The 246,800-nt window shown below is 44.7% G+C and overlaps 3 protein-coding genes and 1 long non-coding RNA gene across 6 annotated transcripts; 3 read left to right on the top strand and 1 right to left on the bottom strand.

Moving 5' to 3' along the window:
• Window positions 1–36,375: 36,375 nt before the first annotated feature.
• LOC138796756 (uncharacterized) lies at window positions 36,376–51,941 on the top strand. Its single transcript, XM_069976411.1, has 5 exons — window positions 36,376–36,450; window positions 44,197–44,583; window positions 47,889–47,984; window positions 49,846–49,955; window positions 50,401–51,941. Exons 1-5 carry the CDS (start codon window positions 36,405–36,407, stop codon window positions 50,530–50,532), a joined length of 771 nt encoding a protein of 256 aa, XP_069832512.1. The 5' UTR covers window positions 36,376–36,404; the 3' UTR covers window positions 50,533–51,941.
• Window positions 51,942–85,362: 33,421 nt separating this feature from the next.
• Window positions 85,363–89,682, top strand: S100P (S100 calcium binding protein P). The gene is made up of 2 exons (XM_069976409.1): window positions 85,363–85,574; window positions 89,486–89,682. Exons 1-2 carry the CDS (start codon window positions 85,437–85,439, stop codon window positions 89,633–89,635), a joined length of 288 nt encoding a protein of 95 aa, XP_069832510.1. The 5' UTR covers window positions 85,363–85,436; the 3' UTR covers window positions 89,636–89,682.
• A 31,865-nt stretch (window positions 89,683–121,547) lies between these two features.
• Window positions 121,548–215,237, bottom strand: LOC138797354 (uncharacterized). The gene is made up of 3 exons (XR_011363922.1): window positions 215,064–215,237; window positions 210,016–210,066; window positions 121,548–121,781 (listed from the first exon to the last, which is right to left on the bottom strand). It is a non-coding gene; the product is annotated as an uncharacterized lncRNA (long non-coding RNA).
• Window positions 214,687–245,921, top strand: KIAA0232 (KIAA0232 ortholog). 3 transcript variants are annotated; one of them, XM_069977393.1, is made up of 9 exons: window positions 214,687–215,104; window positions 220,877–221,363; window positions 223,312–223,449; window positions 233,242–233,332; window positions 233,919–233,997; window positions 234,862–238,000; window positions 239,628–239,736; window positions 241,088–241,182; window positions 242,323–245,921. In XM_069977393.1, the coding sequence occupies exons 2-9, from the start codon at window positions 221,136–221,138 to the stop codon at window positions 242,500–242,502; spliced, it is 4,059 nt and encodes a 1,352-aa protein (XP_069833494.1). In that variant the 5' UTR covers window positions 214,687–215,104; window positions 220,877–221,135; the 3' UTR covers window positions 242,503–245,921. The 3 variants fall into 3 exon arrangements, with proteins under 3 accessions (XP_069833494.1, XP_069833495.1, XP_069833496.1); XM_069977394.1 differs by having other exon boundaries at window positions 241,088–241,186; window positions 242,323–242,437; XM_069977395.1 differs by lacking the exons at window positions 214,687–215,104; window positions 220,877–221,363; window positions 223,312–223,449 and adding an exon at window positions 231,800–231,926.
• The last annotated feature ends 879 nt before the right edge of the window (window positions 245,922–246,800 follow it).

Below are 246,800 nucleotides of genomic sequence, written 5' to 3'. Positions count from 1 at the left end.
AATTAGCAGAACCTCCAACCGTGGACTGCGCTCTGAATTTCCGCCTGTTTTCCATAGTGTAAACGGGCCCTTACCTTATAACGGATTTCTTGGTGGTCTCTCCCCTCAAAAATGCATGTTATTGTTGGTGGACAGTGCCATATGGGCGGGGCTTCATGGCCATCCGACCCCACCCCTCCACAACATTGTCACCACCTAGGCCACCACCCGCTCCCATTAGATAAAACATTGTAAGAAATTGTAGGGTAAGGATAAAAAAAACAATCAGGAATGGCGCTGCTCTAAAGTTTAGATGTTTTATTGGAGCATCACAACCAACGCGTTTCTGACCCACAACAGTTCCTTCATCAGGATGAGAATGCTTCACACAAATACAGACATAGTAATGCTTTCAATAGCCCGCGGAGATGACGTCACACAGTACATGGGCCGGACCTTTATACAAACTTTTTTTATAAAAGCATATTAAACAGATAAAACGCTCATCTATAATAACATTAAAAAATTAAATAAATAAAGTATTTTCAACACATGATTGTGTCCGAAATTTTATTTACCCCTTTTGGAACAAAAGTATTCAAATTTTATATCCAATAGACCTCCTAAGTCTTCAGTACTTCATAAGGATTTCACCTTTTTGAATATTATACCCATAGATACGGTGTCCAAGAGACACTGCAACAGATTTGACATATTGAAGACTCAGGAGGATGTACCGTTTAAATCAGGGGTAGGGAACCTTGGCTCTCCAGTCCAGCTATTGCAAAACTACAACTCCCATCATGCCTGGACAGTCAAAGCTTTAGCTTGCAGCTAAACAGCTGGAGAGCCAAGGTTGCCTACCACTGATTTAAATACTTTCATCCCAAAAGGGACAAACATGATCTGAAGAATAATGAAGTAAATGTATATTAGTAACACTTTGTATACGGCCTCAGGTGTACAGTGTGGTTAACACTGTATTACAGTTTATTATAGAGCAGTAGAAACATCTCACTACTGGGTAGATAATTAATAACCGTCTAGTAGTAAATCTGGGTTTTTCTCCCATAACAACCAATCAGAGCTGAGCTTTCATCTTAACAAGCTCTGATACTGTAATACTGGCAGGATGATCTTCAATTATGATAATTTGGGATGCGGGATCAGTGTGCTCTGACCGGTTCTCTGCGGCCTCTATTCGTTAACCCCTTGCTGCATAAGGACGTACCGGCACATCCAAATCTGCAGCCCGTTCCTGCAGATTGACGTGCCGGTACGTCCTCGGGATGACAGGGGCGCAGGAGCTGTGCTCCTGTCATCCCCGGCAGGGCCCGGCTGTCAGTCATAGCCGGTCACCCGCCGCAACTGCCGAGATCTCGAAGCTTAAGCTCACTATATACCATACTATGTACCATGTGCTGATCAGCACTTTTTATCCTCTGTCACCATAAATGATTGGTGACAGGGGATAAAAAGTGATGTGTCCATCCCCCAGTTTACTCCCAAATTACCCCTAACCCCCCCAGATTACCCGTAACCACCGCAGGTTGCCTGTAACCACCCCAGGTTGTCCGTAATCACGCCAGATTGCACGTAACCCCCCAGATTACCTGTAACCACCGCACGTTGCCCGTAACCACCGCATGTTGCCCGTAACCACCGCACGTTGCCAATGACCCCCTCCAGATTGTCCGTAATCACCCCAGATTGCCTGTAACCACCCCAAATTACATGTATCCACCCCAGATTACCTATAAGCACTTCAGTTTATCCGTAACAATCCCAGGTTGCCCGTAATCATGCCAGATTACATGTAACCCCCCAGATTGCACGCAACCACCGCAGGTTGCCTCTGACCACCGCACGTTGCCTCTGACAACCGCACCTTGCCACTGACCACCGCAGGTTGCCTCTAACCACCACACGTTGCCTCTGAGCACTGCACCTTGCCACTGACCACTACACGCTGCCTCTGACCACCACACGTTGCCTCTGACAACTGTACCTTGCCTCTGACAACTGCACCTTGCCTCTAACCACCACACGTTGCCACTGACCACCGCACATTGCCTCTAACCACCGCACGCTGCCTCTAACCACCGCACGTTGCCTCTAACCACCGCACGCTGCCTCTAACCACCGCACGCTGCCTCTGACCACCGCACGTTGCCTCTGACAACCGCACCTTGCCACTGACCACCGCAGGTTGCCTCTAACCACCGCACGTTGCCTCTGAGCACTGCACCTTGCCACTGACCACTGCACGCTGCCTCTGACCACCACACGTTGCCTCTGACAACTGCACCTTGCCTCTGACAACTGCACCTTGCCTCTAACCACCACACGTTGCCACTGACCACCGCACATTGCCTCTAACCACCGCACGCTGCCTCTAACCACCGCACGTTGCCTCTGACCACTGCATGCTGCCTCTAACCACCGCACGCTGCCTCTGACCACCGCACGCTGCCTCTAACCACCACAAGTTGCCTCTGAGCACCGCACATTGCCACTGACCACCGCAGGTTGCCTCTGACCACCGCACGTTGCCTCTAACCACCCCAAATTGCCAATTGCCAAACTGACCCCCTCCAGATTGCCCGTAACCATGCCAGATTACAGGTACCCACCTCAGATTACCTATAAGCACTTCAGTTTTCCGTAACCACCCCAGATTGTCCGTAACTACCCCAGATTGTCCGTAACCACCCCAGGTTGCCCGTAACCACCCCGCGTTTCCCGTAACCACCCCAGGTTGGCTGTAACCACCCCAGGTTGCCTGTAACCACAGCAGTTTTTCATTTTTCGAGTTTTTCATTTTTACTGGCCAATTTTGAATAATTTCCTCCAATACCTGTGGGGTCAAAATGCTCACCACACCCCAAGATGAATTATTTGAGGGGTGTACTTTTCAAAATGGAGTGACTTTTGGGGGGATTCTATTCTGCTGGCACTACAGGGGCTCTGCAAACGCACCTGGCGCTCAGAAACTTCTTCAGAAAAATCTGCACTGAAAATGCTAATTGGCGCTCCTTCCCTTCTGAGCCCGGCTGTGTGCCCATACAGTGGTTTATGCCCACATATGGGGTACCGTTCTACTCAGGAGAACCTGCTTTACGTTTTTTGGGGTGAATTTTCACTCGTGTTCCTCGTGAAATTGAGAAATTTTAAACTAAAGGAACATATTATTGGAAAAATTCGAGTTTTTCATTTTTACTGTCTAATTTTGAATACTTTCCTCTAATACCTGTGGGGTCAAAATGCTCACCACACCCCAAGTGGAATTCTCTGAGGGGTGCACTTTCCAAAATGGGGTGACTTATGGCGAGATTTTACTCCGCTGACACTATAGGGGCACTACAAACGCACCTGGAGCTCAGAAACTTCCTCAGCAAAATCTGCATTGAAAAGGCTAATTGGCGCTCCTTTCCTTCTGAGCCCGGCTGTGTGCCCATACAGTGGTTTATGCCCACATATGGGGTACCGTTGTACTCAAGAGAACCTGCGTTACAAATTTTGGGGTACTTTTTTTTCTTGTTCCTTGTGAAATTGAGAAATTTCGAACTAAACGAACATATTGGAAAAATTTTAGTTTTTCATTTTTACTGTCTAATTTTAAATACTTTCCTCTAATACCTGTGGGGTCAAAATGCTCATCCTACCCCAAGATGAATTCTTTGAGGGGTGTACTTTCCAAAATGGGGTGACTTATGGCGAGATTTTACTCCGCTGGCTCTACAGGGGCACTGCAAACGCACCTGGCGCTCAGAAACTTCTTCAGCAAAATCTGCATTGAAAAAGCTAATTGGCGCTCCTTCCCTTCTGACCCCCGCTGTGTGCCCAAACAGTGGTTTATGCCCACATGTGAGGTACATTTTTACTCAGGAGAACCTGCGTTACAAATTTTGGGGTACTTTTTTTCTCTTGTTTCTCGTGAAATTGAGAAATTTCAAACTAAACGAACATATTATTGGAAAAATTTGAGTTTTTCATTTTTACTGTCTAATTTGAAATACTTTCCTCTAATACCTGTGTGGTCAAAATGCTCATCCTACCCCAAGATGAATTCTTTGAGGGGTGTACTTTCCAAAATGGGGTGAATTATGGGGGGTTTTCTTTCTGCTGACACTACAGGGGCACTGCAAATGCACCTGGTGCTCAGAAACTTCTTCACCAAAATCTGCATTGGAAAAGCTAATTGGCGCTCCTTTCCTTCTGAGCCCCGCTGTGTGCCTAAAAAGTGGTTTACGCCCACATATGAGGTACCGTTGTACTCATGAGAACCTGCATTACAAATTTTGGGGTGCTTTTTCTCTCATGTTCCTTTTGAAAATGAGAAACTTTAAACTAAACGTATATATTATTATAAAATTTTAATTTTCAATTATTTTAAAGCCTAATGGTGAATACTTTCCTCCAGCCCCTGTAGGGTTAAAATGCTCATTGTACCCCAAGATTAATTCTTTAAGGTGTGTAGTTTCCAAAATGGGGTCACTTATGGGGGTTTCCAGTATACAAGCCTAAATCAACTTAAAAAAAAGAACTGGTCCCTAAAAAAATCAGTTTGGGGAATTTTCACGAAAATGTGGTAATTTGCTGATAAATTTCTAAGCACCCTAAAAAAGTAAAATATGTTTATGAAATGAAGCCAGAATAAAGAGGACATATCGGTAATGTGACTTAGTAACTAATTTATGTGATACAACTTTCTTTTTTTAGAAGCAGAGAATTTCAAATTTCATAAAATGCTAATTTTTTTAATTTTTCATGATATTTTGATGTTTTTCATAAAAAACACACATAGTAGTGACCAAATTTTGCCACTTATATAAAGTGCCATATGTCACGAAAAAACAGTTTCAGAATCGCTAGCATACGTTAAAGCATCACTGAGCTATAAGCGCATAAAGTGAGACAGGTCAGATTTTGAAAAATGAGCCTGGTCATTAAGGCCCAAATAGGCTTGGTCTTGAAGGGGTTAAATATCGGTGCCGCTGGAGATCCTGGCCAGAGTGTATACCATGTGTTTACGCTCCGGCCGGGATTCCATTCATTCTCATACGTGTGTGTTGTATAAATCACGGCCGTTGTTGCAAATTGCAACAACGGACGTGATTTCTGCAACACATATGTTGAGTGAACATGGCCTAAAGGTGAAAATGATCCAGCAAGAAGTGTAAGTAAATAGTGGGGTCAGGTCTTGGGTTATTAAGAAATCTTGAAACAGAGTTTATTTTATAGTCTGATTTTGGGTATGAATGAATTTGGGCATGGGGTGCAGTTATCTAGGGTCTGAATTATTGGGGGCCTAAATCATTTTAGATTTGAGGTCTTAATATAGTTTAACCCCTTGCCTCCGCAGCCTGTTTTGGCCTTAATGACCAGGCTCATTTTTCAAAATCTGACCTGTCTCACTTTATGCGCTTATAGCTCAGTGATGCTTTAACGTATGCTAGCGATTCTGAGATTGTTTTTTCGTCACATATGGCACTTTATGTTAGTGGCAAAATTTGGTCATTACTTTGTGTGTTTTTTGTGAAAAAGATCAAAATATCATGAAAAATTTGAAAATTTTGCATTTTATGAACTTATGAAATTCTCTGCTTCTAAAAAAGGAAGTCATAGCACATAAATTAGTTACTAAATCACATTACCAATATGTCCTCTTTATTCTGGCATAATTTGGGAAACATATTTTACTTTTTTAGGCTGTTATGGGGCTTAGAAATTTATTAGCAAATTATCACATTTTCATAAAATTTCCAAAACTGTTTTTTTTAGGGACCAGTTCTTTTTTTAAGTGGGTTTAGGAGGCTTGTATACTGGAAACCCCCATAAGTGACCCCATTTTGGAAACTAGACACCTTAAAGAATTAATCTAGTGGTATAATGAGCATTTTAACCCTACAGAGGCTGGAGGAAAGTATTCATAATTAGGCCTTAAAAAAATCGAAAATTTTAATTTTCCAATAATATATATGTTTAGATTAAAGTTTCTCCTTTCCAAAAGGAACATGAGAGAATCTGCACCCCAAAATTTGTAACGCAGGTTCTCTTGAGTACAAGGGTACCCCATATGTGGGCGTAAACCACTGTATGGGCACACAGCCGGGCTCAGAAGGGAAGGAGCGCCAATTAGCTTTTTTAAAAAGTTTGAGCGCCAGGTGCGTTTGCAGTGCCCCTGTAGTGTCAGCAGAATAGAATCCCCCCAAAAGTCACTCCATTTTCGAAAGTACACCCCTCAAAGAATTCATCTTGGGGTAGGATGAGCATTTTGACCCCACATGCATTAGAGGAAAGTATTCAAAATTAGACAGTAAAAATGAAAAACACGAATTTTTCCAATAATATGTTCGTTTAGTTTAAAATTTCTCAATTTCACAAGGAAAAAGAGAAAAAAAGTACCCCAAAATTTGTAACGCAGGTTCTCCTGAGTACAACGGTACCCCATATGTGGGCATAAACCACTGTATGGGCACACAGCGGGGCTCAGAATGGAAGGAGCGCCAATTAGCATTTTCAGTGCAGATTTTGCTGAAGAAGTTTCTGAGCGCCAGGTGCGTTTGCAGCACCCCTGTAGTGTCCGTAGAAGAGAACCCCCCCAAAAGTCACCCCATTTTGGAAAGTACACCCCTCAAAGAATTCATCTTGGGGTGTGGTGACCATTTTGACCCCACAGGTATTAGAGCAAAGTATTTAAAATTAGACAGTAAAAATGAAAAACTCGAATTTTTCCAATAATATGTTCGTTTAGTTTAAAATTTCTCAATTTCACAAGGAACATGAGAGAATCCGCACCCCAAAATTTGTAACGCAGGTTCTCCTGAGTACAACAGTACCCCATATGGGGGCATAAACCACTGTATGGGCACACAGCGGGGCTCAGAAGGGAAGGAGCGCCAATTAGCATTTTCAGTTCAGATTTTGCTGAAGAAGTTTCTGAGCGCCTGGTGCGTTTGCAGAGCCCCTGTAGTGTCCGTAGAAGAGAACCCCCCCAAAAGTCACCCCATTTTGGAAAGTGCACCCCTCAAAGAATTCATCTTGGGGTGTGGTGACCATTTTGACCCCACAGGTATTAGAGGAAAGTATTCAACATAAGACAGTAAAATTGAAAAACTTGAATTTTTCCAATAATATGTTTGTTTAGTTTGAAATTTCTCATTTTCACGAGTAACAGGAGAGAAGCTGCATGCCCAAATCTGTAACGCAGGTTCCCCTGAGTAGAACGGTACCCCATATGTGGGCATAAACCACTGTGTGGGCACACAGCAGGGCTCAGAAGGAAGGGAGCGCCAATTTGCTGGAGCAAAACCGCAGCTAGTAATGGGTATTAGAATAGCGCAGTTACTAAAATACAATAAAAAAATGAGATTACAGGTAATGTGGGGTGGTTACGGATAATCTGGGGTGGTTATGGGCAACCTGCGGTGGTTACGGGCAACCTGCGGTGGTTACGGGCAACGTGGGGTGGTAACGGGCAACGTGGGGTGGTAACGGATAAACTGAAGTGCTTATAGGTAATCTGGGATGGGAACCTGTAACGTGCGGTGGTCGGGGGCAACGTGCGGTGGTCGGAGGCAACGTGCGGTGGTCGGGGGCAACGTGCGGTGGTCGGGGGCAACGTGCGGTGGTCGGGGGCAACGTGCGGTGGTCGGGGGCAACGTGCGGTGGTCGGGGGCAACGTGCGGTGGTCGGGGGCAACGTGCGGTGGTCGGGGGCAACGTGCGGTGGTCAGAGGCAATCTGGGGGGAATTACATGTGATTAGGGGCAACATGGGGTGGTTACAGACAATCTGCGGTGGTTACGGGCAACATGGGGTGGTTACAGACAATCTGGGGTGGTTACGGATAAACGGAAGTGCTTATAGGTAATCAGGGGTGGGTACATGTAATTTTGGGTGGTTACGGCAATCTGGAGGGGGTCACTGGCAACGTGTGTGAGTTAGAGGCAACGTGCAGTGGTTAGAGGCAACGTGCGGTGGTTAGAGGCAATCTGGTGGGAATTACATGTGATTGGGGGCAACCTGGGGGGGTTACAGACAATCTGCGGTGGTTATGGGCAACATGGGGTGGTTACAGACAATCTGTGGTGGTTACGGGCAACCTGGGGGGGTTACAGACAATCTGCGGTGGTTACGGCCAACATGGGGTGGTTACAGACAATCTGCGGTGGTTATGGGCAACATGGGGTGGTTACAGACAATCTGGGGTGGTTACGGATAAACTGAAGTGCTTATAGGTAATCAGGGGTGGGTACATGTAATTTTGGGTGGTTACGGCAATCTGGTGTGGTTACGGGCAATCTGGAGGGGGTCACTGGCAACGTGTGTGAGTTAGAGGCAACGTGCAGTGGTTACGTGCAATATGGGGGGGTTACGGGCAATCGGGGCTGATTACGGACCATCTGGAGGGGCTCACTGGCAATTTGGGGTGGTTACAGGCAACGTGCGGTGGTTATAGGCAACGTGCGGTGGTTATGGGCAACGTGCGGTGGTTATGGGCAACGTGCGGTGGTTAGTGGCAACGTGCGGTGGTTAGTGGCAACGTGCGGTGGTTATGGGCAACGTGCGGTGGTTATGGGCAGCGTGCGGTGGTTATGGGCAACTTGCGGTGGTTAGTGGCAACGTGCGGTGGTTAGTGGCAACGTGCGGTGGTTATGGGCAGCGTGCGGTGGTTATGGGCAACGTGTGGTGGTTAGTGGCAACGTGCGGTGGTTAGTGGCAATGTGCGGTGGTTATGGGCAATGTGCGGTGATTACGTGCAATCTGGGGCGGATACGGGCAATCTGGGGCGGATATGGGCAACCTGCGGTGGTTACGGGTACTTTGGGGGGCTAGGGGTAATCTGGGAGTAAAGTGCAATTATTACTATAATAAAAAGTGTGTGTTTTATTTTTTTGTATGTTTTTCACTTTTTGTACTTTATACATTCATTTTCACTGTATTACTATGATTACTGTGATATTTTCTATCACAGTAATCATAGTTCAGTGACAGAGACCAAATTGGTCTCTGTCACTTTAAATTTTCTGAGATAACTGATTCTGGAGCGCATGCGCACTTCAGAATCAGCCTGGACGTCGAGGAGGACGGAGCTCCGTGGATCAGGTAACGTATGTGGGGAAGGGGGGGTGACTGGGGGACGGGGGTGACTGGGGGGGTGGGGGGCGACTTGGGGGGGGGCACGGTGACACTTTTTATCCCCTGTCACCAATGATTTATGGTGACAGGGGATAAAAAGTGCTGATCAGCACTGGGAACAGGCGATCGGCGGTATATAGTATATACCGCCGATCGCCTGCTCCGGGACCACACGGGGGGGTCCCCGATCACTGCCCCATGCTCTCTGCTACCTCCGGTGGCGGAGAGCATGGGGCTTTGATCACTAATTAATTTCCATCCCTGCGAACAAACATCGTTTGTTCGCAGGGATGGGGGCGGCCATCTTGGATCTGATGGCCGCCCGGGTAGGGTGATCGGGGGGCTGATCTGGGGTCTGAGGGGACATTTTTCATCTCCCCCCACCGTGGATTCACGGTGGGGGGAGATGAAAGCTATCGGCGGCGCCGGTAATGCCTGGTACCGGCGGATCGCCGCTAAAACGGTAGTAGCAGCGATCCGCCGGTATCGGAGGACGAGGGGAGGGGGCCGGGGGACACAGACTGAGTGGCGGTGGGGGGAGGCAGCGTTCTGCAGCCTCCCCCCGCCGCCCGATCGGCGGGGGACACTGAATCTCCCCATAGACGCTGCGGTCGCATTGACCGCGGCGTTTATGGGGTTAACTGCCCGGGGGGGAGCGCGGCTCCCCTCCGGGCAGTGGCAGCCGGAGGATGCTGTGTGACACAGCCTCCTCCTGCTGCCCGATCGCATCTAGGGACAGAGGGGGGAGGCAGGCATTCTGCCACTGCTTTTCATGACGTCCCTGGACGTCATATTGGGGGAAGGGGTTAAGGTCCGCTCTATGGTCTGAATTTATTTTGGGGTCAGACAGAACTCAAGGCATAAATAGCTAGTCCTAGCGGCGGTGGTTAAAGTCTGTTGGGCCTCCAGGAACTGTTGTTTCATTCTAATGTATTTCTTACAATAGTCAGCAGGTGGCGCTATAGGCCAAGTCACACCATTGAAAAAAACAAAAACATATTTTTTGCTTGACAAAGAAATAACTGACAGCCAACAAATAAATAGTGTAAAAAATGAAAAGAAATATAGTATCTTTGATTTGTTTACTTCTGTAATGTTGTAAACAAATTCTATTTGATCCTTTCTTATTAACAATTGTTAAAAAAAAAAAAAAAGGATAATGTCCTCTGTGCCTTCATATAGTAATAATGTCCCCTATGCTCCCCACTAAATAATTATACCATATAGTAATAATGTCCCCTATGCTCCCCACTAAATAATTATACCATATAGTAATAACGCAACTGTGGTGTACTTCACCGGATGATGTTATTACTGGGGGTTGTGTCAGCTCAGCTGGTGGTGGTATAGTCGTGACGCCAGTGCTTGTCCAGCACACAGGTGGGATGTTGGTACCTGGCTGTGTTCCCCAAATGGTCAGTGACCTGCCGGGTTGTAGTGGGTCCCTTGGGCTCTCGTCACAGTAGTCCTGAGTGGCAACTGACCCACCCGGACTATCAGTACCGCCACCCACAGAAAGGGGAAAAATAACCCAAGGTGTGCGGTTTGTGTGTATGGGTGCTGGTGCATACAAAGTATGACAGAGTCCCAGTGATGTAAAAATAGAACAACTTTACTGTTAGGGTCTTCAGTAATACGATACACTTTTGACATAGACTCTAAATGCTTAACCCTTTCGCGTCCCATGACGTACCTCGTATGTCATGGCGGCACAAGGGGAGTTCAGAGAGGGGTCCGCGCCGGCTAATTAAGCATTTAAATGCAGCTGTCAAACCTGACAGTTGCATTTAAATGCTGTGCTCCACACCTCCCTGACGTCTAGTGAGAGAGGGGGGGGGGGGGGAGATCCGTTCTTCTTGTCACACTAACATTGATCCCAGCTCGGCAATACATTACTCTGGTCTGCAGCAGGGCAGAGCAATGTATCACTGATCTCATTGGTCATTGCTGTGTATATACACAGCATTGATCTCTATGAGAGATCAATGCTGTGTATATAGAAGTCTACCAGGGGGACTTCTAGTTAAAGAAAAAAAAAAAGTAAAAAAGTTTTTTTATTAATGAAAAATCCCCTCCCCTAATAAAAGTCCAACTCACCCCCCTTTTCCCATTTTATAAATATAAACAAATAAATAAATAAACATATTTGGTATCACCGCGTGCGTAATAGCCTGAACTATTAAATTATCACATTCCTGATCTCGCACAGTAAACAGTGTAGGTGCAAAAAAATTTCCAAAGTACAAAATTTAACATTTTTGGACGCATCAACTCCAGAAACAATGTAATAAAAAGTGATCAAAAAGTCACATATATGCAAACAAGGTACCCACAGAAAGCAGAGACCATGGCGCAAAATATGACACCTCACAGAGCCCCATAGACCAAAAAATAAAAGCATTATAAGAATGGGAATAGAGCAATGTTAAACACATTTAGGTTTTTTTTTTTTCAAAAGGTTTTAATTTTTTAAAAGCCGACAAATAAAATAAAAGTAATACAAGTTACGAGTAACATAGATAACATGTCAGTTTTACCATAGGGCGAACAGCGTAAACACGATACTCCCTGAAATGAAAACAAATTCCTTTTTTTTTTCCAATTTAATAGCGCAAATGATTTTCTTCCGGTTTCGCAGCAGGTTTTAAGGGAAAATTAAGTCTGTTGTTGCAAAGTATAATTGGTGTCGCAAAAAATAAGGGCTCATCTGGGTCATCTGGTCAAATGCAAGCGCTATGGACTTTTAAACAAAAAGTGGAAAAAGCGAAAGCGCAAAAATGAAAATTGGCTTTGTCCTTAAGGGGTTAAATTCATTGTACTTTAAGGAGGTGCTTGAGAAGTAGAGTAGAAGAGAGGTAATTGTAGCGGTACTTGGAGAGGAAAGAAGTTTGTCAGAGGAGCCCGAACCCAACGTAGCTGTGTACTCTGCCAGAACTTGGAGAGATAATTTATAGTGAGAGGTTTACTTGTAGTTGTGTTTAGACTTTGGTCTGACCCTCTTCTGCCCTACAGTGTTGAGCTACCCATCCTGTCAGGGTACTACAAGCCCCAGCTGTGGTTATCTGGGCGTAGCTAAGTGTCTGGAGGTGTCCCAGTTACCTGCACTGCGAGATAGGCTACGTAGACCTTCTTTACGTTAGCTTTGTCCTATCCAGGCTAGTTCCTCTTGAACTCAGGATACTGCCCTGCACTTTTTAGACGTGTTCTCAGCGTGGGTTAGGGTGTTAGGGCGCTCCCTGTAAAGTGCATACTGAATGTAGTGGTAGTTGTGAAAGAACTGGTTGCTTCTAGCTGCATGTATACACTTGGGGTGTCTAGACTAGACTCCGTTGCTTGTCCCTGTCAGGGGTCCTGGCATCATCCAGGCCCTGCCTTAACTTTTGCAGGTGCAGTGTCACAGTTGCTGGGCAGATTGCCGGACTGGAACTTCAGCCTCTGCGCTCCGCCTCCTCCCAGGTCCTCAAGACCACGCCAGTGTGCAGGAAGATGGCGTCCTGCCAGGAGTGCGCACCTGTTGTTACTGATTCTGCACTACCGGAGCTGCCTGCGTCCCTACCAGCGTTTGATCCGGCATGCCTGCTGGCCCCGCTGTCCTCCAATAGCGATAGTAGCTGGGGGTCTGCCCGATCAGGGAGTGAAGAGCCAAGCCGGGCCTCTACTCCGAATGCTGCCGACGCCGAGGAAGAGGCCTCCTCCAACCTGAATGCTGCCCAAGTCCTGATTCCTCCGACTCCTCTCGGTACGCTTTTTCCCTGGGGCCATCCCTCTTGTCTGAGGACGACCGGATTCTGGACGAGCCTCCCCAGGTACCTCTCAATCCTGACCCCAGGGGAAAAACTTTCCACAAAGGCCCAAGAACCAAGTCCAAAGGCCCTTCTTGCCAACCCCTTCAGAAAACTGGGATGAAGACTGGCAGGATTTTAAGCCTTTGGGTCCTCTCACTGCTGCTTCCCAAGCTTCAGGTTCAGCCACTACTTCAGCCCACTCTACCGCTCCTGCTGCCGTGGCTAAAGCCGCCCGCTCTACCACGTCAGTGGCGTACCATATGGCTCCCATCATCTCCCCGATCACCACAGTGACGCCCAGCATCGTGGTCACAACTGCGTCTAGTGAGTCTCCTACTCCAGCACCCTCACGTTGTTATTATCCATGGGAGAAAAAGAAGAAGCCTACTCAGGGTCCTCCTGCATCCTTTCATTAAGCTTCACTACAGAAAGCAAAGTTCTTGACTGTTCATATGACTGTTTTATTTTAGGTTTGGACAAGTTAATTTGCAACGTTTAAGATTTGTACCTGGTCCTGCTGACCAAGCTTCCTTGTTTACTATCCAGTCATGTGCTGAAAGGACACTCAAGTTGTTATATTGTTCTTCAGTGCCTGTCCCAGAGCCTTTTACATGGACGATGGTCTAATTGCCTAAAAGAGACTCTACCAAAACAGAGACACTTATTCAGTTCTTCCTAAAGCACTTTCCAAAAGTGTCCCAAGTCACTTCACACAGACACCCAAGGCATTACACAGGTCTTCACGTTTTTTCCAGTAGGGTAACATATTTCATTAAAAACCTACTGTCCAAACTGCCTGGAATATTGAGTCACCCGCCAGCAGTTGAGTAGTCCTGGCTCACATGTCAGATGGTCCACGCGCTACCTGTAACCAGAGTATGTTAGGCACCCCTAGGTAAAGTCCTGCCACTAGGGTTTTCCTTTCTCTTCTCTCTCCACATTTCTTCTCTCACCTGTGCCTTGAGCGTGGGAAACACACACCTACATACTCACAATCACATTCCTTCCTCTTGTTTAGTCGTCCTGTCCATCTGTGTTTAAATTATCGAGATACTACCTCAACTTCAGATTCGCCGAGGTCGGCTCATTCTTAGTGGGGAGGTATGCAGTGTCCCAGAACAGAGTTCCTTCTCTTGTTGTTTCCTTCAAAGTGTATCTTTATATCTGAGTCAGTCAATATGTTATTGCCTCTGTTCTAGAAAACTGTGGTCCACTGCAAACTGTATGATGTGTCACCCCTCTCAGTATTCAGGTCTGTTATTTCCTTTATTTCTCATGCATATTCAGTTATCAGTGCCTAATGGTATTTTGTTGGCCCCCCCAGTGTTCAAGTATGGTACTTCTCATGTATATTCAGTCCAATATGTCCTAATGGTGTGATGATGTAATGGCTTGGTGTCACGTGACTGTCCCTGCTTCCATGTAACCCCAATGGCCATCGAGCTTTGGCTGGGAATACCATGTGACTTCCTGTCCTACCTCAGTCTTCTCTCCACCTTCGGGGGAGAAGGGTGTGTGTTGCTGCTGCTCCTGTGTCACAAGGCCGCAACCCTGCGGTACCTGCTGCTGCACTGACTAGAAGTGTTCCGGTCCAGTCGGGACCTGGCTGTGTTCTATTCTCAAGTCCTCAAGATTCTCATCCTAACCACAAGATCTAGGTGCTGTCTTCAGTTATTACTCGTATCATCATCTCTAATCATCAACAGCAAGTATTCATCTCAGTTCCATTCCGCCCAGCATCTTATCCTCAGTATTACTACTACTCCAATCATCCAGTACGTTACTCTCACAGCCCATTGCAGCATCATCCATTACTCTGCCTTATCCAAGTCTGCCTTATTCCCGGTTGCATCCGGAGAGACTGTTACCACCACCTACTACTACTCTCAGTGGAGTGGCCCAGCGCACAGGAACAGCAGTTTTTGCGTCTTCCCTCTGTGAGAATCTGATAAGAACTAACTGCACTTCCTCCCCCACTGTCTCCTCCTACCGGGGCCTAAAGTGAGTTTCCCTGTGAGTGATGGGGATGAGTGTGTGCATAAGAAAGGAGAAAAGGGATAGGTTAGAAGCAGAAAGCACCTCCTATTGGTCAATAATATCACATAGTACACGTAAAACATTAACCCTTCACTGACTTAAGTTGTGCAATACATAGATATAGAAAATACTGACATCTAGTGGCGAAACTGTAAAATATCTCTTCAAAACTTTTATCCTGAAAAAGGAAGCTTTTTGAGAGGTGCAAAGGAGACATAAAAACACCACGGGCACCACACAACCACTGTGCTCCATATAGTAATAACATTGGTCAAGGTCCACTTGTTTGGAATGACATCCCCACTTCAAGGGGTAAAAAAAGATTTCTTAAAGTTACTGTTCTATAATGTGGTTAATGGTCAGAAGTTATATCCCCAGTATTTCAAACAAGGCAGCTTTTAGGGCAGAGTCCAGATCAGACAAAACATGCAACCACAGTGTAGCGACCACTGTGACAAACTGGGGGTTACTCACTCACTGGGATTCCCATCTCCTGAGTCTGAGATGGTTGGCTCACCACACATTTCAGTCCCGCACAGTGTTATATTCAGCCACGGCAAAAGACATACAGGCAACAGCTAACAAAACCTAAGCTGTTTGCCACTAACTACACGATTTACAGCTTCTCTAGCTGTCACTTTTGAACCTAATGGTCAGTATTACCTTCTGTACACATTTGTCTCACCAAGTCCTCTGGACAGTGCCATAAAAATTCTTTCAAATCAACGGGTGCCAGAGAGTGCCAGAGATTTGTAATGTACTTCTATCAAAAAATCTCAAGTCTGCCAGTACTTATCAGCTGCTGTATGTCCTGCAGGAAGTTGTATTCTTTCTAGTCTGGAGAGCAGATGTTTTCTATGGGGATTTGCTACTGCTCTGGACAGTTCCTGACATGGACAGAGGTGGCAGCAGAGAGAACTGTGTCAGGCAGGAAATAAAACACCACTTCCTGCAGGACATACAGGAGCTGCTAATTACTGGAAGACTTGATATTTTTTTTAATAGAAGTAGTTTTAAAATCTAAATGTGATGGTGCTGAAGATGGGACATTCATGACTATCGCTCAGGAAAGAGGGTGGTAGAAAATAGTGCTCTATTCTCAAAAGCTTGAGGGATCTAAATGTAGATGGAGGAGAAGAGTTTAGAAAAATATGTAAGTTTAAAAGTGCATTAGTAAAAACCATACTGTTTTTGGTTTTATGGTTCCAATGTGAATAAAAAATGTTGATATTGTGTGTTGATTAGTTGGGTGAGAAGTGGGATGCTATCTACTGTTGTTACTATTTTTGTTTTATAAATAAAGATGAAAAAAAAACCCAATAATAATAAATATATTTATATGGAACTATTGTGTCTAAAAATATTCTACTCGTGGATATGAAGAAACCATAAAACACAAGAAACACAAGTTACTACCGTGTTGTATGCGGGTGTGAAAAGAAAGCGAAGATCTCCACAAAGCTTTACGCTGTGATTTTGGTTCCACTCACTTCCATCGGTTTTTCTCAGTTTTGCCTGTGGTGATGAGAGGTTACATTTTACACTGTGATTTCTCACAAACTAGTTGTTGTTATTACCGTAAGTTGTGCTTACACAAATAACACGTTTTGTTTCGTAGTAGGAGAAGCCTCTCACACTGTGTCTCAAGGCACAGACAGGACACATGAAAACCTAAAAAAGCATACAATTCTTTATAACAGAATTATACAAACATGGCAAAAGAATAAACCAATAAAACGTTCAGCATAGCTTTTCTAATCTTATTACACTTGTACGGCTATTGATGTTCATGTCTACCATGGCCACAAAATTAAATCTACGTGGACACTGTCTAAGAGGAGACTTCTACTGTTCAAAACCTTGACTGAAGTTTGGTCATATATTATGAACATGTATTAAAACACAGAGGGTGGATTAACCGTTACAAATAGTCCAGTTTACTACCCTCAGTGGGTGAGATTAAAATCTACAAGGCAAAAAAGTGCATTAAAGGGGTACTCTGAAATGGGTGGAAAAGTGTTTAAAGTGACTTTGTACCCACAATCTGCCCATCCCAAACCGCTTGTACCTTCGGATAGCTGTTTTTAATCCTGGGGTCTGTTCGGCAGGTGATGCAGTTATTGTCCTAAAAAACAACATTTAAACTTGCAGCCCTGTGTCAAACTGGCGTGGCCTAGAGTGTCTGTGCATTAGGCTGGCACAACCTCTCTGTCCCTCCTCCCCATCCTCATCAATATTAGGAATGCCCCAGGCAGGATTTCTCCTATTCATCAGCTGTGTGAGCACGGCACATGGGCTGGATCGTTAAAGTGTCCCTGTCGTTAAATTTTTTTTTTTTTTTTTAGCAGAAATCAATAGTACAGCCAATTTTAAAAAACTTTGTAATTGGTTGTATTAGCCAAAAAATGAATTTTTATTATGAAAAAGCAGTTTGAAGCTCTCCCCCTGTCTTCATTGTTCTCCTATGGAGAGAGAAAGTAGAGGCACCAAAACAGGACAACAGAGTTAATTTACAAACACATCATGGGCTCTCTCCTCTGCAGTCACCACTGACCTCTCTGACCTCTGAATAGCACTCTGAATAGCTCCGCCCTGTAATCCTTTGTTCTTCGCTCTCAGCTGCCCACTAATCTTGCTCCTTCCCCCTCCCCCCTCCCCTCTTCATAGACCAGACAGATCCGACTGATGAAAAAACAGTCGAGATTTTCTGATTCTGAGCAGTGGATGACAGAAAGGAGAGGAGGGGGGCACCTGGGGAAAGGCTTTTTAAATGCAGATAATGGCATATTTGCCTAATAAACCCAATTACAAAGTTTCTTAAAATCGCCTGGACTATTGATTTCTGCAAAAAACAAAAAAAAAAATTAACGACAGTGACTCTTTAAGACACCAGTGCAGTGTTTACTGCAGAGGAATAGGAAAAATCCTGCCAGTGGCATTCCTAATGAAGAGGGTGGGGAGGAGGGACATAGGGGTGGTGCAAGCCTAGGGCACAGACACTCCAGGCCACACCAATTTGACACAGGGCTGTAAGTTTAAAAGTTGTTTTTAGGACAATAACTGCATCACCTGCTGAACGGACCCCAGGACAGATCTTGGATTAAAAGCAGCTATCCGAAGGTACAAGTGGTTTGCAGGGGGGGGGGGGGTCAGATTGTGGGTACAGAGTCACTTTAAAATGCATATTTAAATGTGAAGAAACGTCCTGTACACTACTTTTTCAGCCAAAATTCTGGCAGAGACACATTAGGAAATTTAGGCTATTGGGCGACAAAATGATACATTTGGCACATTTAAAACTGGCTTAAATATGTAAAGTTTGGTGAAAATCTTTTTCTTTTAAATTAAGTTAAGTTATATAGATTTGTAATTTACTTCTTTTTTAAAAATCCCCAGTCTTCCAGTGCTTATCAGCTGCTGTATGTCCTGCAGGAAGTGGTGTTTTCTTTCCAGTCTGACACAGTGCTCTCTGCTGCCACCTCTGTCCGTGTCAGGAACTGTCCAGAGCAGGAGAGGTTTTCTATGGGCATTTTCTACAACTCATTTCATTTCAGTAATTAATTAGTTAATTGCAGTCCAGCTGTCATTCAATGTGCTAAAGGGCAATGCCAGTGAAAAAGTACTTATGAGCTGCAGTATGACTAGACATACATAGACATACATACGTAGGACATTGGACAGCTGATAAGTACTAGAAGACGAGTATTTTGAAATGAAGTACATTACAAATCTCTGAGAACACACAGGGGCCACATAGCCTCAGACCTGGCTGTCAGAGTACCCATGCTGGATGTGCCAACACTGTGCAGCAACCTATTTCAGTAGAATAATGTTCCTTACCACAGAGCAAAAATTGTCCAGGAAAGGTTTGAGGAGTATGAACAAGTTCAAGGTGGTGACTTGGCCTTCTAATTCTTAAAATCTCTATGTGATTGATCCCCTGTGACAGAAAACTAATTCCCTCAAAATGAAGGCTCTGTTCACACAGAGCAAAACAGGCGTAATTCCGTAATTGCCAGCCTCCCTGTCATAATGACAGTCTATGGGAGGCTCACGTGCCTCCTCTCTCAGCATCTCTCCAAGCTGAAGAATTGACATGTTCATTCTTCAGCACAGAGAGAGGAGGTGTGTTAGCCTCCCATAGACTGTCATTATGACAGTGAGGCTGGTGGAATTACACCTGTTTTGCTCCGTGTAAACGTAGCCGAACAAAGTACACTGCATATGCAGAGCCATATTAGGCTAGGTTCACACTGCGTTTTTGCAATCCGTTTTTTTCATCCGTTTTTTGCAAAAAAATGGATGCATTTGCGTGCATCCGTTTTGATCCGTTATTCCACTGACTTCCATTGTAAAAAAAAACAGATAAAAACGGATCCGTTTTTTTTTTGACGGACGCAAAAAACGTAGCTGACACTACTTTTGTGTCCGTTAAAAAAAATGGATCCGTTTTGATCCGTCTTTTTACAATGGAAGTCAATGGAAAAATGCACAAGTGCAAAAATGCACAAATGCATCCGTTTTTTTTCATCCGTTTTTTTTTAAAAAAACGATTTGCAAAAACGCAGTGTGAACCTAGTCTTACCAGCTGCTGCCGCCCTAGGCTCTACACCTGCAGACACCCCATCTTCACTCACCAATCAGCATCAAGATTTTCTAGTTTCTGAACATCATATTGATATCTGATCAGTCTTAGGCCGCGTTCCCACATTTACTGTACGTCACCACATGCAGCTGAAACCAGTCCCTCATGTGGTAACCAATAGGCATATAGCCAATCATCCTGGTAACAGCACATGACTACTGAGGAAGAAATAGGAGCCTGGTTTCGGCCGTATGCATTTCTCCACATGTAGAAACATTGTCTGAATGGCGTTTTTCCTGTTTTTTAACTGCTTAAAACATAAACAAATTTCCACATTAAGGGTATAAACCCACACACCGTATATGCAGCGTATTTACTGCTGCGATACGCAGCAAACTCACAGTAAACTCGCAGCAGATTAGATCTAAATAACTGAACACAGCATCAAATTTGTACCAACAAATCTGCTGCGCATTTGTTGCATATCTGCTGCGTATACGGTGTGTGGGTTTATACCCTAAATGAACAATTAGATCCGTCTGAATATTGTCTGAAGGAATTCTCAACACAGGATTGGTAGATTGGTAGGTAAAATCTCCAGGCGTCACATTTACCACCGCCACACCCGACCTGACCAATACCACCATACTGTGACTGGATAACACCACCCCACCAGACCTGACCAATACCACCATACTGTGACTGGATAACACCACCATACCAGACCTGAGCAATACCACCATACTGTGACTGGATAACACCACCCCACCAGACCTGAGCAATACCACCATACTGTGACTGGATAACACCGCCATACCAGACCTGACCAATACCACCATACTGTGACTGGATAAGACCGCCACACCCGACCTGACCAATACCACCATACTGTGACTGGATAACACCACCCCACCAGACCTGAGCAATACCCCCATACTGTGACTGGATAACACCGCCATACCAGACCTGACCTATACCACCATACTGTGACTAGATAACACCACCACACCAGACCTGACCAATACCACCATACTGGGACTGGATAACACCACCATACTAGACCTGAACAATACCACCATACTGTGACTGGATAACACCGCCACACCAGACCTGACCAATACCACCATACTGTGACTGGATAACACTGCCGTACCAGACCTGACTAATACCGCCATACTGTGACTGGATAACACCGCCACACCAGACCAAACCAATACCACCATACTGTGACTGGATAACACTGCCGTACCAGACCTGACCAATACCACCATACTGTGACTGGATAACAACGCCATACCAGACCTGACCAATACCACCATACCCCCCCCCCCTTCGAAAAGACACCAGGTTTAGTGGCAAGTCTGAACGAGGGGTAGGAGAGTAAAAGAATTTTTTAAAAAAATTATAAATTGTTTCCTTCCCCCTGCTCACTGGTGCTGCCCCCCTGGAAGATGCTGCACCGGACCACGGGTGCCTAGTGGTAAATACGGCCCTGTGCACATGTGTGAACAGCGCTCTATTTATTTTTTTATGGGGATTTTAAATATTGCCAAGCACTGAGCTAGGGAATCAATGGAGGGACCCATAGGAAATGACATGCACTGGCTAATTGTTCTTAAAATTGGTGAGGTTCCACTGATGAGTATGCTTTCCTAGCCTATGAATACGGTATAACTTGCTGAGATAGAATACCCCTTTAATCCTGATGGTGGATAGATCCCATTGGGGATCTGTGGTGGAAAGCCCAGCCTCAGGTCCTGAGGAGAAGTCACAGTGGAAGATGCTTTATTGGCCAAGGAACTCTTCCATGTGACTTCTGAGCTTCTGGGCCTCTCTTTACTAAGGTGCACTTAAAACTATGACCCTCACACCTTGCATTGCATGTCACACCTCGGGGCACCTACTCAGTATGTTTTAATATGACAGCTGCCCAGTGTACTTTCTGTTTTACCAACCATGACACTTGTAAGCAGAGGTGTTAACTACGAGTTGCACGTAATTCTCACTTCTAGCCACAATGTTCCAACCCAAACTTTTCACGCGAATGAGATTATTTTTTTTTTTAACCTAGATAAATTGTTGAGTACGTCAATAAATAGTGTAAACTTCCTCTTACTTCTTACTTGTCTGGTTATAGAGAATACTGAAGAGCAGGGCAAAGTTCAGCCGTAGAAGAACATGAACAAACATCCTTGAACTTTGGGGTCATTTAGGCTATGTTCACACTACGTAAAACTACGGCCGTAGTTCTCGCCGCAGACCTACGGCCATAGTTTTGAGGGGGGAACATAGCCTTATTTGCAATGGAATCCCGGCCGAAGCGTACACACATCGTATGCGCTCCGGCCGGGATCCCATGCGGCGCCGTGAAGCAAGCGGCTTACTGATGGTCTTCAGTGCAATACAAAGTAAGGCTGGGTTCACACTACGTATATTTCAGGCAGTATTTGGTCCTCATGTCAGGTCCTCATAGCAACCAAAACCAGGAGTGAATTAAAAACACAGAAAGGCTCTGATCACACAATGTTGAAATTGAGTGGATGGCCGCCATATAACGGTAAATAACGGCCATTATTTCAACATAACAGCCGTTGTTTTAAAATAACAGCAAATATTTGCCATTAAATGACGGCCATCCACTTAATTACAACATTATGTGAACAGATCCTTTCTGTGTTTTCAATCCACTCCTGGTTTTGGTTGCTATGAGGACCTGACATGAGGACCAAATACTGCCTGAAATATACGTAGTGTGAACATAGCCTTATACAGTAGTCATCTTAACAGGTGCAGGTAATAGAGGCGAAGAGCAGTGAAGAAGGTAGAACTAGCTTAGTGCAGATGTAGGGACCATCTTGGGGGCCTTGTCCAATGCAGTACTGTACTCTGCAGGGATTATAGAGTGATTGTAGAAGAGTGTGAAGGTTAAGAATACTCATACTCAGCTAGTTTAGCGAGTGCCAGGTTGGGTAGTACAAGCCTTTACTTCTGGGTGTAGCAGACTTTCCGAGCTTACCCAGAAGAGCCGTGCATGAAATAGTAAGATACTTCAGCTTTCCTGCTCTTTGTCTTACTGGGGATCAGTTTCTTGCTTTGGTAACTGTCCTGAAAATATAGAAGAATGATCCCTGGCGTGGACAAGGTGTACCTGAGAGACCCCTCCTGGGTTACCCTTCCTGAGGGTTTAGCAATGCATACTGGAACAAGTTTCTTGCCTACGAAAAATCTCTCTCAAGTTGTTGTCTTAGTTCTTACAATGCCAATCAACTAATTGAAGACCTTCCACTAGGGTGACCGGGATTAATTCCTATTGGTGGGGCTGTGTAAGGAAGGTGAAGCGTGAGTGGCTGCACATTTAGTAAACCAACTCAACTTTATTTCAATAGTCTGGGATTATTCACCACCACCGACACAGTACACACACTGCAACCTGGGGATATTCTCCCCTTTCTGTGGGTGGCGGCTCCGACTATCCGGGAAGGTCACTATACCACTCTGGCCGTCAGTGATTACATAACCCCAAGGGACCCGATAGCACCCTGGCACTGACACTGACCACAGGGGGAAAAGGTACAGCCGACCTCCTAAAATAAAAGCAGTCGTGCTAGCACACCTGTGTGCCCACCAGGAAATGGCATTATGTGACAACATCTCAAGGTCCGGCTGTGTCTCGGCCATCCACCATAAAAGTGGTGTCACACTACAACACATAGCTCCTCCGATATAACATCTCACCGGGGGTACACCACACATAAGACTACAGGGGCCGGAAAGGTATATAAGACTATAGGGGCCGCACAGGTACATAAGACTACAGGGCCCGAACAGGTACATAAGACTACAGGGGCCACACAGGTACATAAGACTACAGGGCCCGAACAGGTACATAAAACTACAGGGGCCGCACAGGTACATAAGACTACAGGGGCCACACTGGTTCATAAGACTACAGGGGCCACACAGGCACATAAGACTACAGGGGCCGCACAGGTACATAAGACTACAGGGGCCGCACAGGTACATAAGACTACAGGGGCCACACTGGTTCATAAGACTACAGGGGCCGCACAGGCACATCAGACTACAGGGGCCGCACAGGTACATAAGACTACAGGGGCCGCACAGGTACATAAGACTACAGGGGCCACACTGGTTCATAAGACTACAGAGGCCGCACAGGCACATAAGACTACAGGGGCCGCACAGGTACATAAGACTACAGGGGCCGCACAGGTATATAAGACTACAGGGGCCGCACAGGCACATAAGACTACAGGGGCCGCAAAGGTACATAAGACTACAGGGGCCGCAAAGGTACATAAGACTACAGGGCCCGCAAAGGTACATAAGACTACAGGTGCCGCAAAGGTACATAAGACTACAGGGGCCGCACAGGTACATGAGTCTAAAGGGGCCGCACAGGTACATGAGTCTACAGGGGCCACACAGGCACATAAGACTACAGGGGCCGCAAAGGTACATAAGACTACAGGGGCCGCAAAGGTACATAAGACTACAGGGGCCGCACAGGTACATAAGACTACAGGGGCCGCACAGGTACATAAGACTACAGGGGCCGCACAGGCACATAAGACTACAGGGGCCGCAAAGGTACATAAGACTACAGGGGCCGCACAAGTACATGAGTCTAAAGGGGCCGCACAGGTACATAAGACTACAGGGGCCGCACAGGTACATAAGAGACTACAGGGCCTGCAGAGGTACATAAGAGACTACAGGGCCTGCACAGATCAAGTGCCTGCACAGATCTCACCGGGGGTACACCACACATAAGACTACAGGGGCCGGACAGGTATATAAGACTATAGGGGCCGCACAGGTACATAAGACTACAGGGGCCGCACAGGTACATAAGACTACAGGGGCCACACAGGTACATAGGACTACAGGGGCCACACAGGTACATAAGACTACAGGGGCCACACAGGTACATAGGACTACAGGGGCCATACAGGTACATAAGTCTACAGGGGCCGCACAGCTACATAACACTACAGGGGCCGCACAGGTATATAAGACTACAGGGGCCGCACAGGTACATAAGACTACAGGTGCCGCAAAGGTACATAAGACTACAGGGGCCGCACAGGTACATGAGTCTAAAGGGGCCGCACAGGTACATAAGTCTACAGGGGCCACACAGGCACATAAGACTACAGGGGCCGCAAAGGTACATAAGACTACAGGTGCCGCAAAGGTACATAAGACTACAGGGGCCGCACAGGTACATAAGACTACAGGGGCCGCACAGGTACATAAGACTACAGGGGCCGCACAGGTACATAAGACTACAGGGGCCGCACAGGTACATAAGACTACAGGGGCCACACAGGTATATAGGACTACAGGGGCCGCACAGGCACATAAGACTACAGGGGCCGCACAGGTACATAAGACTACAGGGGCCACACAGGTACATAGGACTACAGGGGCCACACAGGTACATAAGACTACAGGGGCCACACAGGTACATAGGACTACAGGGGCCATACAGGTACATAAGTCTACAGGGGCCGCACAGCTACATAACACTACAGGGGCCGCACAGGTATATAAGACTACAGGGGCCGCACAGGTACATAAGACTACAGGGGCCGCAAAGGTACATAAGACTACAGGTGCCGCAAAGGTACATAAGACTACAGGGGCCGCACAGGTACATGAGTCTAAAGGGGCCGCACAGGTACATAAGTCTACAGGGGCCACACAGGCACATAAGACTACAGGGGCCGCAAAGGTACATAAGACTACAGGTGCCGCAAAGGTACATAAGACTACAGGTGCCGCAAAGGTACATAAAACTACAGGGGCCGCACAGGTACATAAGACTACAGGGGCCGCACAGGTACATAAGACTACAGGGGCCGCAAAGGTACATAAGACTACAGGGGCCGCACAGGTACATAAGACTACAGGGCCCGCACAGGTACATAAGAGACTACAGGGCCTGCAGAGGTACATAAGAGACTACAGGGCCTGCACAGATCAAGTGCCTGCACAGATCTCACCGGGGGTACACCACACATAAGACTACAGGGGCCATACAGGTATATAAGACTATAGGGGCCGCACAGGTACATAAGACTACAGGGGCCGCACAGGTACATAAGACTACAGGGGCCGCACAGGTATATAGGACTACAGGGGCCGCACAGGCACATAAGACTACAGGGGCCGCACAGGTACATAAGACTACAGGGGCCACACAGGTACATAGGACTACAGGGGCTGCACAGGTACATAAGTCTACAGGGGCCGCACAGCTACATAACACTACAGGGGCCGCACAGGTACATAAGAGACTACAGGGGACCGCTCAGGTACATAAGTCTACAGGGGCCGCACAGGTACATAAGACTACAGGGGCCGCACAAGTTCATAAGACTACAGATGCCACACTGGTTTATAAGACTACAGGTGCCGCAAAGGTACATAAGACTACAGGGTCTGCACAGGTACATGAGTCTAAAGGGACCGCACAGGTACATAAGACTACAGGGGCCATACAGGTACATAAGACTACAGGGGCCGCACAGGTACATGTGTTTAGAGGGGCCGCACAGGTACATAAAAGACTACAGGGCCTGCACAGGTACATAAGTCTACAGGGGCCGCACAGCTACATAACACTACAGGGGCCGCACAGGTACATAGGACTACAGGGGCCGCACAGGTACATAGGACTACAGGGGCTGCACAGGTACATAAGACTACAGGGGCCCCACAAGTTCATAAGACTACAGATGCCACACTGGTTTATAAGACTACAGGGGCCACACAGGTACATAAGACTACAGGGGCCGCAAAGGTACATAAGACTACAGGGGCCGCACAGGTACATAGGACTACAGGGGCCGCAAAGGTACATAAGACTACAGGTGCCGCAAAGGTACATAAGACTACAGGTGCCGCAAAAGTACATAAGACTACAGGGGCCGCACAAGTACATAAGACTACAGGGGCCGCACAAGTACATAAGACTACAGGGGCCGCACAGGTACATAAGACTACAGGGGCCGCACAGGTACATAGGACTACAGGGGCCGCACAGGCACATAAGACTACAGGGGCTGCAAAGGTACATAAGACTACAGGGGCCGCACAAGTACATAAGACTACAGGGGCCGCACAAGTACATAAGACTACAGGGGCCGCACAGGTACATAAGACTACAGGGGCCGCACAAGTTCATAAGACTACAGGGGCCACACTGGTTTATAAGACTACAGGGGCCACACAGGTACATAAGACTACAGGTGCCGCAAAGCTACATAAGACTACAGGGGCCGCACAGGTACATGAGTCTAAAGGGACCGCACAGGTACATAAGACTACAGGGTCTGCACAGGTACATGAGTCTAAAGGGACCGCACAGGTACATAAGACTACATGGGCCGCACAGGTACATGTGTTTAGAGGGGCCGCACAGGTACATAAAAGACTACAGGGCCTGCACAGGTACATAAGAGACTACAGGGGACCGCTCAGGTACATAAGACTACAGGGGCCACACAGGTACATAGGACTACAGGGGCTGCACAGGCACATAAGACTACAGGGGCCGCACAAGTTCATAAGACTACAGGGACCGCACAGGTACATAAGACTACAGGGGTCGCACAGGTACATAAGACTACAGGGGCCGCACAGGTACATAAGACTACAGGGGTCGCACAGGTACATAAGAGACTACAGGGGCCGCACAGGTACATAAGAGACTACAGGGCCTGCACAGGTACATAAGAGACTACAGGGCCTGCACAGGTACATAAGAGACTACAGGGCCTGCACAGGTACATAAGAGACTACAGGGCCTGCACAGGTACATAAGAGACTACAGGGCCTGCACAGGTACATAAGAGACTACAGGGGCCGCACAGGTACATAAGAGACTACAGGGGTCGCACAGGTACATAAGAGACTACAGGGGCCGCACAGGTACATAAGAGACTACAGGGCCTGCACAGGTACATAAGAGACTACAGGGCCTGCACAGGTACATAAGAGACTACAGGGGCCGCACAGGTACATAAGAGACTACAGGGCCTGCACAGATCAAGTGATTTCAGTTTTCATTCTTCCTGTATCATTTTCTTTCACTTTCATTTCCCCTTTTTCTTCTTTTTATTGTATTGTACTGCACTGGTTCTGTAAGGCTATGTCCATAAGCAGTTTTCTTGCCTTTATTTTTGTCTTAAAAAGTCATCAAAAACGGCTGAAAATTTTTGGACATGTATCACCCCTGTTTTTGTGAAAAAAGGCTTTTTTTACAAGCTGGAAATACTGATAATAGGATATCTGTTTTTTCAGGGGCGTAGCTAGGATTCATGGGTCCCATAGCAAAAAACTGTACAGGGCCTCCCCATAGCAAAAAAAACTGTACGGAGCCCCCCATAAGCAGAGATCTCCTTGTCTTCTGCTTTTTCACTCTTTTTTTATGTTGCAGCATGTTATGTACTGCAGTACATAAGGGGTTAAGCAGAAGGACACAGGAGACTCTTATCTTCACTGTGCATCCCTAGGCCCCCTCCCCCACGGGCCCCATAGCAGCTGCCTACCTTGCCTCTATGGTAGCTACGCCACTGTGTTTTTTCCAGCTGTAAATGCTCAAATATGTCACTTAATTTTACCGCTGTAATTATGCAATTACTAACAAATTTAGGGCCCATTGATTTCTATTGGGCTATTCACACTATCCATAGTTTTATGGATCCGCGATATGTGGCATAAAAAAAAGAGGACATGTCCTAGTAGAGTCCATAATTGAAGTCAATTTGCCAATTTTTGTGGGTCCATATTTTTAACAGAAGAATAGTCCATAAGGTCCACAAGAAATACAGATCACCATAAATGAACTATCACCATCCCTTTTTTTTTTTTTGTGGATCCGCAAAAAATACGGGATACGGATGCACTACTGACAAATTTTTTGCAGATGACAAATGCAGCCATAATATATAGTCCTGATATATTACTGAACGTGAGAATGAGGCCTAACGATTGAGTAAAGCTACATTCACACATTTAGTAGTTTTCCAGGACTGTATATGATGTCTGCAATCTTTGTCTGTAATTCGCAAAAAAATAATTTGTAATGCTTCTGTATTCTAATCTGTATTTTTTTTGCAGATCAGCTAAAAAGCAGAAATTGATAGTTAAATAAGTAGGAGAGGTTCATAATGATTATTCATCTGTATTTTTATGTGTTTGCTGACATAACAGATGTTTCTTCCTTAAAAATTATGAATCCACAAAAATGACGAACACTCCTATAGACTTCTATGGGACAACCTGTGCCGCAATTATAGTCCGTACTAGAGCTTTTCAGTAATTGTTGTGGCAGCAAATTTTGTAATCTGACAATCTGTAATATGACAGGTAGAGCAGGGGGCCCTAAATTTGTCTGTAACTGTGGATCCGGGAACTGGGCGGTGGTTTGAAAAATGGACTGTGTAACCGGGATGTACGTGCTAGGGCCAACCAGGTAGTATAAAAAATTTTCCAGCAAGCAAAGTGGTACATTCGCTTTTAAGTGTCCCTGTCATTGTAACTTTCAAAATCTGAATCAGCAGAGGATGTGATGAAAAGCAAGTTTGCAATTTACATTCATTATTTTTTTTAAGTTCTTATGCTTTAAAACAAAGCTATACCAGTCTCCTGAAAGTAGCTGTTAAGTCTTGTGTTGGTTAAAAAAGCAAAAAACGCAGGAAGTCCCGGCCAGAGAGTCACGACTTAATGTGTCCATCAATCACACGACTGCCATCTCTGTGAGCACAGATGACCTAGACTTCTTGTGTTTAGTCTTTTTTTTTCAAGCAGTACAAGAGTAAAAAGCTGCCTCCAGAAGACTGGACCTGGATACAAGTAAGTATAGCTTTGTTATAAAGTAAGATAACTAAAAAAAATCTAATCAATGTAAATTGAAAACATTCTTAATATCACATCTAGGGATGAGCGAACCGAACCTTAACGAACCAGATTTGTGACGAACTTAGCAAAATGTTTGGTTCGTCACGAATCTGGTTAAAATAACAATAACAAATAAAATCACAGAATAGACCAGGATACAAGGGATTATTACTCCTATAATCCCTTGTATCCTGGTTTTCTGTGAATATCAAGATGTGTGACGTCACCCCTGTTAGGGTGAGACCTTAAGTTAGTCTCCTCAGATATACCTGGGTGCTGCCTAATCAAAAATGTAATGTGAGAGTTGTCTGTGAGTATTAACCAAGACACATGAAAGCAACTTCAGTGTTCAAGCTGATCTACTTTATTAGGTGAAAATCTCTCAGTTTATATCTTTACAAGAAAGCTTCAAAAAATAAAATAGGAGAACCCTGTTTAGCCGCAACAAACAAAGTTAAAAAAAAAAATGTAAAAAAAAAAAAAAAAAGGCCCATCACTGTCCCAGCAAAAAATTAATAAAAGTCACATCAGCTGTCCTATCACTGCACAATTGTGTAGAAAAATTTTGGCGACTCATTGGGTTTCTTGAAGAATGTGCACCCGAGTGCTGATATCTGGTCCTTTAATTATGGGCAAGGGCAGTACATGTCTGTTACTGCCGATTGCTCAATATCCTCCCAGAAGACCACCATAAAGTTAGCTCATTCTTGCCACTGTCACTTCCCCGGTGCTTTAGGGGGCCAGTTCTGCACAAGTTCTGCCTCCACCAGCTTGCAACCATCCGCCGCTTTGACTGCAGTCCAACCTGCCCCAGTGTCTTACCAACGATGTCAGGCCCGGCGCTCTCAGGCTGTCCTCCATTTGGTGAGCCTGGGTGAACGGAGCCACAGTGGGCAGGAGCTCCTCCGGACCATCAGGTAGGAGAAATATGAATGGCTGAGCCAAGGTCAACTAACAGTCAGGCCTGTATTTAGAGTTCATGCTGCCCTAGGCACTTTGCATGCCGAGGCGCCCCCCCCCCTCGAACTAGTGCCCCCTTCCCCTCGGCACTGGCAGGTTACATGCATGGTGTATACCCTGGCACAGCTGGCAGGCCGGCACTCCAGCACCCAGTACTACTGAGCGGCACCCCCTGACTGTCAGTAGTACTGGGGTGCCCTTTTGCTTGATGCCCGCTCTTCTCATCATCAGATGTGATGGAGGAAGGAAGGAGGGCGGGGACTTAATTTGGGGACAGCTTCTGTCCAGTGTCGGACTGGGGCACCTGGAGCCACCAATATAGAACCAGTGAAACGCGACATGCTGACCCGCTCCTTTCCTGGATTTATCTGTATCTGTGACAAATCTCAGAACACCCTCCATTTATACAGCTCTCAGGGTATGCTGGGATTTGTAGTCTCTGAGAGGACAACCCTTTAATAAATCACTGTGTGCAGAGTCTCCTGGTGGCTGCAATCTGTGGGTGACAACCATCAGCCCTGAAGGTCCAGCAATACATCTGTCTACACTGTACTACAACTCCTAGCATATCCTGAGGGCTGCAGACTGTCAGTACATGCTGGGAGTTGTAGTGCATGCAGCTGTTAGGTCCTAGGAGGCTTGGTGGAAGATCAGAATACATAGATCTGTGGGGGCTCAGTGCAGGGAAGTGACCCCAGAACATCACTAATAGGGGATAGAACAACAACATCTACTCCTATCCCCTGATAGTGGTGTTCTGGGGTCACTTCCCTGCACTGAGCCCCCACAGATCTATGTATTCCTATATGTCGTATAATGCACCTAGGACCCAACTAGAACAGCTGCAGGCACTACAACTCCCAGCATATCCTGAGGGCTGCAGACTCAGTACATGCTGGGAGTTGTAGTGCCTGCAGCTGTTGTAGTTGGGTCCTAGGTGCATCATACACTGGATGCTTTGTGGGAGATCAGAATACATAGATCTGTGGGGGCTCAGTGCAGGGAAGTGACCCCAGAACACCACTATCAGGGGATAGGAGTAGATGTTGTTGTTCTATCCCCTATTAGTGATGTTCTGGGGTCACTTCCCTGCACTGAGCCCCCACAGATCTATGTATTCTGATCTCCCACAAAGCACCTAGTGTATGATGCACCTAGGACCCAACTACAACAGCTGCAGGCACTACAACTCCCAGCATGTACTGAAAGTCTGCAGCCCTCAGGATATGCTGGGAGTTTTAGTACCTGCAGCTGTTGTAGTTGCATTCTAGTTTAAAAGTTTGTGCTAGTGTACTGTAGTGACCGCGAGCTGTGTCAGTACACTACCGCAAACCATACACTGACCCATTTAGACCCCAATGGTACACAGGCTCTGCACACTATAGAAGTGATTACAGTGCAGTTACTAATGACTCACAGGTGACGTCTTCTCCGATTGCCGTTGCTCACTTTTTTCTTTCTTCTCCATCTGGTGCAGCCATCATGATGACTTCTCCGACCACAACTCGTCTGCAGGCGGGCAGAGCAGGGTGACTGGGGAAGGGAGGCAGCTGGGGGTAACTGGGGAAAGGAGGCAGCTGGGGATGGCAGGAGGAACAGCTGGGGTGATAGGGGGAGGGGGAGAAGCTGGGGAGTAGCTGGAGTGACAGGGGGAGCAGGAGAAGCTGGGGAACAGGGGGAGCAGCTGGGGCGATGAAGGAAGCTGGGGCAATGGGGAGAAGCTGGGGCGACAGGGGGAAAAGATGGGGTGGCAGATGGGGTGGCAGGGGGAGGGGGATAAGCTGGGGTGACAGGGGGAGGGCGAGAAGCTGGGGAACAGGGGGAGCAGCTGGGGCGACAGGGGGAGGGGGAGCAGCTAGGGGTGGCAGGGGGAGAAGATGGGAGGGCAGCTGGAGTGGCAGGGGGAGAAGCTGGGGTGACAGGGGGAGAACCTGGGGCGACAGGGGGAGAAGCTGGGGAATGGGGAGAAGCTGGGGAACAGGGGGAGCAGCTGGGACGACAGGGGGGCAGTCGGGTTAACAGGGAGGGGAGAAGCTGGGGAACAGGGAGAGAAGCTGGGGCGACAGGGGGAGAAGCTGGGGAATGGGGAGAAGCTGGGGAACAGGGGGAGCAGCTGGGGCGACAGGGGGGCAGTCAGGTTAACAGGGAGGGGAGAAGCTGGGGAACAGGGGGAGAAGCTAGGGGGAGGGGGAGCAGCTAGGGGTGGCAGGGAAAGGCGGAGAAGCTGGGTAACAGGGGGAGCAGCTGGGGCGACAGGGAGGGGGAGCAACTAGGGGTGGCAGGGAAAGGGGGAGAAGCTGGGTAACAGGGGGAGCAGCTGGGGCGACAGGGGGAGGGGGAGCAGGGGGAGAAGATGGGAGGGCAGCTGGGGTGGCAGGGGAGCAGCCGGGGGGGGGGGGGGCAGAGGGACCAGCGGGGGGGGGGATGGCAGAGGGACCAGCTGGGGGGGATGCAGAGGGACCAGCGGGGGGGTGGGGGGTGGCAGAGGGACCAGCTGGGGGGGATGCAGAGGGACCAGCGGGGGGGGGGGGGGGGGGGAAGGGACCAGCTGGGGGGGATGCAGAGGGACCAGCGGGGGGGGGGATGGCAGAGGGACCAGCTGGGGGGGATGCAGAGGGACCAGCGGGGGGGGGGGGGGGATGGCAGAGGGACCAGCTGGGGGGGATGCAGAGGGACCAGCGGGGGGGGGGGGATGGCAGAGGGACCAGCTGGGGGGGATGCAGAGGGACCAGCGGGGGGGGGGGGGGTGGCAGAGGGACCAGCTGGGGGGGGATGCAGAGGGACCAGCGGGGGGGGGATGGCAGAGGGACCAGCTGGGGGGGATGCAGAGGGACCAGCGGGGGGGGGGGGGATGGCAGAGGGACCAGCTGGGGGGGATGCAGAGGGACCAGCGGGGGGGGGGGGATGGCAGAGGGACCAGCTGGGGGGGATGCAGAGGGACCAGCGGGGGGGGGGGGGGATGGCAGAGGGACCAGCTGGGGGGATGCAGAGGGACCAGCGGGGGGGGGGGGGGATGGCAGAGGGACCAGCTGGGGGGGATGCAGAGGGACCAGCGGGGGGGGGGGGGATGGCAGAGGGACCAGCTGGGGGGGATGCAGAGGGACCAGCGGGGGGGGGGGGGGGATGGCAGAGGGACCAGCTGGAGGGGGGCAGAGGGACCAGCGGGGGGGGGGGGGGCTGTGGATTAGCCGGCCGGCAGGGACAAAGGCAGGCTGGGAAGGAAGGTCCCCCTATGCAGGGCCGGCGTGAGCTTCCGGCATAGACTGTCACACAGGCCGGAAGCTCACAGCGCAGCCCCGCGATGCCCAAACTTCCCTGCTCAGCAGCGTGCGTGTGACGTCATCACGCCGCTGCTGAGCAGGGAAGTTCGGGCATCGCGGGGCTGCACTGTGAGCTTCCGGCCTGTGTGACAGTCTATGCCGGGAGCTCACGCCGGCCCTGCATAGGGGGACCTTCCTTCCCAGCCTGCCTCTGTTCCTGCCGCCCGACTGATCCCCCGGCCGACTGATCACAAGACACCCCCCCCCCCCCCCCCCCCCCGCCGCACCACCCGGGCGCGGATGTCAGCGGCGGGGCGGCGGAGGGGGTAAAAAAAAAAAAAAAATTAAATAAAAAAAGAACTGTGTCCTGCGGGTGCCGCCCCCCGCAGGGCGCCGCCCTAGGCACCGGACCACGGGTGCCTAGTGGCAAATACGGCCCTGCTAACAGTGGGAAGTGTTGTAGACAACAATGGGAGGAACATTGTCTCTGCAGTGCAGCAGGGAGGGCTGATTCATACACCTTGTATGGCACATGGGATAAACCTCATAGTGCACAGGTTTCTTCGAACATTTCCTGCCAATTGTTGATCCCTTTTGAGGACTCGACTGTTTGTGAGCAGGCATGACTATGGGATTAATAACATCATCCTACTGGTCCGTGTTCTGGAAAGTGCGCTGAACAACATCATCAGCGAGGATTCCCAGGTCACCACTCCAAGGCTGAACATCCTCCTCTTTCTCCGTCAATTGTCTGTTCTCACCCATACTGGCCTGGGTGCAATCTGGTACTGCATCCTCCTCAAATAGTCTGTTCTCAACCATACTGGCCTGGGAGCAATCAAGTGGTGCCGCCTCCTCCAATAGTCTCTTTTCAACCATACTGGGCTGGGTGCAATCAAGTGCTGCTGCCTCCTCCTCCTCCGTCAATTGTCTGTTCTCAACCATACTGGGTCCAATACAGTACTATTACTGCTGCTGGTTCCACTGTCAAATGTCTGTTTTCCACCCTACTGGGTCCAAGGAACTTTGTGTCCTATGTCCCGTGTAATCACTTACACCCTGGCAAATTTTTTTTCACTATTTTTGCACTTTGATTTTTTTTCACTTTTTTCATTGCAATAACAACTGCAACTAAGCGAAACTATACCCTATCAGACTCCCACTATTGTAGCTGCAATTATTCAGTCGTTATAGCAAAGTTCGTTTTAGGTTCGGATGAATCCGAACTTCACGAAAGTTCACCGTATCGAACCGAACTTTTCAAAAGTTCGCTCATTCCTAATCACATCTACTGTTACTTTAGATTTTGAAAGTTAGAATGACAGTGACACTAACACATGTAAAAATATTTTAGTCTCCATAGCCTTTAAAAATAACAGTACAGTATATGGTCATTCTGAGTGACATATCTTCACATCTTATCAGATACAGAAGGATACATAGTCATTTTCCACTTATCGTTGTTAATGTTATTTTGCAGGTGACATAGGAGAGTAACCTAGTAAACAGTCAAGATTTCAAAACACTTATAAGAGTAAACCGTAAGTAGGGAAGAAAAAGAGAGATGATCAGCCCATGTAAAAGGCCCATAACCCTAAAGCTAGCCATATCGTCCTACTGTCAGTTATCTTTCCCGTCCTCTTCATACACAGGAATGTTCAGATAAGCTAAGCGTTCCTGTATTGTCTTTGGGGAGGAGAGAGTTAAGCTGCAGCCATACTGCTCTGACAGCAGCTTATGTCTTCCAGGACAAATGGGTTGGGCAGTAATTTTTCATTGCACCGACCCCTATCTCCACAGATATCATCTGTAGGTGGGTGGTTGGGAGAGCCACATACACCTTATACTGACAAACATATGAGGTGTTTTGGAACTTTAAGTGCTATATTAGTATTAGGCTTCCAAAAGACACAAATTTAGTTTTTTAGCTCCAAAAAACACCACAAAAAACTTCCCTTCCCTCATGATGCTTTTTTTTCTTCAGAAAAAGTGTATATTAATGTAGACTTTTTTTAATGCCTTTTTTTTACTGCATTTTTTTGTCTTATCTACTAAAAATGTAAAGGTAAAATACAAGACAAACACCAACAGACATATGTACTTTTTTTCTGTTGTTTTTTTAATATTCTTATGGAGGTCAATAGGGGAAAAATGCCACAAAACCAAGAAAAGAAAAAAGGCCATACCATACTGTAAAAAAAAAGGCAAAAAGGGCAGAAAGAAATAGCAATAAAACGTGTAAATATAATGTTTCATTATTCCCCCATTGAGTCCTAGCTGACATCTGACTACAGCATTTTTATCCAAGAAAGCATACAGTATGGTGAATAGCCTATTTTTATTGGTGAATATTGGCCTATTTTATTTTTGTGAATAGTGGCAAGTGTGATGCTAGCCTCGGAGTATATTAAAACAAGTGTGCAACATAGTCAAACATTGTGCAAAAGCAAGAAAAAACTAAAAATACAGTCCAGCAAATAGTAGCATATATAGTTGCTGGAGTGTTGTTTTAGTCCCTACATGTATTGCCACAGATTGTGGCTTCCCCAGGGGTATCTGACTTATACAATAGGAATGTCAGGGTAAGAGTAGATCTGAATACAGATACTGAAGAGATGACAAACAAGAAGAGGAAGTGTCAGTGCTGAGACAGAGTATAATGTGTATTCCCCTTGTGTTTCCTGCAGTCACAGCATGCAACTCTGAATATGATCATCTTATAAGAATGTCGGAGATGTCATTGATTTTGCTTGTGTTCCTGCAAATGTCTGGTAAGTTCTTACTATATTTCCTCTACAATGGAAATATACAGAGACACAGTATTAGTAGGTATAAGTATATACACATACATTTAGATTTGATATCTTTCACTGTCATACATTGGATAGTTTGATGGCAGAATTTAAGATGAATATTTTGATCTTATCATTCATAATTCATAAATGATAGAATTATATATTTTTTCAGATTGATGTCCAGTATAAATGACCATTAGGTTATTCTATAGACCATAGGTGTTAAAATCAGGCCCTCCAGCTGTTACTTAACTACAATTCCCATCATGCCTGGACAGCCAAAGCTTTAGCTTTGGCTGTCCAGGCATGATGGGAATTGTAGTTTTGCAACAGCTGGAGGACCTGAGTATGACACCTAGAGGATGTTAGTAATGCAAATAAATCATGTCTGGTTGGAGCCTAATGAATACTACCATGTTGATTACAACTGACCATCCTTTTTATAGTAGTGATGCTATTGTCACATATTGTGTATACTGTATAATGTATACGCTAGGCGTGTCATTACTTAGATATACAGTGGCATGGGCCATTGATCACAATGCAAAATAATCGTATACCATATCAGAGTAAGGAATCAAACATGATGACATTTAACGGCAAATGCCATGGTAGAGTTGAAAGACTTTGTCAGCTGATCGTCTAAAATCAAAACCTACAGATGACTTTTGTACGGACAGCCTAACAAACAGATTCTAATTCAGATTGGCACCACAGGTTTCAATGGGCATCAGTTGACAAACATTATCACTTTCCATTTTAAAACACAATTAAATTTTTAGGCCGGGTTCACAATATGCATGACAGCGTCCGTTCTGAAACTTCATTTCTTTTGAATTAGAAAGTGGGCAAATTCGGGTGTGCCAGCTTTGCAATTCACCATAGCCGACAATGTAAAGTGCGGCCGGAGCCGCATTTTACATGGTCTGCACTGTCAGTTTTGTGCGGCCGCTATTCACTGAATAGTATACACTCCGGCCAGGATTCCATTGAAATCAATGCATTGTATTTTTTACTTTAATAATGGTGGTGTTGCAATCTGCAAAAACGACCGTTATTAAATGAAAAAATACGTTGTGTGAACTTAACAAAGTTATAAACAATAAATATTTTATATGCAGCGACTGATGCCAGAGGCCCTGTCCTACGTTGCACTATAGCTAAAGATTATGAGAATTAGAAGTAATTATTGGATTTTAAAAGATAATTGGCTACATATCATGGCAATATACGCTGATCAGACTGTCACTGTTGCTATGAGACTTCTCACTTGAAATGAGGCACAGAGTACATTTTGGAGAGTACCAAGTCTCTACTCATAGCATGAAGAAACCTGTAAGTATTTGGCCATGTTTACACTATGTTCAAAAAAGAAGAAAAGGCATCCACTTTTTTCATTTACTTTTTTATTTAAATGCAATGCATTAAAGTCAAAGGATTGACAGACGTCCAATAAACAGTGTATAAAATAACGGACATTGTATGTGGATACTAGAGATGAGCGAACCTGCCGAGGTTTGGGTTCGTATGAACCTGCACTCTCGGCTTCTGACTGCCGCTGTCTGCCCGCTCCGTAGAAAGGGTGGATACAGCCGGAGGACCGCCTGGAAAACTGGGATACAGCCTATGGCTATGGCTGTATCCCAATTTTCCAGGCGGTACTCAGGCTGTATCCACTCTCTCCACGGAGCGGGCAGGCAGCGGCAGTCAGAAGCCAAGAGCGCAGGTTCATACGAACCTGAACCTCGGCAGGTTCGCTCATCTCTAGTGGATACATGAGTTGAAAGGATCAGCCTAGGCTAACAAGACAGCCAGAATTGTTGGTTCTGGTTTAAGCTAAAAGCCCTTTTAGGCCATGTTCATACTGCGTAGGAGACCGGCTGTTCCGTGACCCGGCCGGGTCATGGAGCGGCCGGTCTCCAAAAAGATCATCCTGCCGGTACTGCAATACAATGTTCCTCCGTTGGATCCATTGATTTCGGTGTATCAAACATATTGAAGTACATATGTGAGCATCTACTCTTTTTTGGTCCTATAAAAAAAAAAAAAAACTGTATACACTCACAAATGTACCAAATGTAGACACTTTATACAGCATTTTGTACATTTAAATCAATGAAACCTGATAAGGTACCCTGTGATATACATTGGCATACTGGTCAGATGAAGCCCTCATATCTCCAGAATTCCTTTAAATGGACGTAAGAAAGAGCAGCATATGAGCTCCGTAGCGTGTCAACCATGTATTATATGGAGCTAGAGAGTTTTTGTTGCTTGTTCTGTATTTCATACAGATGATTCACAAATAATTTACTAAATCATAGTTAACAATATGTCCAGTGAGTTACAATGAAATGAAAAGTGGATATATTCTGTAAAGGTAAACAGCCCTCAGAGTGGCTTTCCATGGTGGGAAAGGAAACCACAGTCTGCCACTGCACACGTGTCTATAGCTTTGTGGATATATCTATGTGTACTATAGCTTCTGTGTGTCTGTGATGCATGTGTCTGTATGCATTTGATTCTAAACTACATAGAAGCAGCAGCAGCATGGAGGACAACACTGGGGTGTGACAGCAAAATATTTACCAGAAATAGCAGCAAGCATCTCTTTTTTATGTTCTTATTCAATATTTTTATTGATGATATTTTAATTTTATTATGTAAAAGGGCCTTAAGCTGAGATTTCCAGTTCTGTACAGATCATTTCTCAGCAGAATATAGATATGTCAGGATCAAAATAGCTGAAGCTTAGACTGCCATCTCTCCACTTCAAGTAGAATGACCTCTGCACAAGTCACAGGAGATGCCTGAAATCTTCCCATTTTAATGAATAGGCTCTGCTCCACACGTTGTGTCTGTGTTGATGGGGCTCTCTAAATGCCGTTAGAGGCTGTGTTCACACATAGTATTTTGGCCAGTGTTTCTGTCAGTATTTTGGTCAGTATTTCTGTCAGTATTTTGGTAAATATTTCTGCCAGTACTTTGGTCAGTATTTGTAGCCAAAATCCGGAGTGGAACTGACAGAGAAAAACTATAATAGACAGATGTGCACCCTTTCTGAGTTTTTAACCCACTCCTGGTTTTGGTTGATAAAATACTGAGCAAAATACTGTGTGTGAACATAGCCAGAACATGTGCTGAATGTTATGTACTGAAAATAAAAATAAAATAAAAAAAATCAGAAAATAGAAACTGTTTAGAAAAATCAGTAAGAAAAAATCTAGGTACATTCACTTTAACCTTTAGGAAAATTTCTTGAATGTAAAGTTTAGTTAAAATTCTGTTTACACGGCCATCACAGTTTCACTTAAAACAAAGAGGTGAACCCCTTTAAATGGAGCCCTAAATGGCCTAAAAACTTTTAAAATGTCATTTTAAATATAAAAATTTATAAACATATAAATATTCCCACAATGTCTTTTTGTGGCCGTTTTACTGCCATCTTTTTGGATACCCTTCATTTTGGTGACAAAATATGGATGAATTATGTCTAGAAATAGTTGTTGCTCTTTTGATTTATTTTTTCACCCCCTTTTTATGACATACGAGGGGACACCAAAAAGTTACCACCGGGGTTTACACCAGGGAGAAGATGCAGATTCACCCCTTCTCCCTGGCGTGCGCCTGCCGTATACCCAACTTGGGTGGTAGGGCGGGGGGGTCGTTAGGCGGGGAGGAGGAGTAAATCATGATTCAAATCAGTGTGACTGCGGGAGTCCCGATCGTTAAAACGGACCGCCGAAGTTCTCTCACCTGCCTCCGTGCGGTCCGATCGGCGCTCTGGTCACTGAGCCTGCACAGACAGGCTCAATGAGCAGAGCGCCGATAACACTGATCAATGCTATGCCTATGGCATAGCAATGATCAGTGTAAAAAAGGAAAGTAATGAATGTACAAGTCCTCCAAAGGGACTTAAAATGTATTTTTAAAAAAAGTTAGAATCACTAACACACTACCCCAAAACCCCTCCGCCAATAAAAGTCTAAATCACCCCCATTTCCCATTATATAAATAAAACATATAAAAATAAATAAACATATAATATACCGTAGCGTGCAAAATTGTTTGATCTATTAAAATATAACAAGCGTCATTGCGAACGGCGAACACGAAAAGAGGGAAACAAGTGCGCGGATTACCGATTTTATGTTACATTATATATGAAAAAATGTTTATAAAAAGTGATCAAAACGTCCGATCTTCACAAATATGGTATTATTAAAAACTAAAGATCATGGCGGAAAAAATGACACCCCATACAGCCCCGTAGGTGAAAAAATAAAACCGTTATAAGTGTCACAATAGGCCCATTTTATTAATATTTAATTGCTAAAAAAAAAGGATTTCATTAAAAAAAATATATATAACATTAGAGAATCTGTGTAACCTGCATATGGTTGTGTTCAGACTGACCTATAGAATAATAGTATCATGTCGCTTTTACCATATAGTGCATTACGTAGACACAGGATCCCCCAAACGTTACCATATTGCATTCTTTTTTACGATTTCACCTATTTATATCTTCATAAATAATATATTTGAGATTCCGTCATATATGTTATGGTAAAATGAAAGACGCCATTACACAGTACAACTATTCCTGTAAAAAAAATAAGCCATTACACAGCCTGTAGATAGAAAACTGAAAGTGCTAGAGCTCTTAGAAGGCGAGGAGGGAAAAACGAAAGCGCAAAGATCAAAATTTGTGCGGTCCACTGGGTCATTTTGCGCTTGGTCCTCAAAGGGTTAAGGGCACTTATTACACTCTAGGGCTCTGTTACCACAATGTCTCTTTTTAGACATTTTACAGTCATTTTAAAACAAAAACACAGATGTATTATGCAGATTACAGCCACAATTGACCAAGATTGCCTTTTCTGACCTTTGCCTATCCACCACTGATGATTGAATGTTATCTGTCCCAGCATGTGTCTGATTTCACACTACCTCGGAACGGCAACGTCTTTTTATCTATACACCAGAGGCAAGGAAAGATATCTGGAGATTCCTTTAAAAAAAAGTTTTTTTACCCTGTGTGGAGGAACATAGCCTAGTTATTGCTGGGCTATTTGGGCTTATTGGGCTTATTTGTAACCCCCTTTTATCTATCCCATGTAAATTATTGCCATGGTAAAAGTGTAACTGCCATTTAAATAAACTATTGACATGTTCTACAGACACATGAAAAGTTTTCATCAGTCAGGGTTTCAATGTAGAGACTCCCATAGATCCCTAGGCCAGTCAGGGGAAGTGTGCCACACTGAGAGGCTCAGTACACAAAAAACAGCCAGCTGGAGATTGAAGTACTCTGCTGAACACTTCTCCTGGCAAAAGGGTAGTCATGTCAGCGATCAAAACTGATTAAAACTTTTGACATGTCTATTGATGATTTTAAAGTTTTTAAAAAAAAAAAATGTGTCTTCCATGCTAAACTGTGCCCCCATCACGCAAAAATTAATAAAGAAAATAATAATAATAATAATAATAATGAAAATATGACTACCGGGTCACTAACTGATTTGGCTAAATCAGGGACGGTTTCTGTCCTTTCCAGGCCTCCGTAGCTGAGCACTGTGATGTCACACTGAATTTTGGAAAAACTTCTTGCTAGCACTTCCACCAGCAAGAGAGCTAGCGCCACCGGCTGGGGGGTTCTTCTTGTGAATACGACTAAACAGCTTGGATCACTGAATCTATCAAAGCAACAGCCAAACTATATAGATAACTAAGGCGTCAATTATAATCATTGCACCATATACGGGAATAGTAACCAATCAAATCAAGGGTGGTGAGTGATCTATATATATATATATATATATATATATATATACATATTAAGTGGTTATTGTAAGTATCTTACTTTTAGGAGCATGATTAGATACATACTAGCACCATTAATCATGAAAAATAATAGAGAAAAAACGTCTAAAAAATAAGGGAAACAATAATAATCTAATATGAAAATATAGACCACTGCATCACTAACTGATTTGGCTAAACCAGGGACTATACCAGAGACTGTAGTCTATTGGCTTTATGTGTTTTTCACTCTTAATCCCCACAATTGGTGTAAACTTTTTCAAAAGGAAATGCCAGATATCGTTCCTTGTCTCTGGTGTATAGACATAGGCTGAAGACACAGAATTGTCGTAGTTGACGGATAGGTTCAGTCGTCAGTGTTAGACAGGTAGAGGTCTGTATAATCTTCGCTTCAGAAAGAATCTGGTTTCAGTATAAAAAGCGGTTGTCATGATGGGACAGCCCCTTTAATATATCCATCTTTGAACAAGATTTTCATATATAATTGTTTGGCATAAAAAGTTGATCAATTTTGTACATATGCTCCATACATGAACGGATCCTGAGTTACAGACTATAGTTCTTTTGTGTAAAGATATAAAAAAAAAATACAAAATAATAATAAGATTACGATAAACACATACATAACATGCATAGATATCTTTACATTTCCTGTAAAATATATGTTAAATGAATCCATATTAGTCCAAAATAGTATATAAGCTTATGGGCTGGCCTTTACAATACTCCAGAGCTGCAATTACAATTCTGCAGGTTTCAAAGTTGAATTTTTGTAACTTAAAACTACAGTTCTATATAAACTGTACAATTGTTTTATAAGGTGATCATATGCTTTAAGGGCACAATGCAAAATAATGGCTCTGATTTTCCAGGCCAGTACAATTTTCCAAGCCTAATCTTAACATTTGTGGTTTGAGATAGAGCATTATGTGGTTCTACCAAGCCCTATGGGTAAAACTCTTTGTTTTTTGTTTTTTTTACATGGAGAGAAAGGAGCAGCTGCACCTCACACCTATGACTGACACTAATGCCTCTCGGTTATATTTAAAAACCAACTCCAGGATGTTGGTATACAATTTGATCAAACCATATTGCCTCATGTACCCCGTGCAGGTCTCCTGGTTCACATGAGTCCCTACACTAACTCCACACTGTGTCAGTCAGTGACCACCAACCCCGCAAAGCGAGCGCAAGCAGGAAAGAGACGCCACGGAATGGCCCTGCAAACCCAACGTCACAGGATCAAACCCCAAGGGCCCCCCTCAAACCTAGCAGGCGCTGTCGGCGGAAAGAAACTGTCACCAAGCAACACAAGTGTGAACAAGATCTAACCACAGGCATTTCTGTCAGCCATAGGTGTGAGGTGCAGCGCTCCTTTCTCTTCTTTGCACTCTTCCTGGTAAGACCCACGTGACCGCAATCAGCAGGAGGCACCTGTGCTCACATGACTAGTACCTCCTATCTTTGTGAACAGGGCACCTGCACGTGGTACATGGGGCAATATGGTTTGATCAAATTATATACCAACATCCTGGCGTTGGTTTTTAAATGTAGCCGAGAGGCATTTGTGTCAGCCATAGGTGTGAGGTGCAGCGCTCCTTTCTCTTGGTCGCCGCAGCACCTAACACCCCCCCCAGCTGTCCAGGGAAGGGGGGGGGGTGCCGTCAGTGGCGTGCCATCCCTGAACCCAATACTCACTTCTCACAGTGTTCCGTTGCTGTGACAGGTCCCCAGCATGTGAGTGACATATACTGGGAAGGCAAAGAAAATGCATGAACGCTGCGCTGGCTGGGGTTAAGGGAAGGCACACTACCGACAGCAATTTTTTTAATTCTCAGCAAGCTTTAAAATGTATCAGTGTTATCAATAATTCTTTATTACTGTTTTATCTTACAGCTACGGCCTTAGGGGAGATAAATATTACACAGAATCCAACCATCTTAGATACACTGAAGGGGGACAGTGCCGGAATAAGCTGCCACTGGAATAGTGAAGATGATCAGCAGGTCAGAGTCCAGTGGAGAAAGTATATATCAAGCACTGAGGAAGAGAATGGGACCGAGTTATGTTCTCTAAGGACGAAGAAAAATAACTATTCAGAAGTGAGAAATAATAAAACGTCCTGTAATGTGGCCAATAATACAGCACAGCTGACTATATATAGTGTCACAGAGGATGATGGAGGACTGTATGTCTGTCAGGTTATCATCGAAATACCAATACTGAGAAAAGCAAAAGGGAGCGGGACCCGATTAAATGTCCGGCATAATGATAATAATGGTGGTAAGTAGATACATCCTTAGGCTAGGTTTACACTACGTAAATTTCCGGCCGTAGCGCGCTCCGTGAATAAGCGGCCGGAGATTTACGTAGTTTGCGTACAATGGAAAGTATACGATCTACGGCTGCACAGTTCACACTACCTAAGAACTTACGCCAGGATTGTACGCGGCGCCGTAAAAAATGAACCAGACCATTGTTCCGGGACGGAAACGCTGTAACTTACGCCCGTAGCGTAACATGCGGTCCCGTACGGAGTGGTGATTTCTTCTTTTTGACACTTTGATTTGCCGATCCAAAAGGTTCTGTGGGGTGTCCGGGGCTAGGCGAAGATTTCCAAGTTAAATACCGCTATCAGATCGCTACGGACGCTGTTCGGGAAGCGTACGTAGCTTACCGGCATAAGTTCGCGGACCGTACGTTGCCGGCCGCAACTTGCGTAAATCCCAGCCGGAGTTTTACACGTATATGTCCGTCCGCAAAAAATATGCGTCCGGACATATACGTAGTGTGAACATAGCCTCACTATAGTTTTAATACTATGTGTTTTAATCCTGTGAATCATTTACCCAAAGTCCAGTGGTCTCAGGGCACTGTATGAGTAAATGATCAGGGTCCCATGGGCTAATTTCTAGATGTCCCATCCTCCATGATGGACTCTGTTATTTAATATAGGTCAGCACCCAACCTATGCTTTCATTATGTTATTATCCTCCCACATACATTGCCTCATGGATCTTGTGATCTGTGGACCTCATAACTCTCTGCATCCAAGTCATTCTGCATAGTTACTAACTGCACACAATGTGACTGTCTCTTCTACATGGACAGCAGTAGCGGTATATGTACCACTACTCTTGGTATGTTTAGCTTGTGAAGAATAGTTGTACACTCAACTGGTTGGGTCAGTATAACCACAATATCGCTGCTGCCCACACCATCCAAAGCTCCAGAAGGTTTTCTGTAAGTTATCAAATTAGGCTGACTCTCCAAATGGACACGGAGAGGAAGTTTCTCCCTGATCAGTCAGGGAATCAGCTTGAACCTATCTTTGATCTTGCTCTATACAACTAAGTAAAATATAAAACCCTATAAAACCTCTATTGACTCTAAAGACAAATATATATTCTGATATAGTAAAGCAATTGGTTAAGAGCATGGGTATAGCAGCCAACATGATACATATTGTGCTTCCTATAATACAGACAGACATTGCGGATGATAGAAGACCACTTGGCCCTTGGACACTTTTCCTTTCTACCTGCCCTGTGTATTGCTATACATCAAATCTTATGGAAAGAGGGATAAAAGATAGTATTAGCTACTGTATGTAAAATAAGACTAGACCATACTGGATGTATCATCAATATGTAAAATGGTCATCCAGGTACTGATATCATACACTAATAAAATCTTTGCCCTTTTTGTATTTATAGTCTGGTATTTCCATTTACGTCTATGTAGTAGACATTCTTACCTGATGCTGCTACGCGGTAACCATGAGGCTATGTTCACAGACAGTAAAATAAAAGCAAAATGCAACAGTAAAATTGGTATAAAACACAGCCGTATTATGAATGTAATAATGTGCTACCGTCTATGGACAATCTGCCATCTGTGAACACGTTGTAAAAGAATATATATTTTTTTACAATGTGTGTATAGACTAACATTTTTCCATAGACTTTAACCCTTAGGCGTACAAGTACGTCCAGGGTCGCCCACAGGTGTTCAGAGCGCTGTGGTCCCAGGTGCCGCATGTAGCCCGGGACCGCTGCTGTTAGCGTGCGCGGTCCGATCGCCGTGCCCGCTAATTCGATAATCGGATGCAGCTGTCAAAGATGAAAGCTGCATCCGATTACCTGATGCAGCCGTTCCCTGTTGTCTAGTGGCGGAGAACGCCCCCCCCCCGGGACAATGTCCCAGAGGAGCGATGCTCGTGACACCCGGCCGGGGTCTGCACCGTAATGATCCCGGCTCGGCATTCGGAAGCAATCGAGTGTCTATCTCACCGATCTATTCTGTATTACTATGCAGCAAAGATCGCAATGAGAGATCAGTGTACTTATACTAGAAGTCCCCCAGGGGGCTTCTAGTATAAGTGTAAAAGTAAAAAAAAAGTGTCATTATTAATAAAAAGCCCCCTCCCCTAATAAAAGTCAGAATCACCCCCCTTTTCCATGTTATAAATAAAAATAAATAAATAAACATGTTTGCTATGGCCGCATGCATAATCGCCAGAACTATTAGTTATTTACATTCTTGATCTCGCACGGTAAACAGTGTAAGCGTAAAAAATCCCAAAGTGCAAAATTGGGCATTTTTGGTTGCATCAAATTCAGAAAAATTGTAATAAAAAGCGATCAAAAAGTCGCATATGCGCAATCAAGGTACCGATAGAAAGAACACATCATGGCGCAAAAAATGACACCTCCTACAGCCCCATAGACCAAAGGATAAAAGCGTTATAAGCCTGGCAATGGAGCGATTTTAAGGAACATATATTTGTAAACAATGGTTTGAATTTTTTACAAGCCATCACATAATATAAAAGTTATACATGTTACATATCATTGTAATAGTAACGACTTGAGGAACATATGTAACAAGTCAGCGTTACCCTAGGGTGAACAGTGTAAAAAAATACCCTCCAAATAAAAGAAATGCGTTTTTTTTTTCACCACACATTGAATTTTTTCCTGGTTTCGCAGTGTACTTTATGAAAAAATTCAGCCTCTCATTGCAAAGTACAATTAGTTACGCAAAAAATTAGGGCTCATGTGGGTTTCTAGGTGAAAAAATGCAAGTGCTATGGCCTTTTAAGCACAAGGAGGGGAAAACCAAAACGCAAAAATTTAAATTGGCCCGGTCCTCTAAGGGTTAATGTAGCACATTGTTGAACAAGAAATGGTTGCGTTTTATACCAATTTTATGATTGTATTTTGCTTTTATTTTCTTGTGGGTGAACATAGCCTTACTATGATGTTTCAGTTAGGCAAGATGTAATAAAACACATCTTGAGGTTCATACAACGTCTTTTTTTGGCCCTATTTTAGTCGTCTTTTTGAAAAGCCGCAATTTTGATGCAAAAACACTGTCGTATTATGCAAATTACAGCTTTATTTGTGGTTAAAAATGGTGTCCATCCAAAAAGATTATAGCCAGATTGCCAGTTTATTGCTTATGAATGGCAGGAAAAGCTCACCTGGTCCATCAAGTCCGTCTTATATTATTTCCTGTATTTTTATGTTAGGATAAATATGTTTCCCAGGTAGAATTACATTCACAAGTATGTATTATTTCCAAAGTTTCAGGTCAGTGGAAACACATGGCTTTTGCCCTTGTCATACTTCCCTTTGTGGCACTCCTAGCATACTTCCTGTGCAAGAGAAAGAAGAAAAAATGTATGTATTAAAGTATATTTCTAAAAAAAATACTCTAGATCCATGATGATCCATTTTTTGGAGTGCTGCAAATATTTTTTTCTATCTATGTATCTATCTTTGCTGAGGTTTTTATATGCCTACATGTTTTCCTAATTAGATAACAGAAGTTATCATGCCACACACAGCTTTCTATCATTTATTAAGTCCTAACGGCCGCACTATATGCAGTGGGTATCAGCTGTATGTTACAGCTGAGACCTTCCTGCAACTACAGATTATACCCTGAATATAGAATATACCCTGTGCATGCTGCAATTAATATTGTACCAAACCTGTCAAGGTTCCCATCGGCACCACCGCAGCAAAGAACGGGTGTGCCCATAAGTTGCTTTGGTTGCCGAAGAGAAATATTTTCCATGGCAGCCTCAGCCTCTCTGCTGACTAAGTCTGCCTCAGGCAGACTTAATCAGCCAAGCACCGATCTGACTAATGGTGGTTTTACACGGAACAATTTATCGTTCGAATTTGCATGATAACGATCGTATTCAAACGATAATCATCCGTGTAAACGCAGCGAATGATCAAGCGACGAGCAAGAAATCGTTCATTTTGATCTTTCAACATGTTCTCAAATCGTCGTTGATCGTTCGCAAAAAATTCACAGATGGTTCCGTGTAAACATTCTTTCAACGATTTCACCTATGTGTGAGATAGGCTTAAGCAATCGCAAAACGATCGCGTAACGATTTTTCCGTACGATGTATCGTTCCGTCTAAACGCTAATTGTTATTAAAAAAAACATTGTTTATTCAAAATCGTTAATCGTGCGATCGGCCGAATTATCGCTCAGTGTAAAACCACCATTAGAAATGCTATGCAGATGCATAGCATTGATTAGTCTATGGTGATTGCATATCATAGTCCCCTAGGAGGACTCGAAAAGAGTGGGGAAATTTTTTTTTAAAGTACAAAAAAACACTTTCCTGTTAAAAGATTAAATCCCCCCCCCCCCCCTTTCCATTTTTTTTTTTTTTTTTTTTTTTAAACATAACCAAATTGTCTAAACTATTAAAATAAACCATTATTGATCCCGCACGGTGATCGACGTAAACAAAAAATAGCACGAAAATTGCAGAATTTTGGTGATATCCTCTATTAGATAAAATGAAATAAAAAGGTAAAAAAAAAAAGGTCCTATCCACCAAGTCTGGTACTGATAAAAAGTACAGATCATTGTGCAAAAATGAAGCCCTAATACGTCTCTGTAGATGAAAAAATGAAAAGATAATAGAAGTTGGAATATGGAGATTCAAAACCATGTTTATTTTCCTGAAAAGCTGAATTTTTTAACAGGAAACTATCAGCAAACCTGCTGGCAGCTCCCTGCAGCCGCGTACCTCATCTTTCCGACACCAGTCTTCTTTCCTTAGTTGGTCTTGCCGTTTTCAATAAATTGAATTAAACAGTAATATATAAATTATCACGTTAGGCGCACTGGGGCCATCCCCCACCCCCCCTTCCCCCAGCACCACTCGTCCTGCCTACCTATGCAAATTCAATTATGCATAAGCAAACTGGTCTTTAGGTAGGTGTGACGGCAGGCTGAACAGTACTCTAGGGGGCAGAGGGATGCCCCCAGTGCCCCTAACATGCTAATTAAGATTATTCTGTTTGATTATAGTTGTTGAAAACGGCAGGACCGACTAAGGAGTTATGAATGTGAGTTACAAATTTACCAAAAAACTTGTAAGGGGGCAAGGTAAATGCATTGCTTCCATTACCACATAATGTCACATCTTATAAATAAAATTTTTAAAAACTTATAACTTTAAGGGAATATTCAATATTGCATATTACTACATGTTATTTATATTTTAAGGTAAGAGAATTTCACAGAATAAGAAGCAAGAACATGTGCAGCTTCGCCAAATTCATCAGGACGTGGCTGAAGTTGAAGAAGACAGCAACTCTTCAAACTCAGTGACATGGGTAATTATCATAGTTTTTAGTGTTTTCCTTTATCATAGAGGAAATTAACAGTGGTAATAGGCCTTTTAAAAATGAAAGCTTAAATAGGCACTGCTGATTCAACAAACTTTGCAAAAATCTATAGTAGAAGGGAATATAATATATATCTTATCAGACAAACATGCTTCCTTCTGTTATCAAGCATCTTCCCAACCACCCACCCCCTGTCCTGTAGCTAGCTCAGGGACCAAGATACAAGCAAGGCTAGCAAGGGAGGGAAGAGATGAGAGTGGGAGGCCCATAGTACACAGGCAGAGAGAGAGACAGACAGCAAAGAGACAGTTCTGTTGGTAAGAGATATCACCCCAGGGCTTTATAGTTTACACTGATCACTACAGCTTTAACATTGATCCTACTAAGCGTTAATACTACTAAGCTTAATATGTGTTTTCCTTTAACATTTTAGGCAGTGTCAACACTTTATGAATCCTTTGATTATTTTGCAATAAGGAACCCCAATGATAAAGCTGCTGCTTCTTCTACAAGCAACTTGGCCAAGCCTGAAACAACAGAGGAATCTTCTCTTACTGAAATGTGATACTTGCACACTCGCAGCATGGTATAATAGTAAAGTGGGTCAGGAAGTAGCTAAGGGCTATAAAGGGTCCAATTCTTTCCCCACTCAATGGTACAGTTAGGACACCATAACAATATGCCTTCACCAGGAATGGAGAGAGGACCCCCATGCATGGATGGTTTATGGGCTCCTTGCTTTGGATAGCTCAGTATATAGCCCCATCTATGGGGGCAAGAAGGAGCGGTCAGGGCCAGTGGCTGCCTTTACCGATTGGGCTTCTGTGCAACTACACAGGAGACACCAATGCTATGCCCACCCTTGGAATGAGTAACCAGTCGAATGACCTCCAATGGGACCACAAAGTTACTGCTGACCACACACTCGCTTGGACAATCGTCCTTACAATGGAGAATTTTGATTAATGCTAAATGACTTAAAAGTCTAAGGATTGTTAAGAACAAACATTTAGTAGGATTCCTGAAGAGTCAGGATTCCATTTTATTGTATTTAGGCAAAATCTCACAATCTTACTCACACATACCCACAGGGGTCCACAAAGCTCAGATCTACATTACCTGCAAAAGTTTTAGGAAAATGCTGAAATAATCCTGCACAGTAGGAATGCTTTAAAAAAATAGAAACGTTAATATTTCATTTTTATCAATTATATAAGTGAATGAACAGAAAAGAATCTACAGTATATCACATGAGTATCAGTATGGGCACCAGTTCTTCCATCATCAGTATGGTTCCATCATCCTGGAGAAGTTACCCCAGATCTTTTGTGGATGTCGCTGCTCACATCCTTCTGTCTATCATGTAATTCCAGACAGACTTGATGATGTGATATCAGGGATCTGTGGGGGCAAAGCGTCACCTCCAGGACTTCTTGTTCACATTGAAGATACTTCTTAATGACATTGGCTAAATGTTTGGGGTCATTGTCCTGTTTCAGAATATAAGAGTGGAGCCAGTCAGACCCCTTCCTGATGGGGGGCATCTTACTTTGTAACATTTATTTATTTATATATTTTTTTACATCTGCCTAAAACTTTTGTACAGTATGTAATCCGTCCGGTATGACGTCCAGTAATGGGCACAATGGGAACACCAGATGCAAGGATCTTATACCCAATAGCCTCTCCAGTTCTCCATAGTCACACCACTGGGGATTGTCATGAGTACAGCACAAGATCTTAAACTCGTCAGAGCGAAAATCAATGCAGTCAATAGGCCAGATTTCCTAATTCTCATAGGTTTTGATACAGCACAAACATGCTAGTAAAAAATCTTTGCCCGACCACCTGACAGGCAAAAGCACCTGCAGACTGTTATTATCAACATCACATGCCAAGAAACTACCTCATAGCTTCCACCTTCCATCAGAAAAACAGGGGTGTAAATAGGCACATGGGGTTAACACTGGTCTAGTTATCATGATTCTAGGTGTGTGTGTGTGTATATATATATATATATATATATATATATATATATATATATATACATATATATATATATATATATATAGTTATTTCCATAGTCATTTCCAGTGTTGTCATGTAAAGCTTTTTGTTAATATATAAATGTAGCTCAAAAGTTCATTGGGTGTTTCCCAGTACTGCAAAAGCCCAGGTAAGTGCCCCCATGTCTCTTTGATCACCGCCTCTGTACTCATCTGCATCCACTTACTCCCTTTGACTGACAACCAGTATATAAAAAGAGAACATGGGTGATCTTGCCTGGGCTTTTGCTGTGCTGGGGAATGTCCCCTGGACTTTTGAACTTCATTTAGATACTAATTAAAAGTCTTATATTTCAGAACTATGGAGACACAAATTTTATGGCTGCAATCATAACTATTCCTATCTAGCCAGGGGCTAATTTCCATCCCTTTTTTCCTGCTTACAGGTCCACTTTAAGTAAATTTCATTTTGTCTTATTTTATTTTTCTCTAAATAGGTAAATTCTTTTTTTTTGCGCTGATGCAAAGCTCCAGATCACGGTATAATTACACTGTAACTTTCTGGCTATGTTCAGCCCCTGCTAAAGGTTTTATTATTGATCACTGCTTGTATGCAGTGGATTTGGAACTTTATATCAGAAAAACAAAACTTTGATCAGAAGACCATGTCAGACCTGAACCTAAACATTGCACCATAAGGCTATGATCACACTACGTAAGTTCCGTAGTAATCACGGACGTTGTTGCCAATTTGCAACAACGGCCGTGATTACTACGGAACTTATGTAGTTCTGCAGGCTGCAGGCTAAGGGAATCCTGGCCGGACATACTGACATACTGAATAGCGGCCGCAGAAAAACTGTCAGTTCACACAATGGAGCGCGTGGCTCTGGCCACATGCTCCTTTGTGTGCAGTGGCAAATTCTGATGTGGGCGCACACTGATGCGGCCGCATCTGTACTCAGAGGAAATGAAGATCTGGATGATTTTCTTTGACACCGGCCGTTCCGGGACCCGGCCAGTGTCTTACGCCATGTGATTATGGCCTAAGATTAACATTCACTTTAGTTTGCAAGTTTCCTGACATCACCAACCATTTCTAATACTTGTGATTTTTTTTATATGACAAAATTCTGTGTTTTATAGTTATTTTTATATAAATAATAAAAAAACTGAAAAAAAGTAAAAACCAGGTACCAGCAAAAATGTTAATAATAATAATAACAATAATAATAATAATAATAATAAATAAAAATAATAAAATTTCATGGACTTTTTATTAAATTTAAGGTGAAAAACTAGTATTATTAGGATTATTAGGAATGGATAAAGTTCATGCATGTCACACAAATAATACAGACAGTAAAGCAAAGTAGGACATAGCTATAAAGGGGTCAAGACATGGGGTTATAAATAGTCATGGTGTATTGCCAATCCACAGGTGAAGGGATAAGTGTATGATCACAAGGATCCCAACAGTCAGACTCCCACCATTACACACTTATCACAAGAATGGGACTCCCAGAGCAACAGTGGCAAAACCCCTTGCCCCTTGTTTATGAGCTGAGGAAGATGTAAAAAGGATGAATATCTGCCACTCATCTGGCACATGGTATGAACAGTATTCAGTAAACACTTGAAGTGGTATTCCCATCTGAGCTTGTTATAACAAGTTGATCGCTGGGAGTCTGACCACCCAAATCCCCACCGATCCAGAGAACAGGGTTGTGATCGCAATAAATTAAGCTCTGGCGGTCGGTTACCCAGCAATCAGCTGGTTATCCCCTATCCTATGGATGGGGACAACAAGCTCAGATGGGAATACCTATTTAAAGGAGAAGCCCGGCCCTTTTTTTTTTTTTTGGCAGCCAGCAGGGGCAGGGGAAAATTTTATACAGAATCCTAACTTAACTCTCCACGTGCCTGCGCTGCTACACTGGTCACGGGACCCCAGCCGGAAGGCACTTTCCCCCAAGTCCTGATGATGTCACGATGCAGGGAAATTGCCTTCCTGGCTGATGGATTGCACGCTCGGCCAATCTGTTACTCTAGCGGCGTCCCGTCTCAGTCACTGATTGGCTGAGTGGGCAATCAATTGGGTAACAATTTCGGCTGGGAGAAGATCCTGGAGCCTGGCAGGGGTCCCGTAGCTACGATGCATTGCTGGAGAGTTAAGATTGTTTTTCATGTTCCCCTTTTAAAAAAATAGTCCCCTTTCCGGACTTCTCCTTTCCGGCAAGTAGTGTAAATGGCTCCATAGGCCTCAGTGGTTTTGTTTAGCAAGCGCTCTTTCGTAAAAGTCTGTGTAAAAATATTAAGTCCTTTGTTCAGCAATAGTTTTTTTTAAGAGATTAGTGTACAGCACCACCCTCACATAGAAGCAAAACTTTTTAAAATAATACTAAATGGATGTCATGTGTCATAATGCGATGTCATGGAAAAGTTAGCTAAGGCCCACAGCCTTTGAGCCAAAATGATCCACAATGATGGAACACCACATACACCCAGTTTTGAAGTTATTCATATATTATTTTTCTCCGTTTTACTTTTTTATTATTAGTCACTTATACAGCCCCACGTCTAAGTCTATGGGTTGGGGACGTGACTTTCACAACAACGCTTTATTCACACTGTTCTTACTCTTTTTTTTTTGTAAGAAAAAGAAAATGGAAACTTGAAAACTGAGTTTTAGACACCAGGAAATGTGGTTTGCGCCTGTGGTTGAGATTACACCAGCAGTCCTGTATACTGCATCACACACTGATGCTACTTAGGACCAGAGTGTTAGCCGTACCCATCTCATGCATAGAATTTTCCATCTATGTTCAGGGCTGAGGTTTCTCAGTTTCTCAGTGAGGCAGAGTCTACTTCATTATGACCTTTACCTTGAAGTATATGCCTCACGCTTTCATGCATTGAGCCATTCCTAGAATAAACTTTAAATAACAGAACATATAGAGAGATGCACACCCACCCCTAATAAAGCCCTTTTCCTGTATAATTATTCCAGTACACAACTGCAACAGCAATTGTAATGTCAGTACTACAGTGGTACTGTACATTTTCTAACCAGGCCTAATGTCTCTCCTTAGGGTCCGTTTGTGGTGACCCCCAGATGATGTTGTAGCGGTGGGACGGCACGGCACTTGCTAGATGAAAGTGTGACACCACTTCTTGTGGTGGGTGGCCGAGATACAGAGGAACCTTAAGGGTTTTGTCACGTGACGCCAGTGCCTGGTGGGCACACAGGTGTGATGGCACGCCTGCTTTTAGAGTGTAAGGCCGGTTGTACCCTTCTCCCCTGTGGTCGGTGTCCTGTCGGGTTTCTGCAGGGTCCCTTGGGATAGTGTAGTGACAGGTGATCAGAGCGGTGTAGGAACCCTCCCGAATAGTGGTAGGACCCGCCACCACACAGAAAGGGGAAATGTCCCAAGGTTGCTGTGTACGTGCTGTGCAGGTGGTGGTGAATAATCACAGACTCGGCTGATAACGTTGACTTGGTTTACTAATTGTAATGCGCAGCAGGTAATACAACGAATCTTCAGGTACACGGGATACAGTTCCAATAAATACACAAACATAGAACCACCAGATCTGTGTGATAAGTGCTGAGTAGGATGTAGTAGAGTTGATATGGTTGTACTGAGGTAGAGTAGTAGAGAGGAGAGTGAGGTGAAAGTCTCAACCCAAGTAGTAATGTGCTCTGCCGGGAGGTTGGAGTGCATAGAAGAATACATGAAGAAGAAGAAAACAACAACCTGTGCCTGTGTATTGACCTTTCCTATAGTTTTTACACCACTTTATGCCCACTAGCTTTGGGATGAGCGGAATGGTCAGAATTTTCTGGGTACACCAACGTTGCGAGATGGAGTTCATCGACTTTTAGTAACTTTGCTTCACCCGGATCAGTTCCTTGCTCTTTGGCTCTTTTGTGGACACTGTCCTGCACTGTAGTTACTCCTAGTCCTTGGCGTGGGTTGAGGTGATCTGTTGGATAATCCTCTCTTGAAGGGTTTAGCACTGCATCACACGTGTTGGATGCCTCAAGAAAGAAGTTTGTAAGCGGGCTCTGTCCTGTCTCCTACCCATGCGGGGTACTGACTAAGACTAAGACTGTAGAGGGGACCTGGCAGAGGGCCAGGGCCCAGGTAGAACCACTGTGGAGAGCCATCTGAGTTGCGTCCTTTCTCCACTGAAGCCCAAGTAAGTCTCCTCCTTCACCCAAGGGACTAGCTTCCTAAATAGCATGTAAGGTGCGCTGTGGTTGGGTGAAAAGAGTGCAACAGAAGAGTGGAAAGGAAAGAGGTGATAGGACAGAAGAAAGGAAAGATCCTACTGGCTAACAGAATCTGGTACACACACATACAATAGCCCTTTGACACACTTCAGCTGTGCAGCTTCTATACTTACTACATACTATAATACTAGTTATACGATACAGCGACATCTAGTGGTCATCTTTAGTAATACTGTAGCTGCAATAAGACCACAAAAAGGTACAGACTTTTACGAATGGTGTGAATAGTAGCAACACCCCTAGTGGGACACCAAATGTTCACACTTCGGAATTCTCTCAGAATTTCAAGCGGACTCTGCTTGAAGTTCTGCCTGTCCCTGTTCAATAGGACATCTCACATGCACTCCCCCTTACGCCCAAAAAATTGTCATGTCAATTCTTTTGGTGGAGTGCGCTTGAGACATCCTATTGAATCAATGGGATAAGTGAAACTTCAAGCAGAGTCCGCGGACCTTTATTATCACTGACCCAAGACCACAAAATACAGACACTGATCATACCCTACCATCGTTCTCTAATACTCCTGTGGAGACTGTAGAAAACTTATGACACTTTAAATTCAGAAGGCTGTAGGTAACAAACGGTAGATCAGGGAAGATGGTGGTTTCTGACCTTGCTGCTAACAATGACTCTATACTGACCCATAAGGTAATGGCTGATTAACTATGACTACAAAACCTATATGTTACTTTGTGGCTGACAATGCATATTTATAGCATGTAGAATTTTTCCATCCTCCTTCCCTTCATCCATTGATCCATTGGTTGAACTTCATCTATCTACCTATGTAAACTTTCAATGCAACAATTATTCAGTCAAAAGCATTCAATGTGTGTGTAATGACTGACATACAACATACAGATATACCATTGAATAATAAATAACGAAACATTAGTGAAAAGGCATGAGCTCTATAAGGTAATAGGCCACACTAACCTCGTAAAATAAATATAACTCAAATACACTCATTTTATAAAGGTGTTGTGAGGTCACATCCTGGCAGGAAATGGCTACTAAACAACACAAACACGACAACACATACCACATACACTTCAATTTTCTTTGCCAGTTTCTCTTCTTTCTGGTGTGTGAGCCTTCTTGCTGCATCTTAAGGCCTTATGCACACGTTCAGTATTTTTTTCATGTCCGTAGATTCCTCCTGCTATCCACCCGTACAATTGGGCAACTGTAGTGCATCTGTGTTTCCATAAATCTGTTTTTTAAAAACATAAACTTTCAACATGTAACTAATTACTCATCCTTATTTTTAATAGAAAAACGAATGTTAAAAAAGGTTACACTCCATAGAAAATAGCAGATCCTATTGATTTCTATGAGAGAATCCGCAAGAAAAATCTGGTCCTCACTAGGACATGTCCTTTTTTTTCTTTCAGCATTGGTTTGCGTCGAGTGCAGAAATACAGATCAGTAGAATAAAGCCTGACAATTGCAGTTGTTCCAGGCCTTACCAGGAGGAACTTTTTTAATGTAAGGACTACTTGATGGTATAAGCCCTATAATAACCTTCCTTTCACCAGTGGCAATAAAATGTAATTTTATTAATTTCTGTTAAAACGTATAAATTGTATAAAGAATGGTGTATAACTTTAGCGCTGGGTTCTCCTCCATTTTATTCGACTAATTTACTAAGCAGTGGCAGATAAAGCTCACGGCCACTGCTTTGCTCCTGTGAATATTGAAGCACTGACATAAGCTCAGGGGCTTTGTCCTCTTCCGAGGTATAGTGCTCTATATAGTGCTTTTAGGATAAGAAAGGTCAATTGAGAGCAATATAAGGGGAGGGTTTATATAGTGTTAGGCATATGAACAATTTAGGCCGTTAGGGGTTGGAAGTGAGTAGCAAAGAAGCATAAGTTGGGTACAAGTAGAACAGTCTAGTCACTTGGAAGAGTCAGTTGCCAAGGCGTACCCAGGGAAACATGGGATCAAGTCCAGTCTTTGAGCTCACAGAGACGCCCTGTATACCAGCTTTGCCCTGCGGTACATCTTTGAGTGAATGACCAGAGTCATTTCTTCTACTTTGAGGCTGGGTTCACACACAGTATATTTCAGTCAGTATTTGGTCAGTATTTTGCAACCTCAACCAGGAGTGGATTGAAAACACAGAAAGGCTATGTTCACACAATGATGACATTGAGTGGATGGCCGCCATACAGGTCCTTCTCAAAAAATTTGCATATAGTGCTAAAGTTCATTATTTTCCATAATGTAATGATAAAAATTAAACTTACATATAGTTTAGAATCATTGCACACCAACTGAAATATTTCAGGTCTTTTATTGTTTTAATACTGATGATTTTGGCATACAGCTCATGAAAACTCAAAAATCCTATCTCAAAAAATTAGCATATTTCATCCGACCAATAAAAGAAAAGTGTTTTTAATAAAAAAAAAAAGTCAACCTTCAAATAATTATGTTCAGTTATGCACTCAATACTTGGTCGGGAATCCTTTTGCAGAAATGACTGCTTCAATGCGGCAATGTGGCATGGAGGTAATCAGCCTGTGGCACTGCTCAGGTGTTATGGAGGCCCAGGATGCTTTGATAGCGGCCTTAAGCTCATCCAGAGTGTTGGGTCTTGCGTCTCTCAACTTTCTCTTCACAATATCCCACAGATTCTCTATGGGGTTCAGGTCAGGAGAGTTGGCAGGCCAATTGAGCACACTAACACCATGGTCAGTAAACCATTTACCAGTGGTTTTGGCACTGTGAGCAGGTGCCAGGTCATGCTGAAAAATGAAATCTTCATCTCCATAAAGTTTTCCAGCCGATGGAAGCATGAAGTGCTCCAAAATCTCCTGATAGCTAGCTGCATTGACCCTGCCCTTGATAAAACACAGTGGACCAGGGCCGGGACAAGGAGTTTTGGTGCCCTAGGCAGAGAAGGCAAGTGGCGCCCCCAGGGCCCCCCCCCCCCCCCCCCCCCCGGAAAAAGACAAAAAAAAAACGTATACACTGTATCTGCATAAAAAAGACATGTATACACACTTTTAAACACACTTAGTATGGCATGATCATAAATTAATGTAAATAGTTTTTTCCCCTGTAGCTAGTGCAAACAATAAGAGGTATTTTCGACATCAATAAAGTGCTTCATAACTTTTGATACTCAATACCATTTCGATACTTAATACAGCGCCCTACAACTCCCAACATACCTTCTTGTGCACTACAACCTCCAGCATACCTATTTGTGCACAAGAAGGTATGCTGGGAGTTGTAGTTGTGCAGCAGCAACCTCCCGACACAACAACTCCCAGCATACCTCTTTGTGCATTACAACTCTCAGCATACCTTCTGCTGCTAGGGTCCTAAAACATCCGGGGCACAGACCCTCTGAGTTGCTATAAGTGAATGATGGGAGAGATCTCTGCACTGATGTTATTTATATAGTGTACATATGTATGCTTATGTGTATACAGGTTTTGTTGTTCATTCCAGTTAGTGTTTGGAATAGTGACTCACAGCTGACGTCTTCTCTGATCACAGTTGTTCATTATCCTTTACTTTTCAACTCACCCTGAGCCACGATTCCTCTTTGCAGAATCTGCCAGAGACACTTTAGGATCCTTGCTCCAACACATATATAGTAATATAGTCCCCTCTGTACTCCTATGTAGTATAGACCTCTTCTCTACCCCCGCATAGTATTAGACCCCCTCTGTGCCGGTATAAAATATGGACCCCTTCTGTGCACCTGTAAAGATATGGGCCCCCTGTGCAGCAGTCTCCATAGTATGTGGGCCCGCCATGCAGCTTCCACATATAGAATAACCCCTCCTACTGTGCAGCATCCCCATATAATATATGCCCCCCCCCGTGAAGCATCACCATATAGAATAGGCCTCCCTGATGTGTAGCATCCCCATGTAGAATAGTCCCACTTGATGTGCAGCATTCCTATATAGAAATATAGAATACACACACACACACATTGCAGCATTCCCATTTAGAATAAACCCACTTCACACACACACACACACACACACCACTGCCTCCCCCTCATGTACTGTACCACTGCCTCCTCCAACGTTTTTGTGTGGTACAAAATTTGTTGGGTTTCTGCGCTTGCTCTGTTTACCGTGCGTGATCAGGAAGGTGATCATTTTGTAGTATGGACAATAACACTTCAGATATCAGGGGGACGATGGGGATTGTAGTCATGTAACACTTCAGCTATCAATGGGATGATGACGACTGTAGTCATGTAACACACACTGCTATTAGGGGGATGATGGGGATTGTAGTCATGAAACACACACACCAACTATTAGGGACATGATGGGGGTTGTAGTCATGGAACACCAGCTATAAGCGGATGATGGGGATTGTAGTAATGTAACACACACTTCAGCTATCATGGAGATGATGGGGATTGTAGTCATGTAACACACTTCAGCTATCAGGGGGCTGATGGGGATTGTAGTCATGTAACACACTTCAGCTACCAGGGAGATGATGGTGGTTGTAGTAGTCATATTTACATCCACAATTCTCATACACAGACTGACAGGCACACACACAGCTCACACACACACAGCTCCCACACAGTTCACACACACAGCTCACACACACACACACACACACACACAGCTCACACACACATACAGCTCACACACAGTTCACACACACACACACACACACACAGCTCACACACACACACCTCACACACACACACAGCTCTCACACACACACACACACAGCTCACACACACACACACAGCTCACACACAGTTCACACACACAGCTCACACACACACACAGTTCACACACACAGCTCTCACACACACAGCTCACACACACACACACACAGTTCACACACAAAGCTCACACACACAGCTCACACACACACACACAGCTCACACACAGTTCACACACACAGCTCACACACAGTTCACACACACAGCTCTCACACACACACACAGCTCTCACACACACACAGCTCACACACAGCTCACACACACACACACACACACAGTTCACACACACAGCTCACACACACACAGCTCACACACAGTTCACACACACAGCTCACACACACACAGTTCACACACACAGCTCTCACACACACACACACACACACAGTTCACACACACACACAGCTCAAACACACAGTTCACACACACACACAGCTCAAACACACACACACACTTATCATAAGGAAACTTTACTTTCAGCAGCTCCTTGCTTCCTCCTGCTTCCATCTCCTTCCTGGAGCCGGCATCGGGTTCTTCCGCCCCTCCCCCCACCTCCTCTGTGTGCCTGTCTGTCTGTGTATGAGAGCAGAGCAGGAAACATGTGATGTGGAGGGAGCAGGACCCCAGATGGCAGGGTTAGGCAGCCTGTCAGTGCAGCCAGGCAGTAAGTGGTGAGGAGGCCCAGCAGCATATTCCCCAGCGTCTTCCTTCTCCTGGAGTCTGAAGGATCCGGAGTAGTAGTCAGGAGGAGGAGCGGCTATGACTGCCGCCGCGGGACTAGAGCCTGCTCCCCCCGCACATGTGAGGTGTGTGTGTGGGGGTTAGATCTTGTGTCCTGCAGAGGGCGCTGCTGGCGGCCGGATCCCGGCCTGCCCGTTGGCATGTGAGCCCCACAGCAGCTTCAGAGCTGATGCTGCTGCAGGTGAGGGGGATATGAGGGCGCTGGTGGAATGTGAGCGCGCAGGGGCAGTGCTCGGCAGCCACCAGGAGACAGAATACAGTAGCCAGTAGTTAAAAAAAAAATTCAGAGACCACAATTGCGCCCCCTGTATATTACCACTAGATGGCGCCCTAGGCCATCGCCTACCTTGGCCTACCCTTTGTCCCGGCCCTGCAGTGGACCAACACCTGCAACTGACATGGCACCCCAGACCATCACTGACTGTGGGTACTTGACACTGGACTTCAGGCATTTTGGCATTTCCTTCTCCCCAGTCTTCCTCCAGACTCTGGCACCTTGATTTCCGAATGACATGCAAAATTTGCTTTCATCAGAAAAAAGTACTTGGGACAACTGAGCAACAGTCCAGTGCTGCTTCTCTGTAGCCCAGGTCAGGCGCTTCTGCCGCTGTTTATGGTTCAAAAGTGGCTTGAGATGGGGAATGCGGCACCTGTAGCCCATTTCCTGCACACGCCTGTGCACAGTGGCTCTGGATGTTTCTACTCCAGACTCAGTCCACTGCTTCCGCAGGTCCATCAAGGTCTGGAATCGGTCCTTCTCCACAATCTTCCTCAGGGTCCGGTCACCTCTTCTCGTTGTGCAGTGTTTTCTGCCCCATTTTTTCCTTCCCACAGACTTCCCATTGAGGTGCCTTGATACAGCACTCTGGGAACAGCCTATTTGTTCAGAAATTTCTTTCTTGGTCTTACCCTCTTGCTTGAGGGTGTCAATGATGGCCTTCTGGACAGCAGTCAGGTCGGCAGTCTTACCCATGATGGCTGTTTGGAGTAATGAACCAGGTTGGTAGTTTTTAAAAGCCTCAGGTATCTTTTGCAGGTGTTTAGAGTTAATTAGTTGATTCAGATGATTAGGTTAATAGCTCGTTTAGGGAACCTTTTCATGATATGCTAATTTTTTGAGATAGGATTTTTGGGTTTTCATGAGCTGTATGTCAAAATCATCAGGATTAAAACAACAAAAGACCTGAAATATTTCAGTTGGTGTGCAATGATTCTAAACTATATGTAAGTTTAATTTGTATTATTACATTATGGAAAATAATGAACTTTAGCACTATATGCTAATTTTTTGAGAAGGACCGATATAACGGTAAATAACTGCCATTATTTCAACACAACAGCTGTTGTTTTTAAATAACAGCAAATATTTTCCGTTATATGGCGGCCATCCACTCAATTTCAACATTGTGTGAACATAGTCTTTCTGTGTTTTCAATCTACTCCTGGTTTGGTTGCAATATGAGGACCACAATACAGACTGAAATATACTGTGTGTGAACCCAGCCTGAGGCTATGTTCACACTACGTAAAAGTACAGACGTTGTTGCCATCGGCAACAACAGCCGTACTTTATGCAGCGTGGAACATTGCCTATTTCTCTATGGGATCCCGGCCGGAGCGTATACACATTGTATGCGCTCCGTCCAGGATCCCATGCGGACCCGCAAATAACTGACATGTTCTCCCTGTGTTTGCATAGGTTTCCTCCTGGTACTGCTCTTTGCTCTCACACTCTAAAACATACAGATATTATGAGTTTAGATTGTGAGTCCCAATGGGGACAGGGATTGGATTGAGTGATGACAAGCTGTAAAGTGCTGAGGTATAAGTTGGCGCTATATAAATATAGAATTTTTATTGTTATAACCTCACCACCTGTTGCTGCTTCATTCAGGTTGGAACTGTAAAAAGTTCATAACTGTGCCTCAATGTATATAGATGATCCATTACTGAGAGTAAAGTTACCCACTGCACTCCTCTCTGGTCCTGGCTTCTCCTGCACCGGCTTAAAATCAAGGGCATCCCAAAGTATCATTAACCAGGCACAGTATTTGGGTGCGTGCTAGAGCAGAATAATAAGGGGGAAAATGTGGTATCTATGGCACCTTAGTAAGTCACTCCTTCAGGTTTACACAAATGGGAGATGTAGTATTGTGTTTTCCCCACTAGGTGTCACTACTGTCTCTACTTAACTTATTGCACAGCTGAAGGAGTGGAAGGGTTAAATTGTTTTGTACCACATATTATATGCTGACCAATCTCAGTTGCTAGTTCTCCTCTGTCCTATCTCATCTTCTCTCTCTCTCTCTCTCTCTCTCTCACACACACACACACACACACACTCAGCCTCACCACTCACAGGAGGGTTAACATGGCCCCTGTAGGAGGAGGAAGTTCTTGGTTGAAGGAAGTAACTACAGCAACTACAGACTTAATTCTCTATGCAAGTAATTGAGATGACTATGCAGTGCTAAGGTCAACAAAGGGGAGAGGAGCCAAATAGGAAATACCTTGCCCACACTGGGAACCTCTTTAAAATGTGCAAGAGGAACTGACCCTGTGGTGTCCCACAGTTAAGTGCTTTAGGCACTGGTCAGAAAGTTATCCCTTCAGTGAAAAGTGCAGGCCAGTATCCTAAGACAGAGGAACTAACCAGGATATAGCAAAGCTACCGTAACAAAGGTCTACGTACTCTATCTCGCAGTGCAGGTGACACCGGAAAACTTCGAACACTTAGCTTCGCCCAGATAACTTAGACTGGGACTTTTGTCACCCTAGTAGGACAGGTACCCTGACACTGCAGGGCAGAAGGTGGTTCAGCAACATTACAAATGGTCACTGACCATTTTAGGGGAATACAGCAAGCCACAACTGAAGCAGGTATACCATCCCACCTGTGTGCTGAACGAGCACTGGTGTCATGACAGTACCATCACTGGCTGAGCTGTATTACCACCACCAGCATAACATCCACACGGTGGTGGCACACCACAACCCCAGTAGGACAAAGCTACTGTGAAAAGGTCTACGTATCCTACTGCGCAGCGCAGGATGATTTGGGAAATTTCTGGAGTCTGCTACACCCAGATAACTGACGACTGGGGCTCGTATTACCCACTTAGGATGGGTATACAGCAACTAAAAGACATAAGGCAGTTCAGATCCAGTATAGGCATCCGTGAGTACGAATATTCTCTTATCTCTTCTATTTCTACACCTGTTGCGGCAGAGCACACTTACTATATTGGGCAGGGCTCCTCTGGCAACTCCTTTCCTCTCTCTCTTCTACAAAGCACTACTACAACAAGCACTAGTCTTACCTTAACCGTCAGCACCTACATTCGCTGTAAAGATTTGCACTGTTTTCATTACATGCACTGTTTGCCCTTAGTTTCTCTTAAGTAAAGTATTTTATTTTTACTAAAACAAACGAGACTCTAGTCTACTTCTTAAGCACCTGCACATACACATCTCAGAACACTTGGGCTATCCTCTCTTTCTGTGTGTGGCGGTCCCAACAGCCCGGGGTGGGTATATCACAACTCCAGGCCACCATGACAAGTGGCCATGACTAACTGGCAATCGTATTGACTGGCCACCACACTAACATCATCCACAACATTAATGCGGCCTGCCCCATTACCACTGCTGTATGGGAGGGGTGCGCTCCAGGGTCAGAGGCTACATTCTAGCTACTGTATTTTATGTGTGCTAATGTCTGGCACTACAGATCCCAGTTGGATAGAGATGAGCGAATCACCCATCTAAACAAAGAGAAGCACTTTGTTGGATCGGCAACTGACTTATCAGCCTGCTGCCTTTCAACTCTGTTCCACTCCCTGCTGCTCCTCCCCGGGTGCTGGGAAAAGCTGGATCCAGTCCTGGAAAGCTTCTCCAAGTTTCCCAGGACTGGGTCAAGCTTTTCCTGCCACCCAGAGATAAGCGGCAGAGAGCGGAACAGAGTTGAAAGGCAGCAGGCTGATAAGTTGCTTGCCGATCAAACAAAGCGCTTCACATCTCTACTAATGGTGGCATTATGGTGGCAAGCACAATGCTTAGGATTACCCCCATGTGTTTATAATGGGTTGAGCTCACCCCAAAACTAAACATTGAAATCTGTAGTGATAGTGTACATCCCACTGCCTAAAATTACTGTATAATAATATTAATACTTAGATACTTAGAAGATTGTCGGTAGATAAAGACCCTCTGCTCCATCTAGTCTGCCCTTATATTATTTCCTTTCTTAATATCTTAGGGTCGATATATGTTTATCCCAGGCAGGTTTACATTCAGTTATTGTAGATTTACCAACCACATCTGCTGGAAGTTTGTTTCAAGCATCTACAGTAAAATATTATTTTTTCATGTAACTTCTGATCTGTCCCCCAACTGAACTAGACAAGGAAGTGTTAGTCCTAAGAAGATAAAGGTGCAATTTCCCTTGTGAGAGTTTTCTGCATTCACAGCGTACAACTCTGAATAGGGGCATCTCATAGTAATGGCAAGGATGCTATTGATATTTCTTGCACTTCTGCAAATGTCTGGTAAGTTTTTACTTAAGCTCCTCTATGAAAAACAACAGTGACAGATGGATGATAGATAGATAGATAGATAGATAGATAGATAGATAGAAGATAGATAGATAGATAGGAGATAGATAGATAGATAGATAGATAGATAGATAGATAGATAGATAGGAGATAGATAGATAGATAATAGGAGATAGATAGATAGATAGATAGATAGATAGATAGATAGATAGATAGATAGATAGATAGATAGATAGGAGATAGATTGGAGATAGATAGATAGATAGATAGATAGATAGATAGATAGATAGATAGATAGATAGGAGATAGATAGATAGATAGGAGATAGATTGGAGATAGATAGATAGATAGATAGATAGATAGATAGATAGATAGATAGATAGATAGATAGATAGATAGATAGGAGATAGATAGATAGATCAAGATCTAAACTTTGTCTACCAACTATATTTTGTTTCTGTTTTTTTTTTTAATACTAAAAGTATATATATATATATATATATATATATATATATATATTCTCAACATATCATAAAACGCATTGGGTGGGATAATCGGAGGCAGTATGCCCACTACCAGATTGCCAGTGGGCACGACTGCTTTCAGCTCCTCCTCCACTTAAGCACCAACCCTCCACCCAACAAACAGAGGGTCTGCTGTACCCTGTCTTGCTATCCCAAAAGGAAAATATCTCATCCAATTTCATTAACATGGACGCCATGTGGCCTCATAAGGCAGAGGTCAATAATTATCATCTTAGCATATAAATAACTAACTATATACACTACCTACATAATTATACTAGATCTCCCAGCTCCAGCTGCATTATCTTCCTATTTAAGGCTATGTTCACACAACGTATTTTTTCGTATTCCTACGGCCGTTGTTGCCGATTGCAACAACAGCCGTAGTTTATAGGAAAAAACACGTTGGCCTGCTGCCTATGGGGTCCCGGTCGGAGCGTATGAACATAGTATACGCTCTGGCCGGGACCCCTAGCGGCGCCGCAAACAATTGACATGTCAGTTTTTGCGGCCACTATTCATTGAATAGCGGCTGCAGAAAGATCTGTCAGTGCACACTATGGAGCGAGCGGCTTCAGAACTCTGCGGGCAGAAAGATCATCCGGCCGGTACTGCAGTACCAGCCGGGATGATCTTTTCAGAGACTCCGTGATCCGGCCGGGTCAAGGAACGGCCGGTCTCTTACGCCATATGAACATGGCCTAACACAAAAAACATTTTTATTTTATTTATAGTGAGATTGTTCTATAAGGCACAGTACAATAATCGGGGGTATGAAGAGCTCTTAGCTACATCGCATTATAGAAGCTCTGAAAAGCTGTTTAACTTGCAGAATTGTGAACGTTGCTTTGAAGTATAATACAAGTTGTATTCTCAGGATCAGTAAACTATACATAATTAAGAAAAAATACAAAGTTACATAAATTTTGATTAAAACTGCAGTATACTGTATATAAACAGTAAGATGGTGTTCAAACTTTAACGGCACAGTACACAATGACGCCTCTGGTTTTCCACTGCCAATACACAATCTAAACATTTGTGGTTTGAGATACGGTGATATTCTTTTAATACCATTTGGGGGTTTTACCAAGCCCTTCTTTTCTTTTACGTTGTCTCAGTAGAGATGATTCATAGTGCATGTCTGATGCATACTGCAGATTCATAGTTGTAGATGTACAAACCGCATAAATCAGTTTATTCCATGGTCATTAACTTCTTAATTTAACATACTTGTCGTTGAAAAGATTTTTAAATCCTGCCTGGTTTTGTTCCTTTAACAAGTTGAAAAGAAGGATTATGTAAAGGTGCGTTTACACAGAGAAAGTTAATTGACAGATTTTTGAAGCCAAAGCCAGGAACAGACTATAAACAGGGAACAGGTCATAAAGGAAAGACTGAGATTTTTCCTCTTTTCAAATCCATTCCTGGCTTCGGCTTCAATAATCTGTCAGATAAATCTGTCTGTGTAAACGCACCATTAGATTACTAAACTTATAGACTGTCTCCAGTGTAGCTGCACTCTATATAAGATATATACAACGTGGTGTGGTTATGTAAAAGATAAATAGGTACAAGTCTAGAGTCCGTTCTCCTTAAAGTGTACCTGTCATCACATCACAAAAAAATAAAAAAAAGCAAATATATAGTTAATGCTTTCCTTATCTATGCATAAATAAATAATAAGGAAGTAAATTGCATGTAAATTACATGTAGTACATCATCTCCCCTACTGATTTAAAATTATTCATTCATAATGACAATGAGGGCCAGTAAAATCCTAGGTGCATTGCTCCCTGGGAAACATGAATATGCAAAATAAGAGAGCCAGTGAAGCCTCATTTAAGATTTTCGAAACACAGGACTGGGTCACGGAATGGCCGGTCTCATACACTGTGGGAACATAGCCTGAATCAGCGAGATAAGTATTCCAGGCAGAAAGTGTTTTTGCGGAATCTGCGAGGAAAGTGTCTCTCCCGGAATCACCACTGCCGGATTTTCATGCAAATTCATTTTTCATTTAATCAAATTCATTCATTTTTTCCAATTCTGCGCTGAATTTCGACTAGTATTCCGCGCTGATTCCGTGCTGAAAAATTGGAGAACAAAAACTCACTTCTCAATTCATTTCAATGAGATTCTGCCAACGGAATCGGCCAGAAGAATTGACATGTCAAATCTTCTGGCAGAAAGTGGATCCACCGCGGAAAATTCAGCGCGAAAATTCCGCTGTGTGAACTGCAGAGCGCAAATTCCATTGAACTCAATGGGATTTGTCTCTGCACTATATCTTCAGGCTGAATTTTCACTGAGGAATCAGCTCTGAAATTGAGTTGTTTGATCTCAGCTTTTATACAGGTATTAAAATTATCAGCAGCCGGCTGCACGTCCTCCTGTGTACATTGATCGAGCCATGTGAAGGCTCTGCAAATGAACATTAATCTTGCTTATCACGTTCGTTTTTAGCGCTACATCAGGTCATGTAATATGGCCCTAAGTCTGAACGTACGGTTGCTCTTCATTTGGAGTCATGTAATAACAAAGTTTCCCTAAAACAATGGCCATCTGTACCTTTATCTAGTAAGCAACTAGTTGCTGGGGTAGCTTCATTTTTAGATTAGACTAGAAAATGTACCCGGTGCTGCCCGGGTATAAAGTGTCAGTGTGTTAATTAGATTTGTTCTAAGGTGCCCAGGAGGCCAAGCTAAAGGTATTGTTTCATCTGAGTTAATCAGTGGAATTAGTGTATACCTGTAGTGCATAGCTGGAGGGGTTCTGTATACCCACAATGTATAGTTTTTAGGGGTCTCGCATATCTGTAGTGCATAGTTGTGGGGGCTGTATACCTATAGTGTATAGTTGGGGGGGTCCTGTATACCTGAAGTGTGTAGTTGGGGTGGGGGGGAAGGCTGTATACCTGTAGTGTATAGTTGAGGGAGGTCCTGTATATGTCTTTTCGAGGGGGATATGGCGGTATTGGTCAGGTCTGGTATAGTGGTGTTATCCAGTCACAGTATGGCGGTATTGGTCAGGTCTGGTATGGCAGTGTTAATCAGTCACAGTGTGTTGGTATTGGTCATGTCTGGTATGGCGGTGTTATCCAGTCACAGTATGGCGATATTGGTCAGGTCTGGTATGGCAGTGTTATTCAATCACAGTGTGTCGGTATTGGTCATGTCTGGTATGGCGGTGTTATCCAGTCAAAGTGTGGCGGTATTGGTGAGGTCTGGTATAGTGGTGTTATCCAGTCACAGTATGGCAGTATTGGTCAGGTGTGGTATGGCAGTGTTATCAAGTCACAGTATGGCAGTATTGGTCAGGTGTGGTATGGCAGTGTTATCCAGTAACAGTATGGCGGTATTGGTCAGGTGTGGTATGACAGTGTTATCCAGTTACAGTATGGCGGTATTGGTCAGGTCTGGTATAGCAGTTTTTTCCAGTCATAGTTTGGTGGTATTGGTCAGGTGTGTTATGACAGTGTTACCCAGTCACAGTATGGTAGTATTGGTCAGGTCTGGTATAGCGGTGTTATCCAGTCACAGTATGGCGGTATTGGTCAGGTCTCATATGATGGTGTTATCCAGTCACAGTATGGCGGTATTGGTCAGGTCTGGTGTAGTGATGTTACCCAGTCACAGTTTGGCGGTATTGGTCAGGTCTGGTATGGCAGTGTTATTCAGTCACAGTATGGTGGTATTGGTCAAGTCTGGTATGACAGTGTTATCCAGCACAGTATGGCGGTATTGGTCAGGTCTGGTGTGGCGGTGTTCTCCAGTCACAGATTGGCGGTATTGGTCAGGTCTGGTATAGTGGTGTTATCCAGTCACAGTATGGCGGTATTGGTCAGGTGTGGTATGGCAGTGTTATCCAGTCACAGTATGGCAGTATTGGTCAGGTCTGGTATGGCAGTGTTATCCAGTCACAGTATGGCGGTATTGGTCAGGTCTGATATGATGGTGTTATCCAGTCACAGTATGGCGGTATTGGTCAGGTCTGGTATAGTGGTGTTATCCACTCACAGTATGGCGGTATTGGTCAGGTCTGGTATGGCGGTGTTATCCAGTCACAGTATGGCAGTATTGGTCAGGTCTGGTATGACAGTGTTATCTAGCACAGTATGGCGGTATTGGTCAGGTCTGGTGTGGCAGTGTTACCCAGTCACAGTTTGGTATACCTGTTGTGCCCTGTATATACATGTACTGCATAGATGGAGTAGGGGGCCCTGTATACATGTACTGTATGGATGGAGTAGGGGGTCCTGTATATACATGTACTGTATGGATGGAGTAGGGGGTCCTGTATATACATGTACAGTATAGATGGAGTAGGGGGTCCTGTATATACATGTACTGTATAGATGGAGTAGGGGGTCCTGTATATACATGTACTGTATAGATGGAGTAGGGGGCCCTGTATATATATGTACTGTATAGATGGAGTAGGGGGCCCTGTATATACATGTACTGTATAGATGGAGTAGGGGGCCCTGTATATACATGTACTGTATAGATGGAGTAGGGGGTCCTGTATATACATGTAGTGTATAGATGGAGTAGGGGGCCCTGTATATACATGTACTGTATAGATGGAGTAGGGGGCCCTGTATATACATGTACTGTATAGATGGAGTAAGGGGTCCTGTATATACATGTACTGTATAGATGGAGTAGGGGGCCCTGTATATACATGTACTGTATAGATGGAGTAGGGGGTCCTGTATATACATGTACTGTATAGATGGAGTAGGGGGTCTACCAGTTATTACTGTGGATGTTGTGAGGCAGCTTCCCTAGCAACCATTGCTCCCTGTGACAATGAAAGCAGTAATCCTATTGGTTGCTAAGGCTCCAACTGCCATGTCTGCTGCAGCTAATTATATCACCTGTGTTTGCAGTGAGGAGATTTTCCCATTCATCTCTATGGGGCGCTCTTTCCCCTCCCCCTCCCCTCCTGTACATCTGGCGGGGACAGGACCTTCGCTAAAACCTTCCAGGGCACCCAATGTATATGTGTGCCAAATTTGGGGTCAAACGGTTCAGGCGTTTGGAAGTCTATTTGGGACAGACAGACAGACAGACTTTCATTTTTATTATATAGATAGTCATTTTGGAAAACCCATTTGCCCATTGGCCCCTCCCAACTAGGCAAACATTTTCTCTCCAATTCGCCCAATGTGTGCTGACAGCAGCATTCAAATGGCCTGGACAAGCTTCATTGGTATGCAAGAGAAGAGCTTGTGGAGCCTCATTTAAGTGTTTCGAAACAGAGGACTAGCTAGATGTCCCTCTGGAAGGACCCAGCCAAGGGGTGGCTCCTGTAGGAAAACCACCAAAACCACCATATTAAGTGGCTCTATAAGTCAATGTAATGACAAGGGAAAAACCAAGGCCAGGTATCCATCCACAGACAGCTGTTTTGGAGTGTTGCCCCTCATCAGTGTGGAACAGGAGTCTAGCTAGGTGGGAGCAATGCCTAGTAAAACTTCATTGCTGGCACAGTGGTCTGGATCATTGTCAGTACAGCCTGTGGCCTCTGCAAGGCTTCTGGTGCTGCCTGACTTGGCGACTACTACTGGCAGTTCAATGCAAGTGCAGAACCATGAATCGATGCAGTACATATGGTATAAATGTGGTAAGCAAGTGTGATACCAATAAAAGTACAGATCGTGGCGCAAAATATGAGCCCCATAGAGCCCCAAATATAAACCAGAATAGAGCAATGTTAAGTAGTTTTTTTAAGTTTTAATTTTTTAAGCGTGGTAAAATAAAATAAAGGTCATATAAATTGGGTATCATTGTAATTGTACTGACTTGAGAAATATAAATGTAAAGATGAAACCCCTCCCCCAAAAAATTTTTCCAAGATTTTTTTTCTTTTTCCATTTTGGAACCATATTTTATGGAAAAATTAAGCATGTCATTACTAACCTGCAAAAACCAAATTAGCTAATTTATTAAGGGGTTAAGCAACATTCACAGAAACATTCTTCTGGACACCACAAACAATGTAGGGTAATTTATCATTTGTAAATGCCATTTTTTCCAAGCCTGGATAATGCCCCTTGTATAAAAAACTACACCGCTTTAGGACATAACACACAAAAGTCAAATTTTTTTGAGCAAAGTGAGGCTTGCATAACAATCTGCCAGACAAGTGGCCGGCTACCCATGATAAATTTCCATCTCTATAACCAGCCTATAACTGTCTCACTGTCTACGGCTATGTTGACACACCGTCAAAATGACGTTTTGCCATTGCCGTTTTATTGGATGGCCATGATTTAATGGTAAATAACAGCTGTTATTTTATAACAATAAATAACGTTCTTTATTTATCATTAAATGACAGCCGTCTAATAAAAACGTCCATCATTTTAATTGTGTGTGAACATAGCCTAAGTCTGTAGGGCAAAAGTAGTCACCCCATAGTATATACTGTCAGATTGAAGTCAACTGAAGAGGCATTTTAGAAACCAGTGGGGGGTTTTTGGCTAAATTCTAGTAAATATGTTAAAGCCAGTAAATGAAAAGGTAAGGAAAGGAATATCACAGTTATAATTTCTTATTATTTGATTACACAGCTACGGCCTTAGGAGAGATAAATATTACACAGGATCCAACCATCTTAGATACACTGAAGGGGGACAGTGCCGGAATAAGCTGCCACTGGAATAGTGAAGATGATCAGCAGGTCAGAGTCCAGTGGAGAAAGTATATATCGAGCACTGAGGAAGAGAATGGGACCGAGTTATGTTCTCTTAGGACGGAGAAAAATTGCATTTTTGTTGTGTCGTTTTGTTAACACAATCAGAATCTAATCTATCTTGTGGCTCTGTAGTGTGAAAATCACCTCCATCGCCTTCCCCCCGTCCCCCGTCCCGCTCCGAAGTTACAGTGACTTGGGTGACTGTGTGATTATAGAGACTTAATGCCCTATTACATAGGGCAACTATTGTGTAAAAAATTGACATATTGTTTTAATTTAAACAATAATCATTCAGTGTGTATGCAGGCAACTGCCGAAAAACCTAAAAGATCGCATCTTTTAGGTTGACCATATCATCTTTAATCGTTGGCTAAATGTTCGCTAAATATTCACTAATCTTTTGTGTATGTACACATTGTTCCTTCTTTTGCTGGGATTAGAAGGAGTAAACGATCTTAGTAACGATCGTAACTAACGACTATCGTTATGGTGAACAACTTTTAAGGTCCATTTACACAGAAAGATTATCTGACAGATTATCTGCCAAAGATTTGAAGCCAAATCCAGAATGAAATGGATTTGATAAGAGGAGAAATCTCAGGCTTTCCTTTATGACCTGATCTCTTTTTATAGTCTAATTCTGGCTTTGGCTTCGAATCTTTGGCAGATAATCTGTCAGATAATCTTTCTGTGTAAATTGACCCATAGTCGTTCCCAAAAACGCTTGTTTGTGATTGTTTATCATTAATCATCAAAAATGAAAAATTACTTTCTAATAGGACCCTTAGACCCACCCCCACATCCATTTATATATTGAGTTTCCGATCCACTCACAGGGCAAGCTATGTTTTTAAATAGTGTGTACTTTTCGTATTAGACTAATAAAAGTATAATTTCTGTTTAATTTTGGTGCTTGGGAAATTAATTATTAATTATTGGTGGTCTATTGGTTCTCAATAATTAGACCCATCCCTCTCTCGTATCTTTTCACTGAAAGCTTATTTATTTACTGTAGTAAACTAAGAAAAAGCGGCTTAAACTGTGACATTTTTATACACGTTGCAAGCAGGAGAAACAGAAAACCCCTGTATGTGCAGGATCAGAAGAAACCTCAGATCAAGCTGCTTACTCGTTTTTATTGGCAACACATTTCAGTGCCAGGCCAGTGTCTTCCTCAGGCTCTGAAAATTGCTGTAGCACCACACGATCCTCACAGATGCTAGGTGGCAGGCTACCTGAGGAAGACGCCGGCCCAGCATCAAAACGCGTTGCCAATAACAAAACCAACAAGTAAGCAGCAGTTTCTTCTTAGCCTGCCCCTGAGACATACAGGGGTTTTCCTGTTTCTCCTACTTGAAAAAATTTTGGGTTACTGCTGACATCACATTGAAGGGTGTGCACAGCTGCTCCCCGGTCTGGTAGTGGATTATATATGATAAGCTCTAGGTAGAGTTGTGCCTGCTTGTCTGCTCAACTCGGTCAAGTTAGTTTGACCGACTTTTATGTTCTTTTGTGTATTGATCTTTGGTTTAGTAAACTATCAGATTCCCTCTTTTGTGTTTCCCTCTTTTTATCGCTACTGTTTTACACATGGACATCCATGTATTGTGTATATATAATGTAAGTGATACCTCATAAAACTAAACCAGGCATTGCTATAGATGATGCTCAGTAACTATTACTATGATGTCCCAGTGAGGCTTAACATACCTCATATATAATTCACCTTCTTCTTGGTCTTTGTAAATGACACTTACCGTATTTTCCAGCGTATAAAACAACTGGGAGTATAAAATGACCCACAATTTTTCCAGTTAAAATATATTGGGATATACTCGGATATATAAGACTACCCCTCTTTCAACGCACGTCAAATATAATCAATAACATCAGACAGCAGTGAGATCTGAGAGGCAGAGAAGGAGGTACAGAAATACAGATAGGATACAAGGGCGGGCCAGACTGGTGAAAGAGGTGTATTTTTCTGGTCGCCACTCTACCGTATCTCTTTTTTCCATAGCTCGGACACCTGCAGCTTGCTCTTATACGTTCACCACATACACCAGGGATGCAGCTGTTTTTGAGCTGCCCCACCGTACGCGGCGACCGCAGATTCTTCAGTCTGGTGCCGAAGTTTTTCCTGGGTTAAAAAAATATACGCAGGAAAATACAGTATTTGTAATATATGTTAAAGATATTTGCCGCCTCCTCTGTATAACATGTAATGTATGCTGCTCACTATTTATTAAATCTTTGTTTTTTTTCAATGTTTCAGGTGGGTCAAAACGGAGTCCTACAGTTACAGGCATTGCCCTTATTCCTTTTGTGGCACTTACAGTATACCTCCTGTACAACAGAAAGACATTACTGTCAGCACCAGTGAGCTATGTGCAGCAGCAACAAGTTACTGAGGACAGTTTACAGAGCATCAACGACATGACAGATTTCCTTTGATGAACAAAAACTTTTTAAAGCGAATGTACCAATTCGCTTACAGAATTTATTTTTTACATTACCTTGTCGGTACTGGCGAGGAAATCCCTGTGGCAAGGTCCATTTTTTATTAAACGCCGTCCAGGTTCCGGCAATCGGTGCCAGTTTGTTCATGGACACTTCGGCCTGCTCTATGCACTGGAGGTGTTCCTAATGTAACGATATCCCCTCCTCTCTGTGACGTGGCCAAACTTAATTCTAATGGAGGCACGTCACCGAGGGGAGGGCATATCATTACACTGGGGGGCGCCTTCAGCCCAAGGGCCTATAACAGACCTATAAATGCTGACACAGCAGCAGTGGACACCTGCTGTGGGACACTGCAGAGGTAGTAGTAATGAGCTACTTCTTCCTTCTGTCAAAGGTGTCAGCTGTCTCTAAAAGCCAGGAGAGAAAAGATGGTGGCAGAGGGAAGGACGACACATGAGAGAAGCAAACTGTGGAGCATCGAAGTAAACATCAGCATCTGCAGCAGAGTGCGAATAGCCTTGTAATATGGTGACATGCGATACTAAATCAATGCTATACAGCAGACCCAAAAACAGTGACCCATGACGCCAATTGTGCCATACATTAGTTACAGATGTGATGCCATGGAGTGACCACAGAGATCACATTACTTCTTCCGGGCTGGGCTTTGATATAGGCTGGCACTTTATACCATCACATCTCACTACCCCAGATCAGCCTAGGTAAACCAGAATAGAGGGTCAAGTAGGATGAACATTTCACTTAAAAGAAATTAGGGTAAGATATAGCGAACAACTAATTTTGCGATCTCCAAGTTTAACAACCAGATCAGGGAAGACAAATAGAACAACTCCGGCTCAAGACAGCACTTAGATGACTAATACGAAAACTCCATTGAGCTTGCCACATTTGGTGGGACTGGCAGTCCCCAGCGTTAAGTTGTATATCACAGTAACCTCGAGCGCAGCGCAAGTACACTTGTTTTACAGAGGTGTTAGGAGGCCACATCCTGGCAGGAAATGGCTACTTAACAACACAAATACATCAAAAACTACTTTTCTTTGATTTTCTCTCTTTTTTTTTTTTTTTTTTTTTTTTGCTTTTTCTCTTTAATCTGGTTTTCTAGTAATCAATGATAATTAAAATATCGAAATGCTCTGAAATTAAGATGTATACAGAAATCACTAGTAGGATATACAACGCAACTTTGAGAACTTAACCCAAGTCCTTTGAAAACCTTGGCAGTATTGTATAAAAGGGCCTTGGGGTTTGTCACATTGGACAGAATGTGGGACAGTCTTGTATGTTAATGTTCTGCATGTGCCTCTATTGATACAAGTAATCACCATGTTCTATTTAGGCTATGTTCACACTATGTAAGTTTCCTGCCGTAGCGCGTTCCATGAATAAGCGGCCGGAGACTTACGTAGTTTGCGTATAATGGAAAGTATACGAAGTACGGCCGCACACTTCACACTACGTACGAACTTACGCCCGGATCGTACGCGCCGGCGTAAAAAATGAACCAGACTATTGTTTGCGTACGAAAATGCCGGAACTTACGCCCGTAGCGTTACATGCGGTCCCGTACGTAGTGGTGATTTCTTCATTTTTGCAGCTTTTTGTGCCGATCCAAAAGGTTCTGTGGGATGTCCGGGGCTAGGCGAAGCTTTCCAAGTAAAAGACCGCTGTCAGATTGCTACGTAGGGCGCTCGGGAAGCGTAAGTAGACTTCGGGCGTAAGTTCGCCGGAGTTTACCGCGTATATGTCCGGCTGCGAAAATATGCGGCCGGACATATACGCAGTGTGAACATAGCCTAATATTGCATGACATCTGCTGGAGATAAGGGATTTATATTTCCAGTACTCCACTGGGGATAGGATAAAGCCAGTAACACTCCCTGATGACCATTATGTACAGTTCTCTTTGGTATGGAGACATAATAGGGCTGTCAGAGTGATCCATGAGACATCTATTGTACCTTCATGTGACTCCAATTTTTATGGAGGCAAATGTTTTGCATGCTCCATTATAGTATACAGTGTATAGTATAGAGTACAGTGTCCTATTACCCATTTCTCAGCTACTTTATGAATAAAGTCATGTGGCTGAAGAATAATTTGGTTTGCCCTCTGAACTGTTTCGGGGTATCGTATATTCTGTGTATGTGCTCAGGGGCGTAACTAGAAATGGCTGGGCCCCATAGCAAACTTTTGATTGGGGCCCCCCCGCCCCACCCCCTCTAGATCGACCACTATGCCATCAACACACTCAGCTCTACACAGGTTCTGTACACCATATAAATTACAGTACAGTTACATCAGGTGACTTACAGGAGACGTCTTCTCTGATCGGAGTTCTTCCCTTTTCATTTTCTTTTCCATCTGCCCTGGGCCGTTATGAAAACTTCTCTGGGCCACGAATCCACAGAATCTGCCAGACAGACATATTAGGCTCCACACTCTGTCACCATCCTCATCTCTACCAACTGCACATCTGTATTGGCCCCTTTACACCCACATTTAGTGGGTAGGCTGACTCTATGTGATCCCATTTTAGTATATGGCCCTCCTCTCTGTCGCCCCTCCTTATAGATAGCTTCCTTATGTTGCCCCCCCCCCGCTGTCCCCCTTATAGATGCCCCCCCATGTTGTCCCCTTATAGATGGTCCCCTATGTTGCCCCCTCTTCCCCTATATTGTCTCCTTATAGATGGCCCCCTTTCCCCCTTTATTGTCCCCTTATAGATGTTCCCCTCTCCCCCAATGTTGTACGTTTATATCCCCCTCTCCCCCTATGTTGTCCCCCTCTCCCCCTATGTTCTCCCCTTATAGATGGCCTGCTCTCCCCCTATGGTGTCCCCCCCTTATAGATGGCCCTCTCCCCCCCCCCCTTATAGATGCCCCCCTCCCCCCCTTCCTTATAGATGTCCCCCTCCCCCCCCCTTCCTTATAGATGGTCCCTCTCTCCCCCTCCCTTATAGATGCCCCCCTCTCCCCCCCTTCCTTATAGATGCCCCCCTCTCCCCCCCTTCCTTATAGATGCCCCCCTCTCCCCCCCTTCCTTATAGATGTCCCCCTCCCCCCCTTCCTTATAGATGCCCCCTTCTCTTCTAGATGCCCCCTTCTCTTCTCCCCCCATTCCTTATAGATGCCCCCTTCTCTTCTCCCCCCCCCTTCCTTATAGATGCCCCCTTCTCTTCCCCCCCTTCCTTATAGATGCCCCCTTCTCTTCCCCCCCTTCCTTATAGATGCCCCCTTCTCTTCCCCCCCTTCCTTATAGATGCCCCCTTCTCTTCCCCTCCCTTCCTTATAGATGCCCCCTTCTCTTTCCCCCCCTTCCTTATAGATGCCCCCCTCTCTTCCCCCCCCCTTCCTTATAGATGCCCCCTTCTCTTCCCCCCTTCCTTATAGATGCCCCCTTCTCTTCCCCTCCCTTCCTTATAGATGCCCCCTTCTCTCCCCCCCTTCCTTATAGATGCCCCCTTCTCTTCCCCCCCTTCCTTATAGATGCCCCCTTCTCTTCTCCCCCCCCCTTCCTTATAGATGCCCCCTTCTCTTCTCCCCCCCTTCCTTATAGATGCCCCCTTCTCTTCCCTCTTCCTTATAGATGCCCCCTTCTCTTCCCCTCCCTTCCCTATAGATGCCCCCTTCTCTTCCCCCCCCTTCCTTATAGATGCCCCCTTCTCTTCCCCCCCCTTCCTTATAGATGCCCCCTTCCCCCCCTTCCTTATAGATGCCCCCTTCCTCCCCCCTTCCTTATAGATGCCCCCTCCCCCCCCCCCAGGCAAGTTTAAAAAAAGAAAAAAACTCACCTAACAACACGCTCCCCCGTCGAGTCTTTTTCCTGTCACCCCGTCTGATGCGCGGCTGCCGTCTGATGCGCGGCTGCCATCTGTTGCCGCGTCCTAGCCCCGGTAGCGCGCTTATCATAGAGTTCTGTGTGGGCCTGTGGCCGCGACTTCCGGCACACGTCTCTGTGCCGGAAGTCGCGGCCGCAGCACAGGCCCACACAGAACTCTATGATACGCGCGCTGCCGGGGCTAGGACGCGGCATCAGATGGCAGCCGCGCATCAGACAGGGGGTGACAGGAGCGCTGTGGACCGGTCCCGTGCTCCTCCTGGCCCAGTGACTCCTTTTCCCTATGGTTGGGGAAAGGAGTCTCCCGGTCGGGAGGAGCATGGGACCGGCCCCCGGCTACAGCACCCGGGAGGCATGCTCAGCCGTCGGGTGCTGCAGGATATGTAAGCTCCAGGGGCCCGCGTCACGGGCCCCCTGATGCGGCGGGGCCCCGTAGCAGCCGCTACGGCTGCTACGGCGGTAGTTCCGGGAGTGTATGTGCTGCTTTTTAACTTGTAACACTGCTTAAGAGGATTCTAACTCAAGGGTTCCAGAAGTGTTTGTGAGAACAAGCTACAATTAAAACATACTGCTTCTGAGTAGACTCCTATGATCTTTAAGTCCAAGGATGGATAATTTGTTCAAGGGTCCCTTTGCATTGTCATTCTCTTTCACTATTCCACTGATGATCGCGCTTTTGCATTTGTCCCTCTGGGTATCATGTAACAGATCTGCAGAGTTCTTGTGTGAGTATGAATGTTTGTTTTTTTAACCACAGCCAACCAAACTGTGAAGATATTAGTATAGATAAAGATGTTAGTCTGGACTGAGTTTTCCTTTAAATCTTTCACATCAACTGGTGCCAGAACGTGCCAAAGATTTGTAATTTACTTCTATTAAAAAATCTCAAGTCTTCAGTACCTATCAGCTGCTGTATGTCCTGCAGGAAGTGGTGTATTCTTTCCAGTCTGACACAGTGCTCTCTGATGCCTTCTCTGTCCATGATAGGAACTGTCCAGAGCAGTAGCAAATCCCCACAGAAAACCTTTAACTGCTTTCCAGACTGCAAAGAATAGCACTTCCTGCAAAAAAACAAAACAAAAAAAACAGCTGATTAGTACTGGAAGAGTTGAAATTTTTTAATAGAAGTAAATTACAAGTCTCTGGCACTTTCTGGCACCAGTTAATTTAAAATACTTTTTAGGTAGATCTGCAACCCATAGCATGCAAGTTACATTGCTGCTAAAGTGCTTTAAAACCAAAGTTTTCACTTAACTAACTTTGTGCTTTTTAGACCTTATGATTATTGGATTTTTGCACAAGAACTGTTCAGTAAGGTTCACAGTTGTCTCACAGAATCCAAGTATCAGAAGGCATTTGCCTGCACTTTATTTTACTAAAAGAGTTCATTGAAAATAAGTATGTGTGATACACAAGGTATTAGGGGCGGATTAACTTTACTATGGGCTTTACTCAGGCCCGCTTCTGCCATGAGGCGGAATGAGCCTTCCGCCTCAGGCGGCAGATTTTGCGGTCCGGCAGGGGGCGGCATTATGTCCCCCCTGCTGTCATTTTTGTTAAGTATCACTTAACAAAAATGACAGCGGCCGCTCACCTGTCCCGTCGCCCGCGCTCTCCACATCCCGTCAGGTCCCGCGATGTCACCCTGCAGCTGTCACGGACCTCCAGGATGTGGTGAGTGCCCGGGGTCGGTCCCGGCGGTCCCGCGCGACCCGATCACCCCACTCACTCACCACAGCCTGGAGGTCCGTGACATTGCGGGACCTGACGGGATGTGGAGACAGCAGAGAGTGCGGGCCGGCTGCGGCGTGGGACAGATGAGTGGATGGCTGCGGCAACGGGGGGGGGGGTAGTGCCGGCCATCACTCGGGGTGGCCGCCTGAGGTTTGCCTCAGGCGGCAGAAACCCCAGAATCGGCCCTGGCTTTACTATGAACTTAACCCATTGTAACTATGGTGGCACTAACTTAAGTCTTTTTCCTCCAATAATGAGGCCTGTAAAGGACCTGTGGATACATCATTTTCACATGATAAGGTCTTTCAATATATTCTCCAATGTTACTGCATTGTCTCCTGGCTGCAGTTTTGCCCTGATTTGTGCAAAATTGTGGTAAAAAGCAGCAATTTTTATGCAAATCATGACTAAACATAAGTCTGTTTGTGGGTCCATCGGCCCCTCAGGAGCTCAGGGCCCCGGGCTACCGCCCGAAACGGTTCTATTATAGTCCGCTACTGCAAGGCATGTTAGCATCTCCACCATGCCACACAAAATATACTACTGCACCCAACTAGCTCTGCACTATACCATCTACCGCAATCCCTTGTAACCACACATAGCTATTTCCCTCCAGAAGCTATGCTTATAATTAGGGATGGTCCGAACCTGCCGAGGTTCAGGTTCGGTTGAACCCGAACGCTCGGCATCAGATTCCCGCTGTCTGCCCGCTCCATGCAGCGGGCGGATACAGCGGGAGGACCGCCTGGAAAAATGGGATACAGCCTATGGCTATGGCTGTATCCCCTTTTTCCAGGCTGTCCTCCCGCTGGATCCGCCCGCTGCACGGAGCGGGCAGACAGCGAGAAACATTACCGAGTGTTTGGGTTCGTACGAACCCGAACCAAACTCGGTTCGGACCATCCCTACTTATAATAGACAATCTTTCTATGCATACGGCATGTGACTGAGCCTGTATATAAAGAAAAAGTCTGGCAAATTATAAAATCCAGCAGGGTACAAACACACTGGGCTTATCCGCAGCGGATTTCTCTCTGCGAATTCGCAACGAGACCTGCTGCGGATCCCTGCCCTGTACACTCTATGGGCAGACAAACTCGCAGCAGTACGGACATCCCACTGCGAGTATGTCAGCAGCCCACCCCGTTAACCCCCCACCACTAGAGCGTATACTTTACCAGCTTCCCGCTCCGGCTTGCTTCGGGGCTCGGTCCTTATTTTGAACCATGATGCGGTTCCCGCATTCGGCGTTACAGGGCCGGGGTGGAGCACTGGAGGCGGACCGGCCCGCCCCCAGTGGGAGGAAACCCCCACCAGTTCTATTGATTCTAATACCTCCAGTGCTTCACCCCTGACTCGGTAACCATGAATAGAGCGGCCCAATACGTGGGAACGGGTCGTGGTTCAAAAAAAGGACCACGGCACCGGCTTCTCCGTACTGGCGCCATTCAATGTAGTTTTAAAAAGAGTGTATCTGATGGTACCTCCTCTTTAAGTATTCTACACTCCATGTTAACAACTGTACAGCCTCTGTGCATTATCCTTTAGGGTCTGTGAATGGGGTCCTGCCATATGCATAAGCCTTTTCCATTAAAGGGGTATTCCCCCCAAAATTATTTTTGCATTAATATGTTGCCCACCCGTAGCTTTCCATCTTTCCAATATAAACTTATTATGGATTCTGCACAGTTTTGCTGCTATCTAGATGCATTCACCCCCCCACCAAATGCAGAGAATCATCAGCTCTCAGTCCAACCCTGACACGCTCCCTGCTCCTGGCCCGCACCCTCCGAGACGGCATCACGTGTCCTCAGTCTCTTCAATGGGCTGGGTTAGCGCTTGTACCCCAGTCCACTGAAGAGAGGGAGGATAGTGAGACAGTCACAGCTGCTGCTGCTGCTCACTGTCTGCCTCACTAAGAGCACCCAGAGCTCACCCGCCCCGCACCCTGTATCCCCCCACCCCCCGCAGCTCACCCGTTGGCCTGTGAGTGCAGCCCCCCTCCCCACCCCCCAAAGCGATCTCCCGGCGACCCCCGTCCCCCTCCCTACAGCCCGATCTCCAGGTGCCCCCCCCCCCCAGTATAGCCCGCAGCCACCCTCCATCACCGATCCCTCCCTGCGTCTCACCCGGCAGAAGCTGTGGCTTTCCCAGTTCTTGCAGAACTACAGCTCCCAGCATGCTCAGCCTTCTCTCCGTGCATGCAGGGAGTTGTAGTTCTGCCCGAGCCGGGAGAGCCGGCCTGTAAGTGCATGTGATCCCAACCATGTAATGCCGCCTGCCGACTGCCCCCACCGTGTAATGCTGCCTGCCCCAACCATGTAACCCGGCCGCCCGCATCGCCACCTCCGCACTGGCGTCTCACCCGGCCACTGATCTCACCTGGTTGCTAATGTGGGCGGCCGGGTGAGACGAAAGTGCGGATGTTCCACATACCAAAATAAAGCACAAGTCGCTTTTGAGGTCGTCCATTGATTTCAAATAGGAGAAAACCTACACTGCATACAGACAAAACTCCCCAATGAGGAACAGTGTGAGCAAATAGGTTAGGATACTATTTGTAGAAGATTACATGGTCACAGAAGAATAGCATTGCAATCATCAGATTGTATTCAACTACAAATCCTTCCAACAAATATGTGCATTGCTTCTGGGAATGTATATCTAAGAGTTTATGAGATTATAAGGCATGAAATATAAGAGAGTAAAAATCTCACGTCATCAAATATTCTTATAAGGAAAGCATATACATGGAGCCTGTAGGGAGATTTAGGGTCTCTGAACATGTGAAGCATGAAATTCTAACAGGTTTCAATTAAGTTTTACCTGTAACTTTGCAGTGTTAGGCCATGTTCATACGCTGCATGAGACCGGCCGCTCCGTGACCCGGCCGCTACAGTACCGGCCGGATGATCTTTAGCGCCGCAGAGTTCTGATGCGGGTGCATCCGTGCACGCCCGCATCAGAACTCCCCACTGCATACTATGGAGTGTATGGCCGGAGCCGCTTGCTCCACAGTGTGCACTGACAGGGTTTTCCACGCCGCAAGGGATCCCGGACAGGATCCCATAAACAGCAAGGTAATGTATATTTTTGTAATAATCACGGCCGTTGTTGCAATGTTCAATTATTTTCAAGCATAAGACCCGTCTGCCTGATAGGCGGGCAATGGGGGGGTTGGCTAGGAACGAGGCGTGTCCTCTGCCCAAATGTGATTTATTGACATTTATACCTGCTATCATGATTATTATCTAGGCTATAAGTTGGTAGGTATTCCTATTCATATATTTGCGACTATGGGTAACCTTGGGTATAAAGACAAAGTCACAAAATCATGACGGCTCTAGTTGATTTTGATGAGGAAAAAAGGCTTGGACATGTCAAAATCGACCACGCCTGGTCCTTCTTGTAACTGATACTTACCGATAGATGGTTTACATTAGATGGTCCTTTGTACTATGATCTTCTACAGTGTGTACCCACCTTTAGACATTGCACTGTGTGAAACTGGAAAAAATTCACCACCCAACACCACCCAGTTTCACAATTTTTCTGGTGAGGAGTGAAATATATTTAAGGCGTTTCTATAATTCTCAAGTGAAATTAATATGGACAAAGTCAACAGTCATTTACTGAGTCAACCTTAACCAAACACAGATAAGGATTAAGTCTGAAGAGAGTATTTATTGCTGTTATTTGTAGGAGTGGCACACCCAATGGAATATTTACTCAATGACAAATATTAGCTATTCGCCATAAAGATGTGACCCAATCCCTTATATAAGAATGGTTTCAGTCTCTAATACATCACACTGCCTACACCAAGCTGCCTGGACGAGCCGAGAAGCTAACATCACCTCCAAACATGACCGAGCTGGAGACTGCCATGGCTCTTCTCATTAATGTCTTTGACAAATATTCCGGTACTGAGGGTAAAAAGGACACTTTAACCAAAGGAGAACTGAAGACTATGATGGACAAGGAACTGCCTGGAATCCTGGGGGTGAGATGTTAATTTATATACAATAGAAATACATATAGTTATCATCTATAAGTTACAATATGTTGCAATAGAGGATGATCACCAAAAAAAGGAGGGTACATCCTTTAAAATTCCGGGTACACTATGGACCGACAATACTGAATAGAATAGAAAATTACATAAATACTAATTTCCTAACAAAAGAATGACTAGTCAAGGTTGACTTATAAAAGAACCCATCAACATAGAGTACAGACTGGTTTATATAGTATTCTGTAAACTTAAAGGACAACTCCCATGAAAAACTTTTTCCCAGTAATTGAAGCACATTACAAAGTTATATAACACTGTAATATACTTCAATCACCTATCTGCCTCCCTTCCCTGCCTTTTCCCCCCTCAACCCCCCACCAGGAAGTGTAAGAAACTCCTTCATACCTAATTACTGTCGTCACCAGGCTGCTCTCTCAGCTCCTTCTAGTGACGATGAGTCATCAGCAGGAGGGCTGGTCTAGCTCCTGTCACACCAGCCTCCCCCTCCCCTGCCTGATCAGGTGACTAGGCTTGCTCAGCTCCCATTGGCTGAGCAACTGTAAGCCATCTGTCATTCTGCAATAATGACTGGTGACTGACTCCCGGCACATAACCAGCTACAGGACCCCCTCCCCCATACTCCCTCCTGCTGCCGAGTGGACTCAGTGAGTGAGTGATGTCACTTGCTTATCTTTCTCCTCACTCCCGGCATGTCAGCTACACAGACGTCTTATCTCTCCCCTGCTGCCCTGACCTAATCCTGCAGAATGTACACTACAGTGAGGTGATGTGTGTGCAGCTTGAGTGTGTGTATATAGCAGCCTGACTGAAGAGAGAGAGAGGGGGTCATGTGTAGTGTATGATGGGAGTTGTAGTGAATGGAGGGGCAGGCACTTGCAGTGTCACAGCAGGGGGCTGGCTTGTCACAGCAAAGTGCATCATGGGAAGCTGAAACCAGGAAGCAAGGAAGAAATGAAGAACAAGACTAGAAATCAGAAGGTACACAGACGGAGGGAAATTCAAACAGTGACAGCTCAGGAGGGGTGATAAGTACAAAAGCTAGGTTTCTGATTGTTTTTTGATTTTTTTCCTTAGCGCGGGAGTTGTCCTTTAACCTACAGACTATAGACCAAAAGGTGTCAAACCCCTTTAATATATGGTAATAAGTAATGTCTTTTATTTTCTTCTTGAAATGGTGGCATAATGTTTTTATGTTGTGATTATGGCATATAGCCTATGGAACAGCTACTAAGTTGTTATAGACCAGTGAAACATCCTATGGACATATGGATAGGTGCTGTCTAAAGCAGACAAGCCCTTTAAGGGAGGCTCTGATCTAGTCTGAAACCATTAATGTCCTATACACTAATGCCCCTATTCCACGAGTCGTTTGAAGGAGCAAACGAGCGCTATTAGCGCTCGTTTGCTCCTCGTTCCCCGCTCGCTGCCGCAGCTATTCAACGCGGCGTCAGCGAGCGGGTGAGTGCGGGAGGGGCGGCGGGGAGCTGCTGGGGGGGCTGCCCGGGGGATCGCTGATCGTCCGGGCAGCCCATAGGATACAGCAGCGCCTGCTGCCGATGCTCCTATTCAACGGAGCGACGGCAGCAGATCGCTGCTATATCAGTCGCTTGTTTTTCAACATGTTGAAAAACAAGCGACTGCAACGATCAGCCGACATGAACGATGTCGGCTGATCATTGCACTCTATTCCACGGGACGAATATCGTTCGTAGCGGTCCATATCGGCCGAATACGAACGATATTGCTCCTCTAAACGACCCGTGGAATAGGGCCTTTACTTTTGTTGGTGTAAGGTGTATGGGACTTTCTCCCACAGACAGATGATGTCGGTTTTGATAGAAGTTGGGCGTGATGGAAAATCACTGCCCTACCCCTTTGTTCTGGGAGAGATAAGAAAAAACAGGAATGCCCAGCTGTGCTGAATGTTCCTGTGTATAGGGAGGACAGGCAGCAGACAGGAGAGATAACTCACAGTCGAATGAACTTTTAGTTCAGCTCTAGTTTGGCCTTACATTTGTATTACAACTGTTCACTTTATGATAATGAATAATATGATACCTATAGCTTGTTAGGGGCCTATTCTATACCTCCATGTGCCGGCAATAAGTTTTCTTTTAGAGGCACAGCAAGATTCCTGAATGTTGTACATAGGATGAACTCCACCCAAGCACAGGAGGACATAAAAACTCCATGCCAACTTCTCCATGACTAGAAACTAGAAACTGCGGCAAGGCAATAGTGCTAACCACTAAGCCTGAGAACTTTCTACTAAACCAAAACAGATCCCACAGAATAGCGGAACATGCTAGTAAGAACTGAATCCTATAGTGGCAGCCTGGGTTTAGCAGCACTTCCTCAAGCTATAGAGCTCATATATGCTTTAGGAGCTGAAGTGTCATCCAGTTGATCAAAAATTCTACATCTGATAGGATGGTAATAAGTAAGGGACAGATAAAGAAGGGAGCGTGACTGCAGAATCAGACTACACAGGGCCAGTTAGTAGTCTGTAACCATGGAAACACTGTGGTAGACAAAAAAACTGTATTTAATTTTAATGAAAACTATTTGTAGACACGTGGATATTTCCTCTAGGGATGAGTTTTAAAGGGAACCTGTCACCCCCCGTGCCGGGGTGACAGGCTCCCAACCCCTCGGTAGACACCCTCCCACGGCGCCCTCATTCTCTATGGGCATCGGACTCACCATTAATTCCCTATGAGCGTCGGACTCAGCAGAGGAGCGCGAGTGCCAGCTTCGGAGGCTGAATTCTCAGGTAAGTAGGATGGTGTCTACCGGGGGGTTGGGAGCCTGTCACCCCGGCACGGGGGGTGACAGGTTCCCTTTAAAGGGGTTATCCAGCTAAGAGTGAAAACATGAAATGCTAGCTGGTCTTACTCACCAAGTCCCACTAAAAGCCAATTGATAACCAAGATAGGAAACTACATTTCCCATAATGCATTTCCCTGATTGGTCCATTTGCATACTCACCCCCTTAGCTTTCTTTCCTGCCCACTGCTGTTATTACTATTGCACAGTAAACACAGGACTGTTTTTTTCATCACATCACATCATGCCAGTATGTATTCCATACCTAGCTGATGATTTAGCAGAGCTGAGGTGTGCATGGTGTAACTATGTGTTGCATAGCGGGCATCTGTTTACCAGGGGTGGAGGTGTAGTGTAGGTTGAGATCTCTGCTTGCTGACTGTGAATGAAAACATTCTAGTTCCTTCCAGAACATCCATAACACTTACAAGAGGCAGAGTTTTGACACAAAAACAGGTACATATGCCTGCATTCACTGACATCAAGCAGAGATAGAAGTATAACTTTTAATATTACAGAAATCTGGGCTCACGGACACATGTAAGTGTATAGAAGTAGCACAGGTGCATGGAGATGATGCAGGATAATGTCTCCTGGGGGTGGGGTTACCAAGTCAATAGACAGCTACCCCAGCCCCAAGAGAGAAGATAACATGTCCTCAGACTACAAAGCGAGGGGGGAAGAGGGAGCAGAGCGTGGTCATAGTGGACCCAGAGTAAAAGATTTTAGACATCCAGAGCAGATAAGAGTGAGAGAAAAAACTGGGAAAGGGTGGAAGATAGGTTATACATGTAGGGTGGTATTGTGAAGGGGGATGGTTTATAATATTGATTTTGTTACCTGGATAACCCCTTTAAGTGCTTTGGGTTAAATGTCTAGGTGGATGGGTGGTCTTGTAGAGATTATTCAAGTAGATAAATTGTACCTAGGTTTAGGGATGACATTTTAGGAACTTTACCATTTTCAAGTTTAGTCTGTTCCTTCTTGTCTATTACATGTGGCAGAAAGTAACCAACTTAATGGATTCTAATAGATTCTTCTTTTTTTTCTAGAATGCAAAAGACAAGGACGATGCTGAAAAGCTCCTAAAGGATCTGGACGAAAATGGAGACAGTGAAGTGGATTTTAATGAATTTATTATATTTATTGCTGCAATCACCTCTTTGGGACATGAAAGATTTGCAAACATGCCCAAAAAATAATTATTTCACTCATTCTGCTGTTAACTAATAAAGTTCTGTATTTTAAACGTGGTATAAATGTGGTTTGAATTTGGAATACTTGATAAATGATGATGGTCTATCAAGAGCATGGCATAATATGCAGAAACTGGGGAAGTGGTTGAATAATATTTATATAGTTATTTATATTATAACTAGATAGGAAAAAAGCAAAAACCCTTCCCCAACCCTAATTCACCACTGCTCGGGACTGCCACGGAGGAAGAAGAAGCCCAGGAGAAGACCTGCAACAGATAAAGTATGCGCGGTCGGTGCCCCATGATTTTAGGTTTGAACCTAAATAAACGATCAGCCGATGGGATCGTTATCTCCGAATCGGGCCGATTATATCACTGGCCAACAAATTTTCAAAAGTCGTTTGGTTCCGAAATAAAATGATCCATTTCTTAATGATTTTTATGTGCTGAATTCAAATATCACAAGGAAAAATGTGAATTGTCGCTAGCTTCTATGATATTGAAGAGTTCTTATGTTACTGTTTTGTGAATTGTATAGAATACAGTATAATAGCCGACATATTTATTACTTCTGCAATCATAAGGAAGCAAGTTTACTGTTCATAAACTTGTGAAATATATTCATAGGAAACTTAGTTCTATCTGAAATCAACTACAATTTACAGGAATATCCAAGAATTTTTACAAAGTAATTATGTTTATTGAACTCTGGAATGTAGGTCCTTATTCAATGGCTTCTCGGTGCATTTACACGTCTGTTGTATTCATACATGGGATTGTCTCTGATAACTGTTCAACAGTAATCTGCAAGCATTGATGAGCATTGAGGCTAGGTTCACACTGCGTTTTTGCAATCCGTTTTTTTCATCTGTTTTTTGCAAAAAACGGATGAAAAAAACGGATGCATTTGTGTGCATCTGTTTTGATCCATTTTTCCATTGACTTCCATTGTAAAAAAAAAAACGGATCCGTTTTTTTTTAAACTGACACTACTTTTGTGTCCGTCAAAAAAACGGATCCACAAATGCATACGTTTTTTTCATCCGTTTTTTGCAAAAAAACGGATTTAAAAAACGCAGTGTGAACCTAGCCTTACCCTAATACCTTTTTCCATATTGGTCATTCTAAGATGCAATATACCAGTTGATGATGCAAACTTTTCCCAGTATTGTATCACAGGCTGTAAGAAGTATAGAAAGTACGTCTATATCTTGAAAATTAGAGACAATTTCAAAATTTGAACATCATTTTCAATTTCCGCACCCCAAAATTAGTTAAGATCAACTGTTTCCATGTCGGAACCTTTTTAGCCGTCGACCAGTGTTATCGCTCCGTGGAATAGGCCCCTTATACTTCTTTCTTGATTTGATATAGTGCATTTCTCACTGCGAGACAAGATGACATAATTCATTATGAGCCAGAATGATGACTGTTTTACACTTTTTGCCTCACCCTTATTCATCATAGAGGCAATGACAAGCTTGTCCTTTATATCTAATGGCCATAACCCTGCCATGCAATAGTTAATTGTCTCTTTTGTAACTGTTCAAACGTCTCTTATTAGTCCACCATGCTTTACCTTCCTACATCACTAGATCTAATGACCTACCTGTGCTGTGTTTGAGGGTGCGTTTACACAGACAGATTTATCTGAAAGATTTTTAAAGCAAAAGCCAGGAAAGGATTTGAGAAGAGGAGAAATCTCAGTCTTTCCTTTTTAACCTAACCCTGTTTATAGTCTGTTCCTGGCTTTGGCTAAAGCTGTGCTTCTTTTCGCCTTCAAAGAGCCATAACACTTTTATTTTTCCACCTACAGGGCTTTTTGAGGGCTGGTTGCGGGGGGTCCTAAACAGTTAGTGACAGGTACTTTTCCTGTCACTGATTCACTTAAACGCCGCAATCGCTATAGATTGTGGCACTTAGGGAGTTAATGGCAGGCAGCTGCATGATCACAATTGGCTGTCATTATGCCTGGCTCCTGGCATGTTAATTTGTGTGGGGCTGCTCCCACTGCAACAGGAACGCCCATATTAAAACCCCTTCATGCGAGGAACATTTATACATGTTCCTACTGCACAGGGCATCGGTAATAGAAACATATGGCTGACGTAAAGGAGTTAAGGGCCTTTTACATGGGCCAATTATTGTGCAATAAATTGTAAATCGTTCGAACTTAAGCGATAATTTTATGGTGGAAACAAGCGAATTAAACCGCGAATGATAATTTGTTCCTATCACATCTTTTGAGCTGACCTCAAAATCATTGTTATTCATTTATGCTTATTTCTTGTAAACGCTCATCATTTAGGCGCTTGCAGGAATCAGTATTATCAAAACTTTTCGTGGTGATTTCTGTTTTCATCTAAATGCCTATTATTTAGAAGAAAAAAACCCTTGTGTAGCATTTGCTAAACGAGCGCATCAGCGATTTATGTGTAAAAGGACCCTAATCACAACCATCTCACAACCATCTTCACGCCTATTTCTATGCCACCCCATCAGATTTATTAATAAGATCCACAGTTGTAATGGCTGGCTTTGGGACTATATTCACGTGTCACTTTTGGAGTGTATTTTGAGGAATTTAAAATCCCTTTTATACTTAATTGAATGTCCATCTAAGGGTATGTTTACACTTAGTAAATCAGGCGGAATTCCGCATCGGGACTTTCCGCCGCGGAATCAGTGTGCCATAGCCTGTCTATGGGAGAGCGTGTGCTCCTCCGCTGCCGCCGCTCTCCGCTCTGACAAGTGACATTGGGTGTAATCACACCACGATTCAAACTGAAAAGCGCAGCAAAGCATGCTCCTGGCCAGTGTGGTCATTTGATATAGTATGAAGGCTTCATATACTATGGAGCATGTGCTGGCTCCATTGAGTAAAACAGCAATTACACTAATATCATAACATGGGGGACTCCATACGTGCCTGGTAGTACCACATGTGCACTGTCTCCCCGTGGCTACCAGAGTGGCACATTTGTTTTTTTGATGTTTATGCTATACAGGGCCAGCTTCAGGTATTTGCAGGCCCTCGGGCCTCAGAGCCTCAGCGGGCCCCTCATACATCCACTATGCAAACTGGAGACACCACTAACATACACAAACAAATTAGTGACAGGCACTGAATGAGTAACTGACTGACTGACACAATGACACTGAATGACTGACTGACACTGACACACACAGCAGTTACAGCTCAGTCTTCTCCCTCCTCCTCTCTGTCGAGCTGCTCTACACACTGTAAAGTTGAGGACCTTTGGGTCATGTGATCAGGTCCTTCACCCCCTTTAGTCTTATTTATGCAGGTCCTGCTCCTTTCTCCTGTGTCTTCTGATTTTTAGCCCACTCACCCTGCACTACAGCGAGAAGGCTGAACATTAGAACACTGGGCCCCTCTCCCTCTCTGGGCCCCTTGGAGCACTGTGGGCCCTGGCACTTGCCCGAGTAAGCCCTGTGCTGACGCCGGTCCTGAAGTTATATATACCCTGAAGAATTCTCCTATGGGAAAGAAATTTATCTGGATCTATACTGAACTAACAGCCACCTTGTATTTTTTAGGGTTTTTTTAGGGACCCTTAGGGATAGAGTGGTGGAGTCACCCTTATTAAGGTGAGCGCTCTGTCTGGAGGGTCAGAGGCGCTTAGGGAATACCAGGGCAAATGGTGGCAGAAGCCCAGCACCATCTACTGCAGGAATAGGGAACCAGCTGCTCTAGAGGGGTTGCAAAACCACAATTCCCATCATGCAGTTTGGGTGTCTTGACAGGTTGTCTAATAGATAAGAAGACAAACAATTTTTCGATACGTCCCCCTATGTGTGATCGGCAGAGGCATAGAGTAATGGGTGATCGCTAAATGACAATGCTAAATATTAGTAGACAATCCGCCATTTCCTAGACGGATAGATAAACACAGTATAGTGCTCAAAATAACACAATGCAAAGTAGTTTTTTTTTTAACTTTTTTAAAAGCAGTAACACAACAAAAACAACATACTTTTGGTATAGGTATAATCGCTCTGACCCCCTAAGGCAAAGTTATCACGTTATGTTTACTGCAAAGTAAATGCTCTAAAATCCAAATGCTCCCAAAATAGCAGCATGGTGTTTTTTGCCATCACCTCACACATATTTGGGTATCTGAATAAATTATAAGGTAAAATAACGCATAATGGAAAAAACATACTTCATTGGTCTTCAGTGATCAGTCTGAATGCAAATGGGGAAACAGCGACACCTGCAGGCAGAAATATAAGGAAAACCAAGCACATGACAGCAGACCTGGTAATGCATTAAATTCTTCTTGGAGAAATCAAAGCAAGCCTGACAGGGCGGATACAATGGGAAGAGGGGAGGCTTTTTAAATCTAAGGGTCCTATTACACGGAGCAATTTTTAATGATTAACGACTAACGATAAACAATCACAAACGAGATTGTTTATCATAAACCTGAAATTGTTCACCATATTACACAGAATGATGGTCGTTAGTTACGATCGTTACTATGATCGTTATTGCGATTGTTACTATGATCATTTATTCCTTCTGATCCCAGCAAAACAATTACACTGACCGATAAGTGAAAAAAATGCGGAACTTGAGCGAACGAATGTGGAATTACAGCGAACGATTAACGATAATTTTAGGTTTAGATCTAAATCAACGATCAACGACATATGAACGATTTTTCGATCGTTGCCTGCAATTACACAGGATGATTATCGTTTAAATTCGAATGATAACGATTTTTCACACGATAATCGCCCCGTGTAATAGGACCCTAATAGATAGATCTATATGTCTATCTGTCTATATATCATACTCTTGTTTCTATTGGTGGTATAGAGAGGATCATCCTAGGGCAAAGACTACAGGTGACATCTATATAACATTACTAGAGGGGAATTGGAGTATTCTGCCCTGAAAACTGACTGCCTAATTAGGCTATGTTCACACTACGTACGTCTCCGGAAGTAGCGCATTCCGTGAATAAGCGTCCGAAGACTTACGTAGTTTGCGTACAATGGAAAGTATACGATATATGGCGGCACAGTTCACACTACGTAAGAACTTACGCGAGGATCGTACGCGGCGCCGTATAAAATGAACCAGACCATTGTTTGAGGCCGAAAATGCCGTAACTTACGCCCGTACGTAGCGGTGATTTCTTAATTTTGCCAGCTTTTTGTGCCGATCCAAAAGGTTCTGTGGGGTGTCCGGGGCTAGGCGAAGATTTCCAAGTAAAAGACCGCTGTCAGATTGCTACGTAGGGCGCTCGGGTAGCGTAAGTAGACTTCGGGCGTAAGTTCGCGCTCCGTACGTAGCCGGCCGCAAGTAGCGTAAATCCCCGGCCGGAGTTTACCGTGTATATGTCCGGCAGCGAAAATATGCGGCCGGACATATACGCAGTGTGAACATAGCCTTATAATGCATTTACACGGAACGATTACAGGTTGAATTTTTGCGATTTCGCATTTGAGTGATAATCGGCTCGTATAAACACAGTGAACGATCAAGTGAATTTTTATCTTTTCACATGTTCTCAAATCGTCGTTGGTAGTTCGCTAAAAATTCACAGATTGTAACGCCTGGAGTAGTGGATCCACTGGACCGTCACCAGCGATGGCACTAACCTCACCAGGGAGCGGAGTCTAAGGGGCCGCTGGTTTTCACCAGAGCCCGCCGCAAGGCGGGATGGACTTGCTGCGGCAGGCGACCCCTAAGGTCGCTACCCCTGGCTTGGTTGCTAGTGACGGCAGGCGAGGCGTGGCAGGAGCAGTAGGCAGGAGATGGTGCTGGCAGAGGTCTGTAGGCGTAACCGCAGGTGACAGGCTGAACACAGGAGCAATGGTGAAACAGGGAAACAGGAACCAGGAACAACAGGGAGCTGGGCCAAACGCTATGGGAAGCATGTAGAGGCTCCAACCCAAGGGACAGGGCATGCTGGGATTTATAGGGGAGTGATTGGTGCAACTAACCAATTAAGGGCGGACTGGCCCTTTAAATCTGAGACAGCCGGCGCGCGCGCGCCCTAGGAGGCGGGGACGCGCGCGCCGGCCGGCACAGACCGAGACAGGAACGGAGGAGAGGTGAGGCGCCCCAGGGGCCGAACTAGCAGCAGCTGCATGGGACAGGAGGCGGTCGCGGCGGCGACCCGGAACGCGGGAAGCCGCCGCGGCAGTGACAGTACCCCCCCCCTTTGGCCTCCCCCTCTTTCTTGCCTGCAAATGGCACAGGAAGCCACAAAGTCTTTGACATCTTGGAACAAACTGGGCCACCAGTAGTGGCGGGAGATCCGTTGCGCGGTCTTTCGGACTCCAGGGTGCCCGGCCTCCAATGACGAATGTCCCCACTTAAAAATCCCTCTTCGAAGCGCAGGGTGAACATGGGTCTTTCCGGGGGGTATTCTCTGAAGAGTAGAGGTGACGACTGGTACTAGGCGATCAGAAGGTATACTGTGGCGAGGGGATGTGGGTTTGTGGATGAGATCCTTCTCGGCAGAGAAGGCATCCGCCAAGTCTTGGTCTTCTGCCGGTAGGCCGGATAGAGGCTTGGCGGGGTCAGGTGACGACACCGAGTACTTGGTCTGAGGTGACTTGAGACACTGGTTGGAACAGTCCTGACCCCAACTGATAATCTCCCCGGTTCTCCAGTCCAGCTTAGGAGCATGTAATTGCAGCCAAGGGAGTCCCAGGAGGATGGCGGGGGATGAATGGGGCAGGACGTAGAAGGATATCTTTTCCTGATGTAAAGGACCCACCTGGAGGACTAGAGGTGCGGTCTGGAAATATATCTGGTCGGTAAGAATCTCGCCCGTGACCGAGGAGATAGTCAAGGGCCTGGCTAGTTGGATCACGGGTAGCCGCCATCTTTGGACCAATGTTGCCGCAATAAAACTGCCTGCTGACCCAGAATCGAGAAAGGCAGTAGTCTGGTGATTTTGTCCTGAGGGTGTCTGGATGGAAACCGGCATAGACAAACTTGGAAAGGTAGCGTTCACACCTGGGGACACCTGTCCCACCGGACCTAGGTGCGAGCATTTCCCGGACGTTTGGGGACGTAGGGGACATCTCAGCCGAAAGTGATCCGAACCACCGCAGTAGAGGCAGAGATTCAGCTCCAGACGACGAATTCTTTCATCAGGCGTCAGGTGAGCCCGTTCCACCTGCATGGGAATCTCAGGAGAGGGCTGGGGCACCGGAAAGTCAGGATTCTGGAAAACTGGCGCCAGCTGGTGATGGCGACGGGGCAAGCCTAGTAGATGTTCATGCCGAACCTCCTCCTCCCTCTCCGAAAAACGAGTATCAACTCTGGTGGCCAGTAGGATGAGTTCGTTCAGGGAGGTGGGTAGGTCTCGGGCGGAAAGCACGTCTCTCACCCGACTAGACAGGCCCTTCTTGAAGGTGGCTATTAGAGTCCAATTCCAGTCCAATTCAGCCGCCAGGGTACGGAACTGGATGGCGTAATCGCCAACAGAGGAGCTCCCTTGAGAGAGGTTGAGGAGAGCAGTTTCAGCTGAAGAAGCACGGGCAGGTTCCTCAAAGACGGAGCGAAACTCGAATGAGAAGGTTCGGAGATTGGCAGCAGCAGGGTCATCTCGGTCCCACAGCGGCGTGGCCCAGGCCAGAGCTCTACCCTCTAATAGGCTGATGATGAAAGCCACTTTAGAGCGCTCAGTGGGAAACTGATTGCTTAGAAGTTCGATATACATAGTGCATTGAGTCAGGAATCCTCTGCACAACTTGGAGTCACCAGAGTATTTGCTTGGGAGAGCCAGTAGAAGTCTCAAGGTAGCTGCAGGTGGTGATAGGCGCTGGGCTGTAGTATGCTGCTGTAGGGCGGCAGTCAATTGCTGGATTTGCTGCGACTGTTGCTGGATCTGTTGAGCCTGTTGAGCGACCACTCTGGCGACGTCACGGAGATCAGGCACCTCGCCGGGATCCATGGTTGGAGCCTACTGTAACGCCTGGAGTAGTGGATCCACTGGACCGTCACCAGCGATGGCACTAACCTCACCAGGGAGCGGAGTCTAAGGGGCCGCTGGTTTTCACCAGAGCCCGCCGCAAGGCGGGATGGACTTGCTGCGGCAGGCGACCCCCAAGTCGCTACCCCTGGCTTGGTTGCTAGTGACGGCAGGCTGAACACAGGAGCAATGGTGAAACAGGGAAACAGGAACCAGGAACAACAGGGAGCTGGGCCCCTACACAAGGACCCCGGCGGCTGCATGGGACAGGAGGCGGTCGCGGCGGCGACCCGAAACGCGGGAAGCCGCCACGGCCGTGACACAGATCAATTCATGTAAACAGTAGAGATGAGCGAACCGGGTTCGGGTTCGAGTCGATCCGAACCCGAACGTTCGGTATTTGATTAGCGGTGGCTGCTGAACTTGGATAAAGCTCTAAGTTTGTCTGGAATACATGGATGCAGCCAATGACTATATCCATGTTTTCCACATAGCCTTAGGGCTTTATCCAAGTTCAGCAGCCACCGCTAATCAAATGCCGAAAGTTCGGGTTCGGATCGTTCATCTCTAGTAAACAGTCTTTCACCAATTCATCCTATGTGTCAGATAGGCTTAGGCTTAAGCGATCTTAAAACAATCGTAATAACGATTTTTCCAAACGAAATATCGTTCCGAATAAACGCTGATCATTATAAAAAACACATTGTTATTTTGACATCGTTAATCGTTTGATTGTGCGAATTATCACTCCGTGTAAATGCAGCATTATGCGTGTGTATGAATTATAGATATGAAAGATGATATATTATCAGTGGTCATGTGCTGGGATAGGAGTAGTATCTTTTTTCCAAAATTGTTTATTGACCAAGATTTAAGAAAACCAAAACTGATCATTACATCATTTCTACAACAAGAGAGAATACCAGAACTAAACATAGCCCAGGATCAAGCTAAATTGTTGGGAATGAAAATCTGATGACATAAAAGTCCCAGAGGCAATTGACTATCCATAGTAGGCAAGATGGCAGCTAGCGATGTAGCTGTGGATTCCCTCCTAAAAGATAATGTAACGCCCAGATAAACTCGGCCCTGCGAGAAGAAGCCAGCTAAAGATGAAGACTTGTCATATCAACAATTCCTCGCCACAGGCTATCTTACAAGTGTTGCAGGTTGCTGATGTGTGCATATATGTGCTAAAAGTAGCTGTGGGTTCCCTGATATAGCGTCCAGCCATGATGTCCTGGGCAAGATACAGGAGAAGTTATCAGGCCTAGCTTTATTTACCTATTCCTGCCTTATGTATATATACGTGAATGTGGAGTGTTGTGTATGAGTAATGTAAGAGCTTGTGTGATATATAAGGCAATACATGCGGTAGTGTAGGGTTGGCACTTTTGAGTAAAATTTCTAGTGTTTGGTCTTAATAGATCTAACTATGGCAATCTGAGGAGAGAAACTGTGACCTGGATGGCACATTAGACTTCTGGAAGCTATTATTCCATGATAACACTTTAGAATGCAGGTGCAGGCAAGAGGTAGTTGTATAGACTTGGTAAAGTAAGAGTAGAGTGGAGTAGAAAAGCATCTTGAGGGCCCTGCCCAATGTAGTTGTGTAGTAGTTGAGAATAGAAGAAGATACTCGTACTCACGTATAGATACTTTGGATCTGACTGCCTTACGCCCTTAGTGTCGGGTTACCCGTCCTACTAGGGTAGTACGAGGTCCCAGGTCCCTGCGCTGGGTTGAGCAGACTTTCCAAGACTTCCCAGAATAGCTGTGCATTATAGTAGAAACACAATATTGACGCGGCACTCGTGGAGGTCGGTGGGTGCCAACTGCACGCCGGAGATCACCCGGTGTTCAATGTATAAATTAAATACTGCTGCAGCACTCCAATGTGATGAAAAAAGTGAACAGAGGTTTATTCAATCCATGAACAGGGTATGCGACGTTTCAGTCTTTCAATCAAGACTTTTCTCAAGCAAGACCAATATACTTGGGTGCTAGTTTGCCAGATTGTACTCTTAATTTTAGGTTTCTGGTTGAGAGCCATACTTTCTCCCCTAGTACATGCTGGCAAACTAGCACCCAAGTATATTGGTCCCTATACCATTGTAGAAATAATTAATCCTGTGACTTTTAGATTAAAATTGTCTGTATCACTCCGTATTCACAATGTTTTCCATAAAGCTCTGTTAAAAAGGTATGTTCCACCAGTGACTCCGTCGCCTCCACCTGCTCCGCTCATCATTCAGGGTGAGTTGGAATATGAGGTTGAAAAGATTTTAAACTCTCGTTGGGTACAGGGCTCATTACAGTATCTGGTCCATTGGAAGGGCTTCGGCCCGGAAGAACGTACATGGGTTGCTGCTAGGGACATGCATGCTCCTCGCCTAGTTCGACAATTTCACGCACGTAATCCGTCTAAGCCAGGTCCGTTCAATAAGGGTCCTGAGGCCACGTCTTCGTGGTTGTCCGCGACCGCCTAGGGTCGACTGAGGCAAGTAGGCAGGTGACAGTGGGTGGGTTCAGAGACAAGGCCCACTGTCTCTTGTCTTGTCTACACCTGCCCGTCCTGACAGATTCTGAGACAAATAAATCGTATACCATAACGGACGTTTCAGTCTAGCACGACCTTTTTCAACTGGTATCTGTAGGATAAGTATACATTGAAATGAGTATACAATACATAGGTCAAATTATGAAATAATTAATCTCTTGCATCATCATCGATATATTATGGCCCAAATGAGAAATAACTAATGGCCGAACGAACATTTAGCCATCAGTTATTGAAGATATATGACCGGCTTTAGATTGGCCTCATGTTTGAATTCCACCTCTTTAAGAAAAAAACAATATAGTATCTATAGCTTGTTATTAGCCCATTCTATACCTCCCCATGCCTCCGATGGGGGGTACGTATGGTTTCTTACACAGGCACAGAAAGATTGATGAATGTTGTACATTTTTGGAGAGTAGGAGGAAATCCACCTAAGCACAGGAGGACATAAAAACTCCATGCCAACTTCTACATGACTAGAGAATAGAAACTGCGGCAAGGCAATAGTGCTAACCACTAAGCCTGAGAACTTTCTACTAAACCAAAACAGATCTCACCGAATAGGGGAACATTTCTAAGTCCTCAGAAATCAGTTTCTACATATGTTGGAAAAAACAGAAGGGAGGACAGGCTGTTCCAATGCTAGTGAGAACTGAATCCTATAGTTGCAGCCTGGGTTTAGCAGCACTTCCTCAAGCTATGGAGCTCATATATGCTTTAGAAGCTGAAGTGTCATCCGGTACATCAAAAAGTCTCTTATAGATTCAGATTAAAGTTACTGCTAAGCCATATGCATGCCCCACTGGACACTATAGAGGAGAATTAATCATGTGGGAAGAAATATGTGTGTTTGCATGTTTCCCTTTATTTTTATCCCAGGTCATAAATCTATTAAACTCAACTATCCCCCAATTTCCGTGCCCACTAAAGTATGGGGCAGGTGTTAGGGCAGATGTTAGTGTACCGCTTAGACACTTGTCAGAAGCGTAAGGTGGCCCTGTTCCTAAGAAGTAAATTTTCTGATTCGTGGGCGGGTCGAGAGCATAGTGTCACAGCAGGAGGCCGTGGCATGCGAATGTCCCCAATTAGAGGGAAGACTGCCAGGTGACGTCATGCAATGAGACGCGGCCCAGCGATACACAGGGACAGCAGTGAGTGGCAGTCCAGGCCAGGGAATGTAAGGATTAAACTTAACTAAAATGACAGAATCCTCCGGGACCACAGAATCCTCATTCCGCCTTATGGCAGAAGTGGCCATGCCCTGGATATACTAACACACATACCCACTGATAGGTAGTGAAGTGCAAGTAACCACAGAGTCCCAGATAGACTAAAACAGGTGGAATCTTTTTCTGTAGAATCTTCTTAAAGTCTTTTCCATTAAAAGTGCAAAAAAAAAACCTGAAGCTGAGGTTACGTCATGGAATGGCAAACAATAAAAAGGAGAGGATATATTGGATAGGCTAGTAGTAAGTAAGAGACAGATGAAAGGGAGTATGACTGCAGAATTGGACTACACAGGGCCTGTTTGTAGTCTATAACCATGGAAACACTGTGGTAGACAAAAAAAAACAGTATTAGATTTTAATGAAGACCATTTTGGAAAATTGCTTACATTTTCTATTTTAGATATGTTGGACCAATAATAAACGTAAAGACAAATGGTTATTACCTTTATGGATATGTTTTAAGTGCTTTAGGTTAGATGTCTAGGTGGATGGGTGGTCTTGTATGGATCATTCAACTAAATTGACAAACTGACACCTAGGTATTACATTTTTAGATTTTAAAGTTTAGTCTTTTACTCAGGGGCGTAGCTAGGGGTTCAGCCTAGGGGGGGCGAGGGAGTCTCAGTGGGCCCCCAACCAATTATGTTATCTATAGGGAACCTCTGTAGATGACAATGCTTTCCGAATAATAAAGGGTATTTTCTACTTCATTATTCATAGTGAACAGGGACTGAGAACAGTGAAAAAGACTTTCTACATTTCACATATATAACTATGTAAAAATTACAGGGGTTATCCAGCATTGAAAAACATAGCTGCCTTTTTCCAGAAACAGCGCCACTCTCCTCTAAAGCTTGGATGTGGTAGTGCAGCTCTGTTCCACTAAAAGAGAATGGAACCAAGTTGTAATACCACAAACAACATAGAGGAAGCTATGGCGCTGTTTCTGTTTTCTAATTAGCCATCCATCCGTTCTTCTATCTCTTTATCTCATATCTATCTGTCTAATATCTATTGGGCAGCATGAGGACTACACCATAGCTGATGGTCAGTGACACCTGAAGGCTATACCCGCAGTACCAATAGAGTAAATGTATAGTACAAATGCTGGGCAATAACAATTAATAGTCCAATGCAGTCTAAGGCACCTATACTAAATAACCGGTATACAAAAAAGCCAGACTACTGCAACATAACTAAATGGAATAATGACTTCATAATTCATAAAAACAATACATGACAATACATTAAATATATAGGAGAAATCAGCCATGATAGTAATGGTGTACAGGGTATATGAGAGCAGCCAATTTATGCCTCCATGTAGTATTTAGAACCAATTTTAGCCCTCATATAGTTCGCAGGGTTCCTCTATACTCTCACATAGTAAAAAGGCCACTATCTATACCCTAACTTAGTAGATTATCCTCCCTTGTTCCTCCATAGATAGACCCTCCCTGTGCACCCCCATATAGTAATCAGGCCCCTCTGTACCTTCATATTGAAGTTCAGCTTCTCTGTGCACCCATATAGCAGTTAGGCCTTCTGTGCCCCAATATAGTTATTATTTCTCTCTGTTTCCATGTAGTAGTTAGAGCCCTCTGTGCCCTCATATAGAAGTTATACTCCCCTCTGTGCATCTATCTAGTATTTAGACCTCTCTGTACAAGCAACCCCCACCCCCACACACACTTCCCCCAAAAAGGTAGTATCCTTCATGTAGGCATCCCCTCCAGCACCATCTCATGTAGTTAATCCCCCTGGTATGTATTCTCCATGCAGCCACCCCCTTCCACAGCAGTAATCTCCCTGGTAATCCTCCTGGTTGTTAGACACCCCCATCACTGTGAGTAGACTGCACCTCCAGATTAGTTACCCCCTTTTCAGTTAGCCAGCACATTCCATCCCCCATCCCCCATAGATGACATCCTTCCCAGGAGTTTAGCCCCACCCACCCCGATAGGTCTCCTCCTTTATAACTAAGGGGAAAAAAGCCATACTTACCTGCTGTGCGGTTGCAGTACTTTAGTCTTCTGATATCAATTCCCCCCTGCTCTGTGAGCACACAAGTGACATCACCCATGTCCCTCAGCTCTAAGGGAGGGAACAGCCTCTTGTGGTCACAACATTCATTGGCAGGGTGGAGAGCCAATGCTCTCCTCACCTTGTCAATCACCCTGCTGCATTCAACTGTATGTTCTCCTATCATACAAGCGCATACAGTTAAATGGTCAGAAACAACATTCGGTAGACGTTTGGGCCCCCCAGGAACACTGGTTGCTGGCCAGGGCTATCTACAGCCAATAGACATTTGTTAAGTCTGTCTGCAAAAGCAATAGCTTTTGCAGACAGCATTAACTGGCAAAATCTTCAGTGGGCCCCCTGCCTGTGTGGGCCCGAGAGCGTCCGCCCCCTCTGCCCCCACCAAATTACGCTACTGCTTTTACTTCTTTGCTGTTACATGTAGCAGAAACTGATGGCTTCTAATTTATTTATTTTTTTAGAATCCAAAAGAAAAGCAAAATTGTGACAAGCTCCTAAAGCATATGGATAAAAATGGAGAGAGTGAAGTGGATTTTAATACATTTGTTCAATTAATTGGTGAACTGACCTGTTTGTCACATGAAAGATTTGCAAACATGCCCAAAAATGAATTATTTTACTCTTTCTGCTGTTAACTAATAAACTTCTATTTTTTAAATGTTGGATTTTTTTTATGTGATAAATGGGTTAATATTGGTATACCGGACACATGGTCGACCATGGGATAATATCTAGAAACTGAGGAAGTGGTTAAATAATAGTAATATAGTCATTTATAACATAGTTCAGAATGTGATTCAGGTCAGCGAGAAGGGCCCTTTCTGTACATAGCTATGGGACCTCTATTATAATTTTTATTTAAATAGCGCCAACAGAGTCCACAGCCTTTTTTATTTATCAGAAATTTCTGAGGGCCCCACCACTGAAATGAATGGAGCAGCTGCATGAGGTGTCTTAGTCCAGGTGTGCCACTACACCTTTCTTCCACCTGTCAAAGGTATCTCTGTCAGGTGTCAGCTGTGCGGTGTTGTGGCTGCTAGGTGGGTGTTGGGTCACTTGGGCACTTGTCACGGTGCCCAGGAGTGGTGCTGGAACCCACCCCAGGACAAACGGGCACTGTTCAGTGACAAACGGGCACTGTCCAGTGACTTAATCAGGGTAACTTTTTTTAGGGAAAGAACTTCAGTGAAATACAGTACAGTTGCAGTAATAACTTTGAGAACAGGTGCAGGTGACAGGTAGTTATAAGTAGTTGTACAGGGAAGCATCTTGGGGGCCTTTGCTGGGATGAGTTAGCAGAAGAAGTGTTGAAGGGTGAAGAATGCTTGTACTCACATTTAGTTAGTGTGCTATCTGACCGCCTTCTGCCCTAACCAGTTCAGCAAGTGCCAGGTTGGGTACTACGAGCCCCAGGCCTTTACAACTGGGTGTAGCAGACTTTCCAAGACTTCCCAGAAGAGCCGTGCACAGACAGTAGATACATTAGCTCCCAGCTATTTGTCCTACTGGGGTTAGTACCTAGCTGTGGTTACTGCCCTTAGGTTTTTTTTTTTTTTTTTTTTTTTTTTTTTTAACTATAACTTTGATTTATCATTTAATCACTTTTTTCTCCGGAGTGCCCCTTTTACCAGCAACGTTTTGACCCCTAAGGGTCTATGTCAACGTACGCTTAACAAAGAGCCTTAGGCGTTGAAAGGTTGCAGTTATGAGTATTCCTTAACTGGATGCTGTGGGACAAGTTTTCTTCTTACTGAGACTTGTACAAACATCTTGCTTGTTCAGGGTCTCAATGTTCAGAGCTCTACTACATCCGGCTCCCGGCATGGTGATGACGTCATGGTGTCCTGTCTGATCTGGGTCAGCGTCCTCCATCATCATCATCACTTCCATTAATAACATAGAAAGCGATTCCCACATTGTTCTCATATAATCTTTATCTTATTAACCAGTTCAGGATCAGTTTTGGGACTAAAGACTCAAACATTTGAGTACAGCGAGTGCGGCCATGACAGTGGTGAGTCTGTGCTGCAGCCCCGCCGCTCCACTTATTACACAGGAATACTTGAACTTCATTTTCAGGATTCCAAATTGGATCCACTGGGTGCCGAGGGAGCAAATACTTTTAGTGGCGCATCCACGGACCGCTACTGATCTCCTTATGGGAGCGTAATACTCGCTGGTCTGGAGCAGGCAGGCGTCCTCATCTCCGGTACAGTCTATGGTGTGCTTGGAGTAACACCACTTGGAGTGAGCAGACAGACACGTGCGGCAGCTCAGACCGTTCGGCTCAAAACTCTTCTCAGGTAATACAGGGGGCGGTGGAGTACAGTTGTCTGTGTAACAGCAGGTTGTGCTTCTCCGTATTCTCCCATTGGAGGCGGTGATGCTGCCGGGGGAGTCACAGTGATGTCGGGGAGCACAGGACATGGTGAATACGGCCCCGTGTGTATTAGTCAGGGTGTACGAGGAGGCGCAGGCCTGATCCCCGGGGCACACCATGCTGGAGGCGTTACAGGAGGTGACATGGGAGCTGGTACACACCTTACACGTCAGAGCATCACCTGCTGCTACAATCTGACTTCCTGCTGTTTTCCCCCTGCAGTACATGACTGTGGCAGCAGGTGGCGCTCAGTAACCATGCAGAAGGGAGATCCCTGTGTAGTAACAATGTGCAGCCCTCCCCAGTACAGAGCCTGTGACTGATCTCATATACAGGGGGGGAGCGGCCCAGATACAGATCTTTCTATGTGTAGCTCATCCCTGGGGGGTGTATATACCCTCTATATAGTATTTTTTTTTTTTTTTTTTTTTTTTTTAATTTTTAAACCTTTATTACAGAATTTACCATACAAACATTAAAACCACTTCATCCATGTCTGGATACAACCACAATTTTTCTATATCTTAAACCAAATATCTTCTTCGGTACTTCACCTCATAACCCTTCATCAGAAGTGTTAACAAAACTTTTTTCCTTCCAAAGGGTGCTTATCCATGGTCACCATCAATTCATAACCTCTCTTTCAACTTTTCCCCTCCCCTAAATTTACCTTAAACCTTCGTGCCCCAGCCGGTCCCCTCCTCCGCACAGGGGACCACAGGAGGACAGAACCTGCCCCCACTGGCTCGGGTATCCCCTCCGCCCCAAGGCCCCTGCCTCCGCCGGGCCGAGAAGGAGTACAGTCACCAGCATCCAAAAAAAAAAAAAAGAAATAATCCAAACTATAAATCTTATTATTCTCGTGTCCAGCCTTATACATACTTCATGCATACTACATACCATTCCACCCCCTCTGGGAGCTAAGCCCTCCACGGTACCAAGCCACCACTGGAGATTTCTTATTTTTTATTTCCTTCTCCTCCTCCTTCTTCCAACCACTCCAACACCACCGCCCACATATATTTATATAGACTTGTGGCGTTACTCCGGAGCAGGCTATCTGGACCCAGCCAAAGGAACCCTCCGCTGCTCCATCTCGCCCACTCCAGCTTATTATCTCATATCCAATCAACCACCAGCGGACCTCCGAGTAGAAAATAGTAACAAACAAACAAAAAAAAAGAAAAAAAAACACAGCATAGTAACACCCCTCCTCTTCCTCCAACCGAGACCTGAGCCCGATCCTCACGACATAGGGCCCCGAGCCAGGAGACCAAGATCCAAACCCCCACAATCCTCCCGCACAGACATCGGAGACCAACCACGACACCTATCACCCATATTCATTATTTCTCATTGGTGTCCAGGAACCGCACCCCCGGTTACACTTAACATCTCTCCTATTACATTTTCTACCTATTACTTTTTAGTTGTGCCCAGACATGGTCTTAACCCTACTACCCCACCCCCTTCCCCCCTACTACCCCCCCACCCCCGCCCCCACCCCAACTCATCCCACCTCCCCCCCTCCCTGGGTGCAGAGAAAAAAGAAACAACAACAAAAAAAAAAAGGAATTCTTCAGCCCTCTCCTCTTCTTAACCCCACCACCAATCCCATCTTCTCTTGTTGGTCCATTTTATCCAACCATGGGTCCCAGATCTTACAAAAATTGACCCTCCTCCCTCCTTTTACCATCAAACAAAACTCTAAATTAATCATCCTTCTAACCTCCATCAAAAATTCCCTAAGGGTGGGGCTATCTCTAGACATCCATTTTCTGGCCACCAACAGCCTCATTACCATCAACAGTTTCCTTACTAGAATATTCTTATTTTTCCCTGGGCGGACATCACTCCATACCCCCAACAACCATCTCTTTGCCGGTTCCCAACCTTCCAGTTGGAGCCGATCTTTAATAACCTCTAAAATTACTTGCCAACTTCTCTCCATTTTCTTACATTCATAATATAGATGAAAGAAACCAACCCTTGGCATATTGCAGCGGGGACAAACTATTTCTTTGTTAGGGGCCATTTTAGATAACCTACTTGGTGTATAATATAACCTATAATTAATAAAAAAATTGTGTAATCTTGTGCGACGCATTAAGTGATATATTCTTTCCCATACTCCATATATCTTCCCACTCTTCTTGTGTAATTTCTCCTATATCTATTTCCCACTTTACTCTACTTGCATGTGTGACTACCTCCTTCTTCCCCTCCTTTACCAACCTAACTATCCTAGCCATCACCCTTCTTTTGGAAGTGTCCTCTATCATATAATCAATCCACTGTGAGTTTTCTTCTACCAAATTCTCCGTGTGATCTATTTCCATACTAACTTGTCTTAATTCTAAATAATAAAAATAACAGTTTCCTTCTATCCCGTATTCACCTTTTAACTCTTCTAATGAGCGTAATTGCCCTTCCTTAAAGAAGTGTGTCACATACCTCAAATTGTATTTTTCCCAAAACCTCCATTCATGATTTCTTCCCAACTCTTTAAACCTAAGATTGTTAAACATTGGTGTACATCTAAATACTCCCTCCAAACCCAGTGCTTTTTTAGTTTTTTCCCAAACTTTGTGCATCAAGTCTAACAATGGCCATCTCTCTCTAGACCTTCTACTGCTGCCCTTAGGTTACTGAAGAGGGATCCCAGGTGTGGACAAGGTTTCCTCAGAGGACGGCTACCCCTCCAAAGAGTTTAGCACTGCATACTGGAGATATACAGCAACAGAGAAGTGTGCTTGCTCAAGTGTCTCAGTCCCTCCCCACCTCTACTGACAAAAAACCTCCCACAAGAAACGAACCTCCCTTTTATAAGGGTAACTAAAATGGACTGTAGTTGGTGGGGTTGTTAAAAGACAAGAGATAAGAGGTAGAATTGGAAGAAAAAGTGAGGGAAAACACCTGCACCTGGTATAGGACAAAACAGAACATGTGACAAACAATAGTTGACCCATTACTCTTTCGGCTGTGCCCCATAAACAATAAAAATATAAAACAGAGAGTGACATCTAGTGGGGAAAATATATAACAACATCTCCTTCATTGCCTTTGTGTGATACCTGACAGAGATACTTTGCTCAGGTGAAATAAAGTGGAACCACCTGTACTGGGATACTACAAGTGCCGTTCCACACTATCACCACTTGGTGTGTCACTCTCTCCTATTTCTGAGCACAGCTGAATGTTGAAAGGGTTAACTTTGTTTGTTCACTGTTTATCTGTTGTCCAATCAGTGGCTTAGGCACAGCTCCCAACTGTCCCGGATTCCGCGGGACAGTCCCGTTTTCGGGGTGGTGTCCCACGGTCCCGGAATGGCACCCAGTGTCCCGCATTATATGTGGCCCGACCAGAAAAACAACGAAGCAGTAACTCACCTGTCCGCCGGTCCCAGCAGCTCCTCTCCTGTCAGAGCGTGCACTCCTGTCATCCTCCGGTGCAGCCAGCGGGGTACAGAGACATTGACTGTGGCGGATGTGTCCTGCAGCCTCTGTCATGAACCCGGCACAGTCAGTGACTCTGTACCCTGCTGCCTGCGCTGGAGGATGACAGGAGTGCGCGCTCTGACAGGAGAGGAGCTGCTGGGACCGGCGGACAGGTGAGTTGCTGGTTTGTTGTTTTTCTGGTGGGGCCACAGTGGCGAGCTGGGCCGGGGGGCTGTCCGCCGATCCCAGCAGCTCCTCTCCCGGCAGAACGCGCACTCCTGTCATCCTCCGGCACGGGCAGCAGGAGACAGAGACGCAGCCTGCGCCGGATGCGTCCTGTGGCGTCTATCATAAATTATAGAGGCTGCAAGGACACCCGACACAGGCTGCGTCTCTGTACCCCGCTGGCCGCGGCGGAGGATGGTGGGAGTGCGCGTTCTGACAGGAGAGGAGCTGCTGGGACCGGCGGACAGGTGAGTTGCTGGTTTGTTGTTTTTCTCGTAACATTATATGGGGGCATTGGCTACTATGTGGGTACTATGTAGGGGCATTGGCTACTATGTGGGGCACTATATGGGGGCATTGGCTACTATGTAGGGCACTATATGGGAGGACTGGATACTATGTGGGGCACTATATGGGGGCATTGGCTATTATGAGGGGCACTATATGGGGGGATTGGATACTATCTGGGGCACTATATGGGGGGATTGGATAGTATGTGGGGCACTATATGCAGGCATTGGAGACTATGTGGGGCACTATATGGGGGCATTGGATACTATATGGGCACTATATGGGGCATTGGATACTATGTGGGGCACTGTATGGGGGCATTGGATACTATATGGGCACTATATGGGGGCATTGGATACTATGTGGGGCACTATATGGGGGCATTGGATACTATGTGGGCACTATATGGGGGCATTGGATACTATATGGACACTATATGGAGACATTGGATACTATATGGGCACTATATGGGGGCATTAGATACTATATGGGCACTATATGGGGGCATTGGCTACTATGTGTGGCACTATATGGGGGGATTGGATACTATGTGTGGCACTATATGGGGGATTGGATACTATGTGTGGCACTATATGGGGGATTGGATACTATGTGTGGCACTATATGGGGGATTGGATACTATGTGGGGTACTATATGGGGGGTTTGGATACTATACAGGCACTATATGGGGGCATTGGCTACTATGTGTGGCACTATATGGGGGGATTGGATACTATGTGGGGCACTATATGGGGGGATTGGATACTATGTGGGGCACTATATGGGGGGATTTGATACTATGTGGGGCACTATAATGGGGGATTGGATACTATATGGGACACTTTTGGGGGGATTGGATACTGTATAGGGCACTATAATTGGGTTTGGATACTATATGGGGTACTATTCAGTCAGCAGCATGTGGTGACTGTAGGGGAGTGGCTATGGAGGGTTGCTATGGGGCGTGGCTATGGATGGTTGCTACGGGGGCGTGGCTATGGAGGGTTGCTATGGGGGCGTGGCTATGGGGACCACAGCGCACATGTCCCTCTTTGCTCTTTGCAAAAGTTGGGAGGTATGGCTTAGGTACCTCACAGTTACTCACCTATAATACTCTCACCACTTTTCTTCTACCACTTTTCCTACCAATAAGAGGTTAGTCCCGGTCACCCCTGTATAGGATAGTTTCTGTTGGGAGTTCTAGACTTATGTTAGTTGGATTTGGAGGAAGAAGATATTCTGTTGGAGTTGTGTGAGATAGAAGCTATGAAGTTCTAAACCCAAAGGTGGTGTTATTGTCTCCTTTGAAAACCTTGACTATGTCTTGGCATTCTGCCACAGATGAACGTTAGAGAAGTCCCTGATAGGTTGTGAGTAATCTTAGTGCAAGCTAGATGGAAGATAGTGAACTCACGGACATTCATTCCCACAGCGTTGCCAAATGCATGTAGAGAGGATGCAGTGGATGTGCTTCAGGTTCAGATTTAATGGCTTTACCTTCAGAAATCACATGCCATGCAGTCAAAACACAATACTTGTCTACAGGAAAGAAACAATATGTCTGTTCAGTTACAATGGTGATCACACAATGAAGAAGCAGGATGTGATGCAACCAAAAAGGAGTAGTAATAAGAAAGCAATGCATTATGGGATATAGGTCCTATATGAAAGCAAAGAAAACAAAGCAATAAACTGGGTCCGCAGACAGGCTCGGACTGGCCCACAGGGGAGCAGGGGAATCCCCCGGTGGGCCCTAACCCTTGGTGGGGCCCTGGCAGGAGGTGGGCCTCCCTGTCTGACTCTTTCTACTAGAGAATAAAAATAATTTCTATGCTATAGAAGCACAGACAAATATATTTAAAGTACCATGTGTCTTCTTGACCTAACAGCATCTAACAGTGTCAGCAGTTTGGAACACGCATTACCGCTGACAGAAGTCTCGTAACAAATGATAGTCAGGCAGGGGAGTGCGGGAAGATAATAAAGAAACTATACTCCCCAGTCCCTGTGCCCCTGCACTGCTTTCTTTCCCACAGCCGCTGAAAGTCATTTTCAGTCATTTTCAACCAGATTCAGTCAGTGATTGGCTGAGCGGGCGATCCATCAGCCGAGTATGTGATGTTGCAACTCGAGGAACTGCAGGAGGCCGGTGGTTATTGGATATCATTAAGGGAGATCTTCGGGGGCACAGGGATGGGTAAGTATACTTTCTTTATTATGTTCCTGCACCCCCCTACCTACCCGAGATTTGTTAGTTTAATGGGACTTCTCCTTTCAAGAAACTTAAGTGGCACGTTATGCTGTTTGCATAAAGTGACTGACAAGTTACTAGCAGTGAGCCAGCATCGCTGGTCACATACACAGCTCTGTGCAAAGTCACTATAGTAATGTGAAAGGTTTGGTGCTTGGTATATCTGGTGTAAGTAAGGTGGGCCCAAAAATCAAATTCCCAGGTGGGCCCAAGGTACCCCAGTCTGGCTGGGCCGGTGCTCCCCCTAAAATCCATAGGATAGGGGATAACAAGTTAAAAAATTTTCTTTCAAATCAACTGGTGTCAGAAAGTTATATAGATTTCTAATTTACTTTTATTAAAAAGCCTCAAGCCTTCCAGTACTTATCAGCTGCTGTATGTCCTGCAGAAAGTGGTGTATTCTTTCCAGCGTGACACATTGCTCTATGCTGCCGCCTCTGTCCAAGTCAGGAACTTACTTTGGATAGTTCCTGACATGGACAGAGGTGGCAGCAAAGATCACTGTGTTAGACTGGAAATAATACACCACTTCAAATTACAAATTTCAAATTGCACCAGGCTTTTTTAATAATTTTTTTGTGGAGTATCCCATTAATACTGTGGACTATTTTACTTTTAAACAACTTGACAACCCCTTTCGAACAGTCAATTCCGTTTTCCAGTGATCAACTAATCGGGTGATCACTGATTTCCTATGAAAGCCTGGATAATATACTTTTACATGCCACCCATACTGTCTTTACTCTGGAGGATTTCCAGGTAGGAATCCCCTCCTTCTCTATTCATTTCAGCAGCTTTATGTATAATACTCTTTGGCCGCGCTTTTCCACATACAATTACATCAGATAGTCAGCCATCTCCTTCATGTTAACAAATCCGCCAGATATAACCGTATACCGGTGTATTCTAAATTGAGTGACAGGATATGCTGGGAATTGTAGTGTATAGACATTTCTGTGAACCACAAGTGTCCCTCCAAAAAGATGGGAGATATGGAGGAAGGGCTGACTGCAAAGCATTATGGGGAAGCTTGATGTCATGTGTTTTCAGTCATCATCATCATCAAACTTTACAGCAATGGAGCAGCTTTATCATACGGCCACAGACAAAACATGGTCTGATTCGCCCATAGCAGCCAATCACAGATCACCTTTCATATCTTAACAAGCTCTTATAAAATTAAAGCTGAGTTTTGATTGGTTGCTATGGGTAAGTCAGACTATCTAAGTTGCACATGGCAACCAATCACAGTTTAGCTTTTATTTTACCAGAGTAATTTGAGAAACGAAAGCTGAGCTGTGATTGGTTGGTATGGGCCACATGAAACCTTATTATTTAGTGTTCTTATTGTGGCCTAACCATAAGCTCTTTGCTTAGTCACAAGTGTATTTAGTGACCTCTGCAGTAAAGCACATCACCAGTCATTAATGAGTTAATGGTTCAGATGTGTTTACCTGCAGTAACCATGGCAACCATGCACTGTGATGACAAGCGCTTATGTCATAAAGAAGGTTCCATAAAGCAATGCACCGCGCCCTGATCAGTACCATCTTGAATGCGCCAGAGGACTTTGAGCTTGACTACTGTACTGCCCCTACTCTTGATGTAATTTGGAGGTTCTAGCAGAGGAAAAGGGGTGGTCTGCTTTAGACTACCGCCTTCATCGAGTCTACACCTAGAAGAGATACATCCGCTTGCATAGCCATCAATAAGGTGACATATTTCAGACAGATCTCTCTCAGAGAGATTATATTTATAGTATGATATTACCCTCTAAGCCTAGAGGAGGGGCAACTCTCCAGCCATGGCTCCCTCGAGGTTTCCCCCACAGGGGGTTTTTCCTCACCTGAGTGCTGGAGGGTGACTCTTTGTGAGTCCGGGGTCTGCCATTTTCAGTGTCATTAAATAAAAATGGCACCCTTTGACACCTGATTACAATGTGTTGTGTCTTTATTTTGTGTTTTTGGTTGAACTTCTTATTCTTGGGAGTTGGAGATCCGTGACATATTGCAAAGTGATAGAGCTGGACATCTTCCTGCTACACAGATCTATCACCTGCAAAATAAGCGCAAGTAGGATGGAGCATGTATGTGCGTATACCTGGATTAAAGGGGCACTCAAATCTTGAAGAAAAAACATGCTGTTAGGATAGGGACAGGGAGACACAAGGACAGGTGAGCCCTAAAGCTGGCACCCGCCCCGCTGCCCCTACCTGCTTGCCTCAGATGCCCTAGGTGGCAAACGGACAACTGGACGGCAGTCCCTGATCTACTAAAGTGCAACACTAAACGAAACAAGACAGACAAAACACAATGAGAGCAAGGTCAGGAATCCGGGTCAGTAACAGTCGAGCAGTGCAGTACAAAACGTGTCCAAGGGGTAGTCGATAAGTCAGAAGCCAGAAGTCAAGTAACCAGAAATACAAAGCAGGAAAAACACTTGATCCAGATACACTAGCAAACTAGGCACTTTCACAGGCAGGGGGTGGAAGACAAAGGAGGTTACTTATGCAACCTGTAGTCCCAGCCCCCAGGAGTGATAGGGGCTAAGACACCAGGTCCTGCCCAGGTACTGACAGCTGACTGGTGTGTCAGCTGTCAATCAACAATCAGAGAAACCTACTACAGCTTATGCTGATCAGCCAGGGGAGAGCACCCTGGCCACTGCTTCAACAAGGAGTAGCAGAGCAGAGTTAGTGAAAAACATGCACAGCAGACCGGCTGCTATGGACGCCGTCGTCGTGCCCCCAGCAACCGGCCTGAGCGTTTATTCCTAGTCCTAACACATGCATTGCATGGTTTATACCTATGTCTGCGAGGCTGCAAGGTCAAAAGGTAGCACATTATTGCAACATGAACACCACCATAAATATACATCATAGTGTATATACACAACCCAGTGGCTCTTGTGTGTGTGGGCAGCATCAGGGTCAAGGTAAATATTGCACCCCCACACACAGGGCCGTCTTAACAGCATTATGGGCCCCTGGGCAGAGGTGCAAATTGGGCCCCACCCCCCCGCGGCCGCCGCCATCAAACCCCCCCATCTTTGCAACCCCACCCCTAGCTAGTACAATTACGTACAATAAAAAATACAAATTATTGTTAACATAAACTTTAATTCACAACACAGTCTCTCAGCAGCACAAAAACAAAACATAACCGTGCGTGCCGCACCAAACCAGGCCAGGCTCCCCCTGTATCCCCCCCCTCGTATAGATGGCTCCCCCCTGTATCCCCCCCTATAGATGGCTCCCCCCTGTATCCCCCCCTATAGATGGCTCCCCCCTGTATCCCCCCCTATAGACGGCTCCCCCCTGTATCCCCCCTATAGATGGCTCCCCCCTGTATCCCCCCCTCGTATAGATGGTTCCCCCCTGTATCCCCCCTATAGATGGCTCCCCCTGTTTCCCCCCTATAGATGGCTCCCCCCTGTATCCCCCCCCCCCTCGTATAGATGGCTCCCCCCTGTATCCCCCCCTATAGATGGCTCCCCCGTTTCCCCCCCTCGTATAGATGGCTCCCCCCTGTATCCCCCCTATAGATGGCTCCCCCCTGTATCCCCCCTCTCGTATAGATGGCTCCCCCCCTGTATCCCCCCTATAGATGGCTCCCCCCCTGTATCCCCCCTCCTCGTATAGATGGCTCCCCCCCCCTGTATCCCCCCCTATAGATGGCTCCCCCCTGTATCCCCCCCCTCGTATAGATGGCTCCCCCCTGTATCCCCCCCTATAGATGGCTCCCCCCTGTATCTTCCCCTATAGATGGCTCCCCCCTGTATTCCCCCCCCCCTCGTATAGATGGCTCCCCCTGTATCCCCCCCTATAGATGGCTCCCCCTGTATCCCCCCCTATAGATGGCTCTCCCCTGTATCCCCCCCTATAGATGGCTCCCCCGTATTCCCCCCTTATAGATGGCTCCCCCCTGCACATCAGATAAAAAAAACAAACACCCAACTCACCTACCAGCGCTCCCTAGTCGCTGCTTCCTCTCCTCTTCTGCACCCGGCTGATGCGTCGCTCCCTGGGGGATTCTCAGGTAGCGCACACATCCGGAACCTCAGTGTGCGCCCGGGCCGGGACTTCCGGTACAGGAAGCCCCAGCAACGCGCACTGAGGTTCCTGATGCGTGCGCTCCCTGAGAATCCCCCAGGGAGCGGCGCATCAGCCGGGGCCGGATTTCCTCTTGCGACCGCAAGCAAGCAAGTGCTTGCGGTCGCAAGAGAAGGGGAAGGGGGGGCGCGCAGGGCCGTCTTACCCATTGGGCATGGGAGGCGGCTGCCCGGGGACCCTTGCGTCCTAGGGGGCCCCTGCCCGCTGTGACAGCGGGCAGGGGCCCCCTAGGACGCAAGGGCCCCCGGGCAGCCGCCTACCATGCCCAATGGGTAAGACGGCCCTGCCCACACACATTCATCCAGGTGTGGCCTTGGTAGCTCCCCCCCCTGCAAAATCCACAGGATACACAATGGAAAGTGCAGCTCCGGCCACACTCTGCATTGTGTGCTATGGTGAATTGGGATGCGGGCGCACACAGATTTCACAGCATATTTTATGTAAAAAATAGGTGAAAAAATGTAGGTGACAAAATGCAAGAGCTATGGCCTTTTAAACATGAGGAGGGCTTGGTCCTTAAGGGGTTAAGGAAGAGCTACGAGGGGACGAGGATGGGTATGTATACTTTTGTTATTATATTCCCACACCCCCCTGCCTGCCTGAGATTTGTTAGTTTCATGGGACTTCACCTTTCAAGATACTTATGTGGCACATTATGCTGTTTGCATAGAGTGACAAGTTACTAGCAGTGAGCTAGCATCGCTGGTCACATACAGTGTCGGACTGGCCCACCAGAGGACCAGAGGATCCTCCGGTCGGCCCCCAGCTCAGAACTTGCAGTAACACTGACTGACATGTCATTTCTCACTGGTTCTTTATTGGTGGGCCCCAGGATAATTTCCTCTGGCAGGTCCCAGGTATCTTAGTCCAACACTGGTCACATACACAGTGCTGTGCAAAGTCGCTATAGTAATGTGAGGTAAGGTATGATGCTGGTTATATCTGGTGTAAGTAGAGTGGGCCCCAAGAATTAAATTCCCTGGTGGGCCCAAGGTACCCCAGTCCGACACTGTCCGCAGATACAGGAACAAGAGGTCTAGAGTTGACAATAGCGGACACCTCAGCTAGGAAGGTGCTTAGCCCCTAGATGACCCTGGGAGTTCCCGTACTCTCAGCGGTCGTTAGGGGCGTTCAGAGGGGAGCCGCGCGGCGGCCCCGCTCTGAAGCACCGCCTTCCTGGGTGCCGCTTGTAGCCCGGGACCACGGCTAATAGCGGGCATGGTCCGATCGCCGTGCCCGCTAATTAAGTATTTAGATGCAGCTGTCAAATTTGACAGCTGCATCTGAACACTTACTGCAGCCCTTCCCTGGTGTCTAGTGGGGTGGATTGCCCTCGTGGCACGATGGCAAAGGGGCAATCCTTGCTTCCAGCATCGGCTGGGGTCTGCGACGTAATGGTGCTGTTCCTGCCTGTTCCTGGCGCTGTTCGTGCCTATCTTATTGATCTATGCAGTATTACTATACTGCATAGATCTCAATGAGAGATCAATGTGAGTATACTAGAAGTCCCCCAGGGGGAATAACCCTAACCCCAGGGGGGTTCTAGTTTAGGTGTTAAAAAAAAGAAAATATTTTATTATTAATAAAAAAAACCTCCCCTAATAAAAGTTTGAGTAACCCCCCTTTTCCCATGTTATTAATATAAATAAATAAACAAACATGTTTGCTATCGCCGCGTGCGTAATCGCCCAAACTATTAATTTATTTCATTCCTGATCTGACACGGTAAATGGCATAAACGCAAAACAATTCCAAATTGCAAAATTGCGCATTTTTGGTCGCATCAAATCCAGAAAAATTGTAATAAAAAGCGATCAAAAAGTCGCATATGTGCAATCAAGGTACCGATAGAAAGTACAGATCATGGCGCAAAAAATAACACCTCACACAGCCCCATAGACCAAAGGATAAAAGCGCGATAAGCATAGGAATAGAGTTTTAAGGAACATATATTTTTTAAAGGGGTACTCCGGCGGGGGGGGGCACTTTTTTGGGGGGACCGGGGAGGAGGTGGCTGAAATAAAAGACGTCCACTTACCTCCCCGGTTCCAGCGGCGGGTCCCGCATCACGGAGCTCCGCTGTCCGGTTCCCGGATGCTTCCTGGTGTCTGACGCCGCCCGAGACGCTACGTCTCAGGGCCGCTCAGCCACTCAGTGAAGGAGGCGGGATCAATTTGAGTTCTGCTCGGATCCCACCTCCTTCACTGAGTGGCTGAGCGGCCATGAGACGTAGCGTCTCGGGCACCGGAGCTCCGTGATGCGGGACCCGCCGCTGGAACTGGGGAGGTAAGTGGACGTCTTTTATTTCAGCCACCTCCTCCCCTGTCCCCCAAAAAAAGTGCCCCCCCGCCAGAGTACCCCTTTAACAATGGTTTGAATTTTTTTAAAGCCATCAAATAAAATAAAAGTTATACATGTTACATTTCGTTGTAATCGTAACGACTTTAGTAACATAAATAACAAGACAGTTTTAACCCAGGGCTAATGGCGTAAAAAAAAAGAAAAAAGAAAAAAAAAGCGTTTTTTTTTTTTTCAATTTCACGACACATTGAATTTTTTTCTGGTTTGCAGTGTACTTTATGCAAAACATTAAATAGAAGTACCCCAGGGGGACTTCTAGTATTACTACACTGATCTCTCATTAAGATCTATGTAGCAGGGACCACTCCTCCACGATCGCGTTGCGTCCGGGGGGAGGGGGGGCGGTGCAATCCCGCCACTAGACCAACACGGATGGGGGAAAGCAGGCATATAAATGCAGCTGTCAACTTTGCATCTAAATGCCTAATTGGCGGGCACAGCTGCAGATAGCAGCCGGGATCACATCGGTTCAGAGCGGGGTTGTTGCGCCTCCTCCCCTGAACTCCCCTAGAGGTGGCAGGATGTACTTTTACGTACTGGGTTGTCTAAAGGTTAAGTAAAGTCACTGTTGCATCTTACGGGTGCGTTCACACTACGTATATTTCAGTCAGTATTGCAACCAAAACCCGGAGTGGATTAAAAACACAGAAAGGATCTGTTCACACAATGGTGAAATTGAGTGGATGGCCGCCATATAACAGTAAATAACTGCCATTATTTCAATATAACAGCCGTTGTTCTAAAATAACAGCAAATATTTGCCATTAAATGACAGCCATCCACTCAATTTCAACATTGTGTGAACTGAGCCTTTCTGTGTTTTTAATCCACTCCTGGTTTTGGTTGCAATACTGACTGAAATATACTGACTGAAATATACATATGGGGGCTACGTTCACACTACGTAAGTTTCCGTCCGTAGCGCGTTCCGTGAATAAGCGGGCGGAAACTTACGTAGTTTGCGTACAATGTAAAGTATACGATCTACGGGCGCACAGTTCACACTACGTACAAACTTACGCCCGGATCGTATGCAGCGCCGTAAAAAATGAACCAGACCATTATTTCGGGACGGAAAATGCCGTAACTTACGCCCGTAGCGTAACATGCGGTCCCGTACGTAGTGGTGATTTCTTCATTTTGCCAGCTTTTTGTTCCGATCCAAAAGGTTCTGTGGGGTGTCCGGGGCTAGGCGAAGATTTCCAAGTAAAAGACCGCTGTTAGATCGCTACGAAGAGCGCTCGGGAAGCGTAAGTACGCTACGGGCTTAAGTTCGTGGTCCGTACGTATCCGGCCGCAACTTGCGTAAAGCAAATATGCGGCCGGACATATACGTAGTGTGAACCTAGCCACTGACTGAAATATACTGATAAGGCCAGGATATGCGATTTTACCTACCTGCACCGTACCTATATGACTACACATATATATAGGCCTCTTGCTCAGAAGCTCCAGCACATTAGAGAGTCCCTGATAGGGTTAACATATAGTTAGAACATTTCTTACCTTGGAAAACTTCTGATATGGACACTAGAAAAAATGTTTTGTCTCAAGAACTATTTCCCTCAGAGACATGTTTATCAGCGTTCAAGGCCATTCTCAGAGGAAAGTTGACTGTCTGTTACAGTGGGAATAATGTGAAAGTATCATTGCAAAGAATGTATTGTTCTAACCTTTTTGAATAATAATAATAATGAATACTAATATAGATGCCATTGCGCATGACTGAATATCTAAATCACTAGCACCGCCTCATCTATGCCTTATTAGCATTTGTTAACACCCTATATTTTATCTGTCTATAAAATGTGATGACCATAATAAAACTTGGGCCATTTCTCCAGGCTTATAATCATGATACATTGTCTTATCTGTGTCCATGACGTATAAGTGACGAGTTGGTAATACTGCAGGTTCCACCTCTAGATATAATTAAAAAACCATCCTTAGAGGTCAACATATAAATTTAACCTTAACAATACGTAGTGTGAACGCAGCCTAAAGCTTTGAATCCCTTTTGTTTGCTTAACTCTGCACCTCATCAACATGACGGGCGTCTCCACCATTACCTAAGGGTACTATTACACGGAACGATAATCGGCCGAATTGGCCCGATTCGGCCGATTATCGCTCCATGTAATAAATGCAACGATCAGCCGATGACAACGATCATCGGCTGATCGTTGATATAGGTTAGACCCTATTTTCGTCGGGTGCCGACCGCGCACCGCTGTGTGTAATAGCGGTGCGTGGACGGCAACTAACGATATACATTACCCATCCGCGGCCTGTGATTGGCTGAGCGGCCTACCAGCTGACAGGCCGCTGTGAAGCTAGAGCGCGCACGGGACCAGGGGTGAAGCGGCCCTGGAACGTGGATGGGTAATGTATGCCAGTTTAGCAAGGTCTGCAAGGACATCGGTAACGATGTCCTTGCAGCTCTTGTCAAACGATTATCGGGCCGTGTAATAGGCCCAGTAAACGAGCAACGATCTAGCAGATCGCTGCTCGTTTACAGGTATTATCGGGCCCTGCTCGGCCCATGTAATACCACCCTAAGGCAGCCGTAAGGCCTTATTCACACATCCTGTAATCTACGGATACGTATTACGTACTCGAGTTAGTGCATATTGATGTCTATTGGGCTATTAACATGATCAGTAGATTATAAGGACACAAACCAATCCTAAAAAAAAGGACATGTTCTAGTGTGGATCCAGATTTTTTAGTGGATTCTCTCACAGAAATCAATAGGATCAGCTATTTTCTAAGGATTGTAACCTTTTGGCATCCGTATATCCATAAAAAAATAAGGATAAGTCATTAGTCACGTGTTGAAAAGAAAAAACAGATTTACGGAAATACAGATGCCCAATCCGTAATTTTTAGCAGATTTTACAGGTGGATAGTGGGAGGAATCTACAGCTATGAAAAAAGTACTGAAGTTGAGAATAAGGCCTAACAGAAGAGCCCCAGCAGGAGCTACAAGGTTCACAATCACCAACCTCCGTGTCTGGGGGGTTTTCCAACATATTTTATTGAAATTTATAGGCTATATAATTACACAGTATATAGATAACCATATTGTGATAGAAAAGTATTTCAGTTGTAGTGAAAATAGAGTAGAACACAACGTAACACAGAAGAAGAAAAACCTGGTCATGGGTCACTCTGTGCTGCTCCCCTTTATTCATTACATGGGACTGCTTCTCCTCCTTTAATCATTACATAGGACTGCTGCTCCTCCTTTATGCATTACATAGGACTTCTGCTCTCCCTTTATTTATTAGAAGTCTATGGGATGAAAAAAGACAAATACTCAGTATGCTGCAAAACAGCAAAAAAAAAAAACTCCAAAATGCATTGAAAAATGCTAAACAAAAAATGCCAGATTTGATATTTCCATATTGACTCTCACCTAACATCTGGCCACAGTTTTTAAGCAAAACAAATCACTATGCTCCAAATTTGGCTATATATATACACTCACCGGCCACTTTATTAGGTACACCATGCTAATAACAGGTTGGACCCCCTTTTGCCTTCAGAACTGCCTCAATTCTTCGTGGCATAGATACAACAAGGTGCTGGAAGCTTCCTCAGAGATTTTGTTCCATATTGACAGGATGGCATCACACAGTTGCCGCAGATTTGTCGGCTGCACATCCATGATGCGAATCTCCCGTTCCACCACATCCCAAAGATGCTCTATTGGATTGAGATCTGGTGACTGTGGAGGCCATTGGAGTACAGTGAACTCATTGTCATGTTCAAGAAACCAGTCTGAGATGATTCTAGCTTTATGACATGGCGCATTATCCTGCTGAAAGTAGCCATCAGATGTTGGGTACATTGTGGTCATAAAGGGATGGACATGGTCAGCAACAATACTCAGGTAGGCTGTGGCGTTGCAACGATGCTCAATTGGTACCAAGGGGCCCAAAGAGTGTCAAGAAAATATTCCCCACACCATGACACCACCACCACCAGCCTGAACCGTTGATACAAGGCAGGATGGATCCATGCTTTCATGTTGTTGACGCCAAATTCTGACCCTACCATCCGAATGTTGCAGCAGAAATCGAGACTCATCAGACCAGGCATCGTTTTTCCAATCTTCTACTGTCCAATTTCGATGAGCTTGTGCAAATTTTAGCCTCAGTTTCCTGTTCTTAGCTGAAAGGAGTGGCACCCGGTGTGGTCTTCTGCTGCTGTAGCCCATCTGCCTCAAAGTTGGACGTACTGTGCGTTCAGAGATGCTTTTCTGCCTACCTTGGTTGTAACGGTTGGCTATTTGAGTCACTGTTGCCTTTCTATCAGCTCGAACCAGTCTGCCCATTCTCCTCTGACCTCTGGCATCAACAAGGCATTTCCGCCCACAGAACTGCCGCTCACTGGATGTTTTTTCTTTTTCGGACCATTCTCTGTAAACCCTAGAGATGGTTGTGCGTGAAAATCCCAGTAGATCAGCAGTTTCTGAAATACTCAGACCAGCCCTTCTGGCACCAACAACCATGTCACGTTCAAAGGCACTCAAATCACCTTTCTTCCCCATACGCCTAAATGCACTGAGTTGCCGCCATGTGATTAGAAATTAAGTGGTAACGTGCAGTTGGACAGGTGTACCTAATAAAGTGGGCGGTGAGTGTATATATATATATATATATATATATATATATATATATATAATTTTTTTAAAATTCCTAATCTGACAGCGTCCAAAGCATCTGATTGCTGGGTGTACAACTAACAACTCTACCCTCTATGCAAGAGCCAAGCATTGGTATTCCCTTTGCCCACTAGATGGCAGAAGACGCACACATTTATTCATAGGCTCCAACAATCCTCAATCAAATGTGAGAATGAATTTTAATAAATTGCTTCCTATTACTACACTGCAAAAGCAGAAACACAAAAAAATTGCATTTGTTACTAAGAAGTTATTATAGGAATTCTATGTAGAATGGAATCTATGGGAAAATTATCAAAGTAACACAACTGCACTTTACCCTTATACCCAATGGGAGTCAATGGAAAAAGATGTCAGGGATACGGCATGTTGTCATCTTCACACTCCAAATAATTTGTATAGACAGTAAATATGTCGGAGTCCTATCGGTCAGATCCCTAACAAGCACACTTTAATGTATTCTCTGACAGGTCATGGAAGTAAAATATACCCTGTTCTTTTTACAATAATTTGGAGGGTATGTGATGACCACAGGGAGAATACGTACAGAACCTTAGCATAATAAAAAAAAAAATTGCATAGAGAGAAATGCAGTCATATTGCTGTGGTAGAAAGAGGGGCATTAGCCTGTATGGTTTAGCTGTAATGCCCTTAAATTAAATGCTGCTTATCTTCCAAATGTAATAACTACATACTATATACTGGATAATATAACTTTTTAACCAATGTTGTAATTCATTGTGCCATAAGGCATCCCTCATTTTTATGCAGGCTGTATATAGAGCTGGTGTATGTACAGTATGTCTTGTTTTTGTGTGTAGCTGTGGTGCCAGTTTTTGCAGAGCCACGCCAGTCTGATGTAACAAGCTTTTCCTCTGCACTAAGGGTGTTGGATGGGTAGTTCTCATGGGCGGAGGCCGATGTCAAAAGAATCTAATTATGAGTGTCATAACGTCCTGTCACATGTTATAGATACTGTATATTACTGTTTATGATGATCGGCTTCTATGCAGCCAGCCAGCACCCTGCTCTGTACTGATGAGGGGCAATGACTACAAATGGGGAAGCTTACCTCCTGGGGAGTTTCCTGGTTGGGCTTCAACCCACATTTTACTCAGAGCCAAACACTGACTTGAAAGGAAAGCTCCCTTCAATAGGTGGCGTCAGAGAGCTGCTTTGTTCTGCCAGGGGGATATTGGACAGTCATAATTTGCGGTTTCCTACCCCATGTGGACATTTGTTGAAGAAAATAAAGTTGCACATGGTGCCTAGACTAAGGATCCTATAACAGGGAGAGATAATCTGCAGAATCAGGCCAATTTGGCAGATTATCGCTTTGTGTAATAAAGACAACGATCAGCCGCTGACAACGTTGGCTGATTGTGTCTTTTGGTCATGCCTAAAAACAATCGGGTACTGACCACTCATCTCTGCATGTAATAGGGTTTTGTGGCCTTCGGATGCTAAGTAAAAAAAAAAATAAACTTTATACATACCTGTCCATGCTCCCTGGTGTTCATCTCACTTTTGCCCGTTCGCCTGCGCAGCCAGAGAAGTTTCTACTCCAGTCTTTGAAGTGACAGACTGCTCAGCCAATCACTGGTCATGGTGGTGTCCCGTCTCAGCCACTGATTGGCTGAGTGGCCTGTCACTTCAGAGATCGTCTCTGAAGTTCCAGTGGAGGCTGTGGGACCAGGCAGAAGCGAGAAGAATACTGGGGAGCATGAAGAGGTAACATATATACTTTATTATTTACTATATACAGCAAGGGCTGCATGGACATCACCAATGATATATAGATATATACCAACAAAACACAACAATCATTGAGCTCGGGGAGATCAAGTAGTGGATTATATTAGGTCCCTTTCGAGCGGTAGCCTGGGGCCCTGAGCTCCTGGGGGGCCCATGGCCACCCAAACAGACTTATACTTTCAGTGGTGGATTGTCTCCTAGCTACAGTTCTGCCATGATTTGCAAAAAATCACTGCTTTTTACCGCAATTTCGCACGAATGAGGTCATTATGATATTATCTATCCTGTACTATAAACGACCCCGGTAGTGCTGCCATAGTTAGAGTGGGGTTGGGGGGCCAGGTTCGGTGAACAGCCTTGGGCCTATGGTAAAGTTAATCCACCCCTGGGGAGATCAGTGAAAAAAAATCCATTGGGGTACTTATTTAAGAGTCTCCACTGATTGCCTCCTACAAAATTTGAATATGCAAAGAAGGGGTCCGTGGAGCCTCAGTAGCGAGTCTCAAAACTCGCCAGATATCCCTCTCTCCAGAGAAGGAAGCCCGTTGCCAGGAGGTGCCTCCCAGTGGGGAGAACACCAAACCCCCCTGATACGTAGCCCCTCAGGTCCCCACTCTGTTGCGAGCTTTGGGACCTAAACAGGGAAGCACCAGGGTGGCCCCTATGTCTAAGGCTATGTTCACACTACGTAAAAGTAGTGTGCACGTGTATGCACATTGCCTCTCCTTCTATGGGATCCCGGCCGGAGCATATACACATTGTATACACTCCGGCTGGGATCCCAGGCGGCATCGCAAAGAACTGACATGTCAGTTTTCTGCGGCCGCAATTCAGAGAATTGCAGCCGTAGAAAGACCTGTCAGTTTACACAATGAAGTGAGTGGCTCCGGACGCTATGAGACGCTATGAGAGTTCTGATGAGAGTTCTCGCGGTGATGCGCCCGCATCAGAACACTGCGGCCGGAAAGACTACCCGGCCGGTACTGCAGTGCCGGCGGGGATGATCTTTGTTGAGACCGGCCATTCCGTGACCTGGCGGGGTCACGGAACGGCCGGTCTCTTACAGTGTGTGAACATAGCCTAACTCTGTTGCGAGTGTAACGACATAAGACAAGGGTTACTAAGGCAGGCATCCATCCATCCACAGACAGCTGTTTCGGTATTTGCCCCTCATCAGTGTGGAGCAGGATTCTGGCTACCGGGGACTATGAAAAATAGACCAAAAAATCACAACAATCACTGATTGTGATCCAGTGGAGTACTCATTTAAGAGTCTCCCCTTCTTTGCATATATATATATGCATGCAATCCATTTTGATCCGTTGTTCCATAGACTTCCATTATTAAAAAAAAACGTGGTTGACCATGTTTTTCTGTATGTTAAAAGAAACCATTTAGAAATGGATATGTTAAACAGACTGCAAAAACACAGTGTGAACCCAGCCTTAGGGTGTTATTACACGAGCCGATGGGGGCTCAATAATAACTGTAAACGAGCGCCGATCTGCTAGATCGGCGCTTGTTTACTGGGCCTATTACATGGCTCGATAATTGTTTAACAAGGGCTGCAGGGACATTGTTACCGATGTCCTTGCAGCCCTTGCTTAAACTGCATACATTACCTAACCATGGTCCAGGGCTCCTCTTGCGGTCCGCTTCTCGTCGGGTCCCACGTGTTGCAGCTCCGGAGCAACCTGTCTGAGCTGACAGGCTGCTCAGCCAACCACTGGCCGCGGCGGTCCCGGACAGTGATTGGTTGAGTGGCCTGTCAACTAAGACAGGCCGCTCTGAAGCTGCAGCGTAGGGGACTCGGGGAGGAGCCCTGGACCATGGTTAGGTAATGTATGCAGTTTTCAGATCGTCAGCCACCGGCCGGTGCCCGGCAGATATAGGTCCGCACCTATATCAACGATCAGCCGATGAGTCTGGTGGTCAAACTTGCATGGTTATTGCCATATAATAAATACATAGGGAATTTGTTACCGACATGAATTATGGCAATAGCTATGCAAACAAGTGATGTTCATCATTTTTAATAAAACCTAATGCAACAGGAGTGTGATATCTTCCCTATAACTCAATACTGCATGTATCGCATATGTAAAAATATTCCAATTAGTTGTGCCAAATGACAACCTGAGCTTCATTTAAAGGGGTACTCTAGAGAAAATATTTTTCTTTCAATTCAACTGATTTCAGAAAGTTATACAGATTTGTAATTTACTTCTAATTAAAAATCACAAGTCTTCTCATACTTATCAGCTGCTGTATGTTCTGCAGGAAATGTTGTTTTCTTTCCAGTCTGACACAGTGCTCTCTGCTGCCACCTCTCTCTGAGACAGGAACTGTCCAGAGCAGGAGAAGTTTTCTATGGAGATTTGCTGTTGTTCTGGACAGTTTCTGTTTTGGACAGAGATGGCAGCAGAGAATACTGTGTCAGACTGTAAAGAAAACATTATTTCCTGCATGACATACATCAGCTGATAAGTACTGGAAGACTTGAGATTTTTAAATAGAAGTAAATTACAAATCTATATAACTTTTTGAAACCAGTTGATTTGAAAGAAAAAGATATTCGCTGCAAAACCCCTTTAACCCAGGATAGGAGCTCAATGCAGATAGAGTTCCCCTAGAAGGATAATTATTCACACTGCAAATACCTTACAATGGAGACCTGTTTGGGCTGCAGGTGTCCCATCAGAATTTACATGTCATTTCAGGTAGGTTCCCCACTGTACACAATAGATGACCATTGTTTTGCTCTGTCCATGAATAGGCATCAGTGATAAGCAGCATTGCTATGTTTAGAAATGCGCATCTGATTTACATCAAGCTTTTGTTCCATTTGCTATAGATTCATTTGCAATACAAACAGATAGGGGCAATCTGCAAGAAAGCCATATGTTTATAGGCTCCATAGATCCCCTTTGTGGACTTTTCTGTTGTCTACTGTACACATGCCGTGCTATTCATGTGTGCACAATATGAATACTAAAGAACTAAAGAACACCTGGCCATACACATTAAAGAGGCACTCCAATCTCAACTAATAGGTTGCAGAGCTCATCAAGTATAATATTTTCCCAAATACATCATTTAGCAGATTCGCCTCCTCCTGATATGCTGTTCTTTCCCTCCCATTGTTGACATTTCCTTGTCTAGGTTACCGGCCACCACTCTGCTCTAAAAGCAGTAATCTGGCTAGTGTATATATAGTATACACACATCTACATTACAGCCAGATGGGAAACTACTTTAATATAGTCCAGACGCACCAATATGGTGGGATGAAATGACCATCTAATGTGTATGGGGGGCTCCCGACAGCACATATTAGGAGAGAGAAAAGTTGGGTATATTGAACTTTAACATGTTCATAGTTTTTGTTGTCAGATAGGTCACCACCAGAAGAGTGTGGAAGCAGCTTTCCTCCCTCTTGCCCAATTCAGAACACATGCACACTCGGACAAGCCAAGCATGCTTGTGAATGAACATTTAGACGACACCTAAAATGTATGACCACCTTAAGTGGCATTATGACATATCCCCAATGAAGATCACTATCTTATATTCACTTCTTTTTTTTAACATATTGTTAAGGGGTGCTCCCCCAAGGATTTATAAATAACTTCTATTTAAAAATCTTTAGTCTTCCAGTACTTATCAGCTGCTGTATGTCCTGCAGGAAGTGGTGTCTTCTTTCCAGTCTGACACAGTGCTCTCTGCTGCCACCTTTGTCCATGTCAGGAACTGTCCAGAGGAGGAGCAAATCCACAGAGAAAATCTATCCTGCTTTGGGCAGTTTGGGACTTAAGTTGACTAAACCCGCTGTTTACAGTGGATTCATCCGTCAATCTAAGGGCCCTATTCCACAGCAACAATAATAGGCCAAATCGGCCCCATTCAACCCGATTCGGCCGATTATCGCTCGGTGAAATACAGAGAACGATCAGTCGATGATCCTGTCATTGGCTGATTGTTCATTTAGGGCCAGACCTAAAATCATTGTTCCCCCACTGCACATCCCTACGGTTGAATAGCGGTGCACGGCGGGCGACCGACGATTCGAGAAGCAGCAGCAGTAGCATACATTACCTGTCAGGGCTTCTCCTCCGCTCTGTCTTCCTCCCCGGGTTCCATGTGCTCTAGCTTCAGAATGGCTGTCAGCTGACGGAGTGCTCAGCCATTCACAGGCCGGGACCCCCGGCTGACAGGTCATTCTGAAGCTAGATCGCGCGGGACCCGGGGAGGAAGACCAAGCGGAGAAGAAGCCCTGCTAGGTAATGTATGCTGCAAGGACATCGGTAACAATGTCCCTGCAGCCCTCGCTCAACGATCATCGGGCCGTGGAATAAGCCCAGTAAACGAGCGGCGATCTAGCAGATCGGCGCTCGTTTACATCGTTGATCGGGCCCTCCTCGGCCCGTGGAATAGTACCCTAAGGTGTATGGGGCTCTCCAATGAGGGTTTGGCATTATGGAAAAATCACGGCTGACCCCTTTGTTTCGGGAGATATAAGCCGCATCAAAAGCATTCACGGGAAAGATAACTGACGGTGTAACAGTCATTCAGCCAGCAGGTATTCAAGGTGTATGTCCAGCTTAGGTGACATGTTTACAACAGTACTATGGGTGTGTAACAGCTGGCCACTTTAAGCACAGATTAATGTGGGAAACTTGATTTATTTTTATAACACATGACTACAACATAACAAAAAGTGAAAGGGTCTGAAAACTTTCCAAAAGAATTGTATATTAGGGTCAGTTTCATAAAAAGTCTTTGGCATGTGGAAGCATGTCCACAAAACTCCAGGAGAACATATAACCTCCATGTAGTTATTGTCCTGTGTTAGATTTGACCCACCATGTCAGAGCTGTTAGACAATGGAGCTAACCAGCGAGCCACCAGGAAGCCACCTGATAGTGAGCTGAGTCATCTATTGCATTGCACAGGCTCACATACCAGCCAATCAGGGAAAGTGATGAAGCAGCTGTGATGTTTTATTCACTCAAATATTATGTGGAAATGCATATCTAATATTTATTATTATTAGAACTGTCATTTTCATGGAAAAGACAACAATGAAGGCAAAGGGGCAGAATTGTGGGTCTGTAAATAATAAATGCAGTGAAACAAAGGATGGGTCAGAATAGGTGGTCTCCTCCAACAGATGACTCTGGGGGGGGGGGGGGGATGGACTTGACAATGTGAATTTCAACTGCATTATTCTTTAGTTCTTTGGGTTTATATATCAGCAGCTTTCTTCCACATATGGATATATGCATGCTTACCCTAGCTGAGCATACATGTATGTGGGGATCAGGAGAGATAGTGTTCAGCCAAACAAGTATGTATGATATATTTACTAAGGTGTCAACATCAGACCACAACAGGTCCGCTCTACAGCAAAAAGAAAAGTGCTCTGCAACATCGTCAGTTGTGAATAAAAAAAATAAAAAAAAATAAAAGTAACCTTAAAGGGGTTATCCATCGTTAAAAAATATATAACCAAAGGGGGACTACTTTCCTTGATGTTAAAACCAGGTATGATAAGTATGATAATGGGGTGCAAAGTCTGATTTCTCATATTAAAGAGGTTATCCAGCTTTAGAAAAAGTTGTCCACTTTCTTCCAGAGACAGCACCACTCTTGTCTCCAGGTCAGATGTGGTTTGCAATTAAGTTCCATCCACTTCAATGGAACCGAGTTGCAAAACCTGCACCCAAACTGGAGACAATAGTCGTGTTTTCTCTGGAAGAAAGTGGCCATCTTTTTCTAAAGCTGGATAACCTCTTTAACCCCTTAACGTCATTGGGCGTAAATTTACGCCCCCGCGCCCTGGTACTTAGCGCAAATGGACGTAAATTTACGCCCGAGGTAGCTGAGGGGTGCAGAACAGGTGTGTATAGTGTAGGTGCACTATACTCACCAGATCTGGGCGTCCGGAGCAGCGATCGGGTCCCGCGCGTCCTCGCGTCTTCACTTCCGGGTTAGATCGGGTCCCGTTGGCAATTTCCGGCTCTTCTGGCTTTTCCATGGCCCCTATCTTTGGCAGTCTTCGTCAGCTTCTCTGTACTGCCCCCTAGCGGCTGATCAGTGAATATCATTCACTGATCAGTTGCTTTAGGTTAAAAAAAAAGTTTTTTTTTTTTTTTTAATTTTTTCTTTTTTTAATTTTTATTCGCCCTAACGCCGCTGAGTGCTGATCAGCATCGCACGTAAGTGCGCCACTGATCAGCAACTCCTCCTTTTTGGCGTAGGGGCATTTTTCCCCCCTATATCCTACCGCCACTGTCTGCTGAAAAGTACTGCACACAAGTGCGGCATTTATCAGCAGCTTCTTTTTTGGCGTAGAGATATTTTTTTCTTACTGTCAAAAAAACGTAAAAAAACACTACACTACACCACACTACATGAAATAAAGTTTTACACTACACCACTACACATTTACATACCCCATATACTAGTCCCCGTATAAAGATGGCCCCCAGGGTGTTTTCGGTGTCGGACGCATACGTTATTATTGCTTCCAACACTGAAACAGCCAGTGAGGATGAATGGGGGGATCCTTCTTTCCTCCATTCATCCTCATCATCCTCATCATCCAGTGACTTGTCTGGGGGTAGCGTAGCAGACGCTGCCCCCCAGACACGTCTTTTCCGCCAGTACCGTCCCAATAAGAGATCACGGTATGGCGTGAAATTCTCCAAACTCTGTGAGCGTACCTCAGGGTACACTTACAGATTTAGGGTACGTGCACACTTCGGAATGGCGAAGGATAACCCTTTGTGCATTCCGCAGCTGGCACTCGCCAGCGGACTGATGCGGGCGCGTGTCTCCACCCATGTCATAGACTCCATTCTATACACGGGCGGATTCCGTTGTCCTTCCAAAGAATGAACACGTTGGACGGAGAGCGGAATCCGCCCGTGCATAGAATGGAGTGTGACATGAGCGGAGACGCGCGCCTCCATCAGTCCGCCGGCGGGTGGCAGCTGCGGAATGCACAAAGGGTTATCCTTCTCCATTCCGCAGTGTGCACATACCCTTAGAGTGTATGATGGAAGGGACACCCGAATCCAGTCCCCAGATGACCCCCCCACCATCCTCGGAGTTAGTGGGAAGATCGTTCGGGAATTGATCTTCCCACTGCTGGATAAAGGTTACCACCTGTACGGGGATGACCTTTATACCAGCACACCCTCTTCCGGTCCCTCGCTACCCTCGCTACTGTAGCTTGCGGCACGATCCGAAAATATCAGAAGTAGTAATAGAGCCCTAATATTTAGCAGCCATGGAGCGGACCCATCGCTTCTGGATATGAAGGACCCCGTATCGCACCAGGGACAACATTTTCCAGGTGACGTCCCCCACACTGGAAAACAGGAGACCCCAGAAGAAGTACAGAGTGTGGCGTAACAGGGGGATCAGGAAGGACACCATTTTCCAGTGTGACGCCTGTCCTGATCACCCCGGCCTCTGCATACTGGATCGCTTCAAGGCGCACCACACGTCATCGGAGTTCTACATTATCTAAATTCTGTCCCTTATTCCTATTTCAGGGGTCACGTTCATCCAGGGATTATTCTGATCGCCATTATGGAGTCGGGAAGGAATTTTTCCCCTGTGATGAGGCTACTGTCGTCTGCCTCACAAGGGTTTTTTGCCTTCCTCTGGATCAACACAGGTTGAATTTGATGGACACCTGTTATTTTCAACCTTATAAACTAATAATTGGCCTAATACCCCCAAATAAATTAGAATTGTCCCTTTTCCCCAGCTAAATAGGTATGGCCGCCATTCCCATTAGAGGATGCCATGATGCAATTACAAAGCCTCTGTGCGTCCAGGACAGTAGAAACCCCCCACAAGTGACCCCATTCTGGAAACTACACCCCATAAGGAATCTAACGAGGGGGGCAGCGGGTATATGCCCCCCTGGTGACGGCCACATTTGGGCCGTGAAATTGAAAAAAAAATTATTTTTTTATTTTCACGGCACATGTTCTACACATGTGCCCATCACCAGTGGGGTCCATATGCTCACTATACCCCTTGTTAGATTCCTTATGGGGTGTAGTTTCTAGAATGGGGTCACTTGTGGGGGGTTTCTACTGTCCTGGCCGCACAGGAGCTTTGTGATTGCGACATGGCCTCCATCCTCCATTCCAGCCTCTAAATGGCGCTCTGTCCCTTTGGTCGCTTGCCCTGTGCCCATATGGCACATTATGTCCACATGTGGGGTATTTTCGTACTCGGGGGAAATTAACCTACACGTTTTGCATTCATTTTCTTTTTTAACCCCTTGTGGAAATGGAAAAAATCAAGGCTAGACCAACATTTAGTGTAAAAAATGTTAAATTTTTACACTAAATCATTGATCTTGTCTTGATTTTTTCATTTTCACAAGGGGTTAAAAGATAAAAAAACACAAAATGTGTAGAGCGATTTCCCCTGAGTACGAAAATACCCCACATGTGGACATAAAGCACCATGCGGGTGCAGGGTAAGCCTCCTAAGGGAAGGAGCGCCATTTGGCTTTTGGAGGCTGGATTTGGCTGGAATGGATTTTGAGGGGCCATGTTGCATTTAAAAGGCCCCTGTGTTGCCAAGACAGTTGAACCCCCCCACAAGTGAACCCATTATGGAAACTACACCCCTCAGGGAATGTAACAAGGGATGTAGTGAGCATATGGACCCCACTGGTGACGGGTACAAATGTGGAACAATGTGGCGTGAAAATGAAATATTACATTTTTTACACTATAATGTTGGTCTAGCCTTGAATTTTTCATTTTCACAAGGGGTTAAAAGAGAAAAAAAGCCACAAAATGTGTAGAGCAATTTCCCCCGAGTCCGTAAATACCCCACATGTGGACATAAACCGCAATGTGGGTGCAGGGCAAGCCTCCGAAGGGAAGGCACGCCATTTGGATTTTGGAGGTTGGATTTGGCCAGAATGGATGATGAACGCCATGTCGCATTTACAGAGCCCTCGTGCTGCCAAAACACTGGAAACCCCCCACAAATGACCCCATTCTGAAAACTACACCCCTCAAGGAATCTAACAAGGGGTGCAGTGAGGATATGTACCCCTGGATGACGGGCACATATGTGCCGTGAAAGTGAAAAAATGAAAATTTTCACTTTCACTTGACATTTTTCCACATTTGTGCCCGTCACCAGTGGGGTCCATATCCTCACTGCACCCCTTATTAGATTCCTTGAGGGGTGTAGTTTCCAGAATGGGGTCACTTGTGGGGGGTTTCCAGTGTTTGGGCAGCACAATTGCTTTGTAAATGCGACATGGCCCTTGAAATCCATTCCAGTGAAATCCAGCTTCCAAAAGCCAATTGGCGCTCCTTCCCTTTGGAGGCTCGTCCTGCACCCAAATTGCGCTTTATGTCCACATGTGGGGTATTTCCGTACTAGGGAGAAACTGCGCTACACATTTTGTGTTTTTTTTTTCCTTTCATCCCTTTTTGAAAATGAAAAATTGAAGGCTAGAACAACGTTTTAGTGTAAAAAATAAATTTTTCTTTTTTCACGCCATATTGTTAGGAAAATCTGTGAAGCACCTGTGGGGTCCAGATGCTCACCGCACCCCTTGTTATATTTCTTGAGGGGTGTAGTTTTCTAAATGGTGTCCCTTTAGGGGTGTTTTTTAGGTTTTGGCACCCCAGAGCCTCTGCCAACCTGAAGTGGTACAATCAGAAATGACCAAATATAACGGAGCCATTGAAATTCACTAGGCGCTCCTTTATATCTGAGGCTTGTGGTTGTTTCAAATAGCGCAATAGGGCCACATATGGGGTATTTCTATAAACTGCAGAAACGGGGCAATCAATATTGGGGTGCATTTCTCTGGTAATAAGTTTATAAATATGAAAAATATTGGATTAGAATAAAATCTCTGCACAGAAAATTAAAATTTTAAAATTTCTTACACACTTAGCTTTTATTTCTGTGACTCTCCTAAAGGGTTAAAAAACTTTCTGGATGTGCTTTTGCAGAGTTTGGGGGTGCAGTTTCTGAAAGGGGGTGCTTTGTGGGGGCTTTCTAACATACAGGCCCCTCAAATACACTTCAAACCTGAACAGGTCCCTAAAAATATCTGATTTTGAAATTTTACAGAAAATTTGGAAATTTGCTGCTTATGTTTTACGCTTTCTATTGTCTAAAAAAAAATGAAAGATCGTTTAATAAATGCCGCCAACAGAAAGGAGACATGTTGCTAATGCTATTTAATATATAATTTATGTGGTATAACCACTTTCTGTATAAGCAAAAAAGTTTCAAAGTTGGAAAAATGCATTTTTTCACAATTTTTCACGTTATTTGGGTTTTTTTCATAAAGATTTGTTATAAATATCGACTCCAATTTACCAGAAATGTAAAGTACAATATGTCACGAGAAAACAATCTCAGAATCAGCCGGATAGGTAAAAGCATCCCGAAGTTATTAATGAATAAAGTGACACTGGTCATATTCATAAAATTTGTCTCTGTCATTAAAGGGAACCTGTCACCCCCTGTGCCGAGGTGACAGGCTCCCGACCCCCCGTTAGAGCCCCCTATACTCACCTAATCCCGCCGGGTCCCGCTTCTGGAGGTGGTCGGGTGAAGAAGATCTCAGCCGCTGCAGCCCGGCGCGCGCGCTGAGAGATGAGTCCAACACCCATAGAGAATGACAGGAGAGTCCAGCGCTCCGTCATTCTCTATGGGTGTTGGACTCATCTCTCAGCGCGCGAGCCGGGCTGCAGCGGCTGAGATCTTCATCACCCGACCACCTCCAGAAGCGGGACCCGGCGAGATTAGGTAAGTATAGGGGGCTCTAACGGGGGGTCGGGAGCCTGTCACCCCGGCACGGGGGGTGACAGGTACCCTTTAAGGCCATTTCAGGCTCTGTCTTTAAGGGGTTAAAATGAGAAATTAGACTTTGCACCCCATTATGATACCATACCATATGATACCATTTTTCCATAGGACCCTCCAAAATGTATGTATTTACCTTCATACAGTGACATTAAACAGGGTCCTCTATGGCTGCTGAAGAAACCTACACAAGTGACTGATAAAAAGTCCAGCCAACATTAGAAACTTGCCTAAAGTTCTTATAAAACAACTTTGGCCATTAAGTGGTTAACTAAGAGAAGCGGCAATATCCCTGTAACCAAGGTATAGCTGTCACACATCGGTAAGGATGTGATTATAGGGTTGCTGACTGAGTTATTATTCCGATCAATTATTCCAATTTAATTATAGAAACTAGGCAGCGAGTTTTTCAAGTTCTTTCAAAGTAACAAACAGGATCCATGTAAATAAGGGCTGGTGTGCTGTGCATCATGTAAAAGGCATCCAACATGGTTAGACGGACATGCATGAAGGACTTTCCTTTGTGCTCTGGACACTGATGCACTTCATATGGTAACACGGGAAACGCTGAGGCCATGCATTCACGTGATGTTTTTCAGGATCTGGGGTCTAACACGGTGAATGTTAGGAAGAAAAAAAAAGATGTTCTGCTAGAACATATAGCTGTAAGACTAATAAAGAAATGCAGAAATATAGCAAAACCCAGACTTCTAGGATGCCAAGGTGGTAAAGATGACCTGGTTAAAATACTTCAGCGGACATCAAACACAAGACCTATAAACACAGGAAACATTTCTTAGGCAAGTAAAAGGAACACTGGGCAAAACCAACCATACACTGTGTTATGCCGAGTACAATGTCTGAGAGGGTGGTGAATGACATAGGGATTTCTTCTATGTTGTGAAGCATCACGTTGGACCAACACTACCACAGTGACCTCCAGACAGCCTGGACCAAGTGAACCACTATTACTGCAGCGACCTCCAGACACAGTCTGTACCAAGTAGACCACCCTTACCGCAGTGACCTCCAGACAGAGTCAGGACCAAGTGGATCACCATTACCGCAGCAAGCTCCAGACACAGTCTGGACCAAGTGGACCACCATTACTTCAGCGACCTTCAGATACTGTCTGGACTAAATAGATCACCATTACCGCAGCGACCTCCAGACACAGTCTGGACCAAGTAGACCACCATTACTACAGCAACCTCTAGACACTGTCTGGACCAAGTGAACCACCATTACCGCAGCACCTCCAGACACAGTTTGGACCAAGTGGACCACCATTACTTCAGCGACCTCCAGGCACTGTCTGGACTAAATAGACCACCATTACCACAGCGACCTCCAGACACAGTCTGGACCAAGTAGACCACCATTACTACAGCAACCTCTAGACACAGTCTGGACCAAGTGGACCACCATTACCGCAGTGCCTCCAGACACAGTTTGGACCAAGTGGACCACCATTACTTCAGCGACCTCCAGACACTGTCTGGACTAAATAGATCACCATTACCGCAGCGCATCCAGACACTGTCTGGACTAAATAGACCACCATTACCGCAGCGACCTCCAGACACAGTCTGGACCAAGTAGACCACCATTACTACAGCAACCTCTAGACACTGTCTGGACCAAGTGAACCACCATTACCGCAGCACCTCCAGACACAGTTTGGACCAAGTGGAACACCATTACTTCAGCGACCTCCAGGCACTGTCTGGACTAAATAGACCACCATTACCACAGCGACCTCCAGACACAGTCTGGACCAAGTAGACCACCATTACTACAGCATCCTCTAGACACTGTCTGGACCAAGTGGACCACCATTACCGCAGCAATGTAATGTATTAAAAATAAAATATTTAAAAAAAAAGTTACAATTAGAAAAGAAACGCAGATTAGAAGGTAAGAACGTTTCAATATCTGGATCTAATCAGTAAAAACAAATCTAGGTGATACATTCCCTTTAAACTCAAGGTTCCTGAGGCCTGAGATGACCTTGCTGAATCACTTGTAAGGGTATCCTTGCTTATACACAGGCGAATTAGTCTGAGCAAGCAAACAAGTCATTATCCCACCTTTACCCATGAGGGGATTGCATTTTATTCTTACTGCCAAGGGGCACATGAGGACATTGCGCTGGCACTATGAGCAGACAGATCAAAGGCTTTATAGACTTATGAGAGCAGCCAGGCAAAGGTCACATGACTTTACTGCTACCAGGGCTTATTCCTATAGCTTCATCACTATAGATTACAGAATTGATGAGGCATGTGCACAGAAAATGACCTAATAAAATCTAAGCAAACTCTTAGCAATGCCTGCTCAGCGGAGGTATTACATGGTGTATATCATCAGTCATCATAACCCCTACTAGCATTGTATTCTGTTAAAAGAACATTTCTCAAAAAAACTAAGAAGATTGTCAGCAGAAAAAGACCCCCTGGTCCATCTAGTCTGCCCTTATGTTTTTGCTTTATTATCATAGGATAGATATATGTTTATTCCAGGCAGATTTACGCTCATTTACTGTGGATTTGCCAACCACATCTGCTGGAAGTTTGTTCCAAGTATCTACTACTCTTTCAGTAAAAACCTCAGATTGTTTCCTTTAGTTCTTGTGTTCAGTTTCTTATTAAAATGACTTCCCTCCTGAACCTTATTTAGTCCTTTAACACATATAAAGGTTTCGATCATGTCCCCTCTTTCTTTTCTTTCCTCCAGTCTATACAGATTGAGATCCTGATTTTTACCACGTTCAGTGTTGGGTTACCTGTCCTACGAGGGTGACACAAGCCCCAGTCTTGGTTACCTGAGTTGAGCAAAGTGTCTCAGCGTGCCCCGGTGTGACCTGCGATGTGAGATAGAGTATGTAGGCCTTGAATACGGCTGCTTTTCTCTATCTGGGTCAGTTCCTCTGCTTTAGGATACCGCCCTGCACTGTTTCGAGAGGTTCACGACGTGGGCTGGGGTCATCTCAAACTTGTCCTCCCTTAGTTGTTTAGCACTGCATATTGTCTGTAAGTGTAGCTTTTAAATGGCAGATGATTGTTGCTATCACAGACGTTTGTCTTTCAACATGTTGAAAGACAAACAACAGGAGCGATCAGACATCGTTCATTCATCATTGCCTTCTATTACACGGGACGATAATTGGCCGTAATGGCTGATAATCGTTCCGTGTAATAGGGCCTTAAGTGACGCTACCCTTCCTCTCCCCGAGTGACTACTTCCTACAGGGTTTGTAACAGTCCCTGTGAGTGGTGGAGAAGAAAGTGTGCAAAGAGAAGAGAATAGAGATAGGTAGGATGAAAAGAGCATCTCTCATTGGTGCACAGATTCACATAATAAGACAGTAACTCTCTAGTGACTACAGCTGGGCAATACATACATAGTGATACATAGTGACATCTAGTGGTGAAACTTACATACACCTTCATCACCACCAAGGCTTTTGCGATAGGTGTCTAAACTAGAAACACCCATGGTGGGACAACACACTCTCTGCTGTCACCTCTGCCCATGTCAGGAAATGTCCAGAGCAAGAGAGATTTTCTATGAGAATTTTCTACTGCTCCTGACAGTTCCTGACATGGACAGATGTGGCAGCAGACCCCGGGGACCCGGGGAGGAAGACAGAGCGGTAAAGAAGACCTGACAATGTATGATGTTGCTGCTTGTCAAATCGTCGGTCGCCCGCCGCGCACTGCTATTTAACCGTAGCAATGCGCGGTGGGGGAACGATGATTTAAGTTCTGGCCCTAAAAGAACGATCAGCCGATGACACGATCGTTCTCTCTATTCCACCGAACGATAACACTGGCCAACAAATTTTCAAAAGTTGTTTGGTGCAGAAATAAAATTAGCCATTTCTTAATGATTTTTATTTGCTGAATTCAAATATCACAAGGAAAAATGTTAATTGCCTCTAGTTTCTATGATATGGAAGAGTTCTCACGTTACTGTTTTGTGAATTGTATAGAATACAGTATAATAGCCTACATGTTTATTATTTCTGCAACCATAAGGCCCCATTCACACGTCCGTGTCAGTTTTTACTGTCAGGAAATCCTGATCAGGAGACCTCAAATGTCATCAGGATAGTATCAGGATTTCCTGACAGTAATCCGTTTTTACCATCAGGAAACCATCAGGAAAAACCTTCAGGATTTCCTGATGAGATGGTCTAGTATGCCAACATAAATCACAGGTACCCACACAGCCCCTAGTGTACCTGGATGGCCACAGGCTGCAGAACTACAACTCCCATCATGGCCTGCCAGCAGAGCCATGATGGGAGTTGTACTTCTGCAACCTGGATGGCCACAGTCTGCAGAACTACAACTCCCATCATGGCCTGCCAGCGGGCGAGCGGAGCGGAGCGGACCGAGCGGGCGGAGCGGAGCGGACCGAGCGGGCGGGCGGGCGAGCGGAGCGGGCGGGCGAGCGGAGCGGGCGGTCGGCCCCGTGGTGAGGTCCTGGCTCTCTACCATTCCGGAATCACGGGCACTTTCCTGATATACATCAGGAAAATGCCCGTGATTCCGGCGCTCCCATAGACTTCTATGGGGGCGTCCGTGCCGGATTTCCGGACGAAAATAGGACAGGATCTAAAAAATCCGGTCCTATTTTCCGGAACGGACACCCTTCCGGAAAAATCCGGAAGGGTGTCCGTGTCCAATGTTAGCCTATGAGTCCGGAAATCCGTCCGGATTTCCTGATAGGAAATCCGGACAGATTTTCCGGACGTGTGAAGGGGGCCTAAGGAAGCAAGTTTACTGTTCATAAACTTTTGAAATATATTCATAGGAAACTTAGTTCTATCTGAAATCAACTACAATTTACAGGAATATCTTAGAACATTTACAAATTAATTATGTTTATTGAACTCTGGAATAGCTACTCGGTGCTTTTACACATACATGGGATTGTCTCTGATAAGACCTAGTTTACATACATGCGTCCATCCGTCTGCGTTTCCCTCCGGCGCAGTAGAGAATCACCGGAGGGAAACGCATCTCTGAACTGATCCCATTGTTTTCAATGGGACAGTTCGGATGATCCGTTCTACAAATGATGCTGCCGGACCGACAGACAGACCGCACGCCAGAACGCTACATGCGCTCAGCTATCCGGCACTGCCTTCACTAAACTGAATGGAGCGCCGGAGGCATGTCGTGCAGAGACGCATGCATTATGCTTCCTCTGGCGCTCCATAGAGATGTCCCTGTCCGTGCCCCCCCCCCATTAACCCTTGTCACCTGGCCATGCAGCAGAGTGCCCCCTTGCAGAGGGGGAAGCGCCCCAGCTCCTCTCTACAGTACAGCACTATAGGACAGCGGTAGGGAACCTTGCCTCTCCAGCTGCTGCAAAACTACAACTCTCATCATGTCTTGGATATCCAGGCATGATGGGAATTGTAGTTTTGCAACAGCTGGAGAGCCAAGGTTCCCCATCCCTGTAGTAGGAGATGCCCCCATGTATTGCTGCCCACAGTAGAGGGCTCCGGTGTCTGCTCCCTATATAGATTGCCCCCTGTAATGCTGAAGAGGAGAAAAATGATGACAACTGATGAAATAAACGTATGGAAACTGATATCAAATCATAGGAACTGATAGGTTTACATTGCGTTTTTGCAATCCATTTTTTTCATCAGTTTTGTGTGCATCCATTTTGATCCATTTTCCATTGACTTCCATTATTAAAAAAAACGGATCAAAACAGATCCGTTTTTTTTTACGGACACAAAAACGTAGCTGACACTATTTTTGTGTCCGTTAAAAAAAACTGATCCGTTTTTTTTTTATAATGGAAGTCAATGGAAAAACGGATGCACACAAATGGTTTTTTTCATCCGTTTTTTGCAAAAAATGGATGAAAAAAACTGATTGCAAAAACGCAGTGTGAACCTAGCCTTACCCTGATACCTTTTTTCCATATTGGTCATTCTAAGATGATGCAATATACCAGTTGATGATGCAAACTTTTCCCAGTATTGTATCACACGCTGTGAGAAATATAGAAAGTACATCTATATCTTGAAGATTAGAGCCAATTTCAAAATTTGAACATCATTTTCAATCTCAACACCCCAAAATTAGTTAAGATCAACTGTTGGAACCTTTTTGGCTGTTGACCAGTGTCGGCCGAATCTCGCCAAATGGGGTCGATTCGGCCGATTATCGTTACTGGGCCCTAACATTGAAGGGTTAGCACAATGGCCATAAAAACTCAAGGTTTTCTCAAGAAGGATATTTAAGGTTGGGGACTGGAGTGGCTGAAAACTGTGATATGGTAACTAGATTGCACACAATGTAAATGACTCCTCCACCCCCTCCTTCCAAGTGGTATGCATACAAATTTACATAACAAAGACAATGGGGTTTCTTTTTCTTTTCAATAAAGATTAAAGTCAATCTAATTCTGTGCAGGCTTCATTTACAATTGGCTCCTCAAAGAAGGTGAGTATAAAGGTGTCGTCTCATCATGATAACCTCTTTTACAATGGAGCCAGCCAACTGATCAGGTGGTCGTCAACAACAATCACCTGTTACCATCAGATAGATCTGCAAGCAGCAACACATTTAGGTGAGTTCACACCTAACGGAATTCGTTGTGATTCCCGACACTGTCAGTTAAAAAAGGATGTATTTTCCGGCGTATTAAGGCGACTGGGCATATAAGATGACCCCTGACTTTTAATTAGATTGTCAGGCGTTCGCCTTATACGCCAGAAAAATATTAACTCCTGCCTGACCGCAGACCTGCTGCGGTCAGGCAGGGGTAAACTGCAGCTAAATTAAAAAAAAAAAAAACATTTAACTCACCTGGAGCCCGGAAACGGTACGGGAGGCGCGTCGATGCCAGGAACGGGCCCCAGGTGAGTTAAAAATTTTTTTTATAGTGGTTGCCCCAATGTGGGGATAGGACCATTTTTGAGCCGCCCACCCCCCAACCCCGGGGCGACCATACCCGGTGTATAAGACGACCCCCGACTTCTAAGAAGAATTTTCGGGTTAACCCCTAGGCGACCCTGGACGTACCCATAAGTCCAGGGCCGCCTCCATGTGTTCAGAGCGGGGCCGCGTGGTCCCGGGTGCGGCATGTAGCCCGGGACCACGGCTATTAGCAGGTGTGGTCCGATCACCGTGCCCGCTAATAAAGTAATCAGATGCAGCTGTCAAAGTTGTTTGAACCCACCCTTAAACTGCAGAGGCCGTATACATTCATGGATGAGCTGCATTTTCTGCATTCACATAGCATGCCAAGCATACATGTTATTTCAAGGGGGTGAAGGTGATAAGAGGATAAGTGGATGTCAGACCCCTCCAGTCTTGCTTACCTCCAGGATTAGGCAGGCTCAAATTAAACCCTTGTTTTCCAAACTGAAGATGATTGATTTGTTCCAATACACATTAGATGGTATGCAACAACTTAGTGAAGTAGCTATCAACAAACATCGATAGTAATTTCACTACTAAGATGACTAAGCATATTATTCCACACGATATAACCACAGGGGCAACATAAGGCTTCATGGACATGGCCATATTTCTCATGTGCAGAAGCTTCTAACTGCATAAGGCTATGTTCACTCTACGTAAAAGTACGGCTGTTGTTGCCATCCCATGTGGGCCCGCAAATAACTGACATGTCAAAGCTCTGTCAGTTCACACAATGAAGCGAGCGGCTCCGGCCGCTTGCTTCATTGTGTGCTGTGGAGTGTTCTGATGCAGGCGCGCGCTGATGCGCCCGCATCAGAACACTACGGCCATAAAGATCATCCGGCCGGTACTGCAGTACTGGCCGGGATGATCTGTGCAGATCTTACAGAGTGTGAACATAGCCTAAAGCTGTAATGTGGCACCTATGAACGTCTATGGAGACCTACTATATCAGCATATATACGTCTAATTTCATACAAGAGTATTTGGGGATATGATTTTGTTGGATTCCATTGCATACACAGACAAGTTGAGGCTCTTTTTATATGCAGAAAGTATCATCCTGATTAACGCCCAATGTAAAAATCAGCCGATAAATGAAGAATTGATCGCTTATCGCCTGATTTTGTCTTTTTAGCAACCCTATAAATCATTGTTTGTCAACAGCACATGTTCCAGTGTAAACAGGGAATGGGCTGCTGACAACAATCGAAGCAAGTGATCAATCAAACGATTGTTCTTGCAGCCATTCATTTCCAACATTTGAGCCATGTAATTGGTTCTTTAACCCCTTAACGACCAGAGGTTTACACTTACGCCCCCCGCAGCCTGGGCCTTAGCACAAGAGGGCCTAAATGTACGCCCCGCCGGGGTATCGAGCTACAGAGCAAACTCAGGAGCTGAGCTCACTTCATAGCGGGTGAGGAACGGCTGCTATGAGCAGCCAGGCCCTCACCCTCAATGGTGGGCTGCAACAAACACGCGGCCGCCATTGACCCCTTAAATGCTGCGATCGCATGGCCTGACTGACGGAGGTCTCTTACCTTCCTCCGTGCAGCCAGGTCTTCACTCTTCTAATAGAGTCTGCCACAGGCAGGCTCTATCAGAAGATTGCAGATAACACTGATCCTTGCTATACTATGGCATAGCAGTGATCAGTGTATGGAATCCAATAAATGTATATAATAGTTCCCTAAGGGGACTATAAAAGTGTAAAAAAAAAAAATCAATAAAAGTTTAAAAAATGTCCCAAAGCCCCTCCCCCAATAAAAGTGAAAATCACCCCCCTCCCCTTCCCATTTTATACATAAAACACATTAAAATAATAAAGTTAATTAACATGTTATTACCGTAGTGTGCGTAATCGTCTGATATTGTTCCTGCATGTGAACGGCGTGAACAAAAAGTGGTAAAAAATGCAGGTATTGCTTTTTTTATTACATTTTATTTATAAAAAAAAATGTATAAAAAGTGATCAATACGTCTGATCTAGAAAAAAAAATTAGTAATAAAAACTAGAGATCATGGCACAAAAAATGATGCCCCATACAACCCCGTAGTTGAAAAAATAAAAGCGCTATAAGAGTCACAATAGGACCATTTTAAATATAACTATTTGCAAAATAAAAGTTTTACTGCTAATAAACGTTAGAAAAACTAGAAAACATGCATATCGCTGTGTTCAGATTGACCTATAGAATAAAGAGAAAATGTCAGTTTTCCCGTAAAGTGCATTACGTAAACATGGAACCCCCCAAAATTTGCAGAAAATTACCCAAATTCACCCCATAAATGATATTTTGGGGGTTTCGTCATTCATTTTATGGTAGATTGAAAGATGCCATTACAAAGTACGCCTGTTCCTGAAAAAAAACAAGCCCTCACATGGCCCTGTAGAAAATAATAAAATACTCACCTTTCCAGGCTCCCCCGGTGTCTTCGTGCCTGTTCCCCGCTCACCACAGCCGCCACTGACACCTCTATACCATTCCCTGCAGTAACAGGCAACTCAGCCAATCACTGATGGAGATGGGACAACCCCTCGGCCTGTTTGAAAGTGTCAGTAGTGGCTGAAGGGAACCAGCAGGGAATCCCAGAAACAAGCTAGGAGGAAACCTGGGGAGCGTGGAGAGGTAAGTATACATCTTTAACATTTTCTATACATGCTGGAGTACCCTAGCAGGTAATCGAGCCATATAGGAGGCTCTGTAATCGAGCGCAGATAAAGCAGCATGAAACACAACCCTTACTTTGAGTGCTGCCCTTGAGCCTAATCTACACATCTTGACTGCATTACGTCCAGATCATGTATGCCTTTGTGAATTACCAGGGTGAAAAGGTGACAGCTCATGTGATTTTATTGCCCAAATTTATGTCGTTGTAGCCGTATTCCAGCATATACTGTATATTGTGTTAATGACTCAGTAAGCCTTTGGAGTGCTTAGATACCATTCATACCTTCACACCTGACCTCTGCCTACATGGCATTGTTTATTTGTTTCTGCCACTGTCCGCCCTGTCCTAAATATCCCTTCATTCCTCGTACATTCCATACATTCCTACATTCCTGTCCTGAGTGATGTCATGTGTTACCCTCCCTAATCCGGACAGCATGTTTCTGCCCACAAAGCAATCCTCGTGAATGGACCAGTGCTGACTTTTTATTTTACAGAAAGTATTTTACACCAGATATAAATTCTCTTCCTCCTCTGTAACTTGACAATGTAATGAAGAGATGGGACAAGGATAGGCTGGGAATAATATTATCAGCTCTGTAGAGAATGCATTTAAAGGGGTAGTATGTAGTTCGACCAGCTATTCTCTAAATGCTCTTCTGTACACATTTAAAGGGGTTGGCCACTTTATGGTAAAATTGCTCAGTGTATAGTATTAGTAAGTGTAATCACTGTATATACTGTATATACCAAAAGACATACAGATAAGTGAAGTGCTGCGGAATCTGTGTGCGCTATACAAATAAATAAATAAAATACTGACAGCAGCTCCCTTTGTACCTCATAGAACTAAAATCAGACTCCCCTCCTCCATGCTGCGCTACCCTGCTCTGTGGGGAGTCTGTCCATAAAATGGCCGACATGAAGGAGCATGTGACATTGCCCCGCCCCCCCAGTGTCCACCACTGAGCCTGTATATGCCTATGAAGGACACTGGGGGGGGCGGGGCATGGTCACATGTTCCTCCACGCCGGCCATCTTATGAACAGCCTCACCACAGAGCAGGGCAACAAAGGGGAGTCTGATTTTAGCTCTACGAGATACACAGAAAGCTGCTGTCAGTAAGTAATGTAAATATACTGACATACTATACACAAAACAACTTTACTATAAAGTGGCCAACCCCTTTAAAGAGGATGTACCACCAGGTACGTCCTCTTTAACCTGACATAGGGATAGAACGGAGCTGTAACGCGGAAGCCGGTGCCGCGGTCCGTTTTTCGAACCGCGGCCCGGTTCCCCTTTACGGCGCCGTTCTTTCCACGGTTACCGGCCAGTGCTCAAGCTCTGGAGGTAGGCCGGCCCGCCACCAGTGGGAGGAAATTCCCTCCCCTCAATGACGCGGCTCCTTCGATTCTAACGGAGCCGCGTCATAGAGGGGAGGGAATTCGGTGCTTGAGCACCACCCGGGAACCGTGGAAAGAACAGCGCCGAACAGGGGAACCGGGCCGCAGTTCGAAAAATGGACCACGGCACCGGCTTCCCCGTGACGGCGCCGTTTTATCCCTGTGTCAGGTAAAAGAGGACATACCTGGTGGTACATCCTCTTTAAGTTATACAGTCGGGTTCCATGTTTGGACCCATCTCTGATAGCTGTTCATCTCCAACAGCTGAGTGTTGTGTCCAACAATAGATGACAGCAACTTCCCTTACCTACTCAGTACAGTACAATTTTTCAGCCAGATGTATGGAAAGGAAGGAAGTGAAGAAAAGGGTTTACCATAGATTAAAAGTCACCACCTATCTTGGGATAAACCCTTTAAGAGAGAGGAATATATGGGACTTTTTCTACATTTACATGATACTTCATACAATGCATAATCAGAATGATACTATTTGTTGACTGGTAACTCTCTCTATATTTTTTTTTAATAAAAATTTCTACATGTTACAGTAACAACATAAGAAGTTCTGAGAGATGGGGGTCTGGGAGCAGAGACTCTCAGCAATCACTGAAAGGGGCAGAAGGGTTCATTTGCCTGCAACGCACCTTTTCTTGTGAGAGTCTCTGCTAGAGTGAGTCATATATGAATCCACGGTAAATATATACAGACTAATGAGGGCCAAGGGGTTCAGCACTCAGCTTATCCTCAAAGTTTGACAAAGAAAAAGTATAGCAAAGGGTACCTAAAGTGTCACTGTTGTTATAACTTTCAAAATCTAAATTAACATTAGATGTGATATAAAGCAAGTCTGTAATATACAATCATTATTTTTGTTGTTGTTATCATGCTGTAAAACAAAGCTGTACTTACCAGAAATCCAGGTTCAGTCTCCTGAAGGCAGATTTTCTGACTTGTACTGGTTAAAAAAGAGACTAAACACACGAATTCCGGCCAGTACAGAGAGTCACGGCTCAATGTGTCCGTCAATCACATGACTGCCTTCTCTGCCTGGGAAACATAGGACTTCCTGTTTTCTGACTCTGAGAAAAAAAGAGTCAGAAAACAGGAAGTGCTGTGTTTTCCATGATGACACCAAAAAAATAATGAATGTAAATTGCAAACTTTTATGAAATGAAAGTGACACTTTAAAGTTTCCTGCCAACTCCCAACTGCACTTGTGATACACATGAGTAAATCCAAGATTCAGCAGAGTTCTGGTCACCACCATCCATTATGTGGCATCAAAGATCACATGGCACAAACACTTCTCAATGTGAGTTACAAGATGGGATCTGTCCCCTGAGAGTTGGTGCTGTCACCTGCAAGTTGCATCCTCAGTTACTAAGCAGCAGCCAAACATAGATGGCATAGCTCATACATAATTCATTAGAGAGTCCGCTGAAGATTCCCTATAATGAATGCTTCATATGTGTGAAAGTCACTAATGATCTAGGTAATACAGACTTGTTATAACAATAGGGAGATTGTCATACATTGCACCACATTACACTTTACGTCAAACATACATATTTGGAGAACAAGTTTTTCTTGTCCAGATGCCAGCTGTCAAACCACGGGCCATCAACCAGGAACTCATGAGGCACCGGAGAATTATAGGCAACATAAAGAAGACACAACAGAATAAAGAATATTCTTTAAGTGTTCTATGCAAATGTGATGATTTTCTTGTCTATTCTTATCAGTCATTTTGGCCAGAAGGGTTTTGTCACTATGCACACAAGCCAATACACCCTATGGGGCTCACAATCTAATTTCCCTATCTCATATACATACACAAAGACCGGCTTTATAGGCAGCAAATTAACTTCACAGTATGGGGGAGGAAAGCAAAGAAGCCACTAGAGAAAACCCCTACAAATAAGAGGAAACACAAGCACCATGTGTGCTTCTTTGTGCTCATATAAAGTCTACCATAGTAGTCCTCATGTAATATTAAAGGGGTACTCCTGGGAAAATATTTTTCTTTCAAATCAACTGGTTTCAGAAAGTTATATAGATTTACCTCTATTTAAAAATCTCAAGTTTTCCCATATTTATTTGCTGCTGTACGCCCTGCAGGAAATGTTGTTTTCTTTTCAGTCTAGTACAGTACAGCAGTAGCAAATCCCCATAGAAAACCTCTCCTGCTCTGGACAGTTCCTTTCTCGGACAGAGGTGGCAGCAGAGAGCACTGTGTCAGACTAAAAAGAAAATAACATTTCCTTTAGGACATACAGCAGCTAATAGTGGAAGATGTGAGATTTTTAAATAGAGGTAAATTACAAGGATTTTTACTGGATAACCCCTTTAAAGGGTTTATCCAGAGAGCAGAAAAGGTCCTGCCTCTTCTGCCCTTCGGCGCTCAACTTTCTCCCTTTGCCTGTGCTGATAACTTCTACAGACAATAGGGTGGTGGGAACAAGTTGCGGGCAATGAATTATAGCTGCCTGATGTTACCGGTGTCATTGGGCAGCTATTTGACATTGTGTGTGGGTGTGGTTTCACCAGCACACAATATCCGCAGCGCCTGCAACAGGCTCCCGCCCCCCTCTCATCTGCTGAAGTTATCAGCACAGACATAGAGAAGAAAAAGCAGAGCACTGGAGAGCAGAAGAGATAGAACCTTTTCTGTTCTTCGGATAACCCCATAACAACGATGGTAACCATATGATAGTATAAGCCATGATGCCATAAAGGTCCAAGCTATTGTACTTGCAAATTGCCAGCCAAAGTGCATATAGGTTTCATACCTATTCATGCATTCTGTATGTATCCTATCTTAGGCAGTGTCAATAAGTGACCCCTAAAAATACCATCCCTTAGGGAGATGGGCACCCTTTATAAGCCAGTTCAGGTGTGGTTTGCCATTAAGCTCCATTTACTTCAATGGAACTGAGTTTCAAAACCTGCACCCAAACTGGAGACAAGAGAGGGGGAAAGTGGCCATGTGTTTGTAGCGCTGGATAAACCCTTAAACTGTGAGGACGGCTACATGACTGATTACACAAAAGGCTGTTTTACAATTGAGTTCAAAGAAACTCAGTGATAAAATTTTGTGTGTGTGTGTGTGGGGGGGGGGGGTTGCCCCTTTTCAGCCAAATGGTAGTTTTACATTAAAAACAAAAAAAAAAACTGTATTTATAGCAACCAGTATGCCTACTCCCTGGCTACATGTGATCTCTCTAATCTCTGCTCCCACATAACAACAGTAAAGCTGGTGCAAGGACCTTATCTGCAGGCTCTTGCACATCACTTCCTCTTTCTGTGCCAAACTCTGGATAGATCAGCATAGCAGGAGGATTACATAGCTCTGTCCAGCAACTAGGCACATATGGGTGGTAGCAGACCTGGGCACACCCGACCTGCTCCTGCCTGTACCTCTGTAGCTTGGCACCCTTTATGTAAGATATGTAGAACCTAACAATTCTACATCGTATATCATTAGTCTATTACGCTATAATTTCTTCCGCATGCTTAATGGCTACATTACACCGTGACATGGATAGTGGCTTGTTATCCAGCCATTCGCTGGGTGTCAGGTTTTGTAAATCCAATGCAGATGTCTCAGTCAATCACAACATTCATGAGAGCTGCGAGGAAAGTGTTCGCAACCGTAGCAATCTGCTGCAACGTCCCTGCTAACTGCTGAGTAAGGCAAAGCAAGGGTTCCGATGTGGAAGTGACAAGTATCTGTAAAAGATCCCACTACTTCTGTCTGCAAACATGAAGCTGAAATTTCATATATGTATACTCATTTGTAGATTAGTGGGGACTAGTAGAGACTGATGTGAGGGAGAATAATCCCTGTAATGCCCTGTTGATGTTATATAAATCAATAAAATAAAAGTGTACCTGTCACTTTAAAGAACTTTTGGCATGCCATACAGACAGGTAAAAAAGTAGAGATAAGCAAACGTAGAGCACGCATTTGATTACTAGTGGCTGGAGAAGTTGGATGCAACCCTAGGGCTGGCAGGAAAACATGGCCTATGGCGGTATCCATGTTTTCCAAGCATCCTTAGGGCTGCATCCAACTTCTCCAGCCATTGGTAATCAAATGCTGCACACTTGGGTCTGGACAAACCCAAGCGTGCTTAAGATTTGCTCATCCCTAGTAAAAAAGATCTGTTTGAGACATGAGATACCTTAGTGTGTGGCCGACAGCTATCTGAACTATATAACCTCCTTTAGGCTCTTATCACACACAGTATTTTTGCTCAGTATTTTGGTCCTTACTTTGCAACCAAAACCAGGAGTGGATTGAAAACACAGAAAGGCTCTGTTCACACACTATTGAAATTGAGTGGATGGCTGCTGTTCAATGACAAATAATTTGCATTATTTAAAAAAATCAGCCGTTGTTATGAAATAACAGCCATTATTTGTTATAAAATTACGTCCCACCACTAAATTTCAACATTGTGTGAACAGAGCCTTTCTGTGTTTCAATCCACTCCTGGTTTTGGTTGCAATATGAGGACCAAAATACTGAGCAAATATATTGTGTGAAACTAGCCTAAGAGTCTACATTTGCATGCAATAAACATATAACAAGTTCTTTTTTTTTAAGTCCTTCTAAAGATTGGCCTATTATCAGGATAGTCTCTTAATACTGGAAGAGACACTTGAATCTGATGCAGCTGCAATACCTAGCATGGCCACTACAAGTACAGCGTGACCTAGCAAAGCAGATGTGAATAAAGAACTGCATGACTTGCTTGATCACTGGCCCAAGTGATCTGAAGGGGGTGCTGAGAGTGAGATCCCCACGAAGTAACTGATGTCATGTTCTGAAGAAGGGCCATAAATAAAGCCAGGGTAACCCCTGTATATAACTGTATAGAAAAGCATGACCTTTTCTGCTTGAAATGTAAAGGCATCCCTAAAAAAATCATACTATGCAACATCTATTTTTAAAGATGGGAACATACGGCTTTGTGTGCCTATGCTGGTTCCCACTGTGTACCTTGTGAGACCAGTAAATTGGTTGTTGTCATGGCCGCGGCGGCGTCCCGTGCTCCGGGACGCCGCCGCAACCGCCATCCAGGTCAGGCAGCCGCCGGGGTCCTGGTGCAGGGACCCGGCGCTGCCGTGTGTTCGGCCCCTGGGGGCGCCTCACCTCGTCCCGCTCCTCCTTCCGTCTGTGCCGGCCGGCGCGCGCGTCCCCGCCTCCTAGGGCGCGCGCGCGCCGGCTGTCTCAGATTTAAAGGGCCAGTCCGCCCCTAATTGGTAGTTGCACACAATCACTCCCTATAAATCCCAGCATGCCCTGTCCCCTGTGTTGGAGCCTCTACATGCTTCCCATAGCGTTTGGCCCAGCTCCCTGTTGTTCCTGTTACCTGTCCGCTACCTGGTCCCTAGTCCTTGTTCCTGATTCCTGTCCGCTACCCAGTCCCTACTCCTAGTCCCTGGTTCCTGCCTCCCGTCTCTCTGCTGTTCCTGTGTCCAGCCTGTCACCTGCGGTACGCTTACACGCCACTGTCAGTACCTGCTCCTGTCACGCCTCGCCTGCCGTCACCAGCAACCAAGCCAGGGGTAGCGACCTGGGGGTCGCCTGCCGCAGCAAGTCCATCCCGCCTTGCGGCGGGCTCTGGTGAAAACCAGCGGCCCCTTAGACTCCGCTCCCTGGTGAGGTTTGTGCCATCGCTGGTGCCGGTCCAGTGGATCCACTACTCCGGGCGTTACAGTAGGCTCCAACCATGGATCCCGGCGAGGTGCCTGATCTCCGTGACGTCGCCAGAGTGGTCGCTCAACAGGCTCAACAGATCCAGCAGCAGTCGCAGCAAATCCAGCAATTGACTGCCGCCCTACAGCAGCATACTACAGGCCAGCGCCCACCACCACCTGCAACCACCTCGGGACTTCGATTGGCCCTCCCGAATAAATATGGAGGTGATCCCAAGTTGTGCAGGGGATTCCTGACTCAATGCACAATGCATATTGAACTGTTAAGTAGTCAGTTTCCCACCGAGCGCTCTAAAGTGGCCTTTATCATCAGCCTATTGGAGGGTAGAGCTCTGGCCTGGGCCACGCCACTGTGGGACCGTGATGATCCTGTTGCTGCCAATCTCCGGGCCTTCCTGGCCGAGTTTCGCTCCGTCTTTGAGGAACCTGCCCGTGCCACCTCAGCCGAGACTGCTCTTCTCAACCTATCACAAGGGAGCTCCTCTGTCGGTGACTACGCCATCCAGTTCCGCACCCTGGCAGCTGAATTGGACTGGAATGAGGCCGCCCTAATAGCCACCTTCAAGAAGGGTCTCTCCAGCCGAGTGAAAGACGTACTCTCCGCCCGCGATCTTCCTCCTTCTCTAAACGATCTTATCCTACTGGCTACCAGAGTCGACAACCGGTTTTCCGAGAGAGAGGAGGAGGTTCGGCAGGAACGACGACTGAGCCTGCCCCGTCGCCTTCCTCGGCTGGCACCGGTGTTCCAGAGTCCCGTTGCTCCCATACTGCAGTCGCCTCCAGAAGTCCCTATGCAGGTGGAACGAGCTCGCCTGACTGCTGATGAGAGAGCCCGCCGCATGGAGCTGAATCTCTGTCTCTATTGCGGTGGTGCAGATCATTACCGGCAGAGATGTCCCCAACGTCCTCAGCGTCCGGGAAACGCTCGCACCTAGGTCCGGTGGGAGAGGCCTCCCTAGGTGTGAATGCCACCTCTCCAAGGTTGACTATACCCGTCTCCATCCAGACACCTACAGGGCAAGTTTTCCAGACTTCTGCCCTCATCGACTCTGGCTCTGCTGGCAGTTTCATCTCTGCTTCTTTGGTCCAAAGATGGCGGCTACCCGTGATCCAGCTAGCCCAACCCCGGTCTATCTCTTCGGTTACGGGGGAGATTCTTACCGAAACTGTGCACTGCCAGACGGCACCCCTAGCCCTCCGGGTGGGCGCCTTACATCAGGAGAGGATCTCCTTCTATGTCTTGAGCCATTCCTCCTCTAACATCCTGCTGGGCCTTCCTTGGCTGCAATTTCATGCCCCTAAGCTGGACTGGAGAACTGGGGAGGTTCTCAGCTGGGGCCAGGACTGTCATAACCGGTGTCTGAGATCTCCTCAACCCAAGTGCTCTACGAGGTCTCCTGCTAATGACAAGCCTCTAGCCGGTCTACCAGAGGACTACCAAGATTTCGGTGATGTTTTCTCGGCCAAGGAGGCGGACTCTCTACCACCTCATCGGGTCTATGATTGCCCTATAGACCTTCTTCCCGGGGCATCTCCTCCACGTGGTCGGGTATACCCTCTCTCTGTGCCCGAGACTGAAGCCATGTCCTCCTACATCCGGGAGCACTTACAAAAGGGCTTCATTCGTAAATCCACGTCTCCCGCTGGCGCAGGATTCTTCTTTGTCCAGAAGAAGGACGGTTCCCTTCGCCCATGCATAGACTACCGGGGCTTGAATAAGGTGACTGTTAAAAACCGCTATCCTCTTCCACTTATTCCTGAACTATTCGACCGTCTTCGTGGAGCTAAGATCTTCTCCAAGCTGGATCTCAGGGGAGCGTATAACTTGATCCGTATTCGTAAAGGAGACGAATGGAAGACCGCTTTCAACACCAGAGATGGGCACTACGAATACCTGGTCATGCCATTCGGCCTACGTAATGCTCCAGCGGTCTTCCAGGAATTCGTGAACGACATCTTCCGAGACCTCCTCTATGTCTGCGTCATTGTCTATTTGGACGACATTTTGGTCTTCTCCCCGGATCAGCAGACTCATGTGGCACAAGTGCGTCAGGTCCTCCGAAGACTACGGGCCAACCATTTATACGCCAAGCTTGAAAAGTGTGTTTTCCATCAGCGCAGTCTTCCATTTCTTGGCTATATCGTCTCCGACCAGGGTCTACAAATGGACCCGGCCAAGCTCTCAGCTGTCCTCCAATGGCCACGCCCTGTGGGACTTAGAGCAATCCAGCGTTTCCTTGGATTCGCCAACTATTATCGGCAATTCATCCCTCACTTTTCTACCCTGGTCGCACCCATCGTGGCTCTCACTAAAAAGAAGGCGGACCCCAGACGTTGGCCTCCTGAGGCCGAACAAGCCTTCAATAGCCTCAAGTCTGCCTTTGCCTCTGCTCCTGCCCTAGTCCGCCCGGATGTCTCCAGGCCGTTTTCTCTCGAGGTCGATGCTTCTTCTGTGGGCGCAGGAGCCGTTCTCTCGCAAAGGGACACAGCAGGCAAGACCAGAACCTGCGGGTTCTTTTCTAGGACTTTCTCCCCTGCCGAGAGGAACTATACTATTGGGGACCGTGAACTCCTGGCCATTAAGTTGGCACTGGAGGAGTGGCGTCATCTACTAGAGGGGGCTAAACACCCCGTTAACATCTACACGGACCACAAGAACCTCCTCTACCTCCAGTCGGCTCAACGCCTCAATCCCCGGCAGGCCAGGTGGTCTCTCTTCTTCTCTCGGTTTAACTTTACCATCCATTTTCGTCCAGCCGAGAGGAACCTAAAGGCCGATGCATTATCCCGAGCATCCGATGTCATGGGGCATGAGGAATCTCCTCGTCACATAATACCTCCCGACCGCCTAGTACCAGTTGCTACTTCTGCTCTGCAGAGACTGCCCCCCGGGAAGACTTATGTGCGCCCCGCGCTCCGTAGACGCATCTTGAAGTGGGGGCATTCCTCTTTGGTGGCCGGGCATCCAGGAACTCAAAAGACTGGGCAATTGATCACCCGTCACTACTGGTGGCCCAATCTCCTCCAGGATGTCAAGGATTTTGTGGCTTCCTGTGCAGTCTGTGCCAGGAATAAGTCTCCCCGTCAAAGACCTGCCGGCCTACTTTTGCCCTTGCCAGTCCCGGACCATCCCTGGCACCACATTGGGATGGATTTCATCACCGACCTACCACCATCTGCGGGCAATACTGTTATTTGGGTGGTGACGGACCGCTTCTCTAAAATGGCTCACTTCGTGGCTCTTCCTGGCCTACCCTCTGCTCCTCGTCTGGCTCAGTTGTTCTTCCGACACATCTTCCGCCTGCATGGACTTCCTCTTCACATTGTGTCCGACCGAGGCTCTCAATTTGTCTCTAAGTTTTGGCGTGCCCTCTGCTCGCAGCTCCAAGTAAAGCTGGACTTCTCATCAGCCTACCATCCCCAGTCTAACGGGCAAGTGGAGAGAGTCAATCAGATCCTGGGTAACTACCTACGGCATTTTGTGTCCAGCCGCCAAGACAACTGGTCCGACCTCCTTCCATGGGCGGAATTCTCCTATAACCATCTGGACTCGAGTTCCACAGGCAAGTCTCCTTTCTATGTGGTCTACGGGCATCATCCTCGTCCTCCTCTGCCTCTCTCTCCATCCTCTGGGGTCCCAGCCGTGGAGGAGCTGTTATCTGACCTGCAGTCGATCTGGGAACAAACTCGACAGTCCTTACTCAAAGCCTCAGAACGCATGAAGGACCAGGCTGATAAGAAGAGGAGACCTGCCACGAATTTTCGTCCAGGTGACAAAGTCTGGCTCTCGGCCAAATATGTTCGACTCAAGATTCCCAGCTACAAGTTGGGTCCCCGATTCCTTGGTCCTTTTTCGGTGCTGAAACGCATAAACCCTGTCACCTACAAACTCCGCCTGCCCCCTACTATGCGGATTCCGAACACCTTCCATGTCTCCCTCTTGAAGCCTGTGGTCCTCAACCGGTTCTCCGATCAGTCTCCGTTCTCTGTTCCACAAGCCGTCTCAGACGACGTCTACGTTGTTAAAGATATTCTGGCCATGAAAACTGTCAGAGGGAGACGTTTCTTCCTGGTGGACTGGAGAGGATTTGGTCCGGAGGAGAGGTCCTGGGAACCCGAGGCTAACATCCTGGATAAAGATCTCATCAAGGGGTTCCTGCAGGCAAGAAAGAGGGGGAGGCCAAAGGGGGGGGGTACTGTCATGGCCGCGGCGGCGTCCCGTGCTCCGGGACGCCGCCGCAACCGCCATCCAGGTCAGGCAGCCGCCGGGGTCCTGGTGCAGGGACCCGGCGCTGCCGTGTGTTCGGCCCCTGGGGGCGCCTCACCTCGTCCCGCTCCTCCTTCCGTCTGTGCCGGCCGGCGCGCGCGTCCCCGCCTCCTAGGGCGCGCGCGCGCCGGCTGTCTCAGATTTAAAGGGCCAGTCCGCCCCTAATTGGTAGTTGCACACAATCACTCCCTATAAATCCCAGCATGCCCTGTCCCCTGTGTTGGAGCCTCTACATGCTTCCCATAGCGTTTGGCCCAGCTCCCTGTTGTTCCTGTTACCTGTCCGCTACCTGGTCCCTAGTCCTTGTTCCTGATTCCTGTCCGCTACCCAGTCCCTACTCCTAGTCCCTGGTTCCTGCCTCCCGTCTCTCTGCTGTTCCTGTGTCCAGCCTGTCACCTGCGGTACGCTTACACGCCACTGTCAGTACCTGCTCCTGTCACGCCTCGCCTGCCGTCACCAGCAACCAAGCCAGGGGTAGCGACCTGGGGGTAGCGACCTTGCGGCGGGCTCTGGTGAAAACCAGCGGCCCCTTAGACTCCGCTCCCTGGTGAGGTTTGTGCCATCGCTGGTGCCGGTCCAGTGGATCCACTACTCCGGGCGTTACAGTTGTCTCTATTGTTTCAGTGTATATACGATATTATTTTACATTGCACTGTTGCCTTTAGGGCCCTATTATACGGGACGATTACCGTGAGAAAATTAGTTATGTCGTTTGAATTTAAACTATAATCATCCTGTGTAATTGCAGGCAACGATCAGACAATCGTTCATATGACGTTGATCGTTGATTTAGATTTGACCCTAAAATTATCGTTAATCGTTCACTAACCGTTTGCTGTAATTCCACATTCGTTCGCTCAAGTTCCGCATTTGTTCACTAATCCGTCAGTGTAATTGCACATTGTCCATTGTTTTGCTGGGATCAGAAGGAGTAAATCATAGTAACGATAATAGTAAAGATTGTAACTAACGACCATCGTTCTGTGTAATATGGTGAAAGATTTCAGGTTAACGATAAACAATCTAATTTGCGATCGTTTATCTTTAGTCGTTAAAAATCGCTCCGTGTAATAGGACCCATAGGGCTTTATAACAGATTATGATTCTACTCCACATTCCTGAGGAAGAAGATAGAAAAGTTCTACAGAATCTACAGAATCCCATCTGCTATCTCTTTTAATGGGAGGTTTTGCGCTCCTCCGCGCAAATATTTGACATTTTTTCCTCACTGCTCAGTCAGTCTGCACGTTCAGTGATTTTTCAGGACCCAATATTATGTTCGCAATTCGCAAAAAATATTCATTTGTAGTGCATCCATATTCCGTAATTTTTGAAAAGAATGGGAAGTTTAAATTAGGGTGAGCTATATTTTCTGCGCATGTCATGGATGAAACATCCATAACGTCCGCAAAAAATGCAGATCCCATAGACTTCTACTGGCTAATAGGTCCGCAACCATGGTCCGCACTAGGACCATATTTTTTTGCCGAATGGTTTGTGGATAGTGTGAATAGCCCAATAGAAATCAATGGACCCTAAATCTGCCTGTAATTGCCGATTGCCCATAATGAGCATTGATTGATGAGCAATAGAGGAAGCCAGTCAGCATCCATTTTCTCTCATTTACAATTGTCGATTATTAGGAGTAGTTTCAAGAATCATTCTAGTAATCCTTAAATTAAACCTCTCCACTTATAGTCATGCAGTGGTTTACACAGGAACATGTTCTGCGATGAGAGATATTTTTTATGTCTACATTACAGATCAGCTGACAGACAAGTGTTTGCTCTTTTGTCGGCTGGTTACTGGGATGTTTAGCCCCAGCAATGATGGAGAACGAAGGAAGAACTTTCATTTACCTCATTATCTGACCATGTAAAAGGCACTTAAAGGAATTAACCACTTTATAGTAAAATTGTTTAGTGTACTCTATTGGTAAAGGTGGCCATACACCTAACTATTAGCCAAACGATTGTATCTGTATTGCACCGGAATGTTTAGCACGGCCAAGCATTACTGGATTTTCTATGAGGAGGGGAAAGCTACAGCCAGAAAGCTCTGGCTGCGGTGTATCTCTCTCAAAACAAAGGGGTCAGGCGGCGATTTTGCTGCACATCTCATATATACCTGTATAAAACTTGTCAGTCTTATTTCTGCTCTATTATTGCTTTACTTAATCGGTGTGCAGTGTCACCTAGGCGGGACTTCATGGCAGATGGGACCCAACTGTTGACTGTTGTTAATTGATGAAATAAAGAAAGAGTAGGGAGGGTGACAGCATCACTTTAAATAATTGGTGACAGTATCACTTTTAATAATATTATTATTATTATTATTATTATTTTTACTGGGAGTTTGAACATCCAGAACATGTTTATAGGACATGTGACAGTGGCTATTTAAAGGGATACTCTGGTGAATTATTATTATTATTTTTTTCAACCAACTGGGGTCAGAAAGTTATATAGGTTTGTAATTTACTTCTATTAAAAAATCTCATGTCTTTCAGTACTTTTTGTCCTGCAGGAAGTGGTGTATTCTTTCCAGTCTGACACAGTGCTCTCTGCTGCCACCCCTGTCTGAGACAGGAACTGTCCAGAGCAGGACAGCAGTTTTCTATGGGAATTTGCTACTAGTCTAGACAGAGTTGCCAGCAAAGAGCACTGTTTCAGATTGGGAAGAATACACCACTTCCTGCAGGATATACAGCAGCTGATAAGTACTGTAAGACTGGGGATTTTTTAAATAGAAGTAAATTACAAATCTATATAACTTTCTGAAACCAATTGATTTTAAAGAAACAAAGTTCCCTGGAGTACCCCTTTAAGGGTACAATCATATTGGTGTTTCCATAACCAACTAGTGTGTAAACTAATAGTAAATGGAGACATGCTACCGGCTACGTCTCTGTGCTTCCTGCTATTACTTATGTCACACTCACATTGTGTTACTGCTACATCTGGCAGAGCAGAAGTTTTAAATAGAATTTGCATGTTGCATAACAGCGAACTGCAACAAGCGGGAAGTCAGCATGTCTCATGTACAGGAGATAGGAGCTGACACAACTTCCTCTATGGGGTTACTGGCAAGCTTTATGGCTCCGGCTTTATATTTAACATTTGTAGGAATGACACAGTACACAAGGAAATTATTAACATAACAGTGGCATTTTTGAATCCTCATGTTCCTGTCACTTTAAAAGGTTGCCGACAATGCAGAGTTATGTACACAAAGCCTATGGAACTAGAATATGGCTAAGAGTGATAACCTCTATGCAATGCACATACCAGAGACCTCAGACTTTGTGCTCCTCTCCACAATGCGCGGCCCTGGAGAGCTATGGCCCTTGGGCAATAAGGTCAATGGTTGTTTACTTTTACTCTGCCATGTTAACGCTCTTATTACTATAATAGGAGAAAGTGAAAATGAAAGTACGAATTATAGTGTAACATGAAGGTGATCAAAGGTGATTGCAATCCAAAAAAACATGGAATAAAAGTCTCATGGCAGCCTGCAGCTTTCTTAGGAGTTTCGGAAAGCCCCTTTGACTCTTTGTACCAGAGAATAAAAGCATTTATCCACATTTTGGTGGCATAGGGGATATATGTGTCTCCTTGACTCTGTGACCTAACAGCTATCTAACAGTGTCAGCAGTTTGGAATGTGAATTAGAGCTGACAGATTCCCTTTAATAATTGTCTAGGCTGTATAAGCCTAAGTCTTCGCACTCACTTTACATATAGTGTCAGGGATAAGGACCAGTGGTTACATATTAGACAGTAGTCATTACACATATCATAGCTTTAATTCTCAGACTACATCTCCCTTAGGCTATGTTGCAATTGGCAACAATGGCCGTACTTTGTACGCATAGCTACACTGGATGTTCTTTTATAGGATCCCGGCCGGAGAGTATACATATAGTATATGCTTCGGTTGGGATCCCAAGCGGCGCCGCAAAGAACTGACATGTCAGTTTTCTGGGGCCGCTATTCATTGAATAGCAGCCGTAGGTAACCATGTCAGTGGACACTGTGGAGCGAGCGGCTGCGGCCGCTTGCTTAACAGTGTGCTATGGGAAGTTCTGATGCGGGCCCGCGGCGATGCGCCCGCATCAGGACTCTATGGCCATAAAGATGATCTTTGACCCCGGCGGGTCATGGAATGGCCGGTCTCTTACGCCATGTGAACATGGCCTTATAGTGACAACAATTGACCAAAACACCCCGCTCTTTATACACTGATCCCCTTGTCCCCTCTCACATTGACGGCTGCTCATGGCCCTCTCTTTCACATATACTGTCACCAATGGCTCCCCACCACTCTTACAGAGACTGACACTCATGCCCCCTCACATAGACTGCTACTCATGCACCCCTCCATACAGACCCTTGCCCATGCCTCATCACACGGTGTACAGCTCGTAGCCTCCCTCCCTTATTTATTTCCACTCTTGCTGCCCTCCTCTTCCTCCTCAGTTGGTTTCCTCATATTTATGTGAACACATTCTGCTACTTTTTAAATTCATTTCAATACATTATGCCTCCACAGCCCACACTGCCTCCATCAATAAATTTTAATGGGTAAGCTCTTAAAGGGAATCTGTCACTAGGTTTATGTTGTCTTAAATGAAGACAACATAAACTAGTGACAGAAAAGCTGAACAGATCAGTGTATTACTTACATCATTCTGTTCAGCCATTCTCCTAATATGCAGAAGAATAGGATTCTTGCCACACCCCTTCTCCTGCTTCCAGCTGCTGATTGGCAGTTGACTGCCTATACACAGCATGGATAAATAACTGCCAATCAGCAGCTGGTGGGCGGAGTTTTCTACTTCTCATGAATATTGCGGACTACTGAGCTCACACACATAATGGAGAGGACTACTTATTGTCCTTATTATTCAGGAGAATATCTCTGAATCAGCTGCACAGAACAATGTAAGTGATACATCATTCTGTTCAGCTTCTCTGACACTAGTTTATACTACTCTTAGATAGGACAGCAGAAACCTACTGACAGAGACTCTTTAACCCTTAGAGGACCGGGCCAATTTCAAGTTTTGCATTTTCGTTTTTTCCTCCTTGTGCTTAAAAGGCCATAGCCAGTGGCGGAACTACCGCCGTAGCAGCCGTAGCGGCCGCTACGAGGCCCCGCCATATCGGGGGCCCGTGGCGCGGGCCCCCGGAGCTCACATAGCCTGTGGCACCCGGCGGCCGAGCAGGCCTCCCGGGTGCTACAGCTGTTTGGGGTCCAGGTGACAGGCTCGGAGTGGCTTGGCGTCCGCCAGGGGCCGGGGAAAGTACTTCCGGCACAGGCGCACTCTAACAAGCGCTCCTGTGTACAGGCTAGGGGTGGACGCTGAGCTCACTGGTACCTGTGCTGCCGGGGATGCTGCCCCCCCTTGCCACCATATTGCCGTCCCGGCAGCACAGGTACCAGTGAGCTCAGCGTCCGCCCCCAGCCTGTACTTCCGGCACAGGAGCGCTTGTTAGAGATGCACCCTGCGCCGAAAGTACTTGCCCCGGCGGACTCTGAGCCACTCTGAGCCCGTCACCTGTGCTGCCCAGGAATCCCCAGGATGCCCCCCGGGAGAGGAGGAGAAGACAGCCGACGGGGGAGTTAGGTGAGTTGTGTTTTTTTAAATTTTTTATCTGCTTTGCAAAGGGGGATAATACAGGGTGGGGCCATCTATGGGGGATATACAGGGGGGACATCTATGGGGGATATACAGGGGGCCATCTATGGGGGATATACAGGGGGGGCCATATATGGGGGATAATACAGGGGGCCATCTATGGGGGATCTACAGGGGGGGCATCTATGGGGGATACACAGGGGGCCATCTATGGGGGATATAGAGGGGGCCATCTATGGGGGATATAGAGGGGGGCCATATATGGGGGATAATAAAGGGGGCCATCTATGGGGGATATACAGGGGGGACATCTATGGGGGATATACAGGGGGCCATCTATGGGGGATAATACAGGGTGGGGTCATCTATGGGGGATATACAGGGGGGACATCTATGGGGGATATACAGGGGGCCATCTACGGGGGATATACAGGGGGGACATCTATGGGGGATATACAGGGGGGACATCTATGGGGGACATCTATGGGGGATATACAGGGGGCCATCTATGGGGGATATACAGGGGGCCATCTATGGGGGATATACAGGGGGCATCTATGGGGGATAATACAGGGGGCCATCTATGGGGGATATACAGGGGGGACATCTATAGGGGATATACAGGAGGCCATCTACGGGGGATAATACAGGGTGGGGTCATCTGTGGGGGATATACAATGGGTACATCTATGAGGGATATACAGGGGGCCATCTATGGGGGATATATAGGGGGCCATCTATGGGGGATATACAGGGGGCCATCTATGGGGGATAATACAGGGGGGCCAATCTATGGTGGATTATACAGGGAGGTATATATAGGGGGATAATACAGGGGGCCATCTATAGGGGTACACCATAAGGGGGCATTTATAAGGGGACCAAATGAGAGGGCATCTATAGGGGGACAACATGGGGGACCATCTATAAGGGGGATGGACAACACGGGGGGCGTAATTTATAAGGGGCCATCAAGGGTGGAATCAGTAAGGGGGAATACACAGAGGGGCATATACTATAAGGAGATCACATAGTGTCATGGCTATCCATATAAACAAGGGTGTAAAGGGGCCAATACAGATGTGCAGTGTGTATAGAGATGAGGATGGTGCCAGAGTGAATAGCCTAATATGTTTCTCTGGCAGATTCAGTGGATTCGTGGCTCGGAGAAGTTCTAATGGCCCAGGAAGGATGATGAAGAAGAAAAGAAGAAAAGGAAAAGGAAACAACTCCGATCAGAGAAGACGTCCCCTGTGAGTCGCTTAATATAACTGTACTGTTATTTATATGGTGTAGAGAACCTGTGTAGAGCTGAGTGTGTTGATGGCATAGTGGTCGATTGAGGGGGTGGGGGCCCCAATCAAAAGTTTGCTATGGGGCCCAGCCATTTCTAGTTACGCCCCTGCCCATAGCAGTTGCATTTTTTCACCTAGAACCCCACATGAGCCCTTATTTTTTGCCCCACTAATTGTACTTTGCAATGACAGGAAAAAATTCAATGTGTGGTGAAATTGAAAAAAAACCCCGCATTTCTTTTATTTGGGGTTTTTTTCGTTTTTACGCCATTCGCCCTGGGGTAAAACTGACTTGTTATTGTTAGGACCCGGACAGCAGGACAAGACAAGACAGTGAGCCCTAAGCTCAGCCCCGCCCACTGTCCTCTACCTACTTGCCACAATCCGCCCTAAGATGGCGGCGAGCAACTGGGCGGCAGTCCCTGCACTGGCTAGGTGGGACACAAAGACAAGACAGACAGACAAAACACAATGAAGAATAGTCCACAAGCCGGGTCACAACAGTCGGGCAGCAAAAGTACAAAATCAGGATCCAAAGGCGTAATCAGAAAACAAGCAATATGATCAGGGGGCAGGCAGCAAGCAAGGGAGGTCAGAGATACAATGCAGTAGTCAGGAGATGCAAAGAAACAGAATCCACAAGCAGGCAGAGACTAAGGGTGGTATTACACGAAGCGATTATCGTTCGAATAATCGTTCAATCGGTCGTATTTGAATGATTATCTTTAAGTGTAATAGTAGACAACGATTAAACGACGAACGATTGGTCGTTGGTCGTTTAATAGGTTTTGAATCTATTTTTATCGTTTGTCTTTTACACATCGTTCGCACATCGTTCGTTTGAATAAGATGTCGTTAGCCGTTCCCTGTTCATTCGTAAATTGAAAGGGGAGTATTCTTGAATTTTGTTGCTCCAATATAACCGATAATCTTTCCGTGTAGTAAAACGAACGATTATTAGGCAACCGCTATTGCGATCGTTGGAGATCGTTTATCGTTAATCGTTAATTGAAAAAAATCGCTTCGTGTAATACCACCCTAAGTCAATAACCGGCAAGGCACAGGCAGAAACAGAAATCTTAAATAGGAGACCAGGAACCATGTCCAGAAAGTGATAGGAGGGACCAGCTGTCAATCACTGAGGCAAAGGCAGGTTAACTGTTACAAGACCAGAAGAAACTAGCAGCACAGACACGGGTGGGGCAGGGAAAAAAATTAGCAGACCAGAAGGAATAAGACACAGTTCAGACAGGGAAAAAACAAGGCAAACTAAACACAGAATAAATGGAAGATTATGGCCAAAATCGCAGTCTTTGGCGCAGAGGTCTAATCTTCGCAGCAGAGGGTGGCACTGATGCCTTTTCAGGCGAGATCATGACAGTTATATATGTTCCTCAAGTCGTTACGATTACAACGATATGTAACATGTATAACTTATATTTTATCTGATGGCCTGTAAAAAATTCAAACCACTGTTAACAAATATATGTTCCTTAAAATCGCTCCATTCCCAGGCCTATAGCGCTTTTATCCTTTGGTCTATGGGGCTGTGTCAGGTGTCATTTTTTGCGCCATGATGTGTTCTTTCTATCGGTACCTTGATTGCGCATATACGACTTTTTGATCGCTTTTTATTACAATTTTTCTGGATTTGATGCAACCAAAAATGCGCAATTTTGCACTTTGGGATTTTTTTGCGCTGACGCCGTTTACCGTGCGAGATCAGGAATGTGATTAATTAATAGTTCGGGCGATTACGCACGCGGCGATAGCAAACATGTTTATTTATTTATTATTATTTATAACATAGGAAAAAGGGGGTGATTCAAACTTTTATTAGGGGAGGGGGCTTTTTATTAATAACAACACTTCTATTTTTACCTTTACACTTATACTAGAAGCCCCCCTGGGGGACTTCTAGTATAAGTGCACTGATCACTCATTGAGATCTATCCTGTATACTAATACAGCATAGATCGATGAGATAGGCACTTTGATTGCTTCCGGCTGCTGCAGCCAGAAGCAATAGAGTGCCGAGTCGGGATCAGCGCCATTACGGCGCTGAGCCCGGATGGAGAAGGATGTGTGGATCGCTCCTCCGGGACAACGTCCCGGAGGAGCGATCCACCCCACTAGACACCAGGGATGGCTGCATTCAAGTAATCGGATGCAGCTATCAACTTTGACAGCTGCATCCGATTACTTTATTAGCGGGCATGGCGATCGGACCGTGCCCGCTAAAATCCGCGGCCCTGGGCTACGTGCCGCACCCGGGACCGCGGCAGTTCCGAGCGCGCGGCCCCGCTCTGAATACACGTAGGCGGCCCTGGACGTACAGGTACGTCCAGGGTCGCCTAAGGGTTAAGGGTATGTGACACGGCAGAAGCTGTCAACTCAGTGTTCGCCTGACCCTCATTCCCCGCTTGCTGCCTGCGTTCTTAAACGCACAGAGAGAAGGGAGCATCAACAAGAGGGGGGGGCGGCTGAATAATCCTTAGATTCAGCAGTGGTCTCCTGTCCCGCTCCTATTACACAGAACATTTTGAAAGACCATGATCAGCCGACATCGTGCATGGCAGCTGACCGTGGCCTTTTAACATGTGCCGCTACACTAAACGATTATCGGCCTGAATGGTCGGTAATCGGCCAAGTGAATAATCTTTCATTGTCATAGGGCTTTTAGAGTGTAGTTACTGCACACAGACAAATGCATGCTTACGTGCCATATTACGGTATATGATAAAAACTTTCTAGTAGTAAATCAGTGTTGCCCATAGCAACCAATCACAGCTGAGTTTTTATCTTATCAGAACTTCTTAAGATCAAAGACGCTTATTAATGATCTTCCCGTTAGCAAAACATTTTCCCTGTTCTATAATGTGCTGTCAGTAACCGCACTGTACACCTGAGGCCATACACAGGAAGACACACTGTTACTAATTTACAATTACTTCATTATTCTTCTTAATTACATGTTATTACCCATGACCCCCTCCACCCATAGGACACATCTGACAAGAGATCTTGTAATAGGGACTTAGACATAGAAGTATCACAATTACCCATAATAACCGATCAGATCACAGCTTCAATGATCAAACCTTTCCTGAAAAGTTAGAAACATTAATCTGATTGGCTGGAACAGTGATGTCATGAAAGTGGTTTGGGGGTGGCTGATGTCTGTGGTCATGTGCTAGAAGTCGCTTTGGTATGCATTTTGCAAAATGATGTATTTGCAGGAACAAAAATTTGTCAACACAATTTCTGGGCAAAGTGAATGTTCTTTATCGGAAAGATGGCGGCTACAGGGGAAGACTGTTACTGGGCCTATCATTTCTTACCTACAGGCCCGGACTGGTAATCTGGCAAGGCGGGCAAATGCCCGCTGGGCTGGCCAGATTACCAGTCCGTGGGCCGCATTATGAAAAAAAAAACAAAAAAAAACACCGCTGCGCCCCGCTCCTGCCACCGCAGCCTGCTTCTCCCGGCCCGCTCCTGACGTGCTCCTCCAGCGGGCCAGCCGGGCCGAGGTGTGCAGGCAGTAGTGGGGGGAGGGGGCTGCGGTGGTGTGTCTCTGCCCCGCCTGATCCCCCCCGAAGTGCTGAGAGCCGCAGACGTGCCGCGCGCAGGCACGTCTGCAGCCACCTCCACCAGGCCCCCAGCGGTGACGTCACTTCCCTGACGCGCCGCTGAGGACCTGGAGGAGAGAGAAGAGAGGGGCTGCAGGCACCGCCGTCGTGGACCGAAGACGAGGAGGACGAAGCTGCTGGGGAGCGAGGTGAGGTGAGAATGTTTTTGTTTTGTTTTGTTTTTTAACCCCCTTCACATGTGGCCACACAGGAAGGGCATACAGGGGGGCTATTCTATATTGGAGGGGGGTGCAGGGGGCTATTCTATATGGGAGGGGGATGCAGGGGGGCTATTCTATATGGGAGGGGGATGCAGGGGGGCTATTCTATATGGGAGGGGGATGCAGGGGGCTATTCTATATGGGAGGGGGATGCAGGGGGCTATTCTATATGGGAGGGGGGTGCAGGGGGCTATTCTATATGGGAGGGGGATGCAGGGGGGCTATTCTATATGGGAGGGGGATGCAGGGGGGCTATTCTATATGGGAGGGGGATGCAGGGGGCTATTCTATATGGGAGGGGGGTGCAGGGGGCTATTCTATATGGGAGGGGGATGCAGGGGGCTATTCTATATGGGAGGGGGATGCAGGGGGCTATTCTATATGGGAGGGGGATGCAGGGGGCTATTCTATATGGGAGGGGGGTGCAGGGGGCTATTCTATATGGGAGGGGGATGCAGGGGGCTATTCTATATGGGAGGGGGATGCAGGGGGCTATTCTATATGGGAGGGGGATGCAGGGGGCTATTCTATATGGGAGGGGGATGAAGGGGGGCTATTCTATATGGGAGGGGGATGCAGGGGGCTATTCTATATGGGAGGGGGATGCAGGGGGCTATTCTATATGGGAGGGGGATGCAGGGGGCTATTCTATATGGGAGGGGGATGCAGGGGGGCTATTCTATATGGGGGGATGCAGGGGGCTATTCTATATGGGAGGGGGATGCAGGGGGCTATTCTATATGGGAGGGGGATGCAGGGGGCTATTCTATATGGGGGTGCAGGGGGGCTATTCTATATGGGGGTGCAGGGGGGCTATTCTATATAGGAGGGGGACGCAGGGGGGCTATTCTATATGGGAGGGGGATGCAGGGGGCTATTCTATATGGGAGGGGGGTGCAGGGGGCTATTCTATATGGGGGTGCATGGGGCAATTCTATATGGGGGTGCAGGGGGGCTATTCTATATGGGGGTGCAGGGGGGCTATTCTATATAGGAGGGGGACGCAGGGGGGCTATTCTATATGGGAGGGGGATGCAGGGGGCTATTCTATATGGGAGGGGGGTGCAGGGGGCTATTCTATATGGGGGTGCATGGGGCAATTCTATATGGGGGTGCAGGGGGGCTATTCTATATGGGAGGGGGATGCAGGTGGCTATTATATGTGGGAGGGGGATGCAGGGGGGCTATTCTATATGGGGGGATGCAGGGGGCTATTCTATATGGGAGGGGGATGCAGGGGGCTATTCTATATGGGGGTGCAGGGGGGCTATTCTATATAGGAGGGGATGCAGGGGGCTATTCTATATGGAAGGGGGATGCAGGGGGGCTATTCTATATGGGAGGGGGATGCAGGGGGGCTATTCTATATGGGAGGGGGATGCAGGGGGCTATTCTATATGGGGGTGCAGGGGGGCTATTCTATATAGGAGGGGATGCAGGGGGCTATTCTATATGGAAGGGGGATGCAGGGGGGCTATTCTATATGGGAGGGGGATGCAGGGGGGCTATTCTATATGGGAGGGGGATGCAGGGGGGCTATTCTATATGGGAGGGGGATGCAGGGGGGCTATTCTATATGGGAGGGGGATGCAGGGGGGCTATTCTATATGGGAGGGGGATGCAGGGGGGCTATTCTATATAGTAGGGGGCTGCATGGCGCTATTCTATATGGGAGGGGGGTGCAGGGGGCTATTCTATATGGGGGTGCAGGGGGGCTATTCTATATGGGAGGGGGGTGCAGGGGGGCTATTCTATATGGGAAGGGGATGCAGGGGGGCTATTCTATATGGGAGGGGGATGCAGGGGGGCTATTCTATATGGGAGGGGGATGCAGGGGGGCTATTCTATATGGGAGGGGGATGCAGGGGGCTATTCTATGTGGGAGGGGGATGCAGGGGGCTATTCTATGTGGGAGGGGGATGCAGGGGGCTATTCTATATGGGAGGGGGATGTAGGGGGGCTATTCTATATTGGGGGGATGCAGGGGGGCTATTCTATATGGGAGGGGGATGCAGGGGGGCTATTCTATATGGGGGTGCAGGGTGGGCTATTCTATATGGGGGGATGCAAAGGGAGGCTATTCTATATGGGAGGGGGATGCAGGGGGGCTATTCTATATGGGGGGATGCAGGGGGGGGCAATTCTTTATGGGGGAATGTACAGGGGGGCTATTTTATATGGGGGGATGTGCAATAGGAGGGCTATTCTATATGGAAGGATGTACAGCAGGGGGTCTATTCTATTTGGGGGGATGTATAGATGAGGATGTATAGATGAAGATGTTGCTGGAGCATGAAGCCTAAAATGTCTGTCTGGCAGATCCCGTGGAGAGGAGTCATGGCCAGAGAAGCCTTCATGATGACCGGAGCCAGATAGAGAAGAAAAGGAAAAGTGGTCGTCTCGTCATGCAGAGAAGACGCCTACTGTGAGTGACAGGATGTAATTGCACTATAATTACTTATAAGGTCTGCAGAACCTTTATACAGCTGGGATCTACCTCAGTATCAGGGGTGTCACACTCCGGACCTCCAGGTGTTGCAAAGCTACAATTCCCGTCATGCTTTAGTTGTCCAGGCATGATGGAATTTGTAGTGATGTAACAGCTGGAGGGCCGGAGTGTGACGCCTGTGTTCTATGGTCACTGTTCTGGGAGAATATTGGTCTATATATAGTGTCTGTTATTTGGTGCCAGTATAGTGGTATTATCCAGTCACCGTATGCCGCGGGTAGTGGGCATGGTGTGATGGTATTACTCGTATTATTGGTAATATTAGTGTTTTATATAGTGGATTGTATTCAGTCGCAGTGTAGCGGAATTATTCATTATGTGGTGGTAATGGCTCATGGTGTGGTGATAATGGCCGTGCTCATGGTGTGGTGATAATGGCCGTGCTCATGGTGTGGTGATAATGGCCGTGCTCATGGTGTGGTGATAATGGCCGTGCTCATGGTGTGGTGATAATGGCCGTGCTCATGGTGTGGTGATAATGGCCGTGCTCATGGTGTGGTGATAATGGCCGTGCTCATGGTGTGGTGATAATGGCCGTGCTCATGGTGTGGTGATAATGGCCGTGCTCATGGTGTGGTGATATTATTTGTTACTTATATACTGGTAGTATTGGAATATTGGTGGGTTTGCTTGGTAACAGTATGGTAGTAACGTGTACAGTGTGGTGATAATAACTGCTTACTGGTGTTATTTACTATGACAGTGTTATCATGCACAGAAAATTCTTACCTATGTTACCATTATATATCCTTCATTTTGTCCTGGGGCTGTACTTATAGATAGATAGATAGATAGGAGATAGATAGATAGTAGATAGATATGAGATAGATAGATAGATACTATAGATAGATAGATATAGATGGATACTATAGATAGGAGATAGATATAGATGGATACTATAGATAGGAGATAGATAGATAGATAGATACTATAGATAGATAGATAGATAGATAGATAGATAGATAGATAGATACGATAGATAGATAGATAGATAGATAGATAGATAGGAGATAGATAGATAGGTATCCAGTAGGAAATATCTATCTAGCTGCTTATTATGTATCTTTGATTACACATGAGATCACGACCAGCAGACACATTTTAATAATTAAAACCTTACTACTTATACCGAGTGCAGATATAGTCAGGATAAAAGGGATTTAAAAAATATAGTAACTTTTGTCCAAAAACAGCACCACCCTGTCCTCAGACTGTGTATGGTTATTACAACTTTGTACTAGAAGGGACAGGGTGGGCACCACCAAATAGAAAAATATGTAAAGCTGGGTGCAGCTCACTACCCTAGGTATAATACAATGTAAAAAGGAGAGAGGGACAGAAGGAAACTAGGGTAACTAAATCAAGCGCACACCAGAATAATTAAGAAAAAGAAAATACTTTATTAAATACCAGCTAAACAAACAAATAAAAACATCTAAAATCCCCGTGAACGGGGAAAAAAACTGCAGCACCTGTGAATAAAGGTGAAACTGCACTGCTACAATGTACTGGGCCACAAGAGGCCCTCCAGGCATGGGACTCAGAAAGGGAGAGGAAAAAATGTATATACAACCGTGTAATCACAAACAGTGTTCAAAGGAATAATAGAAAAAATATATAGCAGAGGATCACAAAAAAATCATAAGAGTCATACCCTTGAGATATGTCACGTCCCCATGTAGCGTCCCCATGGGGACGTGACATATCTCAAGGGTATGACTCTTATGATTTTTTTGTGATCCTCTGCTATATATTTTTTCTATTATTCCTTTGAACACTGTTTGTGATTACACGGTTGTATATACATTTTTTCCTCTCCCTTTCTGAGTCCCATGCCTGGAGGGCCACTTGTGGCCCAGTACATTGTAGCAGTGCAGTTTCACCTTTATCCACAGGTACTGCAGTTTGTTTTCCCTTTCACTGGGATTTTAGATGTTTTTATTTGTTTGTTTAGCTGGTATTTAATAAAGTATTTTCTTTTTCTTAATTTTTCTGGTGTGCGCTTGATTTAGTTACCCTAGTTTCCTTCTGTCCCTCTCTCCTTTTTACATGGTTATTACAACTTGGCTCCATTCACTTCAATGGAACTGAGCTGCAATACCTCACACAAACTGAAGAAGAGTGTGGCGCTGTTTCTGGAAGAAGGTGGCCATGTTTTTCTCCTTTAAAGGGAATCTGTGAGGTCCGTACCAGGTCTAGGGTTGTAGATCTCAGCAGACAGGTGTGCGGGAGATATCACTGACAGGATCTTTAGTCCAGTGTAAGCTTTTATAATTGTCCTTTTCATTTCCAACTAAAGTTTCACAACAGCAGCAGCAGCAGCAGCACCCTATGCGTCCATCAGTCAGAGCAGGAAGGGGCGGGGCAGAAGGTGCTGCTGTGGTTCCACCTCTGTGACACTTCAGCTGGTAATGAAAAGAATGATTATAGAGGTTTACACTGGACTAAAGATCCGGTCCCTGACCTGTACGCTGGGATCTACAGCCCTGTACCTTGTATAGACCCAACAGGTTCCCTTTAAGGGCACGTTCATACCTAATCCAATGCAGATTTGATGCTTCTGATTTCATCAGTTGAAATAAACACATAAATATGTTGCATCAAATCCACAGCAGATCATGTTATAGCATTATTGTTAGGTGCTGATGGTGGGGTTCACATGTTTAAGGGAGTACTGGGGGACACGGCTAAATGAAGCAGAATTTGCTACAGCGCGTATTTTACACGGCTATCCATGATATGGTGTGTGGGCTGCTGGGGTTTGATTGCCAGGGCTGATTTTAAGTCCCAGTCCGGCCCTGCTTACCTATGTCAACCTGAGGCTGGGTTCACACTATGTTTTTCCAATCCGTTATTTTCTTCAGTTTTTTAGGAAAAAACGGATGAAAAAACGGATGCGTGTGCATCCGTTTTTTCATTGAATTCCATTATGAAAAAAAGCAGATCAAGACGCATCCGTTTTTTTATCGTACACAAAAACGTAGTCAGCTTCATTTTTGTGTCCTTAAAAAAAAACGGATCCGTTTTGATCTGTATTTTTTATAATGGAATTCAATGGAAAAACGGATTAAAACAGATACACATGCATCGTTTTTTTCCATCATTTTTTTAATCCATTTTTTGCAAAAAAAACGGATTGCAAAAACAGATTGCTAAAACGTAGTGTGAACCCAGCCTTATATACATGTAATATTATGGGATATATAAGGCAATACATGTGGCAGTGTAGGTTCGGTTCTTCTATGAAACACTGGTAGTGTGTGGTATTAACCCTTAGGGGACACAGCCAGTTTTCATTTTTGCGTTTTCGTTTTTCCCTCCTCGTGTATATAAGGCCATAGCGCCTGCATTTTTCCACCTTGAGACCCAAATGAGCCCTTATTTTTTGCGCAACTAATTGTACTTTGCTATGGCAGATGTAATTTTTGCCTAAAATGTGTCGGGAAACCAGAAAAAAATTATATGTGTGGTGAAATAAAAAAAAAAGGGTTTTTTTTTAATTTGGTGGGGGGGGGGGGGTTGTTTTTACTCCGTTCGCCCTGGGGTAAAACTGACTCGTTATATATGTTCCTTAAGTTGTTACGATTACAACGATATGTAACATGTATAACTTTTATTTGATTTGATGGCTTGTAAAAAATTAAAACCTTTTAAAGTAAATATATGTTCCTTAAAATCGCTCCATTCCCAGGCTTATAGCGCTTTTATCCTTTGGTCTATGGGTCTGTGTGAGGTGTCATTTTTTGCGCCATGATGTGATCTTTCTATCGGTACCCTGATTGCATATATGACTTTTTGATCGCTTTTTATTACAATTATTCTGGATTTGATGCGACCAAAAATGCGCAATTTTGCACTTTGGGATTTTTTTGCGCTGACGCCGTTTACCGTGTGAGATCAGGAATGTGATTAATTAATAGTTCGGGCGATTACGCATGCGGCGATAGCAAATATGTTTGTTTATTAATTTATTTATTTATTTTTATTTATAAAATGGGGAAAGGGGGGTGATTCAGACTTTTATTAGGGGAGGGGATTTTGTGTTATTAAAAATACATTTTTCTTTTACTTTACACATATACTAGAAGCCCCCCTGGGGTTAGGGTTATTCCCCCTGGGGGACTTCTAGTATATGCACTCTGATCTCTCATAGAGATCCATGCAGTATAGTTATACTGCATGAATCCATGAGATCGGTGTTCTATTGCTTTTGGCTGCTGCAGCCAAAAGCAATAGAATGCCGAGCCGGGATCAGCGCCATTACGGCGCAGACCCCGGCCCGGGATGGATGCGGGGATTGCCCCCCCCGCAATCGCGCCGCAGGGGGGCGATCCGCCCACTCGACCACCAGGGATGGATAAGAGCAAGTATTTAGAAGCAGCTGTCAACTTTGACAGCTGCTTCTAAGTACTTAATTAGCGGGCACGGCGATCGGACCGTGCCCGCTAATAGCCGCGATCCCGGGCTACATGCGGCACCCGGGATCGCGGCGGCTCGACCCCCCTCTGAACTCCCATAGCGGCACGAGGACGTTCAGTAACGTCCTGGTGCAGCTATGGGTTAATAGATCTAACTTCTGGAAGCTTCTGTGGCATTCCTGAGACCCTGACCCTTTGTAAGAAGCTGAACACAAGAACAAGCAGAAACAATCTGCAATGAGTTGGGGGAAAGATCAGAAACCACATGAGAAAATATTACTTTACTGAAAGAGTAGTAGATGATTGGAACAAACTTCTAGCAGATGTGGTCGGTAAATCTACACTAAGACGGCTGATGACGGCTCGATCAATAATGTAAATGAGTGTCGATCTGCTACATCGGCTTTCATTTACTGAGCCTATTATACGGCTCGAAAATTGTTTAGCATCGCTAATTATGTTTGTGCAGCCCTGGCCCTAAACTGTATTCGTTACCTCTCCACATTCCCGGTGTTCTTCTGCCCTCTGCTCGCTTCCCGGAGCCACCGATGTAGCTTCAAAGCGGTCTCTGAACTGAATGGCCACTTTGAAGCTATTACACCTAGCGATGCACAGTCTGCGGCCGACGATTTTAGGTAAGGACCAAAAGACGCGATCTGACAATAATCGCTTTCATCGGCCAATTGTTTTCTGTATAACACACAGCGATAATTGGCCAAATTGTCCGGCCAAGTGTGATGAAGGACGATCCTAACCTCTGAAGACGCAATCCTAACTTCAATAAAAATGCCAAATTACTCTGAAATAAAAATATTGAGTGACTCATTTTTGTCATTTATTTTATTTAAAAAAATTGAGCTGAGATCTCCTGACTATAGTAGAGCCATATAGTTCCCTAGTATGGAGCTGCATGACCTCGGGGTGGACCATAGAGGCTCATCCAGGTGCCATCTGTGCTGCAGAGATAGGAGTAATGCCTCCATAATCAGAGTAAAATAGACTATGTATATACAGAGTATGCCGCAATTATTTTCTGTCAACTTCTGTATGGGAACTGGAAAATCTATAAGGAACAGTAAGGCCTAGTAATATTGCCTCAGCTTCTATACGAGTCAGTTGAGTAGAGCCATGGGCATTTGAATCCTGCTATGTTCCCAGTCCGTGAGGAAGGTGAAGACAGCCCGAGTCCAACCTGGAAAATAGGGTTACAGCCTATGACCTAAGCTGCATCCATGTTTTCCAGGCAAAAGTTGGGCTGTCTCCATCTTCCCTACAGAGCAAGGAGATAGCAGGATTCAGATGCCGATGGTTCGGGTTCGTATGAGCCACAACCTCTGCCTATCTTGCTCATCTCTAATACCCAACTGCGGTTCTCTTCTTCAGTCTCCCATTCCCCTATGTTCTCCAGTAATGATGGTTTTCTATTGTCTTCAGTTTCTGACATGCAGAATATCAAGCCCTGGGCAGGTTACAGTCTATATTTAGAATGGGAGAAGAGCTGTCTGCCAGTAAAACCTTACAACTTACATGAGAGAGGATTGATTACCAGAAACGGACTGGACAACAACCTGCAAAAGAAGTCACTTACAATGTTGGAGGAAAGGGATATTTAGGTTGCAAGTTTCACACTAGAAATGTAGACTTTTTTTAGTCCACATCATGCTGCATGTAAATTCATAGCAGTAAATTTAATACATATCATGCAGATTTCCATGGGGTTCTGTTGCACATTTGCTTCTGTGGATCTTAAAGGAGAAGTCTGGTGGAAATTTTTAATAAAATATTGTATTGCCCCCCAAAAGTTATACAAATCACCAATATAGACTTATTACGGGAAATGCTTATAAAGTGCACTGCACTTACTACTGCATCAAGGCTTCACTTCCTGGATAAAATTATGATGTCACTTCCTGGATAACATGGTGATGTCACTTCCTGGATAAAATGGTGCTGTCACGACCCGACTCCCAGAGCTGTGCGGGGAGGATGTGGAGAGGATGATGGCAGGGGGATGCTCAGTGTCCCTCCAGTGCCCTGTGTCCCTCAGTGTCCCCCTGCCATCATCCTCTCCAGCAGCTCTGGGAGTCGGATCATGACATCACCATGTTATCCAGGAAATAACAGCACCATTTTATCCAGGAAGTGACATCACCATGTTATCCAGGAAGTGAAGCCTTGATGCAGTAGTAAGTGCAGGGAAAAAAACACTTTATAGGCATTCCCCATAATAAGTGTATATTGGTGATTTGTATAACTATTGGGAGGGAATACAATACTTTCATAAAAATTTCCACCCGACTTCTCCTTTAGGCTATGTTCACACTACGTATATTTCAGTCGGTATTGTGGTCCTCATAGCAACCAAAGCCAGGAGTGGATTAAAAACACAGGAAGGAACTGTTCACAAAATGTTGTAATTGAGTGGATGGCCGTCATTTAATGGCAAATATTTGCTGTTATTTTAGAACAACGGCTGTTATATTGAAATAATGGCCGTTATTTACTGTTATATGGCGGCCATCCACTCAGTTTCAACATTGTGTGAACAGAGCCTTTTTGTGTTTTCAATCCACTCCTGGTTTTGGTTGCTATGAGGACCTGACATGAGGACCAAATACTGCCTGAAATATACGTAGTGTGAACCCAGCCTTAAGCTGAAATCAGTCTGTATTATTCCACAGTTGTTTGCACAGCAATAACACAGTTGGGTCAGGCTATGTTCCCACGCAGTATTTTGGTCAGTATTTTGCAAACAAAATCAGGAGTGGATTAAAAACACAGAAAGGCTATGTTAATACACTGTTGAAATTGAGTGGATGGCCGCCATTTAATAGCAAATAATGGATGTGCCATCCACTCAATTTCAACAGTGTGTGATCATAGCCTTTCTGTGTTTTCAATCCACTCTTGGTTTTGGTTGCAAAATACTGAGCAAAATACTGTGTGGGAATATAGCCTCATTGAGGATTTGTTGCAGATTCTGATTGCTCCAAAGGTCCTCTATGTAGATCCTTGCAGGTGTTGGTAGAATGATACTGTGGGGGTATTTTTCAGCAGCTGGGACAAGGAGACTGGTCAGGGTTCAGGGAAAGCTGAATGGAGAAAAGTACAGAGATATTCATAACCATTTTACGACAGTCCCACGTTCATTAATTGGCTATGCAGGTGAATAGGTGTATGGAGCAGGCTCAGGAGCCGAATCCGCTACATGCACAGTGGGTGTCTGGTGCTATGTGTAGCAGACACCCGTTGCTAAAGACTTCAGCATCCTGCCTATGCTGAGTGGTTATTTCCTGTCCACATGGCATGTCAGCGGAAGTTTTAAAAAAGAGGACATCGGTAAACACCTGGCGGCAGGGCCGGACTGGGACTAAAAAGCAGCCCTGGCAGTCAAACCCTACCAGCCCACATACAATACCGCCGGTGTTTGTTTGCAGTGCCCTCATAAGGTAGCCAAGCAGCCGGCTGCACAAACGATCACTATATTGCCACAGAGGCAATAACAATATATTTAACTGCCCGCACAAAAGATCAACTGAAGTTTCTGTGTTAAGGCCCTTTTATACAGGCTGATTATCAGCTGAAGGAGCATGTCTATCATTGCTTCTTGCCAATACTCAGCCCGTGTACCGGCCTCAAGAAAGAGCGCAATGCAAGCTGTGGCAAACTCTGATTTACTAGGTAACAACCTTTGCCACTCATTTCATATGGTGACCTCCATCATCATCACAAGCAGGAAAAAAGGACCAAAGAAACTATGACAGGAATGTGTCCACTACCACTACACAAAGAGCGATAAAACGGATAATACATAGGTGCCCTGGAAAGTATTATCACACTGCCGACTATAGTACAGAATACAGAACTGATCAGATGCAGTCTCAGGCCATGTTCACACTCAGTATAACACCGGCTGTTCTGTAACTGGCTGGATGATCTTTATTTCTACTGAATTCGGATGTGGGCACACACAGGTGCGCCCACATCCGAATTCACCGCTGCGCACAATGGAGTGTGCGGCTGGAGTCGCACTCTCCATTGTGTGAACTGACATGTCTTTGCGGCTGCTATTAAATGAACAGCGGCCACAGAAAACTGACATGTGCTATTAGAGAGAATCTGCTACCTTTCTAACCGCCTTATTCAGTGACGCCTACCTATGCACATTCATTTATGCATAATCAGGCAGGTCTTTGATGCGCATGTGCAGCAAGAGCACAGACGAGCTGCTCTTCCTGCACATGTGCATTAAAGGACTGCTTGTTTATGCATAAATGAATGTGCATAGGTAGGTGTCACTGAATAAGGCGGCAAATTGGGCGAGGTAATGCTCTGGGGGGGGGGGGGGGGGAGGTGGAGAACACCCGCAGTGCTCCCAACTAGCTGATCTGAATATTTGCTTTTTGTCCAAAATGACAGGACCTAGGGAAAAGAGTCCAGCAGCACAGACATGAGGTACACAGCTGCAGGGGGACATCAGTGGGTTCCCATTTTTTTTTTTTTTTTTAAACGATATTTTATTAGTGGCTTATGTAAAATTAGAACATACATATTGAAAATTCATTACATATTCAAAAAGAAAGTCGCTCACAGGCAACAAAGGATTGTATGTTTACAATATCATACAGATACAATGAGCCTTTGTAATAACCTTGAAAGATATATTATCATATACAATATAACGTAGTCTTACCAAAAACATAGGCAGAAAAACAGTAACCTATAATATCACCTTAAAACATGGTATAGATGTCAGATATTCAAATATGCTACCAATAGAATGGAGAGAATTGTCTTTAATGGTGCGTTCACACCTACAGCATCTGCAGCTGATTTTCTGCAGCAGATTTCATTTAAATAACTGAACACAGTATCAAATCTGCTGCAGATCCTGTTGGTGTGAACGCTCCCTAACAGAGAAAGGGAAAAGCTTAAGATATTTGGAGTGCTCCCAGAGTTCCCTTTTGGGCGGCCATGCAATACCAATCAGTGTCCTTAAATTGATTAATGACAGAGTCTCTCTCTTCTATAGTAAAATCATGAATTAGAAATTGTGTCCATTTGGACATAAATGTTTTTGTTGATTTTTCTTTGGTGCGCAATACATCCAAAAGTTCCCAATGAAAGATCTCCTTCAGAGCGGAGATTACCTCAGAAATGTCTGGTAGAGTATCCAGTATCCAGTGTCTTAATAAACATTTCAGGGAAACTAATAGAGTTATATGAATTCCTTTAGAAGTAAGTAATTTAGGAGAGGGAGTAGTAGAGTCTATATCAATAAAATGAAAAAGATAACTAATAGGGAGAAGTGGTATAGCATGGCCCCGGTGGTGTTGGGAATAGATTATCAAATTCTATATCACTTTCTGCTTCTGCTATGTCCCGTACTCTGGAAGTAAGAAATTCAATTATAGAATCGTATTGAGGTAAATGAAATGAAGACAATTTAAATCGTGTTCTGACGATATCCCATGATAAGAAAGTGTTGGAATTAGTATCCAGCAGATCCCCAACAGAAGAAACATGTGCACTCTGCCACTCTGAGTAATCCAATTTGTCTGAGTCAGGTGGGTAAAGTGGTGAATGCCACAGAGGAAATCTTTTCGATAGGCAAAAGGGTAAACCATATAATTTTCGTTTCGCCTTCCATGTGGCAATGGTGTCTTTAAAGATAACACTTCTCTTAATTTCTGGGGGTAGTTCTGGTAATTTAGCATGTAGCAGGGTGGGTGAAGGCCAAGGTGCTGCTAAAGCTTTCTCAATTAAAATATTGGAGAAATATGACGTGTCCATAATCCAATCTTTAGCATGGCGAAAGAGAGCGGCTAAATTATATAATCTAATATCTGGGCATTGAGCGCCACCTTTAGAAGTAGGGAGACAGAGAGTGGAATAGGCAATACGAGGTCTCTTTGATTGCCAAATATATTTAGTGAAATATGATTGGAGTACGGAAACGTCAGAATGTTTGAGTAAAAGGGGTATTGTTTGCATTGGATATAACAGTTTTCAAAAACACATAATTTTGATTAAGTGGGTACGGCCTAGAATTGACAATGGTAGACATTCCCATCTCTGGAGATCTTGTTTTATTCTCTTAATTATAGGGCTTCTGCCAATCTGGATTCCAAGATAAGTAATATAGGATTTGGCAATGGAGACCCCCGCAGGACCCGAAGTAGACCTCTTATGTGGAGTTAGGTAAAGAAGTTGACTTTTATGTATATTGATTCTATACCCAGAGAAGGAACCAAAAAATTTTAAGGCATCTAACATGTAGATCTGGGTTATCTAAATATATTAAAGTATCATCAGCAAAGCATGTAACTTTGATGACTTGGGAACTAGTGGGTTCCCATTACCTCCTATTGTTGTGACCTCTGTAGGGACTGATTCAGCCCCCACAAGAGTCTGTGACTGGCTTTCAGAAGCAGCTCAGCGGCTAGGGGCTGCTCTACAGTAATACAGAATTTTAATATGCAGTCCAGGTGGCCCCCCGGATTGGCAATCAGGGCAGCCCATCAGGCATTTGCCCGGCCTGCCAAATTACCAATCCGGGCCTGCCTGGCGGCCTAGAAACCCACAGCGGAGTGTGATGGATACATTACAGCTAGAGATGAGCGAACCTGGAGCATGCCCGAGTCCATCCGAACTCAATCGTTCGGCATTTGATAAGCGGTGGCTGCTGAAGTTGGATAAAACTCTAAGGTTGTCTTGAAAACATGGATACAGCCAATGACTATACCCATGATTTCCACATAGCCTTAGGGCTTTATCCAACTTCAGCAGCCACCGCTAAACAAATGCTGAACGATCTGGTTCGGATGGACTCGGGCATGCTCCAGGTTCGCTCATCTCTAGTTACAGCTGTTATATCCTCCACAGCATTTAAATTGCAGTTTCCCAGGAAAGGGGAGATCGACACCAACTAACCACCATCACCAAGTATATGGAACCAACCATGGCTAGGTTTATTTTTTCCAAGATCTCTATAGCAGCTACATTGTTTGCATCTGATAAGTATACCTTTGCCAAATTGTCTCCACTTTCCTACCCAGGACCTGATGGCCATCCAATGGTTGCACCCAGTGCAGAGGCTGTTATAGATCTTAATAGCTCTGCAATTTCTAGATATCTGCATCTGATGATTGAAGTTGCTTGTATGCCACTGATGGTGCCCGGCTTGTGAAAATTTCTTACCTTCTCTTTAAACATGAACATTATTTCTGCTGCTGACTTTGTTCCTTTTTATATTACATTTCAATAAAAGGACATTTGTTTCCTGACGTACAAAGAGGCATCAGTGTTGGAACAAAGTGTGCCTGTGCTACAGATATTGTTATAGCAATCGAGCTCAAGTGCTTGAGTAAGACAGGCAGCAGCAGCATCAGTAGACGCAGTGCAGCTTGAGGCTGGTTTCACACGCTGTAACTGTGCGGCTGTATTTTTTATGCGGCTGTAAATGTGCGGGTGAAACTACGGCCGTGGGAAAAAATAGACATGCGGCTCAAAACATACGGTCATTTACTTGGAAATCTGGTTCAACTAAAAATAACAAATAAAATGTTAAGAAAGTGATGGAAACACCTCTGGATGCATCTGGGAAAGCAGGGAACACAGTTTACATGACTCGCTATTACCGGGGTTTGCGATCCTCTGCACTATAGCCGATGTGTCTCATGGTTAATATATTGAATTAATAAAACACATTTTCTTTCTAATAAAGTCCCTTTTATTGTTCAATAATTAAATGTAAACGATTCCATCATTTTGCAATTAAATATACTGTTAAAATAAATATATATATAAATAAATGTATATTTATATATATATTTATTTTTTGACAGTATATTTAATTGCACAATGATGGATTCGTTAGAATTAAATTATTGAACAAAGAAACTGTATTTATTTAAACGAAAATGTGTTTTATTAATTAAATATTAATTAGTACAGGAAGCACTATAAGCCGGTAATTCATATGCCGGCAATAGAGCATTCTGTACTAATCATCACTTTACTTTAATGAAAACATCAAATGTTTCTTCTAATTATGTTATGACAATAGCATTATTAGAAGAAACATTTAGAATTATATGTGCGCTCAGCTGATTGGCTGTTCGGCTGAGCGCACATATAATGAGCCGGTCCGCAGTACAGTGACTTCATTGTGCTGCGGACCAGCGAAGAGACAACATCGGGGTGAGTATAGAGCTCTCCCCACCCCCTCCCCGGCACTGCACCCCTCCCAGCAAGGAAGGGGGGTCACTTAACCCCTTCCTTGCTGGGATGGGTGCAGTCTGACATCAGTCTGGCCCCCCGGGGGTTAAGGGGGATGCAGTACATCCTCCCTTAACCCCTTGGGGGTCAGACTGTAAGCAGCGATCTGTAAAGATGCTGCATACTGTAAGGAGCACAACACCGCTCACAATGATGGGTGTTGTGCTCCTGTTTGTGTTTTTTTTTGTGTGTTTCTCCCTTTTTGTTTTTCAGATATCGGTATCCTGGGGATTACGTCGGATTCCATGGACTACGTCGATGACCAGCGGTTGTTCTTTGAATTTTTTTTAATAAAATGGTCAATGAGGGTTGTGGGGGTGTTTTTATTTGAATAAAAAAATTTGTAAACTTGTGTCTTGTCTTTATTTCTTTACTTTATAGACTTAGTAGTGGAAGCCGTCTAATAGACGGAATCCATTACTAAGTTGGGGCCTAGTGTTAGCCGGTATAAAATGGCTAACACTAACCCCCCATTATTACCCCAGTACCCAATGCCACCAGGGGTACTGGGAAGAGCCGGGTGCCAGTGGTCCCGGAGCGTCAATATTGGCGCTCCTGGACCGGGCGGCAGCAGGCTGGTAAGATTTAGGCTGGGGAGGGCCTAAACCAATGGCTCTTCCCACCCTGGTGTTACCAGGCTGCTGTCGTTTGGTTTTTAACCCGGCTGGTTATAAAAATAGGGGGGACCCTATGCGTTTTTTTTTTAAATAAATAAATAATTAAAAAAAAACGCATAGGGTCCCCCCTATTTTTATAACCAGCCGGGTTAAAAACCAAACGACAGCAGCCTGGTAACACCAGGGTGGGAAGAGCCATTGGTTTAGGCCCTCCCCAGCCTAAATCTTACCAGCCTGCTGCCGCCCGGTCCAGGAGCGCCAATATTGACGCTCCGGGACCACTGGCACCCGGCTCTTCCCAGTACCCCTGGTGGCATTGGGTACTGGGGTAATAATGGGGGGTTAGTGTTAGCCATTTTATACCGGCTAACACTAGGCCCCAACTTAGTAATGGATTCCGTCTATTAGACGGCTTCCACTACTAAGTCTATAAAGTAAAGAAATAAAGACAAGACACAAGTTTACAAATTTTTTTATTCAAATAAAAACACCCCCACAACCCTCATTGACCATTTTATTAAAAAAAATTCAAAGAACAACCGCTGGTCATCGACGTAGTCCATGGAATCCGACGTAATCCCCAGGATACCGATATCTGAAAAACAAAAAGGGAGAAACACACAAAAAAAAACACAAACAGGAGCACAACACCCATCATTGTGAGCGGTGTTGTGCTCCTTACAGTATGCAGCATCTTTACAGATCGCTGCTTACAGTCTGACCCCCAAGGGGTTAAGGGAGGATGTACTGCATCCCCCTTAACCCCCGGGGGGCCAGACTGATGTCAGACTGCACCCATCCCAGCAAGGAAGGGGTTAACTGACCCCCCCTTCCTTGCTGGGAGGGGTGCAGTGCTGGGGAGGGGGTGTGGAGAGCTCTATACTCACCCTGATGTGTCCTCTTCGCTGGTCCGCAGCACAATGAAGTGACTGTACTGCGGACCGGCTCATTATATGTGCGCTCAGCCGAACAGCCAATCAGCTGAGCGCACATATAATTCTAAATGTTTCTTCTAATAATGTTATTGTCATAACATAATTAGAAGAAACATTTGATGTTTTCATTAAAGTAAAGTGATGATTAGTACAGAAAGCTCTATTACCGGGAATATGAATTACCGGCTTATAGTGCTTCCTGTACTAATTAATATTTAATGAATAAAACACATTTTCTTGGAAATAAATTCAGTTTCGTTTGTCAATAATTTAATTCTAACGAATCCATCATTGTGCAATTAAATATAATGTCAAAAAATAAATATATAGATAAATATACATTTATTTATATATCTATTTTTTTTAACAGTATATTTAATTGCAAAATGATGGATTCGTTAGAAATAAATTATTGATCAACGAAAGTGTCTTGATTACAAATAAAATGTCTTTGATTAATTTAATATAGTAACTATTAGAGGCATCGGCATTCGGCATCATTCCCGGCTATTTTTGAAGTACTTTGTACGGACCGCCTGTCAATCCTCGGCCGCATATTCAGCCGCAAATAATGGTCTTGTTCATTTTTTACGGGTCCGTTTACGATAGGGCCGTAGATTCATACATAGTGTGCACTGTGCAGCCGCATATCCTATACTTCACAGCATACACACGAACCCTCAAATATACGGGCGCACTATTACATCCGTACATACGGCCGCACTATTACTACGTGTGAAACAAGGGTGAAATAGCTGACTGGTACAGGATGGCTTTGTACACAGTGTAAGTCTTAAGGATGCATAGACAGAGAATACTGGGCTACTTTGTATGGTTACTTTTGGTTCAAAACAGATGTCTATTACAGATGCCTGGAAAAGCAAGGACTGTTTGTCTGGGCTCTTTAGAAAAATGTGTAAGGGCTAGAACCAAAATAAAACAAGTATTGAAAAAAATTAACTTACCCCTAAACTTCCCACCAGGGCTGCAGCAGTGATGTCCCACATCAGGGCTGTATTACCAGCGGCTGCTGCCCTTGGCACTAAACCTGAAGACGCCCCATCTTCTCTCACCAATCAGCATCATGATTTTCTAGTTGCTCCAGGTGTCACATTTAACACCGCCACACCAGACATGACCAATACCGCCATACTGTGACTGGATAACACCGCCACACCAGACATGACCAATACCGCCATACTGTGACTGGATAACACCGCCAAATCAGACATAATCAATACCGCGATACTGTGACTGGATAACACTGCCACACTAGACCTGAACAATACCGCCATACTGTGACTGGATAACACCACCAGACCTGAACAATACCACTATACTGTGACTGGATAACACCGCCACACCAGACCTGACCAATACCGCCATACTGTGACTGGATAACACCGCCACACCAGACCTGATCAATACCGCCATACTGTGACTGGATAACACCACCACACCAGACCTGAACAATACCACTATACTGTGACTGGATAACACCGCCACACCAGACCTGACCAATACCGCCATACTGTGACTGGATAACACCACCACACCAGACCCGACCAATACCGCCATACTGTGACTGGGTAACACTGCCATACCAGTCCGACCAATACCACCATACTGTGAATGGATAACACCGCCACACTAGACCTGATCAATACCGCCATACTGTGACTGGATAACACCGCCATACCAGACCTGACCGATACCACCATACAGTGACTGGGTAACACCGCCATACTCGAACTGACCAATCCCACCAAACTGTGACTGGATAACACCGCCACACCAGACCTGACCAATACCGCCATACTGTGAATGGATAACACTGCCACACCAGACCTGAACAATACCACCATACTGTGACTGGATAACACCGCCACACCAGACCCGACCAATACCGCCAAAATGTGACTGGGTAACACCACCATACCAAACCTGACCAATACCGCCATACTGTGACTGGATAATACTGCCACACCAGACCTGACCAATACCGACATACTGTGACTGGATAACACCACCACACCAGACCCGACCAATACCACCATACTGTGACTGGGTAACACCGCCATACCAGACCTGACCAATATCACCATACTGTGACTGGATAACACTGCCACACTAGACCTGACCAATACCACCATACTGTGACTGGATAACACTGCCACATTAGACCTGATCAATACCGCCACATTGTGACTGGATAACACCGCCATACCAGACCTGACCAATACCGCCACACAGTGACTGGGTAACACCACCATACTCGAACTGACCAATACCACCAAACTGTGACTGGATAACACCGCCACACCAGATCTGAACAATACCACCATACTGTGACTGGATAACACCGCCACACCAGACCCGACCAATACCGCCATAATGTGACTGGGTAACACCACCATACCAGAATTGACCAATACCGCCATACTGTGACTGGATAACACTGCCACACCAGACCTGACCAATACCGCCATACTGTGACTGGATAACACCGCCATCCCCACCCCTTTGAAAAGACACCAGATTTACTGGCTAGTCTAAACAGGAGGTGGGAGACTAAAAAAAACTAAAAAACTAAAAGTTGTCTCCTTCCACCTGCTCCCTGGTGCTGCCCCCCTGCAAGGTGCTGCCCTAGGCACCAGACCAGGGGTGCCTAGTGATAAAAACAGCCCTGTCCCACATATCATTTACTGTCCTCTATGGTCTCTTCCTGCATGTACTGCATGTACTGCATGTAACTGCTGAGGCTGGTGATCGGCTGTAGTGTTACATGAAGGATGTATGTGGGATCATTGTCATTGCTGCAGGTTCGGTGGGGGGAACCAGAGAAGGTACATTGCAAGCCCAGATTCTCTACAATCATTTTTTTACATAACACCCATTGACTTTAATGGAAGTAGTATAAAAAAGTAGTACCACCATAAATGTCAAGATGAGAATACCCCTTTAACACTTATCATTATGTAATAACATAGGGCCACATGTATCATCCGGCGACTGGCTGATTTTCGGCGGGAAGTGCCGATTTGCGTCTTTTTTTAAGCAAAAATGGCGGATTTGCGAATAAAATATTCGCAAATCGGCACTTTCCGCCGAGTACGCCAGGGGGCGGAAAGGGGGCGGAAAAGGGGCGGAGAGTGGGCGGAACGGAGGGCGCGGACTCAGAGTCCGCGCGATTTATCATCCGTTCCGCCAAAATGTACGCCGAAAACCTACTCCAGTCCTCAGCTGGCGTAGGTTTTCGGCGGTGCGCAACGTCGCGCACGGGATTTATGTAGAGGCAGTCCGCCTCTACATAAATCTCCGTAGCGCCGGAGCTGCGGGGGCATTTTTACGTCCGGCGTAAAAAACGCCGGACTTAATAAATGCCTCCCATAGTATTTATGCTTAAGAATAAAAACCATTCTTTCCACCATCATCATCGGCTGGCAGAGTCGGCCCCCATGCACAGTCGCTTCTGCAGAAATCTAGAGATTAGGACAATGTATCTATAATGTGTATTGCAGTTGCTAATCTTACCAATAAAGAGAAAACAATTGAAGATGTTCATAGCGTAGCTCCCCTTCCCTGTGGATATACCTTATGCTCAGTATGCTCAGCAATATTTCCCATTAACGTCAGTGGGACAGATCCTGTCTATTGTTCTCTATTGCTAAAAAAAACTCAGGCAAGATGGCTTCCCCGATAACAAAGGACAAAAAATGAATTTAAAAAATTACAATAGGAAAAAAAAGCTGATTAGAAAAAAAGGACATGTTTTAAAAACCCCTTAAGGTCCAAGCCTATTTTCGGTTTTGCGCTTTTGCTTATTCCATTTTAAGTTTAAAAGTCCATAGCGCTTGCATTTTTTCACCTAGAGACGTATATGAGCGCTTATTTTTTGCGAAACCAATTGTACTTTGCAATGACAGGCATTATTTTTCCATAACATATGCTGCGAAACCGGAAAAAAATCATTTGCGCTGTTAAATTGAAAAAAAAACGAATTTGTTTTGATTTCGGGGAGTTTTGCATTTACGCCGTCCGTCCTATGGTAAAACTGACTTGTTATGCATGTTCCTCAAGTCGTTACGATTACTATGATATATAACATGTATAACTTATATTGTATCGGATGGCCTGTAAAAAATTCAAACCGTTGTTAACAAATATACGTTCCTTAAAATCGCTCCATTCCCAGGCTTATAGCGCTTTTATCCTTTGGTCTATGGGGCTGTGTGAGGTGTCAGTTTTTGCGCCATGATGTGTTCTTTATATCGGTACCTTGATTGCGCATATACGACTTTTTGATAGTTTCTTATTACATTTTTTCTGGATTTGATGCGACCAAAAATGCGCAATTTTGCACTTTGGGATTTTTTTGCGCTGACGCCGTTTACCGTGCGAGATCAGGAATGTGATTAATTAATAGTTCGGGCGATTACGCGATACTAAATATGTTTATTTATTTATTTATTTATATTTATAAAATGGGAAAAGGGGGGTGATTTGGACTTTTATTAGGGGAGGGGATTTTTTATTAATAAAAACACTTTTTTACTTTTTTTTTACTGTAACTAGAAGCCCCCCTGGGGGACTTGTATATAGACAGCACTGATCTCTCATAGAGATCAATGCTGTGTATATACACAGCAAAGATCGATTAGATCGGTCATAGATTACTATGGCCTGCTGCAGGCCATAGCAATCTATTGCCGAGCCGGGATCAGCGTCATTCCGACGCTGAGGCCCGGCACGGGCAGAAGAACGTATCTCCCCCCCGCGATCGCATCGCGGGGGGGAGATCCGTCCCACTAGACACCAGGGACGTGAGGTCTGAAGCCTCTAAGTGCAGCTGTCAGGTTTGACAGCTGCACTTAGAGGCTTAATTAGCCGGCGCGGCAACAGGACCCGCGCCGGCTAATAGAGGCACTACCCGGCTGCACGTGTCAGCCGGGATCAGCGCCGTTCAGAGCGCGGTCCCGGCGGGACCCCGCTCTGAACACCCCGAGCGGCACCATGACGTATCAGATACGTCATGGGTCGCTAAGGGGTTAATTATGATCCTGAATTAAAATCTAATTTGGCTACATTAAAGGGATTATCCAGTGACATTTTCTTCTTTCTGATCAACTGGTTTCAGAAAGTTATATAGATTTGTAATTTACTACTTTTTAAAATACTCAAGTCTTCCCAGACTTATCAGCTGCTGTATGTCCTGCAGGAAGTGTTGTTTTCTTTCCAGTCTGACACATAGTAAATATATAGCCTCTTGCAGTCAGTCCGCGGGGGATCCCGGTGGAGAATCAGAAGGTTCTGCAGGCTGGAGGTACAACCGTGCAAAAGGTCCGGGACTTTGGTGGCTTTGATGGCATTCGATGGATTTTACTCATTACTTGAATGATGAGAGTAGTAGTGGTGGATGTAAAATCAAAACTTTATTGCAAGAATTACGCGTTTCAAGGCACAGCCTCTTCATCAGATTAGTATTAGTATGATACTAATCTGATGAAGAGGCTGTGCCTTGAAACGCGTAATTCTTGCAATAAAGTTTTGATTTTACATCCACCACTACTACTCTCATCATTCAAGGAGTAAAATCCATCGGATGCAGTGCTACCAAAGTCCCGGACCTTTTTCACGGTTGTACCTCCAGTCTGCAGAACCTTTTTTCTGAACATTTCCTGCATAACATATAGTAGGTAATAAGTATGGGAAGACTGGAGATTTTTCAATATTAAAATAAATTACATTACATTTTTGCTGGAGTACCCCTTTAAAAAAGCATAGGAGAAGGAGAAGCCAAGCGAAAATTTTTATTAAAGTACTGTATTGGCCCCCAAAAGTTATACAAATACCCAATATACACTTATTACGGGAAATGCGCATAAAGTGCTTTTTTCCCTGCACTTACTACTGCATCAAGGCTTCACTTCCTGGATAAAATGGTGATGTCACTTCCTGGATAAAATGGTGATGTCACGACCCAACTCCCAGAGCTGTGCGGGCTGTGGCTGCTGGAGAGGATGATGGCAGGGGGACACTGAGGGACACAGGGCACTGGAGGGACACTGAGCATCCCCCTGCCATCATCCTCTCCAGCAGTCACAGCCCGCACAGCTCTGGGAGTCAGGTCGTGACATCACTATTTTATCCAGGAAGTGAAGCCTTGATGCAGTAGTAAGTGCAGAGAAAAATGCACTTTATTGGCATTTCCCGTAATAAGTGTATATTGGTGATTTGTATAACTTTTGGGAAGCAATACAATACTTTAATGAAAATTGTTGCTGGACTTCTCCTTTAACCATGTAGGAAATACTCTTTAACAAGCAGAAAGTTGCACAAAGATGTGGCCTGCTACTTTGCTACTATTCATTGAGTGAGCTAAGTCACAGTTACAGCAGACGTCATTGTGTACTGAATACGTAATGCAGGATGACAAACAATGTGAGCACAAGTGTATGCTGGCAATTATTAATCATATCATATGACACTGGAAACCATGTGAAAGGCCTCATGACTAGGGCCCTGGAATAAGATAGTCAGATGTATACAGGTCACTGAAGGACGAGATCAACATTGTCGTCAACCAGAAGTAGCAGTGGGAGTAATGTGTGTCTTCTGCAAATAGTGAACATTTGCAACGAAGTACACCTAATAGCAGGACCAGACAATGCTGTGAGATACTGTATGTGGGCATTAAATGACCCATATAGATACCTGATAAAATGGGTCTAAAGATATAAGGAGCCTTATATCTTTGATAGAGTGGAGAACAGTTACAAAGAGTGTCCCTGTCTCTGGAAGACCTGTCCTGTCCTATATTACACATATAAGCAATGATTTGAATGGGTACAGTGTAATGCCTAATTTCTCCTGTGGTGGTGCTGTGGTGAATTTTCACACAATGGGGGAGATTTATCAAACATGGTGTAAAGTGAAACTGGCTGAGTTGCCCCTAGCAACCAATCAGATTCCACCTTTCATTTTCTAAAAAGTCTGTGAGGAAAGAAAGGTGGAATCTGATTGGTTGGCTGGGGGAAGGGGGGGGGGCAAATTTTAAGGGTGAAACATTTTGAGCCCCTAATAATGTAACATGAGTTTCAATGCATACAGTCTTGGGGCAGTCACTATTGTACAGGAGCAGGGAGTGCGGCGGTAAACAGCTCCTGTATGGACATTATGCAGCACCCTAAGCAATTGGTGTCTGGGGGCATCTACTTAATGGCGGGATTATCTACCTAATTAGGGGATTACCTACCTACTTCAGGCATCTATCTAATGGGGGATTACCTAATGAACCTTTTAACCTGTCAAAAAAACATCCCATATATTACGGCTGATGTGTGATGGTAGCAAAGCGTCTCACAAATGATTGCTAAATCTCTGCATGATTACTAAGGTTCCTTTACGCAGAGATATTTATCTGACAGATCATTGAAGCCAAAGCCAGGAACTGACTATAAACAAAGAACAGGTCATAAAGGAAAGAATGAGATTTCTCATCTTTCCAAATCCATTCCTGGTGTTGGCTTAAAAAATCTGTCAGATAAGTTTATTTGTGTAAAGGCACCCTAAGCCTGGGGTCTGTAAACGAGTCCAGGTCTATTAGATCAGCACACAAAAAATGAACGGGATTTGGCTGGCTAATATGGGGCCCTGCCTTTAAGGCCAGGTTCAGACTATGTAACTGTGCGGCTGTATTTGCGGCTGTAATTGTGCGGCGGTATTTTTGGTGGTTCATGCGTACGCTGGAAAGTATAGGATATACGGCTGCACAGTGGACACTATGTATGAATCTACGGCCCGATCGTAAACGGACCTGTAAAAAATAAACAAGACCATTGTTTGCGGCTGGAAATGCGGCCGTGGATTAACAGGCGGTCCGTACGGAGTACTTCAAAAATAGCCGGCAATGATGCCGAATGCCGATGCCTCTAATAGTTAATATATTAAATTAATAAAACACATTTTCTTTGTAATAAAGTCCCTTTCGTTAGTCAATAATTTAATTCTAACGAATCCATCATTTGGCAATTAAATATACTGTTAAAATAAATAGATATATAAATAAATGTATATTTATATATATATTTATTTTTTGACAGTATATTTAATTGCACAATGATGGATTCGTTAGAATTAAATTATTGACCAACGAAACTGAATTTATTTCATCGAAAATGTGTTTTATTAATTAAATATTAATTAGTACAGGAAGCTCCATAAGCCGTTAATTCATATTCCCAGTAAATAGCGCATTCTGTACTAATCATCACTTTACTTTAATGAAAACATCAAATGTTTCTTCTAATTATGTTATCACAATAGCATTATTAGAAGAAACATTTAGAATTATATGTGCGCTCAGCTGATTGGCTGATCGGCTGAGCACCCATATAATGAGCCGGTCCGCAGTACAGTGACTTCATTGTGCTGCGGACCAGCGAAGAGGCAACATCGGGGTGAGTATAGAGCTCTCCCCACCCCCTCCCCAGCACTGCTCCCCTCCCAGCAAGGAAGGGGGGGTCAGTTAACCCCTTCCTTGCTGGGATGGGTGCAGTCTGACATCAGTCTGGCCCCCAAGGGGTTAAGGGGGACGCAATACATCCTCCCTTAACCCCTTGGGGGCCAGACTGTAAGCAGCGATCTGTAAAGATGCTGCATACTGTAAGGTGCACAACACCGCTCACAATGATGGGTGTTGTGCTCCTGTTTGTGTGTTTTTTGTGTGTTTCTCCCTTTTTGTTTTTCAGATATCGGTATCCTGTGGATTACGTCGGATTCCGTGGACTACGTCGATGCCCAGCGTTTTTTTAATGTTTTTTTTTTTTATAAAATGGTCAATGAGGGGTGTGGGGGTGTTTTTATTTGAATAAAAAATGTTTTTAACTTGTGTCTTGTCTTTATTTCTTTACTTTATAGACTTAGTAGTGGAAGCCGTCTAATAGACGGAATCCATTACTAAGTTGGGGCCTAGTGTTAGCCGCTATAAAATGGCTAACACTAAACACCTATTATTACCCCAGTACCCAATGCCACCAGGGGTACTGGGAAGAGCCGGGTGTCAGTGGTCCCGGAGCGTCAAAATTGGCGCTCCTGGACCGGGCGGCAGCAGGCTGGTAAGATTTAGGCTGGGGAGGGCCTAAACCAATGGCTCTTCCCACCCTGGTGTTACCAGGCTGCTGTCGTTTGGTTTTTAACCCGGCTGGTTATAAAAATAGGGGGGACCCTATGCGTTTTTTTTTTTAAATAAATAAATAATTTAAAAAAACGCATAGGGTCCCCCCTATTTTTATAACCAGCCGGGTTAAAAACCAAACGACAGCAGCCTGGTAACACCAGGGTGGGAAGAGCCATTGGTTTAGGCCCTCCCCAGCCTTACCAGCCTGCTGCCGCCCGGTCCAGGAGCGCCAATTTTGACGCTCCGGGACCACTGGCACCCGGCTCTTCCCAGTACCCCTGGTGGCATTGGGTACTGGGGTAATAATAGGGGGTTAGTGTTAGCCATTTTATACCGGCTAACACTAGGCCCCGACTTAGTAATGGATTCCGTCTATTAGACGGCTTCCACTACTAAGTCTATAAAGTAAAGAAATAAAGACAAGACACAAGTTAAAAAAAAATTTTATTCAAATAAAAACATCCCCACACCCCTCATTGACCATTTTATTAAAAAAAAAACATTAAAAAGACGCTGGTCATCGACGTAGTCCACAGAATCCGACGTAATCCACAGGATACCGATATCTGAAAAACAAAAAGGGAGAAACACACAAAAAACACACAAACAGGAGCACAACACCCATCATTGTGAGCGGTGTTGTGCACCTTACAGTATGCAGCATCTTTACAGATCGCTGCTTACAGTCTGGCCCCCAAGGGGTTAAGGGAGGATGTATTGCATCCCCCTTAACCCCTTGGGGGCCAGACTGATGTCAGACTGCACCCATCCCAGCAAGGAAGGGGTTAAGTGACCTCCCTTCCTTGCTGGGAGGGGTGCAGTGCTGGGGAGGGGGTGGGGAGAGCTCTATACTCACCCCGATGTGTCCTCTTCGCTGGTCCGCAGCACAATGAAGTCACTGTGCTGCGGACCGGCTCATTATATGTGCGCTCAGCCGATCAGCCAATCAGCTGTGCGCACATATAATTCTAAATGTTTCTTCTAATAATGCTATTGTGATAACATCATTAGAAGAAACATTTGATGTTTTCATTAAAGTAAAGTGATGATTAGTACAGAATGCTCTTTTGCCGGCAATATGAATTAACGGCTTATGGAGCTTCTTGTACTAATTAATATTTAATTAAGAAAACACATTTTCGATTAAATAAATTCAGTTTCGTTGGTCAATAATTTAATTCTAACGAATCCATTATTGTGCAATTAAATATACTGTCAAAAAATAAATATATAGATAAATATACATTTATTTATATATCTATTTATTTTAACAGTATATTTAATTGCAAAATGATGGATTCGTTTAAATTTAATTAGTGAACAACGAAAGGCACTTTATTACAACGAAAATGTGTTTTATTATTTTAATAGATTAACCATGAGAGACATCGACATTACTGCAGAGGATCGCAAACCCCGGTAATAGCAATTCATGTAAACTGTGTTCCCTGCTTTCCCAGATGCATCCAGAGGTGTTTGCATCACTTTCTTAAGATTTTATTTGTTATTTTTAGTTGAACCAGATTTCCAAGTAAATGACCGTATGTTTTGAGCCGCATGTCTATTTTTTCCCACGGCCGGAATTTCATCCGCACATTTACAGCCGCATAAAAAATACAGCCGCACAGTTACATAGTGTGAACCTAGCCTTAAGGTGTACCAACCACTAAAGTGGGTTCAACTTCAAAATCTAAATAAACAGTAGATGTGATATAAAGCAAGTTTGCAATACAAATTCATTGGGTTTTTGTTGTTATCATGCTGTAAAACAAAGCTGAACTTACCAGAAATCCAGGTCCAGTCTCCTGAAGGCAGATTTTTTGACTTGTGCTGGTTTAAAAAAAAAACAGACTAAACCCAGGAATTCCGGCCAGTACAGAGAGTCCCAGCTCAATGTGTCCATCAATCACATGACTGTATTCTGTCTGTGAGCGCTCAGATGGCCTGGGACACACAGGACTTCCTGTTTTCTGACTGTTTTCTGTTTTTTTAGAAAAAAAGAGTTAGAAAACAGGAAGTGCCGTGTTTTCCATGATAACTAAAAATAGATAGATATTAAAAGTTATAAAGACAGTGACACTTTAAAATCAAACTGTGGGGGTCCAGTTTGTGATACACCCTACATGTTTCTAAGGGGCAGAAAGAAGAGCAGAATTACTTGGCTGAAGTCCCTATTACACAAAGAAATTATCAAGCAGATCGGTCCGTGTAATAAAGACGATCAGCCAAGGAGTGAGCAATCATTCGCTCATCGGTTGACTTGTCTTTTAGGGTACAAACCCACACACCGTATACACAGCAGATACGCAACAAAAACGCAGCAGATTTGAAGCAGATTTGGTGGTGCAGATTTGATGCTGTGTCCAGTTATTTAGATCTAATCTGCTGCGTATTTGTTGCGTGTTTGTTGCGTGTTTGTTGCGTATTTGCTGCGTATCGCAGCAGTAAATAAGCTGCGTATACGGTGTGTGGGTTTGTACCCTTAAGAAGTTTTAAATTATTGGCTGCCGGCCACACATCCCTCCGCGTAATAGCTCATATGCAGCCGACGCCCGATTAAAGGGGTACTCCAGCATCAGTATATAAAAAATAAAGATGTTATGTTTAGCTCTCCACAGTCCCCCGGTCTCTGCATCCCCCAACTCTTTGGAGGGGACACAATACTCCTAGTGACTAATATAAGAATATATACCTTATACACCAGAGTTGGAAAATAATGATCAAAAGTGAAGGGACCCAATGTACAGTCATGTACCAGTCTATTGACTAGTGGATGTCTAGGCACCCGACCTCCATAACTCGAATCTTTTGTTTGATGTATTAAACGTTTTATAAAATGACAGATTCAAAAAATACGCAACAATAGAAGTCACCAAATACACTCTTGTCTTAGCCAAACGTCCATGTTTATGTCATTGACCGCAGAGGAATAAGTTTATCTTCCCTGGGAATAAAGGGAAGATAGGTAGGTAGACCTCAATCCACGCAATAAACAACTTACTATTTCATCCATTCAGCTGCAATTGATAGACATAGAAAACATTTTGCCAAAATCAAATACACACGTTTTATCTACAATCATCCATCAAGGGAAGCTGTAGTAGGTTTAGTAGCTCATACACATTATACTAGTCGGCCAAACCCACTAGCATGCTTGGCTGATAGTATAAGGTGTATGAGTGTGGTACACCAGTGTTGGTGATGCTACCGGTCACACAATGAGGTGGTAGGGGTGACGCCACTTCTATGGTGGTTGGTAGTGTAGTATAGCCTAGCCAGTGATGGTACTGGTGTAGCTTAATGTTGAGCAGTGAAGTGAAGAGTAGAGGAGTTTGTCGTAAGAGCCCCAACCCAGGGTAGTAGTGTGCTCTGCCGGGACTTGAGAGAAGAATACTTGTGCCTGTGTTTTATCTAAATCCCCTTCTGCCCTGCAGTGTCAGGGTACCCGTCCTATCAGGGTGACACAAGTCTTGGTTACCTGAGAGTAGCTAAGTGTCCGAAATTATCTGGTGTCACCTGCTCTTTTTCCCAGTAATTAAAACACATAAAAAAATTATATGACTTTGTAATATGCTTCGATCACCTATCTGGAGCTTCAGTTCAGTTTTTTTTTATCAGCGCTTATCAGAGTTGTCCTTTAAATAAAGCCCCGTCCCCATTAATCGCTCTGGATTTACTAAGAGGCGCTCTGTGTATGGACTCAGTAGGAACAGATTTTGTTTGAAATAATAATAATAGACGTAATATGGCTACCTTTACAGTTACTATAATATATCTCATATGTCACCATTAGATTTGCACTATGTAGTGTTTAAAGGTACTTGAAAGTGCAAGTAAATTGTTAGCTTCATACACAACATATATATTTATGTAAGCAGTAGGAACATGATAAGTTGATTCAAGACCACCATGTTATAATCTGGGTAGCAGCTGCCCCCATTCTTGTTATTTCGTCATCCAAAAAAGTCATTAGACATCTGCCTTAGTCATCCATTATTGATTATAGGGTAGGGAGTTTTAAGCTGGACAAATAATTTAAAAATTCAAAGCCCTGGATTCCCAGGACCCGAATTTCCAGTTGAGCCAGTATCACCAAGCTAATTTTGAGCCTCTTGTTAAGTCTTATTCAAGATATCAAACAACCTCAGATCAGTAGAGTTTCAGTCTACAATGTATCTCTACAGGCAATGGTCTAATAATGGGCACAGAATTAAGTGTGCATTCCATTTTATCTATATACTGTTTGTAGATTAGAACCCCCAGCAATGAAGTGTGAGCAGAATAGACACATTGGTTCATATAAAAGTATATGTTGTTGTCAATTACTGTAGTCCAGACAACCACGCGGCTATAGGAGCATCGGCATGCACAACTAATTGTTTGGGTGTGTGCAGGGATTAAATGGACAGACTGCAATTTTAAAGACTTTGCCTTTCATAGCTATGTCCTTGAATGCTTAGACAGTAGTTCCAAACTATCTAATATGTATGCAAAAACACTGCTATACAGCAACTACATAGTACCATCAGGCAGAAGTGACTGAATAATACCGCCATATAATAACTAAATAATATTGCCACACAGTGAAACAGTGAAATAATAGGACCGTATAGGAAGTTTACAGGGCATTATGATGAGCAAGTGGTAACAAAAAATGACAGCAACCTCCTAATAATTGTGCTTTATTATAACTGGCATCAGAGGAAATCCTACTGGCTTTAGGGTCAGTTCACACGTACAGACTCGCAGCGTAAATCTCGCTGCGAGTCTGTCAGGTCCTGGCAGTTCACTGTCACTACATACTCGCAGCTGTCTGAACGACCGCTGCGTGTATGTAATTCTACCAACCCCTTAACCCCTTCTGCTGCCGCCCGGCTCCCGCTCTGTATACATTACCTCTCCTTGCTGCACGGGTCCCAGCGTACTGCTCTTCCGCCCAGCCAATCAGTGTGTTGCCCAGCCGCAGCCACTGATTGGCCGGGCGGGAGAGCAGTGCGCCGGGACCCCGTGCAGCGAGGAGAGTTAATGTATACAGAGCAGGAGCGGAGCGGGAGCCGGACGGCAGCAGAAGGGGTTAAGGGGCCGGCAGAATTAAATACACACAGTGGTCTGTACGTGTGAACTGACCCTAAAGCCGGTAGGATTTCCTCTTATGCCAGTTGGGCAAATACCAGATGGGCCAGTGTGCTAAGTGGGTCAGTCCAAGGCATCAGCATAAGACTTACCCAGACAAGTGCTGGGACCCTAGCACCTCCAGTAGCACCAAAAGAGAGAGAGGGGCCAGGTGTTCTGATGTTCAGCCTACTCACTGTAGCGCAGGGTGAGGGGCTGAACATCAGAAGATAGAGAAAGAGAAGCAACTGCCAGCGTCCTGCACAGAGAGAGAGGGATGAAAGACTTGATCACATGATCGGAAGGTTCTTAACCTAATTACAACGTGAAGATCGGCTGGGAAGAGATGAAGAGGAAGAAGACTGAGCTGTGAGTTCTGTGTGTGTGTGTGTGTGTGTGTGTGTGTGTGTGTGTGTTAATCAGTTAGTTAGTCAATGTCTGTGTCAGTCAGTGTGTGTCAGTCAGTAATCTTTGTCAGTCAGTACGTGTGTGTGTCAGTCAGTACGTGTCATTTAGTAAGTGTGTGTGTGTGTGTGTCAGTAAGTGTCTGTCAGTAATGTGTGTTTGTGTATGTTAGTTGCATAGTTGCCAACATTTAAAAAATCTTTCCAAGGACACTTTAGCCTTGACAACAAGTGGGTGTGTTGTCAATGGGTGTGGCCTATTGTGGGTGTGGTTTGTGGGGAGTGGCTTGTAGCCAGTGGTGTTTTTTTTCCAGAATTTTACAGTTCGAATTTGGGGCCTCCTGACTCTTGGAAGAGGAAAGGATGGGGCATGTTGGATTTAACTGCCTCCCTGTTTTGCTTTTGGGAAAGTAAGCTGTCACCAGAGATGTCTGGCAGCAGTTTAGCCCCCCATTCATTCTGAACACATAAACCCTTCATTTTAGTGTATAGGGTAAGCGTGAGAAATAGATATCAGGCCAACAGGTTGTCCAAACAGATTGTATGCTGGCAAAATGTATTTCTTGAATGAAAGATCTTTTATCCGTCAATCGGCCATAAATTATAAACATAGCCAACTCCTTTGCAGGTAATGATAATCTGTCATCAACTGACTAAAATAATCATCCATTGTTAAATTTCGATGAACAATTGTTTTGGTATAAACTATTTTCTTTTGTCAATTGGGCGCACAATTCAGACAGCTATCCTTCCCAATACCTCCATACACCTGTGCAAGTGTTTATGTGTTCTGAATGGGTAAAAGAGGAGTAAGCAGCTGCTAATTTTCTCTGGTGAGAGCTTATCTCTGTCAAAGCAAAAGGATATAGGCCCTATTACATCAAGCGATTATCGGCTGTATTAATGGCCGTTACGGATAATCGCTTGCTGTAATAGCTAGGGTTCAAAGACAACGATCAGCCAACATGTACGAAGTCGGCTGATCCTTGTCTTTCAACATGTTAAAAAATTCTTCAACGATAACGACGGCAGCAGACCGCTGCTATCCTCTATGGGCTGAGAGCCCCTCCTGCAGCTCACTGCCCCCCCCCCCCCCCCCGCACTTAACTGCTCACAATCGGCGTGTGTAATAGCGCGAGCAGCAAGCGGGGAATGAGAAGCAAGCGAGTGCTCATGTGACACGTCCTCCGGATCAGCCCATGTAATAGGGCCTTTAGGTAGGCCAATCCTTTCCCCCACTACATAATCTTTTGAGGGAGAGTCAGGAGCTCCCTATGCACATCAGAGAGTTGGCTGGTCCCACTGAAGTTAGCAGGTTTGTATGTTCCTTAAGGCCCTATTACACGGAACGATTATCGGCTGTATTCGGCCGATAATCATCCCATGTAATAGAAGGCAACGATCAGCCAAAATGAACGATGTCAGCTGATCGTTGCTATAGTTTGTCTTTCAACATATTGAAAGACAAACAGCAATGATAGCAGCGATCTGTTCACTCCATGGAATAGGAACGGCAGCAGCAGATCGCCGTTATCCTCTGTGCATTGCCCGGATGATCTAGCGATCACCCGGGTAACCCTCCCCGTGGCCTCCCCTGCACTCACTCGCTTGCTAACGCCGCGTATGATGGGGCCTTTGGGTAAAGGCGCCTGCTATCATAAAAATGTTATATAATCTCTCAGTGTCATATTATAGAGCAGGAAGAGCTAAGCAGATCTACTAGATATTTTCCCCACCAACGTATAGATGTTAATCTACTCAGCTCTTCCTTCTCTATAACACACAAGATTACATAGCATTTCCATTGTAACAGGTTTCCTTTAAAGTTAGAGCAACAAATTAAAGGACACATTTATTCATGTACTTTACACGTTAGTCTATATTAGTATATATATATATATATATACTACCTCTAAGGGCCCTATTCCACAGTAACGATAATTGGCCGGATCGGCCCCATTTGGCCCGATTCGGCCGATTATCGTTCGGTGAAATAGAGAGAACAATCAGCCGATGATCGTGTCATCGGCTGATCGTTCATTTAGGGCCAGACCTAAAATCATCGTTCCCCCACCGCGCATCGCTGAATAGCGGTGCGCGGCGGGCGACCGACGATCTGACAAGCAGCAGCATACATTACCTTTCCAGGCTTCTTCTCCGCGCTGTCTTCATCCCTGAGTCCCGCGCGCTCTATCTTCAGAATGGCCGGTCAGCTGACGGAGCGCTCAGCCAATCACAGGCCAGGACCGCCGTGGCCTGTGATTGGCTGAGTGTGGCCTATCACATTGTTGATCGGGCCCTCCTTGGCCCGTGGAATAGGACCCTTAGTAGTCTTTTGTTTGAAACTATGAATTCAGACAATCACCCAGTCACTAGTAATGACGCTGACTTCTAAGTGGTGACAAGACATCTTCAAAGATCCTCCCTCACTTCAATATCTGTCATGGTTTATTAGGTATGGCCGCATCAAACACAGTGTCAAGGACACGCACACTAAAAATATTTAGCCACTGACTAAAAAGAGCAGGTGTGGCAAGTAATTATAAAAGCACTTTATATGAACATAAAATGACTGGAATCTTTACCAGCAGGTAACAAATTTTTTTTTTTTTGCTAACATGCAAAATGTATGGCAGCTGCATTTTGTGTCACTATTGCAGAATCTATACCCAGACAACCCATGGTGCCACTGCACCAAACAGATTACTAGAGGATTCCACAGTGTTCTAAGTTACATGCAGTAAACTTATGGTCCTTTTACATGGAACGATTTATCGTTCGAATTTGCTCGATAACGATCGAATTCGAACGATAATCGTACGTGTAAACACAGCAAACGATCAAGCGACGAACGAGAAATCGTTTATTTTGATCTTTCAACATGTTCTCAAATCATCGTTGATCGTTCGCAAAAAACTCGCAGATCGTTCAGTGTATACAGTCTTTCGCCTATGTGTGAGATAGGCTTAAGCGATCGCAAAACGATTTTTCCGTACGATGTATCGTTCCGTCTAAACGCTGATCGTTATAAAAAAAAAAAACATTGTTCATTCAAAATCGTTTATCATGCGATCGGGCGAATTATCGCTTCGTGTAAAAGTACCATTAGTCCAGGTATAGCAGCTGTAATACATGAGCATAAAATCAGCTTTTATTTGGCATTAGATACTGTCATTACAACAGCTTTTCTATGCCTAAAAGAGGAAACTATGATTTGCAGGTATTATAGAAATGTCTTCTCATTTACCATGATAATGTTAGCAGCATTGTTTTACTACTTTCTAAAACAATGCAATTGATCCAAACTTTATTAAGATTCTATAGTGTTATACGCATTATATCACAGTTGTTTTTGTATATAATAAAAATGTAGTGCATTGTCTTCTAGTAGTTTTGAGCAGTGAGGCTGGAAGTATCCATGTTTTCCAGGACTCACCAACTTCTGCAGCTGCGAAGAGTCAAATGCCAAACGTTCTGTATTTTTTCTGTTTAAGGAAATAGGAGTTTGTTACTTAGTAATCTAAGGTATAATAAGGGACTAATGCTCAGTGTAAAACTCACCTTCCTAGGTTCCAACAAAAGTATCCTAAAGCATTATATCTGACAGGAAGCTGAATGCAATGTGCAAATTGCATTCAGCTTCCCGTCAGACATGATGCTGCATGACACTTTCTTTCCTGCCACCTACTGATCATGCAGGTGAATGCTGGACAAACTGAAAGAGCACTGTGAGAATGTAAAAGTGCACATCTCTTCTATGGCTCCAATAACATTTACTTTTTTGATCCATATTTCCAGTATACGTCAGGACACTGGTAAATTGTTATACTTATGTATAGCCACAGTGGGTTCATTGACTTTACCGGACTGAATATAGTCTATTAGTGACTAATTTTAATCTATTTTCTAAACTATACTTCTCTTGTGTTGAGCTGCAGTTCATCAAGGATAGCCGCACCTTTCCCTGCAGAATTTGCAGACACCATCGAGAACTGGAAGTTGCATCCCACATACAGTATATCATTTCCTTTTTTTTAATTTTTCACATACAGAGCAATGTTTTAGTAGGTTTTTAGCCCACACCAATATTGTCAAACCATAGAGGGAAGTATACCTTGCATGGTAATTCCAATGAATTACCACATGTACGGCTTTTAGAGAAGTGTGGCGGTTCCAATTTCAATAGTAAATCACAGCATTCTCTCTACTGACTGGCATCCTGGCTGGAGACTTGTTACTGCCAACACGGGTCTATAAATAGGTCATTCATTTCGGATCAAGATTAGGTATTCTGACTAGAGAAATACCGGATATACAATTTACACAAATGATCAGAGAATCATAAAGCATTCTCTAGAGGTTGTGTTTTAACAATGGCAATACAATCCTTAGAACAAGTTGGGTTCTCTATAAATTTTAGGTTTCGAGTGATAGATGAAATAAAATGTATGCTCTCCTTAATGGAAAGAGGGAAATAAACTAATATTAGAAAGCTAGCCTCAAACATTGGGTTATTGTCTGCACATAGGCAGATTTTAGGTGGTTTCCATGAACCATCTAATGTATATGTTACAGGAAATGTGTCAAGTATTTATTTTTAGTTTATGTCCTAGTTTTTGAAGACAGCGGCAATCCCCAAAGACAATATAAAGAAGGTGTCCTGTTGAGATAAATGGGAAAGGTGTCTGGGAATGCTCTGTGATCTTTGAAGTGGTCATTCCACAGAAAGAGGAAGGAAGACTGAGCTGTGAACATCATCTATTGTCTTCTCTTTATACTAGTGTCACTGTTCATTGTGATTCTGTACAGATTACTTTTCCACAGCCTCCTCCTTATCATCAAAAACCAAACAGGAAGTCTCGGCTAGTTTTAATCCTCGTGATGAGATGGAAAACTGCAAGATCTCTAGATTAGATTATAATTATTTTATGATATAGAAAGTAAAAGGGAAAATTAGGAAAAAAATTCTTCTAACATAAAACCTAGATTTAAACAATAGGTGATTCACTCATGACACATATAAACATGTTTTTTTTTTTTTTTAATGTTGTAGCTACATCTTATTGTGCAGATGATCGCTGGATCACTCATCGGGCCCAAGCAAACAATCTGACAGCTTAATTGTCCTTGATTCCTCCAGGTCTAAGAACACACAGCTTGGCTCAGCATTCTTGTGTACCAAATGGATGGGGAAAAAAGGAGTTAGCCACTACCAGAACCCTTCTGGCGATGGCTTAGCTCTCTGAAAACAAAACCATAGGGCAGTTGAAGTCCAGCATGCCCAATCTCGAGGAGAGACCCCCACCACACATTAGATAGTTAGCCAGTCCTACTGGTAATGGGGGGTCAGATGACTTCTTGTAATCTTTATATCATTACATATGGGAAGAGATATTAAGTGCAATCTTTCTACAAACAGTAGCCTGCCATCAGTGAGAGCAATACAACATAGACTTCTCCTAGACTGATTCTAATTATCTTGGGGACAGAAGAATGCACATTTGGCTGTCTTTCCTGATTACCCCATGAACATAACTACACGACCCAGTTAAATGTTTCTGTGTCCTCAATGAAAAGGGTGGTAGGCCATTGCCAGACAGCAAAAGGGTTAAAGGCCCTATTACACGAAACGATCATCGGCCGTTACGGCTGATAATCATCTCGTATAATGGAAGGCAACGATCAGCCAACAAAAACAATGTCGGCTGATCGTTGCAGTCGTTTTTCTTTCAACATGGTAAAAGACAAACGACTAATATAGCAATGGTCTGCCGCCATCGCTCCGTGGAACAGAAGCGGCGGCAGCAGACTGCTGCTATGTGCTATGGGCTGCCCGGACGATCTATCGATCACCCGGACAGCCCCCCTGCAGCTCCTCCTGTATTTACCTGCTCGCTGTCGCCCCGTATAATAGCGGTGGCAGCGAGCAGGGAATGAGGAGCAAGCAAGCGCTAAAAGTGCTCGTTTACCCCTCTCGGTTGCCCCGTGTAATAGGGGCTTTAGGCACCATTTTCACTTTTTCCTACAGACCCAAAGAAAACCTTTCACTATGAAAATGAAGTCTAATCTGCAGGCACCATGTTACAGAGCATAAGTTGCTGAACAGACTCCAGGATTCCTTATCCGCTCACTGTGGCCTAGGCAGTCATGTAGTCATGTGGGCGATCCTAATCAGTAAGTGTGTACATAGAGAAGGCTGTTAATCAGCCAGTAGGACCACCCACTTGACCAGTTACCCTGAATAAGCAGAACTGTACACAAATAAGATAGTTATCCAGGATTTATCTATGTATGCTATTTGACATGTAAGAGTTGTTGTGCAATAACATTTTAGACAATAGACGACTTTAGTTTGTCCACATTGCACATCTCCTCTTGCTGGATGCACATGTGCAGTAGAGTTGTAAGATCTAGGTAGGACTGAGTAGCCATTAGGATTACTTGTGGCTGCATGTCCCCCATGTCTGTTGTAAACTACATACTCCTCTGTGTAACTAAAGAGATGCAATATAATCAGATTTAAAAGGGATTTCCCCATCTTATAAAGTAAGGTCATATCTCTAAGATATGCAATCACCTTATGTTTGGTGGTGATCCTATCTCTGGGACCCCCACTGGTGCTGAGATTAAATAGATTTGCAATCCCTACAATGTTTCTCTATGCACAGTGGTGCCCGTTCAATGCCTGAAGCACTGTGATCAGTGTCGATGGTAGGGTTCCCCTTTATCTTGTTCCAGACATTCCCAGCAATTTGATCAAATGCTCACTTGTCACAGGGACTTTAATTTCCCCCAATATAAAATGTCAAATCTACTGATTCTAGAAATCAATTTTGTTTGCGCTACTTTAAAAATTATACTTATTATATAGCCTCCACTTGTCTTGACCTATACTATAAAGTTATTTTTTAAAGCTTTTTATTATTTTTTGTTATCAGAAAAGAAAGACAATGCAAACCTAGAAGACAATACAAAAGCATGTAAACAATTGCATATAAAATAAAGGAGTCCAGTCCCATACATTTAGATATCACCATAACAGAGTTAAGAAGACGTCTTCATTTACACACAATAGAGCTTATCTTGCCCTTTGTCATTTAATTTCTGAATAACAAAAGGAACAAAGCAGAGATTAGATTTCATCTGATGAGTGTGAGACGGAGGTCGTCAATGGTGCAGACAACAATCAAGTCCAGAGACTCTCTGAAGCTCCATTTTGCCCAATTGTCAGTATGTAGGATGGGGTCCCCCATACACAATAGAAGCTAGCTGAATTTAATGACTAAATGTGTACTATGTATGGTGGCTTTCTAAGCCCTATTACACAGGAAAATTATCTTGCGGAAAAATTGTTAAATCATTCGAATTTAAATGATAGTCATCCCATGTAATTGCAGGCAACAATCAAGAAATCGTTCATGTGTGGTTGATTTAGGGTCCTATTACACGGACCTGTAATAATAATATTAACTGTAAACTTGTGCTGATCTGCTAGATCGGCGCTCGTTTACTGGGCCTATTATGCGGCCTCATAATCGTTTAACAAGGGCTGCATGGACATCATTATCGATGTCCTTGCAGCCCTTGCTTAGACTGTATACATTACCTATCCATGCTGCAAAGCTCCTCTTGCGCTCTGCTTCTCACCGGGTCCCGCACACTGCAGCTTCAGAGCGGCCTGTTTCAGCTGACAGGCCGCTCAGCCAATCACTGGCCGCGGCGGTCCCGGACAGTGATTGGCTGAGTGGCCTTTCCTGAAAAACCTCTTTAAAGCGAATGAACTATCAGGTACATTAACTTCAAGTTTTGCCCATGGATAAAACTGTGCTGGGGCTGGGAAGCCAGTGCCGCTGTCCTTTTTTTGAACTGCGGGCCGTTTCCCATGTATGGTGCCGTTCTATTCATGTATGGTGCCGGGGGTGAAGCACTGGAAGCCGGACGGCCTGCCCCCAGTGGGAGCAAACCCCCGCCCCTCTACAATGTGGCTCTATTGATTCTAATGGAGCCACCTTCCAACTTCCCCGAAATTTTTTTTTGAAGTGGGAACAAAGCCTATATCTGTTCCATAATATGCATCTGTTACATGTGAACAGGTGTTTGAATGGGTGTACTGTCATTTATTGCAGACTTTCCATGTGGATCAAAAATCTGCAACAAATCCACCACATATACCCTGATCTTATTGGGGCTTTTAAATATAAGATCATGGTTGGATGGGCCAACTATGCAATGCAGTGGTGCTGTAAAACTGCAATTCCCATCATGCTTGAATACCTTTTATCCAGGCATGATGGCAATTGTTGTTTTACAACAGCTGGGGGCTGCAGGTTATGTACCCCTGGTCTAATATATATGGGACAGCCCGCCTTTGCCAATAGCAGGTGTTAAGGTCCTTTTACTAGGGACAATTTCGGGTAATGAGCGTTTCTCTGAAAATAAGGGCCCTTTTACATGGTCCAATGGCAGGCAGAACACACGCTTGCAGAGCCTTTACAAGGCTAAATTAATTGTGCATCCATGCTACCATTTGAATGCATCGTTGCCAGCTGAACATCCTCTGTTTAGACAGGGATATGTGCGGCCAACAGCAATAATTTATATGGCTGCACAAAAGATTCAGTCAGCCGATGAATTGTCAGTACTAGAGGCCCTTTTACACAGGACGATTATCAAGTACATAAGCTTTTCTAGGAACCCTCATTACTAATAATTGGCCTGTGTAATGCTGTGTTTACACGGAGCGATAATTCGCCCGATCGTACGATTAACGATTTCAAAGTAACAATTTTTCTTTTTTAACAATCAGCGTTTAGACCAGGCATGTCCAAAGTCCGTCTGGAGGGCCATTTGCGGCCCGCATTCCGAACTTTTACGGCCCCCCAGGTATCCAGCTTGCTATTATCTGCCTGTGTTATAAAGCATGTAGCATGTAAAATGGTCGGCCCTCGCACATGTTCACTTCATCAAATTTGGCACTCTTCGAAAAAAGTTTGGACATGCCTGGTTTAGACGGAACGATATATCGTACGGAAAAATCATTTTGCGATCGCTTAAGCCTATCTCACACATAGGTTAAATCGGTGAACGACTGTTTACACGGAACAATCTGCTAATTTTTTACGAACAACGATTTAAGAACATGAACATGAACATCAAAATGAACGATTTCTAGCTCGCCGTTTGATTGTTTGCTGCGTTTACACATACGATTATCATTCAAATTTGATCGTTATTGTGCTAATTCAAACGATTATCGTTCCGTGTAAACGCAGCATAAAAGGGCACCTAGTACTGACAGAACTGAGCTTGCTGGGTCCAAGCATCCATATTTACCAGAGTCAGGAGATACAGCTGCCGATCTCAGCTCATTTGACATGTCATGTGTGCTGTGTGTGGACTTCTCCCCACTCATTTTCCTGATCGGTCACGGTTTGAACACTCAGCCTCCGACCAATCAAAACTTTTGATATGTCTCTCTTTTCTTGGTGACAGTGCCCATTTAAGACAGACTTGTAAAATAACAAAAGCACGGTTATTATTTGATAGATTTCCAGGTATACGGAACTTCTGATTCATTCAGCATATTACACACCAGTCTTCACATATTACATCATGCAACTTCCGCAATTCTCACACAACAGTAGAAAAGTCAGGGTAATAGCAAAGAAGCCCATATGTGAAATTTTGTCAGGTTTTAAACACAGAGGCAGACATTTCCAATGATCCAAGCTTTCTGTTCACACTTAAAGGTGTTACAAAAATATGGCCACTTTCTTTCAGAGACAACACGACTCTTGTCTCCAGTTTAGGTGCGGTTTGCAATTAAGCTCCATTCACTTCAATGGAACTAAACAGCAAAACCCCGCCCAATCTGGAGACAAGAGTGGGGCTGTCTCTGGAAGAAAGTGGCCATATTTTGGTAGCACTGGATAACCCCTTTAAGCCCCTATTACATGGGGTGATCTCCGGGAGCAAGCGAGCCCCGACCTGTCTGGTCATCGCTCACTTGTTCCTAGTTCCCTGCTCGCTGCCAGCAATGTTACACACACCGACAGCAAGTGGGTAAGTGCGGGGGGCGGGGGAAGCTGCAGGGGGGCTTCCTGGACGATCTTTAGATTTGCTGACGTCGCTCCGATCCATACAAATTAGTTTCTATTCTTCCCCCATTGATAGCATCAGTCATTTATACAGTCCCTGGTACCACAGAGGAGTCACTTATGTATGAACCTGTCAATCCATTTAGAGTTGTGTAACAATACATATTCCATACCTATGTGTGTAATCAGCCCCAAAAGGAATCTCAGTAATGGTGGACTGAAATGTGTGTACTGGAATGTCTATGGAACGTGTCATTATGACATCCAGAACATATAATTACTTTCGGCTTGTTGAGCACTATATAAAAATGTCAAGGACAGCGGTATACAGAGCTGTATAATGAAATGGATACTGATGTATCATGCTCTGAATGTGTTACAATAGTAGGTCTGTAGGTCAAAGCAAAGCTTTATGCAATATGCGCTCACATCTGCGTCAGAGACTCGCTTAAATCTGACGGGAAAATTTGTTCTGTGTAATGGTTCCAATAACAGAACCAGACACCGCCATTGTGTGATACATCCTGCCATTTATGATGAAAACCACACTGTGAGTGTAAGCAGAGCATTATAACAGGTGTTATAAAAAGCATTTACTGTATATGGTGGTAATGGTGGTCTATGAACGTTTTTCAGTGTAAAATAGCTTGTTAAAGTGGCGGCAGAATACAGATTACATATGGCCGCTCTGGAAATCACTTGGTCATGGTTAGCTTGTGCTTATTGTCAATTTAGACAAAATTTTATCCCGAAAAATCACAAATATGATTTCATAGTCACATAATATGGCCACATTTTTGGGTGTGTATTACCGCCTGATTACGTTTCTGATTACCTGAACTGACCTTATTACATTGCATTCATTTTAGCCTTGATCTCCGGTCTAGTCTGGACTTCTATGGATAAAAAAAAAAAAACAACACCAACATATCAATTTTTCTACAGATTCCCAACAATATTTTTCATTTAAGGGTAGTATTACACAGGCTGATGAAGGCCCAATGATAACTGCTAGATCTGCACTTGTTTACTGGGCCTATTACACGGCCCGATTATCGTTTAACAAGGGCTGCAGGAACATTGTTACCGATGTCCTTGCAGCCCTTGCTTAACTTTATACATTACCTGTCCAGGGCTCCTCTGTGGTCTTCTTCTTCCCGGGTCCCACATGCTCCATCTTCAGAGCGGCCTGTCTCACCTTACAGGCCGCTCAGTCAATCACTGGCCGCGGCGGTCCCGGCCAGTGATTGGCTGAGCGGCCCGTCAGCTGAGACAGGCCACTCTGAAGCTGGAGCGTGCAGGACCCTAGGAGAAGACCGCAAGAGAAGCCCTGCAGCCTGGATAGGTAATGTATATTGTCAGCCGCCGGCCACGCACCGCTATTACACATAGCGATGCGTGGTCGGCGCCCGACAATTATAGGCTCAAACCTATATCAACGATCAGCCGATGATCGTTGTCATCAGCTGATCATTGTATTTATTACACAAAACGATAATCGACCGAATCGGGCCGATTTGGCCGATTATCGTTCCATGTAATAGTACCCTAAGACATTTGCGTTGAAGGTGCTATTGCAGAATCCATTTAAATATCAGGACAAACAACCGCTGCCAGCAGAAAATTACCAAAACCAGACAGAAATGTAACGGACTACACTGAAGTCAATGGGGTCTATCAGGCTTCATTCGTGTGTAACACACAGCAGTCCATTTGACGGCACGAAATTTGTGATGAAGGGTCTTGAAATTAAGGGGAACCAATTGCCACATTTGTGCTGATTGAGCTCCCAGAATGGCTGCATGCACCTCGCAGCTGGGTCTTCAATGGTGTTCGGGCTTCCAGGCTCCGTAGTCTTCATGTCCAGTAAAATACTTTTTAATCCTGCGCGAGGTGTGTGCAGCTGTTCTGGGAGGCCAATTATTTTCAGTTTTGATATATTACCAATATGTATGAGATAAATGATGGGTTTTCTTTTTGTTCAAAGTTTTCTAAAAATGTATAGATTTTAACTACATTAAAGGGATTGTCCAGTGATGTCGAGTGATGATGAATGCACATGATCGGTGTGAAACCATTCTGCCCCCGGCTCTGTGTATAAGCCCTACTGGATCAGAATAGGAAACATGCACAGAAGCAACCCAGCATGATTGTATCCATGGATACCCGAACTTTCAGTGGCAGAATGGATTTCAATGTACAGTACATCATGACAGGTATGGTTTAACTGTTTGCCAATGTTCGGGAAGTCCCGTAGAGAATGAATGGCACAGTGATCGAGTATGCACACTGTGGTTCCATTCTCTCATAGCACAAGGGACATCTGTTCTCGATTAAAGGGGGTCCCTGCAATCAGACAATCCGTATTAGCCAGTACCTGTCCTGTGGATAGGGGATACCTTTGAATCTTGGGATATTCCTTTTAATGGGATTGGCCACTTTATAGTAGAGGTTCTAAACACTGCTATGGCGTGCAACTAAAAAGTGTAAATGTGATTATCCTATACCCCAGCTGTTCTCCTGAAGACCCCCTGCTGCTTATGAATGGGATATGTAAACAATGGACGGCAGCCGTCACCACATCTGTGGGTTGTAAAGACCCTTTTATACGGGCTGATTATTGACTGAATGAGAGAACGTTCATAGAAACCTTAGTTCCTGATAACTGACTTGTGTAAGAGCCAGCGATCAAATAACAAACTAGGAAAACACTTATTTATCGACTTATCGGGTAGATATACACTGCACCATATAAGGGAGCATTTTATGTGCGTGTGAGAATTAACCCCTTAAGGACCGGGTCAATTGTTACCTTTTGCGTTTTCGTTTTTTCCTCCTCACCTTCTTAGACCCATAATTTTTTTATTTTTCCACCTACAGGGCCATGTGAGGGCTTGTTTTTTTCTGGGCAGGTGTACTTTGCAATGGCATCTTTCAATCTGCCATAACATGAATGACCGAACCCCCAAAATATCATTTATGGGGTGAATTATGGTAAAAAAATGCGATTCCACAAATTTTGGGGGGCTTCCAGGTTTACGTAATGCACTTTACGGTAAAACTGGCATTTGTTCTTTATTCTATAGGTCGGTCTTAAGACAGCGATATGCATGTTTACTAGGTTTTCTAATGTTTTACTATTTTTATTAGCAGTAAAAATTTTTGCAAATAGGTATATTTAAAATGGCCCTATTGTGACTCTCACAGCGCTTTTATTTTTTCACCTATGGGGTTGTATGGGGCATCATTTTTTGCGCGTGATCTCTAACATTTTTTTCTAGATTGCTTTTTATTAATTTTTTTATAGATAAAATGTAATTTAAAAAAAGCAATCTCTGCGTTTTTACCGCTTTTTGTTCACGGTGTTCATAGTGCTGGAACAATATTGTTTTATTTTAATAGATTGGACACGCTGCAGGGTTCCGATCAGTAAGTGACAGGATATGCTCCTGTCACTTACACTTAAACACCGTGGTCGCATTTAAGTGGTTAATGGCGGGCACGCAATCGCGACAGCCCACCATTGAGGGTGAGGGCCTGGCTACTGATAGCAGCTGGTTCTCACCGGCTATGAAGCGAGTTAAGCTCCTGAGCTTGCTCCATAGCCCGCTACCCCAGCAGGGCATACATTTACGCCCTCTTGCGCCAAGGCCCAGGCTGCGGGGGCATAAATGTGCGCCCCTGGGCGTTAAGGGGTTAAATAAGTGTTATACCTAAACACAGTACTTCTAATATTATAGTAACGCCTTGTGCATTGTCTGGAGAAGTCTGGCAAAAATTTTTATTAAAGTATTGTATTGCCCCCCAAAAGTTATACAAATCACCAATATACACTTATTATGGAAAATGCTTATAGGCAGGCCCGCTTCTGCCATGAGGCGGAATGAGCATTCCGCCTCAGGCGGCAGATTTTGCAGTCCGGCAGGGGGCGGCATTATGTCCCCCCTGCTGTCATTTTTGTTAAGTATCACTTAACAAAAATGACAGCGGCCGCTCACCTGTCCCGTCGCCTGCGCTCTCCACATCCCGTCAGGTCCCGCGATGTCACCTTGCAGCTGTCACGGACCTCCAGGCTGTGGTGAGTGCCGGGGTAGTGGGGGACGCGCTGGGGTGATCGGGTCGCACGGGGCCGCCCTACGCGACCCGATCACCCCACTCACTCACCACAGCCTGGAGGTCCGTGACAGCTGCAGATTGACACCGCGGGACCTGACGGGATGTGGAGACAGCGGAGAGCGCGTGCCGGCTGCGGCGTGGGACAGGTGAGCGGCTGGCTGTGGGGGAGGGGGGGGTTGCGGGGGGGGATGCCGGCCATCACTCGGGCGGCCGCCTGAGGTTTGCCTCAGGCGGCAGAAACCCCAGAATCGGCCCTGCTTATAGGGTAGCTTTACGCGTACTGGATCTGCAGAGGATTTCACGCTGCGGATCCTGGTAGTGTGAAGTTGAAGGGGTCACATACCTGCAGCGGAATTTTCATTCCGCTGCCAGTATGTGACCCGGCCCCTTTGACCCCCTGCCGCCCGCAGCCCCCGGCCCAGAGCATACATTACCTGCTTGTCGCCATGGCTGTGTGAGGCTCCTAGCTCCCCTTGATCCTCATCAGCCAATCAGTGCACGGCAGCACTGATTGGCTGATGGGGAACGAGCGGAGCCCGAAGCCTCACACACAACCGCGGCACCGAGCAAGTAAAGTATGCTCTGGGCCAGGGGGGCAACGGGGGGTTAAGGGGCCAGGTTACATATCCGCAGTGAAATAAAAGTGCATTTTGCTGAAAACTCGCATTGTGAAATCCACTGCGGGTCCGGTGTGTGAAGCTACCCATGAAGTGCTTTTTTCCCTGCACTTACTACTGCATCAAGGCTTCACTTCCTGGATAAAATGGTGATGTCACTTCCTGGGTAAAATGGTGATATCACTTCCTGGATAAAATGGTGATGTCACGACCCGACTCCCAGAGCTGTGCGGGCTGTGGCTGCTGGAGAGGATGATGGCAGGGGGGACACAGGGCACTGGAGGGACACTGAGCATCCCTCTGCCATCATCCTCTTCAGCAGCCACAGCCCGCACAGCTCTAGGAGTCGGGTCGTGACATCACCATTTTATCCAGGAAGTGAAGCCTTGATGCAGTAGTAAGTGCAGGGAAAAAAAAGGACTTTATAAGCATTTCCCATAATAAGTGTATATTGGTGATTTGTATAACTGTGTGTGTGTGGGGGGGACGGTTATACAATACTTTAGGGTACACACACGGCATATACGCTGCGTATTTACTGCTGCGATACGCAGCAAATACGCAGCAGATACGCAGCAGATTAGATCTAAATAACTGAACACAGCATCAAATCTGCACCACCAAATCTGCTTTCATTACCCATAGCAACCAATCGCAGCACACCCTAAAGTTCTTTTTTTTTCATTTGTTGCCAAATACAACCAATCACAGTTCTTCTTCTAGTTTCCACTCTTCTTTGTGTTGCTCATAACAACCAATCACAACGCAGCTTTCACGTTTATCAAGGGCAGTCTATAAAACGAAAGCAACGCTGTGATTGGTTACTATGGGCAATAAATGCTACGGTTTTTCTTCCTGCCCCGGTATACACGGCAGACCAGTACTCCGCATCCTCCCTGTAGCACGGCCGCACACGGGGGCCCCACATATTCCTACAACACTATTAGCAGTTAGATAACCGCCGCCAATTCCCGCCTCTCATCGCCGTCAGCGCGCATGCGCGGGAACGGCTGCCCGGCCGTGAGACGCCGAGTGACGTCAGGGCGAAGGTGGGCGTGTCCTTGGAGGAGCTGTTCTCCGTCACTCCCGGAGCGGGCTGCAGTAGTCTGGAGGGAGCGTACCGGGGAGGCCGGGGCTGACCTTCCCTCCTCCTCCCTCACCTTTACCGGCACTCCGTGTCTACACGTCCGATACTTGGCAGGTAAGGCGCCGCTCCTTGTCCCCTCTCGGGAAATGCCGCTGGTTCCCCCTTCTCTGGGGCCTGTCCAACATGGCTCCCGGTACCGGCTCGCCGGCCTCTTCATGTGGTGCGTGTTTCCCGTGGATCACGGGTAATGACCTTGCTGTGCCTCGTTGCCTGCAGTACGTGAGCTGCCACCTGCGCCCTCCCCTCCCCCATGGCCCCTTACACCTCTATCACCCGTCCTGGTTGTATCGGAGACTATAGTCATGGTTCTTAAAGGGGAAGTCCACCCAGTATAGCATATCAGTGTGATGTAGGGGGAGACACGGTGATGGAGGGGCAGGGGCCCAGTGATGGTCAATGATAGGAGATATGGGGGGCCCTTTGTTCTGATTGACGGGGGTCTCAGTGATAACTCCCAGCATGCCCTGCCAGTATTTGGGGGTCTTCAGCTTAGGCCTCCCATTACAGTAAACCAGCTGGTTGCCATTGGATACGTATCTATAAATAGACTGTAGCAGCCCCATTATCCGCGCTCCATTCACTATGGCGGCCAATGTTGCGTGTATCCTGTGTGTGCGGTCATAGAGGACGCTCTGATCCCTGTCAGGGAATAGGCACAAGCCTTGTGGAAACACCAAGTGTCATAAATGTAAGATTGCTTGCATTCACTGACTGCAAGCGGTGAAAGTATGTCGATACTGTATTGATGACTATGTGCAAGACTGGCCGCATTCACTGACGGCAAGCGGAGATCCATACCATGGTAGGATGGGAAGGTATATAGGTACACAGCTCATCACATTCTATTACAAGGCTATGACTGTGTTCACTGACAGCAAGCGAAGATTCTACCATATACAGATAATTGTTCATTGTACAATGTATCCGATATATAGAAGAGACTTTATTCGCTGACGGCCAGCAAAGATCTTACACTGGTCAGGGATAGAACCATGTACAGATACATGTTCATTGTATAGTATAATGTATCAGATATATAAAACAGATACTTCATTCACTAACTGCAAGCAAAGATTTTGTACTAGTAAGGGATCAAACCATATACTGTTAAATATCCACTGTACTGTACAATGTATAAGGTATATAGACAAGAGACTGCATTCACTGACAACAAGCAAAGATCTTATACTGGTAAGGGATCCAACGTTATATGTTAATGCTCATTATACAGTGATGCCTGGGTCATTGCAGATGGAATATATATATATATATATATATATATATATATTCCATCTGCAATGACCCAGGCATCACTGTTCAATGAAATTTATACATATATATTATAGAGATTCTACTGGGTTCATTCTACTGGGTCATTATAGATAGATATATATATATATATATATATATATATATATATATAGTTATATATATATATAATATGATACATTTCATTGCACAGTGATGTCCAGTGGATCACCTATATAAAAGAGACTGTTTGCATTCACTTTCAGCAGGCAGAGATCTTACCATGGTAGAAAATTATAGGTATCCTTTCATAGTATGGTAATGCCCAACACATTACATTGTATCAAAGTGTAACAAGCCGAGACATGGGTGTAGATGTGTTTGCATTCCCTGACAACAAGCAGAGATCTTGGTAATGGTAACAGATGAGGAGTTTATATATCCTCTCATTGTGCATATATGAGCTGGACGCCCTTGTACAATGAGACATTACCAACCCAATTGGATCCCTTACCATTGTTAGGATCTTTGCTTGTTGTCAGTGAATACAGTGTTTTCTACATCCATTATGTATTTTGTTACAAGAGGGGACTTCAGTACATCGTAATGAGATGGGCATAGACTGTCTGTATTCACTGACAACAAGCAAGGCTCTTACCGTGGTAGAAACTGTATTTATTGGACAATAACTCATAGTTTATGGCACTGTATGACTTCATGGATGTTTCTATTCATCTCCAGCAAACAGTCCTATGATCTTCCTATGTCTCCCCTCATTATGTAGTGTCACTCTGCTTATTACACTGTATCAGAGGTCTATGGTGGAACAAGCCAGGGGATAGATACAGCCTGCCTACATTCACTTTCAGCAAGCAAAGATCTTATTATAGTAGAATAATAGTCTATATGTAGTGTTTCATTGTACACTGGTTCAGCCTTGTGTATGTAGAAGCAACTATATATGCCCCTCTACAGATACGTCAGATATGGGGGGGGGGGGGGGTTAGTATCACCCACCTAGATGTGCTGCTATATGTCTGCTATATACCATCTTTTATACTGTGTATACTTTGTGTATGATAGCAGAAATGGTATATATACTATTGTGACACTGTACATGGTATACATGTATACTTGTGTTAGATGTACCTTGTACACGGTATATGATTGTATTATAAACGTATATACATACTGTACGCCTTGTTCTTGATGTCTCATCCTCTGATTATATGCTGACATTATAAGTCACCCTTCCTGCCCTTTCAAGGGTTAATGAAGGACACCTCCCCCCCCTCCCATGGTGTAGACTCATTGTTTGTGGCTGGATAGGGTTGGGGGGGGGGTGCTGTACATCTACATTCCCTGATGTGTCCCCCCTCCCCCATCAGTACAAGGGGCTGATGCAATCTGACAGTGTGTGTGAACGGGATCTTCAGCTCATCATATGGAGACACTCCTCCCCCACCCTCCGTGTCATGTGTGAGAAGCATCTCTCCTCCTCCTGCGGGTCATCGGCAGCACCCCCGCCCGTCCCTGGTGTACAGGAGGAGGGGCGCCATTGCCATCAGACATTTTGTGTGTGTGTTTTTTCCCTGGCATGTTGAGTTCATGTGAGGTGAGAACAGGGAAGGAGGTACAGGAAAGGGGGGATAGAACCCACTTATGATGCAGCTGCTGTCTAGTTCCCCTTCTCTTGCAGTCGCTCTGTACAGATGTAGCAGAGCTGAGGCTTTTGATTAGACTGGGTGACTTTACATGGGACTGCAAACCTGCTCTTTAACCGTTGTTCTGAGGTTGTGCTATGCAGCTGTGGAGTGTTACCAGCTCTGCTACATGTTAGGTGGAATAGCCAAAAGCAGTGCCCCCCAGCCTGCAAAATTACTGACCGGTGACAGCATGTGCATGGTGGGGGTTGTAGTTATGCAACAGCTGGAGAGGCACAGGATGGGGGTCATTGGCATAGTGTCCACAGGTTAAGAACAAACCGCTCCCTGTACTGTCACCCCATAAGGTTACTACCTGCACCTTGCAGAATGGGGTGTGTATGAGATGTTTGGAGTAAGGGGCCCCTGTGTAATGCTTTCGCCTTGCATCAGGTTTGTGAATACTCCGGGAGGCCCAGCTGTGGTGGTCCCTGCTTGGATCATGGAAAATACCATGTATGGGGGAGGGTTGCACATTTACCATTTCTACTAGACAGTCTCCTAACACCTCACATAGTACACACACTAATACACATCTAGCAAGGGGCTCCACCATGAGGGGGGGAGGGGTAGGGTCATTTCTAGGCTCCCACCCATTGGAATGCAGTGTGAAACATACATACAGATGGCCATCCACATAGTGTTCTCATGCACGGACACATTATCCATAGACGTCTTTGGTTGCAGTTAGTAATGGCTGCACCTTTACTTTGCATTTACTCTTGATTGGCGCCCCCTCCAAGGTCTATTACGCAGGGGGATTATGGGCTAGTAGCGATCAGCGAATGAATGATCAAATACTTGTTTGTCAGCTGATTGGTCACTCTGACTAGCTGAAATTTCCTTGGCCATTGTTTGCATGTGTCGCCGTGTCATAGTCTGATTGCAGTGCCGCATAATTGCTCCAGTGATCTTTGCATTGCTGCGGCTGCTTAAAGGGATTTTCCCATAAAGGGCACTTGGCACCATAAAGGGCACCACCAATGTTCGTGGGGGAAGGGATGGTCAATGCCACTGGAACTTTCACCAATCACGCTGGTCCTGCCCGCCTTTAAACTCCATGGACTTGGGGTCCTATTAGACAAAGCGATTTCTCGTTTGCACCAATAAATGATTGTAAATGAGTGCTTGGGAACGACCTGAAGTCATTGACCATAGTACACAGAATAATAATCCTTAGGGTTCACTTATTTACACAGAAACATTACCTGACAGATTATCTGCCAAAGATTTGAAGCCAAAGCCAGGAATGGATTTAAAGAGGAGAAATCTCTGTTTTTCCTTTATGACCTGTTCTGTTTATAGTCTGTTTCTGGCTTTGGCTTTAAAATTTTGGCAGATAATCTGTCAGATAATCTTTCTGTGTAAATGGACCCTTACAATTACAATCAATCGTACACTCTAGTATACGAATGTTCGTAATTACGGAAGAACAATGTGTCCATACACCGAAAGCTTTGCGAATGATTAACAATGATTTTATGGTCACCTCAAAAGATGCCATCAGGGAGACACAAGCAAGTTTTCGTAAGTGGTTTGATCAATGCCTTTATACACTCTGAAAGATTACTGATTACTTCACTGCCAATCCATTCATATGGGAACACTGTTCTCATAATCACAAGGGCTCCCAGCGATCTCCTGAGGGGCTGTACCCTAAAGATATATGTTCACATGATATGGAAATGCTGTGTAATTTCCAGGTAATAGCATGCAGTGCCACCTGTTGGCTGAAATGTGTCACTGCGGCAGATGACCTTTGGTTCTTTTCCTATAAAGTGTAATTCGCCATACATGTCTCTGACAGCAGCTCTCACTCCAAGAACAAAAGGATCAGGCAGTTAAAATCCAACATGCCCAACCATTCTTCCTCTTGCCATTGGGGATAATAGGGATATTCCCTTACACATTAGATGAGAGGCCAGTTCTGGTAAAGTCGGTGGCTTTAGCCAACATTAATCCTGTGTATGGCCATCTTTTCTTCTAATGCCTTATTTATTATCTGATCAGGTAGAGAAGTAACTGTGCACATTTATAGTTTTGCCAGCTGGCGGCAGCTGTGTCACAATTTGGCGTCCGTCCGTCTTTAGTCCTGTGGGTTTGTAATTAGGTTTTTCATTGATTTGTCCCCCGGCACAGATTAGAGGTCACTTACCAGGACCAGTGCCGTGCTATAGAGTCATTGGTAGAATCGATGACCCGCTCATGGTTATAGACCATATTAGCTGAGATAGGAAGTGAAGGCAGCTGAGTGCAGATCCTATTTTGTGGCGTGCAGATCTCATTGTGACCCACTTACAGGTTACTTGTGCTATTTTTACACCTATAATTACATATAAGCTTTCTTTAGCTCGACCTGTACCCTTGTATAGCATCAGCTGATGTTTTCGCATCATACCCTGCTTATTGGTGGGAGGTGCAAAGCAACATGTGCATTTTGCAAGAAAACAATAGGAAATGTTCCCTGATCTCCACTGATGGTTAAGTGCATAAAAGTAAAGCTGCTTTATGCTAATATGTGTGATGTAATAGGGTTTGGTTGACAGCTTTTTTTTCCCATACACATGCACATTCTGTATAGCTGAGCATGCATGTGTTTCGTTGAGACTAGTAGTTCATTCATTGTGAATAGTTACGTGTTGACCATAATATGGTTCTTTTCATACTACATTATTTGACCAAGTTCAGCATACACAATGGGAAAACATTGGCACGTACGCTAAAGGTATCTAAAGTGCCCCATGTGTCTGACGTTTGTTACGGACATCCATATGCCATGTGCCAGACCTCTGCGTCTGTGGTGTGTCAGAGTAGTATATAGGTTGTGCTATGTGTATGTTACCTTTCCTAATTCTCCATTACTTCTGTTTCCCAGGTTCTGCCATAGAGGTAATCCTTCTGTCAATGTGAAAAGAGCACATCTTCATGTGTATCCACCTAGTAAGATGTATGTCGTCAATCATGCCTGAAGAATAAGAAGTCTCTCGAAGACTAAATGTCAGCAATGATAAATGATCTTCCTGGGATTGAAGTGTTTCACCAGATTCCTGGAATGAAGATCCTTTCCACCTTCTAAAAGCAACATCCTACCAAAAAAATGCTTCATATTCTAGGGATGCCAACTACCTAGATTCATGCGCCCTATCTGTACAGCTGTGGATGGTTTACCATCAGAAGGCATCTTAAGCTCGTTTCCTGGCCCCGTTTCTGTCTTTGAAATGTCGATGCTTCGTGCTTTAGACCCAGTCCAGACATGGCTGGGGCAAGAGCTGGAGAAATGTGGTATTGATGCCATGATATACACTAGATACGTCTTAAGTCTTCTGCTGCATGACAGCTATGACTACGACCTTCAAGAACAGGTATGACGGCTGATGTTTACTGTGGTTATTTTGTTCCCTTCACATGTGCATGCCAATGACCATGAAAGCTAATGACACTAATGTCCAATGGGGTCTATTGATTTTTAATAGGAACCATTGGGTTATTTTGTGGTCTGTATTACTTTTTACAAGAATAACATGCAGCCCTATTCTTCCTGTCAGTGACACTGAATGTGCTATGGAGTCCCTGATGCAGAGAAATCCCTTCTGCCAACGGAAGTTTGGGTATCCATGGATATGGCCACGCCAGGTCATTATTGTGCATGACCCCATTTTAATCTAATAGGGTTTGTGCATGGAACCGACCCTGGCATGGTCATATTCATGGATACCTGGACTTCAGGTAGCAGTGTAGATATCAGTCTAATTGGGTCAGCATACATAATGACAGGTATGCTTTAAAGCACAAATCTCATCCCAGAGATGAAAGCAGCGACACTCACGATCTTGCAAGCGATAACTTTTTCAGGTCATGAGCAGACATAAAAATGCAATTCCTTTAGCAGAACCATTTATCTATGACGTCCAGACGCAACACTTAAAGGGAAACTAACAGCAGGTTAGATGTATCTAACCTGCTGTTATGTCTTGATAGCGCATGGGGTGTGAAGGATGACAGTAGTTACCTTACCTTAATCCTCAGCACCTCTCTGTTTAAATTTGTAGTTTAATCTATATGCCAATAAGGACTACCGCTTTCCATGCACCAATCCGGCCCACCCTGCCTAATGAATGTTCATCTGGTGCTCTGCAGTGATGAGTGCTGGAGTGAAGTCACCTCAATGTGCTGCCCCAAAATCCATTAGAGAGGGTGGTGCAGCAGGGCAGATCAGTGCACTGAGAATGGGACTACCACCTCATTAGCATATGGATTATACTACTAACTTAAAATGACCCTGAGGATAAAGGTAAGGAAACTATCTTCATCCTGGGTGTCCTGTGCACTATAGGGACATGATACATCTAACCTGCTGTTAGTTTCCTTTTAACATAATGCAGCACTCACTTTAGCTAATCTTTAACATGGTGCAGCTCCCAGCCAAGGCGGTGTTATACTTTTCAGCACAGTCACCCTTTGAGTGTTGCAATTTAGTGACTGTAATGTGTCAGAAGATCGGGTGGGGAGGGAATCAAGGACTAAAAACACATTTATTTATTTATTTATTTATTTTTTTATTTTTTTTTTTCAGAGTTCATTGTAGGTTACATTACAATGGGTTTGGTTTATGCAGGTTCATGATAAAATGAGGATTGCTACAAATAGCATATTTTTCAATGCATTGAGAGTATTCACTGTTTAAGTTTTTCTATAAATCAATAGTGCAAGTGCTAAGAAGCTTTAGTGATATATCATATTCCAGAAAATACCTTTCTCTCTCATCTCAGCACTTACTCTTCATGTCTCCGTAGACAGTGCCAATTTCCTCAAGGACTTGATTACCCATCATCCTGTGCTCACCCCACTCTTACTTTATGCAGCCAACTTCAGCCTTGGCCCAGTGATACCCAATCTAAAAGACTTGATTACCAACAAGTGACTATATTTGCACCCCAAAATGATGTCCGTTATATTGACAACCAGACATGGCCTTTCCCCTTAGTCTGATCATCACTGGCAGGATTAGGGTATGTAGGGTCCCTTGTATCTTTATGGGAAAGTGAAGCCGCCACATATGATATGCTGTGTTTCGGTGAGTCATGTGTAACCCTAGAATAGAATGGGGTCAGTGTGACTTCTAATAATCCACAACGTGCTCTCAATTGAGGCCACCTAAACCCCTTCACATGCAACATGCTGAACTTTGTTGTTGGAAATCTCCTGTGTGTGTACATGGACCTAAAATAGCCATAGGATATCCTGGAGTATTGCGTGTGAGAAGTATTACTTATAATCTTTTTTCACCTTTGTTTTGTTCTCATATTATAGGAAAATGACATCTTTGCGGGCTGGGAAAAGGGAGCTTGCAAGAAGTGGGGGAAAGGCAAGAAAAAGAGTTCAGACCTCTCCATGGAAGAAATGAAGAAACAGGCTGCTGTTCAGTGTCTGCTTTCAGCTTCTGATGAAGTAAGTGCAGTCCCCTGCACCTCACATGTTCCTATAGATTGCCACTCACTGCCTTGTACATTACAGCCATTATCCGGATATACGTTCACTGATCCTCTCCCCTGTGGGGACCCCTTACATTGTAAATGATAAAACCCTTTAAGCCTCCTGTGTGATTTATAATGCTTTGGTACAGAAGACAAGAGTTTTTGTCAGACCCATTATACAGCACTTTCTCCAGTGCCAAGGGTCTTTACTGCACATGAGTTATGTGCTCCTTACTTACCTATGATGTGTATCCTAATATACTGGGTGGTGGTCAGGTCTCAGTTAGACAGATGCATTTCAGTCTGTTTTACAACCGCACATCCGCTACAGGTCTTATGCGGCTGTCTAAATAAGGCCTTATTCACACTCTTTATGGGACACCAATTTTACATTTTATAGTTCATGAGTTTCTATTATTATTGAAACACTGCATAGGTGTATCTGCAAATGACTTTGCTGACTTAAAGGGAACCTATCATCACTTTCATGCTGCCCAGACCAGGAGTCATTGTGGCTGTCCCATCCCCACAAGGATTGATAGCTCTCTCCCTGTTTGGCTATAGGTAAAGATTTAGCAATAAAGGTTAACAGGACAGGAAACACCCAGTGGGCATCTGCCCTGATGACTTGATGTTATGGCAGCATAAAAGTGTTGATGGGTTAGGGCTGGGTGGTATACCGCAAAAATATCGATACCGTTACTGGCGTCGGTTAACCGACCTCAACTCTGCCAGGACGGTATCTGCGGTATTCCCCCCACCCACCCGGCGGCCACATGCTCTGGTGCAGGGAGAGAGAGGGGTGCCGGGTGGAGAGGTGGAGGCGAGACAGCTGATGCTCCGGTTTACCTCCCGAGCCAGGATGCACATATACTGCTGCAGGGCAGGGGATGGAAGATCCTGCTGTGTGGGCTGGAGAGGAAGGCTGGAGATGTGACAGGCTGCGCACAGGCGGCAGCATCCCCTCCAGTGTGTGCTCAGCGCTGCTGCTGCCGGGCGGCTCACTTCTCCTAGCTTCTCTGGAAGCTGCACGGTGAGCCCTGCCCCCCTCTCCCGCATATATAGTTGGGGTCAGGTATGGCTCGGCACCTCCATGCTTCACTGGCCACCGCACTCTGTCCCCGCACTGGAATCCTCTGAGCCCCGTTATGTTTTGTCAGTGCTGGAAGCAGCCGTGTGTGACGCTCAGTCCGGGACACAGGTATATGTGCTACAGCACTGAGTGACAGGGGCCAAGGATTCCTGTGTGGGAGAGAGAACGGTGCCCGGGGGAGCATGGAGGTGCCGACCTATACCTGACCTCTGCAGCCACTGAGTGACTGGGGGTAGATAGGAGATCTTCTATCTCTCTCTATCTATCTCCTATCTATCTATCTCTTATCTATCTATCTCCTATCTATCTATCTAAATCACGGGAAAATAGTAGCAGCACTTCAAGAGAGGTAGAAGTCAAGACCTGGGACCCTATTTAAATAGTATAGGAAAATCCACAGCACTCCTAATGCAATTCAAGGTGCGATTTATTGAAAAAGCAAGTGCAGCATACAGACGCAACGTTTAAGCAGCTATTCGCCGCCATTTTCAAGCTTGAAAATGGCGGCGAATAGCTGCTGAAACGTTGCGTCTGTATGCTGCACTTGCTTTTTCAATAAATCGCACCTTGAATTGCATTAGGAGTGCTGTGGATTTTCCTATACTATCTGTCTCCTATCTGTCTATACATACACACTAATATATATATATATATATATATATATATATATATATATATATATATATATATATACACACATACACACATACACACATACACACATACACACATACACACATACACACATACACACACACTGTATATAGATAGATAGATACATAGATAGATAAAGCAAACAATATAGGCAGCACACTAAACAAACTGTGGAGGCCAGCAGTTGAATACCAAGTCAGCTAGTAAAAAAAACTCTGCAGCACTCTGATGGTAATACAAATGTGAATTTATTCCATATAACAATATGCAGCAAACTTCACAAGTAATATACGATGTTTCGTCGTCTCCTACACCATTTTCAAGTGGCATTTGAAAATGGTGTAGGAGACGCCAAAACGTTGTATATTACTTGTGAAGTTTGCTGCACATTGTTATATGGAATAAATTCACGTTTGTATTACCATCGGAAAATAGGGTTTTCAAAACGGGTGTGGCTTTTAAAAGGGGCGTGTCATAATTATCGTTCAATTTATCGTTACCGCGGCTACATGTACGATAAACCGCGATATTGGTTTAGGCCATTATCGCCCAGCCCTATGATGGGTTCCTTTAATTGTCATGAGATCAGGTTGTCTAAAGGCCAAAGGTACCAAGTGTTGAATAACTTGTTAATGATGGCCCTACTGTATGGGCACTATGTTAAGAATATATACATTGTGTGGACATTAGGGTTTTCAGTGTCTCGTGTCTCCTCTACTTATCTAGGGGTAAATTGTGTGGCTTTGGTGGTACCTCGACCCCTGCAAACACTTGACTCTTTTCTTTTGTCTAAGCCGGTGTTCTGACAGATTACAGTGCATGTGGGGCAGCCTGGTATGCATATGGGTACAATGCCTCCCTAAACTTTAAGAGACAATGTCACCATTATCTTTTGACATGACTAAAGTTATGACCGGACCATTCCTGAGTGTTCAGATCCTGAGATGAGCGAACCTCGAGCATTTCGGCATTTGATTAGCGGTGGCTGCTGAAGTTGGATAAAGCCCTAAGGCTATGTGGAAATTATGGATATAGTCATTGGCTGTGTCCATGTTTTCCAGACAACCTTAGAGCTTTATCAAAGTTCAGAAGCCCCAGCTAATCAAATACCGAACGTTTGGGTTCGGATCGACTCGAACCCGCTTCGCTCATCTCTAATCCTGACCTATTGTGAAGTTTTTTTACTTAAATGCATTGGCTGTCTCTGGCATATCCTTCTCCTGTAACCCTCACTATGCCTTTAGGATAGGAAGGCTTAGAGAACAGTGTTAACCCTATTATTTGGGTTGGAAGTCTTGTGTCAAACTGCATTTTATAGCCCACTTAATAATAATAATACATGGAGGGCAGGGTGTGTTCCCCTTTAAAATAATCCACTCTTTGCTGTAATGGCTGAACCTAGAGATCCTGTTTTTGTTTGTTTTCCTGCCCCGTTATGTGATGGTAAAGTATCTGGCGGTGGTTTCTACTTTGGAACTTTGCCCTGGCATTTTTTTAGTTATTTTTAGAGTGAACCTTTAGTCAAACAAGCAGTCATATGATTCAGTCCGTGGGTTGTATGTATTAACATGTACCGCTCAAGGCTTTTAGAACTACAAGCCCCACAATGAGCCTAAACAAACTGGAGTTTAGGAGCCAGTGCATATACTTTGATCCATAGCACGATGGTTATGACTTTTATTAGATGTAGCTTTATTTCTGCTGGTGCAATGTTCATTTGTTGCTTTGCTTAGATTGGTGGATTTATTATATAGTGAAAAGCGACCTTTATAAAGACCACAAGATGTCAAACGACCAACGACTATTTGAGAACATGTTGAAATATCACAATGAACGATTTCTCGCTTGTCGCTTGCTCATTCGCTGTGTTTACATGAGCCAATTATTGCGCAAAGCAATCGTTATAGCAAAAATTTAAACGACAATCGTTCTGTGTAAATGCACCATTAGATAGCAGCGACCTGCTGCCGTCGTTCTGTGGAACAGGAGCAGCGGCATCAGACGACTGCTATCTGCTGTATGCTGCCTGGATGATCTACCGATCACCCGGGCAGCTCCCCCCCCCCCTGTATTCGCCTGCTCGCTGCTGCCGCATGTAATAACGCCGGCAGCCAGCAGGGAAAGCGGAGCAAACGAGCACTGACAGCGCTTGTTTGCTCCTCTCAGTCGCCCCGTGTAATAGGGGCTTTAGCATAGTTGTGGCTGGCTAGATAACTCCTTTTGCCTTGGCACTAATCTTTGTCACTGTTATGGGCCACTGCATTATTCACCTCTGTTGACCCAGTGAGAGACCTTGCTTGTGGAGGATCTTTAAAGGGGAAAAAAAAAGTTTAGATTAGTCACCATCCATCTTTACTCTTTTAGTGCAGGTTATTTGTTTAGTTGTAAGTCTTAAGTGTTATACAAAAATTCAAACCATCTCCTTTCCACGAAACTGCCCCCCTCCCCCATTGCAGTGATGTCTTATGTGGGGAAAAGGTGAGATATTAGCATAGAGGGAGAGGGAATCTGTGTCTGAGAACCTAACCCCAGGGCTGAGGTTTCCGGAGCAGTTCTGTGTAATCTGTGTTGTTGCAGCCTGTCACTGTGTGGTTCGGGTTGCAGATAGTCGATGGGAGTGCTCTTCCATTTGTTTTCCTTGCATTTAAAGTGGAAATGTATGTGGTGAAATAATAGTGTGGGGTGAATCCACCCTGTGCTGGGCTCACGTGGCCGAGCAGCTGACTCGCACACAACAGCTGCCTAATCCTTCACTGTGACAGCCCACATTCCAGGAAAAGCAATCCGATGCAGCAGCGGCCGGCCCTGACAGACACACTCTGTGCTCTCCTTTTCAGCAGGTGATCGGGAACTTGCCCATTGCTAGAAAGAATCAGCGCACTCATTTGGGGTTCTGCTCATAGTGTGCGCTTTAGTATTGTATAGCATAAAATGTGAATTATTCTGCCCTATACAGCCCCCTCACTCAAGCTTCTTGTAGAACTACAAAATCCAGCCCGTTCCAGCTAGTATACCCTACAATATCTTTCTGTAAGCAATGCCGGAAGTCCTTAAGGTCCATCAACTTTAATGTGGATCTACCAGAAGAGGGCTTTGTTTTAATTGGAAACCATGATGGCAGTGTGAACAGAGCCTTAGGGTACGTTCACACTTACCGGATCCGCAGCAGATTTCATTTAAATAACTCAACACAGCATCAAATCTGCACCATCAAATCTGCTGCGGATCTTGTAGGTGTGAACGCACCCTAAAAGTAAAGGAAGGCAGGTGTAAATAAGCCAGTGGCTGGAAATGGCTAGTCAGCATGGTAATTTTTTTCTTTTTTCTTTCAGTAGTCCCCTAGCAGCAAGATATAAGCCTTTTTTTATAAGGCAAACTCCCTGGGCACCTAAACCTCATTTATGTAGTGGCTATTGGTGAAACTAAAGAGGACAAGAGCTGGACCTGCCTGGGCTCTTGCCATACTGGGGAACACCCCCCTGGGCACTTTACACTCATTTGGATATTAACAAAAGGCTTGTAGCTCCCAGATTGAGAGCACTCAACTAAAAACATACAAAATAACGCATGCCCGGAATGGCAATAGAGTTTTAAACACCTTATAAAACCTCACATGTAATATAGACGCATGTTTCTCATGGTATATGTAGATTACCTGTGGCTCCCCAGCTACGATTCATATATCCGAACAACCAATGTTTTGCAACAGCTGGAGAGTCACAAGTTGGGGAAATCTGATCTACTATAACCCGGAGAAGAATGTGTATTTACTTGTGCCCGGACACAGCCATGACGGCTTTGTCTGCTTTCTGAGAATTGTGAAAGTGTAATGTAATCCTTAAGAAGTAAAAGAAAAGTATAGGTCCTCAAGACAAGTCAGAGAATATTTGAAAATAATGTTGTGTGATGATTGAAATAGTAATTGATAAACAATAGACGGTCCGAGAGAAGAATAAACTAAATAACACTTTACTTGATAAGTAAAAATAATGAGTTAAAAATTATGGTACCATAACCAATCAGTATAGAAAGTCAAACAATCAAATATAAAATCATATATAAAGACATGTATAAAAAACCATTTGACCCTAATATAGCAAATATATGCAAATCCAAGCAAGAAATAAGCACTGATGTGCAGTAATATACAATAATAAAAACAATAATTAAATGATTATTGAATCATGATGAGCACTAATGGGCAAACGGGCAATATGCAAAGTTTGAGTGAGTCCTGGATAAGTGGCTCATCCGTAAAGTTCATCAATATGTAAAGATGGGGTGAATTATCGGACTGTATACACTGCAGTTGCTTATATGGATGGTGGTATAAAAGCAGCCGCGGTATAAAAGCATTGAACATATACACCGCGGCTGCTTTTATACCACCATCCATATAAGCAACTGCAGTGTATACAGTCCGATAATTCACCCCATCTTTACATATTGATGAACTTTACGGATGAGCCACTTATCCAGGACTCACTCAAACTTTGCATATTGCCCGTTTGCCTATTAGTGCTCATCATGATTCAATAATCATTTAATTATTGTTTTTATTATTGTATATTACTGCACATCAGTGCTTATTTCTTGCTTGGATTTGCATATATTTGCTATATTAGGGTCAAATGGTTTTTTATACATGTCTTTATATATGATTTTATATTTGATTGTTTCACTTTCTATACTGATTGGTTATGGTACCATAATTTTTAACTCATTATTTTTACTTATCAAGTAAAGTGTTATTTAGTTTATTCTTCTCTCGGACCGTCTATTGTTTATCAATTACTATTTCAATCATCACACAACATTATTTTCAAATATTCTCTGACTTGTCTTGAGGACCTATACTTTTCTTTTACTTCTTATTTATACTCCAGTCTGTAGGGTACAGACACTCCATAGGTTAACCTCGCCAAGTCACTAGCAGTTGAACTCACACTTACCTAATCCTCTATTGTAATGTAATCCTTGTTTCTATTTGTATGAAGTGATTCATTGATGTTGTGATTAAAGAGCCTGAAGGGGGTTCACCAGGAATTTTAGTATGTATCCTAAGGAGAAACGTTCCATATCAGGTTGGCGAGGTATGATCAGCTGATGGAAGAGTCGTGGAGCTCGGGCAAGTGTTATCACCTTCTCACAGCGCCGTACATCTTGTAGTGGCCATCCTTGGTACGACATGTAGTTTATTCACTTGAATAAGACACTGCTAAACCAAGCATTGCCACACCAAAATGTACAGCTCTGTGCCTGGTAGCCAAGCGGCTCCTCCGATCAGCTGGCGATCTTCATTGATAAATCTCACCCATTTTATAACTGCTGTCCCATTGAAATGAGTGGAAAATGGTTAAAATGCTTGTTTTGGGGGTGTAATACAAGATGTATTTTATGTCTCAAAACCAATGTTGTGTTTTTTTTGTATGTTTGAACAGAACCTAAAGGCTCTATCACACGGAGCGATATAACGATTGAAAATGAGCGATTATCTGTCCGTGTAATAACACCCAACAATCAAATGACGAAGGCGATATTGTTTATTTTTCATGTTGAAAAATGATCATTGGTAGTTCGCCGATCATTTGCGTATCTGTTCGTGTAATCGTTTGCTCATAAAACGTGTGGATTAGTGGCCGTTTAATGACATAAGAACAATCATTCATAACATTAATCTGTGAATGTAATAACCTCAGAATCAATCGCTACTAAGTTGCTAGTTTTTAGTTATAGTGTATCTTTAAACGATAATCATTACGTGTAATACGGGCGTAAGGGCTAATTCACACATTCATTGTTCTGTCCGCAATTGCGGACAGAACATGAAACCAATGTTCTCCTGTGGCCCCGTTCACACGTCCGTCCGTGTATACAGGGCCGCGAACGGACATGTTGTAATGCGGACGGATCGTTTGGGTAATGATGTGTGAAAGTAGTGCTCCGAGAAGCACGGAGCACTACGGATACACATACAGTAGGGAGGTCCGCAGCCACGGACTGCACTACGGGTGTGTGAATGTGGCCTAAGAGTAAGAGAGCAGGTTACTACTTGTAGGTCTGTAGATTGCGATGCGTTGCCCCTCACCCCACATGTAACTGTATACTGAATCCTCCTCTCTGACAGGAGGCCCTCAGGGACAGGTATTTGCCAGTCTCTGGGATTGTGGGTGGTGTCTGATCCCTGATCTGTGTTACTGTGCCTCGCTGTATTTATAGCCTGTTCTTCAGTTTCCTGGCATACCCCGAACCTGGGGAGAGAAATGTGGAGCGAGCTGAAGGGCCAGACTTTTCATCTCCTGGCAATGGGGAGGCCTCTCAGATGGTACAGAGCAATCTCATTGGGCATGTTCTGTTTAGGAGGAGGCGTACTGTCTTGCTCCTCCATGGCCCTGCTTTATCTGACAGCTGTCACAGACACGAGAGGTGAAATGTCAGCGCGTGACCGAATGAGACACTCACTTTCCATTGGCTGAGTGTGTCTTCACCCTGCCTAGCTGAGCTCCACACTCTGTGTGCTGCAAGATGCTACAGTGATCTCATGGGGGTTGGTACGCTGCGCTGTGAGCTGCCTCCCCCCTCCTCCCCTTCATCACCGGCTATGTACCGCTCAGCACAACAGCATGCAGAATGTCAGCTGGTGTAAGACGTGCCTGATCCTGGAACAAATAGTTTGCTTCCGAAACTACCCTCCTTGAGCCATGGTAAGATGATGGTGCAAGAATTAGGCGATTGTGGGAGTGGGACTGAGGCTTTAGGTTTACTTGCGATGTCGTCCCCAACTTAAGGTGCCATGCTGGTTATGGAGAGAATCTGCTTAGTCATTCAGCAAAGGTTTTCTAGTCTGGTTGTGCGGATGTGTGTGGATGCACTGTATTGTATAGTTTTCATAGGAAGTCAGATTGTATAGGAAGCAGAGGAGTTAGTTGTTGGCTAGTTTGTGATTATAAATAAGAATGAACAGATGTGTATGATGCGGTTGTATCCAGTAATGATTGGTATCTGTCTCCGCCAGGTTCACATTAACGTTCGATGCCGCCTTGCCTCTAGTACAGATGCAGCAGTATGAATAATGGGACTTGTCCTAATGCAAATACCAATAGGCAGCAGCTGTCTCCTCTATAGACGTGGTGATCTGTGCCTGCCGCTGGACACTTTACGATTAGGAATCTGTCTTTAGTCAGCAGAATGGTATTGAAGGATGTGAATGTACTCTGTAAAGGGTTCTGATAATATAGCCATGGGTGTCTAGCTATCTGGGTATCTTATGACTGTATTAGTGCACTTACAATAGTCATCCCATATATGACTACTGCTCTAATGCAGACCTATGTATCTCCAGGGGAACTGACTGTAAACAAACACTAGATGTAGTCTGATCCAGCAGTCACCAGTCACACTCTTCCTCCTGATCCCTTGTCTGCCGTGTCTGGATTACCGAGAAGAAGAGGGCAGATAGAGGAGTATGACGCTGCAGGATCGGAGGACACACTGTTTATGGGCTGCAGCTGTGAAAACGCATAGGGCTGTGTACAAAATAATTTTTTGTTTCTCAAATTTTTTGTGCTTTTTGTCTTGAACTATAAATGTGGAGGTTAAGCAAAGGGAGACCTGACACAATCACAAGCTTTTGAATGGACAAAGACTCCTTTAGGCAACTTTACAAATGAATCCTAAAAATTCATGTTTGCATCTCTAAACAGGACCTGAGATGGACAACACCTCCTAAAGGTTACATACCTATACTGCAAAGTTAATGTTTGCTTCATCTGTACATGGATTATTCTTCATGAAAGATACCAGAAAGTTCCCCTCTACTTGCCCATTCGTCTGATTTGGTGGCACATTGCCTCCACTGAATGGAATTGATAGGCTGCGCAGCCTATATCTGCTGACCCCTGGCATGACTTAATTCTGAGAAGGGATTCCTAGATCTTGGGAAGTGCCCGGCCCTTTGCTTTACAGAGTTGAAGGAGGTAGTCTTCACAGGGGTCATAAATCTTTCTCTTTTTCTTCTAGAGCTCTGGAATTGAAACTTTAGTGGAAGAGCTCTGCTCCAAGCTGAAAGATCTCCAGAGTAGCCAAGGTGACCAGCTGCCCACCAGTAAAGGTAATTCTCTTCTTATTTCTTCCCATCCATCATAGTAGTGCTTTTATGTATAGAATCTGACAGACTGTGCAATTTTTTTCAAATAGCTGCAAGTGATTGAATTAACCAGGTAAATAGGAAACCTATGAAAACAGCATGGCTACATGTGATGACATTTCAGATTGCAGCTTTCGGAGTTATCGTGGCGTGTTTATGCTAAAAGAATTGTGAATGCAGCAGCCACAACCTAGACCCTACCACAGCGGCATAGCTTTATGCCTGCTACAAGGGTTGCCTATCAGAAACAGAAGGGGAGCTGCCAGGAGCTAGGCCAGTTATACCTTTATGGTCCTGAACAACCCTTTCATTTTACCTGATGTCTTTTTGTTGGTATTTTAAAATTAAAAGCAAAAAAATAAGAAAATGATGGGGCAACATTGACTTTTTACAGAAGTCAAGGTCTGATAAACTCAAATGTAATCGTGAGTCATGTTTCCTTCTGTAATAAGTGATGAAAGCTCTCTAACAGGTGATTTGCTGTAGCAGTTTAAGATGTTCTGCCTGCTCACATTCTCTTCCTAATCAACTGTGTTTTGACATTTCGCAGAAGACAAAAGTAACAAAGTCGATGAATCGCTGTCACCCGAAGCTACTTCATCTCCAGCCAGAAAGGATCAGGCAGAAATGTAAGTACCACTTCTATCCGTGTGCCGGGGTGATAGAGCAGAGGTTAAAGGGTAAAGCTAAAAAGTAGTGCTTGGGCACGACTGTTCACAATGTTCTGATATGTTTTTAAATGGCAGAAATTGTCATTCAGTGGTGCTAACTCTCTGCGTTTCCATCAGAAATAGTTGACATGCCACTTATGTCTGCTGTGATCCTCCGGCTGCACAAACTTTCCATTGCATGTGGACAGGTTTGTTGATTAAACTTGGGTTTTGCAACCTATTACTCAACAAATCCTATGTGAAAGTTATGTGAACATACCCTTAGGATCCATTCTTGTGTACAGGATTTTCAGCAGATTTAAAGCTGCAGATATCAGTGTAAAATCTGCTGCAGATTCTGAATGCGGGGTTTCTGTAATTCTGTCTACAAGCACACACAGATGTTAGGTACTGTAAAAAAATTTATTTCTGGGGATTTTGCACAGGAAAGCCAAGGAGGGAGTGGGACTACAGTCCCCAGTGCACTGACCCACCCTGCCTTCTACCACTTATTATAAATACTACTCTGGCGCTATACAGGAATGAGCAGATGGAATGATGTCACTGCAGGAAACAGACAAAGGGATTGGTGCAGTAGTTCCACCCCCAGTACATTGAACCTCCTAATTTACATAAAAATAGTGGGTTTAACTAAACAGCTGCTGAGGATGAAGGTAAGAAAACTACCTTCGTTCTCAGAATTCTGTGCCCAATGGGAACATAACAGGTGAGTCTTCTGCTGGTTTCCACTGGATTCTTACAAAATTGGACAATCTGCATATTCTTGTACAAGACAAGTAAAAAAAATATATAAACTTACATTTTGTTTTTTGTTTCTTTTAGGTATTATGAAGCTTTTCCACCACTTTCAGAAAAGCCCATTTGCCTGCAAGAAATAATGACCGTATGGAACAAGTCGAAAATCTGCTCTTATTCTAGCTCCTCCTCATCTTCCACTGCCCCACAAACAAGCACCGAAACTCCATCACCAAAGAATTGCCATAGTGAAAGTGAAGCAGTAGTGACCACCAAGAACAACAGAGCTTCTAACACTGTACAGGGAAAGAACCAACAGAGGAAAGGCAAGAACGAGAAAGAGAACAAGTTTAGCAACGGCGCAGTCGATGAGAAAACAAATATTTTGAAAAGTGTGAGGCACAAGTCAAATGGAAAAATCCGCCCTCGATCCTGGTCATCTGGTTCAAGTGAAGCAGGCTCAAGTTCTAGTGGTAACCAGGGCGAAACAAAAACTAGATTCATCAAAGTAAGGCATAAAGTTAGGGAGGTCCGGAACAAAAAGGGGAAAACTGCTCCAAAGCTTCCATCAAAAACCAGTGAGAGAAAAAATGTTGCGGTGAGCGGCAGTGCTGGATCTGTGAAGCCGCTCTGCAAGAGAGTAAAACGACAAGTCAAAGAATATACATATAAAGAAATAGATAAAGAAGGAGATGATGTCTTCAAAGAGAAGAGAAAAGAAACAGAATTCAGGGAGGAGCCATTGTGGTATACGGAACCCATAACAGAATACTTTATTCCTCTTAACAGCAAAAGTAAATTGGAAACTGCATATAGAAAAAATCGTGGTTGGTATAACGCAGCCGAAGACATAGAAGAGTTGTCAGAATTTGTAAAAGATCTTCATCTAAATACCCACAATATCCATGAAACATACCTCGCAGCGGGTACCTTCATCGAGGGGCACTTTGTAGAAATGCCTGCAGTCGTAACCGAGACAAGTGATCACACAGGGACCTCAAACTGTTCTCTCCTGGAGGACAATTATCTGGATGATGTTCATCCTGTAGAACTCGCACACTTCTATGAAGTCGAAATTGATCAATCCATGTTGGATCCAGGTGCCTCAGAGAAAACAAAAGGAGAAAGTCGGATCTTGAATATGATCCGACAAAAAAGCAACGTGAAAAGCGAGGCTGAATCTTGCAAAGTGTTAGACGATAAGGAGTTGCAAGGGGAGAGTGCAATATGGACAGAATTGACCAGTTCTATTGGTGCTGAAGGTTTTTTCTTGCAAGATCATAGTAAACTAGCTCAATTTTGGGAGTCCTGTTCACCTTCAAGTTCAGCTGATGCAGACGGTGAGAGTTTAGGAGGGGACTCCCCCAGTACATTCTCCCCTTTTTTCGACAGCACAAAGCTCAATACACACATGCACGCAGGCAATCAAGATTTATTTTTTGATGGAAAGAACTCTTATTTTTCAGTGTTTGAAGTGCAATGCAGTAATTCTGTATTCTCGATGCCCAGGGAGAGGGTGTTCAATGAGAAGGGTAAAGCAGAGTCTTCTTCCAGCATGAATGGGTTTGGGAAAACTCAGTCGCGATTACTTATATGGACCAAAAATAGTGCCTTTGATGAAAATGAACAGTGTTCGAACCTTTCAACCAGAACATGCAGTCCATGGTCGCATTCAGATGGTACCCGATCGGATACAGAGGCTCTCAATAGTCACCTCGAAGATTACACCCAGTTGAACACGGAAGATCTGAATTATATAATTCCCACAGTTACTTTAACTTTCCAAGATGAGATCCCCAGTATCACATCACAAAGTTCATTCCTAAAGAACGTGTCTTTAGGAGAGGAGCCTGTGCCAGTATTGGGGAAGAAATCAAAGTTAGAGTCACTTTGTGGCATTCAGCTAGAGCAGGAAAATGAAGAACTATCTGACACTACAGAGGTTGAACCTGAAAGCAGCCTTCACAAACATGGATACAGCTCAGGAGTCATCAAAGACTTGTGGACAAATGTCGAAGAAGATCAGCTGTTCCCTCTCGATGTAAATAACTACGATGCGGAAGAACTAAATTTTCAAGAGCCCAGCAAGGCAGTGCAAAGATCCGAATACCATCTCTGGGAAAGTCAAAGAAACTCTGCAGAAAAGCGTGCGTTTCTCACTTGCGAGTCATCAAAAGTTGACGGCGGAGATTATATGACTCCCTCCAAACCCTGGGATATAAACCACGTGAAAGAGAATTCATTCATTCTTGGAGGTGTTTATGGGGAATTCGGGAACTTTAATGGCGAAGATGAGTGGGCCGTGGTGCCGCAAAGTCCAGCAAAAGCAAGCTTACTGGATTGTGCCTCCTCTGATGTGGTTACAATAGCTGGCACCGATGTGTTCATGACACCAGGCAATAGCATTGCTCCTGGACATCGCCAGCTATGGAGACCGTTTGTTTCTTTTGAAGAAAATGAGCAGAATGGAGATAAAGGCTCAAGCAAGGGTTTTTCTTTTATATTGCATGAGAATCTGCTTGGTACATGTGATAATTTTCAAGTAGAGGAGCCGGGCATGGGCTACTCCTTCTCCTCTTTTGAGTTAAACAATAGATTCTCTCAAGTTCTTCATGTTGAGTGCTCCTTTGAACCTGGAAATATTGTTAGCAGTAGTCCTAGTTTTAAACCCAAAGCTTTGTGCTCAGATTCAGAGGGCGACATTGGCCATCCAAGGATTTGTGGCGTGGACCGAACACAGTACAGATCAATAAGAATCTCTCCACGTACCCACTTCCGCCCAATTTCTGCATCTGAGCTGTCTCCAGGTGTAGGGAGCGAGTCTGACTTTGAGTCTGAAAAAGACGAGGTAGTTGTACCCACCCTTTCCGAAGGCGAGGTGTTTGAAGATCCGCAGGATGATCTCAAACCTCTCGAGGAAGATGCCGAGAAGGAAAGTCATTTTTATGGAAAGTCTGAGCTTGAATCCGGGAAATTTCTTCCTCGCCTACAGAAGTCTGGCATGGAGAAAAGCGCACAGACTTCTTTGGATGGGCAGGAGGAATCCTTCGCTGTATTGCCTCAGGAGATACCGGATCACTTAGACTTTAGGATTATCGAGTCGTTCGAAAGTGACGTGATGGACAACTCCAAAAAAAGCTGCAAAACGTTGGAGTTGAAAAGTAACGCGGATGTAAAGGAAAATTTTGATATTGGATGCAATCCTACATCTGAAGAGTTGGGAGAGGTATGTGCATGAGTTGCTGTGAATTATTTAACAAATGTGTACTAAGCATTGCAGTTATTTAAGAAGACATGGCATGTTACAAAGACTTGAATGTTGAATGTTTTGATTGGTTAGGATCTCTGTGCTGAGCCCCTGCACCAATTGCTAACTATAGCTGGGAGAAGCTGCTCTCTGACTGACTCCTTGCAAAGCCGGTGAAGGTCTTTGCTGTCACCCAGGCGCATTTCCCAGCTGTATCTAGCAATTGATAGGGGGTCTCTGCACTGAGTCCCCCAATTGATGAAAAATTTTCACATTTGTGTGACAGAAGGTGTGTTGTTTTTTTTTTTTTTTTAACGTGGCTAACACTTTGAAGGCGGTTTTTATGAGGGGCATTTGTTATGTATCCACAGGATTGGCATTTGGACATGTGCATTACTAATTCCTTCAGCTCTGTGACTGATGAAGATGCCTGAGAACATTGTTCCGCCATCTTTATTAGACCCATAAAGTTAAATTGAGCAGCATTACCTATGTCTATTCAAACATGAAGATATAGGACCCCTGTTCACATGGTCGGTGGTGGTCTCAACATTTGGACCCACCACTGCTCAAACACTTTTTTTTTTTTTTTTTTTTTTCCCCCCTGTCCTGTGGTTAAGCAGTGCATGCCTGTCTGGAAAATCCTTCTACTGTAGTCCAGGTAGAAAAACAGTGAACATAAGCTTAACTTGATTGGGATAGTACTGGGCTTTTCTCAGTGTGTTACTCTACATGGGAGATCCAAGTAGGAGTGCAATTCCTATTCAGTAGCAAACTTACTAATGTCCCTTCATTTCCTTGCTGTGTTGGAATGAAGACAGAGAGATAGTGGTGTCAGAACTGCAATATGTGTAGAATCAGGATATTGGCAGAGTATGGAAAAGGAAAGAGAACGTGTTTTTTTTTTTGTTTTTTTTTGTTTTTTTTTTTAAACTTAAATTTGTGCAGTTGCACAATCACTTTTCATGTCCTTGTACAACCGTGTTGTATTACCAGATACTGCTACAACCATATGTAAGGCACTGTGCTTGGATAGCATTCAAAGGTGCTGTGAGGCATCGGATCTATTGTGCTAGATATATACCCACCTTTTTGCAGTTTTAGTAATCTTTAGAAAAGGGTTTGTACTGATTGCTATCTTCCGAAATATGAACAAATTTTCCCTATGTAAATTTGTGTCTTGGGAAATGTCAGGCCTCAGTAGAGTGAGGGCAACGAAGGAGGATGGCATATTGATCTGACATGGCATTGCATAATGACTGGTGGCAGAGTGACCACCAATCCTGACTTAGCAATATATCCACCATCAGTCTTTACCTGTACAGTCACTTCCGGCCAGCAGTCATGCAGGGCCATTGCAACACCATCTATTCAGGTGAAAGGAATCATGCTGCAGTTCCGGTTGACTGTACAGGGATGACTCTGGAGGAGCTCTAAACCTTCCTTAGTTCCCAGACGCTGGACCTCCACCAATCATAAAGTAATGGCCTATTCTAGTCATATATCTTCATTTTGAGTTGAGAATACCGCTTTGTCACATAACCACTCCTTTAAACTTTATTTTATTCATAAAACCTAATGCGTGTGTTTTTGTTTTTTTGCACAGTATCCTCCTGTAAGCGTCAACTTACAGGGCGTCAATGCTGTTAATGAAAAGCAGTGCTGGTGGCAGAAGGCCCTGTACTCTCCATTAATCTCTGGATCCTGTTGTGACTGTAAGTAGATTGTAAAAACTTCCCATTGAACATAGCAGCTGAACACTACTCAAAACAAACAGCAGGACTTAAGAGATAATAAATCTTTTTGTGTAGAGGATTGTTATGGAATTTTGACTTTGAATCATTCAACCACTAAGAGGGTAGTCCCATGATCATATACTTATTTCTTTTAGTCAGGATAGCAGATAAGTGTGTGATCGTGGGACATAGACCTCTGTGACCCTCTGCAATTGTAAAGGTTGCTTAAAGTGTTGCTGTCGTTACAACTTTAAAAATCTAAATCAACAGTAGATGTGACATAAAGCAAGTCTGCAATATACATTACATATATATATATATATATATATATATATATATATATATATGTGTATATATAAAATTTATTTTTTAATCGTGCTGGAAAACAAAGCTGTACTTACCAGAAATCCAGGTCCAGTTTCCTGAAGGCAGATTTTCTGACCTGTGCTGGTTGAAAAAAACAGACTAAGGCCCCATTCACACGTCAGTTTTTACTGTCAGGAAATCCTGAACAGGAGGCCAAGGCTTCAGTAAACCAAGATTTCCTGACTGTAATCAGTTTTTACCTTCAGGAAACCATCAGCTGTGTCTTCAGGGTTTCTTTAGCATCCATAGACTTCTATTGAACCGGTTCTATAATTTCCTGACCTATTTTCCTGAACAGGCACCCTTCAGGAAAAATCCTGAAGGTTGTCAGTGTTCAGGAAAATCTGTCCCATAGGGTTGCATTGAAGTGTGAATGGGGCCTAAACACATAAATTCCGGCTAGAACAGAGAGTCACGGCTCAGTGTCCATCAGTCACATGACTGCCTTCTCTCTGCGAACACTCAGAAGGCCTGGGACACACAGGACTTCCTGTTTTTTGAGTGCTGTGTTTTCAATGTCAACTAAAAAAAAATTGCAACGTTAATGAATGTATATTGCAAACTTGCTTTATATCACATCTACTGCTGATTTAGGTTATGAAATTTATGACAGTGACACTTTAAGTTCCCTGTTAGAATAGAGTGGCGGTCACACATGGGCATTGCTGCCGGTCTATTCAATATAGCAAAGTACATCACTTTACTGTCTCCAGCAGCCCTATTCTTTCTCTGTGGGGCCACCAACATTTCCGAGGGCTCAGCTTATAGTCCAGTGGCCCCATATGGAATAAATAAATTGAGTGGGCCATGAACGTGCAGTGTGTACCATTCACTCTGGGGGCAATTTTGTACCCCCACCTTTCTTTGTTCCCTATTCTATAGATTCATGTAGCGGTGTGAGAGTTTTTCTATATTGTTTCTGTATTACTAGAGACTTATATATGTATCTCCTCTCTTTATACAGCTCTCTATACAGATGTGAAGGAAGAAAGTTGTGTAGACCATACAGGTGGGAAGGAGCTTCCCTGCGCTGCTTGGCATCCTCTCGAGATTGAGAAAGTAGGTAATGTGGTTTTTGATCGCTGTTTTTGTACTGTCTATGTGTGTGGCATCCTATATGTAATACATCTGTTGATGGGTAAGAACATAATAATCTTAGATTTGATCATTAGCCTTGGGTAGGCAACTGCTTCTCATGGATGTGCCTTCCCTAGGGAGCTGTAGCTTGGCTTTGTTGAATCTTGACATGAGGAGAACAGCTACCCATGTTTAATCCCTTCCTGTATATGGAGATACATATATGTCATCAGCAAGAAGTGATCAGTCAGCACTCCATTTTAGTTATGCATTTCTGTAGAGGCAACATGGGCCTGTAACTTGGGTATACCTTATGTATGGCCACACACAGCGAAATCTGCAGTGAAAAATCCTTACCAAATCATGCAGGTTTGTTGCAAATTTGATGTGGATTTTAGGGAGCACTATAAAGGTGTATGGAGACTTACATGCCATTTATGCTCCACTGAGGATTCTGGGAAGAAGTATATGCAAAGCAACTTTCTTTCACCGAAAAGAGGTGCAAGAAAGCTGCTTTGCATATACTTCTTCCCAGAATTCAAGCCATTGTCTGTACCCCTTTAAGAAGACTCAACACATACAGAGCAGGAAGCTGCTTGGCTGCAGAGCATATCTTCTTCCCTGGAATGGAGAACTTCTGGACCTTTCTGCAGATCCACAGTATTTTCCTAGCAAAATCAATCTTACTGCAGATTTATTGCAGTGAAGTCAGCTGGAAAGAATAAGGCCACAGCATTTCTGACACAAAATTTAAAACCGTGTAAATTTAAAATCCACCCCACAGGTACATTTAGTCTGTTCTGCTGCTACTGTAAAAGCTGCAGTTTTTTTGCTACATGTGACCATACCCTTACATGGACAGTCTTGTGACATGACCCCCATACAATCAATTGATCACTGACTAGGCAGCCTGCCAAGCCAAAGATTTCCCCTGCAGTGACCCCTGCTGGGGAAGTGTAGTAGTACATGGCAAAAAGTTCCTGAAGGGCCAGGATTATTTTTAAAAATCAGCTGTAAATTTCTGCTTCCTCCTCCCAGTACTTTTAGTATACTCATTTCATTCATTCATATGCAAAGAAAAGCCCTGGTTGTTAATTTTTTACTTTTTTTTTTTCCCCCCAGACATCTGCATGTAATAAAGCAAAAATCACAATTGAATTCAGTGGCGGGGTGACACCATCCAGTTGCTTCAGAAAGAAGATCTACTCAAGTGACAGTTCCAGCTCTGACACGGCTTCTGAGGGAGGACACGAATGGGCCGAAATATGCAGAGAGGAACTTTTCTCCCGCACTCAGCTGTGAACAAACCTCCTCAGCTGTAGTTCTGTAACATCCGAGTGTCCAGGAGAGATACCCAGCCCTCATTTTGTCTGTTTCCTCTAGAGCATGCGGCTCTAGACCTCTTTAGTTACCACTTTAGATGTTTGTGTGCTTTTCTTTCCCTTTTTTTTCCTTTTCTTTTTTGTTTTTTCCCCCTTGCGGTTTAGGTAGGGTAACAATCTCAGTTTTTCTTTATTTCTTCTTAGTTTTCTGACAAGCTGTTATACTTTGCTTTGTCTAGCTAGATTAAATTGTGTTGTCAGATGAAGAATGGATGTGCTTGTATTTTGTAGAAATCCTGCATCCAGTTTGCCTACCCTCTTTATGTTCCTCTTTTTACCTTCAAGCTGTAGCTAGATGAACGTTTGTAGATCCTACAGCTACTTCTGCCATTCAGAGACTTCTGGAGTCTTTGGCGATATTCTCTTAAACAATCTAGGAGACAACTCTGTAACACTGTAATCAGTCAGTGCCTTTCTGAATGCAGGAGAGTAGCATGAATGACTTGCCCAGTCTTCATTTGAAAACATAGATTTAAGAAAAAAGAAAAAAAAACGTGAATAATATAAAAATATGAAAAAAAAAACTATCTTAAGTAGAAGCAATGAGATTGTGCTTAGAGACTTAAACAATACTGTGTTTTCTATCCTATAATATTTTTGCGCCTGCTAACGGAGGAGAAAATGACTTCATATTCTTGCTAATGGCAGAAGCCCGGGATGTTCAGGAATGTTTGTGCGCATGGGAAAGCATAAAGGCGGCACGCCACTAATCCTCCCCCCCCCCCCCCTTTTTTTTTCTCCTTTTACGATATATTGCAAACGCTATGAGCTGCACCTGTATAACATAGCTGTGGCTAATCATATGTTTATGTGGAAAAGAGATGACAGGACAGATTTATTGGTATTGTCCTAAAGGTAGACCACATAAAGTTAGACCGGACAGGCTGACGTGTCTAACGCTTCTCCTTCTGCCATCACTCGCTTTACCGCAGTAATTTGCACTGCTGTAATGGCACACACCATTAATAAATCTGGTGCATTTTATGACTTGGCCATGACTTTTTTTTTCTTTAGATAATTTTGGAAGGTGTAAAACACAATACATTTGGTGGATGGCATGCTAGAGTTAGGGCAAACTTTGCTTAGTTAACTTTTTATAACCAGCGGGTTTTAAAAGTGATGGCTGCCATCAGTCTTTAGTATCTGATCATACTTCAGTCTGCATTTGAAGTGTGGGATTAAAGTAGCAATTTATGCTTTTTTGTTTAAACCGTTGATCCCAAATAGTTGGGTTACATTTTAAACTGGCCTGGACACATTAGATTAATGGAAGTGACCAAACATCTAGTGTGTATGGCATCATCCTGACTTTTCCCCATTTGGTAGATGTTGCAGGAGACCAGGATCAGGCAGTTTGATTTCGACATGCCTGATTCTTTAGTTCTTAGGGAAGTGGAGCCACCGCATGAAGAGTGGCATCAGTTTACTGCCCTTCAGAACACAAGCACGCTCTGTCAAGCTGAATGGGGATGTTGGGGCAGTTTGAGCAGCTGGCTATGGCCAGTTTTAGTTCTGTATCTACGTACTGAAGCTCCATTGAATCCGAAGTCCCTTTTGGGTTCTTGAAGGGTTATCCTAGGCACTAGGATCCTAGACTCCCACTGAGGTTGGGAGCATTTTAAGTTTTCCACATTGTATTATAGACCTGGAGCTTTAGAGGTCGAGCTTAGATCCCCTTTGTTTGATAGGAAATGTTCAAGGATTGTCAGTTCACGTTAACATTGGCTTTTCCCATGTACTATGACTTGATCTGAAGTCCTGTGGCTTTTGCCATTTAGCTTTTTTTTTTTTTTTCCTTTGTAGTTCTTGTCGCTGTTATTTAGTCTAGTAGTTTAATAATGTTGTACTATGAAAGGATGTGATGGGCAAGTATGTGCGTGCAATGGTCAATAGCGTGTTTTAGTTTTGTTTGTTTTTTCAACATACGCGTGGCTGATATTACGATTGATCCATGTATCATTTTGTTCAACTCTCTGCCCATTGTCAGCAGAATTGTTCAGATCTATCGAACTCTTTGTGCTTCTAACAGTTTGATGCAGATTTGTTTAAGCACAGTAAGAGCAATATATAAAAAAACACACAATTTACCAAAAGAAACTAATAAGTAAAGCATGCTTAGAACACCAGGAGATGCAAAAAGTCTAACATCGCTTCAGGACTATGGCGTAACCATAAAGGCAATACAAATCGTGATCGGAACGGTGTGAAAGAAAGTCCGGTCACCTGAATATACATGCTGTTGGGGGTTTTCTTTTTCCCAACCTTTCATCCTTAAAGTAGGAAGGGAAAAAATTGACTTTTTTTTTTTTTTTTTTGAAAAGTGATGTCACTGAAGGTTAGGGTTACAGTTTGAAAAAGTGGGAGCAAAAAAAATAATTTTATTTTTTTTTCCCTTTTTATAATTTTTCGGGATGGGCATTTATTCCTGGTTTTGCCTACAAAGCGTGGAGTTTATTCTCACTTTTTGTTTTAGTTTAATTTTAATACACAATTTGGGTGGTTGCCTCTCGACTTCCCCTACCGCCTGAGCTTAAATCATATAGCGCAGCCTTTCCATTCCACACATACAGCAACTATAACTTGGATTTCTATCCTTTCTCCTCCACTGTGTCTGAATTTAGTGCTTGGAATTTACTTTTTTTTTTTTTTTCTTTAATTTGGAATTCCTGGAGCTTCCTGAAAGGGTTATAATAAACCTGCATTGAGTGACACGAAAGCCTGGTACCATTATTATCGGGTGCACATTTAAGCTATTGAGCACCTGCAGTGACTGAGGGCTCAGCTACATCAACCAGTCCATACATTTACATTGATGCTCATCACACACTATGTCCTACATTGCATATAACCCTATAGCTACTAAACAGTCCAATGTTCTTAGCACCGTGCTGTTTCAGGTCTTTTAGAGACTGAGGCGACACTTAAGACCAAGGCAATAATGCATAGTTTTCATTTACTACCATTACCTTCATAGCCAGTCATGCTACAGACTTTCTGACCTGGAGTTGTTTTCCTTTACCATTGCCCCCCACTCATTAGACTCTTCTAGATTATTATTTTTTTTTTTTCTGTAGTGTTTTTTTTTTTTTTGTTTAAGGTTGGCAAAACGCTGAACGCACTGTGATATGAAGCGCGTTGCATATCCATCGCACTGAAAATATCAGTTTCCCATTTCAGGGCTGAAATTCTGTTTTTACATTTCTTGTGTTTTTTTCGTTTTGTTTTTTTCCTTCTCCCCTCAAGTGGTTGTAATGTTCTGATTTTCATGTACACAAAGAGTAACTTTTTTTTGTTTTCTTGTGAAATTATTTAACACCCAATAAAGAGACAAAAAGCCTTGTTATCTCTTTTTTTATCTTATGTGGATGGTCACTCTCTCACATAAACAATAGTAATGATGCTGGAACAAGTCATGCACCTTCCTGTCCATCACATCACCTGGACAGATCTTGAAACTATGTAGGATCCAATTGAATGACTACAAGCAAAGGCCTGGACAACTGTGAAAGTCTTTAAAAGGTTATACCTAAGGCAGAATACCCCTATCCAATGCGTTTATCAAGAAAGTGAATCCAAAGCTATATTTTGTGCAGAATATAAAACCGTTAAACTGTATGGGGCTGATGGGATTATTATGAGGGTTATTCTCATCCAGGTGTATTACACTCTGTAGGATAGGGGATAACAAGCTGATTGGGTCTGACCATCCAGGTAACATAGCAGGTAGCAGTCGCTCTGCAGTAAGTGAAGTCCCCAGAGCGTCTGTGCAGCCTATGCTCCTTTCTGTATGGAGACACTGAATGTGCTGAACTCTGAAATGTTGCAGCTGCACAGGGGGCGTTAAGTGGCCCCATAGAGAAATAATGGCCTGCAGGGTAACTTTCTTTTTTGGGATCAGTGGGTAAAGATGGTTGGACCCCCAGAAATCAGCCTGTTAACAAGCCCAGATGCAAATACCCCCTTTAAGAGCAGTAAAACCACAAAACACTGCCACAAGATGTTAGGGTGCGCTCACACTATGGAATCCTGTGCTCCCGCTTGAAGGCTCCATTCTATTTAGGCAGTTTCCGCTCTCCACCAGAAAAAGAATTGACATGTCAATTCTTTGGCGAGTGGCGGAATCTGCCTAAGCATAGAATAAAGCCTATGGGGCAGGCAGATCTTCAAGTGGTTTTCCGTAGTGTGAAAGCACCCTTATGGTCCAGTTTGTGGCTGATT

The sequence above is a fragment of the Dendropsophus ebraccatus genome, chromosome 7 (genome assembly GCF_027789765.1).
Source record: "Dendropsophus ebraccatus isolate aDenEbr1 chromosome 7, aDenEbr1.pat, whole genome shotgun sequence".
NCBI lineage: Eukaryota > Metazoa > Chordata > Amphibia > Anura > Hylidae > Dendropsophus > Dendropsophus ebraccatus.
The sequence above is the reverse complement of the archived record's forward strand: the minus strand, read 5'-3'. Positions and strand labels throughout refer to the sequence as shown.

What these genes read in the sequence shown, in the direction of transcription:
- KIAA0232 (XM_069977393.1), top strand. Translation starts at nt 221,136, where the DNA reads ATGCGCCCTATCTGTACAGCTGTGGATGGTTTACCATCAGAAGGCATC. An exon ending in ACTACGACCTTCAAGAACAG is followed by an intron (nt 221,364 to 223,311) that starts GTATGACGGCTG and finishes CTCATATTATAG; the next exon opens with GAAAATGACATCTTTGCGGG. An exon ending in TGCTTTCAGCTTCTGATGAA is followed by an intron (nt 223,450 to 233,241) that starts GTAAGTGCAGTC and finishes TTTTTCTTCTAG; the next exon opens with AGCTCTGGAATTGAAACTTT.
- LOC138796756 (XM_069976411.1), top strand. Translation starts at nt 36,405, where the DNA reads ATGTCGGAGATGTCATTGATTTTGCTTGTGTTCCTGCAAATGTCTG. An exon ending in GCATAATGATAATAATGGTG is followed by an intron (nt 44,584 to 47,888) that starts GTAAGTAGATAC and finishes TTATTTCCAAAG; the next exon opens with TTTCAGGTCAGTGGAAACAC. An exon ending in CTTCAAACTCAGTGACATGG is followed by an intron (nt 49,956 to 50,400) that starts GTAATTATCATA and finishes TTAACATTTTAG; the next exon opens with GCAGTGTCAACACTTTATGA.
- S100P (XM_069976409.1), top strand. Translation starts at nt 85,437, where the DNA reads ATGACCGAGCTGGAGACTGCCATGGCTCTTCTCATTAATGTCTTTGAC. An exon ending in AACTGCCTGGAATCCTGGGG is followed by an intron (nt 85,575 to 89,485) that starts GTGAGATGTTAA and finishes TTTTTTTTCTAG; the next exon opens with AATGCAAAAGACAAGGACGA.